A 227,352-nucleotide genomic window follows, 5' to 3' on the forward strand; every position below is an offset into this window, starting at 1 on the left:
AGAGCCCAGTCATAAAACCAGCCAGGTAAAAGCAGCATCATCCCTGCAGATTTTCAACATCAGGACAAGCGGAGATCTCACCCTGTGCTGCAGACCTCAGCCTAACACAGCATTAAAACATGGAATTGTGAGACCCTGGCATAGCAAGCAAAAATGGAAAGCCCCTCTGGAGCAGGTGAGCCTCCTTGCCAGCACAGATTGGCTCTGTATAGGGGAATTGTGCTGCTGTGCCCCACAGCGCTCACTGCACTTCAGGGCAGCATTCTGCAGGTTCAAGCTAGTCAGCCTAAATATCCTAAATAAAAAAAGCCCTCCCCTGTAGTAACTATTCCACAACTGAATAAGATTGCATGGCATTGTTTCTTTTCTCCTGAAATTCTCTTTTCATTTCCCTCTTCAGTTCCCAGCAATATTGTCTCACTGCTCCCCCTCACACCCCCAATCTTAAGTCTCCATATTGATGTTTATGACCTTTCAGACCCTGCTCTTGCACGAACACACTAAAATATCCTCTTGTGACATCTTCAGGAATAATGCCAAGTGCAGCTCGCTCCTAGGGGACTTTCCCTGCAGCTCCTGGAAATGAGCTCTTGCAGCCCCCATGGGGAAATGCAGAGAGCTGAGCCCTGCAGCTCCAACTTGCCTATACCACACTGGGGTGAATCTTCCTAAACCCATCTACTATTTTCAAAATGCATTTGCTGTGTGAATGTGCAATTCTTATTTTTAACAACAGCTCTTTCTTTACCTTTTGAACAGGAGGCACAGAAGAAGGGTCATTTAAAAATCATTTCATTACCAACTGCTCATTTTCTCGTGCTTCGTGAGGTTTTGAGAGGGCAGAGGATTGGATTTTCTTATCTTTTTAAGTTACTTTTTTTTTTTTTTTGCTGTCTTTATCTCGTTCTCCTGGAGTATTCCAGTGTATAATTCAACTAATAACTTGCTACTGCAGTGACCTCAAAGAAAGCTGATACTCTTCCTTTAGTTCAGTTTTTTAGTTCCTTACTGGAGATCTAACAGGCTTTTTTTTCATGCTGTATTAGGAATCTGTGGGAGAGGATGAAGCAGATTCTTCTGAACTACATTTCTACCAAGGCTTGCTTCCACATCCATCTGCCTTCTCCAGCAGTAGGGATTTTCCCAAAACTCTCCAGTGTCTCAGAGAACTCTTGAATGCTCTCCCCTTGCCATTTTTAAGCACAGTGCTGCAGTTCTGAAAGCGAACCTCAGTGATGCGAGGCCCTTGCCTTGACCTGCCCAGCCGGGGCATGCCAGGAGGACTCAGTACAAAGCTGTGAAAGGTCTTGGCGCATGGCTGCTGGCTCCCACACTGCCTCACAGACCCTGCAAAAGCAGCAGGGGAGGTGGGATGTATATGCCGCTTTCAAGATTTGCAGGTACAAAATCAGTTTCTCCTTTGTGCAGTATAAACATATCATCCACAACACTAACACAGGCCTCATGATGGTGCTGAGCAGCTGGCCATCTTCGACAATTTTGCCTGTTACAAGGTGCTACTCCCATCCCTTCCCTCCTTCCTAAATCCTGATGGGATCCTTCAGTCCCTTTGGAGACTTAGTACAAAACAGTGGACAAGGATTGAGGAAGAATCTGCCCTCCATCATTGTGGGAGATGATACTTATCAGGAGCATCAGTTCCAGCATTGTTAGTGCTTGAACGACTGCAAGGATACTAAATTCTTTAATACCTCTTGAAGAGTCAATTAAAGGGCTTTAATCTCTGATGAGAAGAAACTAATCTGAATCTATCCCTGAAAATTACTTTATCAGATGGAATGACATAAATCCCAGTTCGGCGGCCGCCCTGCAGCTGGGCGGGACACCCTGTGAGATGCGGGGGAAGAGGACGCTGATCCGCCACGCCTGCAGCGCGCCCGCTTCCAATTTATTTCCTGTTTATTTGTTTTATTAAAGCGGAAATCCCCGGTTTCCACAGGAGCTGACGAGCCGGGCACTGCGGCATTCGCAGGGTAAGAGCGACCTCCGCTGGCCGCCGCCCGCAGCACGCCCGGCCCGGCCCGGCCCGGCTCCCCTCCCCTCCGGCAGCACCTCCCACCAGAACGCGGTGCCGAGGAGGAGGAGGAGGCCGCTGTGGCACATCGGCGTCCCTCTCTGCTCTCTGCATCCTCCCCTGCTCCCCTACAGAAAAGCCGCCGAACTTCTCTCATCGCTGAGCTTTTCCCAGGGCAGGCTCAGTGATTTTTGGTGGCGGAGTGTGACCCGGAGTTTTACCCTGGGGGAGCACTGGGAGGGGGCTGTTGCCATTGCACCGTCTGCAGAAACACCTCCTCAGCCTCAGCTGTTCCCTGCGGAGCATAAGGAGCCAAGCCGCCTGCCAGCAGCGATCGTGGAATTATAGAATGTCCTGAGCTGGAAGGGACCCACAAGGATCACCGAGTCCAACTCCTGTCCCTGCATATGACAACCCCACAGTTCACACCGTGTGTCTGAGGGTGTTGTCCAGTCTCTTCTTGAACACTGTCAGGCTTGGGGCTGTGACACCTCCCTGGGGAGCCTGTTCCAGTGCTCCACCACCCTCTGGGGGAAGAACCTTTTCCTCATGTCCAACCTAAACCTTCCCTGGCACATCTTCCTGACATTCCCTCAGTTCTGTCACTGGTCACCAGAGAGATCAGCACCTGCTCTTCCTACTCCCCTTGTGAGGAAGCTGTAGCCGCCATGAGGTTTCCCCTCAGTCTCCTCCAGGCTGAATAAACCAAGTGACTACTGTAGCCACTCCTCATATGGCTTCCCCTCCAAACCCTTCACCAACTTTGTAGCCCTCTTCTGGACACTCTCCAGTAACTTTATATCCTTTTTATCCTGTGTTGCCCAGAACTGCACACAGTGCTCCAGGTGAGGCCGCACCAGTGCAGAGCAGAGCGGGACAATCACCTCCCTGGCCCGGCTGGCAATGCTGTGCTGGATGCACCCAGGACATGGTGGCCCTCTTGGCTGCCAGGGACACTGTTGGCTCATGTTCAACTTGCCATCGACCAGAACCCCCAGATTCCTCTCCACAGAGCTGCTCTCCAGCATCTTGTCCCCCAGTCTGTATGTACAGCCAGGGTTGCCATGTCCCAGGTGCAAAATCCAGCACTTGCCCTTGTTGAACTTCATGTGGTTGGTGATTGCTCAGTTCTGCAATTATTCCAGATCCCTCTGCAGGGCCCCTCTGCCCTCAGGAGTGTCAACAGCTCCTCTCAATTTTATGTCATCAGCAAACTTACTTAGTATTCCATTGAGTTCTGTGCCCAAGTCATTTATGAAGACATGGAGGAGTGATGGCCCTAAGATGCAGAACCCTGCTAGTCACCAGCCTGACATAACCACATTTACTAGAACCCTTTGAGCCTGGCCTGTCAGGCAGTTACTCATCCACTGCAATGCTGCGCTACCCAGAGGGTGGGGCAGAGAAGTCATCTGGGGCTCTGGTTCCATGTTGAAGCTCAGGTTAGAGCCAATGATGTTCTCCCAGACAGCCCTGCCCACTACCAACAGACAAGGCTCACATTGTGGTCATCAGAAGCAAAACTGCTCCAGTCACTCCAGCAAACATGCCATGGGCTCCTGCACAATTGCTGTCAGCTCAGCTTCTCACCAGCAGTCCATGACAAAAAATCTCAGGGCACATCAGGCATGGCAGAGACATCTGAGTTGAAATACCAGCCTGGAGAGCCAGGCATGGTGTGCTGTACTGCGTGGTGCTTCGGCCGAGTAGGGCAAATCCTTCAGCACAGCTGGGGAAACCATGCAGGACTGGCCCCATGCAGCTGAAGGGGAGCCTCAAGGCTCACTGGGTCTCCATGAAGGAAACCTGAGGAAACCTGCCCTAGACCAACCCAGCGACGGTACAAAGCAACAGGAATTTTCTCTAGGAATTGAAAGGAACGCTGCTGGAACTACGGCTGTGCAATTAGATTTGAAATGTAGCACCAGAGACCACTCTGTGGTGCTGGCAATGCTGATCTGGAGCAGTCTGTGTCTGTGCTGTGGAGCTCCCTTAGTCCTTGCAAATGTTTGCCACAGGCAAAGTGTTCCTGTGGCCACGTGCTGCCCTGTGAATTAACATGGGCGATCCTAGGGGGCCAGAAAAGCATGAAAGCATCTGGTGCAAGATGGTACCTGGAGCAATTCTCGTAGATAACATTGAGCACAAAGGTTCATCCAGCACTTTTTTAAAAAACGCATAGCTGCATCTTGACTCTTGGTTTTTTCCTTGCCATGTTCCAAGCACCCCAGGTGTTGATTTGGAGCTCGCTCTCCTTGTGGAGACACTGTAGCACTTACTTAATATTCTATTCACGCCTCTCTGCAGCTTTATGAATCTCAGTTTCTGGCTTTGATCCGGTTCCTGCAACACTAATTAATTTCAGGCCCTCTTGCTCCCTCTTTTTTTCAATACACTATTTCTAATTATTTCTTATTTCCTCAGGTTACCTATTTCATTTCAAACACTTTTTCCCCAAGAGCAGATTACGTGGTTGTTGCAACGATGTGTGATTGCATACGGGTCATCAGCTAACTGTGTAGATGTGAAATAGGGATCCAGCACACCTCTCTGTCTAGCACACAGTCTACTACACTCAAAAACGGTATCGGTGTTAGCCTTTCCAAACCTTGCACAGGTTTGCAGGAGGAACTGTAGGAGGAAGTTTCCCTCTCTCTTCCTCTGTTTCGTGCAGAGACGGTTGGCTCATGGCAGCACAGAGTTTTTAAGCCAAAGCAGCGGGAAGGATTTCAGATCTGGTGCAGTGAAGTGCGCAGTGAGCTGGCATACACGAGCCGCTTGTCACCGCTTGTCTGCGTGCTCTTCTAGTCAAGTGCTGCTTTCTGTTTGATGCCCTGACTCTCTTTCTTGATTTCACTACCTCACTGACTTCCTGAAGGTTTTGCATTAGTCTGGTAGTATTACAAGCTGAAAATAATCCTACCTTAAGCAGCAAACATTTATTTGCCACTGCTGTAGGAACTGCTGCATAGATCATACCCTGTATTTTGACACCATTTCCTTTCTGTGCCTTTTATTGTCACCCCCTAGAGAGACAGGGAGTTCTGCAAAATTTAACCAAAGAATCCCTGTCAGACTTGCAGGCAACATATTCAAGATGTTTGATTTCTATTGCCTTTCACTGTCATACCTTCATACTTCTAATTATCTTTTTTGGGGGGGAAAAACAGTCCCATGGCATCAGTGAGCAGAATTAATGGCTCTTTGACTACCAGAAAGGGCTCAGTCTGGAAAACAAGCTGACTAATGAGGAATATGACAAAGGTTTCTAAAATTATGGATGATGCAGAGAAAGTTAGTAGAGATTGACTCTTCACAGTTTCCTCCAATGTAAAAAGTTGGTGGGTGTCAAATGGAAGTAGTGTGGTCAAAATTCAGAATGAGCAGAAGAAGGTGGTACATCCCTGCCTGGGTACCAGACCTCTAAACCTCTTTGCCAAAGGATGTTTGGATGCAAAACGCTTACCTGGATTCAAGGTCACACAGGGCAGCCTCCGGGAGCATAAGTCATCGGGTGGGATCCAGTTGACTTTAATGCCACCTAATCTGCCCCAGGATTGCCCCCCAGACTCCAGCTGCCCCTCCATAACAGCACAGCTCCCCTGAAGCGCCTGTATCCTCCTGCACCCCCACGCAGATAGATGTCTTGGACCCCTTAGGTGCCTGAAGTGTTACTTCTGCCTACATGTGGACAGCTAAATTGACCTTGGGATCTTTTGCATTGCCTTAAGCTACTACACCATAGACAGCACTATCTGCCTGTGTTTAGGAGGTGCGTGTGTAGACATCGAAGAACAAATGTTCTTCTTGCGCAGACATGTCTGTGGGTGCTGTTCGAGGCAGGACACTGGGCAGGTCTGTAGGGGAGCCAGAGGCACATCCAACTCTCCATTGCCCATTGCAGTCAGCCTTTCCCAAAGGCTGCCTCCTTCAGAACAGCCACATTTTGGGTTGGATGGTGATTTCGAACAACTACCGGGCTCTTGGAGGAGGGACAACCGTACCTTTAACTGTGATGTGCCAAAACAGGGGGTTAACTGGAGATTTTCTCATTTTGAATATTTTGCTTCAACTGGGGGAAGACAAGGAGGCAGAAAACATGATTCTGTATATCCAAACACAGTTTTGATAAAAGTCCAGTGATGTTTTTGCAGCAAGGACCCAAGAATTAGTGGCAGACAGGCACTTCTGCCATTTACCGTGCGTAGTAGACCTGAGGCATCTCAGGCAATACATTTACACCTGTGCCAAACATTTCTGACGGGGGGTGAGAGGATCAGGAGGTGACTTTGTAGCCTCTTCATTTGTCGCACCCCCACAGTAAATCTGTGCCCCTGCAATTTCCTGTGGAAGAATGTCAGCAAGCTTTGTCTCCTTGGAGTTTGTCTGTTTGGTTTCACTTCCATATTTTCATCTTTTGACACAAAATCCAAGACATATTTTGCAGCTTCTTCCTGACAGGAAAAAAAATCAAAACAAAACAACAAAACAAACAAATAAAACCCCAAAGAAAAACCAACAACGACAATAAAAAAACCCATCACTGAAACAGGTGCTGTGTGACCAGGTACAGAGGGGTGTGGAGAAGAAGTCACAGCATCAGGGGATAGTGCAGGTGGGAAGGCCCCTCAGCAAGGTCTTCAGTGTAAGCCCCTGCCCTGAGCAGGACCAGTTCCAGGATCAGACCAGACCGCTCAAGGCTTTCTCCACATGGCTCCTGACTCCCCCCCAAGGATGGAGCCTGCACAACCTTGGTTCTCCCTCCAGGCGCACCAAGGTGCATTCATTCCCCTGTGTCTCTGTGCAGTCAGCATCCTCTGTAACATCAGCACCTTGGGGGAACAGCCACAGAAACCAGGGCTTCATTTTGAAGGTCACATGAGTTCATTGGTTACAATTACTCCCTGACTCATCAGCATCCCTCCCCCTCTTATTAAATTGATTGGAAACACAGAATTGAAAGGAGAAAGCAAACTCAATACCACAGTGTACGTCATGGACAAACAAACCCCACTGCCTGGGCAGTCCGTGTGATTTTTCTGATCACTTTATTACTCTGCCACATGAAAGGATTCCTTACTACAGCTAATTACTTCTTCACATTAATGAAAAGGAAACATCATCCAGACTAAGGGCTAAACAGCCTTTGGTAAACCTTTCACGGCACCACAGGCCTGCTGCAGGACCTTGTGTATACTTCTCCACCTGCCTTCATTTGTCAGGCTTAAAATGGGAACAATTTACCCAAGCCCTAAGGCTGCTGTAAGATTTCATTATTGCAAAAAGCTACTTGAGCTCATGCCCACGTACAACTCAGAGGTACTACGTATTATTAACCGGATGAGGCCAAAGGAAAAGAGAAACAGAGGAAGGAATTTTTTGAAGGGTTTCTTTCCCCAGAAAAGGGCAGAGCTGCAGCAAGCTTCTCCAAAAATGCCGGACAGTATGAATTCAGTGATACTGACACAGTGACAGTCTTCAATCAACATGCATGACAGCTCTTGTAATTGAAAAGATTTTTAAAAGTCTAATGTTCAGCAGAATTACTGTAGTAATTGTTGAGAATAAAATTTAAAGAAAGGAAAGCAAGTTGCAGAGAAGCTGATGATGCTGGGAGGGGGAACACGAGCTGTGGGAAGTGGCAGCGCTGTTTGGTGTTTCCACAATTATCTGGCCACATTTAAAATAGCTGCACACAAGGAGCGGGGGTTATCTGCAGAGACAATAGCGTCAGAAACAAAATATTTCCTGTGTTGCCTCGAAGCTGGTGCAAGCAAAGCAGGTCTGCTAGAGAACACAACAACAAAACCACAACTGAGTGGTAAAACTAGAGTTAAACAAAGCGCTTCCCAAATCTCAGCGTTCCAGCATGCCTGTGCTCTCCCCATGAAGACCACTGCTGTTCTGCTGCTGCAGGCAAGCCCAAGGGGCTGTGCAAGGCTCTTCTGTCACCACTGATGATAGCACCTTGTTTTCTAATAAACCAGCTCCCTAATGTCCACAAGCCCACCTTTTAGGGACAAGCTGCCAGGATCCACACACATAACCAAACTGCCTGTACATGAGTAGTCCTAGTTGCCCTAGAGAAAAAATGGTGGGAGTCAGGGTCTCACCCATGGGGCACCAAAGCTCCTGCCAAGCTGCACAAAACACCAACCCATGGTGTGCTCCACGTTTGAACTAAAATTCAGCACCTCAGAGAGACAAGGTTTGGCTAAACAAATGGTCATGGACTGGGTGAGCTTTTCCAACTTAATTGAGATTCTTCTGGAACTGGCTACTTTTCTCCTCTTTCTTTTTAAAATACACACTTAATGTTCCTTGTGACCAGCACCAAAAAAGAAACAGGCATGACTGGTCATGGACGTAATAAGGAAAATGGCAACTCTCACTTCTGCAAAATATGAGCTGAGCCCTACCCGCAGTCTCTTTCCTAAGCTACAGTGACTGGTAGGTGAGAATACAAGAACTGCTCCATAGCATTACACTTTCCACGTACCACACCTTCTATGAAAGGCTTGATATGTGAGAAATGAGCTACATAACATGAATTTCTAATGCAAGGCATGGTGTTCTTGCAGTAGGACAGGCTCTTTAAGCAGCTCTGTATACAATCTGAAAGCTGAAGTCAGTTGCTGGTAAAAACTAATCTGTGAACTGTGGGGTTGTCCTATACAGGGGCAAGAGCTGGACTCAATGATCTTTGTGGGTCCCTTCCAACTCAGGACAGTGTATGATTCTATAAACTGCTGGGCAGATGAACACGTGAACACATCTAAAGAAAGGTGGCATTTAAAATAGAAACTCATGCTTGTTCACTTTTGTTCTCTGCTGAGCGCAAAAGCAAGGATTAGCATGTTAGCTTTGCACTCATGTTTCAGGGGAGGTTGATGCAGTTCCACAGATTTGGGGAACAGTGTTGCTAGTTACAGACTTGAATATATCATTTCAAAATTAGCCATCCCACTAAAGTAAAGCTTCATTTTGTGCCAAGATGCCTGTCAAATGGACGCACTATGGGCAAACACTTGCACTGAGCATTTGATCTTCCTGTCTGTCTCATTTTCCATCCTCTAACAGTCAGGGCTCCAGGCTTGGATTTTCCATTGGGGAAATAAATAAATGAAAAAGAAGTTTCACTAGGAGAGAAGGGAGGTCAAGCAGCTCGCCTCGGCCTTTCGCGTGGGACAGGTCATAGCTCAGCACATGCCGGCCAAAGGAGCTGCTATTTACCCCAGAGCTCAGACCCCACCAAAAAGCAGAGCCAAGGCAGGCTGAACCCGTTCTAAGGGAATATCTGCGCACGACGCAGTGCACACACTGCTCGGGGCGGAAACCTTATTATTAAGCAGACTCGCTGCAGGATATTAAAGCCAGGAGAGTGATCCCAGCAGCTTCATGTGCTGTAAGACCTGCTCCCTTGCTTGCCTCTACTGAGAGAGGCACCTGCCTTGGAGCGCACACACACACACAAACACACACACACCGCTCCCTTGTATTTTTTTTTCCAGTATTTTATTTCTGACAGGCATTTACAACGTTCCATTCATAGAACTAAAAACATAAAAATAGACCTTCTTTCAGCTTATAAAAGAAATATATAAGAACCTTTGACATAGACATGTCATGACATTATGTACAAGAACAACGGTACCTTCCCAGTACCAGCCTTCCAGTATTTCAGCGCTGACTGTGTTCCGCTGGGTACGGCATGGGACAGCTAAAACCTCCGCTTCTCTAACACGCTGGGACACAACTGACAGGTAGATGATATAAAACAATGATGTGATAATACAAAGGGTATAGAAACCTTTCTAAAGCTTTTACGAAAAGAAAATCAGAAGATAGCAAAAAGTTAATAGAGAAAGCTTTCATAAGATCAAGTATAGTGCACCAGAAACCAGAAAGGGGGGTGGCGAGAGGGGAATGCTAGCTGGGACACAAAGACAGTGATGGATTTTTGGGGGGAATAATTTTTGTTATGTTTTAAAATATAGTCAGAGTGGATTTTATAAAATATAATCCTAAAGCTATTATAAAATTTCAGGTTTTCAAAGTACCTACTAATGTCTCAAACATCAATAGATACCAACCAAAAAAAAAAAGAAAAATTTCATATACTCTTCCTTTTTCCTATAGGTGAAACCGAAATGGGAAAAGCTATATAAATCTTAAAAAAAAAGTGCTATTTTGTGTTTCGTATTTGGAAGTCTACTTAAAAACCACAAGATTTTAGTCACATTTTACCCTGTTTTAGATGTTCAAATGAAAGATTTAAAATGCTGAAGAGGTTTGCTTGTGTAGAACTTGTTCATACTCTATTGCAGTGGAAAAGCTTTTATAAAGGAATTAAAATACACTAGTTTCACCCACAGTAGGAGAGTGGATGAGGTCAGTTTTTTGGCCATGAATTCCCTGTCCCCTAAGCCCAAACTCTGCCAGAGAGAGGGGACCAAACAGATCTGTGATGTTGCTACACTGGCTCTAGTGAGGTCACACCATGGATCGGTTTGGTCCGCTACAGTTCAGTCATGTAATTTTATTTTATTTTATTTTATTTTATTCTTTTTCTTATCTAACTAAACTCCAGTCTCAAACATATACAATAATCCTTTTCCAGAAGAAAGTTATACCTAAATAAGAGTTTCCAGTTCATATTTTAATATAAAACCACCATTCCTAACCCTCTGCAAAAAGCTAGCCTCGTATCCTAGACGTGGAGCTACGCTTATGCCGTAAAACTCTTATCCCTTTGTGCCCCTGCATCTCAGGTAAAATACAAAAAAATATTTCTTCAAGTGTTAAATTTGGATCTCTTTTAAGAGTTTGGCATCTTTACAATATTATGTAAAACTAGAGCTTCCAATATTGACAGTAAAATTAGACCAGCCACAGACCAAGAGGACTTAACACAACATAAATCCCAAACCTTTCCTCACACATTCCTAAAATACATGTATATTCTCTTACATTTAAAGAGGGAAAAGTAATAAGAATACTGCAACTGTACACGTTAAAAAGGCAGTTTCCTCATGAAGGAGATGAACCTACGACTGACATTTTACGGCTATAAAATCCTCTTTTCGTTGTGCTATTGTTTAAGCTAGTTTGCTGCACGTAGGTTAAGACATCCAGAGTAATTTGTTTTCCAGTGGTGATATTCTCCCCATACTTAATTTCAGCCCCTGATTATTTTAGAATAAATAAAATAGTGTGGAAAGCCCTTGGTAACGTACGACAGGACCTTAAGCTTATTCTGTTCCAGTTTTGAGCGTTTTACAGTTGCCTGAAGTGTGGCCGCATGGCTTGGGATCGATTCAGCTGCCGAAATGGTGTGTGCAAGTGTGCAATCTATGGGGATCAGCTCCCCGTGGCGTGCGGGGCCACGAGGGAGGGAGGGAGGGATGGGGAGACCTACGCATCCAGGTGGGGAAAGGGACCGGTTCAGAGCTCCGTGTTCAGTTTTCTGCTGGGGACAAAGTCTTCACGCCTGACCCAGATGACCTCCTCGCCGTGGCCCTCCACGTCGCCGTTGATGCCGGAGAAGGCCGCCTGCTTCTTCAGCTGGGTCATCCTGGAGGCGTGCGTGTCCATGGGCGGGCGCGGGCGCTCTCCCCGGCACGGCTGCTGGCTGCTGGTGATGGAGGCCGCCTGCAGCCGCTCCCGAAGGTCTCGGTCGGCCACGGCGCCTCGCATGGCCTCGCAGTACTCATCGTCATCGCTGAGGATGTCCGTTTCCTTGATGTCCTCCTGCTCCTCATACTGAGCAAGGTCAAACTGTTCCTCTACCCAGCGGTCAGTGTCCCCACTGTGGGTGGGCTGCTGGGGCTCTTTTTCAGGGCTGCTCGTGTAGACGGCATCTGAGTCAATGGTAAACCTGTTTCGGGCCAGCCGCCTCCTCCTCCTCCCAAGAGACTTGCTTGGGGCTGACACTGCACACACACAAAGATAAAACCCCACAGGCTTTTTACACACGGTACAACTCTCTTTAAAAACTTAGTCTTCCAGGGGCCCTTTATTTAACACCGCTAGGCACAAAGCAGGCAGACTCCCACGAATGACCTAGTCATTCAGCATCCTCCCTGTGGGCAAGTCACACTTCACTCAGCTCCTCAGCACAGGTCTCTCTCCAGCTGAAAAAGGAGTTTCTGCTACTCAGATCCACAGTTGGGATAATGGCCCACAATTACTGTTCCTCCTCAGCGGTAGGCAGCCAGCCAGCCAGCACAGAGTGCATCTGCTCAGCTCAGCTTCTCACACGCCATGTCCTGCTGTCAGCGCTCTGCAAAAACCAACTAGCCTTACGACTCAGTACGGGGAATTGCTTGGTCTGGGGTAAGAGCAACGCTACAGGCTTCCAAGTAGCTACCGCACTGCTGAAGATGCTGCAATTGTTGCATTATTTATGGGGAAATAAGTTAGCCATCCAGACTCTGCTACTCTCTTCTCTGCTCCCTCCCTACTGGAGGGGGGTGTTTCGGGGAAAGCAACACCCCAAAACCTGAAAAACTTTCTGAAGTTCCTTACTCAGCATCCGCTGGTCTACTAGCTTTTGCAGCTGGCCCAATTAGCAAATTCACATCTCCCATGTTGGAACATCTTCGTAGGAGGCTTGGGAGAGAAAGGAGGAGACAAATCCTGCAGCCAAAGGACCTGCAGGCATTCCAGTGCTTTACGTGCACACACACATAGCTCCATCACAAGCAGGAGAACTCCCAGATTATAGTTTGTCCCCCACTACTAAAGAGCACCTTAGCACTTTCAGTATGTATTTATTAAGCTCTAGCAGCCTGGGGGTGGGGATTACATTTTAATATCCCTGAGCCTCAAAACATGCATTAAGTACAACAGCTCAGCAGTTGCAAATTGTAACTGTAGTGAGAGGTCTGGGCTCTTAGGAGGAGATTTTAATCTCCACAGAATTCATCACACAAATGCACCACCTGAAACTGCAAGAAGGGTTGGCATCTACAGCACATTAGCCCCACAGGCTGACTGAAGAAGCACTGTGGTAAAACAATCGCATTTTGGCCCTCCTTTGACTCTTCTTCCTTATGATTTTAAGTATCTCTGAGGCAGATGGCTGGCAACACCCCAAGTGAGAAGACAAGTTGCTTTAGTGGTCTGGCCTGCCCATTACAGAAGAGGAACAGAAAGCCTGGTTGTCTACATTGCTGGATCTAAAGAGCAGAAAAAGAAAATAATAACAGACCAGAACAAAACAGGCAGCGGTGCCATGTACTTTTCAGTTGGGAGCGTTTCTTCCCTCCATCATCTAGTGTTCTGAAAATTAAAACCTGCTTTTCCTTGGGATACTCTCATTGCTTTTGCCTGAAGTCAACTGAAAAGGAAAATCCACTGTTTAGGATAGACCATTACAAAAATAATAGTATCAAGTGCACGCCTCTCAAAATGTGAGAAGTAGAAGCATGTGCCCTTTAGCAATAGAGCTGAACAGGCTAAGATGGAGGACAGCCAAAGCTATCTATCTCTTCAAACCAAGCCACTCACTCTGGGGGAGCCGACTTTTCTTGTGCATTTTAGTTTAAAAGTGCTAATGTTAGCTCAAAATTCTGTACATGCTCTAAGAAATATGCAGCGGGTTTCTTCTTTGTTCATCCGAAACCCAGTTCCAGATTAAAGTGCACAGCCAATCAGTATTGACAGGAACCCCATTTCCTCCTTCCATGCCAGAAGGACTGCTCTGAAGCTGAGCCTCGAGTGCAAAGCAAGGTAAATAGAGGCAATTTAAGGCTCTCAAGGAGGTGAAGCATGGAAAACCAGCAGTATTTACATACACAAGAGAGAATACTAATCCTAATATACAAGTAACAGACACCACCACATGTCCTACAACGGTGCTGGGGTTACTGGGATCTTGAAAGTCTGTAGCCCTACAGTACCTGCCCTGTTCATGGCTGGCCTTGCACCTTTTAGAGCACACAATCTTTTTCCACCAAAAGGAACATATTGCTGGGATGAGGGCAAACTTTCGGTTTTAAGAAGCTGTCTTCTGTGTTTATCCCGCAGAATGGAGTGCACTGCCTTCAGGAAGTCCTTCCTGTGTTCTGGTGAACTGAAAAACAGGTGAGAATGCAAAAGGCAGTGTTATCTCTTGGGAAATGCTAAAATCTCACCACAAATGAGTTAAATAATGGCCAGTTCTTAATTTAAGACAGTGCAAACTGACTGGCACACCCTGCCCCCAGAAAAGACTCAATTTAATACATTATTTTCAAAGCAAAACTACATCTCTAATCATTGCAATGGACATCCAAGGAAACAAATACACTGTACATTAACAAAACATTTAGCCATTCACCCCTCTTGAGGCTTCCTTTTTCTCCAATAGCAACCACGCGATTCTCTTTGTCTGGTAAACATCAAGTTAACCTATGGTGGCTAATTAAATTGCAGTTTGTCTCCTGTAAACACACACCAAGCATGAGTCCTGCAACTCTCTACTACCTACCCTGCTTTTGCGAAAATAAAACCTACCCTGAAAATAAGCCCTAACATGACTTTTCAGGATTTTTGAGGATGCTCAAAACATAAGCCCTACTCCAAAAGTAAGCCCTAGTTAAAGTTCCTTTAAAAAGTCAATTTAAATAGTGTCCAGGCAGCTATACATGTAAAAAAGTAAGAAGTTTTGGAGCAAAAATTAATGTAAGACCCTGTCTTATTTTTAGGGAAACAGGGTAGTAGTAGTAGGAACTGGCTTGGTATCAGCTCCATTAGACTCTGGTTAATTTGTGTACCGAGTTCTTGTTTGAATTCTAAAACACATCAGGGCAACCACCACAAGCAGGAGGGACAAGGTTTACTTAGGGAAAGGCAAATACCCTAAGAGCAGAGGTTGGAACTTGGTGGCATGAAAGGTACCAGTTGAACAAGACTCATGAGCAACTACTTGGCATAAAGATCCAAAGTCTGAGATTAACTGCGTGTACAATTGTGAAAGACAAATTGCAATAAGGATATTCCCATGAAGGTGCAAGGCTGATCAAATATATGCTTTAATTTTAAGACATTTTCCACAATTCTGCCTGCCAGAAGTAGGGTTGTAACACCACCTCCCACTTCCCCTACGGGCTTTTCCCAGACTGCCTGAAAGGAAGGGCAGTAGGCAAACTGGGACCCAGTGATGCAGCTGCCATTGAAAATATGGAAATGCACTTACCTACAGCAAAGGTGAAACGTTCTTTCTGGCCTGCCTTCAGACTCAGATTTAACATGGACAATCTCACATACAGAATTCGTCTCCGCATCTAAAGTGAAAAGCAAGCACCACTTCGTACAACAGCTTCTCATATTTAATCTCAGTTAGAGTATACATTCAATAATCCTGAAAAAATGGTTTAAGACCATCTGGGACAACAGACAATACACTGCAAGGAAAATTAACTCATGGCTGAAAGGCAGCAGTGGGCAAGTGACTAATGAAACAACAGACACTTAAACTTGCCCAAATCTAGTAGCATTTTATATGCATTCAGTCCCATAAAAATACAAAAAGAAACAAACAAACACCTTTTCAGGTATTCCATGGAATATTGTCACATTTTACAGCTACCTCCTACATTCTTTCCACTTTCATTTATGCACTAGAAAGGAAGCAAATTGTTCAAACTTTGAAATGTTTAATATAATAAGGTTCACATGAAGCCATCACCCACAAGAACAAAAGTTTACTAGCTCTGTTGTCTCACAGCTGCAAGATTGCCTTCTAGTCTCTAGAAGAGGAACAGAGTGAACCAGAGTCAACAACAACTTAGTTTTGTTCTTCCAGAGCCCTGGGTGGCTTCATAAAACTACCGACAAGCTGCAGATACACAACTGGAGCTTCTGCCCCTTCATTTCTCTGCAGATCTATTATGGATGTTGAGGTCGTGTGTTCCTTTCTTGGGACCCAGAAACTGCACACACACATAGTGAGGACAGATATTGGTCAGTGAACGCACCTAGACCAAACATTAAGAACCCTGCCAAATTCATGCAGCTGCAACATTACCTGCACTTGCCAAGGCTCGGACCTGCAGTGCTTCTAAAGGTATCATGTGGCGGAAGCGGAACGGATCCCAGTCTTCATAAATTGAAGCTCTATGTGATCCTCCCTGGAAGAATTTCAAAACACCGTTAGGAAATGAGACACCTTGGGATAGGCAGACACAAAAGTCTCCTGTGCTTTGCACTGAGAACAGTCGGCTAGAAACCTGTTGCAATGCTTGGTTTCTTATGACAACATCTTAGCAACCAGAGCCACTAAAGTGCCTGTCTATGAAGGTCTAGCTAAAATCTAGACAAAAGTAATCATTAGGCCAAACACCTCTTATCCATGTCTTCAAGTCATTTGGGACCAATGCTGCATTCTCTCCTTCAAGTGCACATACAGTCACAAACATGCATTGGTTTTGCTTTAGCCACTCCAAAGTTATTTTGTGGCCAGTTGACTTCAGAAAACAACCATACACGCATTTCAAATCACACTTTGGTTTACGCCAAAAAAACAAAAAGCTTTCTGTAATACTATAAACTGTATTGCTTATTGTAGCAAGACATTTGTCTACCATCAAGCTTAGCTTTACCTTTTGATCCCAGATTCCAGCAGGAACCTGAACACATAGTGCAGACACACCTAATTCAGCTGAGAGCAGCCAGCACTTGCTCAGTGTCATGCAACAGCCAGAACTGAAATGAGGGCATTGTGTCCCACTAAGAAAAAGCTGACAGACTTCAGCTCTCATATTTGATTCACATACACTGATCAAAGAGCCAAGAGATATGTGAGGTGATACCTCATTTCATGAAATGCCACTCCACAGCATGGACTCGATGTGGCAGGCAACAGGAATGACTAGTCCAGCAGAGAGCAAAGGATTAACTAAATGAGCGCTGGCAGAGCGCTGCCCCCAGGCTGATCATCAGGCCACTCGGAATTACCCGAAACCTCAGTTGTGTGGCCAGGTACAAGGATCACATACATAAAAGCACACTTGAGCACCACAGCTTTACAGAAAGCAAATCTGGATCGCAACACCACAAACGCACACAGCGTCACCAAAATAGTCCACAGAACTTACAAGTTTCTTCTTCTGTTTGGAACCATCCTTGTATACAAGGACCACAGCAGTTTTGAAAACTAGAAGAGAAAGTTAGAAACAAAAGCCATGTAGTCAATAAGGGTGGGAACAGGTCTCCTCTACGCCCAAGCACACTGAATTTTCAGTTCCTCAGAGGGCCCTCAGCTGAGTCAGAGAGGGAACACAGGAATAAAACTACCAGCCCTCTTGCATACTCTTCCCAAAAAACCCAAGCTTAACCACTTTTAGCACACAAGACCAGGTTAATTCACAGTCACTTCAAACTTAAGAGTTTAAGTTACTGGTTACTGGCACAACTATTCAAGCAGCAACAGTTCCATACAAAAAAAATCAGAAAACTTTATTCCCCCTGCCTAAGTGCACCTCAGACAAATGAGCAGCATCCAGTTACACGCAGCCAGGCAGGAGATGAGGCCACGCTTGGACAGAATCTGAATCCCTCCCGGATGGGACAGTGGTCTGTGCTAGTTCAACAGCAGGCAGAGGTGTAATCCAATTCCTCTTTTGCCACGTAACATCCACATGGAGCTGGAATTTGTCATTCAAGACTCCAGTTTTCCTTGTGATCTATTTCTTCATGCCCCAAATGCACCCTTTGATTTAGGACTGAATTGCATGGACACTTAATTTTAGACATTTTATGAAACCAATTTAAAGCTTTTTGGAGTAATTAAGAGTTGCTGCACATTCCCAGCAGCTTTCATGAGGCTCCTCAGCTTCAGGGTGCAACCAGATGCTTTCCCAACTTACAGGAAAGCAGACAATCTTTATATGCTCTTCCAGAGCAAAGCTGAAAAGAAACTTCATTCATTACCTGTTCAGTATAAAACAAAAATAAAAATCATTGGCTTCCCAACTGGCATTGCTTTCTGGAAACAACAAGGAAAAAGTTTTGTTGCTTGTAAAGAAATTTAGGAACAAATACAGAAAACCCAACACACTCTGCATTAATTGATATGATTGTGAAAGTAAAAGAGAGAAGATTTAGCCAATATAAGCAATCGTGTACCTTTCCAAGGGACTGTACTCTGATGCCTTGAGACCTATGCCAACAGCAGTCTCAATTTCTAGCTTCACCACCCAAGATACACTACTCAGAGGGAGATAGACCACTCCAAAACAACTCACTGGAAGTCCTGGCTTAGCTTTTAATAACTTTTTAAAGCTTACATATACAAATCCTCTCTGGCAAAAGGCGCAGAGAAGAAAGGCAAAGACTCTTCAAGTCCCCAGCTCCATCCTACAGGATGTGAAGCAGAGTTACTTGGCATCAGTCAGACTACCAAACTGTACCTTTTCAGAGACAAATACCTCTCTATGTAGCCCTCAATTCATAGCCTTGGATATTGGTTTAAGAAACTCTTGCACTATTACAGTAGCCACCGCCAAATTCTTCACCAGATTTAGACCAACACAAAACAGAATTCGACCATCTCAGCAAAAAGAATTTGACCATCTCAGCAAAAAGACAAATACAGTTTTAGGTTCCAGACAGTATTGCGTAAGACAATGCTCAACTACCTTTAACAAGTATCTGCTAAGGCAAAGTCTACAGTATTTTAGGCATCCAAAATAGAATTACAAGGATACAAACCAAATGCTGCCAGCTCAGGTTCCTTCTTCCATTTCCCCAGTGAAGCAGGAGGATTCAGCCATATCACTGTATTATGCAAGAGCAAGTCCCCCATTGAAAGGTCTGCAACCTGCCAACACAAACACACACACAAAGGCGCAATGTGTAATCATCAGTTCAAGAAAGCTTCCTTACTTTTCAGTTCAAGAAAACTTGCTTGAACTTCATTCTTCAACAAAGAAACGAACACCCCTTTAGCAAACTTCTGGAATATTTAAACAGATGACTGCAAGCACGTGCAAACAGACTGTGACAACTTGCAATACATGTGTGTAAATCCTGAACTGGTGAGCATAGATTAGGAAAAGTCAAACTCAGAGTCCAGCTCTCGTAGTCTGGTGGGAAGTCAGGTCAAAACCCAGATGTTTTCCCTGCATTTTTGTCCATCTTTCTCCCTTCCAGTTTCTTTCTATTTTGTTTAAACATTTACGCATAGCCGTCATCACACACATAGAGTTTGGGGTAAAATTTAGAGACAGCGCCACCTGAAGCAGTCAAAGCACCTCCTCCCTACAGTTGCCATGGCTCTTGATTTCACCTAAAGGCACATCTGTGGAAACCACAATGCTGGAATAAAGGAGTTCATAGCAGCTGCTGGGAGATGCCTACTACTATTTCAACAGCTGGATATTTTACTTCGACTTACAGTCTCCCAGAGTGACAAATTGAGGGTTATCCCCAATTAGGGGCCTTATCATCCCATTCTTCCACCCTCCTCTCAGTGAAGTCTGACTTTTGCCAAAGGACACCACGGATACCATCAGCACAGCAACCTGAGGTCTCCCGATAACAAAAGCAATACTAAGGTATGTGTCTACTGTCTTCTCTCCCAAATTAACACCAAAGCACAATTGCAATCCCAGGCGCCCTGACAGGTTCTCTCCACCACTTGTTGCCAAGACCAACCCTTGTCTCTGCCCTCTACTCACCACCTGGTCATCCATCCCCACTGCTGCTATCCAGCTCTCATGCCCAAAGCTTCCTCAACACTGCTCAATCCCAGACATCCTTTGCCTTGCAGCCAAAAGCCTCTTATCTTTGTTCTTCATCTTGGCTGTTGGCAAAACCCCATGACCATTACTTTCATACGGTCACCTCTGTCTCCAGCCTTCACCCGCATCACTGCTCCCATCAGCCCTTCAGCGTGTCTCTACCTCTTCTTGAAGCCCCCTTGACCTTACTCCATTCCCCCCTTACTGCCTACTGCTCTCCTTCCCGATGCCGCTGGACTGCAGCCCACGTTTTACCAGTAAATTGAGAGTCTGGATCCCTGTGTGAAATTTCAAGACAACTTCCACAGGTTTATGAGATGCTCAGCCAGGACTGAGCCACACTCATTTTCACATGTTTCCACATGACAGATCTAGAATAAAGCCCAAGGCTCTCTCAGGTATCAGGCCCACTAACACACTTTCTAAAAGGGGAACAGCAGTTTCTCACACACTGCACATCGCCCTTGAATTCTTTAAAGTGATTAAAGAGCTACACACAGACTTGCCTCAGCACGACAGTCCACTCAGACTGGCAGGGCAAGATTATTTATGTGGAACCAGGAGAGCCAAGATATGGACATCAAAATAGTAAACTGCAGGTTGGACTGGGATTTTGATCCACACAATGCTCAAGGTGAACTTCTTTATATTTACATTCTTCACACTACTTCTTTACATTGGTCCCACTCAGTGAACCATACATGGAAAAGCAGTTTCTGAACTGGGCTGGGATTGATCTGTTTGCACAAGAATCCACTTAAATGACACAGCATGAAAGGTAAATACTCGATACAATTTAACATTCATGCTACAAGCACAAAAAAACGCAGCCTTTTTCTCTTAAATTTGCTCATTCGTTACCTCCTTTTTCTCCCCTGTTTGTTCTGCTATGAGTTGGTCAAACACTGCCCCGTATTCTTCATGGATTTTCTGCATTTCATTAATGTGGCTGGCAACTTTGTTCATTGTTTTTATGGCCACTAGAAGAAAGAAAGACAGAGGAAGAGATAAAAGGTATTTTTAAGCCTCTGAGAGGAAGGGGGAGGAGGAGATCAGAGGTTAAACAGGGAAGAGCAACGTTGCTTAGCTCCTTACCATCAAGGTGATAATGTTCTTCACTGTCTACGTCAGTCAGAGCAAAAAGCTCCTTCAGCAGGAGAGGGTACTTCAGTATCCGCTGGATGGGTTTGATGAGGTAAGACTCCAGCGTGGAGGAGTGCTGCCGTCGGGGATTCTGAGCATCCAGAAATGCCTTAAAAGCAGTGTCTGTCTTGGCTGGAAGAGATAAATGAAGTGACTGGATAAACCAAAGATCATTACAGCTGCCCTGATAAAGTGGCTGTTCCAGCTATTAAATTCATTTATCCAGAGACACTCTGCAAGGAAGTGAAGATTTATCAGGTCCACAGTGCTAGATCTATGCACTTCAGGTTTTGAGTTACTGACACTTTGCCGCAGATATGCTGTTTACAATTTAACATTAGGCACCCACCTACCATGCCAACACATGCAGTTTTTAATTTTACTATCTACAGTCTTTTGGGGCTTGCAACTATTTAAGAGCAGCATAAACAGTTTTAATCATCTGTTTCCTTTAAGAAAAGGCTCAAATAGGTTATTTGTAAGAAGCCACTACTCATTAATCTAGTCTGACTGGTACACCTATAATATTGGCGAGTCTGGTTACTGTCACCTCATTAAACCTCAAAATGCAGTACTGAACAACAACAACTAAAATCAAGAGCTAGTTAGGGGATAGGAAGCAGTAAACTTACGACAGTACACCATATTTTGGGAGCACAGGCAGACTGGACACCTGATTGCTATCATGTTTTCCACCTAACTGCTACTCAATTTATAACAATACAGTTTTCTCTGTTGCTCCCTCTACTATAATATAAATTTCTACAGGGAGGGAAGTATGGAGAAGGTGGCATTTTTAGACATACAAGTTATTCAGTGCAGGAAAAAGTTCACACAATTGCTTTTATTAGAGCCATGTTCCCTGCTGAGGTTGGGTGGGTTCTTTGCAGACAGTCACCTGATTTCAATAAAGCAGCTTCAGTTTCACATCCAAAACCACCTGCATGTCAATTGAGGACACCCAATTACACTTGAAATATGCTCCTAGGCTTTTGAAGAGATTTATCACTGGAATAAAATTTTAAGTTTTGGTTGTGCCATGACTGAAGCACAACCATTTCTCATTTATAAAAGCAGCCAGCACTGAAAAAGCAAAACAAAACAACCAGATCTATTTAGTCTACAGCCTTAATATTGAGGCCTAACAAAATGGTGCCAAAAGAAAGCATGGATGTGACTAGCAACAAATCATTTATTCATGTATTCCACAGAGCTGCCAAGTATTCTTTGCAGCACGATAAATCAGAGTTTACAAATAGAAATTAAAAAAAATGTGCACAGCCAAAAAAACCCACAACACACACACACCAAAAAAAACCAAACCCAAAACTTTTGATTGTCAGACATCCAGATGTTCTTTTAAAAATAAGAGCTCCTCCCTTACTGGCATTGCTCCTACAACTATAACCATTTGTTTATTTAACATCTTGGCCAAAAATGAATTGCATGAAGCACTGCTAACTCCAAGAAATTAACACTTTCACAGAGGGAAAAACATCACTGCAAGGCAAGGAGGCCTACGAGCATTTATAAGCCAGACAACAGTTCATTTATCTACATTTCAGCAAGGCAAGCTCTGATTGGAATCCATGCATGGAAACTTCTCAGGCAAATTGGAATGATGGTGAGAGAAGGAAAAGAAGCAAGAGAGAGCGCAGTGAAGTTAAACTATTTAGACAGCTTCCATAAAACATTCTCCCAGGCTGATCCCTCCCTAGTGGCTGTCAGCATTCAACCACGTTGGCCACAGCTTCTGAGGGATTGCCACTAGCAAGGATTCAAGGCACCAACTCTAGGAAGATCCAGAGGTCATTACAAGTGTCACTACTCCTTGTTCCAAAGTACACAGTGATCCATTAGCACACGCCACATTGCCTGTTTATGAACTCCTTCCACTCTCCACATGACTGAAAAGAAAGTGAACGTGTCAGGGGAAAATAAATGAAGTGTGTGGGGAAAAAACTACATGTGAGGTTAATAACCTCTTGTAATGAGCTACTCGGGTATCATTACACTGAGGGTGGTCCAAGAAAGAACACCCACAGAACAGAGCTCTCTCTGAGTCTCTCAGGCCAGATCAACTGAAGGCTTCTGCAGAGCAACCAGGCCCACATGTGGCCCCATTCCTCCACCAAGGCTGGGGGCGCAGTGGCCACCTCTCACCAGGCACAAGAACTTGTGCCAGCCCAACCTACATGTCGCTGTGACATCTCTCTCTCTGCATGCCCAGGTCTGCTTGTCCAGCACACGGTTCTTACCTTTCACCAGGACTTTGGGGACTTTTGTGTGGCTGGCACAGAAGGCACTGTACAGCTTGAACCGGTCAGCGTAGTAAAGAAAGGATCCACCCAAGGAAAACAACACTTTCTAGGATTTAAAACAAAACCAAACCAAACCAACACATTAGAGCAAAAAAGCACATGAAAGCCAGTTAGTTATTTTCCCTTCTGCCAGGTCAACAGGTCACATCCACTTAGCTTCTGGATGACAGGACACTGCATTTGTACAGTGTTTTCACACCATCTAGCAAGAAAGAGGCCTAGATTTGGTGTCTGGATTCAGGCTATGTGATTAACATCATTAGCCAAGTTCCACTTAGGATGATCTGGACATCACTGACTATAGAGGGAACTATGTTCAGAACTGTATTTAAGTGCCTGTACTTAAAACCTTATTGATCCAAGTAATGACCAGAGGCCACAGAAAGGCCTGAATGTATCTGACTTTGTAACGGATCAAAACACTAAGGAGCTGCAAGTAAGACACAAACACACCAAGGTCTTCACTCCCTTGAAGATGCGTTTGTGTTAAGGGCCAAACACAATATTTCCCTAAGATGTCTACGCCACAGTCAAGCGTTTACTCCACTACCCGCTTTAGCAACCAGACAACATGGAGTGGGGTGGCTGAGACAAGAGACAGGCAGTTTGCCTCCAGCCAGCAGAGGGAAGCAAAGTGCACACCTGAAACCATGAAGACCTCAAGTGCCATTGTGCACCCTGCTTTCAGACTATGACCATAGAACAGAACTGAAAGTGAAGTTGATGCACTTCTTATGGAAAAAGGTGGAAGCAGCAGCACTCAGAAGACAGAGTTCTCTCCATAAGGAGGTTTCTTCCACACTCCTCTCTCACAACTCGGAGCACACAGTGGTCACAGAGGCTTCCTCTACTAAAAAAAGCATCTCCGTGCTCCCTGTTAAGGGGCCATCTCCTACAAAACAAAAGCTGTGTTCTAGTTACACGAGGGCAGTGTTCACAACTGATGCTTATTTTAAACAAGGACCTGATGGCAAAGCCTCACATGCATGAAAAGACAAATTCTTTCAGTAGTTCTTCCAGGGCTGTGTGTTAGCTGAAGAGCAATCCCAGCAGAATTATTATTATTCATCAAGACATCCTGTCCTCTACCAAGGTGAGTGTTCGAAGCAAGAGTAAAATTCCCCAAAGACAAAACATTGTATTAGCTACCTGCCATATATCCAGTACATGCCTGCATTAGAAATAAACCAAAATTTCTGTTTCCACATTTTCCTGTTTTTTTTTTAAATGAAGTTTATATATCTTTAATTTACATTTCTGCCTTCGATGCACATCTGCTGATAGCTGGAAGTATTTGCAATATAGTTCTGCTATGCATCTAAAGCCCAAATACAGAATTCAATTTACAGTCCTGATCTGTAAGCCTAGTGGGCTTCTGAACTGCTATGTTAGACTTGTCAGAACAAAGATATTATGTAACTTTCCATTTCTAGCTTTTCCTGACAGCCTGAGACAAGGAATCTGGCAGAAGGGCAAGAATAGCATCTAAAAGCACATGGCGTTACAGATTTCTAGTGCTCTATACAGCTATATGTGGCATAAACTATAGTTGTAGCAGGATGTTTTTCAAACAGCTCCCAGTATTACCTGAAAATGAATATCAAGTGTAAGTAGATGCAGGCTTTTATGTGAACAGTGACAGTAGTTGGACAAATATGACGAAGAAGTTATTACCTTAAATTGCTCAACTTTTTCAAGCTTTTCCAGGTCTGGAACCAGCCTTACTCCATCTTCAAGAGTTTTCAGGAACTCTACCTGGAATGCTACCATCTCAGTCAGATTCCCAAAGAGAACATCCAGCTAATAAGAGAAAATAAAAAAAAGCAGCAAGATGCTGAAAATATCACTTTGCAGCTAAATCACATTTTCTAGAACTTCTTAGTCCAATTGTATAATCAGTGTGATATGAGGAAAAGAAAACCCTACAGACTATATATCATTGAGCCATACCTTTATACTCTACTCAGTTCATTATTTTAAAAGAAATGGAATTTAAGATCTCTTCATAGCCCTTGCTCAGACAAATAAGTCAAGCTGGAGTTGAAGTGGAACAGAGAGGGGGGTGTGTGAGCTATCTAGCAAAACAATAAGCAACAGTTAACATACCTCATCTGGTGTGAGGAAGGTTTCTTTTTGTAGAGGCTTCAGGTATCTCTCCATTAGACAATTCAAGTCCTGAAAATTCAGAAGAAGATTCCCATGTTGGTTCCTCAAACTGCCTTTGAATATTTATTGAAGTGGCAAAGATCACCGTTTATCTAGTCTATGAATTTTTCCCTTTCATGCATAAGACAAAATAGTTTAATTTCACAGAATTTAAGATAGTAAAAAGAAACATTTACACCATTTTACTTACAAAATCAATACCGCATCTCATTGAGCACGGTTCCTCTGCACACCAGCTAAGTAATTTCAAAATGACAGCATAAGAATTTGTAAAGCCTACTTATTTCAGATGTTTAAGTTACTATTCTAGGGACAGACTGCAGAATTGAATATAAGTTAGCTACGAGACACATGCATGAAACATAATTTGAAGTATTAGAGAAGAAATGAACAAAATTTTCCAGAAGGAGAAATATTAGTAGACTGAAACAAAACATGGAGAGCCCTTACTTTGACATAGGTGCGTTCTGTCTCGAGAAGTTCACAGATAACCTTTCGCAGTTTATCTGCATCTGTGAGTTGTCTCATGGTGGCCAGCTGGGGTCCTATAAATTCCTGAGGATGAGCACTTGAATCAGAAGGGTTCATTTCATGCAGACTGCGACAGAAAGCAGCGACCTGCTCTGTACTCTTTAAAAAGAAGGAAGAGGAAAGACCAGTGGTAATATTTTAAGTAAGAGCTATAGGAACAATGGAGCTGAGAAGACTTTGCAGTTCAGCAGTTGCAGCCTGAGGGCTTTTTAACAGGCACTGAAGTCCAGAAGTGCACACATCACTTCATATATCTGTCTGTCCTATCTCTCAGTGACTGGGGATAAAGGGGACAAAAAAATCCCCCAAAATAGACAACAACAACAACAAGAGTCGCACAATTCAAGGTAATTGAAGTGCTGTTCAATAACATTCCTGGTTTCAGATAAGCATGGTCTTTAAATAAAATAGGCTTCTGATTGAAAAACAGACCAAAAGACCCAAGAATTGGGAACCAAAAATGCCTGTGCAAACAAAACACACACCCCAGCCCTCTGTCAGTTCCCTGATCTAGTTTGCAACACTCCTGTGAATTGCTGTGCCAACAAGGAGACAACAGGGAGACAGAAGCTGTTGAAGCTGGTTTTCAGGGAAGCAGAGCCATCTGGAGAACCAAGGCCTCTCAAGATTTCAAACACAAGCTCTTTGGGAAGGAAACTGTATATCTGGTCTGCGTCTGGAAACATGCCTTGCGGGGAGAATTTTTTCCCTATAAGTCATTTTTTTCAGAGCTGCTACATCTAGCTGGTTTCTTCAATGTTTAATCAGCTGTCTATATATAAAGGCAGTTATCCTCTCCTCACCTCCTCATGTTAGATCATCTTCTCGCATCTTTTGTTACACTGCAAAGTTTGGAGCAGGTACAGTCTCTGGTGTCAGTGACAACAGCCCCAGGCTTCTAGGGTTGCCAAAGCAGCAGCGTGCCCCATCTGCATCCCTCCCAGAAACTTGTAGGGGGCACAGGAGGGAAAAGAGCTGCTGCGCTTGATCACACCTCTCCAACCTCCTGCGTCTAATTCTGCCATGGTATCTCAATCCAGATTTAGTGACTTCTCAGCACTGCCTCTATAGCCCTCTAGGCCATACTGAAACAACTCATGCAAAACTCTCAAACAGAGAATTTGCAAAGAGAGGACCAAAAAAAGGGCAAGCACATCGCCACCTTGCAGTCTGGAGATGGTGCCCTGTCCCCTGGGAGGGCACTTCACTCCCACCAGCCAGTAGCAGCAACATCATCCGGAGCCTTCACTACCCCACATCTTCGTGATGAGCCAGTGCTGAAAAATACCGCATTTGTTAAGCTGCACAGTCTGCTCACACACAGCTGTTTTCCCCTCTCAGTGCACCTATAGCACTACACATCCACAAAGCCCAGGAGGAGCATTAACCAGGCTAGTGACAAGCAAGGGATTCCCTTCTATGATACAGATGCTTTTCCTAAAGGTACCTTATAGCTGTAAATGCTCACCTGAGCTTAGCGCTGCCAGGCATATTAGTAAAGATGCTTGTTATGCAAAGCATAATTTTCTTCAGGACACAAGCGTAAGCAACAAACTAATTGTAACTGATTGTCTATGCAAAAATGCCTCTTGGACACAGCTTATTACAGGAAAAACATTCATCTTCAGTATCTGGGGTTTCACTTGGATGAGGAAGAATAGAAAAGTGTCGCAAGTTGAGGGCAGGGAGAAGCAGTGGCTTGAACTGCTTCCATTTCCAACTAACTCAGCTTCTGCTAATGGCACGTCACAGAGTATCATTTATTAGTCAGAGTAATTCTTGTTATTTCTCCGCAACGTTGCACCTGTACTCACTGTACTCTTACGTATATCCAAAGCATTCCCAAACTTTTAGGTTAAGTTTGCAGTAAATTTCATCAGGTGTGATCTTGATCCCAACAGCCCCAAGTCCCCTAAGTGCCGTAGGTGAGATCCTGGCTTCAGCGCAGGCAAAAAAACCTGCCTGAGTTACCTGCTCTGCTGGAAAAGGACAAAGAACTGACAGTTAACATATCTTAACCTGAGTCTGCACAGTCCCAGGAATGGCAGGGTTTTCCTCAGAAACCTTTAGCTTTACTAAGCCTATTTAATGAAAGAATACTTGAGGAAGGCATATCCAGGGATATTTTGTTGTAAAAGCCAAATGTACAATTAAAAATAGTTATAATGTGTAAATCAAGCATGGAATCAAACTCCAAAAATAAACCAAGTGTTGCAAGCAGCTCGTGTTTGACACTCTGCAGACAGCTCACCATCCTGTTCCTGCACTTGCAATAAGTTGCAGGGAAAGATGGGTCACCCAGAAAGGGAGCGCAAAAATCCACTTACACCATGAAACGCCAGCTAAACGCTAACAAGTAGCCGAAAATCGGATAACTGTCATACAGGCGTGCTGTCTGCCCCAGAAGGAATAGTTACACCCATATGCCAAAAAGGAAGCGTAAAAGACTTTTGAAAGCCTTATCTTTGTGCACAGTTCCCAAGCTGCTCGCTGACTTCAGGCGCTGAGGTCAAATCCCATCTTTTATGTACTTCCCCAGTATCATTCACCCCACGTTCTTTGGACAGACAAAAAGTCTCAAGCACAATAACATCCACAAACCTGTTTTCTTGCTTGTTCATTGAACAAACTGTCTTGTTTAATTCCTGCATGTAATCTCTTCTACCTTATATTTACTATAAATGAAAATTCTAGACAGACAGCAGATTCACATTGTACCCAGGGAGGTTCAGAACACAGCTATACTGCTGAAAACTCTCAAAGTATTAATGAAAGCCTCTCTGTCCCCATTTTCCTAGAGAAAGTCGATATACTAGGGAAGGTATGGAACAGAAATACATTCCTTTATCTCTCAACACCAGCTCTGTTTGCCAGCTGCTACAATGATAGCACCAAACCAGGATTTCTCTAGGAGAATTATCGCATCACACTTCAGGCACAATTCTGCAAGAAATCCCATCTAACAACCTTAAAATGAGATGAAGGGCTGGCACAACTGGGCTGTAAAGTGAAGTTCACTTTGCAAGTACATTATCCCCTCCTCTACAGGAGGCATAGCAGAGGAGCTAAGCTCACATCCTTCCCATACAGGAGGAGCAAGTCCTTAAACTCACCGAACATGTTTATGCTGCCCACAGTGGGGAGTTTTGGCTGCCTGCCCCATAGCTGTGAGAGCAGAGCACCATTTCTTCTTGTGCTCACTGTAAAAAGACATAGGGGTGCCTGGGCATCAGGCAGATTGCCCCCTTGAATGGCACGCAGCACCTCTGTTCCGCTACGGACAGCAAACTCTATGCAGTATTGATCTCCCAAACAAAACTCACAGGAATTGCATACTTTCATGCATTGCCAGGACTGCTAATGACACTGCACAACAACAAAAAGCCCCTGCAGGGTGTATACGTTACAGCCCAGCCTCGAATTTATAACCTGAAAATTAAAACAGCATGGAAATTCATCTAACTGCTAATTACTTAGACTAGTCGCGTTGCACAGTAGATCTGCTCACCAAATACAGCATACGGTACAGAGGGTCGCCGGCTCTCCCAGCGCTTTCGTTCTTGAGTTTACGGTTACCTCTCCAAAGAGCCGACATCGCTGCAAAGGCAGTATTGCCAGAGTTGTCACTCAGCTAGGAGAAAAATACCAGTTCTGTACATATTCAGCCAGTCCAAAAGGCTTTCCCGCTCCAGACAGATCCTCTGTGCTGCTTACTCGGCACGCAACACAGAAGGCGGCTGCATTTTAATAAGGAAGAGCAGTGACCATCTTCCCCTAAGCAAAGCCTTTCTGCATGTGTCATTTGCCGCCAGCCTTGTTCACTCACCACATCGGCTGGAATTAAGAGCCGGCTACCAGTCGAAGCTCAGAGCTCAACGCTGCTTTTCATAGACTCGTTAAGGGGAAAACTTCAGCAGCGAGGCTGAAATGCAGCAAAGCAGAGGTGAAGGCAGCCCAGGAATATAAATGTCTGTTGCCTGTGGCTGAGCACAAGCCGATTGGCTGCGAACGGCACGGGCGAAGAATATTAAGCATCTGAAGGGACAGAGGCACAGAATTAAAAGTACTTAAAAAGCCAGTTACGCTACTGGAAAACCTACCCCTCAAATCCCTGTTTTAATTCCTTCACGTCTATTGCAACATGTTGAAGGTTTTGAGACTTAATTCTGGTCTTGAATAATGCTGCAGAGGGAAGGTGACCTATTTTCTCTGAAAAAATACCTCTAAATGGTATAAGCATGTACACACACAGCCCATTACAGCACAGTTCCCTAAGCATAAGTGCTGCAAGATAATTAGCTTTCCTTTCAAGAGGCAGATGTTTTTAATTAGTAACATGGAGAAATTAGTGTCCTGCAGTATTTAAACTGATGACAGTTTTTAAAACACATCCTCAATTAAATTCAAAGGACCGCTACAGGAAAAAGTATGCACTAAGACTGATCTTGAGGTGCAATCTTGAGGTCACCTGCAATATTAAGAACTCACACATATGACGAGTTTTCAGAGTACCTCCTTTGAACCTCGATTTATTCCACAATATTTAAAGGGCCAAAACAGGTCACCAGAGAGGCAAGTAACCATGTAAGAAATTACTCTGGTACAAAATGTTCCTGATATTCTGTTGAACTGGAGACTGACTGAGGGGCATCACTTAGATTTCATAAACAGCCTAAAACTTGAATTCACATGCTAGATAAGAACAAGCCTGAAGAGGTGGCAGAGAGCGCACTTTGCTTTCCCTCTCTCTTCTCCCTCCCAGCTCTCTCCTCCTCTTGGCTCCCACACAAAATGGGGAGAGTAGGGAAAGTCAGGAGCCCACCTCAGAGCACAAGCAACCGGGAGCACAACTCAGGCCACTGACAACTCCATGGCTTAAAGGAAAAAGAGTTCCACCCAGAAAACTAACCTCCTTGCTACTGTTTGCATAGATTTCAACCTAAGACATACTGTACTTAAGAGGGCTGGTTGACACAGGGGAAGGCATCATGAAATGAAACACGGAGCAGGTCCAGAGAACAACAGCTATCCCACACCATGGCACTGCCAACGCCTCGACCCACCTTGGAAATGGGTTTCTAGTATTTAATCAGAATAATTCTACAGACATCTCATTTTTGTTTATTATTATAATGATTCCTTTGACAATAGCGACGGAGAAGTAAACTCCACATTATCAGGTCTATCTGCATAAGATTTTCAGAAGAGGGAGGAATCCTCAGCGCTAGTGGTGTACCCTCCAAATCCTTCACCACCGTCAACAGCTTGGAGGCTTTTGCAGATTAAGAGACAAATGTACCACTACTGAGGAAATATACACCCACATGCACACATGCTGGGCTGGGGGAAGGGAAAGAGACAGCTGGGAGGGAGGAGGAGAGGAAAGGAAGACACACTTGAGTACCTCCTGTGTTATAAATCCACGTATCACCTACATCAGAAACCTACAGGTTTCTACATCAGAAACCTACAGAAGGGACCCAAGCCCAGCTTTTGGCAGGATTTAACACAGCTTACCTTCATAAAAAGCCTAGCCAGCCCGTGCCACAAGAGCGGATGAAGGAGAGCTGCGGTGCTGCTTTCCTCTCCTTTTCCCCATGAATTATTAACTCTCCCCTGGGATCGCTTTGCTGGCTGGAGAGCCGGGAAGGTTCCTTAGAGAAGCTGGGCGCTCGCCTCCTCTGCAGCGCACTGTGGCCATCAGCAGACCACCGGCACCACGGCGCGGGGCGGTGGTGTGTGCAGGGCTATGCCTTGCCTCAGGATCATGCTATTGCAAAGCAAAAGGACAACCCAAACGCTATTTTCAGATCTTCAGCTGCTAACACTGTGTCTGCACTGAAAGAAGGGGAACTCTGCATTTAGCTGGGAGGCTCCAGCAGAGCTAAAATGGATTTCCTCTGCTGCCCAGCGGTTAACGTTTAAGAGTGATCCTGTCCTGCTTTTGCCAAGAAGAGCAGAAAATAAACTCTCCCCGCTCCTCCAGGATCCAAGGAAGACTGGAAGTTGTGGCAATAATGGTGATAAGGGGAACATGCCCCTCCTGGTGGTACAAGGGCAGAGTGTTTCACTTCCCACGTACAAAAATAACCCGGGTAAAACAGCGCTGAGGGCATCAGCTTAATCTTCTGCGCCATAATCCTAGAAGCATGGAAAGGTGTAGCAGTGCATGGGCAGGGAAACACCTTTGCTTTTTTCTTCACCGTACCAGCTGGGCGGTGACTTTCCATGGAAAAATATGTGTTGCAGACTCCTTACTCCCCACGTAAATCAGCCCTCCCAAGAACACAGAAAAGCAAAGGGATTAGGAAAACCCTCCCATTAACTGAGGCTTTTTTTCCTCCCCTCTATCATATACTGGAATTCTCTACAGGTATTGCAGAATAATTTGATGATTGCTGTAGCTTTCATTACAGAGGAACCACAAAGACAGCCCACCTAGTATAGAGCTCTTCTACATGAACAGCGATGGCAGCATCCAGAAGTTCACCAAATCGAGCACACTGAATATATGCATGTCCTTCCTTTTTTATGGAAGTCCATTTCAAGCAGTTTGTCCCATAACAAACAGAATGCAAAGAAAAATGCCTCACTCCCCTCTGTATCACACAAACAAACCAAGACATATTTCTGAGTTTTAAAATAAAACATATGCTGATGTCAACATTTCATTTACAGAAAGACAGCTTTTACTCTCATTGGAAACCAAGGCTTGTTAGTTACTCTTCCAATATATGAATATCAAGCACTAGAGCTGCTAAAGCACATTTCTCAGTTTTAACTAAATCTGCTGAGCCACAGGGTTAATCGTGTAATCCTTATGCCTTCCTTCAGGCAATTACAGCTCTGAAGATCCAGGAGGCAAGACGCAAAATGGAACCCCACAGCCTGTCGCACGGTTCAGAAATAGAAAGCTACGGAAAACACAGCGAGAACGTTTATTCCCCAAGCAGATATGTGTTATGCTCGGAGCTGTTCCATAGCTTCAGTGTTCAACAGAAGAGGCTCTTCTCAGAGCATATGAAAATCCCACATATTTACAGTTAAAAATTCTAAAGTATCAACAAACATTTCCACTTACTGAAGAAGAAAGTCTTTGTACTTACAAGAAGAGGTTTCGTAATAAAACCTGGAAACAAACTGTACGAGTAATCACCTTCTCTGCATGCAAGCTCTGCATATATTTCACGCATAGGAATGGTTTATCTGACTTCCAGTGTCTGTCTATCACAGACAAAACTACAGGATAGCATGACACAAGAGATCAGGAAACAAGAGGCCAGGGTCTTTTCCTTCCTTTCACTGCAATGATGAGTAGAGGATCACAGGGACCAGCTCAAAACTAACTATAACACATTTTAGTTCAAACAAGAGCTGAGAAAAAACACACCTATACATAAGCACAAACTGAGTGAGATCTGATTCTCTTTAGATCATTAATTCCGTAGAAAAATAGCTGTAAGCTATCACCGCCACTTATGCAACAAATACCTAAAAGCAATCAGTGTCTTTAAAATAATCTCACTTGATTCTGCCTCAAAAGCCACTAATCATCACACCTAATGTAGCGTAAACCTCCCCAGCACCAGCACAAGTGCAAACTACCAACCACTGCACACCCATCCCTTAATAGATGGCAATTAGCAATCCCTTTGCACAACCTCTTAGCTATAATTGGAGTTTTGCTTCAATTTAAGGTAGATTGGCTATAATTAGTTTGCATTTAAAACTAGTATGCAAGCTACACTATTGACTTAGGGAAATACTGTCTAACTTATATATTCCTCCTAAGCCTAGAAATCAAGAAAGAATAACAAATCATAATAATCCACCTATCTTTTGGTTTAGCTAACCTGCTCTGGTGAAGGAGGTGATAAACCAGCCCATTTAAAAACTGCGTGGGAATATTCTCACAAGATACTGAAGATGTGAGTCAACCCTGGAAAAAGGGCACAAGTCTTGCTTAAGAGGTAGTGATGTGCCATAATCAGAGCCGTAATTTGTTACATTCAATATAATCCGTAAACACCTTGAAAGTAAGATGAACCTTTTCCCAGGAAAGATGCTCTAATAGCGTGCAGCTGTGAAGGCAGCACATCAGCTGTGAGGGTGTTGTGTCTTCACTCCTTGTCATGTGAAAATGAAACTTTCTCACCTTGCTCATCTTATCAGCCTCATCGGATGACTCCAGGTCTTGCGCTTCTGCCTCCTCTGGAGCTGTCTCAACAGAGCTGTCCGGGTCGCCGCAAAGCGAGTGCCCTGCTGAAATTGAGATGTGTGTGAGAACCCAACCATAATTTCCAAAAACCCAAAAAGCTGGCCGCAACGCACACAGAGTTCTCATGGTAGGCCAGGCCCCATCCTGCACACAAGCACATGCCAACAAGATGTTATGCCAGAGGCGCTCAATGACCTCAAAGGCTACCTCTGTTTACAGCAGGGCCCAGGTTTAACTACATGTGTAAAAATAAACAGGTTATGACCAGACACACTATTTAGCTGGAAACGATGAAAGTCGATTCAGAGATAAGGCTAAAATACCACATTGAAATTCTTATGCTTAGGATTAATTTCTTGGCTGGTGAGCAATTGCCTACCTTTATACTTCAGTGGTTTCAAATGGAAACTGCAGCATGTGAACGGGCAGGCTGTGCCAACAAGCAAGCCTTGGTCAGCCTCTCCTCCCAGTTAAGTCAAACACGATGGTTTTAAATTGCTTGCAGTTTTGGCCCAACACATCCACTACTTTCAATGTTGATTTTTAAGGAAACAAGCCTGGGATTAGCAGTTTTAGGAGTCTATTACATTAACTGAAAACTAAATTCCATTTCCATCAGTACGTGGCCACAGCTGTGCACCCCTATGCCTGAACACTCTTCTGGAGACTATGTTGTTGATACAGCTAATAACTGCTTTGCGACTTCTTCTAAGTAAATGATGAATTACAAAAGAAAGAAGAGAACTAATCCCAGCCTGCACAAATAATGTTTCTGGGGATCTCATTCTCCGACTCAAATAGCTGTAGGAAGCAGTATTATTACACCTTAGCCAGTCTTCACAGAAAAACAGATTTCATATACGTTCAGCTTCTAGCTATGGCAAATTACTATGACCAGTGATGGACTGAACTCTGCCAGGAAACTCCTGCATGCCTCAATTGACCTTCAAGCCAGCATGAGGAGATACTAACAGCAGCTGATCCAGACACTAATTCCTTTTACCTTTCCCCTATACCCCATTAGGAAGAGTTTTTTCTGTGGTGCCACTTCTGGGGCCGGATGGAGAAGGGTGGTTTCTGAGTACACCTCCCTGCCCACATCCTACCACACGAATAGGACAGTGGATGTTCCACCAGGGATTATACTTTTTATTCCATTTACATTTATTCTTCAGGTAATGCAGAAAAACCTCATCAAAGTTCAATGGATGCCTCAACACAGAAAATCCCTGCTTTTTAAACCCCAAGACTCAACAGACTACATTAATACATTTTCTGGTCGTATTGTTAACACTTAGCCTTTAAACGTTTTGGTGGAAAACTGACATTTTTCAGTAGCAGAACGGAATTTTTTCCAAACTGATGTTTGTTTTGTTTGGGTTTTTTTTTTTGCTAGCCCTACAAATAGAAGTAGCCCAACAACACACTATCATGTCGGCACCTGGTAGTCCAGCAGCCATCCCCTCCTATGCACTACTAGGTTGAAACATGGACATTTTACAAACATTAAGAGTGATTAAGCACATCAGATGCAGCATCACTTCTGTGTTGGTCCCGTGCTGACCCTCTTGTTACTTGTCATTTTTCAACTAGACATTTCAATTTAGGTAAGTCACGTATTTTTGTCTATAAGGAACATTTATCTGGATAGCAACGCTGTGAGTAAAAAGGCCACAGTGATGATAACACACATCTGTTATACTGATGTATTTCAGTTCAACACTGTGTGGCTTGGCCAAAAAGGCTATAATGCATGGATGGCCTTTCTAATTCAGATAAAATGGCAAGCTGCTTTGAAATCAAGATATTTTGGAAAAACAAACGCTGATTACACACATCTAGCATATTTGTTTATATTTATACTGGAATGAAATATAGTTCATGGTATAGAAATGATAAGTCTCTAAGAAATGTGTTTCCTAAATTAATAAGAAAAATTCTGCTGCCCCTTTGCTGCAATTGGAAAGCCACTGCTCTTCTTTCAAGGAGTTTTGTGTTAACACAAAATGTTGGTTTGCAAACACATACTAAGCAAGGTTCCCTACATCAAGACTGAGGGCAGAGATCCAGGTCTGGGGTCCTCGGTACCCAACATGCAGTTGCTGTTCTTGCAGGCTTTCAACCACCATTACCAAAACCAATTTGCATGACTGTACAGGATTTCCACTTTGTTGAGTCTGGAAATAATTGGGAAAAATTTGAGTTCAGAAATCTGAAAATAAATTCAGAACATATTCTGCATACTGGCATGGAGCTAAATTGGATATCAGATGAAATTAGGAGGACATTAAAAGGTAGTTCATAGCTGAGCTTCTGGAAGACATGCATCTCTTCTGAAAAGACAGAGTTTACCTTTTAAAAAGATGTGCCTGTAGGGGTTGTTTGGTAACATAAAAGCTATTTGAAGAAGTGCTTTTTCTGTAAGAATTTAGGTTTTCTGAGCCTAGCCCAGATTTTATCAACTTGGGCTATCAGCTTTCTATCTTTCTAATTATTTGTGAAAAAATTCTTAAAACCCTTAAGCTAGCCATTAAAAATTAAGAGAAAAAATGTGCTATGTGTCAATTTGTTTTGGGCAGTCTGTGTTTTTTCACTGCAATTAATTTCCTATTATAAGCTGTGTGAAATACATCACACAGCTGTTTCTCACCCTAAGCCAAGGCAAATAATGTTTCTTTGGGGGTTTTCATTTTTGCTTTTAAGCTACTACTTTTTCTTTTCCTGTATATTAAAACGCCACTTAATCTGTTTCCTGCAGTATAAACACTTTTACCCAGCAGACAGCAATCTTTCACTTACGCCTTAATGAGCAGTCACACAGCACATGTGCTCAGGGTATTTCTAATGTCTTAAGCTGCCATAGCCAATGTCAACTTTAGCAGGTTTATCTGCTGGTTGTTAAAGGCAGGCAATCAGTTCAATAACGCTGCACGTTCCTGCCTTTTAATACCTTCCAGTTACCATCCCATTTCTGTCAGGTTCATTACATCACTTTATTTTTGCCTTGTAAATCTGTGTTTAGCTCTGCAAGGAGCTCTGAGGACAATGTGCTCATTTCCTTCCGCAGCACCTGAACGCTGCCCAACCACTACCATGTGCTGGGGACAAGAATGCATGGGCTTCATTTGACCTTAAGGAATTAGAAAGGGAAATCCAAACAGCAGCTGGAAAAGGGTGACAAATCCATGTGGCCAGCAGCACAGGTGGAGGTCACGCAAGCTCCCGAGTTGCCTCAGCAGCGTAATATCCGTGACATTATGAGTAATGCCCATTAAATAACTCCTACATATGGCTAGAACTAACAAAATAAAAAGAGGTCCTATATCACTGAAGCAAAGGTGCTGGGCTTAAAGGCCTGGAGAATCACGTAAAGCTTAAGCACCATGCCAATGCTTGGATAAAATTTTCCGCAGCTGCTGCTTTCAATTTGTAGGGTTGTTGTCACTTGAGATTTTAATGAGACTTCCATGATATTTGGTACTGCTCTTAAAGCCTGCTTCTTGGTGCCAGATTATTTTTTTTTTAATGCAGTAGAAATAAATATTCTCAGCCAAGCACTGTCAGCTGTGGTGCAAAGTTCAGAAGTGCACATCCTACTAACACAAAAAGCAGCATATAAATCGGGAAACACTGCATCTTGATGCTCTACTCCGAAGTATGTGGAATGGGCAATAATGAATTTAGCAATACTGAATTTAGTCCTCCCAGTGGCAGCAACAGGGAGGTGCTGCAAGGGCAGCCATCTGCCAGTGTGTTACGTGATGTGGGGCAGAAGCAACAAAAGGATCATAACCATAGAATCACAGAATGTCCTGAGTTGGAAGGGACCCACAAGGGTCATCGAGTCCAACTCCTGTCCCTGCATATGACAGCCCCACAGTTCACACCATGTGTCTGAGGGCGTTGTCCAGTCTCTTCTTGAACACTGTCAGCCTTGGGGCTGTGACACCTCCCTGGGGAGCCTGTTCCAGTGCTCCACTACCCTCCAGGGGAAGCACCTTTTCCTCATGTCCAACCTAAACCTCCCCTGGCACATCTTCCTGACATTCCCTCAGTTCTGTCACTGGTCACCAGAGAGAAGAGATCAGCACCTGCCCCTCCTCCTCCCCTTGTGAGGAAGCTGTAGCCACCATGAGGTCTCCCCTCAGTCTGCTCTTCTCCAGGCTGAACAAACCCAGTGACTTTAGCTGCTCGTCATACGGCTTCCCCTCCAAACCCTTCACCAACTTTATAGTCTTCTTCTGGACACTCTCTAGAAGGTCCAAAGCTTTGTTTGTAACTTGAAGGTGCCTTAGTCTGCTAAGCAGGTTGTTTTACACATATCAGCACCACACACAACACCTTGCCATGTGAGCTATGGGACTGCTGCAGCCAGCCAGCAAGTTTCAGGGACTGAGGAGCTCAGCCCCATGTCTGTCCGTGCCCACCTGCCACCACTCGCTCCCTGCAAAAGTTGCATCATGCTCCTCCATCCTTTCACCCATAAAACTCAGTGATACTGGAAGTCAAACTCAGCGATTGCTTATTCACTCTGCTTAATAATTCCACATGAGAGGGAAGTAAGGAGTGATCCCCACCCGAGAAAACCACTGAAGAAACAGGGACCAGGCAGAACGTGACTATCCCGGCTGAATCCCTGTGAGAAGGGTTGCGGAGGCTTCTGTGGCCAAGGGCTTCCAGCAGTTCGTGTTTGATCTTGTCTTAAAAGAAAAGGGTGTCACTGATTTGGACTGTCTAACAGCAGCTTCCCGAAACAGAAAGTATAACTTCTAAAGGCTGCTGGCGAATGGCCCCGTTATGACAGAGCACCTTCCAAAAGAGAATCTGTCCTAAATGAAACAATTTGAATACAAATTGTTAGGGAATTATATCACAGATTATATTTTTGTTTGACACAAAATTCCACCTATAAATCTGCAATCAAAAAGTGTTGTAGGGAAATAGGAAATTAGGATTTTAGGCCTATATCAGTGTTATAAGCTGTGCTGCTAAGGCTGAAAGTCTCAGCTTGTCCCCTGTATAGCCCTTACGCAGAACCACGAGCGTGGTTACCTTATGCTTGCTTTGTACCCTTAGTTAAGACATTGATAAATGCTATTCTTAGGGTTGCTGATTTCCATGCTAGACTGATGAACTATGGATAACAAATGAGACAGGTGGAACTTCAAAAGAAGCTAGCCCTGCGACCCGATGACCTGTCGTTCGGTACTTGCCAAGAAAGAAGAAGTGGAACCCGCAGACCACTGGAACGGAAGGAACCTGAGGATATCGACAGTGATAGATATCGACAGTGATAGACAGTGATAAATTTTGCTTAGTTGCATAATACCTGTTAGAACCCTATATAATGACTAGTTATACTGCTGTATGATTGTCAGTCTCTGAGGAGGTGACCCAACGCTGCTGTTCCTGCGAATCTTCTACAATAAATACTGCTCAGAGTAACCCACAAGAGTTCGAGTCTCTATCCAGCGCCTACCTACGACCTTTTTCAAAAAGGTAAGTATTTATTTTTTTCCCATTTCAGAAGAATTCTGGTTAGCTTTGAAATACAAAAGAAGAAAACATCATTTCTACACTGGGGTATTCTGTCCCACTGGGAAGACCCACAGAGTTGATAACCTCTCCAAAGACCTGTAAAACCCAGCTACAACTATCCCAGTTACAGTCAACTGCACAAACAAAGAACAGCACAGGAACGAACTAGGGAACTCTGCCTTTCCCGGAGAGCTGCAAAACATGCCCCATAAATCTCCTTTCCTTTTGAAAGAACTCTATTGCTTCCCTTTCCATTTCAACTAGGTAATAAATTGCATAAATATAGAAAAATCTATGCTGAATGGCACTCAATTCATTCACTTTTCTAGGGAAAAACACAGATTCAATGAAACCTTCCCTGTACCAACTGCACTGCGGCCACTTTTCACCCTCCCCAGGTCAGGAGGCTGGTCAAGCACCTGTAATATGCTTGAGTAACCCCTTTGGAATAAACGGGAGTTTTTGTAGACGTAAAAATGAAGCTTGTGCTCACAGACCTTGCGAACCGGGGACCTTGGGATCAGATGAAAACAACCTTTTCTTCTGCAAGTGCCGTGCTGGGGCTGCGGAGCCAGCAGGGGGAGCGGCAACACAGCCAGAATGGGAAGATCAGAAATCCGAGAGAGTAAAGGAGCAGGTACGGTTACTGCAGCCAAAATGGGAAGGATGAGGATCTCAAAGCCACAGTGACAAAACTCACGTGGCCACGCTGCTTATTTCAACAGCAGCTCAGGCAGTCTTTAGAAAAGCCAGGAGCAATGAGACCTCTGAACGCAGCGCTGACTGAAGCAACAATCCCTGAGCCTTGACTTTCAAGCTCTTAGAAAATAGATCTCGTGAACGACAGTTCTGCGTGTCTCTAATTAATTACATGCAAGACCCTCGGATTGCTGCTGCAGTAAATGCCTCTGGAACTGTTAAATCAAGCACTGAATGATAACAATATTTTTTTAAAATGCTGCAAAAGGTATGAAATTAAGTCATCTGCCCCAGGAAAATAACCCTAAAGAAATTAAGGTTACTGTTAGTCTCAGCTTGTTCTGAAATCCAAATTACTTTGCCTAAGGGGACCTGTGACAGGACGAGGATGGAATGAAAAATAATGGCCATTCTTATAGTGCAAGTTTGTTTCAGTTTTATACCATAGCCTTTATAGTGCGTGTTAACTTCAGCCTCTGGTCTTCCTGCTTTCTGAATGACAAAATGACTCCTTAAAAATACCTACCTGCTTCACATCTAAAATATTAATATACCCATTCAAAACAGGGGTGTACTTTCTTTTTTATCATTTATACATTCTGCATGGTGATTTATATGGCTCTCAGTTATCCCTGCTGAGTTATCCCTCATGGTAGAGGTTTCCAAAATACAGGAGCACGCAAAGCCTAAACCTTGGAAACTCTCTCCCTGAGTAAAAAAAGGTGGTGGATTGTGGAGAGACCACAAAAAAGTATGGATACTGCTCCCCACTTCCATTCCCAAATCCCTTTCTAATAACAAAATATCTCCTTTATGATTCCGGGGAGACGTGAGGCTGCCTTTTCACCTTTCAAGCTCTTATTCCTTGGACTGAGTGGACCGGGTTGGGGAGACAAAATGCTTCTTGTGGGGAGAGACAAGGAAAACATGCTGCAGAGCTCCAGACAGAATGAGAGCTAGTCTTTCTCAACCAGATTTATGCAGGCTGCATTAGCAGGAAAGAAGACTGAAAGCCAGCAAAAACAATCCTAGATGAAAGGAACAAAACTTGTGGCTCTGCAAGCTTGATGCAGCGCAGATTCCTAGGGGAAGGTATATATCATACCTAAGATGATATTTTGCACGTCAATTAGGGATATAAAATCCAAGGTCATTTCAAGAATAACCTGTTAAGGAAACACAATGAAGTAACCGCTGCCAAAGAGCTGATTTGCAGCTCTAGCCCCAACCTCAGCATACACAAGGCAGTTCCAGATAATGAAACAGCTGTAAAGACATGTCGTATTGAACAGGAGCACGGGCAGTCACTTCAGGGAGGTCGACTCCCAGAAACACAGCCCCTGCTTTGCTCCTGGAAGACCTCCCACTGAGTAATAAGGCATTAGGAAAGCTACACAGCATCTTTGTGTTGAAAACACACAACATAATCTGCCTCACACAAAAACTCGACCCTCTGCTGCCTTCATAGCCGATGAAGAATTGCCAGTGAAGAAAATAATGATGGGACATCAGCATGATCAGTCAACCAGACTCTGAATTGCCGGAGAATGGATGTGCCTACAGGTGATTTACACCTGCTGGCATTCTGGCCCAGTCATGTTTCACCCCCCTGCTGAAAGGGGGGCTACACTACTGCAGGACTGAAGAAAAAAATCCACATGCTATAAATAAAGTGTATAAAAGGAATCATTGAGCTGATTTGCCTAGCGAGCCAAACTGCCAGTAATCAACAAGGACACAAATAAATGGGTCAGTGGGTATTTCATACTTGACTGCTCTCTACAAGAAGCTGCAGAGCCAAGACCAAAAATCTAAGATACAGCCACAATCTCCCAAATAAATGCACGTATCCCTTTTAAAAATTTCTCGTGGATCTCATTTAGGTAACAAATACCTGAAAAAGCACAGGGCCAGAAGAAGAAAGGCTTCAGTAAAACATCATGTTTTACAAACACCTAGATAGAGATAAATTGATGGGGAAGATCAAAACACCTGCCTTCCAACCACACACTTGGGTGCAGATCCTTGATTTCACTCCCACCTCAGGCTAAATCATCCCAAATTAGCGCATCAGCATTGTTTAGCTTGAAACACTGTCTTAGCGTCATTCTTCAGAGGCATATTTCATATGGCAACTACAGGCGCTTTCAGAAGCTGCCAGACACCTGCACATCTGATGATGTGCTGTTGTGTTGCTTCTGTTGATTAAAGAAGTAATCTTCCCTCTTTGAGGAGGAATGAAGGCGATTCCCAGCTCAAAGTTTGCTGTGTTTTGAAGGGAAGTGGGTGTCAAGAGAGCTCGAGCTCCTGTGTCACCTGTCATGTGAAATAAAGAGAGAAGGACCTGCCTACAACCCACCAAAAGTCATGGGCAGCTGTAGGCAGGAGAAATCTGATGGGAAAAGGAAGTCCCGAAGCTTAGCCCCAGTCCTGGGGAGCTATTTAAGAAGGAGGGGCTTTGGCCCACCAGACAGTTCACATGCTCACCACAGGACATGGAAAAACAAGCAGCCGTTCCACATGGCTGCGATAAGCACAAAAACCCAGCTCAGGAGAAGCTTACAAAGGAGCGCAGTCATGACTCGAGTTGGGAGCAGCACAAAGGAAGTTGTGTCTACAAAGCGGCAGAGGTGGGAGGTCTGATTTTGCCATGACATGTCCATCAGCCACATCTTATGTCTTCATTTCACATGGTGTTATTACTGGACAATGTTAAAAGGCAAATGCTAGGCTCTTCAGCCACATTTGCAAACCGTGCACTATTTCATCCTCAGCAAGGAAAAGGACCCCTCAAAAACCATCAAAATAATGATGCAGAGAACTGACATTGGCAAAGAAATTGCTTGTTGAGACCCTGTGTTACAAAATTTGATTGACCTGCCCTAGAAATCACTATATTGTATAAACACAAAAGTCCCATTTCCCAATTATATGCACCCAGGGCAGACTCTCACTCCAGTGAAAAGTTGGGGTATGAGGACTCAGCACTCAGGGTTTCAGTGAAAAAGCCCAAGCAAGTACAAAAGAATGAAGCCTTCGAAGAGCTCGTGTTCAGCAGGAAATGGGGGCATCTTGTGGCCAGCTATAAAAATGTGCAACATGAGCTCGACTTTTCAGCATAAAAGCCTAACAGGGAAAAGTTCAATGAAAATAAAAATGGGAAAATCTCCTTCTGAAAATGTTTAATTTTAACTGCCTTTGGGGGTTTATCCCATATCTTACATGAGGTTTCTTTTATCAGTCCCCTCAGAGGTATTTGCAATAAACTGTTTCTAAGCATTCATGTTATTCCACTTGCTATGAATACCACACTCCCCAAAGTCAGACTGGGGTCCAGCTTTCCCTTTCCCTGCTACCTGTTCCTGTCACCTGAACATTTTTGCTAGATCGCTTTCAGGAAACATTTTAAGCAAAACCAGAGCAGCATCCAGAAATGTTGAAAGGCAGGCTGTACCTCCCTGACCCTTTGCAGGCAGAGATGAGTCAGCTTGGTCCTGAGTTCAAGCAAACTGTCTTTCACTGTGGCTCATTTGCTCCAGCTCAGCATCACGCTAATGCACTCACACTGCTCGTGGGTGAGCTCCAGTTTGCACCCAGATTCATCTCAGGAGTCCCTACACCGAGTGAGGGCAGCAATCAGACAGACACGTTCTGGGAGGAGGCTGACTTCAACCCCAATGAAGTGCACTAAGAGCTCCCCTTCCACTGCTTTTTATTCCAAATGCCCAAATCAAAACCATTTTGTAGTTGTCAAAACAGTTATTTTGACCTTTCTGAAACCTTTGGGCAGAAAACAAAGTATTTTGACGTACTCAGACACTGTTCACTTTTGACTGGAAGTCACAATTTACCTCAGTTCGAAATAGTTTTTATTATCTAGGAACTACTTCTGATTGGCCATTCCATTCCTTTTTCATGTACTTTAAATTATTCTAAAAAACTAAGTGAAGCAGGTACAAACAGTATCCTCTTCTGGTTTGAGTACAGGGGACACTTAGAAGCCTGCAAGTAAGACTTGACTAAGCAGGCAAGTAAGAGAAGACACGGTGCAGGAGCTTTCCTGCTACACCAGTGCAATTCCCAGCACTGCTGTCTTACAGAGGTAGTGGCTACCAGCTGCCAATGAGGCGGTCCTGCTCTTCTGCAGCCATTTATCTTATCCCAGAAGAGGTGCTTGTCCTCAGCTGGTTCAGGATGCTAAACTAGTGGCTAACAATTCCCATTTGCTAGGGATTAATTTTCTGCCAGTTCAGCTCTCAGCATGGTAGGCAGGAATGCTCCTTCCCACTGCAGTGAGCTGTGGGACCAGTTAGATATGTTTGGCTGTAAGGTCAATCTCTACCTTTAGGTGTTTTGAACTGCCCTTGTGAATTATTTACGCATCTCATCAAACACATAGGACTCCTCCGCTCCTGGCTAATCCAAGTGGGTGAATGCTTATTCCCTCTCCCCTCCCTGCTGTAAGTTTATCCTGTGGACAAACCCAGAGGTAGAAGCACCTCCTGAACAGCCCAGAAGGGAGCAAATAGTTCTGTGATTCACTGTAGGCATAGCCAGATGATGTGACATGCGTTTGGCACATCACACACGTTTCACAGCCTAACTATGCGCACAGGCCTCCTTCATTGCTACTGCAGACGATACCTTACAGCTTCCGGAGCTCCCACTTATTACCTGCCCAGCGCATTGGGACTGTAATTCCTCTTACTTCCACCATAGAAGTTATATGCAAGTATCAATGGCAACACACCAGCATATTCTAATTTTGAATTCTCCTCTTGGTAACTCCTACATCGAACACAATACCTTGGTTACTCCCAGCAAATGCCAGTGTGCTGTCACTCAAGTCAGATGGGTTTTCCAAGCGACGTGGTGGTGGCTGCATTAGTTTCTGCCCTTCCTCTATCTCTGGATAGGTGCGCACGGTAAGACACAGTGAAGACTGAACAAGGGCATCTTTCAGCGAAGCTGAGTCCAGATCCTCAGCAGCTTTCTTGTTAATCTCCACAATTTCATCGCCAGCTTTCAGGCCTGCAACACAGACAGGAATGGGTAAGACTTGCACAGTGGCGTTTCTGTTACACACAGACATCAAGGAGCTTAGCTTGGTATTTATGAAGTGCCAGACAGTGTCATGTCTAGACATAAAGAAAACATTTATGACTGCAAATGACACTGAAATTTGATGGACTTCTGTTGTCAGACTGGTACTCCAGTGCCATCCCTAAGAGTGCAGTGCCCAGGAAGTACCTCATGATGTACCAGCAACAAATATTCCTTTTCTCCACATCACTCTGCAAAGGAACAGCTGCTGTACAGCTCACCACCCTGCACGACATATTGCTCATAAATAAATATATACTGAAGGACAATGTCAGACTTCTGAGGTACTGCACACAGGACAGGGAAAGGGTGGCATAACTGGGCAGGGCTGATTCTTGCTTTTAATTTTGCATACAAGTGAAGGCTTTTATTGGAAGCGGTCATCTACCCAAACCCCCAGGAGGAGAGAAAACGTTTCCCACTCAGCCGGGGCATATGGTGTAGGACTTCAGATCTCTGGCCCTCCTCTCTGGCCCTGTCTGAACTGATGTCAATGCAAGTAGATCTTCAAAAGGCAAATTTTGGCGCTTGGTAAGTTAGTCATGCTTTTTTTAAAATCTGATTTCAGAAGCTATTTATAGCAGCAGCGCCCAAGGGAAAAGGGGATCTGCAGAGGAAACAGCTGACTCCTGCTTGCTTCAGGGGTGACACAGAGATGCTGACAGAGGACATGCAGCCCTCTGAGATGCTGCAGGAAACCTGATGTTCCCCTTGGCTCTCTGACTGACAACAGCAAGATGGGCCGGGGTTTAGTCCCAAATAACCTTTAGGGTCAGACAGGCAGCAGTGCAGCAGGGCACACCAGTGCTGACAGCCCTGATTGTCAGGGGCTTTTTCTGCACTTGCGGGTGATGCTGGTGGTCCTCTGCAAGCATCCCCCCAAGAGCTGACCCACTGGGCACAGCTGGTGGGAAAGCGTACTCTGCAATGGTCATCAGCCCACCAATGAGACCATTGTGGCATCCCAGTCACCCTCCTGGCATTTATAGGGGTGAAAGCTAGAATTTCCCGTGTCAAAAGAGCTGTTTCCCTCTGTGGGAGTGACCTGCCTCAGTGCTGTGCACTCCTCTGTCTGGGCGGTCATGCAGAGGATGAGTCTTGCCACACTTAAGCCTGGGTGAAAGGCCTGACTCGATGAGCCTGAGTTGTGAGCAGAGCTCAGCTGCACCCTCCAGGAAAGAGATTACCTACCCACATCCAAGAAAGAAATGCAGAAGGGAGGAGGCTAGAGAGCTTCAGTCGTCTTTAGGAAAACTGAGATCTTCCTAAATTGATATAATTGTGCCCAGAAACTACAGTGTGGCGTGCAGTTTCAGAGAGAATAAAATGAACTAGATAGAATAGCTACAAAGTAAATGGACCATAAAATCATATTTGAAACAAGGACAAGACAAAGCAAATCAAGCATTTCACATTATTTCATTTATTCTACTTAGTGATGCCATGTCACAATGGTAACACATTAATATGCCTGTAACCATAAATATCACATCTGGGGCTCCATTTAGTCTTTGTAATCCTTGTTTTGAATCATTTGGGAATGAAGCATCATGTCTATCTCAGTACAATCACGTGCCTCAAATTCGAAGAGTGGTTTAGTTAATGTGGACGAACAGAAAAGAATAAAAATATAAAAATAAAAACTATTACGAAAAAAAATGAAGTTTTATAATTGGAGAAAAGATTGACAATGAAATACTGTAGATCTTCTGGTTAGACTTACTACAGGAAGTGCAGTTAAATGCAAACATGAATGTAAATAATGGGAGGAAGAGTTTTCTTCCCTGCTTTCTGGTAACTATGGGTATCTTGTCATAATATCCTGCTAAATACAGTTCATACACAAATGGCTTTTAATCTCAATTATGAAGAGAAATGTATCACTGGAAGCATGTTTTGGCATTGCAGCCCCACAGGAGGCAGTCTGTGTTCATGCATTCATTAAAACTGTTGCTCAGTCATTTTCTAAAAGCAAAATAAGGAAACTCTGCTGTAGCCCACCCCAATCAATATTCTCTTGGCACCCCACAAGAAGCCTGCAGAATTTTATTTCTCTGTGGCAGGCTGGCAGAGAGCAGCCCCCGTTCAGGGCTTTTAGTAGAAACCCCATCCTGTCTGTCAGGGAATAATATGAGGCTGAGGTGGGATAAGAAGAGAAAGATGGTCTTTTCAAGCCCAGTAGATATATGCAGCAGCCTCCAGAACCACCTTATGGGGTTTTTCTTAATTTAGGGTTCGAGGTTACAGGTGAGCAAAACTCCAGGCTCCCCGCGGGCAGACCTGTTCCCCCTCCTCTGCCCTCTGTTTCTTCCTTCCCAGTTCCTGCTCTGCACAGTTCTGCCCCTCCACCATGCCACTTCTGCCACGTGCTTCACTGCAACACAAGTCAACTCCATTTGCTAGCGGGTCAGAAAACCAGCCACACATTTCTGCCACGGTAGTTTTCTATCAAGACGATGAGCCGAATCAGCTCAGCTAAGAGTGCCAGAGCCAGCACAAGGCAAAGGGCTGGAGCAGTTTTGGGGACGCCAGCCCCCATTGCTTTTGGCAACAGCTGAATAAGCTCTGCATGACCATGTAACCACTCACCAATAAAATTCTGCATACACTGACAGGTTATGACGAGATGAGAGTCTTGTCACTTTTCATGCTCCCCATGTTAGACTTTAAAATTCTGTTAGGTTTAAACTGCCCAGCTCCCTGACCAGCCCATCGTGTGCCTGTGTGAGCAGCAGTGCCAGCACATCGGAAAGGGCAACAGCTGGGAAAAGCAGCAAGGTCAGTGTCAGGGTTGACCTCAGCCTGGGCAAGCTGCAGTTAAACCATCTCCTGCTCTGCCCTTGGCTGAGCCCAGCAGCCTGGTTATCTCTGCTGGTTTCTGGTCCAAGTGCTCTCATGCTTCCTGCAAAGGCTGGAAGCAAAACTAGAGGCGGTAATCATTGTCATGACTTCTCCTGGACCCGTTTATCTTGCAGTGACTGATTTGAGAAGGCCCCTGCTCCTCTTTCTAGCTGCAAGGGACACGCTGACCCTGCTACATATATAGCAAATCAAAATTTAAAGAGGTTGACTATATAGCATAGCTGATCCCAAGAGCAGAACAGCCACGTGTTCAGTACCTCAGGTTCTTCCCTAAAGACCATGCTCTTTTTTGGACTAGGACCCTGGTTTGGTGTGTTTGCAAAGCTCTCAACCCAACAAGCTCATGGTCTATACCAAGATTAAACAAACAATAAGAAAAGCACTTTTAAAAGTCTTTTACCTTTCTTGAAAGCTAGGCCTGTCTCTTTGACGCCATTCACATACAGCCGACGAATCCCTTCTTCTTCCACAGAGGACAGAGAGAAACCTAGGGGGATACCCAGTGAGATGGTTAGAAAAAGCCAACCACTTCCAGTGTGTCCTAACAGCCGCGTGGACTACAGGTAAGCCTGTGCTGTCCCTGCAGTGAGCAGTATGGAATTCCTCCCTTCTCCTTTCCCACGCACCTTTATAAACGTAAAGGCAAAGTTAAAAAATGAAAGTGGCTTTAACAAACACCTGAACTGAATTTCTAAGTTTATACATAAATCATCTACAGCTTTATTTGAGGATACCACAGCTGCAAAATGTTGGAACACACTTCCATTCCTCTTGCCACAAAAGGTCACTTCAAGAAGCTTCGGTGCAGACAAAAGCTGCACAGAGCTGTGGTTTGTGACCCAAACCCACAGACAAAAGCCAGGAAACAGAGACCTCTGGCTGACATGCCATCCTGAACTCAGACAAGCCTTAACAGCTCTTGCTAAAGCACAATGCCAACTTTTATTTTTTGAAATTCCTGGACTGGATGAGTTTGTAAAAACGCTACTTTCCCTTTTCCCCTTTCTTTTCTCAGCTGCTCCTGGCACAACTTGTTATTTGCCAAGTCTCAGCTCAGAGCACACTTCATAGTTGCATTACAAGGCCCACAGAATATCTTTACAGTGGAAGTACTGACACAGCCTTAATTTAAACAGTGCAAATGGTATCATTAGGTCTGGTTTTGGTGATTTTCTTGCCATTTGTGTTTGACACTGTGTAAGATAACAATGTGTAAAGGAAATACAATGTGGTTGGTTAAACAGGGTTTGTTTATTTACTGTTGAGCAGAACATTTGCCTTTCTGAAACATCATTACTCCCTAAATGCGTGCAGGCAACCATTTGCTCTCTCTTTTCCCAACTAGAAAAACATTTACAAACCTCTCGGGGGAGACGCTTTTTTGACACGGAATCAGCCACCAGCCAAGAGGAAGCAGATGTGCATGGAGCCTATTTTGACTTTAGGACTCCCTTTGAGTTGATTCTTATGGATGAGAAGTTATTTTTTCATCCATCATTAAAAAAAAAAAAGGAAAGGGAAGAAAGTGGCAGTAAGCGAGGAGCATAGGGCCCTTCATGACTTACTGAGCTACTTAGAATCCATGTGAGCTCCTCAGCCTGAATAAGATGAAATTTGTGAAGCTCATTCAACACACCAACTTTGGCAGAGAGAAAACTCTCAACTAAACAAAAGAGCAGTTGTAAAATATAGTAGTTATTGGTTGTCATCACCACAAACTCTACCTGGAAAACCCTTAACCAGAAGCACAGTGGAACATGCCCAAGACTGCGGTCTGAGTCAGCACAAATCATTAGTTCCTAATACCATCACCCTTTTGCAACTGAAATGCTGCTTTGCAGCCAACTACCATACAGTTAAAACAAGGCTGAGTTGCATCTCAAGTTCTCCCTGTGGCTAACTGTGAAGAGATTAGCACACCCAAGCAGTCCCATGCTCCCATTCTCCTCCGTGAGAAGATCTCTGCCTCCTCCAACCTGTCAGGCCTAAGTGCCTATGCAGTTGCTTTTTAATTATCTTTCAGTCAAAAAACCAAAGTCATAAAACCTAAGCAATAATTGCCAGCAGAACGGGTGTAAGGACTAATTATACACTGTCATCAGCTTTAAGAGGTGAGAGATGGGCAACTGGCAACAGCCTCGAACTGGTCATCTCACAAATACACTTAACCTCTCTGCAGACAGGGTATGTGACCATAACCCAAACATAAATAAACGGTTTTATTTCCATAGTTGTGATCGTGTGTGGATCTCATAAACAATTTGAAGCAGCATGCCTGTCCCACTGCAGTGCCAGTGCCAATGCTTTCACTGCCATGCAGTGAAGCAGAGCAAGGAACTCACCCAGATGAGAAATACCCCAGTGAAGTGTGTGTGTATATGTATGTACGTGCAGTTTGTATATACACGTGTATAGTACAAATGTACAGTTTCCATCTGGCTAAATTCTGCAGGTGTTCCACACAAACACGTGTACTAGCATCGCATGAGAGGGAGGGCAGGAGTGGGTGGAAGCGACAGCGATTGCATAAGCTGGCATCACTGCCAAAAAGATTATTATCAAACTGTGCCTGGACTCTGAAATACAGGTGTGAAGAGATGGGTGGTGACCCAGACAGAGCCTTTTCTTCACTGCAAAGTTTTGATGACAGGAGAACAGAAGTCTGCATTTATGAGTGCACACGGCCTCACCGAACTGGCACAACACCTGAACAAATCCACCTCCATAAAATTACCACAGCCCCCTGTGATAGAGAGTTGCTAACAAAAATACCAGCACGTTCCCAGTACATGACAGAGCTGGAAGCAATAGGTCGTTACTGCTGGTGTGCCCTGATTTCTGCCCACACAACCTTCGCAAAGAGGCTGGTATCAGTGATAAAGCAAGAATGTATGTGCCCAGACATCACCGACAGCATCACATTGACAGATCTAATGCTGGGAAGGTCCACCGCGCTGGCCAGACAGTCCAGGTGTGTCTCTTACCACAGGCACACTGGTGGGAGTAGAAACACTGCAAAATGTTCCCAGGTGAGCTTTCCCTGAAACATGCAGTTCCATCCTCTTTATGTCACTGGAACTCAGGCACAATGGCGAAGCTGCTCCAAGGGCCTCCTGACATCTCATCCCTGGCACCAGGATCCCATACTTGGCCCAAAAGAGCTTGCAAAGCCAGCAGACAGCTATTAACTCTTCTTATTATCATGCTGGCAAGCTAGTGAGCTGAACTGGCCTGTCTTAATTGCACCATCAGTGAAAGCATTTCACCTCCCTACCTTTGATACCATGTCTGTTAAATGGAGATAACAGCACTATGTCTACATTGTTGGGATTAATGAATCGCTGCTTGTGAAAATTCAAGGTGATTTACAAGTCTTATTATTGCTATAGCTGGGATGCTAGCAACAGCAACAGGTAATGTCACTAATGATTCTCATAATCCCATTTATTTTCAAAATGAAGACTTTTGTAGTTCTTTTGAAGGAATCCAGGCACAGGGAATTTGGACGTGTGTTTTTTAAACAGGTGGGAAGTATGAGAAGGCTTGAACAAAGCTGCACAGAAAAAACAAGTAATCATCAGAGTAAAATGTCCCTTAGGACCCTAGACATCGGTTGCAGTGATCCCACACACACATGTATTTCAGTACATGCTTGTCACTGTATGGACACATTGTACTGTTTCTGTAAGACACACACAGACTACAGAAATTCTGCTGCCATTTAGAGTCAAAGTAGCATTCACTCCCTGCAGGGCTGGAGCCACTGAACAGATGCAGCCCATGTCTCACATAGCTGATCTAATTTCACAGGCCACAACAGTGCATTTCACGGTCTTTCCCATCTATCACTTAAAAGAAAAAAAAAAAAAAAGAAAAAAAGAGAGAGAGAAGGAAAAGAAATAAACAGGAAATGCCACAATACCCCTCACTGTTAGAATCATAGAATTGTTTCACTTGGAAGAGATCCTCAGGATCATGGAGTCCAACCATAACCTAACTCTAGCACTAAACCCTGTCCCTAAGAACTTCATCTAAACGTCTTTTAAACACCTCCAGGGATGGTGTCTCCACCACCTCCCCAGGCAGGCTGTTCCAATGCCTGACAACCCTTTCCATGAATAATTTTTTCCATCCTTTTCCATCTTTTCTTGCAGTGGCTTCAGGCAGAGCATAATTGTCAAACCCAAGGATCATCGCTGTGCTGGTTAATATTTCTTTCTTAGGCCTTCAATATTCAAACCACAGTCAGTACCACTGCTTTGTAGCAGAGCTCAATATTCAAATGGCCTGAAGCTGTATAATAAGCAGTTTGGGGATTCACAATTATTCTAGTCATTAAAAGAGAATATTTAGATAAATAGTAAAAAGATGCAGATTGTCTTCCCGCAGGGTAGGTTGCATAAATAACTCTAAAATATACTACTGAACTGTAATTGCCAGACGAAAGGGTAAACTTGCCAGGCTGGAGGTCTGTAACTTGAAATACTTGAAAGCTAAGAAATATGACCACCCCCATGTAAAGATTAGAGATTTTACTGAAATTACACATACTTCCCCTGCCCTGTGTTTTACGCACAGACCTGTACGACACATCACATTCTGGCTCCAGCAGCCTATGGGGCATCCTCAAGGGCTGGGTGAGCAGTAGGGCCAGGTTCCCCCAGCCTCCGGAATGACGAGGTGAGACAGGGACCTGCCTTGCGTGCCCCCGGCAGGTGGGGAAAGGGGCCAAACAGCCTCTCCTGGGACAGCTGCCCAGCCGCAGACCTCGAGGTGCCTCCCACCCACAGCGATGCTCCCAGCTGCATCCCTGCCATCACGCTTGGTGGAAGCGGTAAGGAGGGGGAAGGCTTTCCAGTCCACAGCAGCCCCTTCACAAGCCCCACAAGCACCGTGATACAGGCATTCCTACACGATGTGACAAGCGGCAAAGGGTGCTGTTTTCCGGCAGTGTTCAGTCGCACCACCTCTGTAGGTGGTGTTTCGAGAAACTACAAAAACAAGGAAACATTTGTCCTTTCTGCCACCATAGCTCTTGTCAAAGTGCTGCACAACCACATCCCACAGCTCCAGCACCGGGAAAGGCAGCGTTCAGTGCACTACAAATAAAATGCCTCCTGCTTCAGGGCAGGAGAGTGAGCTTTCTGCAGACGGCACGAGAACCAGATGTGCTTTTCTTATTGTGTTCAACAGGCCTTTTGGGTATATTGATGCATAGCAAGCAAGAACCTGCTCACACTAGGATTGACTTAGTAAAAAAGTAAAAAAAAATCAAGGAGAAACTCACCGTAAATATCGGAGGATGTATCAGACTTCTCTATTTGAATGTGCTGTGTAATTTTCTGACATATTTCTATTTCTTTGTACAGCTGAAGAGAAAAACAAAACAAAAAACCACAAAAATATAATATGTTACAGTGGGAGGACACATCAACTGTAACAATTTTGAACATTTTTTTTTCAATTACACATGGAAGAAATAGACTGTGGTCTTTACTTATCAAACAGCTTTTCTCTGCATATGTGAGACATATTAGTAGTGTCCCTACGCTTTACTGTTAGCACACAATTAAAGAGGAGGAAGCAGTGTTTTACTACCATCATCATAAAAGCAAGGATACATCTATTTCACTTGGTCAATATTATTTTGAGTGCACAAGAAACAGAACTTCTATTCCTGTTTTTGTATTTTATGGGTGGTCACCATTTAATGTTTTTATATTATTTTGATTAAGGCATTACAGGAATTCAATTATTTGAGAGTACTAAAATCACAAGAAGTTATTTTGTTTCTTAAACACCTTTCTTAATTGACAGAAGACTACCAGATTTGATATGCAGTTTGCTCTGAGCATGAAATTTCACCTTTAACACATTTATGTTTATTTGCGCTGGGAAAAGTCCCTAAGTCTTTGAAATGGTCATTAACATCCTTCTTGGGAGACCAGCACAAATTCACACCTAGGTAACAACACAGAAGCAGGAGCAGTTCACCCTGCCTTTCAGGAGCCAAGCAAGCCCCCCACAGGCTTACACCCCTCCACCACAGCTCACATATTTTGTGGTTTTAAATCACTTAGGTTCTCCTTCTATCTTGTGTGGCTCACTATTGTACCCGAATGAAGGGCTCCTCATGCCACGCGAGGCACGGAAATCCCGCTTTTCCAGACAAAGTCACGAGGACTAGATATTTTGAGGCTCTGAGCTGACATCTTTAAGAGTCAGCCCTGACTTATTTCTTGTAAGACAGCCTTGACAGACTGGAAACCTCTGGCTCAGAACAGGTTTGAAGCTGTTTTTTTTTTCATAGCACAGGCTAGCACTTAAGTAACAAACCATCCTTTTGTCTCTTGGAAAAATGATACCCACAGGTGAGTAAGAGTCAGCAGGTAAATATGAATTTTGTTTACCTGCTGGTATGAGTGTGTAAAAAAGCAATTCACAATAATTAACAGTTTGAAACTAAGTGGCATCAGTGTTTGGACTGAAGTATTTAAACCATTTCTTTAAAAAAAGAAGACTAACTCATTAGTGAAAGGTTTCTTTAATAAAAACATCATTTTATCTCCTGCATATATCAGCACTTACACATCTGTTTAATTGCAAATATTAGGTATTACAGAACAGTTCTATAGCCATTTAAATGACGGAATATAGTAAAATAAAATGTAAAACTAAATAAGTATGCCACACTAACAATAGTTTTTAAATGCACTTTTCAAATATAGTAACAAATTATTCAGGACCTGAAAAAGAGTCAAATGACATTTACAAAAATCTCAGCTAGATTTAAGCAAGGGTTTGAAAAAGAGGAGAAAGAAAACAGGAGTGAAAACTGCAGTATTTTCAGAACAAAACTTGTGTCTGATCCCAGTTTAGATGACTGCATCTAAACTGAGTATGCAAGACTAAAATCAAGGAGGATGGCTGATGTGCTCTCACAGGGATACAGGAAACATGTTCTGCCTGCATCCCAAAATGCTGTTTTCAAGCAAAAAAAACCCTCTATTGAATGGGAGGCAAGTAACTGGGAAGCACAGATTGCGGCTGAGTTGCCCAAACCAGAGTGCCAGTCGGACATGAGCCCTGAGGTGCCGCTCACGTCTGTGCCCCACACCAGAGGCAGGCAGTGTATTTAGGCCATGGGGGCTCACACCATGAAGATGCTGGCACCACAGGCACTGTGGGGCCATAAAATCATAGAATAGTTTGGGCTGGAAGGGACGTTCAAAGGTCATCTAGTCCAACCCCCTGCCATGAGCAGGGACATCTTCAACTAGATCAGGCTGCTCAGAGCCCCGTCCAGCCTGGCCTGGCCTGTCTCCAGGGATGGGGCATCTACCACCTCTCTGGGCAACCTGTGCCACTGTTTCACCATCCTTAGTGGAAAAAATTTCTTCCTCATGTCTGGCCTGAATCTCGACTTCTTTAGTTTAACATCATTACCCCTTGTCCTGTCACAACAGGCCCTGCTAAAAATCTGTCCCCATCTTTCTTATAGACCCCTCTTAAGTACTGAAAGGCCGCAATAAGGTCTTCCCAGAGCCTTCTCTTCTCCAGGCTGAACAACCCCAACTCTCTCAGCCTGTCCTCACAGGAGACATGCTCCAGCCCTCTAATCATTTTTCATGGGGAGCTCCCTCTCCAGACCCAGCGCAAGGCCTGGGCTCTGCACAGAGGGGTTTGACAGCAATACCAGGAGCATCCCAGGGAGTTCACTGGGCAATGGGAGTGCCCCGGGATGGGATTTCTTCCTGACAGCAGCAGCGTTTCCCCTTTGAGCCACTCCAGTTCCTGACAGTGTTTCTCATAGCACCTTGGGGACATTATTATCTGAAGATTTTCTCTTCCTTGCCATTTTTTCCTCTACCACTTTTGGTTCTGTCCAAGCACCCTTCCCCAGGTTTACCTTATCCAGCAGTCCTCATGCCTCCACCCCAGCCTCATCCTACCTGCAAGATTTTTGGGGAAGCCTCTGGTCTCGTGCTTCCATCTGTAAGTGCCACCTTACCAAAGGAAAAAGTTGGGCATGCCAAGCTTCAGCCAACACTTAGTTCAGAATAAAAGATGCTTAAAAGTATAACTGCCTGGTACAACACCTAATGCTAAATACTCTCTCCTGAGCCCTTAGTAGCATTTTCAAAACATAATAAACTGAGCTTGTGAATTTTTGAAAGACTATGTCAGAGCACAAAGCATCACCATTAAAGTTTTGGAGAGGAATTAAATATGGATATTTAATCTCCATTTCCTATTTAAATACTTCTGATAAATTTTGCAAGAAAAAGGAATATCCTCCTAAGAATTTATGTTTACCTTTTCTGCAGCATTGTTATGTCTGTAAAAGCATTTTAGTAGACAGAAGATACCCCTAGCAAGGTGACAGCAACATTAGACAATATTACAAACAGCTATTCAGGAGACTACAAAAACAGAGGCATTTGTTTTATCATATTGTACCAGAATAATTTAATTAAACACTTAAATAAAGTAACTCAAATTTTCTCATGAAACAAACACATACACACACAAGCAAACATACAAATGGGTGTTGTTTTAATGTTACTACATTAGATATAACCCTGCAGCACCTTTCTATATTATAGTCTTTCAGCATGTACATAGCCGCACCAACTGTAAAGTTTTGGTTTAATTTCAGTTTTTCAGAATAAACAATAACTAATGACTACGTGAATCCTACCTGCTTTCAAGACAAGTCCCCAAAGTCCTGCCAGGCAATGAAAGCTAAAACCTTTTTCCTCTGAGTTTTAATTCTTTACAACTGTATTCCACTTCCCAGTCTTAGTACTTTGCTAGCACTTTCTTAAGTCTTTTTCTGTTGTTGATGGTGTTAATGGCAAACACCAGAACTTATTTTCTAAATGAACAAAAGCATCCATAATTGGCAAAGTTTTACTTCTTATAAATAAAACAGCCACCAATGTAAAGGGCTTTAAAAAGCTTTACAGTGTGCATGTATAAAATCATAAAGTATGACACTAATTCTGTTTGGTCTTTTTTTTTAATCTCTCTTTTCAAAATTCCTTTGAAGTCTGCTTTTGAGATGAATGATATGAAAACATCCAACTGAAGCAATTAGGAGACTATATTCTCACACATAACTCTTTGTAACTTCAACATTTACCTTCCCATTTAGGAAAAAAAAACCCCAGCCAGCCAAACAACAAACGAACAAAGTACTTGTGCATTCCCCCCCCTGCTCTTTAAACATGAGGCAAAGTGATCCAAACAAGAAATACTCAGGCCTTAACACTATGTCTTTAAAACCACCAGGGATGATATGAACAACAGGAAAAGGCAATCTTAAGAGAAGTTAAGCTTAAATGTATGTTACAGTGACTTTCACACATTACCTTGGTTGTTCCTTCTCTCCCTCTTCCACACAGACACATGCATGCACAAACATAAGCTAAACACTAACTCTCTCCTCAAGATGAAAAGTTTGGAGAGAGTACTTTACTATAGGCCAATTTGCTATGGTCTGCAAAGCACTGTAATTGCAAGTTAAAAAGCATAACTCTGCATATTACAAATGTCAGATAAACGCTAATTAATAGTGTCCTACCAAGTTACATTTAATTTTATTCAGTAGGTAGCATTACCAGTTCATAGATATCCTCTTCTGGCTTTGGTACATAAAATTGCATCTGGTTTTCAATCAGGAATTTAAGACGCAAGTAGTGAGCAGAGTGATCCAGCTGGTGTGTCTGCAAGAAACAGAGAAGAGGCTTTGGGAGTGAAAAGCAATGGTTAACATCGTCTATACTTAGAGAATGGCCCAATCCTCAGAGGGAGAAACAGGTGGGGATGCCCCAGCACCACCTTCCACAAGAGACCCAAAATCTCCTAACCTGAACAAGAACCTGAACCTCCTCTTCTTCCCCAGGAATAAGTGTTCATTTACCCACTGACCAAGATGTCAAGGGCAGCATGAGTGCTCTAAGCAGACTCTTTGGTTCTGCTTATCTGGCAATTTTGCTCCACCCCATGCTATTGCAGAAATAAGAAAAGACTACTAGAGCAGAAGACTCAGAGCATCCCTTTGTATACCAAGGGCATTTAAAATCACAAGGAAAAGAAAACAAGCATTCTGGTAACAGAGAAAAATGTAACAAAGTTTTTTCTGTTTGTTTTGGGGTTTTTAGCATCTTCATCACTTAGCGAGTAAGATGTGGTAAATTTCAAGCAAGGTTATACAAAGGAAAAAATCTGTATGTCCTCTAAATTCAAAACAGCTCAGGATAGGCTGGCTTTATAAAGCTAAAAGAAGTAAAGAGTTGCATACTGGACTACATCCCAGTGGAAACAGGTCACACCATTTTAATGAATTAGTAATAATTAGCTGAGGATGCGGCATTTGGTCTGGGAGATGTTAATGACCTTTTCTCAGCACAATTAATAAGCTTGATTTAAGTAGAGGTTAATGCAGTGTGTAATCAAAACACATTAGAATGATGATAAACACAAAGGATGTCATTCAGAAGCTACTTTCAAAGTTCGTAAACTGTTGACTAAAGCTAATGAAAAACCCTAAAGTGATTCACAGATACAGGAGGCAAATTCTCCTCACTGTCACTTTTGAAATCCCATTATTATATGCTTTTATACATTGGCCTTTTCATTTTATACAAGCAAATTACCAAAGTTTCCTAGGCTGCACCAAAAACAATGGCTCATCTGAAAATCCATGCAAGAACGTCATTGCTGCCTGTTTATTTTGTTTCTTTAAAGGCTCGCTTATCCTGTTCAAGCCAAGATGATGATACATGGGGACTCAGCTGACAGATCACGCAGCACGGATTATGAGTAACGTACACCAAGTGACATGTGGAAAAGATCACACACTGACCTGGCCAAATTCAGCAAATACTCAGAGAACAGTGAACATTTTTGAAAGTCTAGGTTAGCCCACGAATAAAAAAGAGCTACCAAGAAGAAGAAGAAAAAGATATCTATTGCTGGACTGTACATAGCGCTATGTTCAAATATGTCCAATTCAAAGACCAAATTATCCTTACATGAAATTGAATATCTGAAATGGGATAACCTCCATAATCCGGACAAATACTTTGTTAATTAAATAAGGAATCTGAAATCTACCAAAGGCCAAAATAAAAAAAGCTGAACATAGGACATCCTCACCCTCTGCCCTCTTTTTTCTTTTTTGATAAACATTTTGCACACTTTGCTCATTGTTTCCTGACAGTTTTCACTAGTTTTCTCTCTTACATGCACACACAAACAAACACCCTAGAAATTAAAGGGAAGCAAAATTGGTTTTAATTGTTCAGAAATGATACCTAGGAGTCCTAGATTACTTTCTGGTCAGGTTAGTTTACTATCCCTAGACACCAATTGAAGGGTGCCTTTGCACAGCAATTAAACAATTTAACAAACATACAGAGAAGACATAAACCCCCAGACTGTACACGCCATGTCCGCAGGGAGAGGCCCATTATAAGTCTCTCTGAAAGTCTGGAAAACGCTTGAGCCATTTACAGCAAAGCCAGTGGGGAAAAAAATTCTATGTGTAAAAACAATACTAGAGAGAGCCAGGCAACCTGGCAGCCTCCTCCTCTCTCCACGGTGCACCTTCCCGTGGTCTCCTGCGCTGAAGCTCTTGTATGCACCCTGCATTTCATGCAGCCTCAGGCAGAGCTGCTGTGCTAACCCCAGTCAGCCACGGCTCTGGTGACAAGCTCCACGTCACCCACTAAAGCTCAGGCCTTGGGGAGAACCCCTGACCACAGCCAGGTATTCATGTCACTTCCAACACTGATTCTGAACACCTTGCCCTTGCAGAGGAAACCCAAAGGGCCACTTTCCAGTCTGCCCCAGTCTAGCACAAACCACAGCCTGCTGCAGAGGGACGCAAACTTGCCCAGTCCAAGCCTCCAGCCCTTGGGCACAGGCCGGGAGCTGCCTCAGCCACACTGGTGGGGCAGGGAGCCCACGCTCAGCGCCCCGGGCTCCCCACAGGGCCGGGGATGCCCCAGCTCTGCCAGTTCAGAGCCACCACCCGCCCTGGGCAGGGGCAGGGTGCGCTCACGCCTGCCTGCAACCCTGCCTGCAACCTGCCCGCCCTGACAGCATCTTACCCGCAGGCAGCAGCTTGATCTACTGTGCCGGCAGTCAATGACAGGGCTTCTAACCCGCTTTGATACAGGCATTGCATGGGGCGTGGAAGTGACGGGCAACGCTTCCATTGTCACACTTGTCTTTGCAGAGAGATTTGCTTACAAGAAAATCAGGTGTGCTGGCTATTTCAGAGAGCAGGAGGGAGCCAAACACAAGCTGGCCAATGCTGCTTTGTAGTCCTGAGCTATGCCAGAGCCCAGCATTGTCTGAAGAGCTCAGTGGATAAAACTCACACATATTTTGAGCCACCAACTTCTTTCAAGAAACACAATTAGCTGAGGTGGATACCATTCATCCACTACCTTGTCATCCCATCTAAGGCAGAGTCATCACCACTGAAGCTGTGATGGTGCAGCCACACCATTTCGTTAATTAACATTTGTATGGCTGCAGCAAGGCTTTGTCTACCTCAACATTTTACATTAAACTGTTTCAAATAGGGGTGTGATTATCTACTGAAGGGAAAGGAAAGGGCCCATTTAAAGTGGACATAGCCAGTCTGCCCTAAAATCCGTATCATTAACCCACTTGTTGTTGATGGTCTATCTGCATCCATACACAGGAAGGTGGGAGGAGAAACAGTACAGCTTTAATGATATTAATACTCTTTTGAGACCACCCCAAATAGCTTTTAGCAGTCCAAATAAGCTGCTTGGTTTGTTTATTTCTCTTCTAATAATTTTGGCTATGTCTGCAGCAACTAACCCAATTTAAAGGACAAACCAACAGCTTAACCAACATGCTCCTGGAGAAAAATTTACAGTCTGGGGTGTGATTTGATTCAACAGACTCCATGTAGTATAGCAGGTCAGCACACAACCCAAACTATCTATCCATTTCAGCTCCTTTCTAGTTAAAGCAAGGGACAGGCACCTCCAGAGGACCATTCAGCCTGATCCAAGACCCAACTGAGACAGCTGGGCTCGTCATTCCCCCAAGTGCCACCTGCCTTTGTAGTGGACCAGGAGACAGAAGAAAAGGCATATTCTTTCAGCTAGGTGGGGGACACCTTCACTAGCACTGAAATGACAGCATCATAGAAACATATTAGCCATCCCACTGTGTTACTCTGGCTTTGCACTTTAGTGTCCAAAGCTTTTTCAGTAGAAAAACATCAGCTCAAAATCAAAGTAAGCCCACAGAGCTTCAGGCTTAAGTAACTTCTCAGAGTCTTGGAGCACAGATCCAGAGACCTAAGGGAAATCTGCTTCTTGCCCCTCGTGCAGGTCTGTTTGAAAAATGCAAATTCTGAGAAACCAGAACCTTTCTTGCTTCTCGCTTTTTATCCAGTTCAGTTAAAAGACTAAATGCCATGTAGTCTTCTATGCTTGATTTCTGGTGTTATTCACTTCATACTGGCTCTGCCTAAATCCATATACAGTGTGTTTTTCTACTCAATTTGAAGACATACCATTATGCAAATGTTAATAATACATACACACTTTCACACTGATCACACCATAGAAAACAATTTAATGCATATACACTGACTTTTCCTGACTTCCAAGTGATGTTATTAGTTAAACCTTAGGAGGAATCGAGAAACCACTTTAAAACATGCTTTAAACTCTCCTCCCACCAATCCTGAATCATGGAAGTGTCACAAAGTAGTCTCCAAAACCTAACTTGCTGTATAATAACAAGCAGCAGTGTTAGTGTAAGAACATATTTTCTACAATTACTTGAGTGCACTTGTAATGTTCTCCAGCAGAATAATCAAGCTCAGATTAATAGCACAAATAGATTTAACCACATCTACAAACATGAAGAGGTTTATATGAAATGTAGATCTTGAAATGTTTACTATACCAGAACTTGACTGGTTCTCAGATGGCAGATGGCAAACTGATGTGAAATGATGTGGATCAGATATTAAAGGGGAAAAAATGAGCTGAATGCAAGAGACAGAAGAAAGAGATTGATTATTAAATGCTACAGCAAAGAAGGCATCCACCAATGTTTTCCAGACCGAAAACTCTTACAGAAAGAAAAGAAACAGATAACAGCTCTACAAAAACAAATACTCCCCCACCTCCCCATCTCTTTATACAGCACCACCCCCAACAATCAAACACACAGTGAGAAGCCAGATTCTCAGCAGGAACCTACTGGAACTGGTGGAGCTACACCAGTTAACTCCAGGTAAGGATTTGGCCCTCTGAGTTAATCACTCTTACCCAAAGAAAAATATAAATCCTAAAAATAAATAATTACTAATAATGTGTCATCCAGATTCCCTATTATGTGTCTCTCCAAAAATGTCATCTTTTTTTTTTTGTGAATACAATGAAGAGCTTTCACAAGCTGCAGCACTCTTTAATAGTGCACCTGGCAGCGAGACAAGCGCACTGTATAATTATCGCAAACAAATGCCTTCCTCTCACCTTCCCTCTCTTTGGAAGCACATGCAACACGTTCTAAAAGTCCCCAAAGTTAAGCTCTTAATAGTAATAAATGTTTTCTTTTGCTGTTGCTGGTGTACAAAAGAGGACTCACTTTTCAGAATGACACATGACACAAGTTGGGTCTAGCTTGCAGTCAGCCGGTTAGCGGAAAACACACATTATATAGCTGCCAGAACTCAAAGCTTATATTTAATTTGTCAAAGCTTTCAGCTTCTCAGCTGAGATGTAACTCTTATTAATGGCCAAATGTCTCTGATAATATATCTTGAAAAGAAATCCAGGTGGTTTTTCTCCCACTCCCCCTAAATGCAGATGAAAGCTTTCTTCCCTCTTCCCTCCTGCCACCTACACGAGGCCAACCTGACTCTGCAGTGCAGACAACAAACACAGGCACCTTCTCCTGCTGCTGCTGTTCTCTCCATGCCCTCCTCCCCCATGCCGACCGGAGAGGAGGAAGCAGCAGGGAGGGGGAAGGAGGAACAGCACCTGGAAACAGGAAGATCTGAACCAGGGTGGTCGGGTGAGGACAGGGCAACTGCAACACCAGGCAATGGGGCATCCAGTGAAAGGAAGCGGGGTGAGGGCCAGGATGTTGCGGGGCAGATGGGGAGAGGAGAAGGGTCCTGCACACAGCTTGGTCTCCAGTGGAGGAGGGCTGGGTGGGTGGGAAGAGACAGCAGAGGCAGAGTCAGGGTATGAAGACACTTCAGAAGCTCATGCACAGCGGCCCAAGCAGAAAAGGCAAAAAACAGTCTGCCTTCCTCTCCCTACACCATGCCAAGTTTAGCTCCAGCTGTAGGAATTTTTCTTGTGTGGTGCTAGCGTGAAAATTTCAGTTATAACTCATGTGTTTCATCTCACATACAACAGATCCCCCAACACAACGCAGTCTGAACACTGGCATACGAGAAAAGTCACTATGAGGTTCAACTGAAAGGGCTCAGGGTTGTAGACACTTCACCCCGCGCCAGGTCATGCTCGCAGCCTTTACCTTGCAAATCATTTCCAGCACGTCTCGTGTGGTGTCCCCAGGACGGATGACTGTCAGAGCAGGCTGGTTGTTCGGCAGACAGAACCAAGACGGCGTAAAATACTCGTGGACCCAAATATCACAGTCGGGATTGTGCTGATGGACACTGCTCAGTGCCACTTCTTTTTCCCTCTAAACAGACAAAATCTATTATGAATCTACCAGCCAAATACAATCTCCCTCTTCATCAATAATAAGTGTAAGGAACCTCATATCTGTAGCAAAAAGCCCTCTTACTGTGAAGACGTTTTATTCATAAGCCCAGAGTGAAGGCTTGTCTGGACAGGAAACTTTGCCGTTTTACCTGAGCAGTATAAAGTGTGCCTTCCCTTGCCACCCACACAGCTACACTGGCGCAATGTGCTTTTCCTGGGATTTCACCCTATGGCTACTGGGAATGCTAGGAATGCAACAAAAAATAACAGTGATAAAAAGAGATTTAAAATTAAATGCACTGTGTTTCCTGGTAAACCAACGCAAGGCAAACAAAACTGTTGTAGGAGCTACAGTACTTAATACCTAGAAATAGCAAAATAGCAAATGTCAGTATTTGTTTTGAATTTACTGTATTTTATACATCCAAGTTACACTCCAAGCTATAAAGCCCCAGGAAGTGATGGAGCTGCAGAATTCCTATTTGCTGCAAGTGGGCTCACGCAGCTAAACCCATATTCACCACATGAAGAATGTGCCTCTTAGCACTGTCTTAATGCTGGTTTATAGCTGACTTTCTTTGGGGAAAGAGAAAGCAGTTGTAATTGTGGCTGCAAATGCAGAAGCTCACAGAAGCACATGAGAACAAAACAACAGAACCCCCTGCGTGCCATAGTTCTGCTAAACCCTAAATTATGAAAACCCCATATGGCCATCACGAGCAGCCACTTTCCAAAAACAGCAGCATTCAGGTCCTCCTGTGAGCAGGCATTGCCTTGGCACGCAGTGCTAACACCCCTCTGGGACTGGCACCTCCAGCTGTACTTGGGATGCCCCACACAGTAATAAGCTCTTTTGAGTGTGGGCAACCAGCTCAAACCCTTCCAGAGCCCTACAGCATACAGAGAGTCCTCTTCTCCTCCTCTCCTCTCCTCTCCTCTCCTCTCCTCTCCTCTCCTCTCCTCTCCTCTCCTCTCCTCTCCTCTCCTCTCCTCTCCTCTCCTCTCCTCTCCTCTCCTCTCCTCTCCTCTCCTCTCCTCTCCTCTCCTCTCCTCTCCTCTCCTCTCCTCTCCTCTCCTCTCCTCTCCTCTCCTCTCCTCTCCTCTCCTCTCCTCTCCTCTCCTCTCCTCTCCTCTCCTCTCCTCTCCTCTCCTCTCCTCTCCTCTCCTCTCCTCTCCTCTCCTCTCCTCTCCTCTCCTCTCCTCTCCTCTCCTCTCCTCTCCTCTCCTCTCCTCTCCTCTCCTCTCCTCTCCTCTCCTCTCCTCTCCCTCTCCCTCTCCCTCTCCCTCTCCCTCTCCCTCTCCCTCTCCCTCTCCCTCTCCCTCTCCCTCTCCCTCTCCCTCTCCCTCTCCCTCTCCTTCTTTCTCTCCTCCCAATGTTTTACCTTGCCATCTGGGACCGTATCGTCAAAGATTCCTTCGAGAGATTTCTTTACTGAATCCACTCCTTCGCCAAACACCTGAGGAACAACAGAGTAACTGCTTTAAAACACAAATGTGCCTCCGTGCCGTCTGCAGGACATGCTAAGGAGGGAACCATGTATCTAGCATCTGGCATGGAAATCAAATGAAAAATGAAAACACTCATCTCAAAACACAGAAAAGGAAGATAGTAGCTTGTAAAAAGGGAAGGTGGGGTGAAGGACAAGCTGGTGATGGGGCACCATGCTAAAAGATTAGAGGCCAGTTCTGCTTAGTGGTCTGTCACTGACTTACTTGACAGAGCTGGACATATTTTATCTCCTTTTGTGTTTGGTTTCCCCACTTGTAAAGTGGGGGAAAGGAAGGCTTCTCCACCTCTGCTAAGGCTGAGAAATCAGAAGAAGGGCTCCACTTCTGGCTGTTTTTGTAATAAACCACCTTCCAAAAAGTACTTAGCAAACATTGAAGTACCGCAAGTCAGCATAACCCTTCCCTAATGAAATAAGAGCTGGTAACCCAACACAAACCAGAGAGCCAAAATCAACAGAACTCTGTGCAGGAGGAATGACAGAATGGGAATATTTACAGAATCCACCCCAAATCATCCCGAGACTGCATCAGACTGGCAAACAGGGCTGTTAATGCAGCAGAAGCTCATAACTGAAACTGAAAAGTTATGTTTTATAGCTCCACACCAGCACAGGTTTATGATTGAGTTGCTGGGTTTGGCTTTTAACTATTCTGTACCTAATCTGAAGCAGAGACCATGCAGGATGGGAGAAGGTCACTGCCCTTTAGGGATTTACAGTTTGCTGCTTCAACTTGGCAATACTTTGGTAGGTATTGCCACTACACAGGAGCAGGGGAAATGTGTTTCAGACACAACATTCAGACACCCTGCTACTTGCTCAAAACTTTACTTGTTCTTTGAACCTCTCCAGTATGACTTTTCTTTAACCTGGAAGAAAATCCCTTTTCACGCCTATTCTTATTGAACAGTGAGGGGAGTAGGGGTAGGGACAGGGGGAGTTAGTGTCAAGAATGCATTTATCCCCACTGAAAGAAAGAAAAAAGGGTGAGTTCAGGAAAGAAAAAGTCTGAAGACACAGCGTGGGCAGGATCCTACCTCAGGACAAGGGAAAGTGCTTGATTTGGGGAAAATAGGTACCAAGCAACAGGGGTGCCGTAGCACCAGAGCAAAAAATTGGGATTGCGCTCATGGAGGCATCTGCTGCTTCCCGGCAAAACCGTGAGCCTTTGCTCAGCCACTAAATATTAGACGAACTTCCAATGTTTCACTAAAAACAAGCTAAACAATTCTGCAGTATTCATCCTCTGCTAAACAAAACAAACACCCACTGCTGCTTCAACAGAAGGAAGAAGAAATCACAGGGCACAGAACAACACTTGTCCCAAGCCTTTCTCCCTTCAAAAAGTGAAAGAAGAGAAAGAAGAACAAAGATAACATTTCCTGCAATTAGATGAGGTATGGCTCTCAAAAACTGAAGCTATAATTAGGGATGTTTGGAAAGAATAACAAGGAAGTACCTTCCTACCACACTGAAACACGTTTTCTAGACAAAGATCTGGGCAGTGACTGTGCAGAAATGTTTCAGCTTTTGGCTTTTTATAAAATCTGATGCAAAACAGGGACTGTCCCTACTAAGTACAAAGCTTCGTGTTACTTTAGGAAGATTTCCCTAAACTCAGCTACATTTAAAGTATTCTACAAACTCATAATTTTAATTTAAAGAAACAAAAAAGTCTGCACTTTTTCTTTTCCTTCCAAAGTTGTATGTGTTTTACACTGCTGCTTTGTTACTCCTGAGTTTAGGGAAAGTACCTCCAACAAAAGCAGAAGGAGCAGAAAAGCAACAACAGTAGAAATGGGACCAATCCAGCTAAAGAAGGTGAGAACCCCAAATCTCACTTGAACAGGAGCTGCTGTATAGTTATCTCTAATTACAGCCACTGATTTTTGAAGAGGATGTGGAATACGGTGACTACACACCATGAAAGGTTATAAATGGGCAAGTTTAGGGTTGCATGTCTAAGTGCTTGATGACTCTCTGCATGAGCTGCATTCTGCACTGTAACAAATAAGCCTTGAAAATAACAGTATCTCAAGCTCCCACATACTTACCTGATTAATGCTTGGCCTCCCTTGCTTTTTCTTTGAGGTAGTATCCAGGCCCCAAAGAGAAGAAAACCTGCTTCTCCGTTTGCTGGCAGATCTGGACATGGCCTGTGTCCTTCTCCTCACTCCAGACTCCCCTGTGCGAGCCGCCACCTGTCAATGCCACATGGTTTCAAAATCAAAGGTTGCAGCATCCCACCACACTGTGGCTTACATAATCTAACAGAGAGTGGAATCAGGTTTTAAAAAAACAAGGCAAATCTTATGGCAACATGTGTACTCACAACAGGGACAATGGTGATGCTGCCAGACTGCCGCCTTCTCACTGCAATTTAACTCGCTTCTTCCAACATCAAACATCAAAGATTAAAAGGGACAGTACCCTCCCCTTTCATTTGTTGGCATTTAATCAGAGATATTTTGAAGCAGCCTCATCGTCACAGAGCAAAGCCTCTGCACCAGTGAAAAGTTTGGGTATTTTTCTTTTGTTTGTTTGGTTTTTTAAACAGAGTTTTAAAGCGGGACACACAAAACCTGAGATGTCCAAACTTATCTGGCACTCCTGAGAAGCCTGGTCTTTCTCTTCACTCTTTCCTGTGGAAGCACTCTGGGCATCCTGGAACTGACTCATCGCTGTTACAAGGCCAGATAAAGGCTTGCAAATATGTCAAGGTATTTAAAACCTGCACTTCCTTAAAGATAGCAACATTTGAAGGAGTGAGTAAAACACAGGAAGAAAAAAAGTGAGCTGAAATGACCCTTTTGATCAGAGCAGTAATAACTGCTTGGGTGTTTGAAAAATGGCCTGTGGGAATCCCTTTGGAGCGAAAAGAAATATGCCTTTATTGAGACCAAATATTTGGGGAGCATTTCCCAGAGGGGGAAGCTCTGGTAGAATTTGGTATGACATTAGTCAGAGGTGAAGCGTTTAGGCCAAAGTTTAAGCAGATTTCCCACATAGAGGTGGCCTCAGTAGAGCGAGCTCCTCTCTTGCAAAAAAGGGAGTGGTAGGAGATGGCAGGTATGAACGGGAGCGCACAGTGAAGCTAGACAGACAGACAGACAGACCCACCCTGCCGGGTTGGCCGTATGCTTCCTGGAGCACTTTTGTCCTGGATTCCCACAGCCGAAACTAGCAAAATGTGATTGTCGTTTGGCAACCCCAGCGGGAACACCCAAATCTCTGAGTGACGCCCCAAGCTACGGAGCTGAGAAACTGGTTGTTTGGGTGCAGCAGAAAGAAAAAAACAATATAAAGAGAGGAGGAACAGCAGGCTGGCTTGTGTACCCAGGGAACCGTCACTGTGTGAGTAATGGTGGTTCTCCGTGGGAAATGTGGAGAGATCAAGGAAAAGGAGAACTTAAACACGACTGCGAGCGTCTCCATTTCCACAGCCTGGACTTGTGAGATGTTTCGTAGCTGCACCTGGGACATTTGTGCAGAGGCACATCCTTTGGCTAACCTGCTGAGGAACATCTTCAGGAAGAGTTAGGGGTGCCACACTATCTCCATGCAGCACCCAGCTCGAGTCTGAGACTCACTGCACAATTTCCACAGTATCGAGGGCAAAGGAGGACACGAGAGTTTGCTTAAAGGAGAAGAAAGCACGTGTCTTTTCCAGCACAACATATTCAAAACATATTTTTTTTTCACTTGGCTCTCAAAAGACACCAGCATGAAGAGGCAGACTGTTTTTCAGGCTAACGCTCAGTGCCTTGCTAGATGCAAAAAAATAAGCATAAATGCAAATTACAGCCCGACACTTAAAAAAAAAATAAATCCACCAGCAATTATCAGGATGATGACGCTCATCTTTTAATGCATAAAAGAATAAAACCGCCCCTGACTGAATTACAGCTCTGGATTCAACTGAAGAGTACAGCTGACATCTACAAGACAACAGTGGAGCTCTGCTATTTCTGTGAAGCTTCAGGAGTCCAAGCTGAAACTACAGGAACTTGATTTAACTTCATTAAAAAGCCACCACTTTCCAATACATTTCCCTGTATTATTAAGAGCTGGGTTGTTACATTATTTAAACAACCATTTTAAACATTACTTCCTGCACCATAAGTAGCAGAGCAGAACATTTCCCCTCCCTTGCGGAGCATCAGGTGTTGATCACTGGAGACCGGGTATTAGACTAACTGGTCAGTAGATTCATCCATATGGTAGAAAGCAAGCCATGCCCAAGAAGGTCTAAGCCAACACGTGCTGAGGGCCTCGGAAAGACCCCTATTGACTTCACCAGAGTTTTGGATCAAGTCTGTGTGCACAAACATTAGAGATGAGCCTGCCATTGTAACAGGAAGATCTGTTTACGAAAAGCATGTTTATACTACAGATCTAGAAATTAAAAAATCACATATTTAGGAAAAACATGGTTCTTCCACTTCCATAAGGCCACGGCTGGCAAGCATCTGCTTTTTAATCTATATCCAGGACACACACCCTTTCCGGGAAGCAGAATCTTCTGCACGCTGACTAAGGGCTCACCCCCCAGGTACAAACTGTTGGTTGTCAACGTGATCACTGCATTGGACACGTGAAACCATTTGCAGGTTGGCAAAGATGACCTCTGGCCTCTGGCCAAACTTACCAGCGCATGAAACGACGAGACTGAAAAGATTCCAAGACGGCCCATCGCAACTTTTGTTGGACGGCTGGCAAAAGCAAGCAGTCTTTTAGGGTTTGGGAGCTCCCCTCCCTGGAGACTAGCCAAGTAACAGCGGTACCGAAATAGGTCCATCTGGAACTGTTCAAGGTTTTGTTCCCAAACGAAGATCTGCGTACAGCGAAGATTGAAGAGTGAGATGCACAAGAAGAAAAGGGGAGAGGAGGAAGAACAGAGTGGTAAATACCTTAAGAAAATTCTACTGTTCCCAGTAAGACACCTCTTCCACCAATGCTGATCTCATTCAAGAAACTTTGATTACCCTTCTTTGCCGCTCTCCCCTACCCTCCCAAACCCAAACAGGATACAAATAATAAAAAAGTTTTCATTAGATAGAAAACAACTTTTTTTATGTTTATGGTAGAAGTCTTCTCCTGGGACAAGCACTCCTTTGATACAATGTTAATTAATAGGATTAAAATTCCAATTTTAATTTTCTTTTCATTCTAGGATTCTCTTCTGAGCAGTCCCTTAAGAGGCTTTTTTTCATGTATCAAGGGCATCTGAGAAACAAGAACACCAAACCCCACCAAATTCCACATACAGAGCACACGGAATCAGCAGCCGCAGCAGCAGCATTGCTGTAAGCATCAACAGAGCTCACAATACTTGAAAAAGTGTAGTACACTGGGGATAATTAATCTTATCAGTGGAAGAGCACTATAATCAGCCTATGCAAGGACTTATTTAAATAATTCAAATTGCTGATAGGAAACAGTTTCAAAGCGTTTAGAAAAACCCAGTTACATAAAGAGAGAGATTGCTCTGCCCTCTCACTGTGATTGACAGCCTTTCAGCGAAGCCCTTTCAACAGAGGCGAGCATCTCCCCCCCATCCCTCCTCCTTCTCAGGGGCTTCCAGGGGGTACGAAATCTCTTTAGCTTAGCACATTAGGGCCCCGGCTGCTCCCTACGGTTTGCATTACAGGAGTGTTTGGCAGCCGTGGTAAAAGAGCTACAAACTAATGAAGCAGGAACCATATGTTAGCTTCCCAAAATAAGGTGCCACTGCAGCAGCAGGAGAGACATCTGCTCCCTGCTCTCCGCTTCTGAAACACAACTACGTTGTCCACTTGAAGTCAGAAGGAGCGGTCCCATGAACTCATGCAGCCATGAGCTCAAGGCAGGCCCTTCTAACAAACAGAAAGCAGGGATGGCTTCTTCATCCCATCTGCCAGCAGAAGAACCAGCCTCTTGCACACTTAAGACAACAGCAACAGCAGTATTTGCCGGTCTATGACCAGCTCTTCCCTAACGCACCCTGCCGACATAACCTGGTGGCCTCTTCACTCCCCTAATGCTCTGACTCAACCTCCAAGCGGACATCCAAATGTCTTGCATGAAGGCCAGGAGAGGACAGCCCATGCTGTACCTTAGTACACATTGTTTGGAAAAAGGGTGCAACTAGGGCAACCAGCACAGCTGTCTTCTCTTTAGTGACCAATAACAGAACCTGAGGGAATGACAGGAAGATGTGCCAGGGGAGGTTTAGATTGGCCATGAGGAAAAGGTTCTTCCCCCAGAGGGTGATGGAGCACTGGAACAGGCTCCCCAGGGAGGTGTCACAGTCCCAAGCCTGACAGTGTTCAAGAAGAGACTGGACAATGCCCTCAGATACACGGTGTGAACTGTGGGGTTGTCATATGCAGGGACAGGAGGTGGACTCAATGATCTTTGTGGGTCCTTTCCAACTCAGGACATTCTATGATTCTGTGACCTCTGCTGCCAACACACATCCCACCTGCTCTGGGGAGCTCTGCCAGCACACACGCAGTGGGAGCAGACAGAGGTATCGCTAATCTGAAGGTGGCCTTAAGTATTTGCTAGGGTCTTATTTCACATAAGCAAGCAAGATTACTTGATCCAATATGGTCTTCTTCTTTTTGGAGTCTGTTACTGAGGACAGTTGCATTTCACCCATTTTCTTCATCTTCTCATCCATATCAATCTTCTGCTCCAGCTTTTTTATCTCTGTTTTCAGGAGCTTGACAGTGTCCTCTTTGTGATGCTGCCTTGCCACTGCAGTTGCACAAGCTGAATGGATTGCGGTGATCCAGTTCTCCAGTTCGGTCTGGCTAGAGGTCTGAAGAGAGGGAAAGGGGAAAAAGAAGTCAGGATCCTCTTTAAAATTGATTGGAGATTAACAAATGCAATTCCAAGCAGTTCCTTTCCTTTTGATCTTAAGATTCAAAGCTTTAAATCCACTTAGAAGAGAAGTAATAAAACCCCCATCATTCTTAAGCAGGCCATTTTTAACTCAGCACTAGGCACTGAGCACTTAGAATTACACCTATATCTGTGCTTTGCAGCTGTACAGTGTTTCCCAGTAAGGTTTTAGGAATTACCTTCCTTGTTCAATGCAATACTGCCCGAATTTGTAGCTCAACACTTAAAGATATTTTCTGAACTCCTATTTCCTTTGGACAGGGAACGTGCCAGCCTGTGTGCTCTTCACAGTATGGAGAGCTTTTTTGGCATACAATAGTTAGTAATAAATTAATGGCATAAAGCTACTTGTAGATATCATGGTCACATTTTATGATGATGTATAGACAAACAAGCTTTCCATTTCTAAAGGTCCTAAAGCACTCTGAAGACTGTTACCATTAAAGGCAAGCTCATTGCAATTTCTACAGCTCTGGTACTGTCCCTTCCCAAGCACGTGTGTGACAGCTTGGGAAAAGGGAACATTTCCCATCCCTGGAAGTGTTCAAGGACAGGTTGGATGGGGCTTTGAGCAACCTGGTCTAGTGGAAGGTGTCCCTGCCCATGGCAGGGGAATTGGACTTGATGATCTTTGAAGTCCCTTCCAACCCAAACCATTCTATGATCCAAAATATTAGGCTGAGGCATGGGACACTTTTCTGGTACATTTTTCTGGAAAAGCACTATTCTGATTAGAGGCTTTTGACACAGAAAGAACAATATTTCAAAGCATCCCTTTTCCAGACTTTCAAAATAAAAAGTAAATCTTCTTAGCCTTCTTACTAAACTTCATTCCCTTTACAGTACGTTATAAAACAAGATTTACAGCCAACTCAGGGTTGCATTGGACTTTCTCTGAGTCTCAGCCTTTAGGAGTAATCACACTGGTATTTGGCTCATGCCTGAAAAAGTAGCAAGGTGCCAAAACACCTTGTTCTAATTAAACTTTCTGATGATACCCGATCTATTAATAGACAGCACAGTATGACCTCTCCAGTTGCTAGCATAGATGAAGAAGGTCATTCTCACTGTTGTCCTGATGGTCACAACTAACAGCAAAGGACGTGGCTAATCGAAGTGTAGGAGAGATGCCCACAGAATCCCAGTTCTGGAAATCATGTATGCACAGGCAGGACTTCAGGCTGATACTACCAAAAATTCTATGGTGCTGAAGCAGGCCAGACACACGTCCCATTGCTTTCCTTAGCTCAGGTTAGAAGTCCTAAGGAGAAGACAAGGTCTGCACTGCAAAGACCGATCTCTTACTACCAATTTTCTTGTCTTCAGTTGGCACTGTACAAAGTACATTGCTTAAACTGGCCGGGTTCCCTGCCCAGGTAATAATACTAACAAGCTCTCATTCATAGACAGGGGCTTACAATGTCTTATTGCCACTGCTGAAGACATGTTGAGCCTCCCTTGCTGAGGAATTTCTGCCAAAATAATCACTTGCAAAATGGGAGACACTTTGCGTACAGTCAGGTGGTGAAATCTAGCCCCCAGTAGAGAGTAGCACTGGACTTAAAATGAGTTGGTATGTTTTGTTAATTCCTAGCAAAATTGTAACGGCAAGAAGTCATCTTTTTATCTTATTCAATTATAAAATATCCATATACCATTAGATTGAGTTTGTTTTTTGGTTTCCTGGGGAGAGGAAGGGCAAAAAAAAGAATCTCGAATGGACTGGAGGAGCTGAAGGCTTCGGGTAGATGAGTAGGCAAGGGAAATCACTCTACTTCTAAACGAAAAAACCACATAAACAAGCTGCAAACATCTGATGCATAAGTATGTGGTGTCACAAGTTGCTCTGAGCTCCCAGAAAACGCATGTGACATCTGCAAGTACTGGATTTGTGTAGGCACGATAAGAACTGACTGAGCAAGGAATCATTGTGTAGGAGGTATGTGATGTCTCTAGGTGCAACGCAGTGGGAAGGCTTGTTACAAGATGTCCAACCCTATTTTTCTCCCTAAGTACACAATCTCCATAGGACACAAATAGTCTCCTGCGGTTCTGTGGTTTCTTCTCATCAAAGCCGCTACTACTGCACTGTGCTACGTGTGGACGGATGTGTGTGACATGAGCAGTTAAGTCACGCTGCTGAACAGCCGTACACGTGCGTCAGCTGCTCTGAGGGCAGCAGAACAAGCCCTACAGCGCAGTCACTCGCACATTCCTTCCACCACTGCAGCTGGTCTCCTTCCCTTCGCCCCAAACCCATCCCTTCTTTCTCTTCTGCTTCACTAGCAATGCCTGGGTTCTATGGCAGGAGAGACACATTAAGGAAAAAATTCTGCAAGGCAGTATAAATTATTGTCTTTCATTTGAAAAGGCTCATTTTGCTTTTTCCCCCAAAGTTACATGAAAATCTACCCGTGGCATAATGACGCAGGGCTTTTAATGACTAAGGCCCTGTGTTGCCATGAAAAGAAATGTACTGAATGTGACCTTTTCAGTATTTAGCATCCACTGGCATTAATTTTATGAGAATGAAGGTTTTTCCTTAGAAAACTGCATGGAAAAGATTTTACAGCTCATATGGTGCTCCACAACCTTTCAAGCACACACTGAGACCATAAGCACCACACTTACCTCCTGGATGAAGCTCTCCAGGTGGCAAAATACATGTACCCTGCCCAGGAAAGGCATAAAGTAGAAAGGGGCAGGCAGTATTACATATGAGCTAGGGAAAAATGAGGCTGAGGTGGCAGACAAGATAGTCCACAAAAAAAGGTTGGTTTTTTTTTTTTTGGTTTGGTTTGGTTTGGGTTTGGTTTGTTTTTGTTTCTTTTCAGTATGCAATCAGATATTCAGTCTCTTCAAGATATAAGCCAACACTACTTTCTTTGAGTCAATAAAGCTTTTTTATTTTGCACTCGTTTGAGAATCTAGCCTCTCACCTAGGAGAGCTGCAAGGACCTATGAGACACTGTAATTTTAAAGATTTGTTCTGGAGTACAGGGGAGTGATGATGTGGGGGCATTTCCTACCACAGAGTAGCTTCTGGTTTAAGAAGGCAAGAAACTCTGAATACATTGTCACTGGAAAGTGAAATAAATAAGGGATTCCTCTGGTGAGGAAAACTGAATCAACGGAGGAGGAAATGGCACCACCTTAGCACAGGCTGGCAATTACGAATAAAAGAGTGTCACACCTTGATTAGTGACAACTTACAATAAGAAAGTGGAATGTCCACCTAAAAATAAGTCAGGGAAGCAGTAGTTGCCAAACCACAGAAATCTTCTTCAGTGAAACACATCAACTTTGATATAAGTACTGAATTTTTATTAAATGTAACTTGTGAAATTCAGACACTTCTATTTTCTGCTTAGAAAAACTAAACATGCACTTTCAGCCTCCTCCCAGGCAACAGCAAGATGTTGGCTCAGGTCTGTATGAACCAGGGGCAACTGGATTCTGCAGCACCATTGGGGAGAGCACCTGCAGGTTAAAGCACCTCCTTGCAATTCAAGTTCCTCTTGATCTTGTAAGCCTCTTAAGCATCTCCACAAGGTGCCATCTTTCATATATGTCCCTTATGAAAGGCAGACGGTGTTACAGCACATTTAATGCACTACTGTATGTCCTACACATAACTGGCCTGGTCTGTGTGTTATAAGCACACTGTCAAATCACACAAAATTCCCAGTTTCTACAGGGATGTAAGAATATTTCTTAATTTTTACTTTGTTCCAACCACCAATGCAAAGAGGGCCCGCTGAGTCAATAAAAACACTGACAGTGACACAGATGTGACAGTGATTCACATGTGCTGGTGGGTCTCTTGAGTGGCATTTACCAAATATATCATGTCCTTCCTCTAGCATTGCCAGAGGAAAAACCCACACCTTCTGGAGTCAGCAGGATTTTCCTTGGTTGGAGACAGAAAAAGAGAATGACTTGGTAAAACCTTTGAACCGGACCAACCTGAAAGAGGAAAGCATCCCCAAGGGAGTTGCTGAGACAGAAGACAAAGTCCTTCTTGGGGTGTTCGGGCACCGCTTGCACTATGCTGTTTTCCACCCAGACAGCGTGCTTTGGGATGCTGTTGTGGTCAATGCCCGATCTGCCATCGGTCTCATAAAAAAACAACGTGCATCCTAAAAGAGACGATTGTACATTAGCAAGCAACACATTTAAATGCAACTGCCGCCCTGCATCTATTCAGCGCTAACACTTGGGACTATAAATCATCCGTAAAACTGCCAGAGGGATGAGAGAGGATTTGTCAGGGATTGTTGAGGTTTTCAGCCCCACAGCAGAAAGCACCAGCAGCTGCCCAGGTTTAGCCTGACAAGGTGGTTGGTGGTTTCCATGCTATGAGGGCACACCACAAGCTGTATGGCACACCAAGCTGTGCCCCAGCACTCCGTTTCACCCCAGGATTACTATGACAGAGCGACAGACATGAGCTGAGAAAGTCACAGGAAGTAAAATAGAATCCCAGGTGAGAAACATCACTGTGAGTGCCAAAGTGGGGATCCTCCACAGCCACCCCATCCCACCAAGGGGACCAAAAGGAAGATGCAGGTGTAAGGGTGTCTCCCCTGGCAGTGCCAGGCAGCTGCCGAGCACACCGACCCCCAGGCAAACCTCCCCAGCCCTGCCTTCAGCCTCCTGCAGCTGTAGCTGCTGCAGTCCCTGCGAGGCAAAGATCAAGCGATCTAATTTCTGGATGCAGATGAGTAACTGGAAGAAAAATGGACCGGAATGAACTGTGCTTGCTGAAAGACTGACATATGAAAAGAGTCAACAAACAAACGAAAAGCATAAACCAAATTTTTGTTCCACTATTACATTTCAGTGCTGACTCACGTCAATCCAGCCAAAAATTAAAAAAAAAAAAAAAAATTAAAAAGTGCATTTTAGCTGGGGACAGTAACCAACCTGCATGGTTTTACAAAATAATCTTTACAATTCTCTACGGGGAAAAAAGAAAAGGTATAACGAGTCTGCAATTTGGAAGACACCAAAAAAAGGATCTCCTTCTCTTCCACCTTCCCGCATTATCTACAGTTTATTTAAATTAAAACTGGCACATTGTTTATCTGCCGCTGGAACTAGCTTTGGAACTAGCTTTCCCCGTGCAAAGGGACGCCCCGTTACCCAGCCTCTCAGAAAACTATTTGCAGCCAAACAATAGCAGCTGTTAACTTCAAAGCCTCGCTTAAACACTAACATTATTAAGGCACAGCAATCTAAGGAGCAAACACTCCACTTGAGTCAAAACACTTCAAAATAACATTGCCTCTGTGCTCATCCTTCCCTTTTTTCCTCCCAGATGGCCCTTTGTTTGCCTGCTCCTCACAGCAAGACCTTCCTGCCACAGGACCCCCCTCCCAGGAGATTAGGGCTCCCCCCTGCCCCCTTGCCCTGGGCCCTCCCTCTCTCCTCTTGCATTTCCCCAATCTCTCCCCAAGGAAGAGCTGGCACCTAACTTTGCTGTTGATTTTAAAATAGTGCTGCAAATTAAAAATAAATAAATAAATAGATAAATATATATATATATATATTTTGCTATAAAAATAGTGCTCTGTAGGCAGAACAGGACTTTAATTGTTCTGAGCTTTTTGGTAAACCCACCAACAGCAGGAGATGTGACTCTGCCTCCCCTGGCTCACAGATGAGGCCGGTTGCAGCGGAGGAGGGCAAGGCCAGTCCCAAAACCCTGCAAGCGTCACTTTCCGCTTTGCTGCTGATGCAACTGCATGAAGATTAATTCGAGGTCATTCAAGGAGGCCAGCTCCCGAGTTTCACCGCTCTGTTAACATTTATGTGCATTTATAAGCACTCAGACCCCGAACGGGGCTGGAGCACGCACCTAGTGGGACCTGCAAAAATTCAGAGGCCAAAGGGCAGCTGGGTGCTGAGGGCTGCCCACCACAAGACGGGTGACACGGACAGAGCCAACATCTCCCATGTCACAAGCCAGCCTCGATGTGCAGACCACATCTCCTCGTCTACGCCGCGAACGTGTGGCAACTCACTGAGCGTTTTTGCTTTTGAAGCACATCTCAAAGGAGAGGCCAATGGCGCTAAGTACAAGAGGAATGCACACAAAGATGGAGCCCCTGCTTGAACGCATGCCAGCTACCAGCATCATCTCTAGCAAACTCCCACTGCCGCATGCCTGTGGCTACACACAGGTATTTACTTTGTCAGTAAGCCACAGACATGCTGTTTAAAGGAAACACCCAGTGCTTGGAGAAGCCACCCCAGATAATGCCAGCAGGACTCCAAGCAGGGTATGAACCCCACTTTGGTGCAGCACAGCCATGTGTCTGATGTACACCATGTTGTGAGCACATCAACAACCATCAGATAAAAGCCCCCTCTGAAAAACATCAGGAGTACTTCCTCACAGTTGAGGTTAATTAGACTGAGGTTCACAGCAGCTTTTATTAAGAGTCTAGGCTATTGGTTTCTTCACCTGCAGCAATACCCAGCCCACAGCACACCATGGACACACATCTGGACAAACCCCTGCACGCTCGCTCTGTACCTTTCAAGGAAACCCAGTAATGCTTCCATTTCCTGCGGGTGGCCGACTCCACTTTCTTGTTCTTTTTGTGCACCAGGAAGTTTTTCACTGCCAGAGCGCCGGCTTTCCGTACCGTGCCCTGAGCGGCCGTCAGGAGGATGTCGGACTGCCCCGGGGAGCTGAGGGTGCCGCTGCTCTGCTCGTCGCTGAGGGCAGAGCCGGCCTCCTCCAGGTTCTCGCTGTTGGCAGTGCTCATCTCCAGCTCCCGGCGAAAGTTCTCGTACACCCCTTGGCGAAGCCCGTCGCCCGTCGAGCTGCTCCCGCTGTCGCTGCCGATGAAAGCCCGACTGGCCGTCGGGGAGTAACTTGAGTTGGTTGCATTGGAGCGTCTAGAAAGGAGGTCGGTGTCAGTGGCCGCTCCCTCGATCCCACTGTCGGTGAATTCGCTCCCTTCGCCTGCGTTGACGTCCTAGGTGGAAGAGAGACACAGCGTGAGATAAAGAGCCTGGCCAAGCCTGGCCTTCTGAAGACAACAACAGAACCCGAAACATCCAGGTGACACCACATTTCTTCACACGTCCGTTTCGTCTCGCAGTGGAAATCCACCATCTTTTCCTCTTCTGAAGACAAACAACTGGAAGAAAAGCTGGGGTAGGCAGAACTTCCAGTACAGCTTAGGAAAGACCGGTCATACACACACAACAATTTCAGGTGGCGCCTCTACAGCCTTAATGTTTTGGAATATAAGACGCAGCATCATCTGTTTACATTAAGCTAAGTTAACAGTGCTAAAGGTTTTGCAAAAGGAGAACATATGGTCGCAAAAACCGGCAGTTTCAAGAAAAGTACCAATCAACCTACGCATTTTGAAAAGAAAACATAGATATTGTACATTCACACCTACAGCTGAAGATAGATTTTAGACATCCCAAGACTGTAATTTGCAAATTATATAACTAAAAAGGTACCTTTTTTTCCTCCTAAGCTGTGAATGTGTTTGAGATTGTTTTCTGTCACTTCTACATCACAAATGCTAATGATGGGCCATGTGATACCCCCTGCCAAATCCCACGGTGACAGACCCTGCCAAAATATTGCAACAGCAGAAGACCCTCCCTGGTGCCCAGGAACTTGCAGCTGAAGGAGAAGAGATAAGAATACAGCCAGCTTGAGCAAGACAGGAAACGACGTGACCGAATTCAGGTTTTGAAGGCTTAGTGGCTCAGCTTGCCCCCTGCAACAAGGCTAGTGCCCAAAGAGGGCTAACCAAAGGCATCTGCGGCAGTTCTTGAAGGAGGACAGATAAAGGCCAAACCCTGTCAGCAGAGACAAATACGTTAAATACTCGGGAGATGAGGGGGTCAAGCAAGAAGATGCAAAGAGGTGAAAAATATGGCCAAAACAACAGGAATATCAGCCGCTACCTCTCCTGCAAGAGCAGCTGGTGCTTGATTTACAAGTTTAGAAAAATAAGGGGATTCTGAGAAGAGGTGGCAGAATGCAGTATTTATTTTGAGAGAAAACAAGCTGCTAGGTGTTGGTTCACGCACCAGATTTCTATGCATCCAAGAGCAGCTCTGCAAAAACCGAGAAACCCTCCACTGAGCTCTGTTTGAAACCTCCCTCCTGTGGAGCAAGAGCTGCATGAGGAAACCTGAGGGGTAGGGGAGGGTGTTGCTGAATTTGACTAACTTTTAAGGCATTAATTCATAATGGATGGGCTCGTTCTTTATAAACACTACCTCTCAAGGGAGATTTGGAGTCCAGCTGGAAGAATAAGCACTTCCTTCCCCGCTCAGTGAGCACAGTTATCCTAGTCAGTCTGGTTATTCAATGCAACACACAGTGATAGACAAGCTGTTCTGGACAGGCCAATATTCCTCCCACCACATGTGAATGAGCTGAGCCGGGCTTCCTGTAAGTGCAGTCATCTACCCCTGCAGAGCGGTTTTCTCAACCGCACATTTTTTCCTGCTGCTCCAATACACTTGTTTTTTTGGAAGCCAATTATCTCCCCATTTCTTCCAGCACTGAAAGGAGGTATTTCTGGACAGGGGAACTGCTGCTGCTCAGAAACCGGTGTTTACAAAACACTGCCCCATACCAGTTTTTGTGCTGCATCACGAAAAGCTGGATGGTGCGAGTTCTGATGACAGCTGTCCATTCGAGACCCCTTGAATGCGTCGGGGAGCCAGGACGGGCACGGCCGCTTGATGCTCACACACCTGAGACGCTGTGTCTCCACTGGCACTGCTATGTCGGCGTGAAACCGCAGCGCCAAAGAACCGAACCGCATCCCCGTGTTCACTGAGATAGTCATTCCTGTAGGATGACCGGGGTTTGCATTTGTTTTCTGGGGCCTTCTTCCTCCATGTTTTTTTTAAAGCAAAAAAGTGTGTCACTCATGCAGCATAAACAAATCTGGATTCTGCAGTGAACATTATATAATGGTGGCAACACAAATTACTTAAGGGTTTCAGATTTTTATTTTAGGTTAATGATTTAATAAATATACAATCTGTCTCGTAATTATTTTATCCATGCAGTACAAAAAATACAGGGCCAATTCCAAAATTTTAGCTGATATAACTGTTAGGAAGCATATCTCATGCTTTAACTAGAACTAGTCATTAAAAAAAAAATAAAGAGCTACTAGAACAGACCACCAACCTGAGGGAGATCAGATTTGTAATTTTGCCAGCCAGTATACACACAAAACTTTCTTGGTGCTTTTTAGCAGATGGAGTATGTTTTCAAAAACAGGAGCGCACCCAGAGATGTACAAGCACAGTGCTGCAATGTAGGCTCTCAAGGTTCCTCGTGCCCAGCGTGACACAGCCTTCTTGTGTAACCTTGATTAGACACACGGCATTAATTGTCTCAGTTTCCCCATCCATAAATGGGGATTATACTCCATAACTGATATATAGGCACAATGGCTAACTATTTATGAAAAAATTAAAGGATTGAAAACGTGAGTGAATGTTATATATGCTCGTGAGGTAAAACCATAGCACTCATCTTTATAATCTTTACCCCAGTGCAAGTGATAGGCTGGATGGGTCAAAAGATCTTTTCAGCATAATGCTGCAGCCCTGCCCCTAATCGCCCTCTGCTCCCTGCCCTCCCTTTTCCTCTCTTAAATATCCCGTATCAAAGACTTCTTGCCAACTGATGCAAGCCCTTTGGTAGGAGGAGGGTCTGAGCACACGAAGGTCAGAACGGTTCAAAACCTACAGCCTGCTAATATTGTTCACACTCATGAATTATGAAACGTAGCATTGAGTGCGCTGAGCACTTTCGGAAGTCTGCTGTATGGGAAGCTTGGTCTTGGGGTTAGCAGGGTTAAGAGCCTTCATTGCACAGGTCTCTGACTTCTGAGTTCCTGCTGCAATGTCAGCTCGTTCTCATTGGAGGGTATGAAAAGCTCTCAAGAAGCAACCGGCATCTGCTCTGGCCATCTCACAGTGCTATAATCTGTATACTGAAGGGCATTCAATTAAGAGTTCAGCAGAAAGTGCAGAGGTTTAGTATTGTGCTTCAGCGGAAACATGCCAAGGCTGAAGGGGTAATACACCCAAGCCAAGCAACTAACTAGCAGAGCTCGATGAACACATCACTAGGGGCACAGAAAAGCTCCCACAAACTTTCAAATCAGGATGCTGAAAATTAAGCACCATGACCAGCATGGCTCCCCACTGATGAGATCCATGTGGATACACAGGCCTATGGCTTTGGCGTTCAGCTTCAAAGTACCCACTGACATGGCCACCACGGGCTACTGCCCAGACGCAAAGTGAACATTGCATAACCTCTATGAGAGTTATTTAAAAGTTATTCACATTCCCTGCTCAGTTTCTCAAAGAGCCCCATGGGCAACAGCAATGTCCTTTTCCTCTGAGAAAGACTTATTACTGACCCAGGTCCATAACGGGACATGCCACAGAGGCTTGCTAATGAAACAGGCATTTCACTCCTCGGCAGGAGTTGCCAGGCAAAGATGCTTGAGGCCAGAAGTGAACTACAGACATGGCTCAGCCTTCACTGATCATCCCTCTGACTCCAGCCCGGCATCCCTGCGGCTCTCTGTCAAGACGCCGATGGCATGTGCCAGGCATATCGTGGAAGCTGGGAGACAGCTGAAGGCTGCAGAATGCATGTTTCTGAAGCCCGTGGTTTGGGACATTATATACACATTATAATAAATCACCAGCACATTACTCTGGACTTGTAATTGCTGTCATCAAGGGGCTTTGTTTTATTTCACTGGTTAAAAAACCCAGAAGTTTTATTCAGCTCTGTGCAACGTTCAGGACACCGCACCTGATATTTTGCGCCTTGACAGAGATCTTGTGTTTTGTATTTTCAGGCTGGCAAACAGCTGCCTCCACACAGAAGAATATTTTTTGCCCAGACAGACCATCTCAGGAAGCAAATGCAAGACTGGAACTAAAATCTGTGCAGCCACACTTAGCCTTCCCACTGGTGTTTACCTAGCTTCAGGGCTGGGAGGATAAGAGGGCAAAGCGACAGGGAGGTGGAAATCATTAAATTGGTCACACCAAGTACAAAGCACACAGCAAAGAAAATAAAGCCTATTTTCTCCAAGACAGAGAGATGGTGGAAGTTGTAAGAATAGCAGTTCCTGGCATTTTGCAAACACAACAGGTCTTAGTCCACAGAGACAACAAACTGAATAAATAGGGGGCTTTGTCTCTTTGATTTAAGATTGCTCTGTGGAAAGCAGGAGAAAGTCACACAAAGCTCACTGCCTGAAGAAGGGAACTAAACAGACTATGCTGCACCATGTGCCTTGATGGGGAGGCAGTGAGGAGTGGCACAGATCCCACTGGGATCTGGGATCCCTGCTGCTGTTAAGGAGGACGGAGAAGCGGCACTGGTTCTTCCCCTGGCAGTGCTACCATATTGGTTCTAGAAGGCCAGGATTTACGAAAGGAGGTTCAGCAGACAGTAATGAATCATAGAATCACAGAATCATTTCAGTTTGAAGAGAGCCTCTGGATCATCAAGTCCAAGCATACCTAACTCTAGCACTAAACCATGGCCACAAGAATAGCGTCTAAATGCATTTTAAACACCTCCAGGGATGGTGACTCCACCACTTCCCTGGGCAGCCTGTTCCAATGCCTGACAACCCTTTCCATGAAGAATTTTTTCCTAATATCCCATCTAAATGTACTCTGGCACAACTTGAGGCCAAATGGAGGAAAAGGGGGGTGGGGGGGGAAGTGGAATGTCTGACACCAGAGAGATAAGCCAGGGAATGAGAAGCCAGAGACAGACTGAACGGTGCTGCTGTTACCAACAAGAATGCAGTGAGGCCCAGCAAGCAGGCCGCAGGCCGGGACAGCCCCAAAAGCACTGATAGCGTTAGGGTGTAATGAAATGCAATTCTCACAGCCCCACCAAATGCAGACAACAATTTAACTGATGAACCAATTGGGCAAAATACTAGTGAAGTACCAACAACCCACTTAAATATATGTTTTTTCCTCACGTGAACACTGGGTTTCATGCAAAGCAAGCCAGTGGGGAATAAAGCTGTAATGCAAGCTACATAAAGCTAGTGTATTTGGTCCTGTAGCTTTTGCACACTCACATGGTATGCATACCTCTGTATGTCCACTATAGACACATTTGTTACAAAATTCTTGCTAGATTTAGAAGATATACAGAAAAAAACTTTTTGCTTTCGAAAAAAACATCTACTTTTAGCTCACGAGGATCAGGCAAAAAGTTTTGGGGTGGGTTCCAAGTGTCTTTGTCCCCATGTTGAAACATTTGGTACTGGCCTCTGCTAGCAAGAGACCACCAGATGGGATAAGCCTTGCCCAACTCTCAGGCTCACAACTGGACACAATCAGAGCACTTACAATAATGATGTGCTTACCAAACTTCCCACCAACAGCCCTGTTTACCGACACTAATAAAATGGCTTAGTGAATCACTTTCTCCTGCTTGACTGACAGCAGTGATTCATGGGCACTTCAGGCACATGGGACTCATTTAGTAGGAAAACTCTGACTTCCCTAATATGAATGGTTCCTTATGTGGTTAATACTTCTTTCTAAAATAGCTATTAGATTAAAAGTATTCTTCAGTAAAAGACAACTGAGTGGGGTATTTTTCTTGGAAGGGGCTCCCTCCAAGAGAATGCAAATCCTCTGTTCCCCATCCTGTTTAGCAACAGAGCAATAAGGTGTTCACATTCAGCATCAGCCTGAAATTGTGCATAACCTGTCTGGCTGCTAGCTAGACAAGCACCACATAATACATTTAAAATAGATGGGTAAGCAGCCTGATAGTTTGCATGCTTTTATGTGCCTGGTGTCTCTTTGAAGCTCATGTGTAGAAAAAGATTGGCCTGATAAGTGTTTTCTCTTTCTTTTCAGTACTGACTCTACCATCTCTTGATGGTCGAGGTGCTCTGTTAAGGTATGACTTGCTCCAAATCAAAATGAAATCCTTTCTCCAGAGTAACCTGAACACCTGGTAATGAATGTATTAGAAGATTTAATTGTCTCAAAAAGAGTCAAAACATTCCAAGGAGCAAAGATAAATCATAGATTGCATTTGAAACCAGAGTGGGAGAAATGGTTTTAAACCTGCAATGAAGAAACACAAAAGCAACTATGGAGTTGCCCATTCTGACTAGGAGTACTACAGTTTTGAAGACTGTTATACTGAATCGTGTCCACTGTAAAGTCAGAGATATAATAATGACATGAAGGAGATCTGCCACCGTAGCAAGGAAAAAAGCCCCTCAAGCAGATGCTGGGAGTTGATAGGAAAGAAGGTTTTGAAGATTCCTACGGGCCTGTGTACAACAGGACAGCACTATATGAAACAAGCCAGAATGCCCTGGATTGACAGCAGGCTTTGGACAACCAAACCAACAAACACAAACCAACACAGGCCAACTGTAGTATTCTGTTGGATTGTCTGTGGCTTGTTTACACCACCTAGGAGTCCTCCCAAGTCCAGTGAGGCACAGTTACACGCCAACTACAATTTGTATGTACATACTAGACTGAGATGCTGGGAATTCAAAGAGATCGGTTACTGATATGTACGAGCAGCTTTGGTTCCTACTTCTGTGCACTCACCGCACTGGTGCAACAGTTCTTGAGAAGTCTGAAAGAGTCAAAATAAAAAAAAAAAATTAAAAAAAAAAAAAAACCAACAACCACAACAAAAAAACAAACAAACAAACAAAAAACCAAAAACACACAAAACAGAAACCACCAAACACCTTATATGTGTGTTTAAGGTGCTCAAATTGGTTTAACAAGCAGCTAGGTTTTGGCCATGGTTCTCTGAAATCAAATTTACTCTCAAGAAAAATGGTGGTACTAGTCTAGATTTCCAGATATTTCTCCTAGCAGCAAGCTTCACTCTTATGAAAGGATGAATCACAGTCACAGGTTTCTGGGCAACAACCCTGGGAAAGTCTTAAGGCACAGATTTGGGTTCCAAAATTCCTTTGTGAACCTGTCTTGGTGAATGCTGTACAGTATAATTTGGCACCTTGGAAAGACAGACAAGGTGCCAGGCACCCAGAAGATGCTCGAATGTAGGAAAGAGATGTGCATCCACTTTGCTCCATTGGGACAAGCAGGTAGCAAACACCAATGTATCAAGTACCCGTCAACCTCATTTCCTCTGCAGGCAACTCTGACTGATATATGTGGCTGTTATCTCAGTATTACACACGGTTCCTTCACTCCACATCGAGCTATCACATTAGCTTGGTGTCTCTAACACAGGGGTTGGGAACATTTCTGGTTCACTCACTGCACAGACATTTTCCAGCTAGTATTTTGGCCCTTCCAGAAAGATCATCTCTGTAGACCACCATGCTTCCCCAAGGAGCCTCGTTTTCTTAGCTTAGATGCCTTAAAGGCAAATTATGGACCCACAGGGACTCCTGCAGTAGTCAGGAAAGTACAGCCCTGGAGGACTTGTCAGCTATGAGATTAAAAGAAGCTGAAAATGAAACTGTCGCCATAAAGCTGCAGGGAAATGCATGGGACAGCTTTACCCTTCTCGTCAAGCTACTCTGCAGATTTTCACTGACTCAGGATGGTTGTAGCAACAGTTTGCAACCTGTTCATACTCAGAGAGCTAGTTTTGCATCCCTAAAATCTAAAATATTGGGTAAAGGGAAGTGGGTGGGATATTTTGATTTTGCTTTTTATTAATATGAGAGAAATCCAAGCCCGTGAGAGAATGCACAAAGGGCAATGGGGCCCTTTGCAGGAAAAAGCATGAAGCACCACCATGGGACCTGAGCACACCCGCTTTTCCCTGGCTTTATTACTTATGTCTGAGGGGTGCTAAAGGATATAATACCATGAATGAGAATTAACCCATAGTCCAGAAAAGCCTCTTGCAGTGTGGTCCCTGCACACAGCTATGGACAACCATGCAGATCTGGGGTGGATGCCTACTTTCCATTCCCAGCAGTGGGAGGAAGTCTCAGTTCTTGGGCCCTGCAGTGTTTAATCTCTATGTTCCCAAACGATATGCTGAGGACCCCCCAAAACTTACCTTACTTTCATCCCAATGGACCACCCAGATGAAGAAAGTTTCTAGAAGGATAGAGCTAACCATAAACTAACACAAGCAGCCTGACTGTGCTCGAGTTAAACAAATGGCAACATGCCCAAATCCTCAAAGTAAAATACAGGGTTCGGTTACTTTTTGTTCGCTTGGTGCCAAGAAGAGGCAGTTCTTCCTGAGAAATATAACAGAGGGGATGGAAGTGGGGAAGGAGGAAAGCTGCTAGAACAGCAGCTTGAAATCAAAACATATTATCTGAGAGGTGTTCACCTGAATGATCACCTAACTTGGAAACATCTCCCATCTGGGATGACAACTAGTCACGGGATCACACACTAAAGCTCTCTGAAAAGAAATGTTTCAATTGAGCACTTCACTGGAAAGGATCACTACTGCAAATTGCATCCATCTAAGTAAGCACAGCCCAGAAAACAAGCAGCTGGGGCAACCTGTCTATGATTTTTAAGCGGAAAGTACTTGAAACTAAGAAGATGTAGTATATATAGCTTTACAGAGAATACAATTATTGCCAATGGTACAAACATTCGAGATGTATAAATGACAAAGTCCTACTGTTTAAAAAAAAAATGCCTGAATGGAGCTAGATCAGATATCAGGACTGCTGATTTGCTTTCCATTGGCTTCAGACCAAAAGCAAAGGAAGAAAAACAAATTAAGATCTTTTAAGAGTATCAAAATATTTGCCAGCGGAGACCAAAACACACATTTTCACATGCTCCTTTCCCTGACAATATTGGGGTAGAGTTGTGCGCTCTGAATGGAGTGACCGCTATTTGCTTTGTGAATATCCTGAATGGGCAATACCTGACCCAATCTCATCGACTGGGGAAGGGCAGCCTCGTGGCAGACCAGGGAAGCCCCGTGAGTTCAGGTCTCAAGCCCTCTGTTCAAGCTTTCCTCCAGGCTCCCCCTGAATCGCTTCCAGTCTATAGCCAGGCTATAAACAGCCCATTTGGCCCAGGCATTAAATGGGTCTGGTCATTCAGACCCACTGAGATGTGGATTCACAAGCAGTTCACTGTGTTGCAAGCTTGGGCTGCCACCAAAATGAGTGGTTACCCCTTCCTCCCCGAGCCCATTTCCACCCCTTCCTTTAACTTGGTGCGCTGTGGCTAGTACCTGAAAACAGAGAAGTTTGGGTTTAATGGGGTTGTTTGCCTGGAGACTCAGCAAACTCACTGGATCTCCAGTGGGATTCAGCCCCTTGGGTCACCCCAGCCAAGCCACTCAACTCAAGAATCTCCAGCTTTTGGAGATTTAGAGCACAGCTTGGGCTACATCCACGACCTTGGGAACAGCCTCTGTCTGAAAGGCACTACGGGACTGTGTGAACAGGGGCCTGAATCAGTGAGGTGTGCTCTACAGCTGGAAAGCAGTAACATATTATTTTTAGGCACTTACTAAACTAAGTGTCATTAATTATAATTTAATGATACATGACTTTGTCTTTGTCTTTCCTCTATTCCATCTCGAGTCAAACAGCTAAGATTAAAGGTCTGGATCAATATGATTAAGAATCATTTTTAGGCTGAAAATAGCTATGTTTTCCAGACTACAAACTGAGATGTACACAATTACTTTAATAGAGGTAGAGCTTCAGCTGCTGACGATTCTCTTGCCTGGAAAAGGGATGACCGAGGAGGGCTATAAGAACAGGCTGGGAGGTCACAAGTGTAATGTAGAGAGTGAACAGGATGCAGTGAAAGCCAGAAGCAGAAAATGATTTCAGAAAAGAGAATTCATGGGGGACAGGTCAACTCAGCATTCTTGGATGAACTCCTCGCTCAGGAAGCCTCAAATTGCCAATTTTCTGGGATCGGGAAGAATGCCCTAAAGGCAAGTTCACCTCATACTCTCCCTGTTCCTTTCTTTTGCCTGAGCACTTGGTATGTGAGGAACAAGGTACTGGGCTGGATGGTGCTTTCATGTGACTGACCCAGTGTGGTCCTGTTACATTTTGAGGCTATATCCTCTATACCACAAAACCATTTGTGAATAAGTTTTATGCAACTTAAAAACAAGCATCAGCTCTCTGGAGTTTAGACATCCTACAGAGCATAATGAAACAATATAACCTGTTTAAAAATCCCCTGAGATGTTAAAAAAAATATTGACTGAAAAGATATTCTATTTTTAGGCTTTTTTTGTGTATGTCCTGATCCACAAAAACCTTGGTTTCATCCCCTGCATATTCTGCAAAATTTATTCATAAGGATTTTTTTTTTTAAGGCTTGAGATCCCAAATTCCTTCAGGCTACCTACAGAGGCCTAAAAGTAATAATAAACTTGAAAATCAGACAAAAGGGGATCTAGCGCGCCAAGGACATAGTCCAGGGCTGGCGCTGAAGGAGGAGCAGTTTCCAAGTCAGTTGGGCAGGAAGCTTGTTCACTCTCCTCCTGCTCAGTTTCACAACAAATGCTGGAGCGAAGATGCTGTAAAAAGCCTTTGCTTTCCCTGCAGAGTTGAGGAACATCTTCTTGATACTCCTTCTCAAAAGTTATGTTAAAAACCTGCATTATTGTAACACCAATGCTGAAACTGTGTTTTCCGGAGGAAGTCACAAATTGGGCGATAAAGCTCAGAGAGGAATGAGCCACCCTTCTCATAAGTGAGTGGACGACCATGCAGAAATGCTTTGGCCACCATGTCGCCTTGGATTTTAATGCACACAGGAGTCACACCATGTTCTAAATACTGCTTGTAAAACACCATCGCTTCCCTAGAAAGACAGTCCACCCATAGCTTCACATCTACGAGGAACTACTCCTTATGTCTTTCCCTACAATGCAAATCCCAGCACTGGAAGCCCATGGAGGTCTCTGGTGTTGATGGTAATGACCACCTCAACCATCACAAAAAGCAGAGGGGAGCAGTGGGACCTGCAGGGCTATGGCAGCATCAGGCAGGGCTGGCTCACGCCGATCTGCAGCAGACACCCATGGACAGACGAACTGCCAGCACCACAGTCTGGCAAGCAGATTTTGCCGTGTGACCAAAAAGTCCTCTGTACATTCAGGATGTCTTCAGATGACCGCCTCTGTAGTGCCCTTTGAAATGTCAAAAGAGGTCCATGCCCTATGGTCCACGCTCTATCCCCTCATTTGATGGTCCAAAGAAAAGAGCAGCCAGAAATTATCCACAGAGGAGGAACAGGGAATAAGGAGGTGGCAAGATGGGCATGTGGGTGGCACAGAACCACATCTCAACGTTTCAATTCCCTAATTCCCCTCTCTGAGATTTCAGTTAGGACACTTAAGAGTGGAAGAGCATGAGCTGACATTTGCCTCTGAACATTAACCAGGAGGAGGAGGAGGAGGGAGTCTCCTGCAGGCAGATGTTTGGCTACAAGGAGGACACAACAGGGCCCTTTCACAAAATCTGGATCTCAACAAGCAGGTTGTAGGATCCTGGGGATCTCTCAACCCACGGCCAGAACAAGCTGTATCCAACCGGAGCTCGACTCCCTTCAAGCAAAACTGGGTGAAAATGTCAGCCAATTAAGCTTTTTCCACCTACATCAAATCAGCTCCAAAAGCCAAACAGGATCCCAGCAGAGCTCTCCGGGAAGTCTCACTTCAGCAGATCTGAACCCTTCATGTTAAAACGTTATGAAAAACAGAACTGCTACGTGGGTGCCCCAAAGTCACCCTGTGAATATCAATTGCTTGTGCATATTGAAAGTAATTGTCTCTCCAGTATTAAAAAGCTCTCCCTCTCAATTAGTGGAAAGTGACTCCCACAGTTCAATTTGAGGTTTAAATTTGGAAAGGAGAGATTTTATTCTTTCCTTTCATGTAAACCATGTACTTGTAAAGAACCCATGGATAAGGCATCAGAACAAAACAGGTACAGCTGTGATAATGGCACCTGCTTTCTGTGATACATTCAAGGATGCACGTTTCCAGGACAAGTGGTCAACACATCACAAAAATTACAGCTGCTGACAACTTCTAATAAATTTAGCCCACATGGGAAATATGATGATGTATGTAGATGTAGTTGAACATGCATGTAACAGTGACTGGATTCAGGAATCAAACAGAAGGGCACAAGCCCATTGCTATGGTCTCAAGACTTAGCCTGCGCTTGGTGTCTTCTGTTTCCAGGGACCTCTTTAGGAACTAGACTGGTAGAACTGGTAGAACTATCTACCAGTGACCACTAGGACCTTCCAGCACTTCTAGCACCAGGGCAGGTGAGACTAAAAAAAACATGCAAAAAATCAGCTACAACTTTCCAAAAACTGAAAAAAAGCCTCTGGCAAATATAAACCCAAATTCTTCTGCAGATGGGCAACAGTGATCTGGGCAGAAACCTCACTCCTGGCTGTGAGGCTCACTTAGGTGACTTTGAACAGGGGAGCTACTTCTGCACTGTTAAATAACACAGAGGCAATGACAGGTCACTGGCCTGGAGGCCAACAAGGAAAATTGTGTCCAAACCATATTATTCTTGGCCCTGGGTCACCTTTATGTGGTGCCCCTAAGACATATAACTATTATTTTGTGAGGTTGGGATGGGGGGGGCAGTTGAAAAGGCTGGAAAAACCATGAAAGTTTTGCCTCTAGTACACTAAATAGTTTTTATAGCATGGAATGTTTTACAGCCTGATGACACATGCGGCAGACTCTGGGGCAAGGCTTAAGGTAGTCATCAAGAGTGCGAAGCCCATTGAGAAAGTGTTGACAGACCGGGAAGGGCAGAGGGAAACAAAATTGTCCAAACTGTGTCCAAGTACCAGCTGGCACAGACCAAAGCAGCGCCGAGGAACACACGAACAGCAAAGCAGTAAGGCCATCAGCTCTACATCTTGGCTTCCACCATCTCAGGTAGGGTAACCATCACATTCAACTTCACACCAGGGGTGTCAAGTAAAGATGAGTAAAGTCCTGAGACATTGTTGGGCTGGGGACCTGGTGCAGAGACAGACTGGCACCTTCTCTCACTCCATCCAAAGCCACCTAATCAAGGTTCACCAAGGAACTAGTCCTTTGTGTGCAAATCTGGTGTTCCTTTTCACTCTATCTGTCAAAGACATAATGACAGTAATTTCTCTAAGCTTGCTAAAGGTAGGCTTGGGTTAACATGTCTTCATTGCTGACAAGTATCTTATACTTACTGTGTGGTGCTAGGATTAAAGGCTTGGAAGGAATTTTGACCTTTCCAAAGCTTTAATTTTGTTGAATTTGTACATGGTAATAATCACTGCTGAGACTCCTCAGAGCCGTCATCTCCACACTCAGGAGATGCACCTAGTGTAACCAGCCCCACAAAGTGATTCCTCTGGGTATGGCTGAGGCTTTGCAAAATGCTACGCAAATTCGTGACTTTCACTAAGTGCGTCAGAGGAATCTTCTTAATGCCAAGATAGGCACCAAGAAGAAAAACAAATGCTTCGCTTTTCACCAGTGACGCTGTTCTCTTTTTCTTAAATACACTTGAAAGGGGGCTAGAGGCAGCAGTTGCACCTAACAATCTCCATGAAAGCTGTTACGTTCAAGGCTGCCAAATATCATCTTTTATTTTCTTGTTGTTGTTCTCTTCCTTTTTATCCTGCACTGCCTTGATGGAGCACTAAAGCGTTTTTTGCACTTGCACCGTAAAAACACCTCCAAAAATAAAGAGCTGATTTTGAAGTACAAAGCTGCTGTTGTGGGACACCGCAGCATCTGTTTTAACATGTCATTTTTATATTTAGAAGCAGCGTTATCTCCACAGATCAAGCACAGACAGGAAGTCACTCAGCAGCCCCTTCCCATCAGCCCAAGTCAGTGCCAGCTGATGGGGGGGGAGACACAGGCTCCTCTCGCCTTCCAGCAGCCCCCCGCAGCTCCTCCATGGTGGAGCTGCATCCCGCCTGACTCAGCTGCCTAGCCTGGTATCTCCAGCGCTGGTGTCCTGACAGCAGCTCAGCGCGGCAGCAGGACACAAGCCTGCCGGCTTCCAACCCTGATGCAACGTGCCACTTTTTTCCTTTTCTGGGTCGCACGACACGGTGTGCGTATGCTGCGCAGCATATGTAGTTAGAAACGATGCTATAAAATCAGGGGAACCGCTGAAGCGTGCACAGCTCTGACCTGCGCCGTCAAGACGGTTCTGTCTGTGTCCCCCAGCCATGTTTCCAAAGACTGTGCCCACAGCTAGAAAATAGTGCATGCAAAAAAACGCCACAGCCAGCATCTTCCACTAGGCAGCTGGAGCACCACTCTGAGAAGGTCCAGCAAGCCAGGTGAATGAACTGCCCACAACACGTGTGCCACACGTGGCTTGTACAGGTGGGCAGGATTTGTAGCTCCTTTATCCCACCTGCAACATACTGTATGCAGAATTGCTGTTTGCAGCGCAAGGCAGCGATGTGTAACCTGATCAGACAGAACATGGCGAAGAAAAGCAGGGCAAAACAAAATAAAGACCAAACAGCAGCTGTCAAAGCAAAGATCACAGGACTGGTGTTCAGAAGCGGGGAGAGGCACTAGATAGAAAAGCTCATCTTGGCTCTGTGCTGCCTGTTAAAAGATAAAGGATGAGGGTATGATGTCCTCCCTGGCTAGAAGCACACATCCATACATCCCCCATCATTTTTCAGTTTACAGCAGGTGAGCACTGCAGCTTGCAGGACTGTTTCTAGGTGATGTTTTGCATAAATGTGAATGCTGGGCAATTAAAAGAGTGAAATTTCAGCCCAGCAAGTGTTTACCGCGGAGAGGAGGGAAAACACTGGCAGGTTTCTTCTTTGCTTCCAGCCACTAGAGTCAAGGAGTGGTTGCACATGTGCAGGCAGGGGAGGGCAACGGGGCAGGGAGGGCAGAAAGAGGAGACACAACCAATGCATGTGAGCCCCTCAAGTGGAGTGATTGGTTTTGGCAGCTACCCTGCAAAAAAAGGCACTGTCAGCACTGCAAAACACACAGGAAAATCTTTAGCTGGCAAATGCAGACTTATCTTTCCCAGAGGCAGTGAAGAGTGGAAAAGGCCCAGAGATGCAGATAATGAAGGGAGCAGTGATGGGATCAAGCCAGCTCTGGAGAACGATTAGTTCAGCTTTCTCCTGGATACAGCCCCCTCCTTGAAAAGGGGGTATTAAAGGAAAACAGAGTCTGGAAGAACCTAGAATATCTTTATCTACAGACATAGCTTAGCAAATGCACATGAGTTTCTGTTTTACATAGAATAAAACTGCCTTACCTGAGTAGTTTTCGCCCTTCTGCCTTGCATGCTGTTACTATGGCTAATTTGTGGGTTGGTGGCTCCTTCGGAAAGGCAGTGGGATTTCCTACAGGGCAGCGTATTGTAATTACTGTAGGAAGGAGGATCCTCAGCAGTAACCGATGCCATCTTATGGCTCCCGAGATCTGGGATGTCAGACACTAAATTCCGGCAGTACCCTCCAAAGGCATTTCGTGGACCTCCATTGACAGCAGCTCTCGGGGTTTTGGGGGAATACAAGTCGCTCATAGAGTTTGCCCGTTGGCAAGCAACTAGCGTCTGTGGGCTGCCACTGGCCTCCATCCCACGGGTGGCCTCAGCATCCTTCTCCTCGGCCAAGCCCAGGATTTCCTCGTTGCTCGTCAAATGCTCCTGGCTGAGGTCGGAAAGCGAAAACTCCAAGCTGTCCTCTCGCCAGATGTCAGCCGATTTGGAGCGCTTCTTCTTGAAGCTGGCTGTCTCCATGAAGTTCGTGCCATTGGCCGCGTACCGATGTGACCTCCCATCACCCTCCGCCAGGAAGGGCGGCTCGTCCCCATAGAGCCTGCTCTCCTCCGAGTCGGGCATGCTTTGCACGGAGGCGGCGGTGAGGACGGTGCTGCTGTCCACGCTGGGGGTGACGGAGGAGTCCGTGTGGTAGGAAACAGGCCGCAGGCCCATGTCCACGCGGTCCACCCAGATGGGGCTACCGAAGTCCTCAAGGTTGGCCTCCTGGGCGAAGGGCTCCAGGCCGTTCTCCGCCAGGGACTGGGGGATGCTGGGGGTGCTGCTGGAGCGGGTGCTCACTTCTGAGTTACGGTGGATAATTTTTCCCGAAGAAGCATGCCGCGTCCGGCGAGAGGCTTTGTTGGAGAGACGAAGGGAGCGGGAGGTGTGCTTGCGGCCCAGGGCGGCGTGTTTGTCTCCGTAGAAGGCGTGCTCCACGCTCTGGCTCTCTGCGTTCCCCATGGCGTCACAGTCTGCAAGAGGACAGAGCAGGAAACCTTAACCGTAGCAACCAAACACGCAGGCAAGAAGACACACAGACACCCCAATACACCAAAAATAGCTTTTTTCTTTTTTTTGACCTACACCACACCTTTCACTGGGTCTTGCAGGACGTGCTTTAACAGCAGCTACTAATCCCACAGAATTAATTAAGGGAGACAGCGACCATTCCAGCAAACTTATAAATACAACTCAGTTAAAGCAGTAAGTAGGAAAAAGCCAGGTGACAGTTTTGCTGGTGTGAATGAAGAGTGTAGAAAAGGGAAGGAGTGAACCTTGAAGCTTGGTTTGAACTGAAGCCAGTTTATCACCAAAGTGTGCTGGCAATCTCAGCTCTGCACACATTCACTTGACTATTCGTATTAGCTTCACAATTCCAACTCAAAAAATCAACAGCTATCATTTACCTGCATGTAACAAGATGCCAAAAAGTAGATGTACATATGCCTTTATCTGAGATTTCAGTTTGTTGTTTGTTTTTTTTTTTTTTTTCTAGGAACTGCGAATTGAAGCACCAAATAGCAAAGTACAAATTCACCTGTTTGGCAGCAAGCTAATGATAGCTTTGATTCCTGGAACAAAAAACCAGTGCAACATTAAGCAGGTACAGAGCGCCCCACACAAGAAAGCCGTATTATGAAAAATAAATTAGCATGAGTGACTCAGACTATACAAAAATAACCTTTCCCATCCTACTCACTCTGAGGCAGATAGCTACATCTAAGTGCTTAGATCTACCAAAGAGAAAACTGAGCTGGAACACAGGTACTGGGTTTCTGTGCCCATCTCTGTACCTAGCTTCCTGTATTATTCACTTGTGCACGTCCCGCCATGAAACAGGCTTCCCGTCCAGAAGATGGGAGTGATGATCTGGATTCAACCTTGGAAAACACTTTGAGGTCTATGATCTCACTCAACAAATGTCAGAAATATTTTATCAGTAGTATGGGCTCCTACCGGCCAAAGATCAAGAAGAACAAGAAAAGTAAATGTTAAAAGTACATGGCCATTCAAAATTAAATAGGAGATTCAGAATTAAACACACACAAGACAATTATATTCAGATAAATAGTCCATAAACCTTGAACAGAAATTCCGAGGTAAAACTTCCTCATTTTGAGGTATTTCTGTTAGTCTTGGCTGAAAAAAAAAGCTGCCTAGACAGTAAAACAATCTGGGTTTTTTCATTTCTTGGGGTAATTTCCTCTCTCTTATGCGCCGATGGGTATTTGAGCCAGACGCTAGCAGAATGAATGTGATCGTGTATTTTTCCCTCGCTATCTAAATACACACTATTGCTGCTGCACGGAACTGAATTAGCCCTACATAAATTACCTAGAAAGTGAGGAATCGATTGTGCTAAATACAGGCACAGCACTTCTGCCGTAGGCTGCCCTGGGCGCATACGGTAGAATGGAACTACTGCAATGATACTTCTGACCACAGAGGACTGCGCTTCTCTGTTCTTCTACCCACCTAAGTAGGTTGTGTCTGAGGCTAAAAATCTGTTCAGTGCTGGAGCAACAGAGGCACCCCCCTAAATATCTGGACATTTCTGTATCTAAAAGAAATACAATCGCATGTGAAGTTAAGTATACCAGGAAATACCCTACATCTCCTGAAACTAATGGCTGAATTCCAACTGACTGTCATGAGACTTGGTTATCACATATCGTTTAGCAAAATAAATGCACTGAAGAGAGGGCAGGTTTTAATCTATAAAATATGACAGCATTATAAATTCCTAGACAGGGTTTATTATTCCTTAAAAGCTATGGCCCTTTGATAAGTACCGGACAACAAATTACAGCTAGCTTTTGCTTTTAAAACATTTTAAAGCACAAAAATTCCATTTTGTCTTCCACACTGATGTCTAAAACCACACCTCAGTACTCCCCATCATGCAAAAGAAACCCTCTCGGACTAATGCTTTTAGCTGCTTTGATTCTGAGATTCCTGCTAACCACACTTTCATTCAACAGGATTTCCACCGGCTGCAAAGCCCATCGGAGCATGCAGCCATTTATCCCCAGTCTCCAGACATGCAGCCATCACTTCAGTACCTATCTAAGGAGAAAGAACAGTTTTAAAGTCCTCTTGAAACTATGAATGATTGAAGAGAGCTCTTTACCTTCAGAAACAGAGCTGCCAAAGGGCAGGAGCATCCCCCATACACCACTCGGCGAGGCACACTTGCTGATGGAAATGCCGGGCAGCGTGGCTATGGAGAGCAGTCCCGTGCCACCACCTCCATGTAGTCTCCACGCACACCAGGAAAAATTTCATCCAGCCAAAAAGTAACAGAACCGCAAATGAATTGGCAAGCAAAGGAGCAGCAGCTCAGGCTGCATCCCGTGAGGAAATAACACTGCTAGAAACACTCTCAAGAAAAGAGGAACGTCTCTTTCCTCCTTCTCCTCAGACCTCGCAGGAATGTTTACTGAGTGATTTCACACAATGAGAAGTATCTGCTAGATACTGGCAAGAAGTGTCAGACTTCAAAGTAAAGAGCTGTCCCTTTTTAATTCCGTGGATTGGTGCTTTAGGTGAGGACAAGTTTGCAAATCCCTCAGACAGCTATCTATATCACAGATGGCAATCTATCCCTTCCATTAGCCCACACCTCACTCCTGCACCTGGACTGAAGAGGCCTCACCCTCATCCCACTGATTTCCCCAGCATCACACTGCAGAGGTTTGCAGGTTCTGCACAGTGGGTGCGATGGGGCCGCAGGCAGGTATGGCACAGCTGATTCTGCTGCAGCAACGTGAGACGGCACAGTTTGTCACAATCCCTTGTCAGAAGCCATCTCCTGGGGGAGACGCAGGGCACAACACACCGAGCCCACCCCAAGTGGGGACAGTCAACACCAGTGGGTAAAGCTGAGGGTGGCCATTTGTGGGGTGCCTGAGACAAATGGCTCCCCCAGGAAGGGACCCCCCTCCTACTGACTCCCCCAGGAAGGGACCCCCCCTCCTACCTTCCCACCCCCACTTTTGCCTCCACTCTGCATTTCTGGCTGAGCATTTCCACCAACCAATTCATGTACTCATGCAGCTGAGTCCACTAAAACAGCAGAAAATAAACCCCAGGGGGAAAACCAAAACCAACTATTTATTCGTTTATTTTTGCTGGGATAACGAATTCAACTGGCACGTCCCAGAGGCAGCAGAAGGGTGCCCGTCTGGAGACAGAGCATGACGAGGACAGGGCAGCACGGCTGGAAGGTGACGCACAGGAGCTGGAGAAGAAGGGACAGCGAGGGGCACCTCCCCCATTTTTTAGCAGCAGTGAGCTGTTAGGTCAGCACAGGCAGACGTGCAAAGGCAGCCCTGAAAGCTGTGAATTTGCACTGAAGCAGATGCCAGCATCCTTAGCTAGCAGGAGCATTGGGCAGGGGAGGGGAGCCCCAGCCACCCCCTCCCAGGGGCAGCAGCAGACACCCTGGGGCAGAAATGTCTTAAACTGCTCCAGCTCCGGCTGCCAGATGCTGCCGGTCTACAGCTTAACTGAATTTAGCACACTCAATGAAAAAAATCTGTATCAAATTAAGAAAATGAGTAATGTTGATGGGAATTGCACACAAATGCTGGTAGGACAAAGGCTCCCCTTGTTAGCTCACCTGCCAAATCCAAGGTGACCATTAAAGACCTATCAAGGTACCACCAAGATACAACATAAATCAAGTGTGACATATCTTGATGCTTTAAACAGGTCTGTCGCGCTGAGCCAAGGATTGCGACGTGTCAAAAATCTGTTCTGAATTATTCTCTGAAGCTAGCAGAGATCAGCGCACACAGACCAGGCACTGTAAGCAGAACTAGTTGGAAGTTTTTCAGCAGAAAACGTTGATTCATCAAAACCCAAACTTTTCGTGGGAATAGACTGCTTTTGATGAAAGGCTCCTCTGCTCCAAGAGGCAGAGATTTGAAAACTGAAGTGGCGAGACAGGCACGTCTCCTGAGAGAGGCACCAGCTTGGTGACTCAATCGCTTGCCGAGGACGCGGAAGATCAAGATTCATATCTGCAGCCCAGGTGAGGTAAACCAAGGGGTGGCAACTTGTTCCTCCACATCCTCGAGAGGCAGCGTGGCCATCAAGCTATCACTGCTCTGGGAAAGGGCGCTGTGTCCCAGAAGATCTGTTTTTTACTGGTTCAGAGCAGGTAAAACGTCAAAATTGTGGAAGTCTTTGAAGGGGCCAGGAAAGACACCTTTTAGCCAGCTATCATGTCAAGAGACACTACAGAAGTTTGCATTGGGTTTTGTTGTTGTTGTTGTTTTTAAACAAGATTAATCTCAACATTAGGTTATCAGCAGGAACAACACAAATTCTGCAAGAGAACTTTGGAAAAAATAGTGGTCCCTATATCAGCTACCCCAAACAAGCAGACTGACCTCTACCTGAACAGCTGAGTTTTTGCTGGATGAATCTTACATGACGTGGTTACACATAAAGACGATCATATTCTAGATGACCACTGATGATGGCTCTCTCAAAGAATATAACTTTCCTTTCTCTTCCCTTGCCCCTGATATTAAATATTTCTTAAAACAATTACAAAACCAGAATGCCCATTTCAACTGAACATAAGTTACCAACTCTCAAACTTGCAAAAAGTTGGGCCATTAGATTCCAGAAGAAAATCTGAAATATATTAACTTTCCAACCAAATTTGAAACACCTCGCAAGACAACAGATTGCAAATTTAAAATTAGATTCTAGTGGGAGGCCCTGGTGACAAATCTGTATTTTTCTCCTGGAGCGGAGCTTGAAGGCTGTGAGAACCAGAACAATTATTAAATCCACAGCGAGCAATAAGCCTACAGAAATAAACTTTTGCTAAAATCTGCCAGCCAACAACAAAGATTTTTACAGAACTCACAAGAACCACATAGAAAAATGTACAAGACTAATAACCAAGTGCGAACATACACATTTTATTGTAATTAAAATGTGCTTTTTCAAAAGGGCAAGGGAGAGGCTGAAATTCCACAGTAAGCCTTTGAGTTTCTCGGAAACTCCAGCAGCATATTTAATTGTTTTCACATCAGAACCTCTTAACCAGCCATTTCTTTTTTGTAAGCCGCTCTCGCATATGTTAAAGCACGGGATGGACTCCAAAAAGGCCCTGCAGGCAATTCAAACAAGAGGAGGAAAGAGGGAGGAAGGGATGTCATCTGTAGCTGCTTGATAGCCATTCAAATGCCTTTGTGTTGCTAAACGGGTGTAACCATAAACCACATGCAGCTTATCCAGTTTTTCCCCTCCCGCAAACTACTATACAGCACAGCAAACTCCTAAGGAAAAATATATGGACACACATGTACCTTCCGAGGCAGTACTGGTATCCAGCGCAACCTTCCCCAAGAGAGCTGTGGCATTTAGAGGTATAGAATTGCAAATGATAGCAAAATGAACAGTTACGGGGACTGCAGAAGCTGTCAGCACCTGCCACTCAGCGACTCCGTTACTCTCACGTCAGAGCCTATGACTACATGCCAAAAACCTGGGGAGAAAGAGGGGAGAAAAAAAAATCAGACAAAGGGTTAGCAGGAACGACTACACAGGAGGGCATCTTCTGCCAGGTCCTGTTATCATCACTTACCTAAGAAACACTGTGCAATACAGTATGCGAATGCTGTGCTTAAATTCAAATGATGAAATCTGATGATGGCAAAGTAAATGAAAAACCCGGTCAAGCACCGTCAGCCCAAACTACAGATTGTGGAGAGTTCTTCTTCCCGCCACGCTGTACAACAAAAATCCCCACAGACATTAACATGTCCCTACTGAGAACAGTCTGTCTCAGGCAGCCCTTGAAAACCTCAGGTCCAAAGACGACCACCAAGGAAGGCACCTTCCAATAAACCACGGTTTAACTTCTGGCAGCAAAAGGGGACCCAGCTGCCCAGGGAACAGGCCTGAAACTGGAAGACCTCAGACGCAATTTGTCTGCTCAGACTGTCTAATTCGCAAAAAGGGCGGTTATCCAAGCAGGGATTTCATTAACATTTTTCAAGGGCGAATCAGATATGTAGAGCAGAGCATTTACATGATTTTTTTGTGCATGGTGAAAGGATCGTTTTGTTAATTGCATTCACTAAGGGGGGGATACAAGAGACCATTCCACGCTTATTTAGACCTAAGACAAGTCACAAGAATAGTCCTCAAGTTACATAGGAGTGCACTCGTGTGGGTACCAAATCCCAGCTCTTTCTTGGCCTGATACCACTGGCAAGCTCCCTTGCAAGTACAGCAGCTCAAGGTCCAGTCCCATCCACCAAGAACCACAAGCTCACCAGGGTGCTGGGTGTGCTGCCTAAGCCAGCTCTCAAGTCACCCAGCTCCCCCTTCTCCCAGACAAACATCAGCAGTGAAACATCAACTCAACACTGCATGCCGAGTTCTGAGAGTTATAAACTTTTCCAAAATTCTCAAGGAACAAAAACCTTGGAAGAGATTACTGATGCCCTTCACTTTATGAGAGCTGCTTGGTAGTGAAATTGTAATCCTCACTCTTGGCTGGATTCTCAGAGAGATGAGAGTCACCAGCTCCTTTCTAAATTAAAAACACACTCATTTTCTTTCTCCTTCATGTTCCCCTCTCCACTCCTCACCTCCCCTTCTTCCCCCAAGCTGTTGCATGAGATCTGAAAAGCAGTTCATGAATTGCTCAGGAGCTGGCAGAAATTAATAAAATGAAGCTCATTTATATTGAAATGGACTCATTACCATGCCAGCTGCCAATAATTTCCAAGACGAGAATCTTGCTGACAAACAAGGTCCTACAGGCAAGAGGCTTCCCACCTGCATCCACCGCATGACTAGCAACCCTGCGATGCGCTTTCCTCATCCCCAAAGAAAAAGGAATTGCAATCATCTTTTTTTCAGATCTTCCTGCTGCTACCCCAGAAAACGTGTCCAAAAAAATAAGAAGGAAAAAAAAAAAAAAGATGCAGCCGAGAATTTTATCAAATTTTCCATCCTGAAGCGGCTTTTGAGGAGTTTGTAACTCAGAAAAATCTGCTCCACAGTGAAGCGAACTCTGGTCGCTTCTGTGAGAAACCAACTATAACGCTGCCTGCTCTACATATCACCCGTGCTTCTCCAACAAAAATCATTCTCTCCTTGCATCCATTTGTTAAACGGGCGGGAAGATTCAAAGTGGATGGTTACAACTGCATACTACATCATTCAAAGCCTCACTTCACTCCCGTACGTTTGAAGGGCTGGCAGTATCCTTTGCTACAAACAGTTGAGCACCATGCTCACACAGCTTATCAGAAGAGAAGGATTTATCATTATCCATGGATTCTTTCCTGAAAAGCTTTGTTTCTATTAACTTTTACAACTTGGAGAGTCTTTCCCAAATGAAACCGAGTCATACTTTTCAAGAAGAACATGAGTTTTTCATATTTCTCTTTGTCTGCCATTAATAGTCACTGGAATGGTCCTTGTTCCCAGGCTTCTCAGTTCACCCCAACAGCCCAGGCTCTGCTGCAGCAGAAGTTCTGAAGGTCTGCAGTGCTGAAGCAGCCTCAGACAAGGACAAGGTCTTGGCAAAAGGCCCATGCTCCTCTGTCAGGGGGCCACAAAAATGAGCAGAGGACTAGAACACCTCTGCTAGGAGGACAGGCTGAGAGAGTTGGGGTTGGTCAGCTTGGAGAAGAGAAGGCTCCAGGGAGACCTTATTGTAGTATTTGAGTACTTAAAAGGGGTCTATAAGAAAGATGGGGACAGACTTTTTAGCAGGGCCTGTTGTGATAGGAAAAGGATAATGGTTTTAAACTATAGGAAGGGAGATTCAGGCTAGACATGAGGAAGAAATTTTCTCCATTGAGGGTGGTGAAACAGTGGCCCAGGTTGCCCAGAGAGGTGGTAGATGCCCCATCCCTGGAGACATTCCAGGCCAGGCTGGACGGGGCTCTGAGCAACCTGATCTAGTTGAAGATGTTCCTGTTCAGTGCAGGGCGGTTGGACTAGATGACCTTTGAAGATTCCTTCCAGCCCAAACTACTCAATGATTCTAAAGGCAGAAGCAAACCCGAGCACAGCCCCATGGTTTGCTTCCCAGCACAGAGCCCTTCCCAGCATGGGAGGCATTTGCTCTGCCAGTGCTGCCTGACCGAGGGGGAAGCGGACTGTGCATTCAGACCACCAGTAACTCACCAGTAACTGTCCTCAGGGCAGATGCACAGTTGTAAACACTCAGGCCTGGAACAGTTCATCTCATTAAAAAAGAAATGTCAAAAAAGATTCTCAAACTGCTATGCTCTAAGACAAAATATTCAGTCTCAGAGCTGACTCCTGCAACACACATGCACGCACATGCATATACATCTATGATGCATGTATGCATGCAAGTATGCCAATACCTACATATGTCAACGCAACTCCTCTTGTTCTTTGAAGGTTTGAAAGTAGCACAGCTGTATTTATTTCATAGCCACAAAACAGCGCCTTCAAAAATAAAGCTGAGGAGTTCCCACAGGGCTCACCACACAACAACTTCAGTTAATCCAAACTGAGGAAGCCCCCAGCAAACCACCGTGAATGGATTAAATGGATGCATAGTAGTGAAGCAGAATATATTAAAGGAGGACCTTGTTACTCACCACATCTGCTACCTGTGATTCTAGGTACAGCAAAGAGAGGTTTGACTTTCACATGCTGGGAGCAGTTTGCAATGCCAAGAGATTAGAAAAAAAACAACAGAACACCTGTTTTCTTTTTGCTTGTGGACACTTGACATAAACATTAATGGATGAAAAATATGAAAGCTGTAGTTTTCTGAAAGCAGAATCCCTTCCTTTCCAGCAAGGAAAAATTAGGATGCAAGTATATCCCCTTGTCCAGTGAACATGAAAAGTTGGCTAGAAGGATGACAGCTCTCCTTTAATTGTATTTTTACTTCTTGGTTTTATGATGCCTCGCTTTTGTCAAATTCCAAATGCTATTGCAGGTGCAAGATCAGTTGGTCATTAAGCAAATCTTCATCCAGCTTTGAAAAGCCCTCGGCAATTTTACCATAAACCATTATAGACAGAAAGCAATAGTCATCTCATACAGAAACTATTTAATATTAATCACTCGCTCTGAGCTGTGGTCCCCACCCACGATCCCAGTTCCACACCACTGTAACTTCAGCCTTCGTTCCTGTCTCCTGAAATGGAGAAGCAGGCATTGTATTTGTAACTGGAGGCCACATTTTGTTAGCCTTTATTACCTCCAGATAAGATGAGTTGCTGCCAAAATCAATCTATCAAATCACCTAGCCAGAGAAAAAGGTAAATGCTCCAGTATGCCCCAGGGTCCTGGTGCCCTGACAACTCTGGCTCTCCCCACCCCGTATCCCCGGGCTTGTCCTCCACAAAATGAAACACTGCAGCCCACAAGAGGAGGACAGGTGGGTGGATGGACGGGTGAATGGAAGAAGAGAGGCTGCTCTATGCCCAGCTCTTTGTCTGAGAGGGCCTTCCATGTCAGGGCTGGGTGTATGCCTGGGTTCAGAAATGCTCGAAGCTTCTCCATTCTCAATGTAGTCATGCAATCTAAGTACAACACTGAGCTCCAAGAGCAGCTCTAGTGGATTGCAGAAGCTGTTTGACTTTTAAACCAGTGAAAATACATGACAAACATGTTCCTTCTTGTGCTTTCTTTCGGTGACCTACAAAATATATAAACCTTTTTGAGAAAAATTAATTTGAAACCAACAGTGGCTTATACTATCTGTCAAAGAGAACGGCTGCTGCTGAAACAAGTGTGATGAGGATCACCATCCAGAAAAGGCTGGGGGGACCATCCACCAACCCACAAGAATTGGCCAGCAAAGCTGGAATTGCAAAACCTCTTTGCAATTGTCTCACCAGCACACAACCTTCATGTCTGTCATGGTTAGGAGAACAATGCTGGGTGATAGCTCCAGATGAAGAGGAGGGGAAAGAAAAATAAACCCATGTTCTCTTTGTGGAGAACTCATAAAGGAAAGATGTGGGAAGCCTTGTTCCTCCAGCTGTAGCACCACAACTATGAGAACTTCTAAGGGAAGGAAGAAAAGGCAAAAAGAGAGAGAAGGAGAAAGGTCCATCAAGAGACCTAAAACCAACAGTCAACCATTCCCAAATCACAGCTAAAGAAAACAAAAGCAGAAACATGGCACTGACAAAGCACCACGGGGCCTTGGTAATGAATTAATGGAAGAGAAGGGCAGGTAGCCCAAGGGAAAGCCCCCTCTTCAAGGTTTCTATATTTATACAAGTGGATGTGAATAATTGACACAGTTGTGGGTTTGTTTGGTTTTTAATCATTTTTACAAGCACCTGAACATGTTTTAAGTCTTTCTCCTTCCCTTCCCTTTTATTTTTAATGGTGGGAAAATCCCCTTTTCTTCCCTAGGGGAAATCTGCAAGGTTTTACACGTTGACGGAAAAGGGCAAAGCAGGGAAAGGATTCTAATTTCAGATCATCAGACATAAGCAAATCCATGGGAAGCCACGAGGGCAATTCCCTGGAGCCAGTGGGGCAGACGAACAGCAGCCTGTGCGCTGTGTCCTGGGAAGCAGAGGGTGTTTATAACCCGCTCTGGGGGGCTGCAGCCAGCGCCAAGCCAGGAGGGAGCTGCAGGGAAGAAGGAGCCCACTTGCTCTCCATGGAGGATGAGAATGAGAAAGGTAGCTACAAGGACTGGGTGTGCATTTATATGTTACTTAAAAAAAAAATAAATTAAAAAAGAATGCCTAAACTGAAGCTGAAATAAAAATAAGGTGCGGTTTGTTTATTTACCTTTAGCTTATACATCATTGTTATTACACTTTGCTTGAAAAGGGCTTTCTGCTTGTGCCAAATGAGTAGAGAACTGCTGATACACAATGTGGACGGGATGTGCCAAATGCATTTAAAAAAACAAGAAAATGTTCAGACCAGGAGACAGATCCCCGAAAGGATATATCAGAGCACTCACCGTGCAGCTGAGGACGAGCAGCTGGAGGCGGGAGAAGCATGGCAGAACACGGTGGGCTGTGCATAGACAGGAGAACCACCCAGCACCATCTTCTCCAGCAATAAAAATGGAAACCCTTGGCCTGAGTGAGTGGGGAGCCACTGCAGGCAGGACGCGAAGGATTGAAATGTTGTGGAAAAGAATTAAGGCCGATAATTGGGGGAGGGGGAATTGGAGAGGAAGTGTTTAGTGTGTATCCTCCTTTAAGCACAGAGGTAAGTAATCTGATTTTCAAGCAATGCCAAAGACCTCACACAGATCATTAAGATGGTGCCTGAGATATGAAGACAAGTACCTAATTTTAGATACCCCAGACTTAAGTACTGGAGAGGCATTCCAAAGGTCTACAGAAAAACAGGCGGCAAACTAAACTTGAGCGAATGCATGATCCAGAGTAGCTTTCACATTTTGCCCACCCTCTGACAGAGAATGAGGTACCTCACTGAGGTACAAAAGCAGTATAATATATGCTATATTATTAGTAAAAAAAATGTGAAGCAACAACTTCCACAATGAGGCCACAGGGGAAGCATAATAGAGAAAAGCATTGAAGCAGAGGATGTCCTCTTCAGTTTGTAGAATGCCTTGCGGAAGTTTTAGTACCAGCGACTCTCTCCTTGAGTGAGATTCAGCCTTCACTAAAATTGTTTGCCAGAGCCATCATGTCGGTCTGGGATAGAGAGGCCAGCTGCTGCAGCACTGCAGAGAATTCCTGCCTGTCAGCCTGCTCCTGTGCCACCCTGGGCAGGCTGGGAAGACTCCCCACAGCTCCTTTCCTCTCTGCAAAGTGTGACTATGGCACTCTTATCAACAGCAGAAAGGCCTGAGATGGCCATATCTCAAATTTAAAAGGGCACTGGCAGACACCAAGGAGGGAAGCCACATTTAAACAGCAGGAAGCATTCATTAAACATCCCACGCTTTCTGAAAATAAGATGTGTTGGCAATGCCACAGCCAGGTGGAGGGACATGGCCAGGTGGAGATTAATGAATCACAGAACAGTTTGGGTTGGAAGGGACCTGCAAAGCTCATCTAGTCCAACCCCCCTGCAATGAACAGGGACATCTTCAACTAGATCAGGTTGCTCAGAGCCCCGACCAGCCTGGCCTGGAATGTCTCCAGGGATGGGGCGTCTACCACCTCTCTGGGCAACGTGCCAGTGTCTCCTCACCCAATGCAAAAAAGTCTTCCTCATGTCTAGCCTGAATCTCCCTTCCTTTAGTTTAAAATCATTAACCTATATCCGATCGCAACAGACCCTGCTTAAAAAGTCTGTCCCCATCTTTCTTGTAACACCCTTTTAAGTACTCAAATACCACAATAAGGTCTCCCTGGAGCCTTCTCTTCTCCAGGCTGAACAACCCCAGCTCTCTCAGCCTGTCCTCACAGTAGAGCAGTTCCAGTCCTCTGATCATCTTCGTGGCCTCCTCTGGCCCCTCTCCAACAGCTCCATGTCTTTCCTGTACTGAAGGCTCCAGAGCTGGACACAGAACTGCAGGCGGAGTCTCAAAAGAGAAGAGGGGCAGAATCACCTCCCTCAACCTGCTATTCACACTTCTGATGCAGCCCAAGATACGGCTGGTCTCTGGGCTGCAAGCACACATCACCAGCTCATGTCCAATCTTTCATTCGCCAGTATCCCCAAGCCCTTCTTGGCAGGTCTGCTCTCAATCCTTTCGTTCCCCAGCCTGTATTGATACCGGGGATGTTAGTGGTACAGGGTATGGTGGGGACACATGGGACAGCAGTTCGCCCAGGCCAAAGAATAGGACTGCCAACAGGATCACCAGCCTCAGCCTGCACTGAGCACTCCCGCTGGGGCTACCGGAGAGGATGGGAGGAGCAGAAAGGAGCCCCAGGTTTACAGGCAGCCCTGCTTCACAAAAGCCGACACCAGGAATTATACCTACTGTTTATTCAGAGGCCAGGAGGAGAGGCAAGAGAGCATGTGACCAAATGGCTGCTGTTTTCACCCAGTGTGATGATAATCAACCACAACAGAGCAGGTTTTTCAGCCTGGCATTACCATAGTATAAACCATCACCATTTCTCCAGCAGGCAGAAAAAAAAGAAAACATTCATGCAAAACTCAGCTGGTCTGTACCAGTTTGGTAATGTCAAAGTTAAATTAATCATTCAGATTTTATCTTGCAGGTCCTGACAGCATCTGATCACTCAAATGCCGTCAGAGATGTATCCGCACCGCAGTGAAGTTTATCTGGGTTTACCAGTTTCAGTCCCAGCACGTACATCGCATCTCCTGACACAGCTCCTGCTGATAGCTCTTCCCCATGGGAGGAACACACAACACCCAAGGCTGCACCGCACGCTGGGTGTTGCTTCTTTAATTAGAAAGGGGCAAAACCTATGAGGGATGGTAATTCTGAGGGAAGACACCCTCAGGTCTCAGGGGGTGAGCCCCCACCCCAGGAAGAGGCAGGCAAGGAGCACGGAGCTCCGCCATGGAGCACGGAAAAGGACCGATCAGCAAAGGCTTCTGAGAGGAAAAGCCAACGCTACCAAAAGTCAGACTAACATAGCTTTGTGATGGAAAGCTGAAACCCATCAGATCTGAGCATGGCCTCAAAATAAAATAAATGCTTTGCCTTCATTTTCTGTAAGGGCATGGGGGAGCAAGGCATGTGAATCACCACGTCTGAGGTATCAGAGGAGCAAAATCAAAGAGTTTAAAATGCGCCAGTCAGCAAGACTTTTGAATCTGCATCCCAAAACTATGAGATAAGCGGTGCATGCAACCACAGGGATATGGACAAGAATTTTTATATTAAAATCTGTGGATCAGGATCCTGCCTGGGACTGGAGAATAAGTGATCCCAGCAATGACATAGCCATCTGTCTGGCCTCAATGGCATGCAAGGCTGCAGAGCACATCTGAGAGATGGAACAGGGAATGACATGGGAAAACAAATAAAATGCAACATAGATTGTGGCACACTACTCTGATCGCTTTCTCCAACAAGATGACCTCTTTTCCAGGGGAGGAAAGGGCAGAAGATGTCTTTCCAGGACACTACTAGTTAAGCTCAAGATGACGTAAACTGGCGTAAGAATTATGATATGCATAAGAAGCTTTGCAAAGAGGTTGTGCTGAAAGGAGAATTATCTGGCTCAAGGGACCAGGTTTTTAATGTTTTCAATGATGACATGCAAAGAAAAAAATGTACCAGTGACTTGTGCTGATGACACAAAACCAGAAAAAGTCACAATACAAAAGAGACCTTTTGTCTCGTATCGATCCCAAAGGACCATAGGCTCCCGATGAGATAAAAATGACAAAAAAGCAAACGTAATCAGAAGATGCACCAAGCAAGACTTGCCCAGCACAAAAAGGATTGAATGCCACAGAAGACATTGACCTCATCTGGAATAACATGCACAATCTTTGCCACCCATGGCAAAGGTTAATACAGGCCAGACTACCTTCAAGAAAAGCAAGGCAGACACAATGAAGCACAGGGCTCCACTGTGAGAGGCAAAAACAACAGGGCTGTCTCATGTGGCAAAACAAGAGGCTGCAAAATGACATGATTTATGATCACAGGCAGAAAAGGGTAGGTTAAAAAAAAAAATCATAAATTCAAATAGCTGTATCCATAGTAATTTCATCCTGACAAAACAAGCATTTCAAGGTTAAAATAGACTGTGACTTCCTCCTGCTCCCTCTACCCCTTCGCAAATGGCCTCAAGTCAGGCAGTGTTTCCTGGCTCTCGACTGGAGCAGAGAGACTTGCCTAAAAGCAGGCAGCCCCTGGCACCTGCCTGGGATCTCCCAGGACAAGAGAGACACGCAGCAGGCAGGTCCCTGCCGTCCCATCCTGACTGGGGCTGGCCCTGGGAGCCGTAGGAGCAAGCCAGGGTGACCCCTCACTCAAGACACATTTCAATAGTCAGGGCTTGAAGACTATGCAAGTTTTGCACAATAATTTCTCTTAGATTAAACTTTGCCTCTAGAATAACAAAAGCGTAGTCAAATGGGACACAAGAGTGTAGCAAAGAGGCAGCTTTGACCACCAACTGACAATGCCCTCAGACACATGATGTGAACTGTGGGGTTGTCATATGCAGGGACAGGAGTTGGACTCGATGATCCTTGTGGGTCCCTTCCAACTCAGGACATTCTATATATATCTCAGTGGACCCAGTTGGCTTATTCAGGAGAAAATTTTCTGTCTTGGATTTAATGAACTAACCAGCCTTGGTGGGATCCATGGGCTGCGTTTGCATCAAAGGAGAGAGTTCATCCTTTCAAAAGATGTGTAACTCAAGCTGTTCCTGAGCAATATGAAAAAAGCAGCATATTGATGCTGCTGGACTAATCCTCTATCGTTTGGCAGGCACAGTAGTTGTTTCAAGTTCTCCCCTGGCTTTGCAAACGATGGTCAATAAAGGTAAAATGCTGTTGCTGGCACACATACACTAACTGTAATTAGTGCAGAGCCAGCACTGCCAGATGATCAGCTGTGGGCCTTGTACCTTTGAGCTCCTGACAACCTACAGAGCAGACTGCCAAGAAGAGCTTCAGTTTTCTTCTTCTTTTGAAAACAATTCAAAAAATATCACCAGAGAAGGGGCAAGGAGAGGTGTTCCAGATCTTAGGTGGGAATTTTCCAGCACCATGCTCTCACTTTCTCTTAGTGCTTAAATATTTAAATATTATATAAAAAGCATAAGCAACTAATTGCAAGACAAACTGAGGACAACTCTTCCAGGAACATCAGATAATGTAGTAAGTCAAGAAAGTCTCTGTGAAGGTGTCTCCCACAGGAGAGATGGAAAATGGAGATTTTCGGCTCACCAGACAGAAGACTTTCATCTGGACCTCCCTGGTTTTGGAGAAGTAATATCCTCTTGGGTGTATGATGGAAAGTAGCGTGCAGGTGCGTGCACATGTGCAGGGATGAGGAAGCCACTCCTTCTCTATTTTATTAGTCTATCTGGAAAGTTAAGTTTTCAGCTGAAAATTCTGAGTGAGTTTAAGTCAAATTCACAGTTGTAGCGATTGGTCAGAGTCACAGATCCTGCTGTGTGCCTTCCTAATCCTGCCCGGGAGCTTCAACGACGCCGTACCACTTGCCTGTGGCCCTCCGCAGCTTATACCTGGCTCCACAGTCTCCAAGCCGTCCCAGACTCACAAACCACATTTCAGTGAATAAACCATTCACCAGAAAAGAAAAATGGGTTGCCTAGCCCGAAGTGAAACATTACTGGAAAGCCACCCGGTAAAGCTATTTATTAGTGTGCTACAGATGCCGCCTGACTGAAGCACAACCAGAGCAGCGGTGGAAAACTGCTTACTGTCAGCTCTGGTTCAATGTCTTTTTTATAAGAGAAGGTCTCTAATAAAATGTTCTGCCTTACTATTTATAAGAAGAATATTTTTCTTACCTGTAGCAGTTACTGTGGGGTATAGTCCCATACATGAAACGTTATATGGTGCTAAAGTATTAAGTGGGAATTTTGTAGGAATTCTCAAGTATACATTAGAAATGCAGACTTCTCACGAAACAATAGCTGTACCTCTTCAAAAATGACGGTTTGGTGAAACATCAGACATGCCATCAAACAAGGACACAGTAAATCTACACAGCATGTGTAGTAAGTGTCATTCCATCGTTTCTATGCTTTGTGTTGGTATGTGCCCCAAAATAGTCCTAAAAAAAATAACCAGTTTCCTCTTTAAATTTAAAGAGTGGTAGATGATTTTAGTAGCTGAGAAAGCTACTGATATTTTCCGTGGCATCATTCCCAGCCCAAATGAAAATAAAAATTGCAGTAAAAGTACACACAGTGCATTTGCGGACACACTGACCATATTCACCTATGTCTGCAACACAAGTGAATTATTCAGCCCACCTGAGCTCACAACAGTTCCTGAATTCACGTGAATGGCATCTGCTCGACAAATGGAGCAATCTCCAAGCTGCAAGAAAGACCACCCTTTCCCAATAATTTCTCAGAACTGTTCTTGACCATATGCACACAGCCCCTACTGTGTTACCAGATAAAGTAATTTTTACTCAAATGGGTGTTAAAAGTAATATTAAGAAGCCCGAATTTTAGTCCTCTTGAAAGCCATGTTTCCTCCCTCCTATGTCAAAGCCACCAGGAGAGGTGACTCTCCCGTGCTTTCTACTCCACCAGCAGCCACAGCCTCACTGTATCTCCACACTGATCCTACAGACCTAGGGCAAAAAGAGTAACTTATTTTTTGAAGCGAGTGGATATAGCTCAAAGACAAAAAAGAAACTACTGCCATTTTAAAGGAAATTTTGAAAGAGAAGACTTTTAAAGAGGGGACAAAAAAGAGAAGCAAAGCAAGTACAAGTGAGCTAAACCAAGGACTCCCTGGTTTTGCTGTGCTGCACCAGTTTTTGCACCACTTTTTGGAAGACAATATTCTTTGTGCTGGTTCAGAGGTCTCTACCATTGACGTCCTCAGATGGCTAGTACAGGGTGTGCCCTACAGATGTTCTGGCAACTTCTGGATGTTTTGCCATCAGAAACAGTCTTCCCATCTTAAAAGACCACCTCATCCTTCAGCAGTGATGGGCTGCACATCCCTTCAAGTCAACCAAGAGGGAAAACAAAGTATTTCAAATGCTGTTCCCCACTCCACGTGCTTACTTGTTTTTTTCTGTCATCTTCCAGAATCAACATACCTACATGAAAAGAGGAGGGGGGGGGGGTGGAAAGCCAGTATTTTGCAATTTATCGTTTACAGTTTTTAACTGATACAAGCTCTTCCTCAAAAAGTTATTCCCCATACATTAAAGGAGGAAAGACAGCTCTGTGCAGTGCGGCGGCAATTTAAGCACCGTCTCAAAATTGAGGCCAGATCTACGTTACAAATATTTGACAGCACAGCTATGTCAGTCAGAAATCTGACGGAGCATAACCTCTGATTATGCCTGCAGAGGCCACTGCAATACAGTTACAGGAGCAAAACTGTGACATGACTTCTAGTAACACTTCTTTTTTTTCCCCCAAACAGAAACAAGCTTAGAATAAGCTCTTCCATCAAAAAGTGCTCTTTTGCTGGTGTGAGCGAAAGCCACATGAAGAAGGCTTTGTACTGCTGCAAAGAGGCAGTACTGGTGCACCACACCAGCGCTGTGTTGTATGCGGCCTTGCTGCACCCCGCTCCCATGCCCATTCTCAGACACACGGTGCCTTTCTTCACTCCCCCACCAGCCCGCCTGCTCTCAGCTTGCTAGGAAGGGGAGGTCACTCCTTTCTCTGCTGGTTGCACAAAACCTGGGCTGCTCCAAGCAGCCTCCAGTTGTTGCAACACACAGCAACACAAACAACTCTCCTTCTTGCGATGCTGCAGCCGATTGCTTCCCGCCTGCGAGGCTGCCAGCTTCTGGCTGCGCTGAGGGTGGGGAGAAGCCTCAGGTCTGTCAGGGGAAGAAAAAGCGTCTCCCTCCACAGTGCTGACACCATCCTTTTCTTCAAAAGGAAGCTGTCGAGCTTATGCATATCGGTCTCAGTGGGAACAAGCCGCCACACGAGCGACCCAGCAACCCTCCCGCCTGCGGAAAGCAGCGGCTCTCTTAAACACCTCGTTTTGGGCCTGGCCCAAAAGCCTTAGCAAAATCAGTAGAAAATTAATTCAATGAGCTTTGGATCAGGTCCCTGAAGAAGTAATGAGGTTTGAAGAATCACTCACAAAACGAAAAAGCTTAGACTGGCTTCTGCCGTTTCTGAATTGTAACTGGAAATTCTTCTTTGACTCGTGCACACACTTTCGCACGAAAAAAAGGAAAAGGCATAAAGGAACGAAAAACAGAGAAAATCAATCTCAGAAGAACAAGATGTTATTTCTCTAGTATTTCCAAAAACTATTTCCTTAGCAGTCATTTTTAACATCCTTTTTTTTGGCCCACAGAACCCTCACCAGCCAGGCTGCACCTCTAAAGCTGGCTCCACTCGCCCCTCTCGCAGGGGCTGTCCCAAGAGGGTCTGGCTGTGGGGAAGGCTTCTCCTCCTCCTCATCTTCTCTCTGCTCTGACCCACGAGACTCCACAGCCACAGTGAGGAGGAGGAGGAGGAAGCAAAAGCAGTGGCAGGCAGCGCTGCTGCTCTCCCCAGCTGCTGGCTCCCAGCATCGCCCCGGGTAGCAGACCCAGGGCAGCACATCTCACTTTCCCATATAAAACAAACAAACAAAAAAGGTAACTCACAGTAAGCATTTTGAAAACACCCCTGTTAACATCTTATATATATATATATATATATATATTTTAATACCTGAAATTCCCACAGCAGCTACACTCAGGCAGGGTACCCAAAAAGCAACCCAGCTCTCTTGTTCCTCTGCAAAAAGTGTCCATTGCTTTAAACTTCTTCTGAGAGCTAAATGGAGACAGCACAGGCTGGAGAAAAATCATCCCTTCTTTCAGGCCATCTCACAGGCTGTAGCATCCACTATATCATCCTCCTGGTGACATCTGCAAAGTTGCAATTAGCTACCAGTATTTCTGTAATCTTGTAGAGTGTAGCAATAGTAAGTCCATTAACTAATGACATTTTTGTGGGATTTCTGTCAGTTTGTTTGTTCTGGAGGCTTATATTTATAAAAGATATAGACACCTGAGGGGCTTCTTTGTTCACAGTGTTTCAGACAGATTCACCAACTTTCAGGGTCCATTTCAGGTTTAATTATTAGATTAATCATTACGTACACAGGCAGTAAATCCCTTTTAAAGAAAACAAAAGCATTTGAAGAGGAAGTTACTGTTAAAAACAAGAACGACGCTCCTCCAAGCATCACTCGAAACCCCACTGTACCGATTAATATGCTGTATATTCTTTAGCCTGACCACCTATCAGCACAGCTGGTTGCAAAGGGGAAATAATTCAAACCAGCCGTGTCTGCAACAGTTTTGAAATGAAACAAATGAACTACTACGGCAACAGCTGGAAGCGTGGTTTGAGGCCAGTTTCCTCACTCACTGTGAGCTCTGCTTTACTCTGAAAAGTCTTACTGCTTTCACCAGATGGAGGAACAGGGGGCACAAGGTGGGTTTTGGTGAAGACCTCATTCCCTGGGATGGCACGATGGGGCAGGGAAAGGGCCCTGTGCACCACTGGCTTAGAAATTTAGGGGTCAACAGGCAGCACCGTGGTAAGAGGGGGCACTGACCCTCCAGATGGGGAGAGGGATGGGCACCAGGCACTGCTCATGGGTACCAGCACTGCTTGTGTGTCACAGGCTGAGGAGGAGAGACAAATTGCCCCCTCGACCACCCCACCCCCTCAAAACAGAGGGCATGCAGCAGCCCCCGCAGGAGAGGGCTGAGAACAAAAGAAGCCAGCCAGGAGGTTTGGCGCGTCTTATCTACACCCAGCTGTGGGAAAGGAGGGAGGCACTCGATTATCGTGTCTCACACAGGTTTTAACATGCCTGAACGTATTCTCTGCCTCCTAAAAATAAAAAAAAAACAGCCAACTATGGAAAGGAATGTATAATCACTTTTGCAGGGTACCTTTCCGCTCCAGCTTGCAGAGTCTGCCCTGCTATGTACTTTTCCCAGCACAATGTGACTTGCGAAACATTTTAACACAATGGGCACCTTGAACTTTTCTTTTTCTAGGGAAACTTTCTTTTTTCTAGGGAAACAACTTCCCCTGGCCCCACCAACAAATTGTTCCCATACTGATGAGGAAAAACACCCCCGCGAAATCTGAACATGGAGGTGAAATTTTTAAAAGTGTTTGTTTACACAGGAGATGCAGGAAGCTCCAGCCAAATATGCACCCAAGTGCATGCCAGGCTGCTGGGTTCTGGCTTTTGGTCAAACAACTCTTGTGGTGCAGCACATAACACTCCGCAACCAATTTTTAGCATCTACTGAATCAGCAAGAAAAACCCACCTGGATGGCTCAAACCAAACTGCAACATGGAGGTGCGTACGCTGCTGGGGAAAAATCATCATCTCAAGACCAGTTTAGTTGCAGGCAGAAAGCCATGCCAGCTCTCTGCCCAGTAAATTAAGTGCATCTCTCGGAGTCATTCACAAAAGCTGGTGCTTACCTTGAGGCACAAAGCACTGAGAAAAACGCAGACCGTGAGGTAGTTAATGAGATCTGTAATATTGGAATGGGAGGGGAAAGGAAAGGGATTGCAGGTAATCTTCCTAACAAGCAAAAAGGGTGGGAAAACCCTAGTGCTAGAGAAGTTCTTTTTCCCTAGCTTTCCTGTAGCTATTCTGTGACATCTAGGATGGTTTTGTGCAGGGATTTATATGCACTCGCAGGAGCTCAGCAAGGTTAATAACCTGCTCTTCTTACAACACCACATGTAAATATGCAATTTTATGGCACAGGGCCAACTTCATAAGTTTATGCTCAATAGTTCCATTTTGATCTTCCTCCTTAAAGCCTGACTTCCAACCGCACTTTGAAAAGGAAACGAGTCCTATACTTGTCTTAACAAGTGGGCAACACCTGCTCTGGCACTTTGGGTTTTACCGTATTGTTTGGGGCTTGGGTTTTGTTTTTTAAAGCCCAATCTAATAGGCTTAGGGAAAAAAAAACAAGGTCCATAAGCAGTTTCAGAAATAAAAGAGAAGACTTTAATCATTCACTCCTTTGTTTTCAGGAAATTTATCCTGACATTTCTTTGACAAAACATCATGCAAGATGCAGAAAATGCAAACACAGGCAGGATGGTGCTTCAAAAGGAAAAGTTATGGGCCCGCTTTGGCTCCCAGTTTCTTCTGACTAAGCCTATATTCTGGGACATTTCTGTATCATAAAGAGAGCTTTCCACTGGAATTTTTAACAAGTAGGGAAAACACAGCAGCATCCCGCTTGCCAAATGTAATTTGTTTATGCAAGATTGCCAGAATCCATCTTCTTTTCCACCCCCAGAAATCTGCTGTCCACTCACAAGGAAGATATTTAGATGCTATAATACAAGACCTGAGCAAAGCTCAGCACTGCTGTAATGGAAGTTGGCTCCCACCGGCCCAAAGGGATGTTTTTACATGAACACTCACGTGACTGAAGTATTGTCCTCAGTGCTACACTGAGGTCGTTACTACAGATATCACCCTGACAGGTAACTTTATTAGAAGAAACAAGATTAAAAAATTATGCAGAATTCCAGACAGAATTAGCCCATAATTCTAGTAAGCAGCCTGAAGTGCGGATCAATGCGAAGCAAGGATTGCTAGCACGCCTGTCGGCAGCAAAGTCATCCCCAGGCTAGCATTTTTTCCAGGGACCTTTCAGATGAAGATTAATGGAGACATGAGGACAGCTCTCAGTTTAACCTGTCAGCAGTGACTTCGGACTAAATTGAATTATGAATTGTTGATCCCATAAGAACACTACTTAGATGTTTGCTTGCAGTGTACTTCGTTTAAGATGCTATCCATCAAAATGAAATGGAAAATAATTTTTTGTCTGCTGTGGGTGATTTTGCGCAATTAATTCATTAATGGAATTGGAGGGAAATTTTCAGAAGAATGCCACATGGTGTGAACAGATAAATAAGATGTCCCACTGTACGTATTTTCTAACTTAACCTGTATTTAAGGTAAGCATTAAATAACAAAACCAAACAACAGTGAAGGCAGTTCTTAGCGCTAACACCATATTTAAAAAGCAAAATGTTGTTAATTTAGCTGATTCCTTTGCTGTGCCTAGTGCAACAGGTTGCTAAATTCCTACAGAAAGAATATAATTCAGAAGGACTGTTCTTGCCCTACCTGGAGCTATGCAAGCGACAATCTGAAACACTAAAGCCGGCCTAGCCCCGGGCACGGGAGGGACATCTCCAGCTTGTGTGTTCAAACACCCCAGCAGCCTGACGTGATACCAGACACAACATCCTGGACTAGACTGACCACACCGAAGTTGTGACTGATGTCACGCAAACTGACTTGATGCTTCAGCATCAGGTTTAAACACATTAACGTGTTGTGAGTTAGACCAGCCTTAAGTGAAACCTCAAAATTCTACCAATGTTTTCCAAATACATTTAGATGAAGAAACATTGATGCAAAAGCCATCCAGTTTTCTGAAGGAGATTATAGTGCCTTTCATGAAAGAAGCCAGGAAGCAATTCTACAAGCCAAGGTGATAAACAGATTTAGATTTAGAGTCAGAAGCGCAATAACTCCATTTTTAATCAGGGAAAATGGCAGAAATAATTAAAAATTAATAATGGTTACGGAAATGCAGCTGAAATATTTGTTGATTTTAAATTAAAATGACTTTGCACTGGACTAACAAAGAGTTGTATTTAGAATATTTCAATGCTCTCTTGCTAAAAAAAGCACCCACATTTACTGCTTTTTTAATTAAAAGAATTACCTACAGGACTTGGAAGAGAAACCTGGTACAGCTTTATGGATTACTGTGCTGCAAAGAAAAACATTGTAGTGTTAGCTCCATCAAGAACGTCTAAAAGAACTTCTTCACATCATTCAACTGAAGTTCAAAATACTACAAATATAAAATTTACTAATCCAAATTTCAAATAATACAGAATTTTCTCTTTTATCCTCACCCTTAAATGTTGTGATTTCATTGCATTGTCTTGATCTTTTCACCTATAAGCAAGGGATCATAAACATCAACAGGAGGGCTGCTTAGGGTGCGGTGGCTAAAACCATCCCCATGGGCGTTCCCAAGTGCCCTGCTGTGATTTTTAACTCAGGCGTACAGGCTTAATGCCGTATTTCACCATTGCTGTGGTAACTTCCAATCGAGGACCGGTAGGGACAGCTGCGGGCACTCAGTGACTCAGTGCCCAGTTTACTTTGCTATTACAGAAGACAACACCCTTAGCTACCTTTTCTCCTCTGCATTCAGGGCCGAGGGCTCCACGCACGGCTGCTGCCCCAGCCGGATCCTGTGGCTACTCCGGTGCACACCTGTGCACCAGTCTGCAACAAGCTGGAAGCATAAATGGTCATTCAGTCAAAAAAAACCCTCAATTTCTATACGAAATCATGATAACCCAGCCCAGGCACGCAATTTTGCCTCACTCTCTTAGGGATCAAGCCTTTCACATGTATTTACGTTTAATCCTCTGAGCACTATTACAATGTCATAATGAAAATAAAATAATGGCTTTCAAGTGTAGCTATTGAGATAATCACATTCAGCCAGAAACAACCAGAAAGCCCAAGTCTTCAAATCCGTGATTTACAGTGAAACAGCTAATGCTAACAGGTAGAATTCCAGATCACATTCTGTACTGCTGAATAAATTCAATGTTACACAATTCTGTCCCATCAGGTAGACCTATTTTCTGTTATTAGCCTGATGAAATAAACTGCAGTACTTACATTGGGCATGTTCATGTTCCTGTTGTTTTCTCTACACTTAGCACTGCCGCTTATTTTCATGTATTCAACAAGATCTTGGGAGAGCAGTCAGATCAGATGCACGGGGGATGTTTTTTCAAAGAAAGGTATGTGCCTTTAATGCTGAGACACCTTTTTTCCAAATTTTTTAATTCTAGAGGATTCTGTTCAATTGTAAGACAAGAATTTCAATGTGCAGCACCCAGGCTTTCCAGCAGGTTTATTAGTTTATTCAGTTGTGAAGTTTAAGTGAAGGCTGGCTCTTATAGCAAAGGCACTAGATTAGGGCTCCACTCTCAAACTTCATTCCACAGATTCACAGACACGTATCTTAAATCTCCCCGCATCTCAAATCTCCTTTTACAGACAGAGAAATTACTTTCCTATATCACTGAAATAAAGTCAGAATAAATTAATTTATATAGATGAGGTGTTCAAGCAGATGACATGGTAGTAACAAATATCTAGTTAGGCTAAAGGGACCATGCTCAACACCACATAATTTCATCAGAGCCTCAAAAAACACAATGTCACTTTGCCTCACATAAAAGGCCTCTCTAAAATGAAAAAAAAAACATATGCCACTCCGTAAGAGACAACCAGAATTAGTCCAGTATGCAGACTTGTAGGACCCACTCAATTACTCTGAGATAATATTGCAATAAATTGTAGGTCGGGCATGGTGGAATATGAATCCCCAGCATCCGGCATTCACCTATTACAGGGGCATCAAACTCATTTTCACCGGGGGCCACGTCAACCTCACGGTCGCCTTCAAAGGGCCGAATGTAATTTTAGGACTGGATAAATGTAGGACTAGTTACATTTATTCAGTCCTAAAATTACATTCACCCCTTTGAAGGCAACTGCAAGGCTGACGTGTCCCCCGGTGAAAATGAGTTTGACACCTCTGACCCATTAGGTTTAAAAAGAGAGGCCGGACAAAGGCTCTGTCAATTATACTAACAGAGACTCCAAACGTGAAATTTGGTCCAGCTTTAGCAAAAGAAACACCCATTATTTTCATTTGCCTAGAGCCCAAACCTCTGCTGGCAGCCTGGTGAGCTCCGGGAGCTCCCACAGCATCATGGAGGCAGCAGTGGGGCAGCTCCAGCCCTGACCACCCACCAGCCCGACCCAGCCAACCCTCCCAGTTTTTGAAAGCCCTTTGAGTTGGGGTCTGAGAAAGCTGTTGAGCAGAGAGGCTGGACAGGCCTCCGCACAGATGTATTCATTTCTGAGACCTCTGGAAAATTTGGCTAAAATACTCACGGCTACAAGTATTGGTACCTTCTGGTGCAAAGACGGTAGCGAAAAAACAAGTGCTGCCAGGAAGGCGTGAAGTTGCTCTCTCTCCCTTCTGTACCAAATTCTGAGTAACATTAAGACATGACTAACATCTTTTTGCAGATTGCAGCGAGGCAAGGAATTTTATTGCCATTTAGAGAATGAATCAGTAGCTCCGAGAGGAATAAAATCTTCTAAAAGCTTTTACCTTCCCATATTCAAAAACATATTTTTTAATATAATTTGATAAAAGCATAACTTTAAATACATGCTGAAAATGCTTTAAACATTTATTCCTTCTCATCAGTATTACATGCTGCCAAAAACCGTCCTCTCTTGGATCTGTTTTGCTTCTTTCTCTGAATTATCAAGGACCAAAGCGTATTACAGAAAAGTCAGTGGGAGCAACAGGTGGGCAGAGGTTTTGAAAATCTGATGCCGCTCCCTTAAGTGACTCATTTTGGGCTTCAATGAGCAAGAAGTACATTAAACTTTAAAGGGATTCCTGTGCAGAAATAGCTCTCCACAGCTGGCTGACCTCAGTAAGTTTAAAATGAGATGTACACTCTGATGAGCAGGTTCAAGATTGCTCTTAAAAAGCTGGCTATCTGCAGCTTGCCTGTAATCTTGTCTAAATTACAGGCAAGCTAAAGATGGCCAGCTGTGCTTCTCCTAAACCCCCTGTGCGGGGGAAAATCCCAGTCGGATGGGGGGAACCAGCCATATCAGGCAATGTGGGCTGAGGAACCATTTCAAAAATAAGATGATCAACCCATAGGGTTGTGATAAGCATGGAAAAGTTGGAGCAGGTTCTGGTGGCAAGCAGTATCTGGCCCAAATGACCCTGGGAAACCCGACAGCTCAGACTAAGACCCCATCCCAGTGCAAGAGTGCACGTATTAACAGGGGCTGGCAGGCAGGTCTGCATCTTGGAAATGAGGTCAGCTGAACACAAAACTGACTCCAAAGGCAATTCCTCAGACTTTTTGTTCCTGTTGTAGACAACAGCTCTAGGCTAAAACAACGTAAGGTAAAATGCCTGGGAAATATGTGAAGTATATTCAATAAATATCAGAAAAACTTTGTAAATGTTCATTAGTCCTCAAAATCTGTGTGTAAGGAGCCACCTTCCTTTACAGAGGCACTGAGACACCAAACAATCAGGCCTCAACTTTGGGCAAGTCAGCAGTAGCAGAACCCAATCTCAACCACCAGCCTACACTCCCTGTTAAAAGCAGCCTCCTTTCATCTCTTCAGAAAATTAATGCTGAAACCAACTTGTAAGTAAAGTTTTTGGTAGGGGAGAGGAGGGGCAACGAACTCAGCAAAGTCCTGAATGCAGATCAAGAACCTGAAGGTTTACTTGCAGAACCTCACTCAGTACATTCAAGTTAGTGTTACGTGCTTGTCTCATGAGCACGAGGCTCCCCAGAAAACACTACAGGTGAAAAGCAACCCCCCAAAACTTGAGCTAACAACAGTCTTCACTGGCACCTCCAGAAGGAAAGCTGATCTCTGAGGAACAGGATGCCATCCCCGGATAGCAACTTCATAGCTCTTTGCTACTCTACATCAACCACACACTTCAGCCTTGTATTATCATGCCATCTCTATAGCTCTGCACATTTTCACAGTATCACAGTATGTTTGGGATTGGAAGGGACCTCAGAAGATCATCTAGTCCAATCCCCCTGCTGGAGCAGGAACGCCTAGGTGAGGTCGCACAGGAACATGTCCAGGTGGGTTTTGAATGTCTCCAGAGACGGAGACTCCACAACCCCCCTGGGCAGCCTGTTCCAGTGCTCTGTCACCCCCACTGAGAAGAAGTTTCTTTTCAAATTTAAGCGGAACCTCTTGTGTTCCAGCTTGATCCCATTACCCCTTGTCCTATCATCGTTTGCCACCGAGAAGAGCCTGGCTCCATCCTCATGACACTCACCCTTTATATATTTATAAACATGAATGAGGTCCCCCCTTAGTCTCCTCTTCTCCAAACTAAAGAGACCCAGCTCCCTCAGCCTTTCTTCATAAGGGAGTATAGAGGATTTTACTTTTTTCCCTTAATAGGTTTATTTGCAATTTTGCCTGCCTGACCACTCACTGTCTGGGAGCTCTGGTTTTACTGGGCTCCTGCAATTAACCTCCAAAGATGTCAGCCTTTTTCCTCTGCACATTCGTACTCGGCACCAAACATTTGTTAGAGTGCTTCACTGCTTACTTTCAGAAGACATATTTCTCTGATGTTCTGTGTTGTTGAATTATGCAAGAATAGCATACTCCACTGACATACTTCCTATAGGTTTGCAAGTTGTTATATCTGCATTTTATACACACAAGGGCCATGTACTCTGGAAACATTTTTCTTCTGAGACACCATCCACTGCAATCACCTCCTGAGAAGTGCTCATGGACCTTGCTGCATTTATACTGCAGTTGCATCTGAAAGCTCCCATGGGGACTGAAACCAGAGCTCCCAGCTGCTTTACAGTCACACGGGGATATGTGATCCTTGGTCCAGGAGCTCACATAAAGCTGTAGCTGTTTTCCTTATCATTCCAGACTCCGGCTTGTCAATTATGTCATTGCCATTTATTTGGTGCTGGCAGGGGAAGCTAAGCCATGCTTTGTGCAATGGCGCAGTCCCAGCTCCCATTTCACATGGCACCTAGCACTTTTGGGGAGCCAGCCCACACCATTCAGCAATGGAGACCGGGTTTTCAGTAGGCATAAAGTGTCTCAGCCTCCTGTTTTCCAGGAGAACTTACCGGCACACATCCAATACGACTCCAGCCCTTGCAGTGTTGGCCAACACATCCAATTCAGAGAGACCAACCCCTGTTTCTCTCTCTCCTACAGCCTCATCCCACTGCAGATCCTTGCCCTTCCCCACAGTCTGTTCACTGCCAGCCTTACCAAAGACCTTTCGCTGGAAAAGGAGATCCCAATGAGGACAGCTGTAAGGTCCTCAGAAACATGAGGCTTCTTCATTAGCTGTGAAGCCACATGGGACCAAATGAGGCTGCACGTAGACCCTCCCCACAAAGCTTCTATTTCCAAATAATCCTGTCCCTTGCACCAAAGACACAGCTTCAGCATCCCCAGCCCTGCAAATGTTTTTACTCTCAAAGCCATGCTCCTGAAAAAGCCTCGATTTCTTTCTTCTCGCTTGCCCAGAAGCACTAATCAAGAGCTGACTGTGATAGGTACCACGGTTTTCTCATGTTCCTTGACAGCCGTGTTCTGCTTATTTCCCACATTCCTTAACGTTATGTCAAAATACAGACTCCAGCTCTCCGAGTACTGAGGCAGATGTGCAGTTTTGCCCACCACCAGCCTCAACCCCCTGCTGCAAAAAGGCTGGAGTCCACACATCAGCAGAGGCATCACCCGTCTACCAGTGAGGAAGGGTAAGGGGCTCACAGGGACACTGCCAGTGGGTCCAAAATCTTCATGTCACTCTGATTATTTGTACAGGTTTACACAGTCCTTTACTTCCTCCTCCAAAAGAATCTCCTGTTCCTTTTAATTTTCCGTAAAAAAAAAAAAACTCCAAACTTGAAGGTATGCTCAGGTAACCACGTCAAGCATAAATACCTGTTTTAAACAGTAAACAGAAGCTGAAATGTCATGCATTCATTCATATGCCTCCAGGAATGACAGCTTGAAGGAACAACTCAAACAATATGACTTTCTACATTTTTTTTTTTTAAAAGGTTGGTAAATTACAGTGATTTTTCATTCCATAACAAAGTACACACACACAAAAGTGCTTCCCAGAGAAGAATTACCAAGAAATCATCCAGATGTTACTAAAGTATTACAACTTATTTGCTTAAATATATATATATATATAAAAGCAGCAAGGAATGACTCCCACTGGCTTTTCTGTCTTAAATTTCACCCTGGAATTTCTAACTAAATTGGCTTCTGTATTCTGCCTCAGGTCTTACACCAAGGCTACGGGCATTTCTGGTGCCTGCTGCTGACGCCTGCATCTCATACAGCAGCATCTCGCTAACTCCACTCTGGGATGCCACAAGAGTCAACAAAAATGCAATTTTCCTCTCACTATAAGGGAAAAAAATAAAAACAAAAAAGCGTTTTCATTGTTGTAGCTGTGCAGAGAGAGAAAAAAAAAAAAAGCTCCTTTGTTACTGTTAAAAAACATCACATTAGTCATTTTTAACCAAAACAACCTTTGGCATGTATTATACATCACTTACAGTGAAAGTCATCAGATGCTTGGCAAAGGTTTTCAGTAACCACTTCAATTCACTGCATCAACCTGCAGCCATCACTTAATAATCCCCCTCCCCCAAGAAAACCTGGAGTAGTTAATGCTGCCAGTCCCGTGGCGCCTGGTGGGCAGGTTTCCTCCCGCAGCCCCAGGCTGCAGCCGCGCCAGGTCCTGCTGCACCCCTCGGGCTGCAGGGGGGCCCACGCATGGGTCCCCCCGCACCAGGAGAGGTGGGAAGCCACCCGCCAAGGGGGACGAGCAGCCTCCCGGCAGCCGAGGAGCAGCAGACAGCCTCTGGTTTGGGTCTTTCCAGGTTTTGCAAGTGTTCATGCAAAACCTGGGTGTGGGCGAGGAGGCATCTGATCCCTTTGGAGTAGAGACTTCGGCGTTGAGACGCAGCTTTCCCATGACTAGGATAAGCCAAAAATCATCTTCTCAGACACTTGCCATGGGCACTGAGCACCAGCCATAGAGCTGCATCTTTCTTAAACTCAAACTGATCACTTGTCTTCACTAATTTCAGGTAGGGAAGTTTATACCACACAGTTAATGACCTTTGACGCAGTGGATTTGGGGGTTTGGGCAACATTTAGCATAATACCATGCAGGTCCTTAAAATCATTTTAGCTTCTTCAGCTAGGTGTAGCAGTTAGCACGCAAGAAATACGCCTATCAAGCAGTGCTGTTCACGTGAATTTCGTTTCGTACTTAACTATTCAACAGTCCCTGTCCTGCACATCCCTGAACTTTATCAAAACTCCTTCTGCCCCAACCGGGATTTGGTCCCGATTCCTGCCCAGGCGCAGGGAGGAGGCTGCACCCGGCAGCTTCCCACCTCCCATCCCGGTGTTGGCTTTGCGCAACCAGGAGTCTTTGTCTCCATTTCAATGTCTACGGGCCTGGAGCACACTCTGAACGTACCTTCTCCACCCAGATTAATGCAAATTAATAACAAAGCAATTTTCAACTGGGAAGCAGACAGCAGAAGGCTTATTTGTTTTCCCTATGACTTGAGAATTAGAGGGACTCGGCGCAGGATCACAGAGGGCTGTTTGCTCACCTGGGAAAGTCACAACACTAGGTTTTCAGAGTTTGCTAACAGCAGTTTCTAATACAAGCCATGAAGCCCCCTCTCTCCAAAAGCCCATCTGCTGCCAGGATATTTTCAGCAGCCACACAACAATGTAGTGTATGGAAGGAGAGACTGGCACAACGGGCTCTGTGCATCCTCCAAAAATGGTGGAGGCAGATATTAATGCAAAACCTACACACTTTCCCTTTTCCCTCCCACCTCTGCTATTTTATAGTCTTCCAAGCACCGCTTTCTGGCTTCAAACAAAGTGCTACAGACAAGGTCTGGCAACTTCCTGGCTGACCCATCTGCAGCTGTGTCTTGCTGGTGCCCTACGCTGCCTGTTTCAGAGAGCCTTATATTCAGAGAGGTCACCCTCGGCACTCAGATGACTTCCCCCATAGCTCAAACCCAAGAGGAAGGAGACTTTTCTGTACACACACAGGAGGCTTTGGTCTGCAGAGAAAAAGACCAGAGCAGCAGAACGACTCACCTCTGCCAGGCAGCTGCCATGGCCCTCCAGCACCTGCTTGCCCTATAGCAATTCCCTATAGCCATCCCCATTAGCTAAACTGCATTTGGGCAATAACACCAGCACTACAAGTATTGAAACAGAGGAAGAAAGAGGGAAAAATAATGACTGTTTCATAAAAACAACACTATTCAAGTGCTATTTCTGTGCTTATTATCCAATATAAAAATCCCCTCAAACAAGTGAAGCATTTTCTTGTGCTAGTCATATGAAACCGAGCCCACCAGCTCCAAATTGTTTGGAAGGGAAAATAAAAATTCAGAGCAACTTTCAAAAGAAAAAATGGTTTTGCCTCTTTAGAAACAAACACAACTGTTTCCACCACCACAGCCACCCACTATCACTGCCTCTATCCCCTTACCTCTCCAGAAGACCACATTTATAGTGACTTTCACATATTCCTATGTCCACAAGTAATCCATATGCCTGCTCTTCTGACAGACCCAAACTGTTCCTGAAATGTCCGTGCTTGCAAACACTCATGCCATCAGAGCTGCATGTACATATGCAAGATGATTTACAGTCAGACCCAGTCAGCTTACAGAGGTACTGCTCACCAGCTGTAACTCAGGTACACCTATGGCAATGCAAGGTAATGCAATTTATCTTATACCATACATGGTAAAGTTGCACCAGGGCCCATTTGCTGTGCTCCTCTTAACAGCACACACACAGTTCCTGCCGCCCAGCTAGTGCTTGGGAATTTGTTTAACTTTGCCAGCATCACTGTGAGTTTGAGCTCGTAAACACACCATAATCTAGACCAACTCTAGACAATACTAGAAAATGCAACAGTTAAATCACTGCTGATCTACCACATGCTAAAGTCACTTGGTTTGTTCTCTCTGGAGAAGTGGAGACTGAGGGGAGACCTCATGGCAGCTACAGCTTCCTCACATGGGGAGGAGGAGGGGCGGGTGCTGATCTCTTCTCTCTGGTCACCAATGACAGAACCCAAGGGAATGTCAGAAGATGTGCCAGGGGAGGTTTGGGTTGGACATGAGGAAAAGGTTCTTCCCCCAGAGGGTGGTGCAGCACTGGAACAGGCTCCCCAGGGAGGTGTCACGGCCCCAAGCCTGACAGTGTTCAAGAAGAGTCTGGACAACGCCCTCAGGTACATGGTGTGAACTGTGGGGTTGTCATATGCAGGGACAGGAGTTGGACTCGATGATCCTTGTGGGTCCCTTCCAACTCATGACATTCTGCGATTCTATAACCTCCAACCAGCCACCCCACACCTTGCTGCTGGGAAGACCACCGAAGGCAGTGAGGGAGAGGGCGAACTGCTGTAGGCGCTGGTAGTGGTGAGACCAGAGACCCTCCTGGCTGTGTTTGAGCCACAGCAAGGGCTGGGCACAGAAACCCCTCACAGGACTGCAGCTAGACAAGTCTTACAGAGAACAAGTCTGATGGGGAGCAGCTGAGGGAGCTGGGCCTGTTCAGCCTGGAGAAAAGGAGGCTTAGGGGAGACCGTATTGCTCTCTACAACTGCCTGAAAGGAGGTTGTAGCATGGAGGGTGTTGGTCTCTTCTTCCAAGTAGCAAGTGATGAGAGGAAATGGCCTCAAGTTGCATCAGGGGAGGTTTGGATTGGAGATTAAGAAAAATTTGTTAATGGAAAGGGTTGTGAAGCACTGGAACAGGCTGCCCAGGGAAGTGATGGAGTCACCATCCCTGGAGGTATTTAAAAGATGCATAGACGAGGTTCTTAGGGACATTGTTTAGTGCTAGAGTTAGGTTATGGTAGGACTCAATCTTGAAACTGAAATGGTTCTATGATTCTACACAGGACCCCTCACCCCAATGCCTGCACTGCCTTGTGTCCACCCCACTACGTCGCTGGGATCCCTTATTTGCTTCACTTTACCGGGGCTTTTTGAGCTGCCTGAGAACATCACATTCCAGTCCTTATTGGAAGCGTAACTGGAAGTCTCAAAAAGCAATTACATTCAAAGTACTCCACAGTGAATCAACTAACTACCCCTTTGCCCAGAAGCCTCTCGCAGCAGCCGCAGCACCAGCTGATGGGGCTGCATCACCAGGATGGAGCGAGGCTGCAGGCACGGGAGTGACACAACAGCTTACCCCTGGAAGGAAGAGGAGCTTGTGAGTTACTACAAATGCTCTCCCTTCCTCAAGCCCTTTGACACCACCCCACTGAGAAAGCAAGCAAGCAGCAGAGAGCAAGCCTGCTGAGCCAGGGAAAAAAAGACGTCCATGTTTGTTTACAATTGAATTAAATTTTGAGACGTCGCAACCAATAAAGAGAAAAACTACATTCTGGTTCTAGAAACCCCTAAATCTTATGTGACCTATGCCTTGCAAGGCACAATAAAAATATAAATATTTACATGATAACTTCCCTTTTTCCCCCCTGCTTCTGCACTGTTTGCAGCACAGCTGGGCTAATCCCGTTTCCACTGCGCTGTATTCTGACCTCCTTAAACAACCCCATGCTAGGATGTTAAAACACCCTGATCTATAAATAATGTATTCCTCTCATCCAGCAATGGATTACTGAGCCATAAACCTCACTGGAACATACTGCACAGTCGCCAGTTTTGCAAAATAATACTGAGAAAGACATATCAGTAGAGAGTTATCCTCATTCTTGTCGAATTCTTTTAAAGATTTGAAAATGGCATTACTTTTACACTGGATTTTCTTTTTTGTTATAAATTGTTTAGGAGCTGATATTTTATTCTGTTGATCTCCTTTTTGCCCCCCACTTTAGACCCTTTTTTTTTTCCAGCTATTAATCCTTGCAGTGTGGCAAAAGACCAGCACTGGCTAACTAATCAGAGCCAACGCAAAGGGGGAGCGATGAAGGGCTCACTGCTGCCATATGCCACGGGGTCTCGATGCACACAGTGAGGCCATGCTTTAGACCTGAGTCAATTTGTTGCCTCAAGGGGGGAGCTCCCATTTCTGCCCCCCATCCTCACACCCCGGCTTTTGGCAGGAGGATGCCTGGGCACTATCTAGATCCTTTGCTGGGCCAGTCCAGGTCACTGATCCTGCATGAAACTCTCGGTATCTACTTCAGGGTTCATTTTGAGACAGCCATTACCTTCAAGTCAAGCCATAATGTGTAACTTCACTTAAGGATAAATGAGTCTGCTCTGAAGACCAACGTCTGACAGGTTCACTCCAACCACTGCGATTTTACGAAACCAGTGCCTCCCCTACACTGCGGACGCCAGCAGGAATCCTAGTACTTATTTCCCAGAGCAAAAGCATAGAACTCAAGCAAACTCTTAAATGACGCAAATTTGCAGTTTGTCAGTTTTTTGTTTGTTTGTTTGTTTGCTTTTCATGAGAGGCATTCTGGAAAAATAAAGTGTTTCTGCCTCAAAACAAGTCAGAACCCTCTTAAAAACAGAAGTGCACCCTTTAAAGAACAAGTTCCCCTAGGAAGCATAACCAGGCACGCCACACTTGGGCACTTGATTCCTTAGCTCCATTTGCCGTGATTAACACAGCAATTTTCCACACATTTTTCATAATGCACAGATCACTTTTAACTCCGAAAGGACTGGGGAAAAACAAGCAACCCACCGACACCCACAAAACCTGCTTCCTTCGTTCCACCGCACCAATCACATGTGAAGATTTAAATGAGTCCCGCAATATGAAAAAAACGTCAAAGGAATTAATAGCCGCTTTGACAATGGGTTTCAGGTATATTAAACGAAACAATTAAAGCACTAACATTTCCAACAGCTACAGCGTGACTTAATTCCCCCTAAAAGGTACACATTATACTTTGCCTCCGCATGAGAGGATTACTCATGGCCGATGGGTCTGCAGCGCAACTCTGAATCAGGTCTGAACGCTGCCCGTCCAAAAGCAAACCCGTGCCCCTCAGAGGAAGCAGAAGCCACACTGAGGTGTCTACAGCAGCTCTGAGGACAGCGGGGTCAGGATGGTGAGCCGAGAGAGGGTGGTGAGCCAGCCCCTTGACAGCAACCAGCTGCTGGGGGATGAGCAGGGCTGGGAGACAAGGCTGCCCGCTTGGTTATTAGCCCGAATGCTTAGTCACAGTAATTGCAGGGCCAGAGCTCTGTACTCACATTTCCTGTCACCAACCCAAGAATTAGGCAATTTAGATTTAAAGATAGTAACCCGTGTATAAAACAACTTGGTAAGCGATCGCAGAAGTAAGTAGGAGAAACACAAGCAACCTGATACAGAAAAGCTTCCCCCAGCCCCTGATTCTGGAGCATTATTAGATCTTCAGCGAGCACAAGACCCCACCAAACCCAGCCTTCCCACCGCTACTGAAAAGCATGGCAGCATCGCCCTTTGCAATGTTTCAGCTTTCCCCACCTTGCAGAAACACCTAACAGAGCTCAATTCAAGTTGAAACCTCTCGCAGGGCTCATTTTCAACAATTAAAGAGCACGGCAACCTGTAATTACTGAAAATAAAGCCAGACAGCTGGAGAAGGGAAGCATCTTTAATAAGTAACACAATACTACATTTTCTTTCTTAGGGAATTTAGCTATTAAGTCCCCAGCTCCCATGCAGTCTGACTGAGCACTCAGTGTCTGCAATGAACCCTGTGTGCTCCTGCCACCTGGGAACAGCGCAAACCCTGGAAAAGCAAATAACTCTTGAAGATCTGATTAAATGCAACTCAGAGAAAAGCAACACCTCCATCCATGCTGGGGAAAGACAGAAGTTAGGAGAGGAAAGCTTGACAGGGCTTCCTGGACACACGGCGTCTTAGACAACCTGACGATGCTACACCCCGCAAACATGTTTTCCCGGCTTTACCTGAGTTTCAGCTGCTCTCGCTCCCCCCACCCGGCACACACAACATGAGCAAAAGTTAATGTCGTTGGCGAAGTATCTTACCGCTCATCATCAACAGCACAAACATCTCTGCTTCTTGTATTTCCCAAGCCCCAGCTGCCTGTAACAGAAAGGAGGAAGCGCCAGCGTTTCATTCCCCTTCTGCTTCGGAGTGGGTGTAACTCATCAAGTTTCAAGCTAAGATGAGATGGGTCAACTGGGTGTGTTTGAAGGTTTGGGTTTGTGCCATCTCTCCCTCCCTCCCTTTTTTCCTCCCTCCCTCTCCTGATTAATTCCTCCCCGTCGCAGACTTCAGACGAGCTGCCACTCAGCCCTGCTGGCTCCCGAAATCTGAATTCCTAAGGACACCCCTCCAGGGTGACTTTAACTCACCAGTGAGAGAAGCCAAGAACTAAAATACACCATCAGCCCACAGAGGTGACGTACACATCAGCTACCTGTGAGCCAGCTGCGTGGCCCCCTTCCTCACACTGCTAAAATGCATCGTCCTTGGCATTTCATTGCATTTTCAGAGAGCAATTTACCAGCAAGACATAAAATAAAAAACTTCTGACCTACTCTGCACCTTTTGCCACAGCCCTCAACTCCCTTGTGTCCCAGAGGATTTCTCCCTGGACGGTGCTTCTGTAGAGGACACGTGTTCAAAACACGGAGGCAATTCCCTCCCACTGAACTGTCCACAGGTGCAAAAGTGTTTGCAGGATCCGGAACTACAGGGATTTAAAAATTACTCATGGGTCTGGTTTTACTTCCACCTAACTGTCTCTGGATTAGGATTTGAGCAACTTCGTCCTCAAGACCAGAGTTGGTTAATGGTTGCTATAAATAAGAAATACCAATACAAAATCTAAACCATCTGTGTTTATCCCCCAACATCCCCCACCTTGACTCTGCACTACTTACATGGGAAAAGAAAAACAGATATCAAACTATTCTCAGAATGAAGTACACCAACACATTAAATATTTTTTACAAACAGAAATCATATTAATTAACAAATTAACATATACAACTCTGTGTGAAACTTCAAAAATACAGAGTAGTGAAGAATAACCATATCTTCGCAGTTCTGCCCTCTGCAACCCAGCAATGACCACAAACTGAGAAAAGGACAAAACCATTAGGAAAAGAAAAAAATAAAATGGCAAAAGGTATGTGCAGGAGCCCAGTTCTCCCATAGGGTTATATCCAACATTGTGCAACTGCAAGGATTAAATAGCTGGCAGTGAGGCCGTGGGGCTCCACATGCCCAGGTGGTGTGGATGCTGGAGAGGATGGGAGGAAATGAGTATATTTTGGGCCAGCCAGAGATGAGATTGTTAGAGAAGTGATTTGATGCAGCACAATCATTCTTACACACCCCATTATCAGAAACAGGCATGCAAGCTGAGTTTCCTGGTACAGCAGTCAGTTTTAGCCCACTTCAAACAGCAGGTTTGGTTTAACTTTATGTTGCAGCATCAGATGTTTCTGATATATCTGCCCACGCCTAGAAAGCACCAGGTCCCCCCGTGACCGCAGGCACTCCCGATAAGCACTGGAGTCCTCCATCTAGACAGCAGGGAAGGGCTGAAGGAGGGATGACACCAGACACACCATTTGGACTACAAAGCACTGAAATGATCGATCCTTAGCCTTACAGTTAATTCAAACACCAAATGAGCACAGCCAACAGCTCCTGTTTGCGGGCCAGGCAGGAGAAACAAACGGGAGAAAGCCCAGAAGAGCAGCAGGCTGCCTCCTCCAGAAGTTTCGGTTTTACCGGTGCTGGTAACTAGCAAACCCCGAGCAAGCGAGCAGGTTTGGCGAGCCACGAGTGACTCAGAAGGTGATGGGGGCTGCTGCTACCTGCCTTGGGGTTCACTCGGGCACAGCCAGCACTCGCCACCTTCAGCCCATCCGAACAGCCCGACAGGCAAAGCCACGTTCAGAGCTCCAACACCACCCACCCTTAATCGTTCCCATCAGAACAGCTTCGCCATTATACGGAAACCGATGTGTACGTATACAGAGGCGTGAGTACACACAAGCTCCCATAGATACAAAGCAATTATGCTCCAGTCCTAAAGGAGGAACACATATGCTTACTACAACAGATTGCAAGTGATTGTCTGAAGCATTTTTCAGCTTAAGAGGACGAAAGGAGGCACACCCTTTCGCTGCCAGCATTAGGTCGATCTGCATTTTGTCACGACAGCTTGGGGCATCTTTTCCTGCTGGTTACCTGTAGCAAATGCATGGCATGGCCAGGACTCCCAGCAAAACGTGAACTACATGTGCTCCCTTCCCTGTAAGAGCTGCTTTCAGAAAGCTTCAGCCAACCAAGTCATAAGGCAGTAAGTCCCACATGAGTCTGACCAGGGCTGGATTTTAAATCAGTGCAAATGGATAAAAGAAAGAGCCTTGATTTCTCCTTCCCATCATGACCCATAGCACTTGAAATAAGAGACAGCAAGCAATAAATAGCAAGACTGATGTATGGAGAGAGATGCACAGAACTACAGGTGCCATCACCTAGCTAAGATCTGAGGGTTTTGTGGATACATCACTTGATTTGGTTGATCCGGTCATTGCTACAGTCCTCAGGAGAGGCTGGAGGGTGAGGCAAGGGAAGCCTTCTCCCTGGATGTCTACCAGCCAACCCACCCTCTTCCAAAGCTTTGCTGACAAACAAGACAACAGGGCCTTAGGGAAGCCCATTTAGGGCAAACAAGCCACCACGGTCTGGGCCACAGAGCAGGTGTCCCCGGCCGCTTGGGCAAGGTGCAGAGCGACCAGCTGACAACATCCTTGCCGAGAGCCATCCCGGGCAGTGCCGTGGCTTGTCAGCTCACGCCTGCCCGCTGCGGGAGAACAGGCATTTCCAGGCCCCGGCCCCGTCACCCCGGCTCGTCTGACGCGTTTGGATACACGCCTTTTGATGTGGGCTTCCTCCAAAGGCGCGTGAGCCAACTTATATAATTCTTAATGCTCTCCTACACAAAGTGATTCGCAAAGACCTACCGAAACCTGTTTTCAGGCAACCTAGCATATTTTGCCCAAAATGGGCTGGAGATAAGCAGGCCAGATGCTGAGCTGGCCAACTGGAGGGTACATCACCTCCAGGAACTTGAAGAAGAGGTCATCAGCTAACCCCTGTGGCTGGAAGAGGGTGCACACTGACCCTCCCCTTCTCAGCTAAATAAAGATGATACCACTAGAAAAAGCCCCTTTTTCTTCCAGCATCTGCAAGACAAATCCCAGCAACCCTCTAGGGAGTCCACAGGCTCTCCCAAATACCCAGCCAAGATGCAGAGACCCCTCCTCAGAGCCTGGAGGAGAAAGGTTCCCCCAGCATGGCATCATTCACTGCAGGACAGTACCTCCTTGGCTGTGAAAGGAGAGGAGAGGGACTCCCACCAGGCACAAGCCAAGTCTGTATTCTGTTCAAAGGTGTATTTATCAACCCTAATTAACACTCCAGGCTTCTCACACCCTGGCGCACCTGCTGATTAGCACACATGAGTTAATATAATTTTAACAATGGATTATCACTTTGGGCAGAAAAATGGTTGGGATTCACTTCAGTGCAGTGACTCACCCCAAGCACAGCAGCAAGGTAAGATACAAAGAGCATCCATCGGTCATGCTTGCAGAGGGCTACGCAGACCGTATCTCTTTAACTACAGCTTACTTTACAAAGCCAAGGTGCTTCAAAAATTCATGATTCTATCTGTCTTATTTTCCACCTGCGCAAACAAGTGGCCTTGGAGAAGCATCCTGTCTCCATCTTCCAGACAACTGGAGCCACTCAGGTGTTTCTTTAAGTCCTTATAGCCATAGTGGAGTTTATAATGGTTCCAGTCCATGTTTCAGAACACTGCTAAAGCAAAGGGATGTCTCTGGGTAGGTGAGGGATGCAGCTTGGCCCCAGTCATCAGTGATAAATGGACGGAGAAAGGTGACTGAATGGAGGAAGAAAGTTGACTGAGCCCGCTTCTATTTCTTCTTTTTTAAAGCCCCAGCTTTCAAACTGGATCTCTGTGATGCACAAGCTCACAAGAGGGCACTGGTGGAAAACCATCACACTGCCTTCAGAATCACTTCTACCCCCTCAAACTGATGTTTAACACTGCCTACCTTCACTTTGTCCAACAAAAACCTGCAAACCGACCCCTGACAATTAAAGAATGTTAACAACATGAAAAATTATACTAGATTGAATGTATCCATACTCCCTGTTATCAGAAAGATTTTCTCAGCCTCATGTTTCTATTTGGGATTAGGAAGGGAGCTGTGAAAGGCAAGTATTGTTCAGCTGCAAATAGTTCCCTTTCAGCTTCTACAAAAGTAAGATAATGAACTACAGAGGGTTTTTTTTTTACCTTTGGAGCGGTCAGTAGATATATCAACTCACAGGAAAACTGATCCCCGTTGTTACACTGCAAGGGTAGTTGAAAAAAGGCTTCTAATGAGCTACAGGGAGTGGATGTTGGCAATGAGCCAGCACCCTGGCCTGCGAAACTAAGACAAATGACAAGACGCATGAACCACCTTTGGGAGCAAGTGTAAGTTAAAATTTAAGGTTTGCATTTCATCGTGCTGCTTGTGGCTGGTAGTTCTCACATTGACTTTGCAGCACAGATGTGGGCACGCTGCTTGCAGACACCCGATGCACGTAACTTCACGTGCAAAGGTAGGATCCTTCTCTCTTTACTGGGACCATCTGGGTGTGTGCATTTAAAACACACACATCTGTGTCTACAGAATTAATATCTATAGAAGCAGTCTGCTTCTAGTCATCTAGCCCCAAGAAAATACCCACCGTGGTGAAGCTCTTCAGGACACACACACAAATACCTGAAGTTGCTACATGCTTCTGCACCTCTCAAGCATCAGGACAGTTTTATAGGTTTGTCTGCCTCCAACCCAGTCCCCCCTGGCTGGGGAAACGGGTACAGCTGCAACACCCCACATTGCACAAGCCTCGCAGCAGCACCCAGGAGCCCATTCGGTCCTCAACGCAACTGCCACGTGGTGCAGTGATGAGCCAGAGCTTACAAAACAGGGACTGTTTCCTTTTGCTATGAGAAGGCTCAAGGAGGAACATTTTATTCAAGACCTCTAATCCAAACACCTCCTCTCGTTTCTTTGAAAGAAACTAGGCGGTAGCTGCTGTCGTTTTCATGCTGCGTTCTGACACGCTTCCACCGCATCCCTGCCAATAGCTTTAATTTCGTTGCAAAAATCAGCTCAAAATGAGAGTGACAAGCTGTATGCTGGTGATGGATGCTGTCAAATGATGGGTAACATAGGCTTACATTAGTTGTCAAAATTTTTCAACACTAAAAATAGGTATCACAAGCTTTTGGATTCACCACATTGAAGTATTAAACATACAGTATATTCACAACTTTTAAAAAGCCCAAAGCCTCTCAAAGCCAGGTAGAACCACCAACGTGCGACTTACAAAGATCTCTGAGCATTATTTATTTTGAGAAGAAAAATCAACACACTCCTGTACGAAAACTCACAACAACGTTGGCCAAAGCAAAGACAACATGTAGCATGCAACATGAAATACAACAGACCAACATGGGATGAAAGAAAAAAAGGAAAAAAGGGGAAAAGGGAAAAGGGGAGAAGAGAGAAAATCCTGTATCCTGTTACCCCAGCTCTTGGTCCAGATCCCCCTGAAGGGGAGGGCAGAGATCTTCCCACAGCAGCTCCTCCTTTCCCTCCTCCCATCCCTTGTCTGCTCCAGCCCAGCAAGAAAGGGCCCAGAGTCAGGAGGCTGGGAGAGGATGGGAAAGCCCAGGAAAAGCAAGCAGGTTGCCTGAGGGCTGAGATTTCCATTTGAGGGATGACTTCTGATCCACTCATGGACACTGGCCAGGCAGCAGGTCGCCAAAGGGGATATTGTTTTTATAGGTAAGATGGCAGAGGAGGAGGAGGTGGGGGGAAGAGGGACCATTTACAAACCAAATCCAGCTTGCTTATTCCCTCTGAGTCACCAAGATGACTAGCGCAGGCAGAGTTGTCCCTATATTAGGCCAATATTTATAGCAGAAAGAAAATGAAGCATCATAAGGAATTACTAATTAGATGTTATCATAACACTGTGTAGAACTGAAGCAGCATTCCAATGTGCTGTAAAAATAATTAGCAAATTAACCTTCTCAACACCTCTGTGAGGCAAGTATTATCCCCATCTTCCACATGTCTAAGTAGAGAGTGAGTGGTTTGCTCGCGGTCATAGTCCTTGAGCAGAGGCAGGATTACAACCAATGCCCTGGTCCCCTGTCACTAACACCTGATCCAGGCATGGCCTGCTCACCCAGGGGGAAAACCTGACTCAAAACACACTTGTGTTGAGTTCACCAGAGCACCCAACCTGCCATCTGTGCTTTTATGCCAACAGTGAGAGGACAGAAGATACTTGTTACAGCCAACAGTACAAAAAAAACCATGGTGGCACAGTTGACTTAAACCTACCAAACTCCACGATGTTGCCTTAATGAAAGAACTCACCCTACAGCCATACACTCCCCTCCTGGCACATGTACCAGTGCTCATGGCAGACCAGTGGCTTGATGGTTCAGGGGACAGCTTGGGGTGAAAACTGGCCAAAAAGGCAGAGTTTGGGCAGATGGGTTCCCTGATCCATCCAAGTGCACAACTGGTTGAGCACAAGGATGGGATATCAAAGAGGAAGAGAGAACTGGGAACCCTCTGGTTACATCTCCTGTACCATCAGACCATGAGCTGCACTGCTCCTCCCTCCTAGGCTTCTGCTTGGTCCAGCAAGCTGGGGCTCCTTGATTGTCATCCCAGCCTCACACAACCCTACACACTGGCCCAGGCTGTGTTTTTCCAACTCCTTGCCACTGGGATGAAATGCACTTGCAGCCATGGACTCGGGGCCCGAATTCAGGGCTGACTGATGAGCTGACCCCATGTTAGTTGGTATGGGTGCAACTCCTTTCACTCTAGAGATAAATTCCAGCTTCCACCAGCACGAGACCAAGATGCAGCCTCTTCCCTTGCTCTCAGGAGGTGTACGACAGACAACACGCTGAAGTCCAAAGTTGTTCAGTGGCTCCCACTCTCCCCAGAGGAATCATCTTCTCACAGCTCATGGAGAAACCTCTTCATGGCCACACAGCTGGGGCAGGCCAGGTGGCAGAGACCATCCCAGTCACAGACAGACCCCCATCCATCCCTCCCACCCTGCCCAAGGAGACTGCCATGGCAACAAAGATGATTAAGGGAGTGGAGCATCTCTCTTATGAGGAAAGGCTGACGGAGCTGGGGCTTTCTAGTTTGGAGAAGAAAAGACTGAGGGGTGACCTTATTAATGTTTATAAATATATAAAGGGTGATTGTCACAAGGATGGAGCCAGGCCCCTCTTGGTGACAACCAATAGTAGGACAAGGGGTAATGGGTTCAAACGGGAACACAAGAGGTTCCACTTAAATTTGAGAAGAAACTTCTTCTCAGTGAGGGTAACAGAGCACTGGAACAGGCTGCCCAGGGGGGTTGTGGAGTCTCCTTCTCTGGAGACATTCAAAACCCACCTGGACACATTCCTGTGTAACCTCATCTAAGTGTTCCTGCTCCAGCAGGGGGATTGGACTAGATGATCTTTTGAGGTCCCTTCCAATCCCTAACATTCTGTGATTCTGTGATCCTTCCTCCAGAGATGGAGGGGCACCACCAGCATCAAGCCTGGACTATAAACATCTGCAGACTCAACCAGCACAACAGAAGCACCCTCCCAGCATTTCCTCTGTCTCTGCAGTGCTTCCCTGTGTGTCCAGCTTTCATCAGAGCAAGGGCGCTACTACAAGTGTCCTGGTTCCCTCCCTTGCACACCGAGCTTTTTATTGAAGGAGAAGTCCACAGCAGCATCAATGCCATCTGCACACACCCCCCCTCTTGTCACTGCCACCTCCACCCTTGTGGTGCGGAGTTGATTGGCACATCCAAAGCCAAGTCACTTTCTCAACAACTCACTGCCAAGCTGCGGGAGCAAGGCAAGTCAGGGACAGGAACAATCTGGCTGACAGGACGGGCAGGAGAATGAAGATTCTCACAGGTGGATGCACGCATTCTGCTTCTCTGAACTCCTCACATACAGTGAAAACAAGGATGCTCTTGCACAGCTGCCTGCACAGCCCAAAGTGGGCTTTGGGAGTGAGACCAGCTCAGGAACCTCTTGTCACAAGCCGTCACGCTGCCTTCCCGCTGCCAGCCACGCTGGAGATCAGACCACCAGGCTCATCCAAGATGAAGACATGGTTTCCCATCAGCTGGTCCTCCCCATGAAGTACTCTGAAATCCTCACAGAAATAAACAGTACAGAAGCATAAACTGCTGCTATTACTTTCTGCTACATGCATGTTAAGAAAATAGGCAGATCTGCATCTATTTTAGGTGTAGTGCATAAAAATAGAAGATGCAGGTTGACTGCATGTGTTCTGGTTCTTAGTAAACAAGCTCAAATTCATTTCTTCTCTTTCTTTTATTTCTAATCTTTACAGCCAGATGTTCAAAAACTTTGCCTCAATGTCACCTCAATGAAAAGAAGTGCCAACCTGGTTTCAGCCTCCCCTGACCAGAGCATAACATAGGAATCACGCTGTTCAGTGAACACCTCTCTCCTGGGGGCCTCTGACCTGACACCCGTCACTCGCTGCCTGACCCAAAGCCCTCCACCATGAGCAGAGATCTTGACTTCAGACTCTGCCCAGAGGGCTACCACTGCTGACTTTTGCACGATGACTCAATGTTATAAACACTATAGCAGGCAGACAGAGCTGGCACAACTGGACTTGCCATCAGAGACTTAAGGAGATATGGCTCTCTGTTCTGCATCTTAGAGCCTTCCCTTTTTTTTTTTTTGCTTTTCCATTATTTTGTTCTAGCTACTTTAGAGGTCTCTTCTCCTCTTACACACCCACTTCAAGTTATTTAATGGAAAGATAAACACAATTTTAAAGGAAGCATATGCTGTTTTTCTACTTCTCCTATTTATACTCCTCTCATTCGCTGCCATGACACAATATCTCATATAACAATATTTCTAGCTACTTGTTTGCCAGTGCAGTGCTCCTCCCAATGAACAAACCTTTAACTTCGAGGCAAAGTTTGCACCCATCTATGGTCTCTGTCAAGCATCTATATCGGTGGTGCCCATGCCAAGTCTCCATACACTGTGTTACAGTGGTCGTAAGGTGAATCACTGCCAGTTCTGTTGGGTTCTACAGAGATCTTCACCATGAAGATGCACAAGATGAAAAGTGAAGGGGGATCATGTCTTCCAGGGAGGTTGTGCAGGCTTCATCCTTGGAGGTTTTCAAGACCTGCCTGGAGAAAAGCCCTGAGCAGACTGGTCTGGTCCCAGAACTGGCCCTGCTTTGGGCAGGGGGTTGGCCTGGAGACCCCCACACATCCCTTCCCACCTGAGCAACTCTGACACATTGACCCCAGGCTCAGGGGCACCCTTCCACCAAACAATTATCAACCAAATGCCCAGGACCATGCCTGGCACAGAGAGCAAAACTCCACATCAAGAGGAGATGAGCCTTTCATCGGTGTTGGGTCCACCCAGCTACACCACCTTGAAGCCTCCTCACAGTTCATGGAAGGGTTTGATCCAGTCAAACCATACCTACAACCACGACAGCTGGATCCTGCCTCCTTCCACACCAGCTGCCAAACATGCCCACCAACCCAGCGCTAGGGCCAGCCACAGCACCCTCAACACATTTTAGTCCAACGGAGCAGAGGACACACTTGAGCAAACTGGTCTCTACTAAACTGGAGTATACTGAGTGCCAAAACAGCAGGAGAACTCAGGACAATGGTTTCATCAGCAAACCTGAAAGTCACTGACTTGCAACAGAGGTGGCAGCAGGACAGCAACGTCCTGTGAGTCCACAGCAGCCTGCAGAGCACATCTCTGTCTACTCCCTCATTCCCAACCCACAGCTGAACAAATCTGGGGGTTTTATATACATAGGTTGGAGGCCAATAGCAAAGCACGGCAGAGGCATGCTAAGATAGGATAGTACTGAGAAATGCCACTGGTGCATTTTGCTTTGAAAAGCATAGAAATTACAGGAAATTATTCAGACTCCCTTTATTAAGGAAACAAGAAACTGAGAAGCATGACCAGGAAACGCTATTTAAAAGCTGGCTCTTTTTCACGGTTAGCAGGCAAGGAAAGGAGGTGCAGAACAAGAGCAGGAAGAAAGCATGCAGCAACTGGAAGTATCTTCTCCAAATTACAGTCTGAAGTGTTGGGCTTTCTTTTGATACAAGTAAATTTGAAAGAAAACAAAGAATTTCCAAATCTTGTTCCAAACTGCTGTTTGGAAGAAGGCCGTAGCTTTTTACGGACAAAGCAGGCAAAGAATGAATGGTTTGTGACACTCAAACAACAGCCCTGCTCCTGTGAGCCCACTCCCAAGTACTTGCAAACAGCGGCAACACTGACAGTCCATACATAGGTATACATAGGTATAAATTAACGGTGTTAAACACTCACCTTTGTAAGACCTGCATTAAGGTCTGACCTGAGCCTGCAGCTTCTAACCCCACTGCCACTTGACCTTGCCTTTCTACTTGCATAAATGTGCTTTTGAATGCTCAGAGACGCATAATTTTTCTGAGTGATCCCTAAGATACACAGATCGACTGCTGAAGCAAGCTCAAGGGCAGAGACCTGGTCTCTTTCACCACCAAAGCCTCATACTCTAGAAATCACAATCTTTCTAAAATTGCTGATTGTTTTTCCTCATTTGTATTTTTTTCTCCTCTAAAGTCCTGCCTGTTCCTCTTCTTCCTTATGAGGCTTTTCAGTATTTGTTACTTGAACAGTAAAGCCTGATTTGTGATTAAACACATTTCGGAGGCGGACTACAATGCTGCCGGCTGTCACCGTTCCAACTGTAAAAAGCTCTGGTAGATATTATTGTAGAAGGGCAGATCCTTCTCTGCATAAGTCTGTGTGACCAAAGTTATTTCTCCCCCTCTTCTATCTCCATGCTCTCAAAAATAACCCTAATTAATACACAGTGGGATAGCTGCAGGATATTAATAGTGGTGTGTATGTATTAAAGTGGCAATAAATAGGACAACAGAAGGGAGAACATAGAAATACAATGCAGAGCAATAAAATAGTTCAGTTTCATCCGCTGCATTAATTGCACAAAAGCAGTAATCAGAGGTTGTACACTTAAGTATGCCAAGAATGCTGCACTCAGTAACTTGAAGACATTACTTGTATAACTTGGCCCTCTTCTCCCACTGTAGCCGCACTCAGCAGATAAGGGAACTCTTCAAACTTAAATGGCCACGTTCTACATTTTGAGGCTTTGCAAAAACTAGCTGAGCTATCTGGAGGCCAGCCAAGGTCAGGCCAGATGAATTCGGGCCAGCACAGAGGGTTTGATCATAGATCTTATCGCCCATTCTACTGGCACAGGCAGTCAAAGGACAAGGGAGCCTCCTATATCATCCATGGATGAAAGTCCTGGAGAGACCCCTGTAAAAGCAGAATAAAAAGGACAGAAGGCCTCAGGTCTCCTGTACTCTTGCCATTAGATGATCCTGCAGCATGAGTGATCCAGAGCCTCTCCAGGGAGATACATCCTCCTCTTCACTCGCCACCTCGCTCCCAGCATAGACCTCTGGCTGGTCCCTAAAGCAGATACCTCCTGGGACATCACCTTGCAGGTCACAAGTGAAGAAGGGGATTGAGTTCATCCGCCACAAATCCACAGCAAAAAAGCACAACCCTGTAGCTGGTGAGGAAGGGTTAAGCAAGGATGTCCATCTATCACTGGGCTTTGGAATGAAGGGTCCTAATGACACAGATTGCTGGGCCATGAGAGGGCTAAACAGGTTCCAAGAAACCTCATTTCTCCTCAAAAATGACACAGTCATATGATGCAGAAGGGCAGAGTCCAAACCGTGCATGTCCTAGAACAGGGAAATGGAGGGACAAACCTCCAAGTGCTTGCATATTTATGCAGTAACACCACCACTTGAAAAATTATTCATTGTAGGCAGCATACAGATGCACAGTTCAGAAGCAGGGTGCACCAAAGCCCTTGGAGAGACACCCATGTCAGAACTGTAGTGCTGTGAGCAGACGATGTGAGTGCTATAGAAACAGCAGCAGCCCCTTACAAGCAGGAACCCTCTCCGCAGCAGCTCAGTGCCTGAGACCTTCATGCAATACCAGGAGAATCAGGAAGGACTGGTCTCAAGTACACGGTGGAGAGGTCCAAGCTTTGCAAAATGTTTCATTAAACCCTCTCTTCGGTCAGCTTTCAGCAGAGTCCAGAAGTGCTGGGAAGTTGCTGGCTTCCCAGCACTGAGGTAGATTGTCCCAATGCACTGGAGCAAGGAGAGATTGCAGATGGTGGTGGGAAACACCAGGCTGCAAGAGAAGTTTTCCTCCCTATGTCAAAGCCTCTGAGGGGCATCACTGAGGAACTAAGGAAAAAGTGGCTCTGCACAAGAGGAAATCCTCTTGAAGCTGTGCTCCATGGACCGCCAGTGACTCTACTGCTGTTTGCTCTTGCTAAGCAAGGTGAAGCAAAGCCTTTCAGGCAGCTTCAGAAACTGCCCGTCATTCCTCAGCAAAAGACTTAGCCACGGGATTGACTTTAGATGCATTAAAAAACACCCTTGATTTTAACCAGAGCTCCAGTACCTCCTTAAAGCTGATCATCATGCTTATAGCTTTTGCTTCACAGGAGTCAATGGTGACACATCTTTACTCCAACAAGCAACAAAGGCTATAGAGGCTGCTGCTAACTAGCACCCCAGTGCAGGTGAGCAGTCAGAGGTCCTGAGAGATCATAAAGAAACATGCCCAAGAAAATGTAGGTGGCTGTATCCACCGTAGCACCTTTCAATTCATCACACCCAAACTTCATTAATTAGAGTAAGGATGTGCACAAGCCACAGCACACCTTCACTGATGAACTCAAAGTAGAGCAGAGCTTACCATAAGTAAAGGACTGCAAGACCTCTGATGCAGTTTTATTAAATGCAGTGTCCCCAGACTGGGCTTTTAGTTCAAATCTATGCATTCAGATGCTGCTATGGCTTTGGCTGTAATTTCCCACGTCTCTTCCCCACCAAGATGGAAGGGATGTGCGTTGTTAGCCAATGGAACCTGCAGGCAGCCACTTGCTCCTCATCCCTGCCCCTGCTCACCCCACTGAAATTACTCCGCATCAGGGCTGCCATGCCCATGCATTCCCACTTCCAGACAGCCACCAGCCCTCTTCTGGTCCCCCAGATCACAAAACATAGCTGGGCAAGACACTACATTTTTATTTTCTAGATCAGTACCTTGGTCTGATTCATGACCACCCTGGCAATGCAGCTATGTGGTGGGGCAGGATGCTCCAAGCTGGAAGCATTGAATATTTGGTCTTACAAAATCCAAGGCAGGCACAAGCATGAAAACGTCACACGCTATATCTGTCACACATGATACCCTCCTTCCCCCATCCCGGAAAAAACAAACAAACAAACACCAACTTTGGGGTTTGTTTTGAAAGACGCAACAGCCTTCAGAGCAGAAGCCACTTTGACATTAGTCAATATTTGATACAATGGAATAGGAGAGAAGGGAAGAAAGAATGAAGAAGAGACCTTTCACTTTTTTTTTACAACACACTGTCTATATCCTCAATAAATGTCTGTGCACCTCTTTATAACATAAATGTCAGCCTTGCAGTGGATTGGAACCTGGGGATTACTACCCTGGCAGAATTAACATATTAGACATAAAAACCATAACATTTCATTATCCATTGTAAACTGCATGCACTTTCACTCTAGGGAAACTGGAAATATCACCCAATTTCATTATCCTTTTCTGCTAAACGACTGTTCTGCCATGTATTTGAACACTGGCACACTCAGTTTGATGATATATCAGTCTTCCAGTTTCATTCTTCTTTGTCTACAATGCTGACATTTTTTTTTTAATCAATTTTTTGTTCTGTTTTTGTATGTGTGAAGGTACCATACTGCAAAACCACTCAGTTCTAAAAAAAAAAAACTTACCCTGGAAGAAACAAAAATGATAATATTTGTTAAGCTGAAAACACACCAGAAAGAACCTATCCTGACATCTGAAATAAGGGTAGAAGGAGGTAAGAAAACCTCAGACACAACAGGCAAGGCTTCGACTCATTTATAGGCACACTAGGGTCTATGGTCAATAGCGAGGCACTAAAGAAAAGAAAATGTTCCCTTCTGCAGTTTCAACTCCCTGTATTTTTCCTTCCCACTATTAGGCTGGCTGCAAATTCAAAGCTTTGCATAAGCCACAGATTTTGTCTGTCTCTTTGAAAGGTCAAAAATTAGAAGCAGCACAAACAAACACACATGACAAATAAGCCAGCTGGCAGCAATTTGGAGTGACCACATGGAGGAAGTGTGGAAAAGAATGAGGGTAGGAGAGGAGCCTTTAAAAGCCTGGGTCATACATATATTACAAGTTACAAGCTGCCTCAGGGGCATTTTTTTATTTAATCAGTTTTGTATCTTTGCAAAGATTAGTGATCAACTCTCCAGTTTTAGTGCTGTCATGTTTCTATAAACACTTCTGAATATACTTTCTTTGATAAAACATGCAGCTGCTGACATGATTTTTTTTTGTATAAACATTTCACTATGTACTACATCGTATATTTCAAAGAAGCCTTAACATTTTTTTTTTCTAAGAGACCACTCATTCTCCTCTGCAGGCTGTGGAGTATTGTCCTAGGGCAGAGAAACAAAGGGACAAGTTAACAGAGCAGAAGGGGGGTGGGCAGGAGCTGCGAACAGACACAGCAGTAAAAGGCTTTACCAAAACCACTCTGGTTGTTACTCACATGAGGGTGTTACCGAAGCAAGCAGGGAGGCAGAGAAACATTGGTTGTCTCACGTAGCTTCTGGAATGGAAGAGAAAGACCAACAGGTCAACTTCAAACACCAAGCCACATGCACACAGCTGGTGTTAATCTGCATGACTCTCATTACCTGCAACAGACCTCTGCCAAACTACAGCAGCCAAAGAGCTGGCCAGGCTTTTATTACTAACATCACCTCAACCTATTAATGCAAGGAGGGAAATAATTCAAATCCAAATTGTTTCTCACTATTTGTTGCTGTTTATGTTCTGCCAGAGCCACAAAACCCAATTAAGTTGCTTTCCCTTTAGTTTGCAGTCAGTCAGCTCCAGGTGCTTGGGGTTGCAGTCTCTGGGGCTGCCATTCCTGCAGGGAACATTCACTTGTTTAAAAGCAGCTCTTTCCACTGGACTTGCGTTTTGTTAACTGTACTATTTCTATTGATCTTAAGCTTAATAAAAAGCTTGGCTCCTGATTGCATGCTGTCAGCAAAATTACACTTGGGGGCTAAATTTGGTTTAGTCTGGATCTCATCAAATAATAAATGGACATCACTGACAAAGGTTTAAAGTAGTAAAATGGAATGCATTTAAAAAATAAACCTCTAGAACACCTATCCAACTAAAGTAGTAAATGGTAACTTATCCCCAGCAAATATCATCACCGCACACCATTCAGAGATTGGAAATATGAGTTGATTGACAACTCCCGGAGCACCATCCAAGTGAGATTTTCTACTGCCCTTCTTCCTGGCCAGCCCTTTTCACATCACCTCCAAACACAGCTTTGCGGGAGAGAGAGCTTGCTGATGGCTCATTATTTAAAATGGTTTGGGTTTTGTTGTGTTTGGGGTTTTTTTGTAGTGCTTTTTTGTTTGTTTGTTTGTTCCCCCCCCAACAAGAAAAGGTGGAGAAGAAAGCTTCCTGTGGCCACTCGACCCAGCACAATGCACTGAGCCCTCTCAAAACCCTCACAGGCTCCAAGCACTGAAGATGATGTAACGTCATCAGACATCTGCCAAACGAATAAGCAAGCTCCAACATGCCTCCCTCCAACCTGCAGAGCAATTTCCACCCCAGTACAGGAACTTGTACTGGGGTTTAATACTCTCTTCAATATATCCCCTTTCACAAAGAAAATCCGTGCCCACTGCTACAGGAACATGCTTAATCCTTGTAAGCAGATGTCAGCCTCCAAAGCTGAGAAAATGACTTTGTTCTTTAGGATCAGGGAATTTAAAATGCACGAAGTTGAAATGCCCTGATGAATTCGGTAACTTAAACCCCGAGAGGAAGCACCTGCTTTCTGAATAGCCACCCAATTAAAAGCCCGACGCTGTTTTATGCATCCATAATTCAATGTGAATGGTCTTTTGCTAGTTGACAATATATCAGTTATGGTCAAGGAGCGATGCAGCTGAAAAAGAGGGGAGGGAGCTGCCAAGAGCAAAAGACCCAAATCCCACAGCATTGCCCCATGCAGCAGTTCTCAGACAAGAGCTTCTGAGCCAGGGTTGCTCCGCAAGCATCAACCAAACTCCGCATGAGCTCCACCAGTCATCCTGGAGGGACAATAGTTCACCCCAGTGGCAGATTTGGGGCCCAGATCCACATCTCAGATACACAGCTACACCTCCCATCTCCCAGTAACCCACTCACAGATATAAAAGCATCTCCCTTCACTATTCAGCAGGTAAAGTAAGGTTGCAGTAAAGCTGCAGGTTAAGGCATGGCATCTTGCAATTTATTCACACAAGCAGGGATGGGGAGGGGAAAAAATCAAAACAAAAAACAGAAAGAGGGGATTTTCATCAAAAAGTAAACAAAACCAAAAGCTAAGAACACACCCAAGCGATCAGCCTGCCAGCAGGATTAGCAACTGCAACAACAAAAAACAAGAAACAGTAGCAATCCCCTTAGCTGAACTAGAAATAAAGCCGGCAGTCTTCGCATCGCAGCCACCCAGGGCAAAAGGTGGCAAGGCTGGAACAGGGGCCTCATCAGGCATTAGGCTGCATCTTCAAATATTCATAGAATCATAGAATCATTTCAGTTGGAAGAGACACCTCAGGATCATAGATTCCAACCATAACCTCACTCTGTCACTAAACCATGTCCCTAAGAAGCGCCTCTAAATGCCTTTTAAACACCTCCAGGGATGGTGACTCCACCACTTCCCTGGGCAGCCTGTTCCCGTGCTTCACAACCCTTTCCATGAAGAATTTTTTCCTAATATCCAATCTGAACCTCCCCTGGCACAACTTGAGGCCATTTTCTCTTGTCCTATCGCTTGCTACTTGGGAGAAGAGACCAACACCCTCCATGCTACAGCCTCCTTTCAGGTAGTTGTAGATAGCAATCCAGGTCCTGATCCACCTTCACATAGACTAAGAGAAGCTCCCACCAGTTGCTGCATGAGGACGAAGCCATTTGGTCATTTACCAAAACATCTTGTTTAGTTTCTGTTGGTTGTTGCTTTCTCTCAGTACAGCCAGTTTTTCACGAAAGAAATGCTTTCCCTGTAAAGAGGCCTAAACTCAGCTAAAAATAGGGTGCCCCTACACACACACCTCATGGAGCGAGGAAGACTGGGCAGGAGAGGCACTGTATCTATAAGGAGCTCAGGCAGGAATGGCAGTAGATTATCAGCCTTTCTGGGAAGTTTTATCTACTACAAGTGCACAAAGGGTATCTGCTTGGAAGCCTTAAAACATACTGGAGTGAATCCTAATGATGGGCAGAACTGTCGCTCCCCTACGATTAAAATCTGCGTTTATACCCAAGGCTGGGCCAGGCACTCTCCCCATTTCCCACCGCCTCCGGAGGGGTGCGGGAGGCCCTGGGCAGAGGCTGCATCGGCCTCAGGCCAGCGCTTGGGTCAGCAGCAGCTTTGGAGAGCTTCAGTCGCCATGTGCTCGGTGCAGACTGTCTCCTCGGGCATGCTCACACCAAACACCAGTAGTTCTCATGGTCCCATGGAGCACCTATGCCAAAACTATTCTCCCAATCCACAAAAGCCAGCCCCTGCCCTGCTACAGAGGGCTGCCCCAAAATCAGCTCCCTCTGATATGAGGCATCTCCCTCTCTCACCTGGCATGGGGATGAAGAGCATGAGTGACAGACACACAGACCACAAGCCGGAACCAGACCAGACTTCTATCCCCCTAGGCCAGAAAGTCGGCAGGAGAAGCCGAGCCATGGATTCCCAAACTAGAGAGCAATAGCAACAAAAAGCCTGCTTCTCTTCTCCATTCTTGAGTCCCTCTAGCAACAAAACCAGGGTTACAGGCAGCCCTCACTGTGTGCCCGTCACCATCAAGCAAACGTGCTGCAGGCAAGGCAGGAGATGTCTTGTAATTAAACACTGCATCAGAACAGTAAGATCAGGCAGACAACCTCAGTTCTGACATCTTCTAAGTTTAGCTTGCTTAAAACTGTAGCTTCAATACAATGTATTTAACATAGAGGTTGGGATGCACGCAGTTTTTAAATGTGTCTTTTGAAAGGTCCACAGAAAAACAAATGAAAATGTTTTTAAAAGATTTTAAGTTTTTCCATGTGAATTTAACTAAGCGTGGCTAGAAGATCTACAAACAGTTTCCTTACCTTTGCATTTTGTGTAAGAAAAAACTGTGATACCTGACTACACTGAGGTCACAGCATTCCTGTTTTCTCCCCCCAGGACTCTCTTCAATCAGAGCTCCAGCCTTCTGAGGCATACATTTTGTCTTATCCACAAAGGTCCTGTCTTCTCTTTCGCTATTCCCAAGCTTGTAGTGAAACCCCCCAAGCATCCCCAACAACTACTGTAAATCCCCAGTCCTTTTCTCTTGATTGAAGAATGGCTGCCACAGTACGGTATCATCATACAGTACTTATCCTTGAAAACATGTAACTCCAATTCAACAATCCTATTACATATGCTCCTAGCATTTGTACAGAAGAGATTTAGCTCTTAGCTCTCCATTGCTTTATCTCTTTCTGTGTTTGCCAGTGCAGAAATTATCTCAGGCTATAGACAGGTCACATCCAAATGCTTTTCCTATCTTGCTGCAAATCTAGAAAAAAAAAAAAGCAGTCGTCACGTAGCTTGCACTACCCTATCAAGATTCCCAGCTCAGTTTTGAACAGCTGCCCCTCTGAAGTGCAGTGGAAAGAGCCAGTTAAGCTGTCTCCCAAGCATCCCATCTCTAAGCGATGCTATCAAAAAGACAACTTGCACAATCAAAGGGTCTGTTGATTCCCCTCCCGAGAAGCACAGGGCAGATGGAACCTGTGTCATGCTCGTAAGGCTCTGGGTGGCTTCAGAAGTGAAGGCAGTACGAGTCTAACAAGGGCAAAGAGGCTGTCTAGAGCAGAGTAGTTGAAGAGGAGAACAAAATGAGGGGAAAGGACAAGAAACATGGACATGTGCGTGAATAGAAAATTCAGTGACTTGCCCTAAAATTTGTGGCTGGGGTGTTGAGGTAAAACCACACCAGCTGGCAGGGGGAAACCCCCTGTTCTGCTCTCTTCAGGTTCCGATCCCCAAAGCCCGCATATATGTCCTTACCCCGCAGGCACTGCCCGCTGCCCATGGCCCTTCCCGTGCCAAACACATGCCAACTCACTGCTTCTGTCAGCAAACTGAGCCACCATCCAGCTGCCGCCAGGTCTCAGCAACACGCCCACTTCTTGCATAAAAGCAATTAAGAGCTAAAACACTTCTGTTTCATTTATTCCAAGTGCACTATTCCTACAGCCCTATCCTCCACGATACATACATATACACTTCCTGAATCATCATCTCCTATCTCAAATACCGAATCCCTGTTTTAATGCTGTTTTGCCATTCACCTGCCAGGGATAGCCTTTTTCTTTCACCACAGTACCTGCTTCTGTGGTCTTGCCCAAGACCTGTCTTTTACCTCATCCCATTTTTTTCCTCATATCACGCCTCCAACACATTCTTGACAACTCATACGTTAGTCACCGTTGGCAAGTCTAAACCCCGGCTGCATAGCATTTGCCAGCAAGACAGCTCTATCTCCGTGAGAACATCAGCCCGGCTTTCTAAATACACAGCTCTCAGCAGGTCTGACGCTGCAGCCCAGAGACAGCCCATGAAGCAGGCAGTGCTCTCGAGAAACATGACCTTTATTTACATGTATTTGTGCAATAGTGGCACTTACAGATGCTTTTGACTCATCTTGCAGCAGCTCTGTTAGAGGAGCACTAACTGGAACATAAACTGAGAGGAAAGGAAGTATTAAGACAAATGGGATCTGCAAAGTCGTTTTGTCTGTGCTCATCACCTCACCAACTAAATATTAACAGTAATACTAAAACTGAATGGAAGGAGATGTCACTCAGGGTATACTTTCACTATTAGTTCAAACCAAGACCATAAAAGGGACAGCATGACCCACGGCTGCACATTAGGGGTGGACATGCTGGAAAGCAGCACTGCAGAGAAGGACTTTGAAGTTCTGGCTGACAACAGGTTGACCGTGAGTCAACAATGTGGCCTTGTGGCCAAGAAGGCCAATGGTATCCTGGGGTGCATTAAGAAGAGAGTGACCAGCAGGCTGAAGGAGGTTCTCCTCCCCCTCTACTCTGCCCTGGTGTGGCTGCATCTGGAGAACTGTGTCCAGTCCTGGGCTCCCCAGTTTAAGAAGGACGGGGAATTACTGGAGGGAGTCCAGCAGCAGCTACGGAGATGATTTGAGGCCTGGAGCATCTTTCTTAGGAGGAGAGACTGAGAGAGCTGGGTCTTTTCAGCCTGGAGAAGAGAAGGCTGAAAGGGGATCTCATCAATGTTTATAAATATCTCAAGGGTGGGTGTCAAGAGGATGGGACCAGACTCCATTCAGTGGTGCCCAATGACAGGATGAGGGGCAACGGACACAGACTGAAGTACAAGAGGTTCCATCTAAACATGAGGAGAAACTTCTTTACTTTGAGGGTGCCAGAGCACTGGAACAGGCTGCTCAGAGAGGTTGTGGAGTCTCCTTCTCTGGAGACATTCAAAACCCGCCTGGACACATTCCTGTGTGATCTGCTCTGGGTGAACCTGCTTTAGCAGGTGGGTTGGACTAGATGATGTCCAGAGGTCCCTTCCAACCCCAACCATTCTGTGATTTCCACTGACTACTTTATGCCATCCAAGCATGGCTGCCATCTGAACATGTCAGTCAAATCAAGCTACCCAAAAACACACTTGATGAAACCAGGTAATTTTTCAGCCACGTGGCCTGTCTGAGAGTGCTGGTACTGACACAAGCAAGGCAATAGGAACACAAGGCCCAGCAAAGGAAGAGGTGGAATAATACTGTGCTCTTCATGAGCAACTCAGTCTTGGAGCACTAAAAATAAATAAATAAAGATCACTCATATGCTCAATAAATTATTTTTTTCCTAAAATGTAAGCTCAGAGACACATGGAGCAAGCTGTAGTCAGCCTGAGCCATGCTCCCTCAACACCACCAATGCTTCTCCAAACAGTCCCGTGTTCTTCCCAAGGATCTTCTAAGGCAGATTGGACTGCTGGTTTGGCTTCAGCACCTGTGAGGAACATCCAAATCTTGTCCTATGAGCGCAGCATCTCATCCCACAACAAGCCATTTCCATTAACCAAGCCTGAGTTCCACTAACAACACTGCCCTACTGAAACTTTAGTTTAATTTAAAAAAAAAAAAAAAAAAAAAAGGAAAAAGAAAAGCTACAAGGTGCCTAGGAATAATCCCAGCCTATTCTGCTGAGCCGCATCTTCTCTCCACCCTCGCAGCATCACGAACTCTTTAACCGCGCTGTCTGCTCTGCCCCATGAGCTGAACCCCGAGGTGCACCTTTCACAGCCCCTCACCCCTGACCCACTGCTTCCAGCACCCGTTCCTCATGCTCTTCCTCTCTCTCTCTTTTCTGTCTCATTCCCACTAGCCCACAAACCCGGTCTTTGTCTTCTCCTCCAAGCAGCACTGATCCCCATGCCCTCTCCCACCCCTACTCCCTCTGGTCGCCCAGGGCTATTAACTGCACCGTGGTATTCAAACACTGTAAAGCTTAGGAACATAAAAAAGCCCCAGAAGGGAAGGAAAAAAATAGCCATTGCATGTGTGCCAAGCGCTTTTATTTAAAACACAGCTTATACCTGAATCCAGACACCGGCGACTGCAGACGCAGCCCTCCTCCCCTCGCCTGGCTGCCGGCCACACGCCACGGCTGCGTCTGCTTTCCTTCTGCCCTCCCCCTGCATCTCCCCAAGGTGCCTGTTCTTCACCTTCTCCTTCACCCACGGCCCAGCTCGTCCCTGGCGGCCTGTGTCTCACAGCTCACACCAGCCATGGCCCTTCCCGGCCTCATTCCTCCAGCAGCCACGTGCCTGCACGGCCCCGACTCTGAGAGGGCCTCTGGGCAGCACCCCAGCACAGGCGTTGGGCAATGAGACAGCGACAGCAGCAGCCACAAACCCTTTTGTCAGATTCCTGCCTTGTTACCACATCGAAACAGCAGCTCCGGTGTTACCGTAGGCACACCAGACCCAGGACACATTTCCAGCACAGAAGTAATGTGGTGCTGGAGGGTCTCACCTAGGGGCACAGCAGACCCTCATCAAATGGGGCCATGGCAAAAGGAGCCGAACAACTGAAGAAACATGCTGCAACTTGAACTGAAGCACTGCAGGCCTGGAGGAGAAGGTATGTGGTGCATCGTGATTGCTGACATGCAGAAGACCAGACTGGATCAGGGTCTTTGGCTTTGGTTTCTGTTCTGCAAGAGATTCTCCGGTGCAACAGCAGCCCTTGCAGAAATGCCTCCGGGCTGAACAAGCTTGTCTGTGCTCTCAGCAACATGAATTTGCTTTCACAGGTAACTCCAGCAGATCCTCTCTCAAAGGGGATTCCCAAGGATTCCTGGACAGAGAGCTGCAGGTGCACACGATCACCACCAAGTGCAGATGACAACCACCAGTGATCTGTCCTCATGGTCCTATGAATCTACACATCACATTGATCTAAGAGGGCAACTTCTGCAGCAAATGCTGTTTCCATTTCTAGCTTTGCCTTCAAATCAGCCTCTCTGATAGTACTGCTTCTTTTTCATTACTGCTCCTTTGGTCTCCTGGTTCTGTCCATGGCCCTGGCATTCTACTGCACTCTTGGCTACATTGCCAATATTATTTTCTCTGTGCCCACCCAGCCCTTCTCTTCCTTCAAACTCACTCTTTGCATCCGTTTCTCCAAAGACACCTTCTTTCAGTTCATGTTATTGGTTTCTCTACCATAGAGATGCAAGATCTGAGTTTGCACAAGACTAAGCACGTCATTTTCAGACCCAAGTGGCAAAAATATCCTCTCGGAACACTCGCAACAGCAAACGACAGCAACATGCATGATGTTCCTGCATCAGACTGTTTACACACACATACACAAAAAAATGCTTGTTAATGCTTTTTGAAAGGGAGGTGGGACCAGAGAGCTCTTCTAACCTACACAATTCTACAATTCTGTCATCTTTTGCAAACAAAATAATGTAGAACTGGAAACAGCACTGCTCACTTGACAGCATACAGCAGAGCTGTAGTGCCACAGTGTGACCTTTGCTAAGACATTTCGCTTCTCAAAAAAATCACCTTTCATTCCCATTAAAGCAGATACGACATCAGTGGTCTTCTTTTGCAATGCACCTAGTAATCTACCAATGAGAACTGTGATGTAAATAAGTAGATAACTATGACTGTGCTTAGGACTGAGAAACAACTATAGTACAATGTATAATTATTGTATCACCAGAAAAAAACTTGTAAATATAAAACAACAGCAAAAGTCCTCAACACTCAAAAAATATTTCACACTTTTCCCTTTCCTCAGTCCTCTCTGATAGGGTAAGGAGGACTGACTTACATAAACATGCTATTTACATGAGGTATTTCTGACAGCCATTAGGTCTCCTGAAGAGACCGGAGCTGCCATGGCCAGGGGTGCACAAACCGGAGACGGGCGCGTGGGTGGAGGCTGAGCCCCTCGGCCCCATCCCAGCACAGACCCGCAGGAGCAGACTGTGGCTACTGGATCCACCAGCATCACGGCAACGCCAAGTGTCACGGCTGCCTCTTTGGTGCCGGGAAGACAAAGGCGTCATCACCAAATACATCCCGTAAACTAAATTCAGGAACCCCTCTTGGCATCGGCTGAGGGGTAGATAAGGACAGGCAGCTCTGAAGTTCGCTTTCCTGTAGAAAGCAAATTTTACCGTGGTAGGGAATGGCAGGCTCTGTCCTGTTTCAGGCACCTGTGCCTTCCACCGGCATTTTCCAAGGGGATAATTTTGCCCTAGAGAGTGGGGAGTTAGTCAGTTAGCACCAGTAAGAGAGATGTTTAGTTTGATAATGCGACTGTCAGTGGGATTTTGAAATGTCACTCCCACACCTAGCAGATGCGGTTGGCTCATTCCTCATTTTAGAAAAATGTACTGAAGTTCCTTTTGTAATTGATGCAAAACATTTCACAAGGCTGGAGCTTTATTTTGGGAAAAAAAAAAAGAAGCCCTCATTCCCTTTCAATTGAAAGGCATTTTAATTCATTATCTTGAACATATTTAAATTGTTCTATCCTTTTTAAAGATGCTTTTGCAAGGACAAGCTATCTCCTTAAGTAAAACCCATATGGTACTGAGCTGAACTAAAAATGCCCAAAACCAACATAGAAGAGGAAGCTGATGGTTCGAGAAGGTGGATCCTCCACCTATCATCATTCTTGGCCCTGACTTTGCCAAAGCTTACATCTGTGAATAAATCTGGAAGGATGACCAAGAAAAATGTTTATATACTGGGAGCCTGAAAATGTAACTTGTTTTTAAACAAGCATGTAAGACAAATCACAACTGGGATAACAGTAATAAAACAATGAGAAGAGACACCAGAAACCTGTGGGAGAAATATTACATGAGTTCCAATTAGTTTTACTGCCGCTCACCTAATAATTTGGGTACCAAAATTAATCTATTAGATGAGCTTTTTTATATTATCAATTTTCAATCCATATGAAAATCGTCCCAAAAAGCCTTAAACACCACAAACCCACCCACACTCTTCACATCCTCTTTACCACTTCAAACGTCTCCTCTTTGGACAAATGCAACTGGGAAGAGGAGGAAAGCCTATAAAACAGCCCCAAATTTACACTATCTTGAAACCATGTGGATATGAAAAGCTGAAAGTGAAAATGTGGATATGGAAAGCGAATTTATTCCTGAATTAACATTGCACTCGGAAATAAATATTTGATTTTTATCTTGTGGCGACTAAATCTCCTTTCCCTGCAAGTCCCAACATTGAACTTCATGGAAATTGGACCACGTGGCTAGGAAAACTGCAGTGACATTTTCTGAGGGCCCAGATCTATATACCCAAATGCTGATCTTTAACTTGATAATCTAAACATATTGGATTATTTTCTTAAGGCTGGAAAAACACTGTTTACCCTCTGTTCCATCATGCAAAGTTTAAAAGTGAACTCAATTGGTTTTGTTATTTGTCCTAAAGCTAAGGCAACAACCACTTTATCATCAGTAATAAATTCAGCTTGTTCTTAAAACTCATCACAGTTCTCTAAATAGCTCTTCTGTTTTCACAGGAGGGTTGGTTGAATTTTCTTCTTTGAGGAAACTGTCTATATACAAATATATCTGCCCATGAAAGGGTTGCCAACATTTGGTAGAGAAAGAAAGACAAGCATACTCTGGTACCAGCTTCTGTGCAGTTGCTAATCCTTCATCACACAAACACTTGGCAGGCTTCCATTATAAAATTTATACAGTAAAATTAGCTCTCACAATTGCAATCAATTGCAACAATCAAGTGTAAGTAATTTTTTTTTTAAAAAAAAAAAAAAGGTGAGCATGGAAAACAACGTTACAGCACTACAGTGGTTCCTCTATTTCTTTATAATTATGTCCAATACAGTCTTTCTATCCATCATTTCTAAGTCTGCAAGCACACAACCCATAGGCAGCGTAATTTCTCATCAAGAAGCTTCCTTTTGCGGTGCCCCTGAATGTTTCCTTGTCATTTCGTTTTTGAAATGTCATTTCCCATCTTGGGGAAGGAGGCTGGGAGGGGACAGAGAAGGGACCCTACAAACTCTCCAGTGCAGAAGATGCCCACCCTCCATCTCCTCACAGCCCAGCTTTAATCCAGCACCTCTTGGGCTGCTCCACGTAACGCGTGCATGCACCCCCTGTTCCTGCAGAGAGGTGACCGTGGCACCGCTACCCGCTCTGCCCTTCTCGCCCAGGACCCGTCCGTGTGGTGCTCAGGGAGGGGACAGTGCAGCTCTGCATGACCTGAGGAACCACCGAGAGGCGTCTATAGATTCTTCCCAGGGCTGAATCCCATCCCCAGCACTGGCTGTGGAGCAGCAGAACACAGGGGCTTTTTCCAGGAGGGGTGTTGGGGCCAGGTCCCCAGGGCAGCACTGGGGCTGCCTCTCACCATAACAACTTGCAGAACAGGGACATGCACATCACCACTTTGAAAACACGAGCTTCATTTTCTCCCTACAGTATGGAGAGGTGTTAAGGGTTAAAAGCCATCTTACTGACCAACAACAAAGCATCAGGAACACTCCTCAAAAAGATTTTCAGGACTGTAAATGACTTTAAGACAACTACACAGTAACTTGGTTGATATGCCTTTTTTTTTAATCATCCTCTTTGATGCAGATAGTATACGCTGCGTATGGTATGGTGCCAGAACAGAACTCAGAGTTACAGGCAGCTTTGTACAGATTTTTTCCCCCTTGAAACAACAACTCATGAAACTAGTAATAAATGTTATATTGTTTGGAATGAAAAGCAGATAATGTATATAAACGTTTGGAAATGAAACACATATGGCAAGAATACACTAGAGAATATAGAATACTCTAGAGAATACAAATAATTAAACCCTCTCTGTGTAATTCAGTGTAAATATTACATCTGATTATTGTCTTTTCCTCTCCCACATACATACAAGCAAATCAATGTCTGGTACCCCACTTTAACCTGAGCAGTCCTCCATCTTCTCTACTAACAATCTACGTAACTTCTGGCCCCCAAGAACCTACATCTCGCATGCCAACACACATTCAAAATGGATTACATGCCACTGTTTTAATTAACTTTTGGGTTTGGGGTTGGGTTTTTGTTGTTTTTTGTTTTGCTTTGTATTTTTAAACAGGTTAAAGCTGTATTTTAAAGGAATACAGATTGATTAATAAGCATATGGTATGAAAGGAACATTTTAGTTTTGCAGAGAGGAGTAAGAAAAGATTGCATGGTACAGCTTGATCAAATCAGAAGCAAAGCTCTCATGTACTACGCATTTGTCTCCCTCAATTCCTAACAGCAGATGCTCTTCTGACCCAGACCTATCACACTGAATAAAAAAATGAGCATAAACTCATCATTCTATCTTCTAAAAGCTATTTAACAGTGGTAACCGTGAAACAAATTAAGCTGTTTTGGACACAACAGAGACCCACCAATGTAACTTCAAGAATTTTCCATGGATGTCACTTGGCTTTGGTCCAAGCCCATAATGCCACTTCTCACTGTCATCCTTTTGCACCATGAAATTCACATTCATAATTCATATCAAATAAAGCCAAAGAGGCCTCTCAGCAAAACGTCCAGAGAACCAGCTGACTCTTCAGTGAAGTCTACCATAAAAAAAAAGCATATGGGCATGATAAAAAATGGATTTGGTATAATACTCATTCATATGACACTAAAAAGAAGCCAGTACTTAGCACATCTTGCCTTTATTTTGTTTTTTCATTGAACACACCTGTTCTTCTCATTCAAGATGAGGGGTAAGCTGTTTAAAACAGCCATGTTACTTTGTGAGCTATTTACCTTAGCACACAAGCAAGCCCAGGCAAGGGAAACCACTGCTCCAAAACACGGCTGCCCCTCGGAGACAAGGCAGGGGGAAATCTGTGGAGTAAATAAGCTCTGTGACTGCAGAACAAGCTTCACACTCAAGCATTTCAGCACAGTGTATTCCATGATTGCTTTTCCTCCCTGCTCTCTGAAACGCACGTTGCAATTGGTTGCACCATTATACTCATCAATTTAGCTTTTTTGCTCACAGACAGAGCCACGTGGACTGAACCTGGAGGTTCAAGTTGCTGCACCCCTCCAGGCAAAGCAGCAGGTGACTGTCAAAAAATGTACCAGAAAACAAGAGGTAGATTTTTCTTTTTTTTTATATATGAGAAGTCTTTCAATTGAGAGATAGATGTTTCTTTTCAAAGGAGAAGAGAAATCCCAGAAGACCCATCCATCCCATGGCTATTCAACTGGGAGGATCAGACATGTCTTGGGAAGAGCAGGAACCTGAACCTGGGTTCCCACTTTCCAGCCAAGTCCTCTGGTTACTGCCAACGCTCCTTATTCGAGTCCAGAGTAGCTTCTTTAGTCCTTCTCTAATTCAGATCCAGTTTTAAACCCAAGCATAGCAAGAACATTTCTGATTTCTTCAAGTTTTATAAGACAGCATTTACATTTTCAATGCAACTTCAATTAAAGTTATGCATAAAACGCTGGGGTGACGTCAAGTTATTTAAAATTCCTCATTTTGAGTTTGCATTAAGAAGAAAAACATCTAGGGAAAGATTTTTCTAAAAAAATATATGAGCTGTAAGGGATAGCTTTAAATATAGCAAAAAGGAGATGGCTAGAGGAAAGGATTTGGAGGATAACTGAAGCAGATAATCAGAAAAGGGGAACATAACAACACGCCAGACTGCAGAATGCCCTCCAAAAGCAATGAAAAGATAACCATTGCAAAAAGCACTGCCACAGCAGAAGATGATGGGGAGCTGAACACATCTCTCTAAATTCTCATGCTCTTGCAGTGCTACGGAAATGCAATGGTAACCCAAATACTGGAAACTTCTTAGATTGGAGAGACGGGGAAAAGAAAATGGCCACGCTGTGAAAAAAAATTCCTTAAAAAATTTCCTGCATCAACTACCACAAAATAACAAATAGCAGCAGAGTCCTATATACCCATGTTCCCAGCAGGGAAAGATCTTGTCAACCAGCCATCCCACTCTTCAGCCTAGGCAGCTGCTGCCAAGCTGCTCCAGGTACCAGGGGCCAAAGGCCCAAGAGCAGCCACTTCAGTTGATAGCTTCAAACCTGGCATGGCCAACCCAGGCACTCCACGTCTTTCAAGATCAGGTGCTCACTGAGCAGATGACTGTTCAGATAACAAGCTGTAAACAAAATCATACACATGGATACACAGAAGAAATACCTTGGCTTCAAAAGCATTTTTCTTCGGCACGTAAACATTGCAGGAATTTCTCTCATGTCTCAAATAGCATTTACTCTGTGCACAGAGTCAAGTCCACTCACCGCACAGTTTATTTTTGTCCGACCATTAGAAAGAAAACAACAGCCTTTAATCTCTCTGAGAGATGGCAGTACAACATCCTGAGGTTCAGAGATGCTCTACGACAATGGAATAAGCTATTTTTGGAAATTTATCTGGTTGCTAGGGCAAATTCTTGTAACGATATGCACCATCCACTAAGCAGAATCTGGCTTGCAAGTCAGAAGAGGAGGAAAAATTAAGATGAGAGATGACTAACCAGGGTAACGTGCGAAGCCAAGTGAAATGCCATGCTATACAGGAACATGGTTAGGACTTCCACCAAGACTCAGCTGAACTCCCACGTGAAACACGTCTGGTTGTTTTGAGCCAGCGGAGCCTAGATCACAGGCTTGAAAGAAATTTCAAAAGGTTGTACAAGGCATCCTGCTGCCCCCAAGGCGGAATTAATGATATCTAAACAGTACCTTACGCAGGGCGCACCGCTGCTGAATCACAAGGGTTTGTTCATACGACTCTCTTGTATCAATATTATTTGTCTTTTACACAAGGGAGTAAATTAGGCAGACAGAAATGAAGCAGTTAGCCCTCAATTGCACACTAAGTCTACTGCAAAATTAGGAAATCATTCCAGATGCTCAAAACCCCACAAAAAACTGATGGATCAGTTTTCTAGGAGCTGCACACATGGATATCTTCTCATTTTCAAAATCACTGGAGCCTCGGTTCACATCAACCTGTTACACATCTGGATAGCCTTACGTATTTTATAAACGACCACAACAGTTTTCTATCCAAATTCTAAGCTTTCAGCTCAATAAATGTCTTTTGAAAGTTAACAGGGCAAAGACAGTAAAGAAAGGACAAAGGGAGGATGGAAGAAGGTTATAAACTATTTTCCATTCTCTCCACGAACAGTGAAGAGTGGAAACTTGCGTGCTAATGCTCAAAAACACCAGCTCTGGATGACGCAAACTGGAAAAGACTGTATAATTTATACCTTACTGCCATATCTTCTGGTCGGCTTTGCACTGAAACTGAGATCTTAAGAAAGCGTGAAGATCAAGTTTAGGAAACCACCATACTCTTCTTAGTGGCTGAGTGCTTTGCACATAAGAAGGTTTCCGTAATTAAAACAGTATCTCCCTTACAATAGAGAACATTTAATTAGGTTTCAAACTGCTGGGGAGAGACTTGTATAATAATCTCACTTAGGCCTCATAGGCAAATGAAAAGTGCCTTCCAGGACTTAGTCGAACTTAAGCATCCCTCACTGGTAACCGAGAGTACTCTCAACACAGCCAGGCACTGAAAGTGAATTAGCACGCTCTTTTCCTCCATTTTGATTTCTGAAATAAAAAGGTTCAAATCTATGAGAGATCTAAACAGCACAGAGAACACGAATTAAGTGAAATTCACAGAGCCACCAGGCTTAAAGATTACTGCTGTAACCTGTAGAGCCAAATGACCACCGAGCCTGAAGACGAATCACAGAATCACAGAATCACAGAATCGACTGGGTTGGAAAAGACCTCAGAGATCATAGAGTCCAACCCTTGGCCCAACTCTAGTCCGTTTACTAGACCATGACACTAAGTGCCATGTCCAATCTCAGTTTAAAAACTTCCAGGGACGGTGAGTCCTCCACCTCCCTGGGCAGGCCATTCCAATGCCTGACCACTCTCTCTGTAAAGAATTTCTTTCTAATATCCAGCCTAAATTTCCCCTGGTAGAGTTTAAGCCCATGCCCCCTTGTCCTATTGCTAACTGCCTGGGAGAAGAGACCAATCCCCACCTGGCTATAACTTCCCTTCAGGTAGTTAACTTCAGGTAGAAACTTCTGCCACGGGCGACCGACGGACATCCAGCTGGACAGACGCTTCCACCACAGTTCTGGGCACATTTCACAGGCCTCTGGGCAGCACGGCTCGCAACTCTCTTTGGTGGAGCAACCACAAACCAGGCAACACGCGAGATACCAGTTTGCTCTTCTGTGCCAATACAGTGCCCAGCTCCCTGCTTGTGAAAGAACAGTTTTCAGGTGAAGGCCCAGGTCCATCTGACTCGTTTACCGTTGGGCTGCAGATTCCTCACGTACGTGTGTGAGACACAGGGACCCTCTGCACAGATCATCCCTGCTCATAGGGTGGCATGGCCCTGGCAGAAGATGTAGACATGGCTCCAAGGGACAGGCCAGCACACCAAACCAGGCAGCAAGCTCTTCACATTTCTACTGAACACACAGAGCTTCAGTGCTGTTCAGAGCTGAAGCCCCAGCTCTCCTGTTGCTCCTGTGCTCTGGAAACAAAACAACTCTTTCTCAATGAAGCATTTGGGCAAGCAAAAATAAGGACCCAGCTGAACTACTCAGAGCTCCAACTGCAGCTGCCTTAAAAATCTTAACCACAGCACCAAACAGAGGGTTTTGTGCTCTGCCAGCTGCCTCCCAAAGACCTCTTCAAAGGAGACTGTTTCAGAAGCGGGATTTCCCTGGCCAGTCACAAAAACCTGGCAGTCCTCCATATCCACAGCGTGTTCTGCTGTGTGAGTTCTAGCAGAGTCACCTGCACTACTTGGAGGCAAAGCACAAAGGTGCTCCCAAGCTTCTGCAGCGATACAGAGATGCTCCTTGGGCCCTGTAAGGACGATACTGTGCACATGGTTATACACATGCAGCAATTTATGAAACAGTCTTGTTCACTTTAGGTAATGTTAAAGAGGCTAATGCTTCTAAATAACGCAATTTTGAAAAATGGAGCTTAAATGCCATTGAAACCTAAGATCATGAAGAGAAAAACACATGTGCACATGCTCCTAAGAAACCAAACAGCCTTTCAAAACAGTATTTCTCTGACATGCTCCTAAAGCAAGGTTTTTTTACTTAAACCATCATCAACTGAAGGGCAGAAAAAAAAGACTTCAAGAAATTTGTCAGTAAATATTCCATTCTACACAAGTAAAAACATTTGAACAAAGCAATCTAGTAACTTCCTAAGCTGATAAAACGCCATTATACAAAATGTAAATTATAATATATATGTATGTGTGATATTTGCGTATGAACAGATACATGTATTACAATGCATACCTCCTTACAAACAACTTCAGGAGAGAGCTTGGTCATAAGATGACCTACCTCAGGGAAGCAGTACAGAGAAGGCAAGAGACCCATCCTATTGACAAAGATGAGATAGGGAATGAGATGACTCAGCTTTTATTTCCCATAGCATTGCTTTCTTCTGGGAAGCCCTGCTATGTCTTTCCAAGCCCCTGCTACTCCTGATCTGTGGAAAGGGCTGACGTGTGTGTGTGAGAGCATTCACCTGCACTAAGGTGCCCAGCTCCCTCCAAAGGGCCCCGCAGACAGATAAGCTGGCTTCCCTGCTTCCCGCTGAAGGCAATATAGCTTAGTATCTATCGGGATGGAGGCTGGCTGTAGCTTTACTAGACTGCAGAAATGGTTAAAATTTTCCTAGAGCAGCAGGGAGCTTGTGGGGGGACACAAAATGCACAGCTGCACAAACGTAAAGTTATGGAAGGAAGATGGAAGGTACCAGGAGGTCTGAAATATTTTCAGTGAGATACATACATAGGCTCACCCAGCCTCCAGAAAAGTACTCCAATTATAAAAGGCGCTTTAATCTGCCATAGAGCTGTATAAACAAAGATCATAGAAACAATTGTATATAGCAGCCTGGGAAAGAGGAATACTGGTATCATCTTTCACTTTGTAGCTTTATGCTGGAGAGGAGGGAGGAGAAGAGGGAAGTAAAGTAACCACACTCACCATCACAGCTTGACATGAACAGGCCCGTTTCTTTTGTTACTTTGGGTCATCAGGATAATTAAATTATTTATAATAGCTACCGATCCGTGTCAGACAGCGCATGTAACGGCGAGCCAACTTCTGTAAGTTGCACAAAAGACCAGCTACCTATTGCAAAATAGCCTCTGCACCTTGCACAGCACTTTCAGGACAGATTCTAGCACTGCTCCTTCAGCAACACCGTGCCATGCTGACCGGCCAGACTGAGACAGGCTCAGCCCACCCTGGGGAGGTGCAGCGCCATTTGGGAAGCAAGGTGGTAGCTCAGTGCCCGAGGTACAGCCTACCCCGTGCCGCCTGGGGGATCCCAGGCTTTGACCGTGGCTTGGACGCCACACGTGTTTTTGGAAGCGCGGTGGAGTTGATGGAAAGGTCAGTCTGAGTCGCTGCACTTCTGTTTCCACCCCTCCTCCCACAACTGCAGAGTTTCTAAATTAATCTGGGTCTTTAAGCTTGTCGGCTTTTATTGCTGTTTCTTATAGAAAAGCTCAGCTTTCACGCTACAAACTACAGGGCTGAAATCCCCAGACAAGTTTAGTAAGTGCTTTTTGCAATTTGCATTTGCCCTTATTCATCCAAGTGTACTCCCTTAAGTGTCTCCTAAAAATCTAAGATAGGAAAAGCGCTTAGTTTCTTCCTTATTTTCCCCTCCCTGCAACGTTTTAATCAAAACGCGCCAGCCAGCTACATCCAGCAGATGATGCAGGGCGGACAGGGAACAGCACTGCTTTGTACAGATTGCGCTTGACAAGTCACATCAGCGGGATGCCGCCTGAAACAATAACCCCCCCTCCCTCCCCAGATCCTGACCTCTGCTACTCAGAGGTCTCTGACTTTGGGATGCCAGAGGGCAAGAAATCCCACTTCTGTGCAACAACACATTGTTAAAGGGAAAATTCCTCTTTTTTTTTTTTTTTTGTAAATCCTTGACAAGGAGATCTGTGTGTGTATGGCCTTCAGCAAAAATAATCCTATGCCTACCAAAATCAAACAGGAATTTACTGACCAGCTCTCACGTGCTGCAGAGACCAAGCCAAAACCTAGAAAGTTGCACTGGCTGTCCTGTGACAATATAGCACCTTTTCTATTTTAGTTTTGCTTAAGTATAGAAGGGGGGAAAAAAAATAGTAAAAACATGTTTAACTAGTAACTGGAAACTTTCTGTTAAACTAATTAGAGTGGTATATTGGGGTAGGGGTGCACTACAGCTTCCCAGGACATGGTAACTGACCAAACATTACCCACCACTGGCTCCTGGCAGGATCAGCTGCAACAGCACACATCTGTTAGCGCTGGCAATTTACAACTGGAAAGTATTAGGGAGGGCTGATTAATTGCTACAATATGAAATTTCCATGCCTTCATTTTACATTAGTGGCTTCATGGTTAGCAAAAACCTGAGGGAAAACGAGAAAAAAACAGGGGGGTGGTGGGGAGGAGGAAGGAGCCCCTCTCAGACATGTCCATGGCCAGGAGCATCCTCAGAGGATGCTCCATCTTCAGCAGGGCTTCAGCTTTCATCAGAAGCAAACGAGGCCTCCACGCTTTCAGGCTGTGCAGACTGTGGGAGCTGACACAGCGACGTCGTCCAGAGCCCCCAGACAGCCCCACTGCCCCTCTGCGCTGTGAGGGGAGGCTGGCAGGGCTGCTGCCCAAGGGCATGCGGCACGGTGGAGGGACCACAACAGCCACAGGATGGATGAAGGCAACACCATCGATCCTCATTCCCCACCTCCCTCCTCTTCTTCCCCCAAAAATGGAGAGGGGAGGGTTACACAGTGACTCGAAGGCTGCAAACCCCCTGCCCACCCAGTCCCTGGTGCCACACATAGGGACCAGTCACCCTAAAGAGTGGGGACCATCAAAAGCCACCTTCGCCTTACCAGAGTGCAGTAACAGGCCAAAGCACACGCGCCTGAACAGGCATGGGGGCCAGTGACAGCCATGGCAAAACCCCAAATCCTCTCTCAGAGGGCAAGCTCACCACTGGCCCAAAGCACAGAGATGCACAGCACCGAGGCACCAGTGTCGCAGGCTTCCCACCGAGATGCTCATGTCCAGCCAATGAGTATAGGGACAACTTGTACCTACTGCCAAAGCGAGAAGTAAGAAACCCCACCACATCTTGCTTCCCAGATAGAGCAAAGCAAGATGACGGCTTTGTTGTCACCTCCCCTGCATCTTCCCTCCACATGCAGGCAGCGGGCTTATTTCCCATACAAACTCAGACGAACAAAAGAACAAAAACTCTCGCCCCCTCCCTCCGGAGGAGAGAGGAAAATTCAGAACTCGGTCTGCCACCCTGCTGCTAGCTGGCACTGCCGGTGCCACACGGGCCACCGAGCGCCGGGTAATTTCACACACCATATGTGCAGCAATCGGGAAGCATCGAGAGCACAGTGCTGGAGAAGCAGCCACTGCCTGCAAATCAGCGGTGATACAGTGAGAGAGAAGCAGCAAAACAACATCCACAAGTCAGATGTCACATGCAGTCTTTCCAAGGTGACATAAACACCCCTGGACATGCTCTCAGTCCAACACAAAAGGCGCATAGACACAGGGAATGCTTCAGCATCACCCACCTGTTTGTGCAGCATTGCTTGATCCAGAACGCAGCACCCACCCCCACCACCACGTTGCCCACAGGCAGGGATTTGGGGGGCTAGCGTGCCATGCAGTGACAGGAAGGTTCAAGGCAGCAGACTCAAGGCCACTGCACACATGGCTGGTTGCATGTCATGCACCCAGCTGAGCCCTGCAACTCTGCCCTGTCCCAGCAGCCTACAGCCGTACCTCTGCCATCTCTGCCTCCGGCTGGGAAACCCGCTGGCACATTTCTGGCATTGCCACTGACAGGGACACACACCGGGCAGAAGAGCAGGGTGCAGGAGAGCAGCCTTCAGTAGGGGCTGGTGATGGACATACCAAGTGCAAGACATGGGTATCCACTTGCGTGGGAGGAGAAGCCCCCTCCTTGCATGGAGCTTCACCAGTCAAAATACAGCATTGCCAAACTTCGGGCATCAAAACACTGAGGTCTACTTCACACCAAGGGTTTTCCAAGGATTTTTTTGGTGGTGGTGGTGGCTTTTGTTTTTGTTTTTGGTTTTTTTTTTTTAACTGCTGCTTAGTCCATGTGACAAATTTTAAGCAAGCAAGACTCAAATCCTCATAAATAAAAACACTTGGGAATGGGGAGGGGGATACAACATGACAGACACCCACATACTTAGATTGTAAAAACCTAAGAGGTATAACGGCACCAAAGTTCTTGTCTCAGAACTAGTAAAGCTTTGGTTTTTTCTTTATTGAAAATACCTCAGTCACTGAAGAAAAAAAAAAGGGGGGGGAGGGCCAGGGAATGAAGTTTTAAAAACATGGTCTGACATATCATTTATACTCACCTTAACAAGATCTCTTGTCTTCCAAAGGTCTAACAACTTCTAGATGGACGTAGCAGCACTGGAAAGAGCGAGCTTAACAGCACTATCTGCAGAGAGATACCTTTAAAGCACAGGGTCTGAGTTTTTCTCTGTGTAGTCCCATCAACAGATTTTGGTCTTCATGGTTCCTCCAGCTGGCTTCTCCTAAGCAGAAGGGTCTGGAGACGAGTTACACAGTGGCTCTTGGACGAATGCGAGAAGCCTCTCTGGAAAGCTGCGGTCCGGCAATCGGGGTTGCAGGACTGATGCGCCAAACAGCTGTGCCCCGTGTCGAGCCCCGCCGTCAGGTACCAGCACGCTCCCCTGCGCAAAGAGCAAACAGAGAGCTGACAAGTGGAGCCTTCAGCTATGGTGCGGCATTTTGCTTGTGTTTTACGTAACCATTTATGACTGTTATTCAATTATGAAGAAGAGTTTACCATGGAAACTGCAAGGAGGTGTTTTGTTTAAGATACAGAACACACTTTCTAAGTAAGAGCTGTTCATCTCTATGCAAACATCTGAACTGCATTTAAGGTTTCACATTTGGATGTGTTTCTCAGAAGATGGCCAGTCCTACTTGGAGGCTATGCACTGCACAGCACACTTTAAACCAAAGAATTTTTAAATTTTTTCTCCCTAAAGCTAAAAAGCCAGGTGAAACGAAGGAATGGATCCATTCCTTCATGCAGCCACTGCAGGGTTTAGCAGGGAAAGCCATTTTCTGCTGAGGCCCCACAGGACTGTAGCGGCTTAGCAGGCTGCCAGCCTACATGAGCCCCCCGAAACTGCTAAGCATCAGGGACCAGACCCAATCCTGTAGAGCCCACAGTCAGCCAGTAAGTGACCTAGTAATCCAATTAGGCAGTAACACAGGCTGTCTGAAGAAATAAAACAAAGGGAAATGGAAGAAAAAAGTAACAGGAAAGAAATTATGCCTGAAGCAAAGCGTATCCTCATTACGCCCCTTAACCTGCAGCTGCAAGCTGGAGCTTAACTGGGTACACCCAGTGCCTGGGAGAAGGGGACAACAACCTACAGAAAGCCCAGCGTGCACCCCAGCCTGGAAATCCCATCACCAAACACAAGAGCTGCTCAGTGGGTCTGTGGAAGACCGAGCAGCAAAGAGTAAAGCTTGGCATATCTCCAACCTGTTTGAGCTATTTCAAGTGCTTTTCACAGAACCATAGAATCATTCTGGTTGGAACAGACTCTTGAGATCATCAAGTCCAACCATAACCTAACTCTAGCACTAAACCATGTCCCTAAAGAACCTCATCCACATGTCTTTTAAACACTTCCAGGGATGGTGACTCCACCACTTCCCCGGGCAGCCTGTTCCAATGCCTGACAACCCTTTCTGTGAAAATTTTTTTCCTAATATCTAATCTGGACCTTCCCTGGTGCAACTTGAGGCCATTCCGTCTTGTTCTATCACTTGCTACTTGGGAGAAGAGACCAACACCCTCCATGCTACAACCTGATTTTGTCATAACACGTTCAGCCACTGCCAGGTATTCTGAGTGTGTTATCCAGAAAGCCACATAGATGGAAAGCGACAGGGGAGGGACACCGATAATATTTTTTCTGAACATGGCTAGGAGATAGAGGCTGCTCCCATGAGCACTCCCTTGGGGCACCCATCCCCAGCTGCCCAACCTACCAGGTGCCCAACTCCAAAGAGTATCCCATGCTTTTCAGAGAATGCCCCATGTCTAGCACAAACGCTAACAAGTACACGAGAAACCACCCGTTCAGCTTTAAAGGTCAGAAGCCCTGGGAGAGAAGGGAAACACAATTTTAGGGGGCACTGTGAAAGACACTCCAACTGCAAAGGGGGAATTTTCTGGTTTAAACAAATGTTTAAATTGCCAGTGGTTTCCACACACCTAAGAAATGAGCACAGCCAAAGTTTTAAACACACTTTTTAAGTAACTTCCTAGTTGAGCTCTAGCTTCTGTTGGGCTGTAAGGTAATTACAGACTCAAACACAGAGCAAGAGATCTCAGCCACTGATGGATTTGTTAGGGGATACGAAAACTCAAAAGCACAAAAAATATCACATCAGCTTCCATGCTTGAGGCCCAAGCAAACAGCATTATCTGGGTTTTTGGAATACAATAAAATTAAACAAAAAAAAAAGCCTTATAAATGCCATTGCTCTGGAAAAAATAGCATTTTTAATAGGAAAATAAACATAAGGCTTGTTTTATGTGATGATAACTATCAGCATGTCAGGGGGTTTTTATGGTTTCCCCATTATCATAACAAAAGCATGCTGAGCATCTTGCTTGAAGTGCAGGAGTTAAAAATGCATAGCATCCTGACTTAGACATAATTTTACAAACAAGAAGTGATGAGGATGCACTTCTCCTACCACTGAGTTCTTTTTATTAATAACTTCAACAGCACATTAAGTCTGCAGAGAGATCCAGTTGTTTTATCAAGATGGACCTGCAATACAAGATGAAAGCTGGAAAGCAAGATAAGTTAAGGAGCTCAGCATTCACCTCTGGCTTTGAAAAATCCTTCTCCTGAATATTATCAGAAGAGACTCGCTTTTGCTCTGAGCTCTGTGACACGACACTGCACAGCACCATCAATCAATGACGCGATGCCCCTTGGTAGCCATTCACCATGCTACCAAAACCTTGGCTGAGTGTGGCCAGGCCCCCTTTTAAGACAGAGCGGCTCCTACACTGCTCCAGCTTCTATGCCAAGGACTGCTCTGGAGCAGAGGGGCAGCCAAATTGCCCTCCTTGGCCAAGGCCAGACATGGAGCAGCTGAAGCCTGGCCTGTCCAGCCACTGACAGGTTTTTCCACCCTGAGGGTGCCCTTGGGGGCTCCTCTGTGCAGCACATGGGGTTGCCCAGCAGCAGCAAAGGCAGCGCCAGCCTCCCACACATCGGGAAGCACGGGCTCCGTCACACGTACACAGAATCACAGAATGGTTGGGGTTGGAAGGGATGCCTGGAGATCAGCTAGTCCAACGCACCTGCTAAAGCAGGTTCACCTGCAGTAGATTGCACAGGAATGTGTCCAGGCAGGTTTTCAATGTCTCCAGAGAAGGAAACACCACAACCTCTCTGGGCAGCCTGTTCCAGTGCTCTGGCACCCTCAAAGTAAAGAAGTTTGTCCTCGTGTTTAGATGGAACCTCCTGTGCTTCAGTCTGTGCCCATTGCCCCTCATCCTATCGTCAGGCACCACTGAAAGGAGTCTGGTCCCATCCTCTTGACATCCATCCTTGAGATATTTATAAACATTGATGAGATCCCCTCTCAGCCTTCTCTTCTCCAGGCTGAACAGACCCAGCTCTCTCAGTTTCTCCTCATAAGGAAGGTGCTCCAGGCCCCTCATCATCTTCATAGCCGCTGCTGGATTCCTTCCAGTAATTCCCTGTCCTTCTTAAACTGGGGAGCCCAGAACTGGACACAGTTCTCCAGATGTGGCCTCAGCAGGGCAGAGTAGAGGAAGAGGAGAACCTTCCTCGACCTTCTGGTCATATGGTGACCACAAAACATGCTCTCACATGTCCCCTGCTGTGGGCAGGGACAGATGAGCAGCTCGGGACCTGACCAAGCAAATCTTGAACAATGCAGGTTCGCCCCGAGCGGCTGGGCGGTGTTCATGCCATTGGCTACACAGGTCTAGGGAACGACCACGTTTTGCCTTGAAAAAAAATATTTTTCTACCCTCTCCTCAGACAATTAGCAACACAAGCCTGAAACGTCAAAAAACGATTCTTAATTACCAAAGTCAGCACTTAATGACTCCAATTATATTTCCACTGATTTCTGAAAATTGGATTCTCCACTACACTTGCTGTGTTTAAATTAGTTTCTTACCTCATTCACGGTAATTATACTTTGACAAACCAAATTAAAATACAGTTGAGATTTCTAAAATCCTCCTTAAAAGTAGTAGGGATTTAAGAACAAAATATCTCTTAAGGCTACCGCCATCCCCGTTTTTCATCGCACTCCCTTCAGGGCACAGGAATGCAGGGGGTTAAAGGAGGTGAGAGATGCAAAGGACAGTGTTTTTTTTAAATGGTGTAGAAACAGTGTTTTAGTAGTAGAAAACAGTGTTTTAGTTCTGTGATAGAAATTCAGTGTCCATGTATCACACAAATTAGCTTCTCCTTTCATCCTAAAAACCAACAGAAGTTATTCTTCAGGTTCACTGCCACCAGTACCACAGAGGACTCCAACAATGAGGAGATTCAGATGTGCATTACTTGAGAGGGAATACATTTCTCACTTAGAACTAACAGCTCTCTGTATCTGCTCTGCATGCTGAGACCCCAATATCTAGACTTATCACCAAAATATGCCTATGGGGTAAGCATGGCTTCTGCAGGATGCAGTTGTACCCATTTGGGGATGCCTACCCTTTATTAGGGAATTATTTTCAAGTTCCTGTTTGTAATTAGTTTTAGAAATGGAAAAGGACTGGAGAGTAGACAGCATGTGTCAAGAAACTAACCAACCAATGGGAAAAAATGCATTAAAACATGGTATTTTAGGGAAAGCCTCTACAGGCATTTATTTCATACAATACAGAGAGAACAGTGATTTCTCCACAGAGGATGCCCCTCCATAATTTTTTCTCCCAAAAGATGAAGTATTAAACACTACCAGCCCTCAATCTCTCTTCCAGTCTCAAAACTAAAACCTCTGAAGCACATGGGTATGTGTTACATTGCAGCAGCCTGGCAATAGCTACGGGAAGTTGTCAAGTATCCACAGTAACTACAGCGAAGCCAAGGTGCCCAGCAATACGGTCACAGGAGTGTGTCTCAGCACCTGGACAAATTAATCCTAATCCCTGCAGGACCAGAGCCGTTTCGGGAGCCAGATGCCTGGCACTGTACCTCAAAGGACAGGCAGTCACTACTGTGGCTGGGAGGTTAATACACTGAGCAACCAAGCCAGCACTGAAGTTGACTGATGGTAAATTTAAAAGAGGTTTCAGGTTTCTCAGGGATGACAACTGCCCTAAAGGAGCAATGACAAGTCTGAAACAGTCTGGAGCGACATGGTGTGCCACCCGGCAGCTCCTTACAGCAAAGCACTAAGACACTGCAAAGCTCCCAGCAGCTCACTACAACTAAGAGGAATACAAAGCAAACCATCTGCACGTGTTCAATGTGTATAGCATTAATTGAAAAGGCAAGAGGATACAGATTTACAGGGTCACGTTTTCACTTCAGTATAGGGATATAATATGCTGCTGTCACAGCCACTTCTTGCAGTAATACCTTTTCATTATGTTTGTTTCTGCTTTATTTTTATTCTCGTCTTTCACAGATACTCATTACTCAGCAGTGGTTGTTGGATTTTATGTTCACATATGGTTTAAAGAGGTGGCTGTTTAATGTTCCCTATATGTAAATAACTACATGCTGTTTCAGTCCCTGCTGTGCAAGTGAAAGAATGATTAGATTATAAATCTCAAATACAGAAATATGTCAAGTTGGTTTTCATCTACACATCTATTAGAGCTTACTCTGGGTTACATTTTGTATCTTCCATTTCACCCACAAATTCCCACTGCTTTTAATGAGTGCATAAAGCAACCAGCAACAAGCTAAAACAGCCCAAAAATCAGGACTCCTGAGGAGCAGCCCTCTTGTAGGAAGCAGGGCTTTCACCACCACCGGTGCAAAGCCCAATCCGAGCTGGCAACACCAAGGATGTCCCCCTGCTGCGGATGCCTGGGGAACCCCCCACAGCACAGCACAGTGCCCAGGGAAAGGCCATGCGCGACAATGTGACAACCCCTGCTGCCACCCATGCTGGTGCGCCAGCGAGTGGGAACCACCACACAGGGAGCTGGTGTCACCACGAGCAAAGCGCAGCCATGGGACAACACATGCAAACAGCAGTGCAGCACAGCATGGCAAGAGCCAGAAGGGGCAAACACCTGCGTTTCAAATGATTCTGCTTTTACTCTGTTTGTGGCATAACCCTAGTGCTGCTACTTGAACACATGTTTTTCAGTGTAATTTATCATCTTTTTAATAAGGCTGACAGCATTCATTTCAAATCAAAGCTCCTATGTCAAGCACATTAAACCCATTTTTATCTTTCAGAAGTGAATGCCATGAGAGCCAGGAGCAACGTTAACATAACCACTAACATTTCCAGCTTGTTCAGTATCAGAAACCAGCACATAGAATAATCTTTTGAACCTTCCAAGGCGGAGAAGCACTCATTAAGTAACTAAAGGGATACATAATAACCTGATGAAATTTAACAAGGGAAAGTGTAGAGTCCTGCATCTGGGCAGGAACAACCCCAGGTTCCAGTATAGGTTGGGAAATTACATATTAGAGAGCAGTGTAGGGGAAAGGGACCTGGGGGTCCTGGTGGACAACAGGATGACCATGAGCCAGCACTGTGCCCTTGTGGCCAGGAAGGCCAATGGCATCCTGGGGTGTATTAGAAGGGGGGTGGTTAGTAGATCAAGAGAGGTTCTCCTTCCCCTCTACTCCGCCCTGGTGAGACCACATCTGGAATATTGTGTCCAGTTCTGGGCCCATCAGTTCCAGAAGGACAGGGAACTGCTGGAGAGGGTCCAGCGCAGGGCAACAAAGATGATTAAGGGAGTGGAGCACCTCCCTTATGAAGAAAGGCTGAGGGAGCTGGGTCTCTTTAGTTTGGAGAAGAGGAGACTAAGGGGGGACCTCATTAATGTTTATAAATATATAAAGGGTGAGTGCCATGAGGATGGAGCCAGGCTCTTCTCGGTGGCAAACAATGATAGGACAAGGGGTAACGGGATCAAGCTGGAACACAAGAGGTTCTGCTTAAATTTGAGAAGAAACTTCTTCTCAGTGAGGGTGCCAGAGCACTGGAACAGGCTGCCCAGGGAGGTTGTGGAGTCTCCTTCTCTGGAGACATTCAAAACCCGCCTGGACACGTTCCTGTGTGACCTCACCTAGGCGTTCCTGCTCCAGCAGGGGGATTGGACTAGATGATCTTTTGAGGTCCCTTCCAATCCCAAACATACTGTGATACTGTGATAATTTGTTGTTCAGCCAGTCTCCCTTCCTCACCAAGCAATGAGAGACTGCAGGAAACGCTCCTGCTCCCTGCCATCCCCAGCCCTGACGCTCCCAGGCCTCTCAGTGCTTGCTTAAAACAGAAAAAACAAACAAAACTGGGCCTGTACTGCAGAGGATGCAAAGCCTTCATGAGCAAGCAGGAAACATGGCAGGCAGCAGCAGCATCCAAATTCTTTCCAATTAAGAGGGAATTTGTTTGGTTAAAACTCCCATCTCATCCTGGGGGGGTGAGCACACAACCGGCTGCTGTGCACGGGTGTGGGGCAGTGAGCAATTGTCACTGTCAACTCAATCCAGGAGCAAAATCACGTGTATCAGTACCACTGTGAACCGGCACAAGCACTCCTCATGCAACCACCTGCCGCAGGTACATGGGTGTAGAAATCAGTCTCTGGTGGCAAACAAAAAAGCAAAACCAGGAAAAGCCTCAGAAAGCAGAAATTAAGACACTAATCAAGAAACCAGGAAGGAAGGAAAAATTGTTGGCCTGTGGAAGCAGGCAGTAAATAGCCTGAAACTGGGTATTAATTCAATTTATACAAATGTAGTCCAGACTATCAAGTTTGGGCATAGTCTTTCTGTAGTCAAAAGTCAGAGTGACTGCAAGAGCTACAGGATTCAAAAGATGTTCCAAATGAACACTGCAGTACAAGGACAGGAGGAACCCACAGCTGCTCAGGTTTGCCTTCTTCCATCCCCATCCCACCCCCACACTCCTTGAGTATATTAATGAGGAATCCTTGCCCAAATCCAGTTCCAGTAACTGATTTCTGCTGACCTAAAGTTATCCTGCAGCTCTAACAACAGATGATGGATCTCATTTCCTACCCTAGCAGCCTCTTTTCTGTGGCATTGTTCTGCATATTAATGATCCTTAATGAGATCTAAAAGCATCTGCAAAGTCTAAGGTATGGATTTTACCACTTACTCCCAGCTGACGATGGTAAAGTATGTTTAATGATCAAAACCAAGAAAGGAAAGCATTCATTAAGACATCCTCTTACTATTCTGGAAAGGGCATTAAGATGCTACCTCAACCAGTGGTGACAGGTAACTAAGGTAATGAGTAATATCAGTCTGAAAAGGATTTTTTAAAAAATAAATATGGGTTTTTTTTTTTCAGTTGGCAGGGAATAAGCCTAATCAGTGGAAGCAGGGGAAAAAAAAAGGTCAAGGGAGTAAAGGAAAAGAGCTGCCCACTTGCCCATGACACTGTCAGCTTTGGACAATAATGAAAGATTAGGCCTTATGAATACAAGCCACCTCCAGTTGGGGTTCCTGGAATTCAGTGCTTCCCCTAACTGCTGAAGAGGTGCTTGTCAGCTGATCCTTATTTCTCAAGTTTCAGATGATTACTAGGGTGGAATAAGGCAGAAAAGAAGGGTTAATTAAACAAAGAAGCAAATAGGCAAGAGCTTTAGAAATTGATTAGACAATGAAAGTAAATGACTTGGCAAAACAACCTTGATTTCACTGCCAGAGTTATAAAACATTTAAGAGATGGAATGCTGTTTTAATGATTGATTCTCTCACTATACATTCTTGCAGAAATGATATGTACTTATTGGGGACAATGAAATCACAACCAAGACACCTCCTCTTCTACTCTCTGAAAGGAGAAAAAGCTGCCAAGGACCTCTTCATCTAGAAACCAAAGCACCATCAAGGACTCAGGAAAACGATCATGTTGTCAAAATCAAGCTCAGAAAAATAAACTCATCAAGCCTGCGTGGCATTTGTTGTTTCCTTCCTTGGAGGAACAATGCATCAACATTCAGGTAAGTGACCAAAGCCAGAAACCCACCTTCCCTCTGCATTCCTGCTCTATAGCTAGACTCTGCATTTTCCACTCTCACATGTAGATCTATTTCTGTTTGTTTGGGAAGTCATATGGGCTGGGAAAGGTCTACAGCCTTGGGAAAAAAATATGCATAAAACATAGACCATGCCTATGTTACTCATACAATGGTTATTTAATGCTTTTTTGTAATATACTGGTAAAGAAAAGATACTTCAGACCAATTTCATAACACCGAAGTCTTGAATCATCATGTTCATGAGGTCAGAACTACAACTAGTATAAATTTACTTACCACGACCATAAATCCCAGCATCGTAATGCTGAAATATTCCAGCCGTCAGAGCAGCAATGTTGCAGACTGACCCGCATTTTTAACCTCGACTGTACATAATTGTTAATCACTGACCCATTCTCCGGCAGCCCTTGGCTGGAGCGGGTTGCTAAGCGACCCATTTTTGCTCCAGATATTTTTTTTAAACCTAGTTTCAAAAGGGCCAAAAGTCAAAGTGAGGACTATTGGAGACAGATCCAAGGTGGAGGTGCAGGCATAAGAAGCGAGACCAACCCACACCTCTATCAAAAGCTTAATAATATTCAGTGCCACTTTGCTACATATGAAAACCCTTTACAGAAGCCTTGCTGCAGCTCTGACACAGCTCACACGTCTCCTGACCTGCAATATGAGTTGCCTCCTGCTTCTGAATAAGTTCCCGTGCAATCGACAGCACTAGAAGACAGAAATGAGGAGCCAGATCTCCATGTTCCCACGTCTGGGAAGCAGAAGGGCTGCAGCCCAGCAGGGCTGAGAGCACACACTTGGCTGTGCCCACCTGCCAGCCCCGCAGGGGTGGGAAGCCCAAATGCTCACAGAGCCCAGGGCTGACAGGCAACATCCTCCAGACCAGCACTTGCAGGCACCCAAAGGACTGCGCCGAGTAAGAACAGCCTTCAGAAACACACACAGGGTTTTATTAAAAAAACCACACTGCTCTTTGAAAGCTAATGGGAATATAATTACTCACCCAGCAAGGAGTGCAGGGACTTTCTACAGAGTGATGATTAGAAATAATCAGGTAAAATTAATCAAGCAGAGGGTAGAAATTGTCCAGCCTGTGTTTCTGTGCCTGCATTGCCCCACAGCTGTCCCTTCCCACCTCCCACATCAGCAGGGACACCGACACACAGGCCCTGCTGGCACCCAGCCGCGGGACCAATGACCAGCACATCAGGCAACCAAATTATTTCTGCGGCTCCCTTCTACGCACAGGAGCCTGGGGCTCTTGCACCCATGGGGCTACCACACTCCTCGGGACTTGCAGGGAGGGACCTCATCACTCCAGAACTTCTATCCTTCTGCCAAACTAGCTTGGGTGGGACATGGATGGCCAGGGAGGACTGTGAACACTGCCCTGCCTCTCAGTCATGCAAGACTCGGGTCTATTTTTTCTCCTTTTTTTCTTCTTCTCCCTTTTTTTCTTCACGAAAAAGCATGCTGAAGAAGAGGAGAAACACCATGTTACATTGTCTCAGAGAAACATCCTTCTCATTCCGGTATTTTACTCATGTATCACCATCTCATTAACAAACACTATGGTACGTCATTAGTTGTAGAAACTTAATTTCTGTTCTGTAGAAACCAGTGGTAGAAATGCTACAGATTTAAACAGAAGCAAAACTGAGCAACCACACTACTTGTCAAGAAGGAACTAGAAAAGTTACAGGATTCAGGAGGAACATGCAGACAGGAAAGCTCTGAAGTTCTGCTTTTTTCTGCTTACTCTCCCCCCTCCCCTTTTTTAAAATATAACCTACTAGTGTAGGTTACAGTAGGAACTATAGTTACTAGTATAACTAGTGTAAATTAGACCTTTATGATCAAGTTTACAAAGCAGGTGAGCAATTCAATTCAGTAAGACAAGCTGTGGCTATACACCAGAGTGGATACTCAAGTAGCTGAACATGTCTTGTTTTCTTATTTTCAGAAGAGTTTGTGTATCAGTTCAATACATTTATGTAAACATGCCTTTTTTTTTTTCATTTAAAACTTCAAGTAAACTTAAACAGCCTAGCCCAACAAGTACTGGGGTAAATACACACAAAACCAGTAGAGGCTTCTAGCTTGTGTATCTCTTACCATCAGGAATCTTCTTTTCACCAAAAGTAGCCTAGGCTACAATACCAAGGTTTTAGGAGTATCACAGTATCACAGGATGTTTGGGATTGGAAGGGACCTCAAAAGATCATCTAGTCCAATCCCCCTGCTGGAGCAGGAACGCCTAGGTGAGGTTACACAGGAACATGTCCAGGCGGGTTTTGAATGTCTCCAGAGAAGGAGACTCCACAACCTCCCTGGGCAGCCTGTTCCAGTGCTCTGGCACCCTCACTGAGGAGAAGTTTTTTCTCAAATTTAAGTGGAACCTCTTGTGTTCCAGTTTGCACCCATTACCCCTTGTCCTATCATTGTTTGCCACCGAGAAGAGCCTGGCTCCATCCTCATGACACTCACCCTTTATATATTTATAAACATTAACAAGGTCACCCCTCAGTCTCCTCTTCTCCAAACTAAAGAGACCCAGCTCCCTCAGCCTTTCTTCATAAGGGAGGTGCTCCACTCCCTTAATCATCTTGGTTGCCCTACGCTGGACCCTCTCCAGCAGTTCCCTGTCCTTCTTGAACTGAGGGGCCCAGAACTGGACACAATATTCCAGATGTGGTCTCACCAGGGCGGAGTAGAGGGGAAGGAGAACCTCTCTCGACCTACTAACCACCCCCCTTGTAATACACCCCAGGATGCCATTGGCCTTCCTGGCCACAAGGGCACAGTGCTGGCTCATGGTCATCCTGTTGTCCACCAGGACCCCCAGGTCCCTTTCCCCTACACTGCTCTCTAATATGTAATTTCCCAACCTATACTGGAACCTGGGGTTGTTCCTGCCCAGATGCAGGACTCTACACTTGCCCTTGTTAAATTTCATCAGGTTATTCCCCGCCCAACTCTCCAGCCTGTCCAGGTCCCGCTGGATGGCAGCACAGCCTTCTGGCGTGTCAGCCACCCCTCCCAGCTTAGTGCCATCAGCAAACTTGCTGACAGTACACTCTATTCCCTTGTCTAAATCGTTAATGAATATATTGAATAATATTGGCCCCAGTACTGACCCCTGAGGCACTCCACTAGATACCGGCCTCCAACTAGACTCCGCACCATTGACTACCACTCTCTGGCTTCTCTCCTTAAGCCAGTTTGCAACCCACCTCACTAGTCTATTGTCTAGACCACACCTCCTCAACTTAGCTGTGAGGATGCTGTGGGAGACTGTGTCAAAGGCTTTACTGAAGTCAAGGTAGACCACATTCACCGCTCTGCCATCATCCATCCGCCTTGTTACATTCTCATAAAAGGCTATGAGGTTGGTCAAGCATGACTTACCCTTGGTGAAGCCATGCTGACTGCCCCTAATAACCCTCTTATCCTTGATATGCCCTGAGATGGCACCAAGGATAAGCTGTTCCGTTACTTTCCCAGGGACAGAGGTGAGGCTGACTGGTCTATAATTACCCGGGTTCTCCTTCTTGCCCTTTTTGAAGACTGGAGTGACATTTGCTTTCCTCCAATCCTCGGGCACCTCTCCCATTTCCCAAGACTTGGCAAAGATGATGGAGAGCAGTCCAGCAATGACTTCAGCCAGCTCCCTCAACACCCGAGTAATAGAGATGAGTTAAAAAACAATGTAAGCTATATTTTGTAAAGAGGCAGAGAAGGATTTAGGCAACCAGATGATAGCTAGGGACAACATGTGCAAAAAAAGGCAGAGAGCTAAGAGGATGGAGAGGTCAAAGTAAAACAGAGAGGGGCCCTGAGCAGAGCACCCACCCAATGGAGCCAACGGGCATTGCCCAGTGTGGCCCTGGCCAAAGGGACTCCCCATCCCTGAGTCCTCCCCTCGACCAGCATCTCCCCTCCTACTGGGTGGGCCAGGATAATGGGGAGACCAATGGCAAAGACCTATGACTAGGCCCCATCTTCACGATAGGTGAATTTTCAGCCCCCTGAGCAGCAGCTGAGGCCTGCAGGCAGGGACGTACAGAACATCAACCTACGCCACCACGTTTACCTACGTGCTCTGCAAACACCTGGCGTTTGCATCGCTTAGTCTCTGTTTTATAACCTTGTGAAAGAAATGCCATGGAATTATTAGCTTGGAAAAGAAATTATTAAGCATGAAGAAATCATACGAATCCAGGGGGCCCCATGAGTAATTTGACTGCATCTGTTTAGACTATTTTTTTGATAGTTTGTTATAAAGGACTTAAAACCTTAACCCAGCTTGCCTTCACTGCTACTCTCAGGGTCTGAGCGAGCTGTTTATCACACTTGGTGATACTAAAATGAGTTATGCAGCATAAAGCTTTGTCACTGCCTTGTCAGTCAGTCCAAGCAACAGGATACCATCACCTCCAGCTGACCCCTGGAAGTTAAGTATTGTTTCATGAAAAAAATACTGAAGCTTGTTGATGGCAATCTGCCCTCCAGACAGACAGACCTTGCGCAACAGCCGACCTACATCCCAAGCCAAGGCATCGCCCAGCAGGACTGCTAACGGGAGATGAATAACCACGGCACATGGGAAGGTGACGAGACTGAAACACAAAACCAGTGACTTCAGGAAGGCTGTTGGGATTAAACAATGACTTTCCACTGGTTCTGAAGAGGAAGAGCAAGAGATGACCCAGAGTAGGAAACTTGGCCAAATAAAACTGCTAGGAGCTGGATTGCTCACTGTTCCCTTTTGCAAGCAAAGCTTCTAGGAAAAGAAAAGAAACTCTTTTCAGTCCTAGAAGCGCCTGGAGTACAAAACCTGGACTCAGCTTTGTACAATGCCTGTCCCTGAGAATAAAAAGGATCAGGCAGAGAGAGAGAAGAAAGGTGCAATATGTGTGTGCACACAGGCATCAAAGAGGCGCTGCTACTCGGAAGCCAGGACACAGACAGCAGAAGTAATTAAGGCCCACTCGTCTCTGCAGAACACTAACAAAAGAATAAAGGAACTGTAAAGAGTTCCAAACAACAAAAGACTTCCTGGAGAAAGAGAACTAATCAAGTAGCACCTGATAAATATTGCAACTGCTAAATGATTGATGCCCACAGGAATCAAGCAACCAGTCTCCTACCAAAGGCAGAGGTGACTGCTGAGATCACTGAAAGTTTTGCCTGTACAGAGACCTGAGGACCAAGCCTAAAAGTCTCAGTGAACATCCTGATCCCTAAAGAAAGAAAGCAAATAAATAAATAAAAATATTAAGAAAAAAAAAAAAAAAAGGAGAGAAGAAAAAAAGCACAAGAAGAGACAACCAGAGCTAATCTTCACAGTGGTCTGCTACATTGGACAGGAAGCAAATCTGACCATGCATAAAACATGACAACATGGATTTGGAACCAAATTCCTACTTCATCAGGCCTCCTAAAACCAGCCATCGAAGGGAGCCTCAACCTGCTTGACACAAGCAAGCACCAGGTGATTGTGTCTGCCTGGGGGCTTGGGCCAGCAGAGAAGGCAGGCAGGAGCACACACGAGAGAACAGAAAACAAAGAGGAGTGCACGAGGCCACTTACACAGCACGTTGGAGACGGAGATGCATGTTACTCCAGGTGTCTCAGGCAGTCAAAACACACGCTGTTGCCAGAGATGACAACTCCATCTTCCATCTGTACCCTGCGTGCCTGACCCTGCCTTCTGCAGTCCTGGATGCTCTGCACCCACACAATGCAAGGTGTGCAGGTGGAAGCGAAAATCCTTGGTGAAAACCCACCCTACCAAGAGTGGTTTCAAGTGGACTGGCTCCCTGAACACCCCACCACATGGTCACTAGCATTTTCCTTGTCCTTTCCCTTGTGCCAGCCTCCCCAGGATGCCAGGGGACAGAAATCCACCTCCTCCCACCTGACGGTGCACGGAAGCACATGGGGCAGAACAGGGCAGAGCTGGCACAGCCACTCCTGTGCTGAATCCTTTCTAGTAAAGCAGCCTCACGTTTCCAGAGAGCCATTAATCTACCACCTTTCAGCTCTAAAATTCATATAAATTATTTTATTCATAATTAATTAAGGTCTCTAAATGTGGAAATTAAATTACCATTTACAGTGTAAAAGGAGATAGCACAGAAGAACCTAGATAGCACCAACAGTTCTCTATTCTGCATGAATCAGGACATGCGGGGGTGGGGGCTATCCAGCAGTAGCTTTATATCATAATACAGATCTCAGCATCTTTGAAAAGCTGCTCAGGCCCAGTCACAAGAGACCTCTATGTCTACGGTGTCAAATTAATCCCAAAACTCAGATGCCCCTCAGCTCTGCTCCCAGTAATCCCCTGAACTCTTGCATTAGAAGCACATTTGCAGGACAGCTAAAAAAGCAGCGTTTCTTCTATCACTTGGCTCCTCTGCTGGAAAACAAACTGAAGCACAAAAGAGCTGCTCCTCATCACATGTATTTAGACTCACCTTTCCATTCAAATCAGGCTGCAGCAAAAGAGAGAACATACAGGGAAACAGATGGCCCTGCACTGAACACAAGGCGTAATTCACTTGAGGGGCTGAGAGACCTGAGGGAGGGAGATGGGATGAACAAGCTGCAGATCAATGCCACCATTGAATTCAGCCTTATATTTATAGCAGAGCCCAGCTGTAAATACTGTTACACATACTACAGCCATTAACATTTTCTCATTAACTCAGAAGGGAAAGATTCTGAAAAGTTTTTTTGCTGCTTGTTTCAAAGGCAAAGCAGCATCTGAATCAGTGGTGGGGATGATGATGATGACTGTTTCAAAGGCAACTTCCTCCCATCCCTCATAGCCCACCAATGCAGTTAGACCCTTTCACTCTCATAATGGATTCTGATACTTTATCCATTATATTCAGCTACTGCTTTTCCCAAATGCAAAGGGATGTTTAGGCTGAGAGGACAATAGGAAGATAGGAATCTGATGAGGAGCAGCTGAGGGAACTGGGGCTGTTTATCCTGGAGAAAAGGAGGCTGAGGGGAGACCTTATCGCTGTCTACAACTGCCTGAAAGGAGGTTGCAGCATGGAGGGTGTTGGTCTCTTCTTCCAAGTAGCAAGTGATAGAACAAGACGGAATGGCCTCAAGTTGTGCCAGGACAGTTGTGTCTGTGTTCAGACTGGATATTAGAAAAAAATTCTTCATGGAAAGGGTTGTGAAGCACTGGAACAGGCTGCCCAGGGAAGTGGTAGAGTCACCACACCTGGAGGTGTTTAAAAGGTGTTTAGATGAGGTTCTTAGGGACATGGTTTAGTGCTAGAGTGAGGTTATGGTTGGACTCGATGGTCCTGAGGGTCTCTTTCAACTGAAATTACTCTAAGATGGTCTGTATACAGTTACCCAAGGAGACCAGGAAACACATATCCTGAGACATTAGCACACTCAGCCAGGCAGCCAGATTGCAGAAGGGTAATAGCCATGCTGAAATTAAGCAAAGAAGAAAAGGTTAATATATGTGACCTTTCCAGTTCTGTGCAGCCAAAAATAACGATGCACAAACTACAGAAAAGTTTTGGGGCTAGATTTGCTCCCCTCAAGCACCCTCATGTCTCACCAAAGTCAGCGGGGGATGAGTTGATGCCTGCGCAAACAGCATGCACAACTTTTCCTTACAGAGGGAACAGGGGAAAGCTCCTTGCAGTACCCCACAGGAGCCTTTCAGGATCAGTTTTTCACTTGGCAAGACAAAAACCACCAAGCCAAGTAACAGCACAGTCATGTTTGTTGCTGAAAAAGCAGGCTCTGAAAAGATTGAGAATGTGGATAGCAGGAACAAGAAGAACCGCTCCGTCTGGTCTCTCTTCCTCATGCGCCCATCTCTGTGAACCCGCTGTCTCTGTGCATCCAACCAACTGGTAAGTCCCCTTCTGCCGCTGACGCACAAAGGATGCGAAACCTCAATTAAGGATCCATGTCTCGCAGGCTGTCGTAATTCATGCCTTTAGCTCTGTAGGACCCCAGGTCACTTCCTGATGGGTAGCTGCTCCACAAACACAGTTCAGAGGCTAGCACTTCCAAAATGCCTACAGATACACATGCGGAGGTCTATAATTGAGCGCCAAAGGAAATGCAACTGTTGTTCAATAGTCAGTTTTTAAAACCCACAATTGGTTTCTTGCAACATATCCATTAGATATAAGAACACATAGTTACTTTTTCCATTTCAGTTCAGGCTATTCTACATTGCATCTGATGGCTTAAGTCTCGCAGAGTCCAAGGCATGTGCTTGGCTTTGTATCTCTACGCATGGTCTATATTTACACAGCATGAGAGTAGAGTTAAGCAGATACTCAGATCTCAGCAGAAGTGCAGTTGGTATTTTAGTGCCATACCTGAAGGAGCTCTGTATCTCTGTATTTTCAATGTGACGTGGCTCCAGCTGAATGAGGCTCTTGGTTTTCAGTTTAACTACGTAATTTTACATGAGAGGCGGCTCAAATTGATGCTAGCATCAAGATGCTATCAAATAAGGAGACAGATGTGAAAACTGAACAACTGAGGTGTACCTCAAAAGGTGTACCACATAGAAACACCACTGCAACACTGAGGAAAGCAAAAAGCCCCTCCAAAAGGCAGCTCTATTATTACCTGTAGACATACCTCCTCTTGAAGACTCCAACAGTTGCAGCCACGTCCCAGGTGCCCATATTGCACAAACACAGAACCCAGCCCCTGCCTCCAGAGAGCTACAGCAGGGCCAGGGCAAGCCTCCCAAGCAGTCTCTTGCAAAGACTGCTCTAGCTCCTTCCTCAGACTCTTCCTCAGCCAGAGACACCAAATCAACCTGTTTGCTGGGGTATCTGCACTCCCAGGAGGCAGCGGGGAAGAAAGGAGATGTTTCCACACTCCCTTGCCAACGCAGCTCTTTCTGCAAAATGCTGTTTTGTGAAGCATGGTTTAAATCAGACCCCACGTCTGCAAAACACATCCTCACCTCCCATTCCCAGTGCACAAACCTCACAACCTAATGGGACTGCTTACAAACACAGCCACACATGGATGTGCCATACCATCTTCAGACCTGGCACAGCACAGCATAAGCCTTTGGGATGTGCAAGTAGTAAGCGACACACAGAAGACCCAGATTTTGTTTCCACATTTGTCGTTTCACCTAACGCCAGATAGCCCCAGCCACGGGGGCTCCCATTTGCTCAGAGACCCACTGAGCTCCTTGTTTGGTTTGAATGCAGCAACAGCGCTGCCACCCTAATTTCTGACCCCCAGGGTCAGGTCCTCCAGAAGGAAGGGGGTTGCTGCAGAGCCACGTGCCTTCCAACTTGGAAAGCCAACACCCGAGACAGTCCACCCACTTCCAAGCAGCTTGTACGCAAACAGCTCAAGCGTGGTTGACAGGAAAAAAAAAAAAGGCAATTTCCTCATCAGTACCGCTTTTGTTAGCGACACGACCCAAAGCAGCAAAAACACCTTCTGCTAAACCACCCTCACCAAACCAAGAGCACATAACACATCGTAAATACCACTCTTCAGCTGGGGATGAAGTGCTTTTCTTCTTAATGAGCCTTTCCCAACCAGAGCAGACGATGACCACAAAACAATTACAAAGAATAATATTGGAAATTGCCAATTAGGTACAGTATATAAAAAAAGCTTCAAAGAAGAAAAAGAGTTTCAAAGACACTACTTACTTTTACTCAGCTACAGACAGTACTTATTTAAGAGAAAACATTTTGCTGGAAAACATGTTTGTTTTAATTATATAACTCTGACTTCACACACAAACAAATCCAAGCTATGGAAAACACCATGCCTAGGCTTTTAAAACAGCAAGAGTCAAGCCAAATTGAAGAATATGGTACAATAATCAATATTTCTTTGCAATCTAAAAGGTATTTACCATTTGGTTTTGCCCCTGGGAAATAAATGCTGTTGCAAAGTGATATAAAAAACTGTTCCAGAGCAAAATCTGCCTTTGCCGCATCCTTGTTATTCACTGGGGAAAAAAGAATAAATAAAATTGTGCGTATATGTGCACAGAAGGAACTGGGTAACCCCAGAAAGGCAGAGACACTGCTCCGTCTCCCATTCCCAGGCTGAGCACCACCTGTCTCCAGGAGCACCTACAGGGGCCACCCTGGGAGCTCCTTGTGGGAGTGCTGCTGCCACACTTTGTGCTGGGGCACCCAGCGGGGTGGCTGGGGACAACAGCAATGCTGCTGGCCAGCCTGTGCTGCCTATCACAGAGGTACCCAGGGCTGCTCTGGATGGCTTTGGGACACCTGGTGTAGTCCACAGCCCATTCCCACAGGGACCGGCAGCAACACCAACACGGCTGCTCGTGATGTGGCAGCATGCAACCAAAAGTGACACCAACGCACCAGGAAAGACTGGAAATCACTGTTACCTCCAGCGCAGAAAACTGTCTTTGAGTATAAAAACTTTTTATTTCGGCTCCATTTCTATATAGTAAAGCATCTCAAACTGCCCCAGGTTATCAGCACAAACATCAAACATACAGAGCCCTATTAAATGCGCCAGCAGCTGGCCCCACCAGATCTCTAAAAGCAATGCCTGTGCTGGCAGAGTAAGTTACTAACCCAGCTACAAGCACCAGGGTCCAAGGGAACTGGATGCAAAGAAGAAAAAAGAAAAATTAGATAGATATATGGATAGTTAAGAAGAAAGCTCACTGCACAATTAAAAAGAAAAGAAGAATATAAAACTTCTTCACATCAGAAGAGAAATCATCATCCAGGCTATTTCATGCCATTAATTTTTTAGCAGTATTACCCATTCAAGTCAAATATCAGATAGAGAATTTATACTTTTAGTCTTTTGAAGCAAACCTTGTTCCATAAAAAGGAAAACTGACCTGATAGCAGTTCATTGGCAGTGGGGGAAAAAAAAAAGGCAATTCCCTCTCACGCATAGCAAATTCAGTGGCAAAACTCCATAAATATTGCAAAGCAGTTTCAGCAATATATCCAATTTGAAAGGAGCTCAGAAGCCAAGGCTTAAAACAAGCCATTAAAGTAAAACTTTCCCAGTGAAGTGTTTAGAGGTACGGCTTGGAGGCTTTTACTTTTTTTTTCTCTCCCCAGTTTGTGACACTGTTGTATTAAAAGCTTGATCTAAACCCCAAGGGGTAAAATATCTGGTAGAGGTCTGTTTAAGCCACAGAAGGAGTCTTTTGGACCCCTCCATCAGGCAGCGGTCCCAGCCACAGAGCCAGGCTGCTTCCCAGCGAAGAAGCCAAAAGCTTCTTTTCTCAGCAAGACGCTCAAACAAGCCCCTCTTGCTTTACAACTTAGGGGTTAGTACTGATCTCCCTGCTCATAGCATTTAACAGCTAAAAGGACAACCTCCTCTCTAGCCCAACAAAGAAGATTTGACAGTTAGGACAGGACCAGCAATTGCTAGGAAGATGAAGCACCGCCTGGGTCCCCCTAGCATCTGCATCATTTCTCCACAGCCAAGGAAAGGAGAGAAACAGCAACTCCGTAAAGCCACAAGAGATCCAAAACAGAGCAACAACCACCACCCGCCAAAGATATGTCCTGCTATTTTTGCACAAACTACTTTTACAAAGAAAAAGGAAAAAAAGGAAACTGCTGCTTAAAATATTCTTTGGAGGTTACATAGGATGCGCTTAAAAAAATAATCTATTAATTCTTTGCTAAAAGGAAACATCCTGAACAAAGATCCTATGAACAAAACAAATAAACTCATTACACAATTGCATATCATTTACTTAAGACCGCTGTGATGAATGCACACAAGCAGTTTTCAGGCAGGGTTTCCCCTGAACTTCCACATGTTGAACTCTTCTGCTCTCAACACTGAATAAAACAAATAAATAAAATTTAATACTGCATGCATGAGTAGCTCCTGACTTTAAATATTTATGAAAGACTATTATCATTACCCCCCTGACGCGGGTCATCTGCAGTGCAAAGACATTCAAATACACAGCACAAGCAGCAAGGACAAGTAAGAATGAGCAACAGAAATGTTCTTTGCTACCCGAGCCATAACTGCTGGCAGGTCCCAAAGCTACCGGCCATGAAAGAAGGGTTCAAATAGTCACAATGGTTTGGTTTGACTGCGGTTTTCAGAGAGAAGTCTGCTCCTAAATGTAACCCTGCATTAAAGTATCCACACAATCAAAGCATCAGCACAATTAAAACGAGCTGGAACAAACCTATTACAGCTAGGCTGGCTAGTTTCTCACACAGACAAGCTTAAATTCATATTTAATTAACTATTTTAAGGAAGCTCAGTAGTCTTTTCCCAAGACCAGCTCTCCAGAACTGAATGGATCACCAGCTGCATTTTCAAAAGACAGTGAGGAAAAAAGAACAAAATCCATTTCCTTCTGTAGAAGAAACAGGGAGTCTTGTCTGCAGCAAACCCCCTCAACAGCCATGGGGCATCACGCAAGCCCACACCAGGCGCAGGTGAGTCAAGAGGCTGCCTTTGGTCTCCTGCGCCCTGGCTGGGGCTGGCTGCAACACCTCCAGCAACAGCCGCATTCCAGGCACCACTAGAAGTTTCACTCACCCTGGCAGATAACAGAAGTACCCAGTGTATGCAGCTGACTCCCTTACCCTCATTATACAGTACAACAGTGGTCTTGCAGCCCTGTCAGAGTCCTTGCCCAGTACCACACGCAGTAAACTGAACCATGGGGCAGCAGCATGTTGCGATCCTCACAACCTCGTGGTTATGCTTTGATTTATTTTATTTATTGGTGTTTTCTTTATAAGACAGGCTATTTTATGTGAAATGCTGAAGCACACTGTGCCTTTGGGTCATTAGCCTGACACCACTTTAACACAAATAAATACTGAGAGTATGCCAGGTTATATTCACCTCCAAAAAAACAACTGAAGAGAATACTTGAGCAAAAGCAGCGGCAGGTTTACTTTAGGCATCTGGAGTGGAAGCAGGTATTACAACCCAAGTACAAAGAGAGCTGTAAGTGGCAGTAAGACTCTGATAATGAGACAGGGAGACTAAAACAGACCCAAACATCAGAACCTTTGAGGAATCTGAATGGAGAAATACAGGGTCTGACAATTACTTTGACATCAATGCAGCCTTAGCTATATAGATGGATGGATAGGTACCAGTGTTTAAATTCCCTGAAGGATTTCTAAAAGTTTTATACTGTAAAAAGAAGTTACACAAGACAACTCTGCTTTTGAATGTTTTCTCTGCAACAAAGGCTACAGGTACTTCAGTCTCTTCTGGCAATGCCACACACTTTCAGCCCCACAAATTTAGAATGTTTTTAATTTAAATGACAATGGGAAATTTAACATTTTAATCTCAGCTAGGAGAAACAGTATTTCAAATACATAAAACATTGGCTTGGGTTAACAAAAGACAAATTAATTCAATCTCTTCAAAAGCTTAGGAGGGTAGAAATTATCTTCTTCCACCAAGCACTACAGAAGCAATTTTAAACGAAGGCATCCACTGATGAGTGGAGTTTTGTTGCCAAGCCTGAGGAACTCCATTGATATCAACTGTCCTACCCTCTTATGCGAAGCCAGGACTTGTTTTATACCATTGCACAATGTGACCTCAGTTTTGAGCTTGTATCAGCTAGGAACAGTGTGTCTCACTGAAGCATTAAAGTCTATGGACTCAGCCAAATCTTCCATCTCAATATGCTACTAAGTCAAACCAGCAACAATTATCATCTTGGTCTTGAAATATGCAATAGCGCATGCAAGAAATATGCTCCACTTGATCTGGAAGACAGATCAGATCCCAGCACTTCTTAATTCCTTCAGAAATGCAGTCACCTTTAATGACTCAAAAAAAGAGGTCATTCCAACAGTATTTAGCTGTTAGTGCTTGGTGGGAGAGAAGAAAAAAGTATTAATTTTTTTCAACAACTATCTAAAGATAGAGAGGGAAGGGAACATGCACCAAGAATCCTAGGAAGGACAGCAATTAGCAGACAGGGTACAGTGCAGAGTAGTAGGAGTAGTTACATTTATATAGTCCTAAAATTACATTCAGCAACCATGAGACTGATGTGGCCCCTGGTGAAAATGAGTTCGACACCCCTTGAACAGAGGGAAAAGTACATGTCCTGTGAAGACAAGACTGGAAATCACACAGTAGTGAATTACAGCAAAAAAATCCCCCCCAACAAAACCTGTGCTGTACGTGTTGGTGCTTTCTTCTGCAGTCAGTCAGCACAACTGGCAAGCAGGAGGTCAGGGCATCGCACAGCCTTGCCAAAGCAAAGCCCAGCCACGCATGGTGCTGCACTCGTGCTCCTCGGACACCCCTGGGCATCCCCCACCCTTAACTCATAGGATGGGAGAGCGAGAAGCAAGTGACATTTCTCAACACACATTATCTTCAAATTTCATGTTGGTTAAAATTCATCAAGGCAAGCATTTAGTGGCCAGATAACTGCCATGGATCAGAGATTCATTCACTTGCCACAGTCAGCTGCAGAGAAGAAGAAAACAACAGTCCCCTCCCATACACAGTTGCCTCTCCTTTCCTGTATTTCTGGTGTCTTCCTATTTCGTGTGGCTTGTGACACCACCAAGCAAAGGGAAAGCCTAGCATCCCACAAACAAAAGAAGAAAAGCTGGTCTTTCATGGGGATAGAAGAATTAGGTATAGTACCTGCCCTTGAAGTACAAACAGGTTCAGACAACTTCTCTTAGAAAGATAAAGAGTGTTTCACATACAGTTCCTCCTACCATCCCAAGGTGGCTTTAAAGCACTTGGGGAAGGATGTGCCAGGAGAAGACTGTGCATTTGCATCAGACACTTTGATGGTATAAACACTTCTGCGTACCCACATTTATTAAAGAGATTATTATGGTTGCCACGTATGAGTGAAAACAGTCACCAGGCTTCACCAAACAGAATGTGCAACACGTGTGCGTGTGGTGGAGGAGGACTCAGGACTCTGGAGCTCCTGGGTGAGGGAAGGTCTTCTACAGCTTCACACATGTACCACTCTAACACCGGCAGGTCCATGACCATGGCAAATCAAGGAGGAAGAAGGAAGCTGGAAATGGAAAGCTGGCACACAGAAATATGGTGAAATATTCCTCTCGGGTATTATTCAGGTTAAGACTGCACTTTCGTAAATATCCAGGTAACATGATGAAGTACACAGAGGTACTAGAAATGAAAAGAACTTAAGTTTTTCTTATTTTCTGTCAAACTTGTGACTCAGTGACTTGGCACAATTTGTTCTTTCTGTCCACAATCAGGAGTAATCCAGAGTTGCCAGCCCAAGCTTGGTGAAGACGCTTCTTGTCTCCCCAAGAGCTTATATATATTCGTAATCACTTCAGAAACACTTGTGTTTCTTAACACCTGAACACCTGACTAACAATACATTTAAAGCTAAGACTAAAGTAAAAGTCACTGAATTATTCCTTTTCACAAAGGCCAAAGCAGGCCTAGAAATAAAACAAGTCGAGCACAGAGTTTCTCCCCACCATAGAAACACACATATGCTCACATTGAGACCAGCATGCCTGACTTCATGCAGTCAGGTCTTACCAACCTTACTCTTCTGTTGTTTTTTGCTTGCCGTAACTGTATGATTAAGGTATCAGTCTTCTCTTGCTATCTCCTGCAGATATAGCCAGTCCTCTCTTACTGCAGATTGAGGTCCAAGAGATTTTTGGCACAGCTCTCCGAAGGAAGCAGTTTGAACACTGAGGTACAACTGACAGCAAAGATCAAGAAAATAATTTAGTGACATGAAGAGAGGTGCTTAGCTTAGCAGATCAGCTAATGAGCACACTAGTGCTGGAAAAGCCATATGCAGATTTCAGGCAGGACAACACTCTGGCATAACTTTCAAAATGTTTGACAACTCTTATTGCTTCCTTGGAAAATCCTTGAAAAGTATAAAATATAAAGCAATTTCCAGCTTCTGCTTGAGAAAAGCTATGCATGCTTTTAAAGACAGCCACCAGCCCTGAAGAGAGACTTCTGTCTGTCACAGATTGAATCCTCATCATTTGCTGAATGCTCAGTTTCCATTTTTTTCTTCCCCTCATATCAACCCAGGGCATGCTCAAAACAGCTACAGCAGATAGCATTCTTGCAGTCAAAAATCATGTCTGTGTACAAATAGGGTCAGATCATAACAATGCTTTCAGAGGGTCCCCACTCAGCAACAACACCATGACTCCCCATGTTTGCAGCTGGATGCTGAAATACATCTTCAAATAAGCCTTTCCTGTTCAAGAGAGGAACTGAAACACAGCAGGAGGCTTTCCAGCCCCAAAACCCAAAGATTATCAGTGGCCCAGAGATAAACAGGACCCCTCTACTGTGTGCATGCAGGGTGTGCTGGAGCAGAGAAGTCATGAGGCAAGAAACCTTCACATTCCTTCTGTCAACAAGGATTTGAGCAGATCTAAGAGAGCAACATTTACTACTATCAGTCATGAGTGAAAACCTCTGAAGATGTTTATGTCAGCAGAGTCCAATAGACAAGTCAGCTCTTGGCCCGCGGGCTGCACCGCTCAGAGACCACGCATCCCTCTGACCTCCCACCCCCCGCCCAGCTCTGCCTGCACCAGCAGCCCCAGCTTGCTGTCAGTCTCTTTTATCTGCTTGCTTGGCAGGGTTGGGGAACCTTGTCCTAAAGCAGATCTGTGCGCTTCCTCAAGCGGCCTCCTTCCCCCTTGCACATGCTGTTACCCCGCTGGGCGTTACAGGGGTACACCTGCTTCTCATTGTTGGCTGCAGCTCCCCAGCATCAAACCGAAGCCTCAGGAGCTCCCCCTGGGCTGCTGCTCTTGCTGGCTGTCACAGACCGAGGCCCTTGGGCTGTGCAAGTTACCCAGCAGGATCCCCAGCCCTAGACGCTTGCATGATGCTGCTGCTCACTCCTCGCACATGGCAAGAGGCACCATGCATGATCTCTTCGCTCTCCTGTCCATCAAAAGAAGGAATAAATTACCTCACGGTGGACTGAGACTTGGTTATTCACTGAGTCTGGGGACCTCAAGCATCTGCAGCAGGCAAATGTCCCGAGGCATTTCATATGCTGCCATTCCCAATCCTGCCACACGATTATTCCCATTAGGGTGCCCCCAGCTCCTCCACAGACCTCAGTCAGCTGGCATGGATCCTGAGGGCTCTCTCCACCAGCAGCAAAACTATGCTTTCACTGCTGCTGCTGACCCTTACAGCATGCCAAAAGGGCACAGCTCAAATCGTCCCAGAAAAACAGCCTTTTCTGTTTCTGGTACAGAGTTCCATCAATATTCTTTTTTTTTTTTTCCCCCCCCACCCCAAGATGGAGCAACTAAGACAGGCAAGACCCACACCCAAGGACAACCTTCCATACTTCCAGCACAAGGTGGGGAACAGAGCAAACTGAAGTATAATTTCTCTTCCTCTCTTCACGTATTTCAAGATGATTTGGGCTGTCCGCAGAACAATTATGGATTTGCTTCAGCCACACCAAACAGAAAGTTTTGGGTTAGAGCATAGGATTCAGTCATCTTCGCTGCTGCTGCCTCTTCTGCTCACACGGCAGGACAAAAGGAGGCAACAGGCAAACTGCTGACCAAAAAAAAAAAGTCATTAACCTTGTAAGACTACTCCATTTGAATGGAACAAACCTAGGCAAAGAGAGAGTAGATGTTACCCCAGCAAGCCTGTATTTCAAGTGTGAGCTCCACAAAAATAGAAGGCCAGATCAAGAAAACAAACTAGAGGGGCCATGGCCAGAAACAGCCACAGGAGCTCAGCAACAATAACCAAGAGCGCAAGCTCACCCAGCTGGTCTTTCAGGTGTCTAGCAAGAAGGCAGCGTTTGCAGAGGACTTGCTTCTCCTTCCAGCAGTCCTCTGTGCTTGTCCTGACACACCTGCCCTACACAGACCTGTGCGAAGCCGGGGAAGAAAGCAGAAACCCTCCAGCATTTTGGGATCCCACCTACAGCAGCCCCAGTCATATCCATCCACCTGAGAAGGCTTCTTGGGACCTGACCAATCGTTTAGTTCTCTCTCAAACTGTCAGTACAACTAGGAAGCACTGGGGCTCTGATGGGAAATAGATAAGGGCCTACGTGGGGTAGGGGCTAAGGGAATGAGACCTCTCTTGACCACAAAAATGCAGACAGCTTATCTATCATACCCTGGGGGGGTCCCTTCTGAAGGCTGTTTTTCTTCTTCTTTTACGGGAAGGGAAATGATGGGGGAGTGACTTTTGGCACTCTTAGTTTAAAACAAAACAAAACAACAAAAAAAAGGAGAGCTACTCTCTCTTGGTCAAGTTTACAAATGCTTTTTCTGCCTCCTCTCAATCTGTCGCATTCTCTAGATGTCTCCTTACAGTCCTCTAGCTTCTTTCATCCTACGGGAGGACATTAGGGCAGCTCTCATCCCACAACGGAGAAAAGGCAAGGGAAGGGGATGACATGTGTGATCCCTCAGTTAAGTCAAGCATTTGGCTTCACGGCACCAAATGGCCACATTTTCTTCTTGGTTTAATTCAAGGGCACCCATACTCACACCTTTTAGTTGTAATAAGGTCTGCTTTGTTAGAAACAGAGTCTGATTTCTAATTTAACACAGACAGGAACCAAGATACAACAAGTGATGTTTCTGTCATCTCAGAAGACCTTATTTATATAATATACATCCCCAACTCACCTACCACATACACACTGTCCCCAGATGCCACTAACTGCACTTGCTCAGGGCCATTTTTACCAGAGGGCTCCCAAGGCAGCTTTCCCATGGTTTTTTTGCTGGATTTTGTGCCCTATCCTTCAATCTCTCCACTTTTCCATAACTGTCCAGGGCCAGGCACATTTGCACGCGAGACAGAATGCCTGCTGGCAGATAAATACCGAAAAGAGATCAAGTTTCCTCACTAAAACACTTGTCTTTGTCTGAAGTTTTAACACTTCGTAAGCATTTTGCAATTTTTTTTTCATCCCTGGCTTCTTTCTACAAACTTAGAGCACCCAATGTTTGGAGAATTGTCCCCGCACTTCTCTGTCAAAGGGTGTCTATTTGTAGGGGCCAGGCAGACAGCTGAAGCCCAGCTCTTCTTCTGAGCATTGCTATGGGAGAACTGAGCAACTTCTACAGCCATGAGACCTTAACACCGTGCTGCAGAGCCAGCAGCGCATTCACCACAGATGGCCCAAGCAAGCTGAAGTAACCAATGTGATTAGTGAACCACTAAGTACCTCTCCACGGCCACCTGCTTCAGTGACTGTCCAGAAGACTGTCAACAGCCCACTGCAGCTATGCCCAAGCTTTTAACATTGAAATTAATTCAACTTTGACCCGAGGCACCAAAAAAACCCACCACCAATCACATCATCGATTTGGTCATCAACTAAACTGGTGGCTGCTTGACTGACGGTCAATACCATCCAGGCCTTTCAAGCCATTTCAAGCCTCACACATAATATATACCCAATATGGCTGATACATACAATGACAATGCTGCCAAATTTCAAGTTCAGATTACTCAGGGAGAAATGCATGCAATCATCCCAAAAACTGGTGCAGAGAAATGCATGCAATCATCCCAAAAACTGGTGCAGACCATCAGAAATTAAGTAAGAGAGGACAATCAGCATTTCAGTATTTCTGAATTGGAGCATGTGGTCTCTGATATCCTGAAATATGCTCACAAGGATATGAAATCCCTTACACTTGAGCACCCACAATGAGGTGTATGCCTTGTTGTGGATGCTCCAGCGTAAAGGATTTCATGTCAACACCACCACAAGCTGCTATGCAGAAGTAGAACCCAAGCAAGACCTCTCACACAACTAGTTGAAACATTAAAGCCCAAGGTAACACCAAAGTAAACCTTCACTCATTATTAAAACAAGCTTTTTTTTCCCCATTTTTCAGTTGTGGTTACACTGCAGATGGACAGTAGCAGCCAGGTGGCAACCAGCTGAAGGTCCACCAAGGTGAGTTCCATGGCCATGCCAGCCGGAGCCACTCTTGGGACTTGCATCACCTAAGACTCACAGTCACTGTCACTCATAAGAAGGGCAAAATAGCACATTGCTTGGTTCCTTCTTGAAAAAGCTGTTAAACAGAGACTGCTGCTGGCCTGAGAAATCCTCAAATTGCATGGTGCTCAGAGACCACTCCAAAGAAGTGACAGTAGCATCTGCCTTGGGTCTTATACTAATCCCTAGGATAGAAGGGTCTGGCACTATTTAGTAGCCTTCCACAGATGTATTTCATGGAAGAAGGAAAAAAATTAATACAACGTGAGAATGTGTTCAGAAGGCTCCGTGGGAAAAGAAGGCTGCATGAAGAACAGCCTCATGCATCTAGTTTGAGCCTACCTTCAAGTCATGCCACAGCAGGTACCTCCAGACACAAGTGACCAAAGGAAAACTGTTTCATCATTCTCACAAGCTTCTTAAGCCTTCCTGTGATGCGAAAAGAACATTACCCTGAAATCATATTTTCCAACAAATAATTTTCACATACAGAAGTAAAATTTCAGATCAGTTCAAAGTTGAAAGCTAAACAGTCTCAATTTAGGAAGCATGGATGAAAATGTGAATTGCCAACAAATAATTTTCCAAAGTAACACAACACACACACACCCTCATCAGCAAGCCCCAGACACAACACTTTCAGAGAGGATACATGCCTTATGTCTGTGCACATTAGGAGGGTTCCAGTGGAATAATTGCAATTAATCCATTACTTAATCCCCTAATCACTTCTGAGCATTCCAGGACATTTGTTAATAACACATTCATTTTCATACCATTCTACTCATGAAAATTTAACCAAGAAAATAAATTGAAAAATGCCTCAGTAACACCAGTTACCAACCTCAAAGCTACAAACCAGAAAGATCTGCAGCCAAGGCTTCATCCACAGCAGCAATTCACCATCGTCACCTCTGTGGGCACAGAGAGCTCCCCTACACAGGGGATCTCATCAGTGACCGCCCCCCCCCCCCCCCCAACAGCTAACCTCTGCTTCCAGCTGCTCTGACTGGGGTTCTAGGTGGCTTGTGGTCCAGGAGCTGCCTCGGTAACTGGATACACAAAGTCTCCCAACACTTCCCCTCTTACTCAATATATTCCACCTAACATGTATATTGCAGGTTTAAACACGCAGTGAACAAGTTTAACCGCCCCATGGGATGCGATAACTAGATGTTATCAGGAAAGTCTGAGAGCAGACAAGAGCAAGAATAGAAATTTAGGCAGTCTTTGCAACACTTCAGTTCTGTGTCTTGCCTGGGAGGTTTAGGAAAGACCTCTAAGACTGAGTGGGGGTTTTTTTGGTGGGTTTTTTTTTTTTTTTTTTGGTTTATTACCAAAGGAAAGAGAATATTCCAGCATGGGAGCCCTGAAGCTAAAATTAAAAACCTATAATTTGGGTTCAGTAGCAGTTGGTATAATTCAGATCCCAGCCACAAGGAGAGGTCTCCAACATCATCAACTGTCAACAATTATTACTGGCTAGGCACACAAAACAGCTTTGTTCTGAACTGGAAGCCACAACTGCAAGCAGCAGTAATTGCTACCAAAGGCAAAACACACAAAAAAACCCTCACAGCCTTTCCACACAAAATACTCTCCAAAGAGGAATATAGGAATGGACACAAAAGTCTTATTATCTCCACTTACATCTTAAAAAGAAAAAACAGAAAAAAATCCAAGACTATATACCCAGTTAAGGAGGGGGCCAGCAAGGAAAAGGGATCCCAAAAAGACACTTGTTAACTATTCTGAGCTGAACATACATTTAATGAAACATCTTGTTCATTAGTTATCGAACTTTCATTAGCCGTTTAAGGGAAAGCTACACATGGAAGAGATGAAATGGAATCAATTTCTCCTGAAATTGCATACATTTCCACACTAATCCTCACCAAGTTCATCCCAACCGATATTAAAAACCAAATCAATTAATACTAATTGCCCACCTTATTTTCACAGAGGCATTTTCACACTTCAGCAAGCCTCGGGGAAAAAAAAAAAAAAGAGAAGAAAAAAGGCTATTTGTAGAAAAGCAATTTACTTGTCTGGTCTTTTTATATTAATTTAGCTATGCACTTAATTATTTTGGCAGGTAATTCTGTCAGCTCAAGTTTCCTTCTTCACAACTACCCTTTTGCAAACTGACAGCATGAAGCAATCACGTTTTTATAACCCCACAACCTATAGCAACAGAATAAACAATGTCTTCTGAGTCATGGGGCAATATCCCGAATCCAGTGACTTCATTAGCAGATTTGCCACTAGGTTAATATGTATAACTGGTGCAACTTTCCCACGAGACGATGATCAAGTGAGGAAATGTATTTTGCTAGCAACAAGCAAATGCAGCAGGATTTACGTCCAATTTTTCTTACACACAACACATAAATTTTTAACACATGCCATACAGATAAGCACAGGGTAAATGGAAGCTACATCTGTACTCCTCTGCTGTAGGAGTGCAATAGGTTTTCTCACTATCACATGCTGAGTCTTCAAAGGAGGTTTTTCTCTTCCAGCCCTCCATATAACCACACTGTATTTCAACACCACCCTCCCATTAACATGTCTTGACACGTTTTGTTTTGTTTTGTTTTTAAACATAGGTCCATTAATGTCTACAAGCAAAGCAAGCCAAATATCTTTAAAAAAAAAGTCACTTAACGCTGACAGTCTTTCCTCCCGCTTAGTGTTAAGGAGTCACTCCTGCCAAAATGGCTCTCCAAAATGCTAAGTAACTTGGAACTGCATGGCCCCAGTTAATCAGCATGTCCCTAAAGCATCCTGTACCCCTCACTCTGGGTACTAGCGGGTGTCGGTACCAGTCAGGCTCCTGGAGTGGCTTTCCCAGGGACTAAACAACAAGCACAACATCTGCCCAGCCTCGACTTCTCCTGGGCTTTCCTCCTGCCTCCAAAATCATCACAGCTAGCTCACCTGTCCAAGCTCCCACAGACACAGAAGATGCACAATAATATAATACAGTGCCAGGCTGAAAACCTTTGCTTCATCTGGAAGGAGACAGCTCAGAACCAGAGGTAGAGATCCTTTTGGGGGTCTTTTTCTTCAGCTGTATCTGAGCAGCCAAGAAGTGACTTAAGCAGATCCAGTAACAAGGTGGGGATACAAAAGCCTCCACTCAAAATGTTTCTTGCATCACCCAGTTTCTCCACTTTCTGCATTGTTTTGCATTTCTCCTCCCTCACTTGGTCTCGGCTAATACTGCAGGGAAGTCAAGTCTCTTTAGGGAAGATGCTTAACCTTTTTTTGCTCCCAAGTTAGCACAAGTTAAGTATCCCTAGCTGTCATGCTGCTTCATCACAACAATGGCTCTCGGTCTCCCAGCACAGCAGATATCAAACCTCTGGATCAAAACCCACTGTCATCTCTTAAAAGCATGATGATAAATGAACACGATATTAAATGGAAAAATTAACTGGTCACCCCTGTCTGCATTTTTACTGTGGTTTTGTAGATCACCTGTCACACAGTCAGGGGAGAACGGTTTTAAAAGTGCCTCTGCAATCATGTCACACAGGCACCTACCCAAACTCTAAGAAAGGTCCATGATGAAGGAACAAGCTACAAATGGAGACCTCCTACAAGTTATGCAGGTGAGGACAGAAATACAGATAAGGCATGAATTAATGATTTCACAGAAGTTTTAAACAGCACCAAAACTCTGCAGGAATCTGTTGGGTGGTTAGGAAACAGTCCTCTTCAGGTTTTAAGACATGCTTTTGATAAGGAGGCTAAGCTGAGGAGCTGATGCAGCTGAACAGAGCCCTACTGGAGTGCTGGCTGGGACATGGAGGGAGATGCCTTTTGCCCAAGGCTTCACTGGTGACTGACGGCAGCAAGTCACAGGGAAAGCACCAACACAGAGGAGTGCAGTGGGATAGAGCAGTGGGGCACAGCACAGATAGCTTGGCCCCTTCACTAGGCCATTCATCGGGAAGGAATGACCTGCAGCAGGACAGTAAATTTTCAAAGCTCAGGGGGTTTCCACGGCCCAGGAGATCAAAGCAATGCTGGAGCAAAATGAGGTGACAAACCAGAGAGAGGACAGGCTTTGAAATCAGGATGGCAAGAGCTCAAGTCGGATGGGAAGCAGTCAGAAAGCCTGCCGGGGGTTAATGAGAAAACCCACATCTCTCCCCAAACCCTGCCAAGAGATAAAGGCAAGCACAGCATTTGCTTTAGAAGATGCAAAGGGAACTAACCATGATGGACTAGGGAGAAAAATAATTTGATACAACAAAACCTGCTGTTTGCTACAATAATGGATGGGTCCAATGAACAAGCAATAACTGGATCAAAGCAGGAATTGCCCTGACTTGCTGAAAGCCTGGTGCCTGCCTGAGCGCTGCTTATCAGGAAGGGTGGAAAGCCAGACGGAGGGCTAATGGCATGACAAACGCAGAGGGTCAGACAAGTTACTGTGCAAAAAAACAGGGGGAAGAAATCAAAATGCAAAGAGAAACTTTCGTAACATCACAAGTTTTCTCCGTGTTTTCCTCTGGGAATAAAGAAAGACAAGATAGAGGTGATCCAGGTATTCTGTTCTTGCAGAGTAGTGCTGGTACAGCAGCAAATCACAAGCAAAGTATTAGGCCAGAGCTTTCTGGCATGACGTTTTAAATCTCTAGATGTAAGATGTTTTGAGTGAGAGATGAGAGATGTTTTCCAGCTGTGGTTTAACTTTAGCCTAGAGATATGCAGCTGCTCTATAAAGGTAGTTCCTAAGAGTATTTTTTACAACAAAGGGAAAGGAAACTCCAGTCATCCAAGAGGGCTATTGTCAGCCAGTCTGAGATGAAATGGCACAGCACTGACTGATAACCATGCAGGATGAGATGGGTCTCACATTAGGAAAAAAGACTCCTTTTCTTAGGTAGTCGCTTTGCAGTTCTCCAGAGGCAGCTATGGAGCATATACGGCTTTACCTGGGGAGAGCAGGAGAGCTGTTCCTCTTTGGAAAGACATTTTGGGGAAAAAAATAACAGAAAGGACCTTTTTCCAAATAGGGAAGCACTGCTATGGCTCCTCCAGCCTCCCCGGCAATGGGCACATCTGCCCCAACCAGCACAGGGGTTTTGCATGAGCCCTCAGATGAGCCCACAGCATCAGGAAAAGCGACAGCAGAGAGGGAACTTGACAGCTCCTTGTTCCTAAACCTCTCTGACAGCTCTCTTCACACCAGCACCGACTGCTGCCACCCCTGAGCAGCTGCTCCTGGCACCACTGAGCCGAGCCCAGACCTTCTGAAGCAGCCCCCACGAGCCCTGCTGCAGGGTGGCACCACACTTGGCCCAAAGGACCCCAGCATCTTCCCATGCCACGCCAGGAAAGGGGCACGTTTCAGGTAATACACAGTCAAATCCAACCTTGGAGGTTGCCTCAAACCTTCTGCAGTCAACTTGGTCTTCACAAAACACCCTCCAACAGAGCAATGAAGTTACCACACAACACAGACCCACTTTGCATTGACGTCTTTGTCATCGTTTTGCACCTTTGCCATCATTCTATGTGTTTGCCCTCCAGTAAGTCATACAATTAAGCAAAGTAAATGAGTTGTCAATAAACCCTTGATTGTTCAATGAGACGTCACTAATGGGAAGGCAAATGTACACTGCCAGAATCCATGACATAACAGCAATAATTTTCAAGTTATGCTTCTTGATGTTTCTGTGATGAAGCTATTTTCAGGTGCTTTGAATCTTCTTCAGAAAAGTCAGTCTTTGGAAAAAAAAAAAAAAAAAGGTCGTGATTGTTCTGAGCTCAGATGCATGCATTTAATCAGTCCAGGTGTTTAAATTATTTATCCATGAGGAAGAAAACCGTACTAATCTTAGGAACAGACCATATGAAGGGGAAAAACAAGTAGACATAAGGACCTGCTGAATAATGTGAAGCAGCAGAGAATTCTCTCATGCATAAGATAACTGTGACCAAGGGTGTTCCAAGTATTTATGTTGTTGTAACCTGGGCTGCAAAACTCAAAATCCAGAGATTTGCTGCTACTATAGCAGAAAAGTTTCCCAAACATAACGCAAAAATTACTGTTTTCAACAAGCACAAAGCCCCAGTCAAAAGCTAGTTCCTTCTCTAGTTTGAAAGACCAGAACTTTTTAAATGTTTTTCCAAAAAGAAAAACAGTATCTGAGGCAAAACAGAATACTTCATGAACTATTCTTCCATAAGTTAGCATGACATCCAATGCTCTGGACCAGAAGGTCTCTCCTCATCACTTAGGCATAGACAATAACCTCTTGTTCTTCTTCTTTCATATTAACTTTCTCCTCCTCTGTCCCACTTTTCAAAACCACAGGTCTACCCAAGCTGCAAGGGAGACCTCCCAGGCGGAAATAGGGTGGGAATGACTCTCCAGCCCACTGTAGCCTTGTTAGATTTCTCCCCCGGCAACGGCCACCACAGAAGCAGCTGGTTAGGCATTGCAGCTGCAGGTCTCCAGGTAGATTGAAGGGCTCTGGTGATGCACCAGGACACCTGGTTAAGAACACAAAGCCTTCTCACCACCCTCACATACTGCCTGCTCTTTCAAGGGAAGAAATTCTTAAAACAAGTCCACGTTAATGGATCCAGTATCTTGTTCCAATTCTCAAATGCCTTGTTCCTCACAAGACTTGGCCTTATCCACTGAAATTAATGGAGAAGGTCAAGAAAAAGGTGTATTTATACTGCATGCTGGAGGAAAGTAAAACAAGGTGTCCTGCTGCCAAGAAAGATGCATTTACACAACACTGAACCACAGCATCGGTGCCCGCACCTAGAAAGACTTAGCCAATTAAGTTGATAGCACGACACACACACTGGCACTTTCTGAGCATGCAGGAAAATAAACAGGTGGTTCTTCTTCCAGCAAAGAATGTGGCTCTTCTCCCTGCTTGTTACCAGCTTTCCCAGCCTCACCACCCAACAGGCAACATTGCCTGCCATGGAGGTGGGTTACAGCTACGAAGAAACAGCCTGCTCCTCTGCGCACAAGCTAAAATCCTTTCTTGGTCTGTGCTGTATCACAAAGATTGGGCTGTCTACAGAGAAAACAAAATCCCTATCTTTGAGCAAAGAGGCCCAGTGAGAACTTCAAGGTATTTCAACTCACTTCAAGCCACTGCCAGCTGCTGTTTCAATCACTTTGTTTCTATAATCTGGGCAGCACACCAAAGATCACAAGGTTTGGGTTTAAATTTCATTTAAAAACCATCTCATAGAAGAATCATGCCTCCATTTTATTACACAAAAACCATAGGCTGCTGACAATGCTATTATGGGCAGCAACTTCAATGGAACATTATATGTACATAAAATATATAAAAAGAAAAACATTGAGCTGGAAGGTTACTAACAAAAATAGAAAAGAAGACGCCTGAGATATTTTCTTTGTAATTCCTTTATACACAAGCCAACACTTAAAGCCTCCTGGCTGAGATTCCCCAGGTAACCTACAAACATTTTATGGCATCATTGCTCAAACGAATCTGAGTATTCAGTAGGGCAATTTATAAGGGAATGGCACGTCTATTATTGACAAAATTCTTCACAGAGCAAGGAGAAAACCTACAATGCAGCTACATCAACTTTTTTGAAAGTAACATGGGCTCAAATTGAGTTATAATAGGAAAGTGACCTCTTTTGATGCCAAAGGTCCTTGGCATTACTGCTCAGAGGGAAAGCATCTGTGAAACACTGCAAGAGGGACCCATCTTCACAAGCAGCAGCAGCCAGAGGAGAGGGGAAGAAGGAAAGCGGGGGTAAAAAACAGGGGGAAGGGGAAATCAGAGCAGCCTCCAGCATCACAGCCTGCCCAAACACTCCCACGTACAAGACATCCTGAGTCCCTTCTTAGGATCGGTTCTCCAGCCATGGGAGTCCTTCATTTGATGTTTGCTTTCAGTGAACATCAGCCTTTTTACTGAGTTTTGCCAGATTGCACTTTTGTCATTAGTTCTGGTTAGAGATACAGATGAGATGGCTCTTCCATTTTACTCATTTTTAAATAGCGCTTTATGCGGTAATTCTAAGCATAATTACTTCAGGGGCTGAAATTTCCCATTCTTGTTCTCTTCACAGAGGTACATATCTGAAGAAGATCTGCTTGGTCATTTACGGTTTTTAAACGTGCTCTCAAATAAGCCCAGCTGCATTTTTAACAGTAGCTGAAATTACAGAATTTAAGAAAGGAAAATTTGATGTGATGTTTCATGTTTTAGTTAATAGTCTTCCAAGATACAAAGCTCCAGTTGCTCTGGAAACTGTAACTTGGACACAACCATGTAGATACCTCAGCTCTCCTGGCTATAAATGAAAACACTTCAGCAACAACGCACATTTGCGTGACAAACATTTTTAAAAACAAGCATTGCGTCCTGATCTTCATATAGGGAGGGCACATCCCACAGCCCTCCGCACAGGGCATAATTCTCTACATTTCCTTTAAGCCTCAAGAGAAATGACTGAGCAGGAGCCAGGAGAGTGTGTGGACCTACCACAGAGACAACAGCCTTCCAGATAAGGGAGAGATGGAAAACACAGGTGGGAATTTGGGGGATATGCGAGGGATTCGAAGCAGGGCTGTTTCTCCCTGCGTTTGCATGGTGCCTATCACACCGCAGGCACGGCTGGAAGCAAAGGCTGGTACCAAAAGGAGGACTTAGAAGACATTGACCATGGTGGACGAGCCGGGATCTGGTACATAGTGCTCTAACCAGCTGGCCCAGGAGAGGGCAGCGGGAAGGATGGAGCTGGAAATGGAGCAAGATGAAGGCCATCAGGAGGAGGAAAGCCAAGGTGGATGCTCAGCAGAGAAGGAAGAACGAGGACAGGGTGTTCGCAGAGGAGGACTGGACACAGCACAACACCAGAAGCCAGATACTTTTTTCTTTTTTTTCCAGAAAGGGGGAAATATTACGTATGTAAACGATGGCCTGAGTGCTGGTTGCTGTGGAAACCACAACTTTCAATTCAGTGGCTAAGACCTAGCATTGCTATTTATACCATGCTCCTCACTACAGCACAAGAACTTCATCTGAGAAACAGAGAGCTCTGGTACCAGACAAATGTGTTTTTTCCCCCCGTTACAAACAGTGATCCTTTCAAATGATGCCTCACAAGATTTTTCCAATGTTCCTGGCCATTGAATGACTACACAGAATAATCACCTCAAAAAAAAAAAAAAAAAAAAAACAAACCCACAACAACAACAGCAAAACAAAACATCGTCACTGTCTTTCCACTTCCAAGCAAGACCAGATGAATCACTGGACATACATCAGGTAGGATTCACCAAATTCTACTTCAATCAAGAGCGACCAGAGCAGCCAAAAAGGCAAATTAAAACAGCAGTATATCTTGTTTCCCTTAAGGCAAGTTACAGTCAGCATAGCATGAGATTATAGAGAGCCAGATCCCAAAGTCAGTTATCATTAAAGATGACAGGCATTTGTTTAAAGGCTCCAGAATATTGCCTTTAATACACTGGAAAACATAACTGGATCATAAATGCAAGAACAACAGAACAAAAAGGTTACAGATTAAACTCCTGCTGGGGAGAATCCCCTTAAAAAAAATGTAATTTTCAAGTTGCTCTGCTGTTTAAGAAGGAGACAGCTTCTTCCTCCATGGGAAACATGATTCTGGGGTAGCAAGTGTTCCCACAGCCTAAGTGGGAACAGGACTAATCTGCCTGTAACCAAAGCAGAGGTGAGCCAAGTCCCCATGGGTATGTCACATTCCTGTTCCACATCCACCACTCCAGGGCCTGGAAAGGAATAAAAAGTCTCATTCCTCACCCACACCTAAATCATGTTTTACTTCAAGTATTATGGAGGTGCTAGCACAGCACATACATTGCCACCGCAACATACACACACGGTAACTACCATGGGCTGATGATCAGGTTTTAAGACACTTATCAGGACCTGTGCACACATCAGCCCCCAAATCAAAGAGCCTGTGGTGTACAAGGGCAATTAAGGCAAAAGCTGAGAGAGAAAACCACCGTGTTTTCCAAGGTCACTCACACCTTCAAAATCCCACAGGACCATCCCATCCATGTGGGCTCATCAAGAAGCAGCAAGGACAACCGTTAGTGCAACCCGATAAGCAATACGCTGCCTGAACAAGGCAGCTTTTGCCAGGGGAAGGGCAGCCGGGGATTGCACAGGGTCAGGAGCAAGGATTCAGCAGAGGAGTTCCAACAGCTGCCAAACCAAGAAGGGTAGAAGGATGTTGCTCTCTACGGGATGGGGCCCTTAAGGCTAAGGTGCAGGAGGTCTCCTTTGCCCTTGTTCAATAATTTATATCACAGCATTGATGTGCCATTGAAATTGACAGCAGCGTTTCAGTAATACAGGAAGGGGAAAAGATGCTCTAATCACAGATTAGGCACCCAAGTAATCGCTCCATAGATCTCAGCCTCTCCTAATTTATTCCAATACATTTTTAAATCAGAACTTCATACACAGCAAAATTATTAACAAGTCATGAGTACTAGCTGCTTCCTAGCTCCAGCTAGCTTTCGCTAGCCCAGAGTCCTCTGGCTGCCGCAGAGAGGGGAAACTGGGCACGAAAGCCCAGTGAGCCCAAAGTCGATTTCTCCCAGCACTTCCCAACCCAACGAGGTAGTACTGAGCTGTGCGCTGGGATTATGCGCCCATTCCTCCAACTCTGTTTAAAACCACATTTTACCAGCGCTTCTCGTCAAGCAGAGGACGGAGAGCATCACCCAGGAGTCCCCAACTTCAGCAAGGGCAGCGCAGGCCGGCCGTGCCCTGCATTCAGTGACCCGCGGCCGAAATCACACGGCCCCGACCCGCTACGTGCACATTAAGTGGCTTCTCCCCAAACGACACCCCCGGCTACGTTCTCCGCACCGTGGACGCTGCGGCTCCCGCACGGCAGCAGCATCACCCGGCGGGGAAGGGACCTGGCCAGCACCGCGCAGCGCCGGCTGCTGGGGGTCTCCGAAGGGGACCCGCAGCCGCCGCACGGAGCCCGCGCGGGGGGGCGGCGGTGACATTGTAGGAGCAAGACCGGCGCTCCCGGAGGCCGGCTGCCGCAGGGCCGGCTCCCGGAGCAGCGCAGCGGCGAGGAACGGACCCTGGCGAAGCCCCGGGCATCCCGGCGGGGCCGCCCCCGCGTCGCCGCACCGGCGGGGGGAGAGGCACCGGCTGACGGCGGCCCACACCGCGAACAATAAAGCGGGCCACGGTGGGCCGGGAGCCCACCCGCTCGCAGCGAGGCAGCGCGGCCGTGCCCCCCCGCCCCCTTGCCAGGCCGCCCGGTGCGGGCGGCGGCGGAGGGGCTGCGAGCCGGGCCGCGGCCGCGGTGCCGCGCAACGCCCCTGGCACGGAGCGCTCCACCAGGGCGCACCGGCGTGAGGGAAGATGCTGGGCGCAGGGGACGGGAGGGCGATCCGCCGCCACTCACCTGGCGCGGCGGAGCCGGGCACCGAGGATCGCCACTGCCGCCCGCCCAGCGAGCTGCTCCCCGTCACCGCCGCCGGGCGCCCGCGGCTGCCGCCGCCGCTCAGAGCGCGCCGCCACCAATAGGCGCCGCTGCCATATTGTTACTGCCGGCGCTGCGAGGGGCGGCACTGGCGGCCGCCTTGGAAACCGGCGGCCATTGGCTGCCCGACGAGTCAATCCGGGCCGGGCGAGCCAATGCGTGGCGGCGGCGGCGAACAGCGGGGCGTTCGGAGTTGGAATGTTGTGTGACAATGGCCCACGCGGCTCTCAGGCGGGAGGGGAGGGGCCGCTCCCCGGGGGGCGGCGGGGGCGGGCGACGCCGCGTGCGGACCACCCCTCCACACCCCTCCGCACTGGGGGGGGGGGGGCCCGCAACAAAAGCGGCCAATGGGGCATGCGGGCCGCCCGCCGAGCTGGGGAGCCCCGGCCAATCGGGGGCGGAGGGGCCGTACGCGGGGCGAAGTTGGCGCGTGCGGCGCCGGCGAACGGGATTGGCTGCGAGCGGGGCGAGCTGGACTTCGAAGTCAAGCCGACTTCTAAGGCGGTTGCGAGCCGTCCGTCTCCACACGGCTCCCTGGTCCCCCTGCACCCCGTCTCTGTCGCAGCGCCCCGTGTCTCCTGACCGCTGCGAGGGGAGTGTAAGGTGCCTGACCACCTCAGAAGTCCGTTCGACTTGGAGGGGGTCGGGAGCGTGAGTGCAAAGGTGCCCGACCGCCAAAGGCAAGTCCACTCATGGCTCCCGACCCCTTCGAAGTCGTACCCCCCGTGCCAGCCTCCTGTGCTGTTCCTGCAGCTAAACGTTTTGAGGGAATTTAAGCCGGCGCTTTAGCACGTCACACATACAGACTCCGTTCTATGGGACGCAGAGAGCACCTTGTCACAAGCGTTCCCTTGCCTGCCAAAACGTTGAGGTTTTTTTTTAAGTCATGACTCAGCTCAAAACCAGATAAGTACATTTTAAAATGCGTTAATAAATAAACATGAGCTTTGCCTTAACTGAAAGCACTTTATGAACCTACCAAATGATACAAGTTGATTTTTAAACATGAAAAGGTGAAAGCACCTCCCCATCTACCTTGAAAGTCAAGATGGGGAAATCCACATCAATTGTCATTGTTAATACTTGGATGTGCATCGAATAAATATTTATTTCCAAATACTGTATATTAGTTCTGCCCTTTAAAATCAAATAGAAAATCTCAACTATCTACTCATTAATCACTATGTTACTTGCAAATCAAATCCAAATACAAAACACCAGCTTTCTTAATCAAGCCATTGATTAATTAATGGCAGGTTTTAAATGGTATTACCATGCCAAGCACTTTAGTCAAAGCATTTAAAATCAGCGAGATTAAATGCAGGTCCTTTCCTGACATTGATTTTTAGGTAAAATTCCCCACTCATTCAGCCAGGAGGTCTTATTAAAATTGGATAGTGTGCTACAGCTCTGGATTAGGAAAGTTCACCTAGTCAAGTGGCCACTCAGAATAATCATACAAACCCAGGTAAGTGATGGCTGCCCCAGGTGAGCAATTTGTTTTACAGCTCACAATCAGTGGCATAACTTGCAACCAGATCTTTGAGGTGTCCATCAGCTTGTAAAGAAATGTATCTCATCAGATTGAGGGCCACCCAGGTACAAAGGAGACCAAGAGACCAGGACCAGGAGGACAGCCCTGGCCCTCAGCCACCTCAGCCCTCCAGTCACAACTAGGACCACAAAGGGAAGTCATGCTTGTTCAACCTGATAACCTTGTACAATCACAGAATCAGAAAATCCTTTAGGTTGGAAAAGACCCCTAAAATCATTGAGTTCAACCATAACGAAATGCCTGGTTTGGTAGATAAAAGGAGACCAATGGGTATTGTCTACTCTGGCCTCATTGTGGCTTTTGACACCATTTCCCATATGATCCTCATAGACAAGATGATGAAGTATGGACTGGATGAGCAGAGAGGTGGAGTGAAAACTGGCTGAACAGCCAGGGCCAGAGGGTGGTGGGTGATCAGTGGTACAAAGTCTAGTTGGAGGCCAGTAACTAATACTGTTCCCCAGAGGTCAATACTGGGTCCAGTCCTGTTCAACATCTTCATTAATGATCTGGATGATGTGGCAGAGTGTACCCTCAGCAAGTTTGTAGATGACACAAAAATGAGAAGAAGGACACAAAACAGAGTCATGCTGCCATCCAGAGGGACCTACACAGGCTGGAGAAATGGGCTGACAGGAACCTGATGAAGTCCAGCAAGTGGAAGTGCAAAGTCCTGCACCTGGGGAAAAACAACCCCATGCACCAATATATGCTGGGGGCCACCTAGCTGGAAAGCAGTTTGGCAGAAAAGGACCTTGTGCCCTTGTAGCAAAAGCAGCAAAGGCTATCCTGGGCTGCATTAGGCAAAGCATTGCTAGCAGGCAAATGGAGGTGATCCTTACCCTTTATTCAGCGCTCATGAGGCCACACCTGGAGTGTTGTGTCCAGTTCTGGGCTCCCCAGTACAAGAGAGACATGGACACACTGGAGAGACTCCAGTGACGGGTCATGAAGACTGTGAAGGGACTGAAGTGTGTCTCCTGTGAAATGAAAGGCTGGGAGAGCTGGGACTGTTCAGCCTACAGAAGGCTCAGGGGGATCTAATAAATGTGTATAAATACCTGAAGGGGGGTGCAAAGAGGACAAAGCCAGGCTCTTCTCAGTGGTGCCCAGTGACAGGACAAGAGGCACAAACTGAAATACAGGAGGTTCCCTCTGAACATCAGGAAACACTTCTTCTCTGTGAGGGTGACCAAGCACTGGCACAAATTATCCAGAAAGGCCATGGAGTGCCTCACCTTGGAGAAATTCAAAAGCCACCTGGGCAACCAGCTCTTGGTAGCCCTCCTTGGGCAAGGGGTTGGACCAGATGCCCTCCAAAGCCAAGTGGAAAAAGGCAATGCTGCTGTGTCATCTGGTGACCTGCTGTCCCACCAGGCAGGCGTGCCTGGCACAACGCTGCTTTATTTCTGCATGTCCTGCAGCTCAGGATCAACTTCTTCCATGTTGCAGGTAGCTCCACACAGCACAGGGAAAATCAGCCCTGCTGGTTAGCACACCGTGCTTGTCTCCTCAGCCAATGCTTGGGCATACTTAATACACACATTCCTTTATAACAATGACTTGTGAGTCTTTACAGTCTCACAGCCTGTCTATTAGTTGTATGGTTAATGAGATTGTAACTCTGATCAGATTTGCCATTTTGGAAAACTTGCAGCGAAAGGAAAAGGAAAAGACATAGTAAAAAAAAGGGGGGAGAACATAACTTCAGCCCTCAGCCAAGGCAAAGCTATAAAAGATGGCAGAAGATCCCTCACGCAGCATGGATGCTCTGTCCAAGCAGTGGTTGAGGAAGGTTGTATCACCTCCTGGGTTTGGCCAACACCATCCAACAGGAGAGTGCTTTGATGACGAGCTGTCCTCACAGAGAAAAATCAGGATAAGGAGACAAATGCTCTCCCTTCATGTGATTCCTCAAAGAAAAGCCAGAAGGACTGGATTGAGCCGAGCATGCTGAATTGTCCGTGACCTACAGATGGCACTACCAAGCTGCTACCACCCTACAGGGTAAGCAAAATAATTCAGAGACAGCTTAACTGAAGTGAGTCAGGGGAAGGGAGAGGAGACTTGAGGTATTTTAGGGAGAGCTGAGGAAGTCAATATGGTGCAGAAGATCTTCCTTATTCCATGGAGCACAGGCAGCACCAGTGGGACTGTAAATCACAGGAAAAAAAAGTCAGAAGGGACCTCTGGGAGCCTCTGGACCAATTTCCTGCTCAAAGCAAGGCAAATTTCAGTCAGGGAAGTTGAGCATGGACTTGCCTCATCAAAGTTTGAGTATCTTCAAGGCTGGAGGTTTCACAGCTCATGGGCAGCCTTTGCTCTTTGCACACCATGAGCTCCAAGCCCTGGCTCTGTGTCCATCCACACTCCAGCCTTCCAGTGTCCCCCTAGTACAGAGGCAAAACTGCTCACGATGCTCCAGACTTTCATAGGTGTCCAAAGGAGAAACCCCACATCTGTCAGCATGCTTTGAGACAAACACGAGGCAATAAATCAGGTAGTCATCCAGCAGGTCCTGTTGCACCTTGTATCTTCCACTTCATAGCCTATGGCTCCCACAGAACACCGCATAGCAGAGCAACATATGGCAGACCACTGTATAACCGCCCAGGCTATTCTCACACCCAGTATCTACTCCCTCCCGTAAGTCCTCTGCAGTATATGGAGAAGAACCATAAGGAAGAGCTAAAGGTGAAGAAAGCCCAGGACATTTTCTAGCAGCTTGTAAAGCAAAATGGTAGCAAGACACATCCAGTGGTGCATGAGAGTCCAACGCCAGAGGTCTGAAAGGAGGTTGTAGCATGAAGGGTGTTGGTCTCTTCTGCCAAGTAGCAAGTGATAGGACAAGAGGAAGTGGCCTAAAGTTGTGCCAGTGAAGGTTCAGATTGGATATTAGGAAACATTTCTTCCCAGAAAGGGTAGTCAGGCACTGGAACAGGCTGCCCAGGGAAGTGGTGGAGTCACCATCCCCGGAGGTGTTTAAAAGGCATTTAGAGAGGTTCTTAGGGACATGGTTTAGTGCCAGAGTTAGGTTATGGTTGGACTTGATGGTCTTAAGGGTCTCCTCCAACCAAAATGATTCTGTGATTCTATGAGTGTTGTCACCTCCTGCCACCACAGTGCACAGCACTGGCATGGTCCTGCTTAAACACTGGTGTGCTTTTCAGAAGCTGCCCCAGCACGGGGGCAAACCAAAAGGGTCAGGGGTATCAACCTGTAGGTGATGTCTATCATCAGACCTGATCGGGGAATATTTTTATTCCTGTGGAAAGTTCCAGGTGTCTGAGGGACAAGCAGGCTGCCCTCTGCCCAGACCAGCTCCTGCATCCCATCCACCGCTACGCTCTACAGATACTCATGTCAGCACAAGGTGGGGAAAAAAAGGGCGAGAGGCTGAACCCCCTGCAGGGATGGCTTTCCTCTGCTTCAGTGCAGGCTTGCGTGCACATCAAACAGCAGCGCAGGAGAAACGCCCCCCCCTTTCTCAATGCTGCTGCCCTGCTCCCCTGCTGTCCTGTTCCCCAGCCCCACAAACGTCAGACGCAGCTCCCGCAGTCAGACATGTGTGGGCAGGCAGCTGCACCTCAGCAGACCTGACTGCAAAACTGGGGCTTATGCCAGCTAATATAGGCATATTTTAAAGTAATCCCACTTCATTAGCCACTTTTTGAGGGCCTTGGCATATAATGAGTGAAATTCATTAGTCATCTGACAGTTCCAGTTATTCTGCATGTCAAGTCCTATCTCTTCATTTATACATCCAGACTGTTATGGCAAGATTGTGTGCTAGTTGTACCCTTCCACCTACTCAGTGCTAATTTAAGAGTTGTTATTTTTGGCTCACAGTGTGCATAAAAAGTTCAGTTTCCTCCAAAAAATTTTGAAAGGAAGCAGAATGCGGGACTGAGCAGAAAACTCCCCTCGCTAAACGCCATTTGCCCTACATCAGTAAAACTCGTTTTCAGGTAACGTAGCAGAAGTAAAGCATCTTCTACGGAGATTCTGTCTGACTTTACAAATTATTGAGTTGCAAAAAACATAGTCATTTTTGACAGGATCATACAGGAGTAGCTCACTTAGAAAAAAAAACAACTTGGCTATTCACAATGAACAGAGTATAACTCATTGCAAGGACAGTAATTCTGTGATTGAAAACATGAAATAGCATTTGCTTATCAAAAAATACGTATGGATGAGGAAAGGTCAAAAGGAAAGTTCTCTCTCTATTCCAGACATTCCTTGTCTATTTGTAAAATTAATTATCTGTAAATAAAGCATTTTTCTCTTTGTAGTGCATGTTTTGACATTTCTCCTCTACACAAAAGTGTGCTCTTATTCCAGAGCAGTGCACTCGTGTACCTGAGATACAGGAATGGCAGAACATATTTCAAGTTGAAAAATTGAAAAAGGGTTTAAAAAAATCAGGGAAATTGTTCTTTGAAAAATAGTTGTAGGGTTTTACCAGTACTTCCTTTCAAGGATGTGCTGCTGTGTGCATGTAAGCTGACATTTCATGTCCTGCACACAGTTAACAGAAAGATCACTTATCATTGAAGTCCTAACCAGGCTGTCGAAATTGGATTGAATTAGGACTTGTTCTGTACCAGTGAACTTCATGCCTTCTAGTTATTTTCCTGTCAGTTTTGACTGTAGCTTAAAAAAGATGTTCACCACCACCCAGACATTGTTGCCTTCTTTTTAATTTGAAAACAAGAACAACAATGTAATAATTCAGGGCTTTTTTCTGGCTTTTAAGGAAAAGTAACTCAGGCTGGTTCTAAGACCCTGAAGTCCATATCCAGAAAGTAACTATCCCAGATTGATATCCCTTTTAGTAGGGATGGTTCGCTTCTGTGAGTGTAAAATATCTATTACTCCCTGAAGAATCACTCCCAGGCCTTTGCCTGCCTCAAAAGTTATAATGCTGCCTTCCTTGTTTTTTTCAGTCAGTATTTGTTTGAATAATTTTCAGGCTGCTGCAAGGCTAACAGTAGGATCGCATCCTTGTGCATCTAGGATTATGTAAAAGAGGAGATGCATTTGATGAATTATTCATAGAATCACAGAATGGTTTGGGTTGGAAGGGACCTTAAAGATCATCTAGTTCCAACCCCCTGCCATGCATGGGCAGGGACATTTTCCACTAGACCAGGTTTCTCAAATCCCCATCCAGCCTGGTCTTGAACATTTCCAGGGTTGGGGCATCCACAGCTTCTCTGGGCAACCTGTTCTAGTGCCTCACCACCCTCAGGGTAAATAATTTCTTCTTTATATCTGATCTAAATCCACCCTCTTCCAACTTGAAGCCATTACCACTTGTCCTCTCACTACATGCCCTTGTAAAAAGTCCCTATTAATCTTTCTCATAGTCCCCCTTTAGGTACTGGAAGGCTGCTATAAGGTCTCCCAGGAGCCTTCTCTTCTCCAGGCTGAACAACCTCAACTCTCCCAGCCTGTCTTCAGAGGAAAGGTGCTCCAGCCCTCTGATCATATTCATGGCCTCCTCTGGATTCACTCCAACAGGTCCATGTCCTTCTTAGGTTGGGGGCCCCAGAGCTGAACACAGTACTCCAGGTGGGATCTCATGAGAGCAGAGTAGAAGGGCAGAATCACCTCCGTCAACCTGCTGGTCACGCTTCTTTTGATGCAGCCCAGGATACAGTCGGTGCTCATTGCCAGATCATGTGGAGCTTCTCATCAACCAACACCGCCAAGTCCTTTTCCTCAGGGCTGCTCTCAATCCATTCTCCACCCAGCCTGTGTTTGTGCTTGGGATTGCCCCAATCCATGTGCAGGACCTTGCACTTCACCTTGTGGAACTTCATGAGGTTACACACAGGCCCACCTCTCAAGCCTGTCAGGGTCCCTCAGGATGGCATCCCTTCCCTCCAGCGTGTCAACCGCACCACACAGATTGATGTTGTTGGCAAACTTGCTGAGAGTGTATTCTGTCCCACTGTCCATGTTGCTGACAAAGATGTCAATGGCCCCAATACCAACCCCTGAGGAATGCCACTTGCCACTGGTCTCCACTTGGACATCGAGTTTCTGACTGCAACTCTTTGAGGAGTGACCATTCAGCTGATTCCTTATCCACCAAGTGGTCCATCCATCAAATCCATATCTCTTCAATTTAGAGACTAGAATGTCATATGGCACAGTGTCAAATGCTTTGCACAAATCCAGGTAGATGACATCAGTTGCTTTTCCCTTATCCACCAACGCTGCAACCCTGTTGTAGGTGGCCACCAAGTTTGTTCAGGCACAATTTGCCCTTAGTGAGGCCACATTGGCTGTCACCAATCACCTCCTTATCTTTCTTGTGCCTTAGTGTAGTTTCTAGGGGGATCTGCTCCATGATCTTGCTGGGCACAGGGATGAGACTGACTGGCCTGTAATTCCCTGGGTCTTCCTTCTATCCCTTTTTAAAAATGAGGGTTATGTTTCCCCTTTTCCAGTCAGTGAGATCTTCAATGAACTGCCACAACTTCTCAAATATGGTGGATAGTGGCTTAGCAATATCATTTGCCAGTTCCCTCAGGACCTGCAGATGCATCTCATCAGGTCCCACGGACATGTGAGCCTTCAAGTTCCTTAGATGGTCTCAAACCTGATCTTCTCTTACAGTGGGTGATTCTTCATTCTCCCAGTCCCTTCTTTTGCCTTCTGTGACTTGTGTGGTGTGGCTGCAGCACTTGCCAGTGAAGACTGAGGCAAAAAAGTCATTGAACAATTCAGCCTTCCTGATATCTCAGGTAACCAGGTCTCCCATTTCCTTCTGGAGAGGACCCTCATTTTCCCTAGTTTTCCTTTTATCACTGACATACCTATAGAAGCTTTTATTGTTGCCCTTGATGTCCCTGGCCAGATTTAATTCTATCAGGATGTTAGCTTTTCTAACCTGATACCTGGCTGCTAGGACAATTTATCTGTATTCCTCCCGGGCTATCTGTCCTTGCTTCCACCCTTTGTAGGCTTCTTTTTCGTGTTTGAGTTTGTTCAGGAGTTCCTTGTTTATCCATGCAGGTCTCCTGGCTTTTTTGCCTGGCTTCCTCTTTTTTTGGGATGCATGACTCCTGAGCTTGGAGGAGGTGATCCTTGAATATTAACCAGCTTTCTTGGGCCACTCTTCCCTCCAGGGCTTTATCCCATGGTACTCTACCAAGCAGATCCCTGAAGAGGCCAAAGTCTGCTCTCCTGAAGTCCAAGGCGGTGAGCTTGCTGTGTGCCCTCCTCACTGCCCTAAGGATCCTGAACTCCAGCATTTCATGGTCAATGCAGCCAAGGCTGCCCTTGAGCTTCACATTCCCTACCAGCCCCTCCTTGTTGGTGAGAACTTGGTCCTGCATAGCAGCTCTCCTCTTTGACTGCTGTATCAGTTGCAGAAGTCATCATCAACACATTCCTGAAACCTCCTGCATCTCTTATGCTCTGTTGTGTTTTCCTTCCAACAGATATCAGGGTGGTTGAAGTCCCCCATGAGGACAAGGGCTTGTGAAAGTGAGTCTGCTCCTATCTGTCTACAGAGAGCCTCATCTGTTCAGTTTTCCCGGCTGCGTGGCATGTAGGAGACCCCACTATAATGTCAACTGTTCCTGCCCTCCCTTTAATCCTGACCCATAAGCTCTCTGTCAGCTCTTCATCCATACCCATACAGACCCTCATGCACTCCAGCTGAGCACTGACACAGAGGGCAATACCACCTCCTCATCTCCCCTGCCTGTCCTTCCTAAAGAGCCTGTATCCTTCCGTTCCAAAACTCCATTCATAGGAGGCATCCCACCACCTCTCTGTGATGGCAATAAGATCACAGCCATGCAGGTGTGCGCACATCTCTGACTCCTCTCGTTTATTCCCCATGCAACGTGTGTTTTCACAGAGACATCTAAGTTGGGCCCTCAGTGATGCTGATGTACTGGCTGGGGTGGCTGGAATTCCTTTGTGCTGCTCTTCAGGTACTCTCCTGCTGACCCATGATCCTTCTTGGTGATTATTGACCACCTTAGCCTCTCTTCTGAAAAATGCTCTTATCTTTGTTCACTGCCGGTTGCGAGTGAAGTGATATGTAAAATCAGAGTACTTTGGATAATGGCAAAGTCTGAGCTTTCCTGGGGGTATGATTGTTCATGTCATAAGGACACATATGTGGAAGGCAATAGCCCTTGCTTTCAATCCCCATTTTGTTGTCAGTTTATAGTATTAAAGGGTTTCTTTCAATGTCGTTGCTAATTTATGGATAAAGAATGCATTACTGAAAAGCCCATATGAGGAGTAGGAAAAAAAAAAAGAACCGTCATTGAAAATATTTGTCTTTTGCTGGATTAGCTTAACCCACACATGTAAACCTAAGCAAATTCTGTGTTATCGTATTAGCCTTTTACTACTGGAAACCTGGCCTCAGCCCCGATGTAGGTCACAGACAGAAAATTATTTACTGTCCTTAACTAAATCCCAAAGGGGACATTTACCCTTGTGACCACCTCACTAAAACCTCATCAGGCTTCGGTCTGGCTTTTGTCTTTGTGAAAGGAACCACAAGGAACCCACAAAGGTTGGCAGAGGAGAGGACAGGGGTGGCACACTTTGTGGTGGCATTTTCCTCTTACACCCTTCTGTTTGCAAACACATTAACACAGAGGTGTGAGATAAAACAGCAAGAGACTGGTGTGTTGAGTGCATGACAGTTTCACAGGGAACACCAGTGCTCTCTGAAACATCAAGGATGTACTCTAAGAGGATAGAAATAACCACAATTTTGCAAGCTAGATGCGAGGGGAGTGCATACATGAAAAGACCCCCCCTTATAAATGGCTGAGCAAGACAGACAAGCCTACCAGACAGACAGACAGCTTTGCCATCAGGAGACATAGGCTGAGAACACCGATTTCTGTGGCACCTCTAGGCAGGTTAACCAATCTCACTTCTTTTGGGATGCAGCTTCATATCACATCTAAGCCACACTTGACAGCAAATGACAGTGCAAAGCAGCAGTGTTGGTCCCGCTCCCTCACTGCTTGCCTTGTGCAATATGACCCTGCAACAAGGAAGCTCAGTCACCCAAAAATTAACTCTCCAACTCCAATATATTGGCTTTCTCTTGATCTAGCTCCCTGAGCAAGCTGGAAGGATGGAAAGGTGGGTGCTGGTGCCAGTGAAAAGGAAAGTAGGCCCTTCCCTTAGCAGATAGCTATTGTACTGGTTTAGTTATCATGTAAAAAGTACAGCAAGTGTCACCATGAACGGTGGTGTCAATGCAGAAAAAGGAGACGGTGGAGGTAGGACTGGTGGGGAAAGTAGAGAGGAGCCAGAAAACACTCCAAGTGCCATTGCCATTGGGAAAAGCAATGCCTAAGTATGAGGTGTTTTAAGAAGAGGCCATTTGGTTTGGTGTTGGGTGTGTGTTGGGTTTTGTCACTAAATCCATTGATACTGTTGAGAAACAGCAGCTTTCAGGCACACAAGTCCTTCCTCCCTTCTGCAATAGAAGCAGCAATTTTCATGTTAAGAACAGATCAAGATGAGTTGTTCTGGGTTTAATTGAATTATGTTAATCAACTGGACAATTTGAGAGCAAGTTTAGTCAGTACTTGTGAAGTACTCACAAGGGAGAGGTGGTAGGAGAGGTAAGTAATACTGCTTGTAGGATACTGAAGTGCTAGTAGGAGAGGAGCATCTATATCTTAAAATTTAGTATCTTCTTTATAGATGAGATGTCTTTTTAGCCAGTAGATTTGTTAATTCCCGATTCACCTTTTGAAGGTGTTTTGTTTCTCCAAGTGTCTGTGTTATGCAAAATGCTCCCCTCCCACATTTTCAGTTTGGGGCATCTTTCTCTGTGGGCTGTTTGTAGTAGTTAATACTGGTGACTAGTAGTTGCCTGGTTCACCCATGTTATTTTTCCAAGGGCACTGGTGCACTGAGTGGTGTGGACAGCCTTCTGGTACGTGCATGTGTGTGCTGCTCCCCTGACTGCTTGGGTGGCTGGGGATGCGCAATGGCAGGTTTTGCAGCCGATGCTGTGCAATAATCCCTTTTACAGTGAGGCCTAGGAAGAGTTCAGTTGAGTAATTCAGGAGAGGCACTGATGTTCTGCAGAGATTATGTCTAAGAAATACCTGTATGAGTAATAAGAATGGATGTTTAAAAGTCGTTTTATCTCAAAAATGGTATTACTCACCTTGACAAGTATGTGGGCTCCTACAGAGTTGGCCTTCAGTGCTTCTGATGGCTTGCTCTGCAGCATCATCTGGTGGCAGCAGCAGGGAAAAATGACTCCTCCAGCACCTCTCATTTCTGTGTCCTCTGTTACTGTAGTACCTCATAACCTCCTGGCCTCTTTTTCTTCTCCTCACCACTCCTTTGTCTCCTCTAGGTAAGTTATTCCTCCTACAGTGGTTGGAGTCACAGGAAGGCCTCAAGGAATACGTGGTTCAGGCGGCTCTGAAAGACTGCTGGTCCCACCAGTGGCATCAAGTGAAATTTGCCCCTTGACAGAGGCTCAGCAGGAGCCAACGTTTCACTGAACCCCTTTGGAGAGTCATGTAGGATTTATACAGCCCACAAATTTCATGCAGTCCTCAGTGAAGGCCCACACATCACACTATATCTGAAGAGCAGATACAGTGTGTGTAAAATTTAAATGAAGGTTGGCTTGATCTACAGAGCTGCATTTCCCTGTACAGCCTGAGGTGAGGTGTATGAGGCGTCTCACCCTCACTCCCTGGCACAAGGAGAGGGGCAGCTGCTGCAGGCCTGCTGCTCCCACGCCAGCTGAGCACAGTGTGGGGCAAGCAGGCAGCAACCGCCCATGCAGAGTCAGAGGCTGCCCACCAGCACCTTAGTTGGGCACAAACCCCTGTGCTTTCCCCCAGGGCACGGGGAGATGGGGACTAACACGCGACCCAGGGTCTGTGTTGCCATCAGATGGCCTTCTTGCAGTGGGCGAGCACCACCACGGTTGCATCATCTGGTGAAACTGGATGCTGATAAGGGTGGGGACGTGGTGGTCCTGGCTTTGGCATGGGCTGTTACAAGCTTGCTCTGTTACCTGCTCAGGTGGCTCGCAGTGCTGAGGCCTGGGCTGCTGCCTGCCTGGCCTTGCTGCCTGCCCCGGGTGGACTCGGGAGAAAGCTGGGAAGCCATGGCTGTGCAGAAAGATTATTTTGACCTGCGTGCTCCCCAGCCCATGTGCAGCAGCAGCAGAGAGCATTCAGCACAACTCTTTGTAACTTGTTTTCCTGATTGCTACAGCTGACTCTGGGCAGCAGGATGATTTGCAGAAACATACTTGCAGAACAACTCTGATGGATATAACTCTGCAGTGCATTGGACTTGCCTGCTGTCCTGTCTCCTGAAAGGGCTGCTGCGGAGAGAAATCCCATCAGAGTTCCAGACCCGAGCGGATGGAGGAAGAAATGCGGTCGACCCAATATGAGTGATAAAGCATACTTCAACTTTATTGCCCGAGATAGTGTGCATTTATACCAAATACCATAATTATGCATACTTGTCTCTATCTAATAGGCTAAGCACATTTAATTACTCCACCAACTTGGGTTTAGCTAGCTATGCGCATCCCGCATTCTTCTGACTCTTATCTCTTCAAGGATATCCTGACCCTGCCTTAGTTAGTACTTTTCCGTTCCCCCTTTTTCCACGGCCTAATAGACAAGCTAACTAAGGCCTACTTATGTCAACTAAAATGGGCTCTGCTCGTACAGTTGCTCGGTGGACTCATGTCTGTGCTCCTTGAGCCAATCCCCGACAGGCTGCCTGAGGAAACATGCTTGCAGCTCACAGAATGACAGGGGAAAGGGGCTGGCAGCCCCATTGCTCGAGGGTGAGCAGGATGCAGCAAGCCTCACCCAAACCTTTAAGACTTCTGTCCCCAGTAATGTCGAATCAATTTGCTTTTTTGAGGCAAACTCACAACCCAAGCATATTTATGAGGAATTAATAATACTTCACCCTGTAATGTGTCAGGACTGTGAGACGCAGAGAAGCACACAGCTGCTTATGAAAGGCACAGGAGAGAGTATCCCTGCCCTTCCTGTCTAAATCATTAGCCTGGAGCTTTTCTTTCTCAAATATTAATGTTTTCCTGATTACCCACTCCTTATGAAAAGGTGATTGTGCCTGCAGACTCTCTGAATAATTCATTTAAAATATTAAAGCCAGAGAGAAGTGAACTTTTACTTAACAGTGGGTTAGAGCATGGCCTGCCCCGGGGAGGAAAGCAATGGGAAACATTCCCAGCATCCTAGTCCTTTGGAGATGGCGGTACAGAGAGCAAAAACAGAGGTCAGAGTTGCTACAGACCATCTTCTCCCACATGCATTTACGTGTGGAGTGGGGAAGGCAGGCAGGAACTGGGAGGGAAGTAGGAGGTAGCTCAAAGAGCCTTCCTTCAATTTGTCTATGTTTTTAAGCCACGCTTAGCATCACTGCTTCTGTAGGTAGCCACTGATGGGGTCACTGCCTTTCCTCAAAATAAACAAATAAAGCAGACAGTGCAAAGCTGTGTCATTTTTACTCCTTGTGGTGCCAGAAGCATCTCGGGTGTAATGCCTGTTTGGTGTTTTTTCGTGGCAGTTCCCAAGGTCAACCTAGAATGTGTATTCATCTACTGCAACTTAAGGCACAGCTTAACAAGTGGTTGGGCAGATCAGATACTACAAGCTTTGAGCAGTTGGCTCAGGCATTCACATCTATAGTCCCTTTGGGAGGACATGGTCTTGAAACGGATGCAAGATACAGTTAAGATGTGCTGCAATGTGAAGCATGTCAGAAGAGACAGTTCCTTGCATACATGTCTCACCTAAATTGTTGACTTTTGGCCATTGTGGGAAAGCACTGGGTTGGATCTCTGTTGCTAACTCAGCTTTTGAACATGTGCTGGAAGGAGGAGAGAAGAGATTATGGTTTACATTGGCTTGGAAGAGGACTGCTGCTCTGACCCTGGGCCAGAGGCTTTGCCTGGTGCCATGTCTCAGTGGGAGGAGAGCCCACCGCAATCACTACACAGGTGGTTCCAGCCTAGAAGGGAAGAAGGTCCCAAAGTCTTTGCTGTCACTTTGGACAATGTTTGCACTGCTGAAGGGAAGAAAAGCAAGGACCAAATCCTGGCTTATCAGCTAAACAGCACATCCCCTGTGCAGGGCTATGGGCTGGCCTGCTCCGCTGGCAGATTTGCCTTGGAAGGGCTGATTGAAATGATCTAAAACATTGACCTAATAACTACTCAGTGCAGATAATCAGGAAACCACTGCTTGAATTTACTCCCTGGTCTTCCTGTACTCAGCAAGTGTAGACATGCCTTCGGTATTCTTGAGGAGCTAGGGACGAAAGTGCTATGCTGCAGGGATGCTCACAAGCCAGAATATGTGCTGTAAGATTTGGGGGAAAACAGCAGGTGAAACCAGACTCTGAGTTAGGTTCTCTAGAGATGCATCCTCCAGGATGATGTCAAGGTGGGACAGTTTTAACCCCTTGACTTCTGTGAATTCAGGATTTTTTGAGTTTTCTGCTTGAACCCTAAACCTCTGAGATGGTTTAATGTAGGCAATTTACCAGTGCAGTCATGGGTAGCTCAGGAGTCCAGAACTGGCTGGGCTGAGAGCAGACCCATCCATCTTGCCCTTGCCTGCTGTTATGGATGTTAGATCCCACTTCAGAGGGTACCACAGGGTGTTAGGTGCTGCTGAACACTTGTGCCTATTGATTTGTGTTTATTAGTTCCGTTATTTCTATTTACACACACACTTTCGCTGTCGTCCCGTAACTCAACCCTGCCAGACTAATGCAGGTAATCAGTCATTCTACTTTCTGATTCCAGCAAATGGCTTCTCCATGATGGACACTTGTTTTCTGCCTACACAGACAAACTACAGCCTGTGTCCGTGCTGGAAACAGAGGGAGCAAAATGGCTCTGTGCCAAGCATAGTGCATATGACCAGCCACAGCACTGCTCCCACAGTGGTTAGGCTGAGCCAAGGGAGAGGGGGAGGCAAAAACCTTGAAGGATCCGCATGGAATTCAGCCCCAGCAACGTGAAATGTGTGCCAGCCAGCACTGCTCCTGCACCTTTCATTACTAAATCCTGTTATGGGATCAGTTCACCCCCACTTTCATTTTTGAAGCAGGCTTGATTGTTTAGTGGTCTGTGTAATGAGGAAACGGTATGTTGGAGGAGCCAACACATGGTATGAGGTGGTGCCTAAATTGGTATTCCCATCTCATGCATACGAGAGGGTTTCTGTTATGCGGCATTACTATGTTCCCCACTTCCCTCTGTCCTGGTGAGGTCCTATGTGTTGCCAAAGGGCAAGAGGTCACATCCCACCATTTTCCTGAAGCTGTTAACGGTACATGATTATCGCAATATTAGAAAACTCACAAAGTACCTCTGTGCCATTCAGTTAAAAATCCCCTTTCCACTGGCAGACCAGGTGAACACGACAAACTGTGGAACCAGTTCTGCCAAGGATGTTTCTTCCTCATAAGCAAGTCCTTATACCTCTTGTTTTTATTACAGCCAGATATGAGATGCCACATAAAGATCTCCACTGTGTCCCCAGAGGAATTAGAACAATTATTTGTATGAATGTGAAGGCTTTCTGATCTCTTTTCAGAATAGTTGGTTTTGGCCCTTGTGACGCAGATTCCCTCTTCTAGAAAACTCCCAGAAATTCACCCCAGGCATTGTGGGATAAGGAAGAAGATTTTTTTTTCCACAGTTTGTATTTTCACACAGCCAAAGATTCATCAAGCTTTCCAAATTACAGACCTAATTTTAAAAGGGCAAATTTATTTTTGTTGAGCTGATAAGCCTACCTCATTTCTTCCCTTTGCTTCCTCAGACCCCTCACCCACAAATCTTAACATCATCAAGCGTATCCAACAAACCATTAGGTCTTAGCCAAGTGCTGCTTTTGGTGGATGGTCTGAAGCTGGAATCTGTATAAAACGGGATTAAACATGAAGCATGTTGGCTGGTTAAAGGGATGTACTGAGAGGAGGGCCATAAAGAGCCTGCCACAACTGTTCTTGTTTAATAGAGCAAGGATCGTCTTCTCAAAATGTTCCTTTTAGGTCTCATTTTAACTGAAATGGGAGTGATATATGCACGAACAGAGAATTACGCATTACTTATAAAACCTTGTCTGGCTCAATGGGGCTTTGGTTTCTCACAATCCCTAGATCTGACTGCCTAGCAGATAGGTGCAGGGGTTCCTCACAGAGGACTTTCCCTGAAGACCTAAATACTTCCCAGGGCCAGCCACCAGCAACTTGCACAGTGCTGGTTCTGCTGAGCAGGGCCCACCTGAACCCAACACTGCTAAAAATGAAGTGCCCAAAACTGGGATGAGATGGGCTGCAGAAAGTCAGTGGGCGCTGCAGAAAAGCTGGTGGTTGATCTGCAGGTTTATGAGGTGCAGCTGGAATTTCTTCTCTCACTTGTAGGTATCCTAAAGAAGAATGAAGATGGTAATATTTACGTAAGAGAGGGCAAGGGCAGTTGTGTGTATGTATAAAATAATCAGTGTGCCTGGTTATCTTGTTTTTCTAGCTACTACGAATTTTCTGTTACTTTAGTAAGTGAAGCATAGAGGAACTGTGGACGGTAGACTCTGTCAAATGAAACCTGGACCGCTAATGCCACCCAGTGGCTGGCACACACTAACACACTTGCCATCACTAATAAACCCTGAATTGACCAAAACAAATATTTACTCTAAATTCTTCCCCCTATGCTGTCTACAGTCATTCATACAGAGGGTTTTTCTTGCGCTTGGTCTTATCAGAGTCCAGGCTTATACTGAAAAAAAGGTAAGGAACAACACATATGTTCTATTCAGGTTGTTTTAAGCACATTTTTCCCTTTCCACCTCTGTTTTCTTTAGAAAGTATCATCTAGAGCTTAGTCTCTGTGAAGTAATCCCCATAAATGTTGTACATGCTGCTGAGTTTGTATCTGATCTTTCTCAATGTACCTGAAGCAAAAAGCTGTCCTGCCATTGTACAGTGAGCGCCCTCAGGCAAGAGCCATGAGGGAAATGTACGGACGTGAATTTGGTGCACAGCGCAAAACTGATTTTGTTTTATTTGTTTCTGTGACTGTGTTACACGGTCACACACTGTTGCCTCCATGTAGCCCTTATAAAACAGCCAGGCACAACAGGAACTCTCAGTGTCGGCTGGTAGGAGGAAAGCAGTAGTTGCAATGGCTTGTACTAGAGAGATTAGCCCAGCACCTACTGCTACATCCTCCAAAAACCCAATCGGCCAACCGCCATCGCAGCCAAAGCACGGTCATTGGCATCCTGCCCTGGTCTGCTCCTCTACCACATCTGCTGAGATAGAGAAGGTGGAGCTGCAGAATAACAAAACCTGGCCAGGACACGTTTGTGCATCCGCTCAAGCGTTCGCTGCGAGTTCCCACTTTCAGGGCAAGGGAAGAAAGCAGGAAGGTGGTTCATTGCGGGTAATTGTCATTCTGCTTTCAGACAGAAAACATTTCATTTTTTTTTCATGCCCTACAGGGGTGAGGAGTCCTGGCCTGGGCAGGAAGGCTGATGCCTGCTCTCATGGGCACAGAGGGCGAGTTTGGTGTGCAGAGGCTGCTGAGGTGAAAGACAGGAGAAAACTCTGTAAAGAAGCAGGGTGATGGCTTAAAAGAGACGGGAGCTGAGGGTCGCACAGTCAAACCAAAGCAGGGCTGGTATCTGGGGAGAAAAGAGGCATGACTCACCAAG

At 45.4% G+C, this 227,352-nt stretch overlaps 1 protein-coding gene across 11 annotated transcripts; it reads right to left on the reverse strand.

The window, feature by feature from the left end:
- Positions 1 to 9,528: 9,528 nt before the first annotated feature.
- On the reverse strand, positions 9,529 to 209,117 carry TIAM1 (TIAM Rac1 associated GEF 1). Of its 11 annotated transcripts, XM_065066229.1 has the most exons (29): positions 208,963 to 209,117; positions 168,598 to 168,939; positions 146,989 to 147,048; positions 101,136 to 101,314; positions 94,798 to 95,777; positions 79,029 to 79,476; positions 76,454 to 76,626; positions 72,180 to 72,404; positions 70,248 to 70,433; positions 67,654 to 67,800; positions 65,474 to 65,548; positions 63,898 to 64,068; positions 57,966 to 58,070; positions 53,630 to 53,711; positions 48,743 to 48,829; positions 45,184 to 45,408; positions 34,078 to 34,184; positions 25,842 to 26,021; positions 25,332 to 25,400; positions 24,900 to 25,025; positions 23,163 to 23,271; positions 20,857 to 21,036; positions 20,623 to 20,741; positions 18,731 to 18,839; positions 17,116 to 17,174; positions 16,047 to 16,149; positions 15,216 to 15,303; positions 13,939 to 14,111; positions 9,529 to 11,967 (listed from the first exon to the last, which is right to left on the reverse strand). In XM_065066229.1, exons 5-29 carry the CDS (start codon positions 95,764 to 95,766, stop codon positions 11,480 to 11,482), a joined length of 4,803 nt encoding a protein of 1,600 aa, XP_064922301.1. In that variant the 5' UTR covers positions 95,767 to 95,777; positions 101,136 to 101,314; positions 146,989 to 147,048; positions 168,598 to 168,939; positions 208,963 to 209,117; the 3' UTR covers positions 9,529 to 11,479. The 11 variants fall into 11 exon arrangements, with proteins under 11 accessions (XP_064922301.1, XP_064922310.1, XP_064922321.1 ...); XM_065066238.1 differs by lacking the exon at positions 101,136 to 101,314; XM_065066249.1 differs by lacking the exons at positions 101,136 to 101,314; positions 146,989 to 147,048.
- Positions 209,118 to 227,352: the final 18,235 nt, after the last annotated feature.

Source organism: Columba livia, chromosome 1 (genome assembly GCF_036013475.1).
Source record: "Columba livia isolate bColLiv1 breed racing homer chromosome 1, bColLiv1.pat.W.v2, whole genome shotgun sequence".
Lineage (NCBI taxonomy): Eukaryota > Metazoa > Chordata > Aves > Columbiformes > Columbidae > Columba > Columba livia.

Excerpts from the sequence above, each read along its gene's own strand:
- TIAM1 (XM_065066222.1), bottom strand. The coding sequence starts at position 132,163 with ATGTTTGTGCTGTTGATGATGAGCG. Across the intron at positions 72,405-76,453 it reads GGGATGCTTTCCTCTTTCAG|ACCTCTAGCCAGACCGAACT; the intron begins GTTGGTCCGGTT and ends CCCTCTCTTCAG. Across the intron at positions 65,549-67,653 it reads GGAGGCCAAGCATTAATCAG|GTGTTTGGCGAAGGAGTGGA; the intron begins GTAAGTATGTGG and ends GTTGTTCCTCAG.